Source organism: Myodes glareolus, chromosome X (genome assembly GCF_982192425.1).
Source record: "Myodes glareolus chromosome X, mMyoGla1.1, whole genome shotgun sequence".
In the NCBI taxonomy this organism is placed as follows: domain Eukaryota; kingdom Metazoa; phylum Chordata; class Mammalia; order Rodentia; family Cricetidae; genus Myodes; species Myodes glareolus.
This window is the reverse complement of record NC_142053.1, coordinates 1,005,944-1,273,841: the sequence shown is the minus strand read 5'-3', so window position 1 is coordinate 1,273,841 and position 267,898 is coordinate 1,005,944. Positions and strand designations below refer to the sequence as shown.

General features: G+C 39.9%; 4 protein-coding genes, 1 non-coding gene and 1 pseudogene across 11 annotated transcripts; 3 read left to right on the top strand and 3 right to left on the bottom strand.

Moving 5' to 3' along the window:
* Positions 1–61,649: 61,649 nt before the first annotated feature.
* Positions 61,650–63,335, bottom strand: LOC148117188 (EKC/KEOPS complex subunit LAGE3-like). Its single transcript, XM_087902632.1, has 3 exons — positions 62,697–63,335; positions 62,165–62,293; positions 61,650–61,988 (listed from the first exon to the last, which is right to left on the bottom strand). The coding sequence occupies exons 1-3, from the start codon at positions 63,014–63,016 to the stop codon at positions 61,844–61,846; spliced, it is 594 nt and encodes a 197-aa protein (XP_087758758.1). The 5' UTR covers positions 63,017–63,335; the 3' UTR covers positions 61,650–61,843.
* Positions 63,336–112,337: 49,002 nt separating this feature from the next.
* Positions 112,338–200,249, bottom strand: Gab3 (GRB2 associated binding protein 3). 7 transcript variants are annotated; one of them, XM_048457613.3, is made up of 11 exons: positions 200,094–200,249; positions 145,367–145,670; positions 138,467–138,686; positions 137,492–137,973; positions 130,865–130,920; positions 130,025–130,232; positions 127,480–127,561; positions 125,597–125,699; positions 115,626–115,742; positions 114,123–114,239; positions 112,338–113,665 (listed from the first exon to the last, which is right to left on the bottom strand). In XM_048457613.3, exons 1-10 carry the CDS (start codon positions 200,163–200,165, stop codon positions 114,126–114,128), a joined length of 1,758 nt encoding a protein of 585 aa, XP_048313570.1. In that variant the 5' UTR covers positions 200,166–200,249; the 3' UTR covers positions 112,338–113,665; positions 114,123–114,125. The 7 variants fall into 7 exon arrangements, with proteins under 7 accessions (XP_048313570.1, XP_048313572.1, XP_048313571.1 ...); XM_048457615.3 differs by having other exon boundaries at positions 112,338–112,688; XM_048457614.3 differs by having other exon boundaries at positions 112,338–112,683.
* Positions 200,242–216,513, top strand: LOC125415335 (large ribosomal subunit protein eL19 pseudogene; annotated as a pseudogene).
* A 3,077-nt stretch (positions 216,514–219,590) lies between these two features.
* Dkc1 (dyskerin pseudouridine synthase 1) lies at positions 219,591–230,954 on the top strand. Its single transcript, XM_048457746.3, has 15 exons — positions 219,591–219,752; positions 220,439–220,506; positions 220,950–221,036; positions 222,709–222,800; positions 223,013–223,197; positions 223,981–224,045; positions 224,414–224,540; positions 224,901–225,031; positions 225,472–225,615; positions 226,532–226,652; positions 227,619–227,737; positions 228,237–228,340; positions 228,696–228,774; positions 229,578–229,706; positions 230,121–230,954. Exons 1-15 carry the CDS (start codon positions 219,737–219,739, stop codon positions 230,184–230,186), a joined length of 1,533 nt encoding a protein of 510 aa, XP_048313703.1. The 5' UTR covers positions 219,591–219,736; the 3' UTR covers positions 230,187–230,954.
* LOC125415510 (small nucleolar RNA SNORA36 family) lies at positions 225,110–225,202 on the top strand. The gene has a single exon (XR_007236624.1). It is a non-coding gene; the product is annotated as a small nucleolar RNA SNORA36 family (small nucleolar RNA).
* Positions 230,955–231,537: 583 nt separating the features above from the next.
* Mpp1 (MAGUK p55 scaffold protein 1) lies at positions 231,538–264,089 on the bottom strand. The gene is made up of 12 exons (XM_048457748.3): positions 263,816–264,089; positions 254,637–254,780; positions 254,270–254,348; positions 250,776–250,861; positions 247,874–247,942; positions 239,233–239,429; positions 237,582–237,688; positions 237,000–237,080; positions 236,355–236,435; positions 233,784–233,986; positions 233,465–233,539; positions 231,538–232,122 (listed from the first exon to the last, which is right to left on the bottom strand). The coding sequence occupies exons 1-12, from the start codon at positions 263,915–263,917 to the stop codon at positions 231,946–231,948; spliced, it is 1,401 nt and encodes a 466-aa protein (XP_048313705.3). The 5' UTR covers positions 263,918–264,089; the 3' UTR covers positions 231,538–231,945.
* Positions 264,090–267,898: the final 3,809 nt, after the last annotated feature.

Genomic DNA, 267,898 nt, shown 5'->3' with positions numbered 1-267,898 from the left:
GGAAACCAAGAAAAAAACAATCAAACAGGTAATGGAAACAGTTCAAGATTTGAAAACTGAAATGGAGGCAATGAAGAAAACACAAACCGAGGGCCGGCTGGCTATGGAAAATCTAGGTAAATGAACAGAGACTTCAGAAACAAGCATAACCAACAGAATACAAGAGATAGAAGAAAGAATCTCAGACTCTGAAGACACTATAGAGAAAATAAACACTCTGACCAAAGACAACAGCAAATACAACAAATTTTCATCACAAAACATTCAGGAAATGTGGGACACAATGAAAAAAACCAAATCTAAGAATAATAGGGGTAGAAGAAGGAGAAGAATTACAGATCAAAGGTCCAGAAAGTATATTCAACAAAATTATAGAAGAAAACTTTCCCAACCGAAAGAGCGATATCCCTATGAAGGTTCAAGAAGCATACAGAACATCGAATAGACTGGATCAAAAAAAAATCCCCTCACCATATAATAATCAAAACACAAAACATTCAGATTAAAGAAAGAATATTAAGAGCTAAAAAGGAAAAAGATCAAGTAACTTATAAAGGTAAACCTATCAGACTTACACCAGACTTCTCTATGGAAACCATGAAAGCCAGAAGGTCCTGGATAGAGGTACTGCAGAAACTAAGAGACCATGGATGCAAGCCCAGACTACTATACCCATCCAAGCTATCCTTCACTATCAATGGAGAAAACAAAATATTCCAGGATAAAAACAAATTTCAACAATACGTAGCTACAAATCCAGCCTTACAGAAAGTATTAGAAGGAAAATCACAACTCAAGGAATCCATCATTCCCAACACCGCCTACACTAACTCAGACATCTAGCAACCCTTCACAACCACAACTCAAAAAAGGGAAACACATACACTCTACTACTCCCCCCCAAAAAAATAACCGGAGTCAACAACCATTGAGTCACTTATTATCAATGGACTCAATTCACCTATAAAAAGGCACAGACTTAGAGATTGGATATGAAAACAGGATCTAACATTCTGCTGTTTACAAGAAACACACCTCAACCACAAAGACAGACATCTACTCAGAGTAAAGGGCTGGGAAAAGGTTTTCCAAGCAAACGGACCTAAGAAACAAGCGGGTGTGGCCATTCTAATATCTCACAAAATTGACTTCAAACTAAAATCAATCAGAAGAGATGGAGATGGACATTTCATACTCATAACAGGAACACTTCATCAGGAGGAAGTCTCAAGCCTGAATATCTATTTCCCTAATATAAAGGCACCCACTTATATAAAAGAAACTCTTCTAGAACTCAAGGCAGTCATCAAATCACACACACTAATAGTAGGAGACTTCAACATAGCTCTCTCACCAATGGACAGGTCAATCAGACAGAAACCCAACAGAGAAATAAGAGAATTATTGGAGGTATTGAATCAAATGAACTTAGCAGATATCTATAGAACATTCCACCCAAATAGGAAAGAATATACCTTCTTCTCTTCAGACCATGGAACCTTCTCAAAAATTGAACACATACTCGGTAACAAAGCAAACTTCCACAGATATAAAAAAATATTCATAAGCACCTGTGTCTTGTCAGATCACCATGGATTAAAGTTAAAATTCAACAACAATGCTACCCCCAAGAAACCAACAAACTCATGGAAGTTGAACTGTCAACTATTAAATCACCCCTGGGTCAAGGAAGAAATAAAGAAAGAAATTAAAGTCTTCCTTGAATTTAATGAAAATAAAGACACAACATACTCAAACCTATGGGACACTATGAAGGCAGTGCTAAGAGGAAAGTTCATAACACTAAGTGCCCAATTAAAGAAAATGGAGAAAGCACATATTGGAGACTTAACAGCACACTTGAATGCTCTAGGAAAAAAAAGAAGCAGATTCACCCAGGAGAAGTAGAAGATTGGAAATAATCAAACTGAGGGCTGAAATCAACAAAATAGAAACACAGAAAACAATTCAAAGAATCAATGAAACAAAAAGTTGGTTCTTGGAGAAAATCAACAAGATTAACAAACCCCTCTCCAAAGTAATCAAACGGCAGAGAGAGAACATGCAAATTAATAAGATCAGAAATGAAAAGGGGGACATAACCACAGACACAGAGGAGATTCAGAGAATCATGAGATCTTACTACAAAAGCCTGTATGCCACAAAATTGGAAAATGTAAAAGAAATAGACATTTTTTTAGATAAGTACCATATACCAAAGTTGAACCAAGACCAGGTGAACAATCTAAATAGACCTGTCAGTCGTGAAGAGTTAGAAGCTGTTATAAAAAACTCCCTACCAAAAAAAGCCCAGGACCATATGGTTTCAATGCAGAATTCTACCAGAACTTCCAGGAAGAGCTAATACCTACACTCCTTAATGTATTTCACAATATAGAAACAGAAGAGTCATTGCCAAACTCTTTCTATGAAGCTACAGTTACCCTAATACCAAAACCACACAAAGACACAACCAAGAAAGAGAATTACAGGCCAATCTCACTCATGAACATCGACACTAAAATTCTCAACAAAATCCTGGCAAACCGAATCCAAGAACACATTAGAAAAATCATCCATTATGATCGGGTTGGCTTCATTCCAGAGATGCAGGGCTGGTTCAACATACACAAATCTATCAATGTAATACATCATATAAATAAACTGAAAGAAAAAAAACCACATGATCATTTCATTGGATGCAGAAAAAGCATTTGACAAAATTCAACACCCTTTTATGATAAAGGTGTTGGAGAGATTGGGGATACAAGGATCATACCTAAATATAATAAAAGCAATATACAGCAAGTCGACAGCTAACATCAAACTGAATGGAGAGAAACTCAAAGCCTTTCCACTAAAATCAGGAACACGACAAGGCTGTTCACTCTCTCCATACCTCTTCAATATAGTGCTTGAAGTTCTAGCAATAGCAATAAGACAACATAAGAGGATCAAGGGGATTCAAATTGGAAAAGATGAAGTTAAACTTTCGTTATTTGCAGACGATATGATAGTATACATAAAAAACCCCAAAAACTCTACCAAAGAACTCTTACAGCTGATAAACACCTTTAGTAATGTGGCAGGATACAAGATCAACTCCAAAAATTCGGTTGCCGTCCTATACACAAGGATAAAGAAGCAGAGAGGGAAATCAGAGAACCATCACCTTTCACAATAGCCACATATAGCATAAAATATCTTGGGGTAAATCTAACCAAGGAAGTGAAAGACCTATTTGACAAGAACTTTAAGTCTTTGAAGAAAGAAATTGAGGAGGACACCAGAAAATGGAAAGACCTCCCATGTTCTTGGACTGGGAGTATCAACATAGTAAAAATGGCAATTCTACCAAAAGCAATCTATAGATTCTTTATATATAGAATCTATATATATAGATTCTATCAAAATCTATATATCAAATCCCCATCAAAATCCCATCAAACTTCTTCACAGACCTTGAGTGAATAATAATCAACTTTATATGGAAAAACAAAAAACCCAGGATAGCCAAAACAATCTTATATAATAAAGGAACTTCAGGAGGTATAACCATCCCTGACTTCAAACTCTATTACAGAGCAACAGTATTGAAAACAGCTTGGTATTGGCATAAGAACAGAGAAGTCGACCTATGGAATCGAATAGAAGTCCCAGATATTAACCCACAAACCTATGAACACCTGATTTTTGACAAGGGATCTAAGGGTATATAATGGAAGAAGGATAGCATCTTTAACAAATGGTGCTGGCATAACTGGAAGTCAAGCTATAGAAGAATGAAAGTAGATCCATATCTATCACCATGCAGAAAACTCAAGTCCAAATGGATTAAAGACCTCAACATTAATCTGACCACTTTGAACCTGATAGAAGAGAAAATGGGAAGTAGTCTACATGATATAGGCACAGGAGACCACTTCCTAAGTAGAACCCTAGTAGCACAGACAATAAGAGAATCAATGAATAAATGGGACCTCCTGAAACTGAGAAGCTTCTGTAAAGCAAAGGACACTGTCAGTAAGACAAAAAGACTACCTTCTGACTGGGAGAAGATCTTCACCAACCCCTCATCAGACAAAGGTCTGATCTCCAAAATATACAAAGAACTCAAGAAGCTAGACACGAAAACTCTAATTAACCCAATTAAAAAATGGGGTACTGAACTGAAAAGAGAATTCACAGCAGATGAACTTCTAATGGCCAAAAGACACTTAAGGTCATGCTCAACCTCCTTAGCGATCAGGGAAATGCAAATCAAAACAACTTTGAGATACCATCTTACACCTGTCAGAATAGCTAAACTTAAAAACACCAATGATAGCCTATGCTGGAGAGGATGTGGAGTGAGGGGAACACTCATCCATTGTTGGTGGGAATGCAAACTTGTGCAGCCACTGTGGAAATCAGTGTGGCGGTTTCTCAGGAAACTGGGAGTCAACCTATCTCAGGATCCAGCAATTCCACTCTTGGGAATATACCCAAGAGATGCCCTATCATACTACAAAAGCATTTGTTCAACTATGTTCATAGCAGCACTATTTGTAATAACCAGAACCTGGAAACAATCTAGGTGCCCCTCAATAGAAGAATGGTTAAAAAAGGTGTGGAACATATATACATTAGAGTTTTACTCAGCGGAAAAAAAAAAGACATCTTGAATTTTGCATGCAAATGGATGGAAATAGAAAATGCTTTACTGAGTGAGGTAACCCAGACCCAAAAAGAGGAATATGGTATGTACTCAATCATAAGTGGATTCTAGCCATAGTTAAAGGTCTTTGAGCCTATAATTCGTGATACTAGAGAGGCTAAAAAAGAAGGTGAACCTGAAGAAAATCATATAGTTATCCTCCTGGATATAGGAAGTAATCAAGATTGCAAGGCAAACTTGTGTGCATGGGGGTGTGGTGGGGGGTAGAAGTAGGAGGAGATGGTTAGAGAGAAGGGAGAGTGGGAGGATTGAGGATGGCGTGGGGGAATGAGATGGGGGGGAGGAAGGATGAATATGGGAGCAGGCAAGTTTATATCTTAACTAAGGGAGCCATTTTAGGGTTGGCAAGAGACTTGTTTCTGGAGGGGTTTTCAGGCCCAAGGAGAGGTCCCCAGATTCTTCCCTGGGCAACAGAGGAGAGGGTGCCTGAACCGGCCTTGGCCCATAACCATACTGATGAATATTTTGCATATCACCATAGAACCTTCATCTGGTGATGGATGGAGATAGAGACAGAGACACATATTAGAACACTGGACTTAACTCCCTAGGTCCAAATGAGAAGCAGAAGGAGGGAAAACGTGAGCAAGATAGGCAGGACCAGAGGGAACCTTCATCTGATGACAGATGGCAATACAGACGGAGACCCACATTGGCGCACCGGACTGAGCTCCCCAAGGTCCAAATGAGGAGCAGAAGGAGGGAGAACATGAAAAAGGAAATCAGGACCTCGAGGGGTGCGTTCACCTACTGATACAAGGGTACTGATCAAATGAGAGCTCACCAAGGCCAGCTGGACTGGGACTGAACGAGCATGTGATTAAACCGGATTCTCTGAATGTGGCTGACATGGGGGCTGACTGAGAAGCCATTGACAATGGCAGTGCGTCTTGTTTCGTCTGCATGTACTGGCTGTTTGGGATCCTAGTCTGTTTGGATGCTCGCCTTCCTAGGCCTGGAGGGAGGGGGAGGAACTTGAACTTCCCACAGGGCAGGAAACCCTGACTGCTCTTTGGGCTGGAGAGGGAGGAGGAGAAGGAGTGAGGGGGGGAGAGGGAGTGGGGGGAATGGGAGGGTATGGGGAGGAGGGGAGGAAGTGGAAATTTTTATAAATAAACAAATAAAAAAATAATAAAAAGTTAACAGAAACGAGGTCCTTTCAAAGAAATTTCTGTGTGTTTAATTGAGGGTAACTCACGACTTTTAAGCTAGAGATACTCCTATAAAAATATGCTGTTTCTATCAAATTACAGCATAAAGTTACTAGGAGAACACTCCTTATTCCACTAACATTGCTACTTCTTATGCTAATAAGAATGCTTTGAACAGTTTTAAAGAAACTTGCTTCCATTTAGAGAGAAACACATATGAATTTCTCAAGAAATCTTATAAATGTGCAAATAGTGCATATAAAGATAAAAGAAATACGATTCTTTCATAGAAACTTACTGCATTTCTTCGAGGTAAACTAGTGATTTTATTAAGAAGCTAAATATACTCCTATAAAAATGTGTTGATTTTTTTCAAATTACAGCATAGAGTTAAAACCAAAACACTCCTTATTCTACTAATAATGCTTTGAACCATTTAAGTATTCTTGATTCTCTTTAGAGAGATTACATATGAGTTTCTCAAAAAATATTGTAAATCTGCTAACAGTGTATAGAAAATTTAAAAGAAATGGGATTCTTTCAAAGAAATATTTGTGCATTTCATTCAGGATAACTCACCATACTTAAGCTAAAGACAGTCTTATGAAAATGTGCTGATTCTTTCAAATTACAGAGCATAATTACTAGGAGAACACTCCTTATTCAACTAACATTACTTGAAATGGCTTAAAGAAACTTGCTTCTCTTTAGAGCAATGCATGTGTTTCTCAAGAAATATGTAAAAGTGTGAACACTTTATAGAAAAGTTAAAAGTATGTGATTCTTTCACATAAAGCTTTGTGCGTTTCTTTGAGCAAAATTCACTATAAATTCATTGATCAGTTTATATGAAGTTGCTTCTCTGTAGAGAGAAACGCATATGAGTTTGTCAAGAAATCTTAGACATATGCTAAAAGTACACAGAAAAATTTAAAGAAACCTGTTCTTTTACTGTAAACTTGGTATGATTCTTTCATAGTAAATCATGATTCTATTAAGGTAAAGACACTCTTACAAAAATGTGATGATTCTTTCAAATTGCAGCATATAGTTACTGGGATAATACCCTTACTGTACTAAGAATGCTTTGAACAGTTTGAAGAAACCTGCTTCCCCTCAGAGAGAAATGCATATGAGTTTCTCAAGATATCTTATAAATGTATAAAAAGTGCATATAAAAGATAAAAGAAACATGCTTCTTTCACAGAAACTTAGTGCATTTATCTGAGGGAAACTCTTGATTTTAAGAAGCTAAATAAACTCCTATAAAAAAGTGCTGATTTTTTTCAAATTACAGCATATAGTTAATAGAAGAACACTGCGTATTCTACTACCAATACTTTGAACAGTTTAAAGAAACTTCCTTCTCTTTAGGGAGAAATGCATAGGAGTTTCTCAAGAAATCTTTTAAATTTGCTAACAGGCACAGAAATGTTAAAAGAACTGTGCTTCTCTCACAGAAAGATTCTTGTGTTTATTTCAGGGTAACTAACGATGCTATTAAGCTACGGACACTCTTATAAAATATGCTGATTCTTTACACTGCAGCATATATTTGTTGTGTGAGTACACCTTATTCTACTAAGAATGCTTTCATCAGTTTAAAGAACTTTGCTTCTCTTTAGACAGAAACTCATATTCGTTTATCAAGAAATCTTATAAATGTGCTAACAATACATAGAAAAGTTAAAAGAAACTTGATACTTTTAAAAATTTACTTATTTAATTATTTATTAAAAATTTCCACCTCCTCCCTTCCTCTCATTTCCCTCCCCCTCCCCACTCTCCTTCCCTCTCCAGTTCTAAGAGAAGGCCTGCCCAGTGGGAAGTCCAAGGCCCTCCCACCTCCATCCAGGTGTAGGAAGGTGTGCATCAAAACAGACTAGGCTCCCAAAAAGCCAGTACATGCAGTAGAATCAAAACCCAGTGCCATTATCATTGGCTTCTCAGTCATTCCTCATTGTCAGCCACGTTCAGAGTGTCCATTTTGATCACATGCTCATTCAGTACCAGTCCAGCTGGCCTTGGTGAGCTCCTATTAGATCAGTCCCACCATCTCAGTGGGTAGACGCACCCCTTGCAGTCCTGACTTTTTTGCTCATGTTCTCCCTCCTCTTCTTCAACTGGACCTTGGAAGCTCAGTCTAGTGCTCCAATGTGGGTCTCTGTCTCTATCTCCATCCATCGCCAGATGAAGCTTCTATGGTGATATGCAACATATTCATCAGTGTGGTTATCGGAGAAGGCCACTTCAGGCACCCTCTCCTCAGCTGCCCAAGGACCTAGCTGGGGACATCCCCTTGGACACTTGGGAACTCCTTTAGAGTCAAATCTCTTGCCAACCCTAACATGGCTCTCTTAATTATGATATCTACTTCCCTGTTCCCATATCCACCCTTCCTCCATCTCAACCATCCCATTCCCCCAAGCTCTCCCCAATCCTCCCCACATCCCGTCTCTCTCCCCATCTCCCCTTCCTCCCAACCCTATCCCCAGTCCCGTGCTCCAAAGTTTTGCCTGGAAATCTTGTCTACTTCCAATATCCAGGAGGATCCATATATGTTTTTCTTTGGGTTCACCTTCTTATTTAGCTTCTCTAGGATCACAAATTATAGGCTCAATGTCCTTTGTTTATGGCTAGAATCCACTTATGAGTGAGTACATACCATATTCTTCTTTTTGGGTCTGGGTTATCTCACTTAGTAATGTGTTTTCTATTTCCATCCATTTGCATGCGAAATTCAAGATATCATTGCTTTTTACCACTGAGGAGAACTCTAATGTGTATATGTTCCACACCTTCTTAATCCATTCTTCTATTGAGGGGCACCTAGGTTGTTTCCAGGTTCTGGTTATTACAAATAGTGCTACTATGAACATAGTTGAACAAATGCCTTTGTAGTATGATAGGGCATCTCTTGGGTATATTCCCAAGAGTGGAATTGCTGGATCCTGAGATAGGTTGACTCCCAGTTTCCTGAGAAACCGCCACACTGATTTCCACAGTGGCTGCACAAGTTTGCATTCCCACCAACAATGGATGAGTGTTCCCCTCACTCCACATCCTCTCCAGCATAGACTATCATTGGTGTTTTTTCATTTTAGCCATTCTGACAGGTATAAGATGATATCTCAAAGTTGTTTTGATTTGCATTTCCCTGATCGCTAAGGAGGCTGAACATGACCTTAAGTATCTCTTGGCCATTTGAATGTCTGTTGAGAATTCTCTGTTCAGTTCTGTACCCCATTTTTTAATTGGGCTAATTAGTGTATTAATGTCTCGTTTTTTGAGTTCTTTATGTTTTAGAGATCAGACCTTTGTCTGATGCAGGGTTTGTGAAGATCTTCTCCCAATCAGTAGGTTGCCTTTTTGTCTTAATGACAGTATCCTTTGCTTTACAGAAGCTTCTCAGTTTCAGGAGGTCCCATCTATTCATTGTTTCTCTTATTGTCTGTGCTACTGGGATTATACATAGGAAGTGGTCTTCTGTGTCCGTGTACTGCACACTCCTTCCCACTTTCTCTTCTATCAGGTTCAGTGTGGACAGATTAATGCTGATGTCTTTAATCCATCTGGACTTGTGTTTTTGTGCATGGTGATAGATATGGATCTATTTTCATTCTTCTACAGGTTCACATCCAGTCATGCCAGCACCATTTGTTAAAGATGCTTTCATTCTTCTATTGTATAATTTTAGCTCCTTTGCAGAAAATCAGGAGTTCATAGGTTTGTGGAATAATATCCAGGTCTTGATTTGATTCCATTGGTCAATGTCTCTGTTTTTTTAATTAATTAATTAATTTATTAAAATTTCCACCTCTGCCCTCCCCTCTGGAGACACAAGATCTCCCCAGAGCTGCTCCCTTGCACGCCGGGCCTGGGCTGTGGGCTCAGTCCGGCAGGGGCAGCTCCGGTGCTTTGAGAGCCTGCCTGAGGACAGGCAAGCCCTGTCTCAGCTCAATCACATTTCTGGCCAGCAAGAGAGAGTGAACTTCTAGCAGACTTCCATTGGAGGAGGGGTGAGTTTTCTCCTGGCCAGAGGGCTTCGGCTCGGAGGAATTCAGTCTTTCCCCGCCCCCCTCGACAATCTGGTCACTGGGCAGAGGCGACTCCTCCCTGCGGAGCTCTCCCGAATCCCGTCCCAGCCTTTATCCAGGTACACCTTCCTCCCTTCCCCCCTTCCCTCTGGGGCCACAAGATCTCCCCAGAGCAACTCCCTTGCTTGCTGGGCCTGGGTTGTGAGTGCAACCCGGTAGTAGGGAGTGCCTGTGTTTCAATAGACTGCCTGAGGAAAGGTAGGCCTTCTGTCAGTGAAGTCCCTGCCCAACAAGGGAACCTGACCTGGTACTAGAAGATCCAGTAAAGAGCATTTGAAGGAAGAGACGGGCAGACGCCAAGGCAAGAACTCCTCCAACAATCTAAAAAACAACATGAAAACACCAGAACCCAATGACCCTACAATAGAAGGACTTGAACCTCTTAATTCAGAAGAAGCGGAAAAAAATGCCATTATGAAAGCAATAGAGTCCCTTAAACAGGATATGAATAACTCCCTTAAAGAACTAGATGAGAAGTATAACAAAAAGATTGAAGAAATGAGTAAAGAAATGGATGAAAAATACAAAAAAAGATCGAAGAAATGAGTAAATCCATGAATGATACACTGGAAAACCAAGAAAAAACAATCAAACAGGTAATGGAAACAGTTCAAGAATTGAAAACTGAAATGGAGCCAATGAAGAAAACACAAAACGAGGGCCGGCTGGATATGGAAAATCTAGGTAAACGAACAGAGACTACAGAATCAAGCATAACCAATAGGATACAAGAGATGGAAGAACGAATCTCAGAGTCTGAAGATACCATAGAGAAAATAAATGCTCTGATCAAAGAAAACAGCATATCCAACAAATTCTCATCACAAAACATTCAAGAAATCTGGGACACAATAAAAAAACCAAATCTAAGAATAATAGGGATTGAAGAAGGAGAAGAACTGCAGATCAAAGGACCAGAAAATATATTCAACAAAATTATAGAAGAAAACTTTCCCAATCTAAAGAATGATATTCCTATGAAGGTTCAAGAAGCATACAGAACACCGAATAGGCTTGGTCAAAAAAAAAAAATCCCCTCGCCATATAATAATCAAAACACAAAACATACAGATTAAAGAAAGAATATTAAGAGCTGCAAAGGAAAAAGGGCAAGTAACTTATAAAGGTAAACCTATCAGACTTACACCGGACTTCTCTATGGAAACCATGAAAGTCAGAAGGTCCTGGATAGAGGTACTGCAGAAACTAAGAAATCATGGATGCAAGCCCAGACTACTAAACCCAGCCAAGCTATCATTCACTATAAATGGAGAAAACAAAATATTCCAGGATAAGAACAAATTTAAACAATTTGCAGCCACAAACCCAGCCTTACAGAAAGTAATAGAAGGAAAATCGCAACCCAAGGAGTCCAACATTGCCAGCACTGCTTACAATAACTCAGACATCTAGCGATCCTTCACGAGCTTAACTCAAAGAAGGGACACATACAAACTCTATTAATCAAACAAACAAAAAATAATAATAACCGGAGTCAACAACCACTGGTCATTAATATCACTTAATATTAATGGACTCAATTCACCTATAAAAAGGCACAGACTAAGAGACTGGATACGAAAACAGGATCCAACATTCTGCTGTTTACAAGAAACACACCTCAACCACAAAGACAGACATCTACTCAGAGTAAAGTGTTGGGAAAAGGTTTTTCAAACAAACGGACCTAAGAAACAAGCAGGTGTGGCCATTCTAATCTCCAACAAAATTGACTTCAAACTAAAATCAATCAGAAGAGATGGAGATGGACATTTTATACTCATAACAGGACCAATTCATCAGGAGGAAGTCTCAATCCTGAATATCTATGCCCCTAATATAAAGCCTCCTACTTATGTAAAAGAAACACTTCTAGAACTCAAGGCAGTCATCAAATCACACACACTAATAGTAGGAGACTTCAACACTCCTCTCTCACCAATGGACAGGTCAATCAGACAGAAACCTAACAGAGAAATAAGAGAATTATTGGAGGTATTGAATCAAATGGACTTAACAGACATCTATAGAACATTCCACCCAAATAGGAAAGAATATACCTTCTTCTCTGCAGCTCATGGAACCTTCTCGAAAATTGACCACATACTGGGTAACAAAGCAAACTTCCACAGATACAAAAAAATATTAGTAACCACCTGTGTCTTGTCAGACCACCATGGATTAAAGTTAGAATTCAAGAACAGTGCTACATCCAGGAAGCCAACAAATTCATGGAAGTTGAACAGTCAACTACTGAATCACCCCTGGGTCAAGGAAGAAATAAAGAAAGAAATTAAAGTCTTCCTTGAATTTAATGAAAATAAAGACACAAAATACTCAAACCTATGGGACACTATGAAAGCAGTGCTAAGAGGAAAGTTCATAACACTAAGTGCCCAATTAAAGAAAACGGAGAAAGCACACATTGGAGACTTAACAGCACACTTGAAAGCTCTCGAAAAAAAAGAAGCTGATTCACCCAGGAGGAGTAGAAGACTGGAAATAATCAAACTGAGGGCTGAAATCAACAAAATAGAAACACAGAAAACAATCCAAAGAATCAATGAATCAAAAAGCTGGTTCTTGGAGAAAATCAACAAGATCGACAAGCCCCTATCCAAATTAATCAAACGGCAGAGAGAGAACATGCAAATTAATAAGATCAGAAACGAAAAGGGGGATATAACCACAGACACAGAGGAAATTCAGAGAATCATTATATCTTACTACGAAAATTTATATGCCACAAAGTTGGAAAATGTAAAAGAAATGGACATTTTTTTAGATAAGTACCATATACCAAAGTTGAACCAAGAAAAGGTGAACAATCTAAATAGACCTGTCAGTCGTGAAGAATTAGAAGCTGTTATTAAAAATCTCCCTACCAAAAAAAGCCCAGGACCAGATGGGTTTAATGCAGAATTCTACTGGAACTTCCAGAAAGAGCTAATACCTATACTCCTTAATGTATTTCACAATATAGAAACAGAAGAATCATTGCCAAACTCTTTCTATGAAGCTACAGTTACTCTGATACCAAAACCACACAGAGACACAACCAGGAAAGAGAATTACAGACCAATATCACTCATGAACATTGACGCAAAAATACTCAATAAAATACTGGCAAACCGATTCCAAGAATACATTAGAAAAATTATCCATTATGATCAAGTGGGCTTCATCCCAGAGATGCAGGGTTGGTTCAACATACGCAAATCTATCAATGTAATCCATCATATAAATAAACTGAAAGATAAAAACCATATGATCATTGCATTGGATGTTGAAAAAGCATTTGACAAAATTCAACACCCATTTATGATAAAGGTGTTGGAGAGACTGGGGATACAAGGATCATACCTAAATATAATAAAAACAATATACAGCAAGCCGTCAGCTAACATCAAATTGAATGGAGAGAAACTCAAAGCCTTTCCACTAAAATCAGGAACACGAAAAGGCTGTCCACTCTCACCATTCCTCTTCAATATAGTGCTTGAAGTTCTAGCAATAGCAATAAGACAACATAAGAGGATCAAGGGGATTCAAATTGGAAAAGATGAAGTTAAACTTTCGTTATTTGCAGACGATATGATAGTGTACATCAGCGACCCCAAAAACTCTACCAAAGAACTCCTACAGTTGATAAACACCTTTAGTAATGTGGTAGGATACAAGATCAACACCAAAAATTCGGTTGCCGTCCTATACACAAAGGATAAAGAAGCAGAGAGGGAAATCAGAGAAACATCACCTTTCATGATAGCCACAAATAGCATAAAATATCTTGGGGTAACTCTAACCAAGGAAGTGAAAGACCTATTTGACAAGAACTTTAAGTCTTTGAAGAAAGAAATTGAGGAGGACACCAGAAAATGGAAAGACCTTCCCTGCTCTTGGATTGGGAGAATCAACATAGTAAAAATGGCAATTCTACCAAAAGCAATCTATAGATTCAATGCAATTCCCATCAAAATCCCATCAAACTTCTTCACAGACCTTGAGAGAACAATAATCAAGTTTATATGGCAAAACAAAAAACCCCTGGATAGCCAAAACAATCTTATACAATAAAGGAACTTCTGGAGGCATTACCATCCCTGACTTCAAACTCTATTACAGAGCAACAGTATTGAAAACAGCCTGGTATTGGCATAACAACAGAGAAGTCGACCTATGGAATCGAATAGAAGACCCGGGTATTAACCCACAAACTTCTGAACACCTGATTTTTAACAAGGGAGCTAAAGCTATACAATGGAAGAAGGATTGCATCTTTAACAAATGGTGCTGGCATAACTGGATGTCAACCTGTAGAAGAATGAAAATAGATCCATATCTATCACCATGCACAAAACTCAGGTCCAAATGGATAAAAGACATCAACATTAATCCGACCACTTTGAACCTGATAGAAGAGAAAGTGGGAAGTAGTCTACAAGATATAGGCACAGGAGACCACTTCCTAAGCAGAACCCCAGGAGCGCAGACAATAAGAGAAACAATAAATAAATGGTACCTATTGAAACTGAGAAGCTTCTGTAAAGCAAAGGACACTGTCAGTAAGACAAAAAGGCTACCTTCTGACTGGGAAAAGATCTTCACAAACCCTTCAACAGACAAATGTCTGATCTCCAAAATATACAAAGAACTCAAGAAACTAGACACTAAAACTCTAATTAACCCAATTAAAAAATGGGGTACTGAACTGAACAGAGAATTCACAACAGATGAACTTTGAATGGCTAAAAAGCACTTATGGTCATGCTCAACCTCCTTAGCGATCAGGGAAATGCAAATCAAAACAACTTTGAGATACCATCTTACACCTGTCAGAATAGCCAAACTCAAAAACACCAATGATAGCCTATGCTGGAGAGGATGTGAAATGAGGGACCACTCATCCATTGTTGGTGGGAATGCAAACTTGTGCAGCCACTATGGAAATTAGTGTGGCGGTTTCTCAGGAAACTGGGAGTCAACCTATCTCAGGATCCAGCAATTCCACTCTTGGGAATATACCCAAGAGATGCCCTATCATACTACAAAAGCATTTGTTCAACTATGTTCATAGCAGCACTATTTGTAATAGCCAGAACCTGGAAACAATCTAGGTGCCCCTCAATAGAAGAATGGTTAAAAAAGGTGTGAAACATATACACATTAGAGTTTTACTCAGCGGTAAAAAACAATGACATCTTGAATTTTGCATGCAAATGGATGGAAATAGAAAACGCTTTACTGAGTGAGGTAAGCCAGACCCAAAAAGAGGAACACGGTATGTATTCACTCATATGTGGATTCTAACCATAATTAAAGGTCTTTGAGCCTATTATTCGTGATCCTAGAGAATCTAAGTAAGAAGATGAACCTGATGAAGATTATTTAGCTATCCGCCAGGAGGTAGGAAATAGACAAGAGTCCCAGGTAACCTTGGGTGCATGGGGGGGTGGGAGGTTTGTTGGAAGGGGAGAGGGTTAGGGAGAAGGGAGTAGGGGAGGACTGGGGAAAGATCGGGGGACTGGGATGGGGGGGGAGGGAGGAAGGATGGATATGGGAGCAGGCAAGTATATACTTCAACTAAGGGAATCATTTTAGGGTTTACAAGAGACTTGATTATAAAGGGGATCCCAGGTCCAAGGAGAGATCCCCAGATGGTTCTCTGGACAGAGGAGAGGGTGCCTGAACCGGCCTTGGCCCACAACCATACTGATGAATATTTTGCATGTCACCATAGAACCCTCATCTGGCGATGAATGGAGATGGAGGCGGAGAACCACGTTGGAACACTGGACCTAGCTCCCTAGGTCCAAATGAGAGGCAGAAGGAAAGAGAACGTGAGCAAAGAAGGCAAGGGCAGAGGAAACCTTCATCCGACGTTGGATGGCGATACAGACGGAGACCCATATTGGAACACCGAACTGAGCACTCCACGGTCCAAATGAGGAGCAGAAGGATGAAGAAAATAAAAAAAGTAATCAGGACTGCGAGGGATGCGAGCACCCACTGATACAAGGGGACTGATATAATGAGAGTTCACCAAGGCCTGTTGGACTGGGACTGAATGAGGACGTGATCCAACCAGATTCTCTGAATGTGGCTGGCCCAGAGCCTTTCTGAAAAGCCATTGACAATGACACTGGGACTTGCTTCCTCTGCATATACTGGATTTTGGCGCTCCAGTCTGTTTGGACTCTCACCTTCCCTGGACCTGGAGGGAGGGGGGAGGAACTTGAACCTCCCACAGGGCAGGAAACCCTGACTGCTCTAGGGGATGGAGAGGGAGGAGGAGAGGGAGTGGGGGGAGTGGGAGGGTTTTGGGAGGAGGGGCTGAAATGGAAACTTTTATAATTTAATAAAAAAAAGGAAAAAAATTCCACCTCCTTCCCGCCTCCTTTTTCCCTCCCCCTCCCCCCTCCCCCTCCCTCTCTATTCCTAAGAGCATGCCAATATCAAGCTGTTTTCATTACTGTAGCTCTGTAATAGAGTTTAAAGTCAGGGATGGTAATGCCTCCGGAAATACTTCTATTTTATGGGATTGTTTTGGTTATCCTGGATTTTTTGTTTTTCCATATAAAGTTGATTATTGTTCTCTCAAGGTCTGTGAAGAATTTTGTTGGGATTTTGATGGGGAGTGCTTTGAATAGATTACCTTTGGTAAAATTGCCATTTTTACCAAGTTGATCCTACCAATCTGAGAGCATGGGATAACCTTCCATTTTCTGGTATTGTTTTCAATTTCTTTCTTCAAAGCCTTACCGTTCTTGTCAAATAGATCTTTCAGTTCCTTGGTTAGTGTTACCCCAAGATACTTTATGCTATTTGTGGCTATCATGAAAGGTGACATTTCTCTGATTTCCCTCTCTGCTTCTTTATCCTTTGTGTATAGGAAGGCTTCTGATTTTTATTTTGCATTGATCTGGTATCTTGCCACATCACTGAAGGAATTTATCAGTTGTTATCTACCAGAAGTTCTCTGATAGAGTTTTTGTCACTATGTACACTATCATATCATCTGCAAATAACGAAAGTTTGATTTTTTCTTTTCCAATTTGAATCTCCCTGATCTCCTTATGTTGTCTTATTGCTATTGCTAGAACTTCAAGCAATATATTGAAGAGGTTTGGAGAGAGTGGACAGCCTTGTCTTGTTCCTGATTTTAGTGGAATGGCTTTAAGTTTCTCTCCATTTAATTTGATGTTAGCTGTCAGCTTGCTGTATATTGCTTTTGTTATATTTAGGCATGAACCTTGTTTTCCTAACCTCTCCAAGACCTTTATCATAAAGGGGTGTTGAATTTTGTCAAAAGCTTTTTTGGCATTTTAAAAAATGATTATATCGGTTTTTTCTTTCAGTTTATTTATATGATGGGTTACATTGATAGATTTTCATATGATGGACCAGCCTGCCTCTCTGGGATGAAGCCTACTTTATTCTAATGGCTAAAGTTTTGATGTTTTCTTGGATTTTGTTTGCCTATATTTTATTGATAATTTTTTTTGTCGATGTTCATAAGTGAGATTGCTTTGTAATTATGGTTGATTTAGTCTTGACACTAGTAGTCTGTGAGGCTGGATCATCTCAACCAGCAGCTGTGAAGGTTTTCTGGATGTAGAAATGTGAAGAAACTGCAACAGAGGCATTCTGAGATGTTGGATCACCTGGGCCATCTGTTTTCATTGGTGTCTCATTCCTTGTTATGAAAATACAAAAACATTCAAAGGTAACATACACATTTGTGTTAACATTAGTATAGACTTTGTGGTACACAAGTTAGTCTAAAATGAATTTTTTGTTTTATATTTGAGAAGGTAAAACATGCATGTGTTTCATAGGGTTTTTTTAAAGGTTTATTTCTTTGTGTTTATAATCTGGACTTTCAAGGGATCTTCCTTTATCAGACCTGGTCCATATCAATCTAGAATGAATCCCCAGCCTCTCATTTTCTGTGGAAGTAAAAGCAAAACCTCTTTCCCAAAGTAATATATCACCTGGCTTCCATTTTAAAATCAAGAAATTTTTTTAAATATAGAGGTTGGTTTAATCCAGCATTTTCATAGTTTATTGTGTTTTAACAGCTATCATTTCATTATTAACAATTAGAAAATCTAAAACAACATAATAACATATAGAATCCAGACTATGTATTTTCATCTTTATGTAGCTTATTTTCTTTTTTTATTTTATTCCTTTTTTAAGGACTGTAGTATTAATTTTAGACTATTTTTTAAATCTATGATTATCTTTATTCTTTCTCCTTTTTCTCCCAAACCTATGCATATTTTTAAACACACTACAATCCATTTAGAGGTTTTTTCCCCCATGTAGATCTGACTTTACTCAGCTTCTGTATGTTTTTTTGATCACATGAGATGAATGTTATACTGCCATGTCAGTGCTCATTGGTGAAGCTTACCTTAGTGCATGGCAGCTGGTGACTGACTCCTCCCACAGACAGTTACTAGAAGATGCATCTCAGTATTGTGGCCAGCAAGAGAGATATGAGACTAGGAAGCTCTATTTGGCTCAATTTTTATGTGTTTAGAACCTTTTAAAATCTCTCTCAAGTTTTATGTGGATGTAAGTGTTGGATGTTTGGCTACCATTTGTAGGCAAAGTTATTCCTGAGTCTTGGCAAGTGCTCCCAAATAACCATTCAGAGACTTGATATTAATTATAAATTCTCAGTCAATAGCTTAGGCTTTCTACTGACTAGCTCTTACAACTTAATCCATCTCTATTAATCTGCCTTCTTCCATGTGGCATTATCTCTCTTTCATCTTATACCTCTTGCTTCTTCTCTGTGTCTCATTGGTGACTCCTCTAATTCCAGCCTCTTTCTTCCCAGAGTCCTTAGTCTCGTTCTCCCACCTCATCCAGTCTAGCTATTGGCCAGTCAGCTTCTTTATTAAACCAATCACAGTAACATATATTTATATAATAAAAAGAAATATTTCAACACACAACCCTGCCCTCCCCCCAAGTTCGCCCTTTTGTCTGCGGGGTCCATGGACTACCAGGAGTCCCTGTTCCTGTGCTGAGGAGATCCATTCAGACAGGTAAGTGTGTGCCATCCTGGAGCAAGGTGGTCAGTCCAGGAATGGAGCACAGGACCCCTCTAGCTCCTGCTGCAGGGGTTTCTTTGTTCCACATGACCCTGCCTCCCCCAAGCCTGTCCTATTGTCTGCAAAGTCCTCGGCCTAGGAACAGTTCCTGCTCCTGTACTGAGGCTATCCACCCAGAGGGGTGAGCGTGCTCCCACCCAGGTGGGAGGTCCCCTGAAGGGACTGTAGGGCACCTCCAGCTCTTGCTGCAGGGGCTTCTTTGTTCCACACAACCCTGCCCTCCCGACCAAGTTTGCCCTTTTGTCTGTGGGGTCCTGGACTTCTGGGAGTACCTGTTCTTGTGCTGAGGATATCCATCCAGATGGGTGAGTGTGTGCCCATCCCTGGGTGGGGTGGATGGTCCAGGAACAGAGCAGAGAATCCCTCCAGTGCCTGATGCAGGGGCTTCTTTGTTCCACATGACCCTGCCTCCCACAAGCCTGCCCTATTGTCTGCGAGGTCCTTTGCCCAGGAACAGTTCCTGCTCCTGCACTGAGGAGATCCATCCAGAGAGTCAGTCACAGCAAAGATTGGACCAAGATGCTAAGACTCTCCTGGCTGCATTGAAGGAAGAGATGGGCAGGCACCAATGCAAGAATTCCTCCAACAACCTGAAAGGAAACATGACAACACCAGAGTCCACGAATCATACAACAAGAAGACTTGAACACCCTATTCCAGAAAAAGTAGAAAAAAAATCAACTTTAAACATAACATTATGAAAATAATGGAGGACCTTAAACAGGATGTGAAAAACTGCCTTAAAGAAATGGAGAAGACAAGCAAAAAAGTAGAAGAAATGAATAGATCTCTCAAAGATACCCAAGAAAAAGCAATCAAACAGGTAATGGAAACAGTTCAAGACTTGAAAAATGAAATGGAGGTAATGAAGAAAACACAAACCAAGGAATGGATGGATATGGAAAGTCTGGGTGAAGTATAACCAACAGAATACAAGAGATAGAAGAAAGAATCTCAGATGGTGAAGATACTATAGAGGAAATAAACTCACTGATTAAAGAAAATAACAAATCCAACAAATTCTTAACACAAAACATCCAGGAAATCTGGGACACCACAAAAAGACCAAACCTCAGAATAATAGGGGTAGAAGAAAAAGAAGAATTACAGCTCAAAGGCCCAGAAAATATATTCAACAAAATTATAGAAGAAAACTTTCCCAACCTAAAGTAGGCTATTCCTATGAAGGTACAAGAAGCATACAGAACACCAAAAAGACTGGATCAAAAAAAATCCCCTCATATAATAATCGAAAACAGCTTGGTATTGGCATAAAAACAGAGGAGTCAGCCTATGGAATCGAAGAGAAGACCTGGGTATTAACCCACAATCTTATGAACACCTGATTTTCGACAAGGGAGCTAAAAGTATACAATGGAAGAAGGAAAGCATCTTTAACAAATGGTGCTGGCATAACTGGATGTCAACCTGTAGAAGAATGAAAGTAGATCCATATTTATCACCATGCACAAAACTCAAGTCCAAATGGATTAAAGACCTTAATATTAATCTGACCACATTGAACCTGATAGAAGAGAAAGTGGGAAGTAGTTTACAAGACATGGGCACAGGAGATCACTTCCTAGGTAGTACCCCAGTAGCACAGACAATAAGAGCAAATGGGACCTCCTGAAACTGAGAAGCTTCTGTAAAGCAAAGGACACTGTCTGATTGGGGAGTTCAGCCAATCACATTCTGTCTGTGGGGCGTGGTGCCCTAAGGCAAAAGTTTACCTATAAACCTGGTGGGTGCACTTCCCCACCCTCTCTCTTGCCTGGCTCCAGCGTTCCAGATGGTTGGGATTCTGGTGTAAGTTTTTCCTTCTGTTTTATTAAAGCTGTATCTTTTGTAAGCTAGTCTGGCGGATCTTTAATCACCAATCGCACTGCATCTTCATCTGGCGCCCGAACGTGCGGGTCACACACACACACACCCCTCCCCGCAGTCAGCACGGGCTGCACACTAGCCCACAGCGCACCCCAAGTCCATCCGCACACTATTCAGCTCCCCTATTGAATTTCCTCGCGCGGCCTCCGACAGCAAAACAGCAGGCGGCTAACTACAGCGTTATTGCATGCCATAAAACCTGCACACTAGATCCGGCTTCATTCAATAGAATGGATGCAGGGAACTTCCTACCAGAGCCACACATCGCTGCTCGCTCACGCTGGTCGCTCCCGACTGGCCCTGACCACTCACCGAAACTCAGGCGGATTGGGGAGGGGACTTCCTGGCTTCTGCAGATGCTGCAGAACTCGGAACTCGGGAAGCGTGCCCCCATGGCTGCTCTACCCCACTCGGGCAGTGTCTTTCCTGCTGCCCTGGCTGAGTCTGGCCTGCACCGCTCGCCTGAAAGTAATCCACACAGCACACCATCTGTGAATTTAACCTCTGGATTTGAATATATGTATTTCAGAATCCTTCCCGGTTTGACTCCCTTGCCACGTGGATTCAGGTGCGCCCCGCTACCTACTGGCAGGCAACGGTCATTACAGGTAAGATTTTTTTTTTTCGGTTGAAAATAAATACATACATACATATATAAAAGTAAGATTTCTTTTGATTGAAAATGTCAGAAAACATTACTATCCAAGGGTTCAATAGCCTTTTTAATTGTCCCATGGAGGATATCCTTCAAGATGTTTCTGATATTCCTCTTACTTGGTTATTTCTGGGGCTTATCATTTTTTCTGATGTTTGGCTGGCTTTTAAGAATGATGTAGTTTTTACAGACTGACTGCAGAATGCTGAGGGCAGAGATTCAAACCTTAAGGACAATTCAGACTGACACCAAGCTCCTCAAAAAAGAGTTTGGAGTTCTCAAGGAGGAGACTAGATCTTTGTCTGATATGACTCAGTCGACTGACCAAAATATCCAGAAGGTTCAGTCTAATATTACTTCTTTAAAAGGGAGCTTCACTGCTCTGGAGGAGGGAACAACTAAAATGACTCGTAACCTCCAGTCCATGACTGTAAGTGCTGAATCATTAGCTGAGAGGATTAAAAACATTGAATGTGAAAATCGGACTTTATCAAAAGGGTATGATAGATTAATTGACAGGATTTCCATACAAGAAGGCACAGTACTTGCCATGAGGATTATGTCCAAGGAGGAGATGGTATCGCTAACGGACAAACTCCATGCCTTAGAATCCTCAATGAAGGTGATTGTGTCCAAGGAGGAGATGGTGTCTCTAATGGACAAACTCCATACCTTAGAGTCCTTAATGAAGGCTTTGGAGCATAACACTGGACAGGAGATTCAGGACTTACAGAAGGCAATGGTGAGCAGATTTAATAAGATTGAAGAAATCATAGATGCTGATGAACAGGAACAAAAGGTAGAAAGGCAACATTTAACTCCAAAAACTCTCAGTCTACACAGAGTTATACCTGCCTTTCCAGTAATAACACCAGAAAAGATAACCGGCTCCAAAACCCCTAAGGTCATAAAGAACATATATGGGAGCCTGTACGTATGAGTGATCTGAAAGAATTTAAACCAACAATTGTGAATTACAGACTACATTCATCCTTTGTTAGAGAGATGTTAAAAACCTGGACTCTCAGCAACAGGGCAACCCCTCAAGATTGGAATCAGCTCATGTCAGCTGTCCTCAAGAATGGACCTTTATGGCATTTCAAATGCCTATTCAAACAAGAGGCCAGACTTTTACAACAACAAGAATCAGCAAAAGGAATTGCGGTTTCTCTAGATCAAATTCTAGGTGAAGGACTTTACTCTGATCCTCAGGAACAAGCTCTTTATGATGAAAACATTTTATCCATATGTGCCACAGCAGCTCTAAGGGCCTGGGACAGGGTTCAAGACTCAGGTCAGAGAATAGAATCATATATCAGGGTAAAACAGGGTCAGAGAGAACCCTTTAGTGACTTTTTACAAAGACTAACTAAGGCTGTACAAATAGGGATACCTGATCCAGAAGCAAGAAATATAGTAATTGAGTCTTTGGCTTATGAGAATGTCAACATAGGATGCAAAAGGATCCTTGGACCTTTAAAGATCAGTGCAGCACCCTTGGACGAATGGGTCCTGCATACAATGAACATAGATACATTTGACTACGGCAATGAAAATGGGTACAAGAAGCAATTTCCAAAGGTAAAAGGAGACATCAGATTACAAAATGCTTTCATTGTGGCAAAATGGGATACATGAAAAGGGACTGCAGACAATGGAATTCCAGGAATAATACCTCTTCTAGGAATAACAGGAATAGGAAGACTCAGCCTTCCAGTTTATGTAGGAGATGTGGAAAGGGCAAGCACTGGACGAATGAGTGTAGATCAACAAGAGATAAACAAGTCAACCTGTTACCATCGGGAAATGCAATGAGGGGCCTCTTGCAGGCCCCCATGGCGAATGTGGTCCAGTCATTTCCAGTCACTGCAGAGAACATGCCTCTTCAGGGAAATTAGAATGCCCCATACCTGCTGTTAAAAGCAATAATGGCCTGAAGGATGAGTTAAATGTGGTGAATGAATCAAGAAATCTAAGAGGACAAAGTAAACGAATATTCTGGCAGACTTCTATAAATGAACAAAGACCAAAGCTAAGAGTGTGTGTAAATGGCAAATTTATTACTGGCTTACTGGACACAGGTGCAGATGTAAGTATCATTACTCCAGAATCTTGGCATCCGCACTGGTCTCTTCAGGAAGTAGATATTCAGTTCCTAGGAATTGGAACTCTATCTCGAATAAGACAAAGCACGAGATGGGTCAATTGTATAGGTCCAGACGGACAAATAGGAAAACTAAGGCCATATGTAGCCAATATTGCAGTGAATTTCTGGGGCCGTGACTTATTGCAGCAATGAAATACCCAAATTAACATTCCTGCTGCTTCTAGAGTCTATATTTCTGAGGAAAATATTACAAGATATTACAGATGGCAGAAACCGGCCGTTAGAGCTGTACAAGAACACAAAACAATTGATGGCCCTTCAGAGGTACCAATAGCCATTCCTCTAAAATGGTTGACTGAGAAACCAATATGGACTAAATAATGGCCTTTAGCTGAGGAAAAGTTGCAGGCTTTAAAACAGCTGGTACAAGAGCAATTAAATGCTTGGCATATTGAAGAATATACCAGCCCTTGGAATTCTCCTGTATTTGTTGTTAATAAAAAATCTGGTAAATGGAGAATGGTGAGAGATCTTAGAGCTATCAACAAGGTTATTCAACCTATGGACCCTCTGCAATCTGGAATTTCTCTGCCTTCCCTGTTACCAAGGGGATGGCCTCTTATAGGTATTGATCTGAAAGATTGTTTCTTCACTATACCTTTATAAGAAAATGATAGAGAAAAGTTTGCCTTCACAGTGCCTACTTATAATAATTCTCAGCCTACAAGGAGGTACCAGTGGACTGTCTTCCCACAGGGAATGTTAAATTCTCCCACCATGTGCCAATATTTTGTAATCCAACCATTGGAAATTATGTGCAAACAATTTCCCAAGTGAATAATTTACCACTATATGGACGATATCTTGATATCTGATCAAAACAAAGATTACCTTAGAAAGGCTGTTTGAAGAAGTAAAAATAGTTTTACCTAAATGGGGATTGCAAATTGCTCCTGAAAAAATTCAGAGAGGAGATTCTGTTAATTATTTAGGTTATAAAATAGGTTTACAAAGAATTAAGACACAAAAAGCACAAATCAGGAGAGACCGGTTACGAACTCTTAATGACTTTCAAAGATTATTAGGAGACATCTCCAGCCTATGACTGGCTGTTGGGATAACACCTGATCTAATAATTCATTTAAACAAGACCTTGGATGGTGATAAAGACTTGAACAATCCCAGAGAATTAACAGCTGAAGCAGAAAAGGAACTGGCAGTGGTTGAAGAAAAATTATAGGAGGCTCATGTGGACTGGGTAAATCCAAAGCTTAGTTGTATTCTCGTCATATTGCCTTCCAGAATTTCTCCTACAGGAATCTTGATGCAAAGAGATGATATTATCTTGGAATGGATCTTTTTGCCACACAAACCAAGTAAAAAATTAAAAACTTATGTGGAAAAAGTCTCTGAATTGATTATAAATGGAAAATTGAGACTTCATCAATTAGCAGGTATAGACTCAGCAGAAATTGTAGTGCCTTTCACTGCTGATGAGATAACAAAGTTGTGGGAAGACAATGAACCATGGCAAAGAACTTGTGCTAATTTTCTGGGAGAAATTAATAACAATTACCCAAAAAGCAAGAGACTTAACTTTATAAAGAGAACTTCTTGGATTCTTCCTCGAATCATCCATGATGCTCCAATAACCAGAGCCCGTACATCTTATACTGATGCTAATAAATCAGGGAAAGCAAGTTACAAATCAGAAGAATTGAGTAAAGTGGAACAAAGTCCTTATGATTCTGTCCAGAATGCAGAATTATATGCCATTCTTATGGTGCTTAGGGATTTTAAAGTACCTCTTAATATAATTACTTACTCACAATATGCAGAAAGAGTTATCTTGCATATTGAAACTGCTGAATTTATACCTGATGATACAGAATTGACCTCATTGTTTATCCAGGTACAAGACATGATCAGGAACAGGCTTTGTTCTATGTATATAAAACACATCCGATCCCATACGGGTCTGCTAGGTCCTCTAGCACAAGGTAATGCAGATATTGATTAATTATTGATTGGTAGTGTGCTGCAGGCATCTGAATTTCATAAAAAACATCATGTCAATAGGAAGGGCTTGAAATAAGAGTTTTCTATTACATGGCAACAAGCTAAGGAGATTGTAAAGAAATGCCCTACTTGCTCTTTTTATAACCAAACACCACTGCCTGCAGGGACTAATCCAAAGGGTATTAAAAGGAATGAAATTTGGCAGATGGATGTGTTTCACTTTGCAGAATTTGGAAAATTAAAATATGTATATCACACCATTGACACGTATTCAAGTTTCCAATGGGAAACTGCTTTAAGCTCAGAAAAAGCTGATTCAGTAATCACTCATTTATTAGAAGTTATGGCCATCATGGGCATACCTACACAAATAAAGATGGATAATGGTCCAGCTTATGTTTCTAGGAAAATGAAACAGTTTTTTGCTTATTATAATATTAAGCATGGGACAGAATAATTACAATTGATAAATTTTCTTTGCCTTTCCCCACATCTGTTTCTGCCTTTATTAATATATATGTCTGTATATGTCTTCATAGGTAATGTTTAATTTTCCCATAACAAACAATAAATTTTCCCGCAGCAATTTTTATAGTTTCTATGATGAAGATGGGGCCCCACAACATCAACTCCACCTGGTTACTATGATGTCATAATGCTGATAGTGCTACTTTTAGACCTGTTTTTTGGTACCAGCTACACAAGACAGTTCTGAATGGTGCACAAATTTTGACAACACTCTTACCAGACCTCCTCTGACTACTCAGAGACTATTTGCAACTTTCTCACACCAAATGTTAATATTGGAATTTTACCATGAATTATTTTCACAGAACCCCCTAAGAGAAACATTGCCCCCATGACAGCTGGAAGCAATTTTAGAGGATGACATCCCCTCTCCCAGTAGAATTTGCCCTCAGGTTTAGGGACATCATTTAGGGGTTGGTTATAATTGATATAAGGTTGAGGGGATGGGGGAGGTATTTTATAAGCTCAGGGGTGTTTATCATTAAAAAGGGGGGGATTGATTGGTGATGGGGTAATAATATATTGGTATTTGCAAGTTATTGTTTTTAGAAAATTGTATTGGTGTTGATTCTTGTACATTGATATATTGAATATTGTATGTGAGTATGCTTCTACCTCTATTTGTATTGATATATATACATATATTTATATTTCTACTTCTGATTAAGATATTTATGTAATGATATACATTGTTTACATTTGGAGGTCATTGTCCTCACTCATTGCACAGTTGTTCATTCTCTTAGTCTTTAAGTTAGATAGATAGAAATCAATAGTCATATATGTTTGTTATATTTATATTTAGGCTAATCAGGTTATTTAGGTGCATGGAGATCATATTTAGTATAGATAGTATAATCTTCAACCTCTTCGAAGAGCTGTAGAAAAAGGCCTTTAATCTAACTCATAGTTCTATAGTAGTGAGACACAATTGCTCCTGGCATCACCGCTCTACTCCCGAGAGAACGTTGAGCACCAAAGGCACTCCACTTGGAGTGTGTCTTCTTCCTGGCAGAACTGGCCTTTGGGCAAAGAAAAGGTCCATACCTCAAACACTGACAGAATTACAGAATATCTGTAAATGGATAAAAGCAGGATTGTCTTATCTTGCCAAGACAGGGTGAGAGAGTCCTAAAAGGTTTCTTGCCTTTAAAAAATGGCATGTCAGTTACATCAGGCCTTAGCCAAAGTTGGTTGACTCAACATTGCAAACGAGACTTTGGGTGATTGCCCAGGTATTCAGTTGTCTCTTCCATTTGTTGCACATTTCGGAAGTGTCCTGCTTGTACTTCTGGGCTGCTTGAGTAAAATTATTTCCCTTTCTCATATCTTTGATGGAGTTGAAGATTAGATAGTTGTAGTTACCCTCTATATTATTTAGACTCCTTGAAATAGAATGTTTAGTAAAACTTTTGTTATATGTTTCATGCTTAATATTGTTTGTTGTTTGTAATTTTATTTTTATTATTTGTTTCTATTGTATATAGTGGTATTTGGTTTTGTTCTGTCTTATTTTAGAAAAAAGGGGAAGATGGTAGGGGAGTTCAGCCAATCACATTCTGTCCATGGAGCATTTTGTCCTAAGGCAAAAGTTTACCTATAAACCTGGTGGGTGCACTTCCCCGCTCTCTCTGGCTTGGCTCCAGCCTTCTGGACAGTTGGGATTCTGGGGTAAGTTTTTCATTCTGTTTTATTAAAGCTGTATCTTTTGTAAGCTAGTCTGGCGGATCTTTAATCACCGATCGCACTGCATCTTGAACTGTCATTAAGACAAACAGGCTACCCTCTGACTGGGAGAAGATATTCAACAACCCCTCATCAGACAAAGGTCTGATCTCCAAAATATACAAAGAACTCAAGAAACTACTCATGAAAACTCTAATCAACCAAATTAAAAAATGGGGTACTGAACTGAACAGAGAATTCTCAACAGAAGATCTTTGAATGCACAAAAGACACTTAAGGTCATACTCAACCTCCTTAGCGATCAGGGAAATGCAAATCAAAACAACTTTGAGATACCATCTTACACCTATCAGAATAGCTAAAATCAAAAATACCAATGATAGCCTATGCTAAAGAGAATGTGGAGTGAGGGGAACACTCATCCATTGTTGGTGGGAATTCAAACTTATTCAGTCACTTTGGAAATCAGTGTGGCGGTTTCTCAGGAAACTGGGAGTCAACCTACCTCAGGACCCACAATTCCACTCTTGGGAATATACCCAAAAGATGCCCTATCATACTACAAAAGCATTTGTTCAACTATGTTCATAGCAGCACTATTTGTAATAGCCAGAACCTGGAAACAACCTAGGTGCCCCTCAATAGACGAATGTTAAAGATGGTGTGGAACATATACACATTAGAGTTTTACTCAGCGGTAAAAAACAATGACATCTTGAATTTTGCATGCAAATGGATGGAAATAGAAAACACTTTACTGAGTGCGGAAACCCAGACATGGTATGTACTCACTCACTCATAATTAAAGGACATTGAGCCTTTAATTCGTGATCCTACAGAAGCTAAATAAGAAGGTGAACTTAAAGAAAATCATATAGTTATCCTCCTGGATATAGGAAGTAGACAAGATTGCCAGGCAAAACGTGGGTGCACTGGGGGTGGGGGTGGATGTAAGGGGAGATGTGTAGAGAGAAGGGAGAAGGGGATGATTCGAGAAAGCTTGGGGAATGGGATGGGTGGATTGGAGGAAGGGTGGATATGGGAGCAGGGAAGTAAATATCTTAATTAAGGGAGCCATTTTAGGGTTTGCAAGAGACTTGATTCTAGAGGGGTTCCCAGGTTCAAGGAAAGGTTCCCAGATTGTTCCTTGGGCAGCAGAGGAGAGAGTGACTGAACTGGCCTTGTCTGATAATCACACTGATGAATATCTTGCATATCACCATAGAACCTTCGTCTGGCGATGGATGGAGATAGAGACAGAGACCCACATTGGAGCACTGGACTTGGCTCCCAAGGTCCAAATGAGGAGCAGAAGGAGGGAGAACATGAGCAAGGAAGTCAGGACCACGAGGGGTGAGTCCACCCACTGAGACGGTGGGACTGATCTAATGGGAGATCACCAATTCGAGTTGGACTGGGAGTTATGGAGCATGTGATCAAACTGGACACTCTGAATGTGGCTGGCAATGAAGGCTGACTGAGAAGCCAAGGACAAAGGCACTGGGTTTTTATTCTATTGCATGAACTGACTTTGTGGGAGCCTGGTTTGTTTGGATGCTCACCTTTATAGATGGAGGCCGGAGGACCTTGGACTTCCCACAGGGCAGGGAACCCTGACTGTTCTTAGGACTAGAGAGGGAGGGGGAGGTGAGGAGGGTGAGGGAAAAGGGAGGCAGGGAGGAGGTGGAAATTTTTAATAAATAAATAAATTTCAAAAACACAAACCATACAGAATAAAGAAAGAATACTAAGAGCTGTAAAGGAAAAAGGTCAAGTAACATATAGATGGAAATGTATCAGAATTACACCTGACGTCTCAATGGAAACCATGAAAGCCAGAAGGTCTTGGATAGATTGCTCCAGACACTAAGAGACCATGGATGCAAGCCCAGACTACTATACCCAACAAAGCTTGCATCCACCATCAATGGAGAAAACATGGTCATTAATATCACTTAATATCAATGGCCTCAATTCACCTATAAAAAGGCACAAATTAAGAGAATGGATATGAAAACAGGATCCAACATTCTGCTGTTTACAAGAAACACACCTCAAACTCAAAGACAGATACTGCCTCAGAGTAAAGGGTTGGGAAAAGGTTTTCCAATCAAATGGACCAAAGAAACAAGCAGGTTTGGCTATACTAATACCTAAAAAAATTGATTTCAAACTAAAATCAATCAGAAGAGATGGAGATGGACACTTTATACTCATAACTGGAACAATTTATCAGGAGGAAGTCTCAATCCTGAATATCTACGCACCTAATATAAAAGCACCCACATATGTAAAAAAAAAACATTACTAGAAATCAAAGCATACATCAATCCCCACTCTAGTAGTAGGGGATTTCAACACTCCTCTCTCACCAAAGGACAGGTCAACCAGACAGAAACTTAACAGAGAAATAAGAGAACTAACAGATGTAATAAACCAGATGGACTTAACAGACATCTATAGAACATTCCACCCAAATAGGAAAGAATATACGTTCTTCTCAGCACCTCATGGAACCTTCTCAAAAATCGATCAAATAAATGGTAACAAAGCAAACATCCATATATGCAAGGAAATTGTAGTAACTACCTGTGTACTATCAGATCACCATGGAATAAAGTTAAAATTCAACAACAATTCTAACCCTAGAGAGCCTACAAACTAATGGAAACTAAACAGTCAACTACTAAACCACCCCTGGGTCAAGGAAGAAATAAAGAAAGAAATTAAGGTCTTCCTTGAATTCAATGAAAATAAAGACACACATTAGAGACTTAACATCACACCTGAAAGCTCTAGAAAAAAAAGAGGCAGATTAACCCAGGAAGATTAGAGGACTGGAAATAATCAAACTGAGGACTGAAATCAACAAAATAGAAACACAGAAAACAATCAAAAGGATCAATGAAAGAAAAAGCTGCTTCCTGGAGAAAATCAACAAGAGTGACAAACCCCTACCTAAACTAGCCAAAAGGCAGAGAGAGAACACGCAAGTTAACAAGACCAGAAATGAAAAGGGGAACATAACCACAGACACAGAGGAAATTCATAGACTCATTAGATCTTACTACAAAAGCCTGTATGCCACAAAATTGGAAAATGTGAAAAAATGGACATTTTTTAATATAAGTACCATATACCCAAATTCAATCAGGACCAGGAGAACAATTTAAATAGGCCCGTAAGTCACGAGGAATTAGAAGCTGTCATCAGAAACCTCCCAAGCAAAAAAGCCAGGACCAGATGGTTTCAATATAGAATTTTATCAGAACTTCCAAGAAGAGCTAATACCTATACTCCTTAATGTGTTTTCCAAAATAGAAACAGAAGAGTCATTGTCAAACTTCTTTTATGAAGCTACAGTTACTCTGATACCAAAACCACTCAAAGATGTAATCAAAAAAGAGAACTACAGACCAGTCTCACTCATGAACATCGATGCAAAAATTCTCAATAAAATACTGGCAGAGGGAATGCAAGAACAACACATCCAAGAAGTTATACATTATGATCAAGAAGGCTTCATCCCAGAGAGGCAGGTCTGATTCAACATATGAAAATCTATCAATGTAATCCATCATATAAGTGAAACAAAAAAACCATATGATCATTTCATTAGATGCTGAAAAAGCATTTGATAAAATTCAATACCCCTTTATGATAAAGGTCTTGGAGACGTTAGGGATACAAGGTTCATACCTAAATATAACAAAAGCAACACACAGCAAGCCAACAGCTAACATCAAATTAAATGGAGAGAAACTCAAAGCTATTCCACTAAAATCAGGAAAAAGACAAGGCTGTCCACTCTCTCCATACCTCTTCAATATAGTACTCGAAGTTCTAGCAGTAGAAATAAGACAGCATAAGGAGATCAAGGGATTCGAATTGGAAAGGAAGCAGTCAAACTCTCGTTATTTGCAGACGATATGATAGTATACATGAGTGACCCCAAAAACTCTACCAAAGAACTCCTACAGCTGATGAACACCTTCAGTAATGTTGCAGGATACAAGATCAACTCCAAAAAATCAGTTGTCCTCCTATACACAAAGAACAAAGAAGCAGAGACAGAAATCAATGAAACATCACCTTTCACGATAGCCACAAATAGCATAAAGTATCTTGGGATAACTCTAACCAAGGAAGTGAAAGATCTGTTTGACAAAAACTTTAAGTCTTTGAAGACAGAAATTGAAGAGGATACCAGAAAGTGGAAGGATCTCCCATGCTCTTGGATTGGAAGTATCAACATAGTAAAAATGGCAATTCTATCAAAAGTAATCTATAGATTCAATGCACTCTTCATCAAAATCCCAACAAAATTCTTCATAGACCTTGAGAGAACAATAATCAACTTTATATGGAAAAACAAAAAACCCATTTAAAAGTACTTTTGGAGGCATTACCATCCCTGACTTCAAACTCTATTACAGAGCTACAGTAATGAAAAATGTTTGGAATTGGCACAAAAAGAGAGAAGTTGACCAATGGAATCGAATCAAAGACCCAGATATTAATCCACAAACCTATGAACACCCGTTTTTCCACAATGGAGCTAAAATTATTCAATGGAAGAAAGCATCTTAAACAAATGGTGCTGGCATACCTGGATGTCAACCTGTAGGAGAATGAAAATAGATCCATATCTATCACCATGCACAAAAAGTCTAGTCCAAATGGATTAAAGACATCAATATTAACCTGATCACGCTGAACCTGATAGAAGAGAAAGTGGGAAGTAGTCTGCAGTACATGGGCACAGGAGACCACTTCCTATGTATAACCCCAGTAGCACAGACAAAAAGGGCAACATTGAATAAATGGGACCTCCTGAAACTGAGAAGCTTCTGTAATGCAAAGGCACTGTCATTAAGACAAAAGGCAACCTTCTGATTGGGAGAAGATCTTCACCAACCCTGCATCAAACACAGGTCTTATCTCCAAAATATATAAAGAACTCAAGAAACTGGACTCTAAAACTCTAATTAACCCAATTATAAATGGGGTACTGAACTGAACAGAGAATTCTCAACAGAAGAAATTCAAATGACCAAAAGACTCTTAAGGTCATGTTCAGCCTCCTTAGTGATCAGAGAAATGCAAATCAACTGATGGGGAAGCTCAGCCAATCACTTTCTGTTTAGGGTGTGGTCCCCTGAGGCCAAGAAGTAAAGATAAAGGCATCCAGGCGAGTCAGCCCTTCCTCTTTGTTTCTCTCCTGGAGTTCCTTGGATCATTGGTCATGTAAGTTTTCTCTGTTTTTCCAATTATTAAATATATTATTCTTTATCTTTGAGCTGGTCTGGTTAATTCTGTTGATTGACCACACCCATCACAAAACAACTTTGAGATACCATCTTACACCTGTCAGAATGGCTAAAATCAAAAATACCAATGATAGCCTTTGCTGGAGAGGATGTGGAATAATGGGAATGTAAACATTGTTGGTGGGAATGTAAACTTGTGCAACCACTTTGGAAATCAGTATGGAGGTTTCTCAGGAAACTGGGAGTCAACCTACCTCAGGACCCAGCAATTGCACTCTTGGGAATATACCCAAGAGATGTCCAATCATACTACAAAGGCATTTGTTCAGCTATGTTCATAGCAGCATTATTTTTAATAGCCAGAACCTGGAAACAACCTAGATGCCCCTCAATGGAAGAATGGATAAAAAAGGTGTGGAACATATACACATTAGAGTTTTACTCAGTGGTAAAAAGCAACGACATCTTGAATTTTGCATGCAAATGGATGGAAATAGAAAACACTTTATTGAGTGAGATAACCCAGACCCAAAAAGAAGAATATGGTATGTACTCACTCATAAGTGGATTCTAGCCATAAATAAAGGACATTGAGTCTATAATTCGCGATCCTAGAGAAGCTAAATAAGAAGGTGAACCCAAAGAAAAACCTATATAGATCCTCCTGGATATTGGATGTAGAGAAGATTGCCAGACCAAAGGTGGGAGCATGGGGTGGGGGTGGGATAGAGAGTATGGGGATATGGGGAGAGAGAAGGGAGAAGGGGAGGATTGGGGAGAGCTTGGGGAATGGGATGGTTGAGATGGAGGAAGGGTGGATATGGAAGCAGGAAAGTAGATATTATAATTAAGGGAGCCATGTTAGGGTTGGCAAGAGACTTGACTCTAGAGGGGTTCCCAGGTGTCCAAGGAGATGTCCCCAGCTTGTTCCTTGGACAGCAGAGGAGAGGGTGCCTTAACAGGTCTTTTCTCATAGCCACACTGATGAATATCTTGTATATCAGCATAGAACCTCATCTGGCAATGGATGGAGATAGAGACAGAGACCCACATTGGGGCACTAGACTGAGCTCCCAAGGTCCAAATAAAGAGCAGAAGGAGGGAGATCATGAGCAAGGAAGTCAGGACCGCGAGGGGTGCGTCCACCCACGGAGACGGTGTGACTGATCTAATGGGAACTCACCAAGGTCAGCTGGACTGGGACTGAATGAGCATGTGATCACACAGGACTCTGTGAATGTGGCTGACAATGAGGACTGACTGAGTAGCCAAGGACAATGGCACTGGGTTTTGATTCTACTGCATATACTGGCTTTGTGGGAGCCTAGTCTGTTTGGATGCTCACCTTCCTAGACCTGGATGGAGGACCTTGAACTTCCCACAGTGAAGGGAACCCTGACTGCTCTTAGGACTGGAAAAGAGGGGGATGGGGAGTGGGGAGAGTGGGAGGGAAATGGGAGGATGGGAAGAGGTGGAAATTTTTAATAAATAAATAAAATATTTAAAAATTTAAAAAACGATTAGACAGTTATAGTTGTCCTTTCCAGACACATAAAGAAACTCATTAAAGATGAGTAAAGTATATAAGGTTGAGAGACATCAAAAGGTAGTTTTGGATAGTAAGGCAAGTTATGATAGGAAGCAAATTAAGTACAAGACTTTGGACTCATCAAGATAGGATAGATAATGGAGTATTTTCTCTGAACTCATCAAATGCAATTGGACTAGACATTGTTGGGCTATTTATTGCCTGTAAGTACTGTATATGTTTATTGTAGTTATTGTTTATAGATTTTCTTATATTAGTTGTAACATTTTTATATTAGACAAAGGGGGTAATATGGTGGTAAATTATTTGTGTTATAATAAATAAAACTTGCCTGAAGATCGGTGCAAACAGCCACACTAGTCAGCCATACAGGCCTGGCAGTGGTGTTGCATACCCTTAATCCCAGCACTAGAGAGGAGTATAATACAGGAGGAGACAGGTCTCACACTCAGTCTGAATCTGAGGATTCATGGAGACAGGATCACCCATTTTTGGTCTGAGGTAGAGGTAAGAGCCAGTGACTGGCTGCTTTACTTTTATGATCTTCAGGTTGAACCTCAATATCTGTCTCTGGGTTTTTATTATTCATGCTATACATTAACCTATTTCTGGAGCTCCTACATTCTATACTGATGCAAATAAATCAGGAAAGGCTGGTTATAAGTTAGAAAAAAAATAAGTAAAGTGTCTCCAAGTACTTATAATTCAGATCAGAAATCAGAATTATGCTATTCTTTTAGGATTACTAGCTTTTTCAGAACCACTTAATATAGTTACTTTATAAATAATACCAGTCAAAGTTCCCACTTCCTCCCCTCCTGCCACTTCCCTCCCACTCCCCCCACCCCCCTCCAGTCCTAAGAGAGGGCAAGGCACCCTGCCCTGTGGAAAGTTCAAGGCCCTCCCCCCTACATTCAGGCTTAGGAAGGTATGCATACAAAGAGAATAGCTTCCCAAAAAGTCAGTCCATACAGTAGAAACAAATCCCAGTGTCATTATCATTGGCCCCTCAGTCTGCCCCAATTATTAGCCACATTCAGAGGGTCCTTTTTGATCCTGTGCTCATCAATTTTCAGTCCAGCTGAAGTTGGTGAGCTCCCACTCCTTCTCCTCCTCTCACTCCCCTCCCACTCCCTCCATACACCCTCCCATCACATCCCTTCCAATCCTAAGAGAGGGCAAGGCACCCTGCCCTTTGAAAAATCCAAGGCCCTCTCAACTACATCTGGATTGAGTAAGGTATACATCCAAAGGGAATAGGATCCCAAAAAGCCAGTACATGCAGTAGAGACAAATTCCAGTACCACTATCATTGGTCCCTCAGTCTGCCAAAACTGTCAACCACATTCAAAGGGACTAGTTTTATCCTATGCTCATTCACTCTCAATCTAGTTGGAGTTGGTGAGCTCCCATTAGCTCAAGAAAATTGTGTCAGTGGATAAACCCCTCACGGTCTTGGTGTAGGAGGTCCTTCTGTTTATGTGTTGTTTTCATAGGATAATCAATTAAGAAACTGCTTGGCCTGATAGCGCAGAACTTAGGTAGGCAGAGAAGACAGAACTGAATTCTGGGAGGAAGGAAGCGAGTCAGAAAGAGCTGCCATGGAGCTGCCAGAATCAGACATGCTGAATCTTTCCTGGTAAGCCATGACCTCATGGTGATACACAAATTACTAGAAATAGGTTAAATCAAGATGTGAGAGTTAGCCAATAAGAGGCTAGAGATAATGGACCAGGCAGTGTTTAAATGAATATAGTTTCTGTGTGATTATTTTGGGTGTGGCTAGCAGGGTGGCTAGAACAACAAGCAGCCCGCTCGCTACTGTTACATGGTCTTGACTTCCTTGCTCATAATCTCACTCCTTCCACTCTTCAATTGGACATTGGGAGCTCAGTCCAGTGCTCCAATGTGGGTCTCTGCCTCTGTTTCCATCTTTTGTTGGATGAAGATTCTATGGTGATATTTAAGATAATCATCAGTCTGACTATATGGCAAGGCCAGTTCAGACATCCTCTCCTTAACTGCTTAGGGTCTTATCTGGGGTCATCCTTGTGGATTCCTGAGAACTGTTCTAGAGCCAGGTTTCTTGCTAAGCCCATAATTGCTCTCTCAATCAAAATATCTCTTTCCTTGCTCTCATATCTGTCCTTCCTCCATCTTGATCATCCCATTCCCTCAAGTTCTCCTCAACACTCCCTTTCTCCCCTTCCTTCTACCCTGCCACCATGCTCCCAAATTTTGTCAGGTGATCTTGTCTGTTTCCAATTTCTAGGTGGGTCTATATATGTTTTTCTTTGGGTTCACCTTATTACTTAGCTTCTCTAGGATCATAAACTACAGGCTCAAAGTCCTTTGTTTATTTATTGACCTGTGAATATTTTTTTGTGATTTTATTAAATTATAAAAGTTTCCATTTCCGCCCCTCCTCCCACCACCCTCCCACTTCCCCCACTCCCTCTCCTCCTCCCTCTCCATCCCTAAGAGCAGTCAGGGTTTCCTGCCCAGTGGGAAGTTCAAGTTCCTCCCGCCTCCCTCCAGGTCCAGGAAGGTGAGTGTCTAGACGGACTGGATCCGCAAAATCCAGTATATGCAGAGGAAACAAGTCCCAGTGCCATTGTCAATGGCTTTTCAGAAAGACTCCTGGCCAGCCACATTCAGAGAATCTGGCCACATACAGAGAATCTGGTTGGATTGTGTCCTCGTTCAGTCCCAGTCCAACTGGCCTTGGTAAACTCTCATTAGATTCTTCCCCTTTTATCAGTGGGTGATCACATCCCTCGCAGTCCTGATTTCCTTTTTCATTTTCTTCCTCCTTCTGCTCCTCATTTGGACCTTGGGGGGCTCAGTCCGGTGCTCCAATGTGGGTCTCCGTGTGTATTGTCATCCATCGTGGGATGAAGGTTCTCTCTGCTCTTGCCTTCTTTGCTCACGTTCTCTTTCCATCTGCTTCTCGTTTGGACCTAGGGAGTTAAGTCCAGTGTTCCGATGTGGGTCTCTGTCTCTATCTCCATCCATCGCCAGATGAAGGTTCTATGGTGATAAGCAAAATATTCATCAGTATGGTTATGGGCCTAGGCCGTTTCAGGCACCCTCTCTTCTGTCCAGAGAACAATCTGGGGATCTCCTTGGACCTGGGATCCCATTTATAATCAAGTCTCTTGTAAACCCTAAAATGACTCCCTTAGTTGAAATATATTCTTCCCTGATCTCATATCCATCCTTCCTCCCTCCCCCCATCCCAGTCCACCAAGCTTTCCCCATTCCTCCCCTACTCCCTTCTCTCTAACCCTCTCCCCTTCCAACAACCCTCCCACCCCGCCCCCCACACACCCGAGGTTACCTGGGACTCTTGTCTATTTCCAATCTCCAGGCAGATAGCTACATGATTTTCATCAGGTTCACCTTCTTACTTAGCTTCTCTAGGATCACGAAAAATAGGCTCAAAGACCTTTAATTATGGTTAGAATCCACTTATGAGTGAATACATACCATATTCCTCTTTTTGGGTCTGGCTTACCTCTCTCAGTAAAGCGTTTTCTATTTCCATCCATTTGCATGCAAAATTCAAGATGTCATTGTTTTTTACCACTGAGTAGAACTCTAATGTGTATATGTTCCACACCTTTATTAACCATTCTTCTATTGAGGGGCACCTAGGTTGTTTCCAGGTTCTGGCTATTACAAATAGTGCTGCTAAGAACATAGTTGAACAAATGCTTTTGTAGTATGATACGGCATCTCTTGGGTATATTCCCAAGAGTGGCATTCCTGGGTCCTGAGGGAGGTTGACTCCCAGTTTCCTGAGAAACCGCCACACTGATTTCCACAGTGGCTGCACAAGTTTGCATTCCCACCAACAATGGATGAGTGTTCCCCTCATTCCACATCCTCTCCAGCATAGGCTATCATTGGTGTTTTTGAGTTTGGCTATTCTGACAGGTGTAAGATGATATCTCAAAGTTGTTTTGATTTGCATTTCCCTGATTACTAAGGAGGTTGAGCATGACCTTAAGTGCCTTTTGGCCATTCGGAGTTCATCTGTTGTGAATTCTCTGTTCAGTTCAGTACCCCATTTTTTAATTGGGTTAATTAGAGTTTTAGTGTTTAGTTTCTTGAGTTCTTTGTATATTTTGGAGATCAGACCTTTGTCTGTTGAAGGGTTTGTGAAGATCTTTTCCCAGTCAGAAGGTAGCCTTTTTGTCTTACTGACAGTGTCTTTTGCTTTACAGAAGCTTCTCAGTTTCAATAGGTACCATTTATTTATTGTTTCTCTTATTGTCTGCGCTCCTGGGGTTCTGCTTAGGAAGTGGTCTCCTGTGCCTATATCTTGTAGACTACTTCCCACTTTCTCTTCTATCAGGTTCAAAGTGGTCGGATTAATGTTGATGTCTTTTATCCATTTGGACCTGAGTTTTGTACATGGTGATAGATATGGATCTATTTTCATTCTTCTACAGGATGATATCCAGTTATGCCAGCACCATTTGTTAAAGATGCTTTCCTTCTTCCATTGTATACCTTTAGCTCCCTTGTCAAAAATCAGGTGTTCATACATTTGTGGGTTAATACCCGGGTCTTCTATTCGATTCCATAGGTCGACTTCTCTGTTGCAATGCCAATACCAAGCTGTTTTCAATACTGTTGCTCTGTAATACAGTTTGAAGTCAGGGATGGTAATGCCTCCAGAAGTTCCTTTATTGTATAAGATTGTTTTGGCTATCCAGGGGTTTTTTGTTTTGCCATATAAACTTGATTATTGTTCTCTCAAGGTCTGTGAAGAAGTTTGATGGAATTTTGATGGGAATTGCATTGAATCTATAGATTGCTTTTGGTAGAATTGCATTTTTACTATGTTGATTCTCCCAATCCAAGAGCAGGGGAGGTCTTTCCATTTTCTGGTATCCTCCTCAATTTCTTTCTTCAAAGACTTAACATTCTTGTCAAATAGGTCTTTCACTTCCTTGGTTAGAGTTACCCCAAGATATTTTATGCTATTTGTGGCTATCATGAAAGGTGATGTTTCTCTGATTTCCCTCTCTGCTTCTTTATCCTTTGTGTATAGGAGGGCCACTGATTTTTTGAAGTTGATCTTGTATCCTGCCACATTACTAAAGGTGTTTATCAATTGTAGAAGTTCTTTGGTAGAGTTTTTGGGGTCGCTTATGTACACTATCATATCGTCTGCAAATAACGAAAATTTAACTTCATCCTTTCCAATTCGAATCCCCTTGATCCCCTTATATTGTCTTATTGCTATTGCTAGAACTTCAAGCACTATATTGAAGAGGTATGGAGAGAGTGGACAGCCTTGTCGTGTTCCTGATTTTTGTGGAATGGCTTTGAGTTTCTCTCCGTTCAATTTGATGTTATCTGTCGGCTTGCTGTATATTGCTTTTATTATATTTAGGTATGATCCTCGTATACCCAATCTCTCCAACACCTTTATCATAAAGGGGTGTTGAATTTTGTCAAATGGTTTTTCAACATCCAATGAAATGATCATATGTTTTTTTTTCTTTCAGTTTATTTATATGATGGATTACATTGATAGATTTGTGTATGTTGAATCAGCCCTGCATCTCTGGGATGAAGCCCACTTGATCATAATGGATAATTTTTCTAATGTATTCTTGGATTCGGTTTGCCAGTATTTTATTGAGTATTTTAGCGTCAATGTTCATGAGTGAAATTGGTCTGTCATTCTCTTTCTTGGTTGTGTCTTTGTGTGGTTTTGGTATCAGGGTAACTGTAGCTTCATAAAAAGAGTTTGGCAATGATTCTTCTGTTTCTATATTGTGAAATACATTAAGGAATATAGGTATTAGCTCTTCCTGGAAGTTCTGATAGAATTCTGCATTCAAACTATCTGGTCCTGGGCTTTTTTTGGCAGGGAGATTTCTGATAACAGCTTCTAATTCTTCGCGACTAACAGGTCTATTTAGATTGTTCACCTGGTCTTGATTTGACTTTGGTAAATGGTATTTATCTAAAAACCAATCCATTTCTTGTACATTTTCCAACTTTGTGGCATATAAACTCTCGTAGTAAGATCTAATGATTCTCTGAATTTCCTCTGTGTCTGTGGTTATGTCCCCCTTTTCATTTCTGATCCTATTAATTTGCATGTGCTCTCTCTGCCGTTTGATTAGTTTGGATAGGGGTTTGTCAATCTTGTTGATTTTCTCCAAGAACCAGCTTTTTGATTCATTGATTCTTTGGATTGTTTTCTCTGTTTCTATTTTGTTGATTTCAGCCCTCAGTTTGATTATTTCCAGTCTTCTACTCCTCCTGGGAGAGTCTGCTTCTTTTTTTTTCCAGAGCTTTTAGGTGTGCTGTTAGGGCTCCAATGTGTGCTTTCTCTGTTTTCTTTAATTGGGCACTTAGTGCTATGAACTTTCCTCTTAGCACTGCTTTCATAGTGTCCCATAGGTTTGGGTATGTTGTGTCTTTGTTTTCATTAAATTCAAGGAAGACTTTAATTTCTTTCTTAATTTCGTCCTTGACCCAGGGGTGATTTAGTAGTTGACTGTTCAACTTCCATGAGTTTGTTGACTTCCTGGGGGTAGCATTGTTGTTGAATTCTAATTTTAATCCATGGTGATCTGACAAGACACAGGTGGTTACTAATATTTTTTTGTATCTGTGGGAGTTTGCTTTGTTACCGAGTATGTGGTCAGTCTTCGAGAAGGTTCCATGAACTGCAGAGAAGAAGGTGTATTCTTTCCTATTTGGGTGGAGTGTTCTATAGATGTCTGTTAAGTCCATTTGATTCAATACCTCCAATAAATCTCTTAACTCTCTGTTTGGTTTCTGTCTGATTGACCTGTCCATTGGTGAGAGAGGAGTGTTGAAGTCTCCTACTATTAGCGTGTGTGGTTTGATGACTGCCTTGAGTTCTAGAAGAGTTTCTTTTACATATGTGGGTGCCTTTACATTAGGGGCATAGATATTCAGGATTGAGACTTCTTCCTGATGAGTTGTTCCTGTTATGAGTATGAAATGTCCATCTCCATCTCTTCTGATTGATTTTAGTTTGAAGTTGATTTTGTTAGATATTAGAATGGCCACACCCGCTTGTTTCTTAGGTCCATTTGCTTGGAAAACCTTTTCCCAACCCTTTACTCTGAGTAGATGTCTGTCTTTGTGGTTGAGGTGTGTTTCTTGTAAACAGCAGAATGTTGGATCCTGTTTTCGTATCCAATCTCTAAGTCTGTGCCTCTTTATAGGTGAATTGAGTCCATTGATATTAAGAGATATTAATGACCATTGGTTGTTGACTCCAGTAATTTTTTTGGTGGGGGGTAATAGAGTGTATGTGTTTTCCTTCTTTGAATTGTGCTAGTGAAGGGTCGCTAGATGTCTGAATTATTGTAGTCAGTGTTGGCAATGTTGGATTCCTTGGGATGTAATTTTCCTTCTAGTATTCTCTGTAAGGCTGGATTAGTAGAGACAATAAAAGTAATATAAAAGAGTACAGACAGTCATAGATTAAAGGAGTAAAGATAAATGTCAAAAAGTAATAGAATACAAAAAACAAGGTATGTAAAGATGGAAATGCACAGAGAATCTGGATTATGCATATTATTTTGTTTTCTTTGAATTTTTAACTGGAGAGAGACATTTGATTCTGGGGGATGCTAAACTAAACCAACATATATACTTTAAAGGTATCTTGACTTCAGAATTTGGGTCTACAACTATGTTGCTTTGGAAAAGAGGTTCTGCTTTTGTTTCCACAGAAGTTGAGAACCTGTATATTCCTTGCAGGCTAATGTGGTTTGATGCAACAAGACCCCTCAAGATGTCTCCATGAACTTCTAAAAATACTTCACCCAACAAACAGCAAGAAGCAGTTTAGAAAGAATATAAAAAATGACTGCTTATAAATGTTTATTTTCATTTAAAGGGGGTTGATTATAAATGGTTAAATGGTCACAGTCAGTCTCTTTCTAAAAAGTGGGGGAAATAAGATGTAGAGATGAGTACTTTGCATTGGTATGAATCTTGGTGTATTGATACATATTTAAGGTTCATTTTGCTACCCTGTGTATATTTATTTCTGTTCTTGTGTAAGGTATGTTGTCAGAGGCTTTTTTAGTTTGTTCCTGAAATTCAGACCCAAAATAATCACTCAGAAAATTATATTATTTACAATACTGCTTTACCTTTTAACTCTAGATTCTTATTGGCTACCTCTTACATCTTAAATTAGCCCATTTACTTCATTTTATATTTTAACCCAAAGCTCGTGACCTACCAGCAAGATTCCAGCTGGCAGACTCATGTCTTTTTCTCTGGTGGCTACATGGCTTCTTCCTGACTCTGCCTACTCTCTATATCTTTTCTAGCCTTGATATATTCTGTTAAACCATTTGTCAAAATCAGATTTATTCATTAACCAATAAAAGCAACACATATACAGAAGGACTTCCCACACCAGTATTATATTTGTGTAGTTCATTTAAAAATGTAATGTATAATGAAGAAAAGCATATTAATATAGTTATCTATAATAGTCAAACTGTAGTCATGTTAGTCAAGTTTTCTAGATATACAGAGATATATTTCAGTTAGATGGATAATCTTCAACACTTCCAATACTTACTGGATATGACATTTAAAATGTTTTAAGAACTTAGACTTTTCTCCACAGTGAGACATGTTTGCTTCTGGCAGCACCAATTACTTCAGAGACATTGATGGGCATTGAAAAATCTCGTTATGGAATTTGCCTTCAATGTGATGAGGTTAGCCATTTGGGCAAGAAACTGCTCTTGCCTGGATTGCTTGATGGTATCCTGTATGAATTGGACATGCAGAAACTAAAGAAAAATGACTTCTGAAATTGTCTAAAGAAGGTGAGACAGTCCTTCAGAGTTCCTGATCCATGAAAGAGTCTACCAGATATTCTACAGGACACAGAAGAAAGTGACTGATAAACTGCCAATATAGGCAAAGCAGTCTTTCAAATTTCCTGCTTCATGGAAAAGCCTGCCAGATTCTATGGGCCTGTAGGCTGAAGATGAAAATCCCAATGTTACAGAAGAACTTTAGGTGACTGTCCAGTGAGATGTCTCTGCCAATTCTAGAGTTTTGGAAGTTGCTTACAATGAACTTCCTGTTTAATTAGGTAATATTATATCTTTCTGGGGTCTTTGAATAGTTGAAGACAGATTGTTAGAGTTTCCCTTAGTTATGATAAAAGATAAATAAAATATAAAACTTTAGACTCACAAAGATAGGATAGATGATAGAATATTTTCCTTAATTTACCAGATGTAAATGGACTAAATATTTTAACTGTAATTCTTGCTTATTACCTTTGGTTATATGTAATTTTACTATGTTAAAGTTAAAACCTTTGTTTTTATTTAGACAGAAAAGGGGAGAAGATGTGGGATTCCCCTCTGTATGCTGTGAATATGTTTTATTATCATTGGTTAATAATCATTTAGCAAAGTAAAGCTAGGTGTGTGAGAGAGAGAAAGAGTAGGCAGAGTCAAAGAGACACCATGTAGCTGCTGAAGGAGAAAGATGCCCAAAACCTTTACTGGTAGGCCACAGCCTCATGGTGACACATAGATTAATAGAAATGGGTTAATTAAAATGTAAGAGCTAGCTAGAAATACTCCAGAGTCATTGGTCAAGCAGTGCTGTAATTAATTTAGTTTCTGTGTGATTATTTCGGTCTGGGAAGCTGGGAAATGAACTGATGGCTGTACAATTTGCAGTAAAGAACTCAAGAAACTAAGCATCAAAATACAAAATAATGCAATTTAAAAATGGGGTACAGAGCTAAACATAGAACTCTCATCAGAAGAGTCTCAAATGGCTGAAAGACATTTCATTAATTGCTCAACACCCTTAATCATCAGGGAAATGCACATCAAAATGACTCTGAGATGCCATCTTACACCTGTCAAAATGGCTATGATTGAAAATGCTGAGGACAGCTTATGGTGTAGAGGATGGGGAGTCAGGGAAACACTTCTCCATTGCTGGTGGGAGTGCAAACTTGTACAACCACTTTGGAAGATCTTTTTGATGTGTTCTTGGATTTAGTTTGTGAATGTTCTGTTAAGTATTTTTGCATCAATATTCTTGAAGGAAATTACTCTGTACTCTTTTAATGTTGAAACTTTGTGTGGTTTGTGTATCAGGTAGACTATGGCCTCACAGAATGAATTTGACAGCCAGGTGGTGGTGGCACACTCCTTTAATCCCAGTACTCTGGAGGCAGAGGCAGGTGGATGTCTGTGAGCTCAAGGCCAGCCTCATCTACAAGAGCTAGTTCCAGGACAGTCTCCAAAACTACTATCTCGAAAAACCAAAAAAAAAAATTTAAAAAAAGGAATGAATGAATTTGACAATGTTCCTTCTGTTTCTATTTTGTGTAATAATTTGAGGAGAAGTGGTATTAGTTCATCTTTGAATGTCTGGGAGAATTCTGTGCTAAAACCATCTGGCCCTGAGCTGTTTTGGGTTGGGAGACTTTTAATGACTGCTTCCATTTTCTTAGGGGTTATAGGTCTATTTGAATTATTTATCTGATCTTGAATTAAGTTTGGTAACTATCTGGTATCTACCAAGAAAGTTGTCCATTTCTTTTACATTTTCCAATTTTGTAAAGTACAGATTTTTGAAACATAACCTAACTGTTCTTCAGAATTCCTCAGTATCTGTTGTTATGTCCCCCTTTCATTTCTGATTTGTTAATTTTGATATTATTTCTTTGACTTACAGTTAGTTTGGATAAGGTCTTGTCTATCTTGCTGATTTTCTCAAAGAGCCAACTCTGTTTCATTGATTCTTTGTATTGTTCTCTTTGTTTCTATTTATTGATTTCAACCCTGAGTTTGATTATTTCCTGCTATCTACTCCTCTTCAGTGTTTGTTTCTTTTTGTTTTAGACTTTTCAGGTGTGCTGTTCAATTGCTAATATGAGTTCTCTCTAATTTCTTTTTTTCTTTCTTCTTTTTTCTTTTTTTTCAGTTTTTGAGACAGAGTTTCTCTGTGTAGCTTTGGTGTCTGTCCTGAAACTAACTCCTATAGACCAGGTTGGCCTCGAACTCACAGAGATCCACCTGCCTTTGCTTCCCAAGTACTGGGATTAAAAGCATGTGCCACTAGTGCCTAGCATCTCTAATTTCTTTTTTTCTCTTTATTATTATTAATTATTATTTTATTTTATTACTTTAAAAAATACCAATTCAAATTCCCACTTTCTCCCCTCCTCCCACTTCCCTCCCACTCCCTCCACACACCCTCCCTTCCACCCCCTCCAATCTTAAGGGGGCAAGGCACCCTGCCCTGTGGGAAGTCCAAGGCCCTCCACACTACATCCAAGTTGAGAAAGGTGTACATCCAAAGAGAATAGGATCCCAAAAAGCCAGTACATGCAGTAGAGATACATCCCAGTGCCGTTGTCATTGGCTCCTCAGTCTGCCCGAACTGTCAACCACATTCAGAGGGACTAGTTTGATCCCATGCTCGCTCATTCCCAATCCAGGTGGAGTTGGTGAGCTCCCATTAGCTCAGGCATACTGTCTCAGTGGGTGAACCCCTCATTGTCTTGACTTCTTTGCTAATATTGTCCCCCTTTCTGCATTTCAAAGATAGCTAGGAGACATTTTGAATCTACAGTCCATTATTAGGATAAAAAAATCATGAACTTAGAAATTTGTTTGGAAGCTTAGATGGTGACAAGGACTTACATAGTTCAAGAGAATTATCAGTGAAAACTGAGAGAGAACTGACTTTGGTGGAAAAGAAATTACAGAATGCACTTGTGGATCATTTGTATCTGGATCATTTGTATCCAGATCTTGATTGCTTTCTATTTATTTTACTTTTTAAGCATTCTCCTACATGAATATTAAGGAAGAAGGAAGATATTATATTAGATATAATATAATATATTATATCAGAATGGATCTTTTAACTAGGGAGTGGTGGCACACACTTTTAATCCCAGGACTCAAGAGACAGTGGCAGAGGGATCTCTTGTTAGTTCAAGGCCACCCTGCACTAAACAAGACTGAATCTGTCTAAAAGAGAAACAGAGCTCACACAAAGGTGATACCAACACTTAGGATCCCACACCTTTAATCCCAACACTAGAGAGGTGGAGACAGGAGGGATATGGCTGGGTGAAGAGAGAATGTAAGGCAAGAGGAGAGAGGGACTCAGATGCAGTCTGAGGTTTGATGGAGATAGTTGCAGTCCGAGGATCACCCCTGCAATCTGAGCATGCAGTCTGAGGAGACAGTCTGAGGACATGATTGTACCTTCCATCTGAGCATTGGTAGAAGTAAAAGGCCCTCTAGTGGCTGGTCGCACTGCTCCTCTGATCCTTCAACTTTCACTGCCTAGTATCTGCCTCTGTTATGACCAATTAGAACTTGTCCTACAAGGAAATATGCTACAGGCCACAAAATTTCATTTTAAAAACATCATGTCAATAGGAAAGGTTTAAAAAAGATTTTTTTATCATGTGGCAACAAACTAAGGAAATGTTAAGGAAATGTTCTACTTGTTCTTTATACAACCAAACATCACTACCTGCAGGAAGTAACCCAAAGGGTATGCAAAGGAGTGAAATCTGGCAGATGTATGTGTTCTATTTTGTAGAATTTGGAAAATTAAAATATGTATACCACTCCATTGATGTCTATTCAGGATTGCAATAGGCGACTGCTTTGAGTCTGAAAAGACTGATTCTGTAATCACACGTTTGCTGGAAATTATGGCAATCATAGGTATATCTGCACAAATAAAGTCAGATGATGTTCCAGCATATGTCTCTAAGAAAATGCAACAGGTTTTTGCTTATTATAATATAAAACATATTGCTGGTATAAAACACACTCCAACAGGGCAGGCAGTTGTTGAAAGATCAAATTGAACTCTAAAGGATATGTTAAATAAACAGATATAATAAAGACTCCCAGAAATAGATTTTATAATGCTTTATTAACTTTGAATTTTCTAAATACTAATGAGAAAGGAACAAAAGCTGAAGGGAGTTGCTGCGGGAGCTCCTTCTACTCCTTCAGCCAATAGCCACTGAGATACCAGCCCATTGGGGCATTGTCTCTCTCTCTTTAAAAAAGCAGCGGCTGTCCTCCATTCTCTCTCTGGCTTCCAGCTCCGCTTCCGGCTCCTAGACTCCTTTCCTGATCGCGCAGAGGGGCTGTTGTCTGGGACGGTAATCTGTAAGTTTTTCCCCTTTGAATAAATAACCATTCTATTAATCATAATTCCAAACTGGTGTGGGATTGTGACTTACGCCTTCTTCTGGCACCCAACGTTTGGTTGTAGAACCACCCCCCTTCCCCCCAACTTGGCTGCCTGCCAACAGCTCGGCTAGGCATGAGCCCCCCCTCAGCTGCGGCCTGTGCCCTGTGTGTGGAGCCAGCAGTTCAATATAAACTATCACGCAGTGGCCTTTCTTGCTCCAATTCTTTATATTTTTTCATTACACGCCTCAGATTGGCTTCAAGCCCCCAAGTGGATTTAAACTTCATGCCTCCCGAGCTCCACAGGCTCGGGACAGTCTCTGCCCACCTGTTTTGCTTTTTTTCTGAGTTGTTTTTAAATCTCCCTTGCAAGTGCACCACTTGAGTGGCATGAATCAGAACGAAAGTGGTTGCCAAAAGCTGCAACCCCTCAGGGTGACTCCGTCATGTGGAGGCATACACGGCTTCTGGGTTGCTCTTCTCTACCCCTGGATTCTGGGTTTCTGGTTCTGTGTATGAAATTGATTTAATTACATTTTCTTTGTTGAGCAGCTTATATCTCCTAGTTTTTAACAAATACTAAGGTGGACATTGAAACAGCACCCCATTTCCGTCACCTTTGCAGTGGTTCTGGTCATGACTTGACAACAGCAACTCCTACTGGATAATAGGTAATATGGTAGTTTTCATTTCCAATGCAAATTTTACTGTTTTCTTTACTAATACAATGGATTATGTCATGCAAGGTTTATATGACTATGGGGATACATTAATTTACTTGTTACTAGGTTTCAGTTTTCTTTTCAATAGTCTATCATTAAGAGAGATACAATTTTATGGACTAATAATGAACGACTAGTTGAAAGGATTAAAATTATTGAAAATCAGGGGTTATCTGAACAAGTGGATACTATGATAGACAAAATTGACTCCATATCCAAGGGTACTAGGAAGTTATCTGAAAGGATCCAGGCTATTGAATTTGACATTCAGACATTATCACAAAGTTTTGATAAGGTAACAGATAGAATGTACCTCCAGAATGGGAACCAAAGAATTGATACCTTAGTGAAATCCCTAGAAACACATGTAGGTCAGGAGATTTAGGATTTAAGAGAGACAATGATAAAAAGATTTGAAATGATTGAAGAAATTATTGGAGCTGGTGAACAGAGTAAGAAGGCACAAGGACAGGATACAATGCCACCACCAGCTGTTAGAACTGGCTTACCCAGGGTTCTAACGACATACTCTGTAATTTATTCTGACAAAGCGTCAACTTCTAAAGGCTCAAAGGAAGTTAAAGAAGCTAGATGGATGCCAATAGCAATGAATTATTTAAAAGAAATTAAGCAAGCTGTCGTTAATTATGGCTTGCACTGTGCATTTGTTAAGGAAATGATAAGGACTTGGGCTTCTAAGGTCAGAGCTACTCCCCGTGATTTCTCTCAGTTAGTGTCTGCAGTTTTAGATGATGGACCTTCCTTGATGTTTGGGATTTATTTCAGAGAAGAATCCAAACATATGGAACAGCAAGGAATAACAAAAGGTGTGGAGGTTTCCCAAGATAAAATTCTTGGTGTAGCAGCATATGCTGATCCACAGGTCCAAGCTCTTTATGACAAAGAAGTACTGTCCTTATGTCACAAAGCAGCCTTGAATGCTTTGAATAGAATACAAGATCCAGCAAAAAGGGTCGCATCATATACCAGGGTTAGGCAGGGACAGTAAGAACCCTTTACTGACTTTGTGCAAAGATTAATTAAGGCTCTGGACATAGGGATAACAGACCCAGAAGTTAGACGAATACTTCTTGAATCTCTAGCTTTTGAAAATGCAAACATAGAATGAAAAAAGATAATTGGGCCTTTAAGGTCTAGATCAGCACCTATGGAAGAATGGATTCAACATATGATGAATGTTGAGACGTTTAGCTATAATGATGAATCTTGGGTAGAAGTGATTTCTGAAGCTATGAGGAGACATCAAACTACCAAGTATTTTAATTGTGGCAAATTAGGACATCTGAAAAGGGATTGCAGGCAAAGAATTTCTAGGAATAATATCTCCTCTGGGAATGATAAAAGTAGGAGACCTCAGCCTTCAGGTGTATGTAGGAGATGTGGTAAAGGCTGACATTGGTCCAACGAAGGCAGGTCAACAACAGACAGACAAGGCAACCTGATACCATTGGGAAACCCCTTGAGGGGCCTCTCGCAGGCCCCCAAGCCAAAAGAAAACATGTCTCACCATGAAAATTGAAAACTCCAGTGTCTGCCATAAAAAGTAATACTGGTCTAAATGATGAATTACATGTGGAGAATGAGTCAAAAAATCCAATAAGACAGAGTCAACATATATTTTGGCAGACTTCTATTAACAATCAAAGACCAAAGCTAAGAGTCTGTATAAATGGCATTTTAATTGAAGGCTTATTAGACACAGGTGCAGATGTAAGTATCATTACTCCAGAATCTTGGCATCCGAATTGGCCTCTTCAAGAGGTAGATGTTCAGTTCCTGGGAATTGGAACCCTATCTCGTGTAAAACAAAGCACAATATGGGTTGAATGCATAGGGCCTGAAGGGCAAATAGGAAGACTAAGGCCATATATAGCCAACATTGCAATAAATTTATGGGGCCGTGACCTGCTACAGCAATGAAATACCCAGATTAACATTCCTGTAGTTCCAGGAACTCACAATTCTGGGAAGGATATAATGAGGTATTATGGAAAAAGGTCACCAGCCATTCAGGCTGTACAAGAACATACAGCAAATAGCAAACGTTTAGAGGTACCAACCATCCTACCTTTAAAATGGCTAACTGAGAAGCCAATATGGATCAAGCAGTGGCCTCTAGCTGAAGATAAATTGCAGGCTTTGGAACAGCTGGTACAAGAGCAACTAGATGCTAATCATATTGAAGATTATATAAATGTAGTTACTTTCCTCTCATGACTTGGCCAAGTTATTTATTATACAAGACTTAAGCTAGTTAGAATAGGATATTTGTACTTATTGTATATAATTTTGTAGGTTTGTACTTGTTGTATATAATTTTGTAGTAGGCTTAGAACTTTCTTACTTAAACAAAAGGGTGAGGTGCTGCGGGAGCTCCTTCTACTCCTTTGCCAATAGCCACTGAGATACCAGCCCATTGGGGCATTGTCTCTCTCTCTTTAAAAAAGCAGCGGCTGTCCTCCATTCTCTCTCTGGCTTCCAGCTCCGCTTTTGGCTCCTAGACTCCTTTCCTGATCATGCAGAGGGGCTGCTGTCTGGGACAGTAATCTGTAAGTTTTTCCCCTTTGAATAAATAACCATTCTATTAATCATAATTCCAAACTGGTGTGGGATTGTTTGTGACTTATGCCTTCAGGGAGTCATTAAATAATATAAAAAACTTACATAATTAAATCAGCCTGTATACTTTAAAGATGTACTGACCTCAGAATGGAAACCAGGACATGTGTTATATTGGGAAAGGGGTTTTGTTTTTTCTTTGCACAGGAGAAGAATTTGTATCAAAATTGAAAAAGGTTCTATTTGAACAAGAGAGACTTCTTAATTAGAAGAGATGATGATTCATCAAACAGCATGGCTGTTCAATCTAAACTAACTGATAAAACAAACAAATGATTTTTATTTGCTCAGATATTACTTGCCAAAAGAAAACCTCCCCAAAGTTAGAGTTGGGAAAGTGTTTGTATTTTCAGGAGAATGAAGGCATCCAGCTAAGGAATCTGAAAACCACTGGACAAATGAGACATCTGAAGAAAAAGAACAAATCATCCAGGAAAAAAAATGTCTCAAGAAAACAAGTAAATTGGCATATTAGTATATCACATTTCCAACAGGATAAAATTTCATAAACCTTCCTACATGTTTGTTGCTGCTGTTCTCTACAGACAGATAATGCAAATGGTCTTTTTGTAGTCCCAGTCCAATTAGAAATTGAAACTGGCTTTGGAGTTGGAGTGTGACACTCTCCTCTAAACCCAAGCTTGTTAGGAAAGTAATCACTGGATCAAAGAATGAGCTGCTTTTAGTGTTTGGCATATATTATGAAATGATCCTTTCAAAATTTGTGCCAGATTCAGTTCCTCTGTATCCTACCTAACTCAAAAAGAACACATGGTGTTTCAAACCCACATGGCAGCTAACAACTCTCTGTAAGTCCAGTCCCAGGAAATCCAGTGCCCTCTTCTGGCTGGCCTCTGCAGACACCAAACCCAAATCATCCACAGATATACATTCAGATAAAACACTCATACACATACATTTTTAATAGCAAAAGTTTTTAATTGTATCTCAAATGAATTTCATTTCATTTCTGATTTCCCCTTTCCCTTTATTTTTATTTTTTATTTAATTTACTTATTTTACATTCTGACTGAAGTTCCCCCCCTTTTCTCCTCCCATCCCCTTTGCCTATTTCTCCTCTGCTCACCACCCAAGGAGGGAAGCATGAAACCCCCTGGGAAGGGGCAATAGAAGAGTTCTCCTGGGTGGACAGGGGGTAGGTGGGAATGGAAACTTGAGGGATCAAGTTGGGGCTGGAATGGGAGAGTACAAAAAGAGATGACTAGAAGGGCTTGGGGGGTTTTCAGGGTTCAGGTAGAAAATTGATGCAAGGGAAACTCCCACAAATCTGTAAGGGTGATCTCACCTAAGACTCCTAGCCGTAATGAAAATGTTTCCTTTTATTTTTTTAATTTGCTCCTCCTCCTCTTCTTTCTCCCTCTCTTCCTCCTTGTCCTTCTTGAGACAGAACCTCTCTATGTATCTTAGGCTGGACTCACATAATCCTACCTATCAAATGCTGTGACTACAGTAGTGTGCCACCACATATGGAAACATCTGATTTCTAATGTGGATGAACAGTAATTCATATAATATTAATTCATTAATGTTTCATGGCTTTTTCTTGTCTTATTGCTCTAGCCATAGCTTCAAGAATTATGTTGAATAGTTATGGAGGCAGTGGACAGCCTTGTCTTGTTCCTTATTTTAGTGGAATCGCTTTGAGTTTCTCTGAAATTAACTTGATGTTGGCTGTTGGCTTGCTGTATATTGCTTTTATTATTCTTGTATCTCCAAAACCTTTACCATGAAGGAATTTTGGATTTTGTCAAATGCTTTTGCAGCATCTAATGAGATGATGACATGGTTTTTTCTTTCAGTTTATTTATATAGTAGTTTACATTGATAGATTTTTATATGTTAAACCATCCCTGCATCTCTGGAATGAAGCTGACTTGATCATGGTGGATGATTTCTTTTGATATGTTTTTGGCTTATGATTTGGCAGTATTTTATTGAGTATATTTGCACCAATGTTTATGAGGGAGATTGACCTGTAATTCTCTTTCTTGGTGGTACATTTACACAATAGAGTACTACTCGGTGGGAAAAAAAAACAATGATATCTTGAAAACTGCATGCAATTGGATGGAACTAGAAAAAAAACATCCTGAGTGAGGTAACCCAGACCTAGAAAGATGAGCATGGTATGTATGCACTCATAGGTGAATACTAGTTGTAAAACAAAGGATAAGGAGCCTATAGTCCATGACCCCAGAGAAGCTAAGTAACAAGGAACTTAGCTTCTTAGGTTCTAAGGAACCCTAAGAGAAACACGCATAAATCCCCCTGAGAAGGGGAAACAGACAAGATCCCCTAAGAAAATTGGGAGCATGGGGGTGGGTGTGAAGGAAAGGCAGAAGGGAAGGAGGAAGTGAGAAGGGGGAGAGAATTAGAGGGAACTGGATGGTTGAGATGGGGGAAGGACGGAGCCAGAGAATAAGGAAAGAGATATCTTGATTGAGGAAGTCATTATGGGCTAACAAGAAACTTGGTACTAGAGAAATTCCCAGGAATCCACAAGGATGACCCAGCTAAAACCCTAAGCAAAAGTGGAGAAGGTGCCTGAAGTGGCCTTGTCCTGTAGTCAAATTGATGAATACCGTAAATGTCATTATAGAACCTTCATCCAGCAACTGAGGAAAGCAGATGCAGAGAGTCACAGTGAAGCACTGTGCTGAGCTCCCAAAGTCCAGTTGAAGAATGGGGGGAGTGAGAATATGAGCAAAGAGGTCAAGACCATGATAGGTTCATCCTCTGAAACAGTTTATCTGAGCTAATGAGAGCCCACCAACTCCAGCTGGATCCCCCCCCCACACACACACACACAAACACACATCTTCAGGCAGTTGAAGATTAGATAGTTATAGTTTTCCTTGTTGACCAGACCCAGAAAAGAGACTCACTAAAGAAGTGTAAAGTGTATGAGGTTGAGAGACATCAAAATATTGTTTTGGGTAGTAAGGCAAGTTAGGATAGAAAGTGAATTAGGTACAAGACTTTGGACTCACCAAGATAGGAGAGATAATGGAGTATTTTCTCTGAACTTGTCAAATGCAAATGGACTAGACATTGTTGATGTATTTATTGCCTGTGTATATTATATATAGTTATTGTACTTATTTTATATAGTTTTTCTTATAGTAGTTATAACCTACTTTTTACTTCAGAAGAAAAGGGAAATGTGATATTTTGTTTCTATATAACAAATAAAGCTTGTCTGAAGGTCAGAGTGCAGAGCTAAGCCTCTAGATTGCCGTAGAGGCTGGTAGTAATGGCACACACCTTTAATCCCAGCACTCTGGAGGCAGAAGCAGAGGTATCTCTGTGAATTCAAGGCCATCCTGGGCTACACAAGATTGAGCCAGTCTAAAAAAGAAACAGAGTCAGGCTGTGGTGGCTCACACCTTTAATCCCAGTACTTGGGAGTCACATGCCTTTAATTCCAGCACTAGGGAGGTGGAGACAGGAAGGGATATGGCTGGGTGCAGAGGAATATAAGGCAGGAGGAGGCAGGAGCACATAGAGACAGAATCTTTCCCCCTTGGTTCTGAGGAATTCATAGAGCTAAGTGTAAGGCCCGGTCTCTGACCTCCATCTTTGGAGGCCTCACCCCTGTGTCCACCGAACCTTGACCCCTCCCCAGAGGAGGGTCAGGGTGGCCTGCCAAAACACCTTGACCCCTCTCCTGAGCAGTGGCAAGGCAGCCTGCCAGATCTTGACCACTCCCCCAGTCTATTTAAACTGCTTCCCGGAAAGTCCCTTCGTGGTCTTCCCCCCCGCCCCCCCCAACCTCTCCACCCACCCACCCCAGCCCCCAACCCCTGCCACACATGTACCTCGGTCGCATTCGCAGCTTTCTGGTTCCCCTCAAGGCCACCCGAAAGTACAGGAATCCCATTGAACCTGGATACCCTTTAATTCGGCTTGTTGTGATTTGGCTTGATTGGGGTTTTTGTGTCGGCAGAAAACTTGTGTTAGGAAATATTCCTAACACTAAGAACTAGTGGCTGACTGCTCTGCTTCTCTGATCTTTCAGCTTTCACCCCTTATATCTGACTCCAAGTTTTTATTATTAAGACCTGTTAGAATTTGCACTGCACTTATGTCTAACCTGACTAGGTCAACAGAATTCAGAAAGGGATACTTTTCTTCCAGGGAGGTAATAAGGCATCTGGCTTGCCACCATGGTCATCTTTTTTTAACCAGACATATCCTAGCTTAGGGATATCTGAACAACAGAATGTGACAATAGCCTAACACCCATTATACTTTAGACAAGGAAACAAATAACAAACAGATGCCACTCATTAGCTGGATATAGAGCCCACAACTCACTAGCAGCTGCTGCCCAATGCCATGTGAAGGAACAAACTGGTTTTTGGTTCTTTTTTTTCCTTTATAGCTTTAATGCGACATAATATATTTAAACCCTTATTTTAGTAAAAAATTTTTTCCACAAATAAATGACTAGGCAGAGTTTTGCAAATGTTTCCACTTGGCGGCATAGAGTGGGAATGTCTTCTAGTGAGTTTGTTTCCTCCTAAGGAACACACAGAAAGTGGCCATAGGGACAAGCTCCCCCATACTTATGCTGATGACTGTCCTCTCTAATCAAGTTTTGACACAGAGTCATGTCACTCTGGGCCAATCCTGTCAAACTCCCTCCTGTCCTCCACACGTTCTCCAACCTTAGGAATGTGTTGAGAGGGATAAGTCTCTGAACTCAGCCAAGACAAGGGCTGTGATGGACCATGCTGCATCAATCACAGTAATCGGTTTCTTTGGGTGATGCCAAGCTGGAGAGGAAAGTGGAGATGAAGATGCATCCGTGTGTTCTGTGTTGCCTGTGTGTGTTGTGTGTATGTGTTGTGTTTGTGTGTGTGTCACACTGAATTATCTGAAGCCTGAGGGTTTCCTGATAATCGTGAGTGAGCCAGCTTTTCGCGAATGGATGATGTGGGTTCCATTTGATCAATTCCCCTGCAGACCATTAGAGTTTCACCAGCTCTACAGAGATGACCAGTTTGGCCAGAACCAATCCTCGTGAGGTCCTGTTTTCACAAGTGGCATGGGCCTCGCCTCACCTGGTGCCCTGAGGAGAACAGGGCAGGGCTTGGCAGAAGCACCTCAGGCCATCCTAGAATCGGCAGGGGGCAGTAGTGTTGGTGGTGGGTTCTGAGACACCCCAGACAGCCATGAACGACCCTGGCAGCTGACGGGTGACACACCTAGCAGCAGAGAAGACCCGAGTAGCTTCCCAAGTTCTGGTACTCAGGCCAGCAGAGACAGTACCGAAAGAGATGAGGACAATGCCAGTGTGCCGGTGTGCCGAATGGTCCTGACTGCTCTGGAATCCCCCAAGGTTGTGAAGGCAAAGACGATGAGGGCACGTTGGTGGAGAAAGCTACCCTTGTGGAGAAGCCACCACATGATCCAGAGGAGGGAGAAAGCGACGAAAGCCAGTTGTTGGAGTTGTATCCTTTATGACGTTTGTGACAGCTACTGAGGGATAGTCTGGAGGTGGCCTGAGATGGCCAGGGAGAAGGTTGGGGAGCCCAACATGGAGACGTCTTGAGGAAGCAGTGTTGGAGAAATGGGGGAATCAAGGGCCCTGGAGGAGGCAGTCTATGTGGAGAGCACCCAGGGACAACAAGACCGAGTTACCTTAACAGTATCCCACCAGTGACCTCAAGGTGCCTTTCCAGTCTTTCATAGATGCAGAGATCGCACGCTTGTACCTGACCCTGGAGGAGGAGTCCCTGGAAGAAGCAGTTCACAGGGAACTCAGAGTGACTGGCAGTGACCTCATTATGTATGTTCCAGAAGGGGAGGAGCCTGCATGGGGGCAGTAGGCAGCCTTTCCTGTCTCTGCCTGAGGAGCCTACCCCACTGTACATTGGCAGACACCTTAAGAGTCACTGAAAGGAGGGGGTGTGGTGAGCCGGGCCTGTAGGAGCCTGGCAGGGAGACTGAGGGAGTCCTGGAAGGATTGTGTCCAGTGTCTCCAGGGGAGGCATGGGGGAGGAGTGGACCGAGGGGAGCATTCAGTGCCTTTTCCTCTTCCCTCACTTTTAGTGGATTAACTTCTGAAAACTCCAGCCTCCTCCACAGTCCTGTCTCCTCCCTGTTCAGCCAGCTTCCCACAGTGGCGATTGACCTGAGGTTCTTTGTGCCTGAGTTCTTCAAACCTCACCAGGGATAGAGAGAGGGCTTGGGCTCTCAGCATGCATCCTTCTGTCTTAGACACTGCACCTTTCCCTAGGGCAAAGACTCCCACAGTCCTTGCTTTAGTGGGGAGGGGAGGGTGGTGGTGGTAATTGTTTCTCTGTACCTACCCTCCGATGGCTAAATGTTTGCCAGCATTGAAAATAGAATAAAACTGAGAGACTGGTCTGGCTCTGTGTCTCTGTCCAGCTATCGCTAGTCCAGATTGCCTCATCTTCAGCCCCGCATTGCAGGAGAGCCTCTGGGATTCAGATGCTCAAGTAGTGCAAGGTGATTGCAGGTAGATTCGGAAATGTATTATCAGTTGGGTCCTGTCATTCATTGTTAGTTACCACAAGCACTTTAAAATGCATTTGAACTGTTGAAGTCCAAGACACTCCTGATATGTGTAGAAATGTCATGGGTAGAAAAGGTTGACCGTGCCAGTTTAAAATCAGTTTACTTCTGGAAATATTTATATGTGATGTAAGAGCTTGGCTTCCCCTCATTCTAAAGCATGCCCACAAACATAAATTGAATAAGTACACCACAACCCACCATGGTGGTGCCTGCCTGAAACCCTGGTACTTGGGAGTCTGAGCAGGAGGACTGGGAGTTCAAGACAGACATTGTCCAGGTTTGACTTTTTTTTTTGTCAGCATTACACCTGCTAGAGTTATCTAGATTCTCAATTGAGGAAAAACAAACAAACAAAACAAAACAAACAAACAAGATTGCCTGTAGTCAAATCTGCAGGGTATTTTCTTGATTAATGATTTGTGTAGGAGGGCCCAGCACATGGTGCCCCCAGGTGCCACTCCCTGGGGAAGTGATCCAGAGTTGTCTAAGAAAGCAAGCTGAGCAAGCCACAGGGAACAAGCCAATAAGCAGCATTCCTCCATGGCCTGTGCTTCAGTTCCTGCCTCCAGGATGCTGCCTTGAGTTCCTGCCCTGACTTCTCTCGTGATGAACTGTAGAGTGTGAGCTCGAATGGACCCACTCCTCCCAAAATTGCTTTTGGTCATGGTGGTTTTATCACAGCACTCGAAACCCTAAGACAGACCCTGACTCCTTAAAAAAAACTTCTTTACATTACACTTGATGAGCATGTCGTGCCTGTCCTCCTCCCTGTGCCCCTACTTCTGCCATCTTGGATGAGGGCTCATAAGCATTTCTGTATGTTTCCCTGGTAAACTTCTTTGCTTCTCATGGATTCCACAGTAAGCACATACCTTTTCCTTGTTTTATTACAAAAGATTTATTTTCACTGTAAGTTTGGGGGAGTGGGGCATGTGCTCATGAGTACACATGACCCTAGAAGCCAGAGGTATCAGACTCCCTGGAGCCAGATATATATTCATGAGACTCATGAATTTCCCCAGAGTATCTGCTGGGAAATGAACTCTGATCCTCTGGATGCAAAGTAAGTGATCTTCAGTGCTGAGGTATCTCTCCAGACCCAATTACTTTTTTGTTTGGTGGTTGGTTGGATGGTTTTTTGTTTTGTTTTGCTTTGTTTTTTTTTACTTAGTCACAAAGAAATGGGTTTCAGTATGGGGCTTTTCTACATATTTTGTCTTGAAGCTCTTCCCCTGCCTTCCTTCATCAACCCATTATCCTCCCCTGCTGGGCCCTGTTAGAGGAGGGCCACTTGTTCGCCCTGGCCACCCAGAAGCAAAATAATCACACAGAAACTGTATTAATTAAATCACTGCTTGGCCCGTAGCTCTAGTGTCTTATTGGCGAACTTTTACATATTAACTTAACCCATTTCTCTTAATCTGTATATCGCCACAAGGCTGTCGCTTACCGGCTAAGGTTCTGGCGTCTGGTCTCTGGCAGGGCTACATGGCTTCTCTCTTGACTCTGCCTTTCTTTCTCCCAGCATACAGCCTAGCTTTCTCCACCTAGTTCTGTTCTTCCCTGCCATAGGCTCAAAGCAGTTCTTTATTCATTAACCAATAAAAGCAACACATAGACAGAAGGACCTCCACACCAGGCCCCTGCCTCCTCATTCTACACCTCCCTTTTGTTTTCAAGTCATGTGTATTTTTCATTTTCCATTGTTTTTTACTTTATATGTGTAGATGTTGTGCCTGCATGTATGCCTATGTCCCATGTGTATGCCTGAGGATCAGAGTGTGGAGCAAACCACTATTTAGCCATAGAGGCCCAGAACTGGTTCCACACACCTTTAATCCCAGCACTCGGGAGGCCGAGGGAGACCGATCTCTATGAGTTGAAGGCCACCCTGGACTACACGAAATTGATCCAGTCTCCAAGACATAGAACCAGGTAGCGGTGGCTCACACCTTTAATTCTAGTACTTGGTGATCACAGGCCTCTAACCCCAGCAGCACTAGGGAGATGGAGAAAGGAAGGGATATGGCTGGGCTGAGAGGGTAATTCAAGGTGGGAGGAGACAGGAGGGCATGGCATTCAGCCTGAGGACTTAAAGAGACAGGATACCCCATTCTGTCTGAGGATTTTGTATAGGTAAGCACTAGTGGCTGGCGGCTCTGTTTCTCTCATCTTTCAGATTTCACCCCCTAATGCCTGACTCTGGGATTTTAGTATTAAGACCAATTGGAAATTGCAATATATCTGGTGCCCATCCTCCTGGAGGGAGAAACTGTCAGTAGACCCTAGGAGACACCCAGAGTTGAAGAGATGGTTGTGAGAATCTGGGCAGCTGCAGCCTTTGAGACTGAGTTGGGACAGCTGCCGAGGGACAGAGCACTGCCCCTCCCAGAGGGCCCAGCTAGAGACCTGCAAGCCCAGCACATGAGAAAACTACTGGAGACCAGGAATGGCTCACCCCACACACAGTCCTCACAAGATCACAGGTAAATGCCCAACCCGATCGAGCCAAGAGCCTGTGACTGTGCCTGTCCACCTGCATACAAAACCTCATCATTCCGGAGGCAGTAGGCAGGGCTCTCGGAGAGACCTGACCCCCACCCAACACATACCAGGGATAGACAGAAGGACTGGGAGCATCCAAGACAGAGTGAAGAAAGAAAACAATCAATCAAGAAACAGCATCAGATGAGAAAGAAATAAAATTGCCTTTAACACACATACGTATACATACATACATATACAAATATACACACACACACACACATATATATATACACACACATACACAGTCACAAGAACTAATGAGTGAGTTTAGCAAGATTCTCGCATGCAGGCTGTTTGTACACAGCTAGCCACTACTTAACAAGCACAATCATTTGTCTCGATGTTACTCTACACTAATCTGAAAGAAGGCCTGGGAGCCTCAAATATCCTGCTCTGGTGTTTCTTTCTTGTCCTCTCAAACTAAATCAGTTTTTCCCTTCTGTATGAAAACGATCAACCCAGTGGTCATGAAAGAGAGTCTGCAGACTGAGATTTGGCGAGTGTAAGACCCATATTAGAAAACGGTCAAGTAGTATCCGTGGAGAAATTTAATACGTGACTACATAAATGTTTAATTCAGGAAATCTACCTCTTCTAATATACCTTAAGGAAGTAAGCTTTCATGAACTAAATTATTTATTGTATAGGAAAAAGTGGATAAGCCTAAACGTTTTCTATCTGTATATAGAGGATGTTTTTAACATAAAATTTTCCTGAAAAGTGTGAGGAAATGGAAAAGCTAGTATTCCATAAGAGAAATATTCCAGGAAAAATATTAAAGGATAAACCTAAAAATGTCTTTATTGCCTTTATATACTTAGTTCTATAGGACACACACACCTTTTTTTTTTTTAATAGTACTTTGGGATTGAACTCAGGGACTCTGGCATGCTAGCAAAGCTCTTTATCATATTCTAACAAAAAAAATCTTACTTCAAAGATAACCATATTATGTGCTGAATAAGTAACTGACTTTAAATAATGTAACTTTCTTTCCATTTACTAAAATATCTTTCCCTGCTTTGGACTGTGAGAAATTTTAAATTTCAGAACTTTCCTTCGAACCGAAGTACACAGATGAGAAAACTGGAGGCTTCTGCCATAGCCAAAAGTAATGTCAGACCAAAACCTAACCAAAACATCTAAACCACAATACGTTAGTTTTATTTTGTTCAGCAACAAACTTTTAAGCACCCTTTCCTTAAGCAAAAGGGAAACAAGCCAAGCATGGGACTGATAAAGGGGAAATCACATCAAAACATTGAAATTTGAAGGCAAGGTAACAATTACCAAAAACACAAAATGCCTTTGTCCTGTCTTTTAGGGGGAGAAAGTTTAGGTGTGATGAATCCTTCCTCTTCCTCGTTTGACAACAGCCACAAACTGGAAGTGCCGAATATTTCTCATCACCAGGGAGAGCTGGTCAAGGAAGCTATTGATGGAAATCTGGAAGAGACTGGTGTCGTCAGTTGTCCACCTACTAAATGTGAGAGAAAGAAACACCATCAGGGAAATGAGGGATCTGTTCAGGTCCCTCACACCATACCTTCCCACTTATATCTAACCCACCAGTGTCTCCCCATTAGGACACCCCTAGAGCGCACACTGCCTCCCAACCCCGAAGCCACCCCTACTCCGGGCTTTGGGAAAACTGACACAACCAAAGTACTGTCATTCACGGTGTACTCCTGTGGAACCATTAGTAGCTGGCGCTGGGCATTGGCAACCAGGGACCTGCGGGCCATGTCTGCCTCTACAGCAGACCTGAAAGGCACTCTTACAGAGCTAGAAGGGGGCTATGGTTAAGGTATCATCCACTATTAGGTTTCCTATTGCTATGTGGCCTGGTATACTTCTGAGGCCTGTCTGACACTGCTCCCATGTGCAACTCAAGACCAAGACTGCCCCAGAATCTTCTTTCTGACGATGCCAAACAAGTGTCATCCACCTCCCGCCTCCCCAACGGTTCAGGTTTTCTTCTACATTATGAAGTCTTCTCGGGCTTAGGCAACTCCCTGTCCTGCCAGCATGACGTTTCTTCTTGGACTAACAGTCCAGAGTGTACCACTCTGTCTCTTCCTTCCCCTGCTGTCAACCTTCCTGCTCACCCACCCGAAAGACTTCGTTTCACGTTTCATCCTTCCTGTCTTCCCATTGCCCCTGCCAAGGGTCTCCCAGGAAAGGATACAACTCCAGGAGTCGACTTGCAGTTGTTGCAACATCTCCACTGGGTCCAGGGAGAAGTGGTGGCAGCTCGTCTTGGGGAACGACAGCTGCCTCTTCGGCTGCCACACCTAACCCTAAAGGGTTCCCTGGGCGGGACCTGCCTGGAACAGACTGGCTACTGGCATCTTGTGGGCCACTCTCACGAGGGACCTCGTCTTGGTCACCCTCTGCCGCCGAACTCTGAGAGCTAGCCTGGATATCGGAAGCTCCAGGTCTCTGCTGCCCATCCTCGTCTTCTTCAACCCCTGTTCTACCACCTGTGTCCTCGCCAGGATCCTGCATGGCGATTCTGACTTTCCACTCAGCTCCCCTGGCTCAATCGACGGCGCCACTCAGGCTCAGCTACCGAGATGAGGTGACGGTTATGAGCCCCACTGAGCACACCACGTGAGGCCCACTGTGCTTTCACAATCGAGTTCTCGTGAGATGAGTTACTGCGTGGCTCTCGGTGGGTGTGTCTGGGGGCGGGACAACAACAACTCGGCTATAAGCAAGTTCTCGCGAGGGTTGGCTCCTGCTGAACTACTTCCTGTCTTTTGGTAGATGTGTGTGGGAGGAGATGGGGGAACACACCAATAGCTCCTGCTCCCTACAAGCAAGTTCTCGCTAGGGCTAGGGTTGGCTCCTGCTGAGCTACTTCCTGTCTTTTGGTAGATGTGTGGGAGGCAGGGGAAGGTGGGGGAGAGATGGGGGGGAACACGCCAATAGCTCCTGATCCCTGCAAGCAAGTTCTCCTTAGGGTTGACTCCTTCTGAGCTACTTCCTATCTTTTGGTAGATGGGGGGGGGGGGGGTGTATGGACACCAATAGCTCCTGCTCCCTGCAAGCAAGTTCTTGCTAGGCGTGGCTCCTGCTGAGATACTGCCTGGCTCTTGGTGGGTGTGTCTGCTTTCCCCCCTTCCCCCCCACACAGGCAGAATTCCTTCCTCACTAGGCTCTTCCTCTAGGTGGCTTGTACTGATGAAACCTTTCAGTGTAGATTCTTCTCCATCCTCGAGTGTCACTGCTTTCTTGACACACAGAAAGCCCGAGGCGTCATGAAGCTCTCTGTGGCACAGGCAGTGCATGGTGCTGCAAGTTGGCCTCAGCAAGCAGGTCCAGTCTGTGTCTAGCATACCCGTAGTTGTTGGAACCCTGAGAGATGTCTCTCCTGAGCCAAACTGTTCCTCCTGAATCCAGAATACCCTTGTACACAATGCATCCCTATATCCTTCACCAGAGGGGCAACCCTTAATGACACTGATAAGTGTACTGAAAGACATTAGTGCTGGCTGAGATCAGAGACAGATCTTCACTGCATCCCTGTAATCATGTTCCTAAAGCTGGACCCTGTGTTGGGGATGGCATGGCATGGGATTTACCCAGAGGTACATTTGCTTCTCTCCTAGACCTGGATGATCGATGGAGGAAATGTCAGCAGGATGATATGTGCATTTGTCCCTATGGGTGATAACAGCATTTTCAAAGGCCTGGGACTCATTTGACATAATGTGGGGCATAGTATCAAGGAACCCTCTGCTAGGACATTGACCTTAGTTTTGAGTCTATGACAGGATACTGTGGAGTGCTTTTCCCATTCATAGTGAAGAAAGCTGTCCTTTAAGGATGGAGTTTATTCCTGCTCTTGAAGGGCAAGGCTGAATCTAGTGCATCGAAGTGGTGTTTCTTGGTATCTGGTAGTGCTGAATTTGTGGGGAAGTGTATGGCCTGACTTTCAAAGTGAATGATCTGGTGTACATACAGCTTGTAGATGGATTCATAGGGACTGCTGAGATCAGAGTATGGACAAGACCATCCTGTTTACCTGAACATCTTTGTCATTCCATGTGACCCTGATGGTACACAAGAGTCAATGAGGGCTGACTGAGAAGCCAAGGACAATGGCACTGGGTTTTGATTCTACTGCATGGACTGGCTTTGTGGGAGCCTAGTCTGTTTGGATGCTCACCTTCCTGGACCTGGATGGAGGGGGGAGGACCTTGGACTTCCCACAGGGCAGGGTACTCTGACTGCTCTTAGGACTGGAGAGAGAGGGGGAGGAGAATTGGGGGGAGTGGGAGGGAAATGGGAGGTGGTGGAAATTTTTAATAAATAAATAAATAAAAAGTCAGAAGACTCATGTTACAGACCTGTGAGGGACTCATCTGTACCTCTTGTCCCCAGCTTGTGTAGTGTGATATCCTGCCTGAATCTGAAGTATACAATTCTCCAGGACTCAGAGGGCATTTTGAACAATCTGAATAGTTGAAATCTCCAGAGGTTGGTTTGGCCCATGGCCTGAGTCAGGACTGGATGAATTTTGCAAGACCTCAGCAAGTGAGTCAGCAGCAGATTACTTCATTTATATGACTCCATACAGTGTGTTGTTGTGGTGGTGATGTTCAATGGTGAACAGAGTTCATGGAGAATGTGAAGGATTCATGGAGAATGTGAAGGAAGGGGAACCCATCCAGGAAAATAGTAGGGGATTGGTTCATCCGCACCCAGAGGCACACTTGAGTGGTGTGAAATAGGTACAGAGGCCTGAGAGCAACCTGGGTCAATACAATTCTCTTAGTAATAGGGAGGCCTACTTTAACTGTATCTCCCACAGGTGTCTTCACCTTTCCTTCCTTGGTGAGCACAGAAGCAGACTTGCTCTTTCAGGCCTCCCCATAGGATCAGCTCCTCTAGGGCACAGTTCAGAGACAGCTCACAGTGTAAGCTAATGTACCTACAATATGAGTACATAAAGGGGGTCTGAGTGGGTCATGATGTCTCACAGGTGGGTTCAGTCACCATTGGAGAGTCATTAAGAGGTCAATGGTATCACTCAAGAACCACTATGACCCAAGAGCACACCTTTATTCACCAGAAACAACAGTGGAGTTGTCACTTTTTTCTTTCTTACCTTCACTTTTAGTGAGTTGACTGGTGAAGATTCTGGGTACTTGGAGATTTTAATAAACTTCTGTATAGATTATGTTGCCTTATTGGTGCAAGTCATGCAACATTTTGTGCCCTCATTTTTCCCCTAGGCTTCTAGGCAGAAGAAGCTAAGGCTAGCCTAATGTTTCTTAAGTCTTTCCCTAATAAGTATGTTTTGCTGGCTTCCACTTCATCTTCCAGTCTAACAGTTTGACTGTTTTGGTTCTTGGTTATTTCAACAGGACTTTTATTCTTGTCCTGTTGCTGGAAGAGAGACTGCTTAAATTTTTGTTGGCTGATCCCAGATGGCAAGCCATGTGGCGGCAGCAGGCGAGAGACAGACGATAGGCACACCATGCAGAGTGAGGTTGGATATTTATTAAGTGGGTTATGGAGGAGAAGGGAAAGGGGAAGAAGAGGAAGAGAGAGAGAGAGAGAGAGAGAGAGAGAGAGAGAGAGAGAGAGAGAGAGAGAGAGAAGAGAGAAGAGAGAGAGAGAAGAGAGAGAGAAGGGAGAGACAGAAGCGGGGGAACGGGAGAAGTGGAGAGAGGCAGAAGCTGCCTCTTCTAGAGGGAGATGGAAAAGAGAAAGAACTCAGGTTGGAAGCTGAAGATCAGCTTGCTCAGTGGATGGGGTAGGTAGTGGGCATGGCTTGTTTCTTAAAGAGACAGAACAGATAATTATACCACGCCTCTTGCCAACCCTAAAATGGCTCTCTTGATTAAGATATCTTCTTCCCTGCTCCCATATCCGCCCTTCCTTCATCTCAACCATCCCACTCCCCCAAGCTCTCCCCAATCTGCCCCTTCTCCCTTCTCTCTCCCGGTCTTCCCTTCTCCCCATCCCACCCCCACCCCATCCCCATGCTCCCAACTTTTGTCTGCTTCCAACCAAATTGACATATTCAGAATAAAAATGTTTGGGTTTTAAGGATTGGAACTTTATCTCAGGTAAAGAAGAGCTGTCATTTTAGTGCCTATGGCTCCAACTCCACTGATATCCCCCATCTGGCACTCCAACCTTGACTTCTTACCTTATTTTCTTGCCACTGTGATGCAATAGCCTGACAAAAGCCACCTAAGGGATAAAGGATTTATTCTATCTCACATTTAAAGGGTAATATTTATCTTGGTAGGGAAATTGAGACAGCAAGAGACTAATGAAGCACATCTACAATTAGGAAGCAGAGAATGATGAAAGTATGCTGCAGTTTAGGTCTGTTTCTTCATTTATAGCCCAGAATCTCAGCTTTTGAATGGTGGCACTCACAGTGGCCAAGTCACCCTGTCTCTGTTAAGGCAATCATGATAATACTCCATAGGCATGCCCAGAGGCCTATCTCCCAGGCAATTGTAGATTCTGTTAAGCTGACAACATTGCCCATCACAAGTCCACCTAGTGTAAGCTTGGCACCCAAGCACATTATTTTTAATCCATTTTCTTCCACCTCTTGTCCCTATAGGTTCTCAACCATGTTTCAAGGTAAAATGCATTCAATTCAACTTTTAAAGTCCCCATAAACGTTAGCATATCTCTCAAGTTACAAGTCCAAATTCTCTTAACTGTGAACTCCCATAAAATCAAAACAAATTAGGAGCACTGCCACACTCACTCTGATTCCAAGCTGCTGCCATTTGAGGAGCTGCGTGACAAACCTGGGCATTCCACAAGTAGCACTGCCCCACTCCTTGCAACCCCAAGTCATTTGTCTGATAATCTGTCCCTGAGCCTGGCCAGGAATACAGAGAAAAATATTAAAATATTTTGTGGCTAGCATATCAAAGAATTTGTGGGGACATGATTTGTTACAACAATGGAATACACAGATTAACATTTCCCCAGTGTTAGTATCAAACCATAAATTAATGTATACTTCTGGATAAAATATTGCAAAATATTATAAAGAACAATCAATGACCATTCAGGTTGTTAAAGAGCAGGGCACAACAGCTGCTGATCCTCCAAAGACACCAACAGCCCTACCTTTAAAATGATTGACAGACAAACCTGTATGGGTTGCACAATGATCTTTAACAACAGAGAGCCTACAGGCTTTAGAACAGCTGGTACAGGAGCAGCTAGATGCTCAGCATATTGAAGAAACAACCAGCCCTTGGAATTCTCCTATATTTATTGTTAAAAGAAATCTTTTACATTTTCCAACTTTGTGGCATATAAATTTTCGTAGTAAGATCTAATGATTCTCTGAATTTCCTCTGTGTCTGTGGTTATGTCCCCCTTTTCATTTCTGATCTTATTAATTTGCATGTTCTCTCTCTGCCGTTTGATTAATTTGGATAGGGGCTTGTCGATCTTGTTGATTTTCTCCAAGAACCAGCTTTTTGATTCATTGATTCTTTGGATTGTTTTCTGTGTTTCTATTTTGTTGATTTCACCCCTCAGTTTGATTATTTCCAGCCTTCTACTCCTCCTGGGTGAATCAGCTTCTTTTTTTTCGAGAGCTTTCAAGTGTGCTGTTAATGTGTCTTAAGAAACATTAAATCTAAGAAAGTCTCCAATGTGTGCTTTCTCTGTTTTCTTTAATTGGGCACTTAGTGCTATGAACTTTCCTCTTAGCACTGCTTTCATAGTGTCCCATAGGTTTCAGTATGTTGTGTCTTTATTTTCATTAAATTCAAGGAAGACTTTAATTTCTTTCTTTATTTCTTCCTTGACCCAGGGGTGATTCAGTGGTTGACTGTTCAGCTTCCATGAGTTTGTAGGCTTTCTGGGGTTAGAATTGTTATTGAATTCTTACTTTATTCCATGGTGATCTGACAAGACACAGGTGGTTACTAATATTTTTTTGTATCTGTGGAAGTTTGCTTTGTTACTGAGTATGTGGTCAATTTTCGAGAAGGTTCCATGAGCTGCAGAGAAGTGTGTGTGGTTTGATGACTGCCTTGAGTTCTAGAAGTGTTTCTTTTACATAAGTAGGAGGCTTTATATTAGGGGCATAGATATTCAGGATTGAGACTTCCTCCTGATGAATTGTTCCTGTTATGAGTATAAAATGTCCATCTCCATCTCTTCTGATTGATTTTAGTTTGAAGTCAATTTTGTTGGAGGTTAGAATGGCCACACCTGCTTGTTTCTTAGGTCCGTTTGCTTGAAAAACCTTTTCCCAACCCTTTACTCTGAGTAGATGTCTGTCTTTGTGGTTGAGGTGTGTTTCTTGTAAACAGCAGAATGTTGGATCCTGTTTTCGTATCCAATCTCTTAGTCTGTGCCTTTTTATAGGTGAGTTGAACACATTAGAAAAATCATCCATTATGATCGGGTTGGCTTCAGTCCAGAGATGCAGGGCTGGTTCAACATACACAAATCTATCAATGTAATCCATCATATAAATAAACTGAAAGAAAAAAAACCATATGATCATTTCATTGGATGCTGAAAAACCATTTGACAAAATTCAACACCCATTTATGATAAAGGTGTTGGAGAGACTGGGGATACAAGGATCATACCTAAATATAATAAAAACAATATACAGCAAGGCGTCAGCTAACATCAAATTGAATGGAGAGAAACTCAAAGCCTTTCCACTAAAATCAGGAACACGACAAGGCTGTCCACTCTCACCATTCCTCTTCAATATAGTGCTTGAAGTTCTAGCAATAGCAATAAGACAACATAAGGGGATCAAGTGGATTCGAATTGGAAAGGATGAAGTTAAACTTTCGTTATTTGCAGACGATATGATAGTGTACATAAGCGACCCCAAAAACTCTACCAAAGAACTCCTACAGTTGATAAACACCTTTAGTAATGTGGCAGGATACAAGATCAACTCCAAAAAATCGGTTGCCCTCCTATACACAAAGAATAAAGAAGCAGAGAGGGAAATCAGAGAAACATCACCTTTCATGATAGCCACAAATAGCATAAAATATCTTGGGGTAACTCTAACCAAGGAAGTGAAAGACCTATTTGACAAGAACTTTAAGTCTTTGAAGAAAGAAATTGAGGAGGATACCAGAAAATGGAAAGACCTTCCCTGCTCTTGGATTGGGAAAATCAACATAGTAAAAATGGCAATTCTACCAAAAGCAATCTATAGATTCAATGCAATTCCCATCAAAATCCCATCAAACTTCTTCACAGACCTTGAGAAAACAATAATCAAGTTTATATGGCAAAACAAAAAACCCAGGATAGCCAAAACAATCTTATACAATAAAGGAACTTCTGGAGGCATTACCATCCCTGACTTCAAACTCTATTACAGAGCAACAGTATTGAAAACAGCCTGGTATTGGCATAAGAACAGAGAAGTCGACCTATGGAATCGAATAGAAGACCCGGGTATTAACCCACAAACTTATGAACACCTGATTTTTGACAAGGGAGCTAAAGCTATACAATGGAAGAAGGATAGCATCTTTAACAAATGGTGCTGGCATAACTGGATGTCAACCTGTAGAAGAATGAAAATAGATCCATATCTATCACCATGCACAAAACTCAAGTCCAAATGGATAAAAGACATCAACATTAATCCGACCACTTTGAACCTGATAGAAGAGAAAGTGGGAAGTAGTCTACAAGATATAGGCACAGGAGACCACTTCCTAAGCAGAACCCCAGGAGCGCAGACAATAAGAGAAACAATAAATAAATGGTACCTATTGAAACTGAGAAGCTTCTGTAAAGCAAAGGACACTGTCAGTAAGACAAAAAGGCTACCTTCTGACTGGGAAAAGATCTTCACAAACCCTTCAACAGACAAAGGTCTGATCTCCAAAATATACAAAGAACTCAAGAAACTAGACACTAAAACTCTAATTAACCCAATTAAAAAATGGGGTACTGAACTGAACAGAGAATTCACAACAGATGAACTTCGAATGGCTAAAAAGCACTTACGGTCATGCTCAACCTCCTTAGCAATCAGGGAAATGCAAATCAAAACAACTTTGAGATATCATCTTACACCTGTCAGAATAGCCAAACTCAAAAACACCAATGATAGCCTATGCTGGAGAGGATGTGGAGAGAGGGGAACACTCATCCATTGTTGGTGGGAATGCAAACTTGTGCAGCCACTGTGGAAATCAGTGTGGCGGTTTCTCAGGAAACTGGGAGTCAACCTCCCTCAGGACCCAGCAATTCCACTCTTGGGAATATACCCTAGAGATTCCCTAACATACTACAAGAGCATTTGTTCTACTATGTTCTTAGCAGCACTATTTGTAATAGCCAGAACCTGGAAACAGCCTAGGTGCCCCTCAATAGAAGAATGGTTAAAAAAGGTGTGGAACATATACACATTAGAGTTTTACTCAGCGGTAAAAAACAATGACATCTTGAATTTTGCATGCAAATGGATGGAAATAGAAAACGCTTTACTGAGTGAGGTAAGCCAGACCCAAAAAGAGGAACACGGTATGTATTCACTCATAAGTGGATTCTAACCATAATTAAAGGTCTTTGAGCCTATTATTCGTGATCCTAGAGAAGCTAAATAAGAAGATGAACCTGATGAAGATTATTTAGCTATCCACCAGGAGGTAGGAAATAGACAAGAGTCCCAGGTAACCTCGGGTGCATGGGGGTGGGAGGGTTGTTGGAAGGGGAGAGGGTTAGAGAGAAGGGAGTAGGGGAGGAATGGGGAAAGATCGGGGGACTGGGATGGGGGGGAGGGAGGAAGGATGGATATGGGATCAGGCAAGTATATACCTCAACTAAGGGAATCATTTTAGGGTTTACAAGAGACTTGATTATAAAGGGGATCCCAGGTTCAAGGAGAGATCCCCAGATGGTTCTCTGGACAGAGGAGAGGGTGCCTGAACCGGCCTTGGCCCACAACCATACTGATGAATATTTTGCATATCACCATAGAACCCTCATCTGGCGATGGATGGAGATGGAGGCGGAGAACCACGTTGGAACACTGGACCTAGCTCCCTAGGTCCAAATGAGAGGCAGAAGGAAAGAGAACGTGAGCAAAGAAGGCAAGGGCAGAGGAAACCTTCATCCAACGTTGGATGGTGATACAGACGGAGACCCATATTGGAGCACCGGACTGAGCCCTCCACGGTCCAAATGAGGAGCAGAAGGATGAAGAAAATAAAAAAAGTAATCAGGACTGCGAGGGATGCGAGCACCCACTGATACAAGGGGACTGATATAATGAGAGTTCACCAAGGCCTGTTGGACTGGGACTGAACGAGCACGTGATCCAACCAGATTCTCTGAATGTGGCTGGCCCAGAGCCTTTCTGAAAAGCCATTGACAATGACACTGGGACTTGCTTCCTCTGCATATACTGGATTTTGGCGCTCCAGTCTGTTTGGACTCTCATCTTCCCTGGACCTGGAGGGAGGGGGGAGGAACTTGAACTTCCCACAGGGCAGGAAACCCTGACTTCTCTAGGGGATGGAGAGGGAGGAGGAGAGGGAGTGGGGGGAGTGGGAGGGTGTTGGGAGGAGGGGCTGAAATGGAAACTTTTATAATTTTTAAAAAAAAGAAAAAAAAAGAAAAAAAAGAAATCTTACTTTACAACTAGTTCTCTTTTGCAGATTACTGGGCAAAGGCCCAAGGTATCTTACATATAAGTTTTCTCTGTTGTAAGGGAATACCCACATTTATGCCAACAATGTAAATTAGATCCAAGAAAAATAAAGTCAGACAGACCTATTCAACTGGGGAATGCTTTATACCACCTGACAAATGGTTAAGAATCCACTCTTGGGAATATACCCAAGAGATGCCCTATCATACTACAAAAGCATTTGTTCAACTATGTTCATAGCAGCACTATTTGTAATAGCCAGAACCTGGAAACAACCTAGGTGCCCCTCAATAGAAGAATGGTTAAAAAAGGTGTGGAACACATACACTTTAGAGTTTTACTCAGTGGGAAAAAACAATGACATCTTGAATTTTGCATGCAAATGGATGGAAATAGAAAACGCTTTACTGAGTGAGATAACCCAGACCCAAAAAGAGGAATATGGTATGTACTCACTCATAAGTGGATTCTAGCCATGATTAAAGGTCTTTGAGCTTATAATTCGTGATCCTAGAGAAAATTAATGAGTTTATTTCCTCTACAGTATCTTCAGTGTCTGGAAGATTCTTTCTTCTATCTCTTGTATTCTATTGGTAATACTTGTCTCTGCAGTTCCTATTTGTTTACCCAGATTTTCCATATCCAACCTTCCCTCGGTTTGTGTTTTCTTCATTACCTCCATTTCATTTTTCAAGTCTTGAACTGTTTCCCTTACCTGCTTGATTGCTTTTTCTTTGATTTCTTGCTTTTCTTGGGTATCTTTGCGAGATTTATTCATTTCATCTAATTTTTTGTTTGTTATCTTCATTTCTTTACGTCAGATTTTCACCTCTTGTTTAAGTTCCTCTATTATTTTCATGTAGTTCCGCTTAGAGTCAATTTCTTCTATTTCTTCTGGAGTAGGGTGTTCAATTCTTCTAGTATCGTGATCCCTGGATTCTGGTGATGTCATGTTGCCTTTCAGGTTGTTGGAGGAATTCTTGCATTGGCGCCTTCCCATCTCGTCCTTCAAATGGAGCCAGGAGAGTCTTGGTGTTTTGGGTCAGTTTTTGCTGTGACTGACTCTCTGGGTGAATCTCTTCGATGCAGGAGCAGGAACTGTTCCTGTCCCTCTAGATGGTACTCCTCAGCACCCTCTGGATGGAACTCCTCAGCACTGAAATAGGGATAGCTGGTATTCCAAGGACACAGGAGACAAAAGGGTGACCGTGGGGGCAGGGCAGAGTCGAGTGGAACACAGAAGACCCTGCAGCAGAAGCTGGGAAGGGGGACTGTGCTCTCTACCAGGACAGTCCGCCCCAGATAGCACAGACTCACCCCTCTGGATGGAACTCCTCAGCACTGAAATAGGGACAGCTGGTATTCCAAGGACACAGAAGACAAAAGGGGGACCATGTGGGCAGGGTAGGGTCTAGTGGAACACTGAAGACCCTGCAGGAGAAGCTGAGGGGGGCTGTGATCTCTTCCAGGACAGTCTGCCCCGATAGCACACACACACCCCTCTGGATGGAACTCCTCAGCACTGAAACAGGGATAGTTGGTATTCCAAGGACACAGGAGACAAAAAGGCGACCATGGGGGCAGGGCAGAGTTGAGTGGAACCACAATCTATTTTTTTCTCCTAGCACCCTGCCTTCTCATCTCCCTTAAGAAACATATGTCTGAGGTTTCCAGGATGGCAGTTAACCAGATACCTCTCCAACCACACCTCCTGCTGAGCATGAGCCCACCAACTCCCAACTCTCCCTTTCTCCCCATCTCCTCTCCATGACCACAGGAAGTAGACAGACTTGAGCCAACAACCCTATACCCAAAGAGTCTGGGATGTTTGAGTGGAAGCATCAATCCTGGCATCCACATACCCAAAAAGTCTGGAATGTTTGGGTTCAGGCTTTATCCCAGCCCCTGGCATCTGTATATCCAAAGAATCTGGAATGTTTGAGTGGAAGTTCAATTCTAAGCCCCCTCCCATGGGAGTTGCCTCAGTCCAGACTCCACCTAGAGAAAGCCCACCAAACGATGACACCTTCCCAGAGATGCTCAAGACCACTCACACAGGGTATTTAAACAGCAACCTAGAGAACAAACATGTAGTTTTCTGATCTTCCTTCCCTGGCTCCTCTCTAGAGTCTGGAAAGCCATCTGGGAGCCTTGGTATTCTTTGAACCTGGCCTTTTTCTAATTTGGTTTGATTTGGTCTGGTTCAGATTATTGTGTCAGCAGAGTGGCGTATTGGGATACAGAAACTTTACAGAAACCCCTATATTCAGATCCTTCTGAAATGATGAAGCTCTGTCTTTAAGCCATATTGCCTGTAGCCTCGGTGAATTCTAGCAGGTTATCAAGAATATGGGTTACAGAAACTGCACGATATATTAAAAAGAGGAAGTTGGACACATAATCCCACCACTAGCTGAGGAACAATGGCCATATGAAAAGGTACTGGGAGAAGGAGAGTCACCTTTTCTAAAATTATGTGAGCACTGGGAGCTTGACCACACACCAGGACAGGTCCCATGACTATCTGGACAATACAAACTAGACTTGATAGGGAAAGAAAAAAAAGTAAGTAATTTCAGAGTTGGGTGAGAAGGGATGGGAGCATGGAGAAGGTAGTAAGGAGGAAGTTGGGAGAGTATGTTCAAAATACATTATACAATGTCCTTAAAGAATTAATAAAATTATTGTAAAAGACACAGATAAACCTCTTATTTAACCAGGATAGCAGGTGCTAATTAAAATGCATAGAGAAGGCAACCAGGGCTAACAGCTAAAGGAAAGGCCTTTTTAAAAATATAATTTCATCTTCTACATTCATCAAGACTCTGGAACTCTCAAGCTGTATATCACTTTCTCAGTTAAGGGGCATTTTGAAAAAAAAAAAGCTCCTCAAAATATTCACTTGAGTTCTTCGGACAGTAAACATATAAGTGACCTAAAATACCTGTTCAAATGAGCAGATGAGTAAAAGTTTTACTGCTTGTTCATTCCTCATCAAAAAGTTATATGGTATCATTGTGTTTGGTTCTGGCCTTTTATTTCTATCTTTCTATGGTATTCAAGTTGAAAACTTATTATCATGGCTCCTGACTATGCCCAAGATAGGACACAAAATAATTTTTGTATCTATGAGCTCTAGCATTTCTAGTGCTTTTGTGTTTCCTTAGTAGGTATACACTCTTCAAAGATATGATTAGAATCAATCACAACAGTACAATAGGTTTGCTTTCCATCTCAAACATGGTTGGTGAATAGTATATTTTCCAATGACCTGTTAGTATATCTCAACATCAAAAGGGACCCAGAAAGAACTTTGAAAAGGAGGAGATTTTAATAACCTTAAAAATTTATTCTAAGCATCCATCTTGGTACTTACTGGCCATTTGTCTCTAACTTCAGTACCTGGAACACAACTCCCCACTTCTAGAAATGTGAAGACATAAGTTACAAACAATCCCACACCAGTTTGGAATTATGATTAATAGAATGGTTATTTATTCAAAGGGGAAAAAACTTACAGATTACCGTCCCAGACAACAGCCCCTCTGCGCGATCAGGAAAAGGAGTCTAGGAGCCGGAAGCAGAGCCAGAAGCCAGAGAGAGAATGGAGGACAGACGCTGCATTTTTAAAGAGCGAGAGACCACACCCCAATGGGCTAGTATCTCAACAGCTATTGGCTGAAGGAGCAGAAGGAGCTCCCACAGCAGAAATGTACAACCATGGCCATCTATTTGTTATGTTATAACTAAGTGAATTTTGGCTTTTGTAACCTGCTTATGCAGACATTCAGGTTGCCTTGACTACCTAATCTTGGCAGAGTAAAACAGCTTTTGGCTTGCTTGTGCCAATAGTCAAGGTCCTTTTGTGATTTTTGAATTTTAAAATCCTTCACTTGTCTTCCCTCTCATGGAAATCTCATTTGGTTCAGGGATTGTTGTCCTGCTAGCAGCAATCAAATTTTTAATTATAATTGTATTGAGTTTATAGTCTTTTCCCAGGGATCAGGCACTCCATAACAAACACCACAGTCACATAGAAACTTTTTTAAACCTTCCCTTTCTAGTACTACTCTGCCAACAATTGAAAATAATAGATATCAAGATGGATATTTTCGAACCTTGGTGTATGGATGGTTTCAACAAAAGGCTATATAAGCCAGCTAGCACCCTTATGCTTTGAACAACAAAATTATGTTCACCAGATTTATCCTAGATGATCCATATCTAGGATGAATCTCTCCTGACATATCAAAACATTATTGTCACCACTGGTTTGATAGCTCTAATCAGTAAAGCACTTGCCATGGAAGAATGAGGATTTGAGTTTGAATCTCTAATACCCACATAAAAAGCAAGGTATAATGGGACATACTTGTAATCTCAGCACTAGAGAGATGAAAATAATCAGACCCTGTGTGGTGCGGGAGAATTATCTGTATTCTGTCAATCATATTTTAATAAAACGCTGATTGGCCAGGCAGGCAGTATAGGCGGGAAAGCCAGACAGGAAGTAGGGGTGGAGCAAAGAGACTGGGAGAATTCTGGGAAGCAGAGAGGTTCCTCTGCCATTCCTGTACAGACCACCGAAGAGGCAGCATGTAACTTGCCCAGCAGAGAAAGGTACGGAGCCATTATGGCTAACATAGATGAGAATAATGGGATAATATAAGTTATAAGAGTTAACAAGAAGCCTGACCTAATGGGCCAATCAGTTTATAACCTTATGGAGTCCTGTGTGTAATTTCTCTTTGGGATTTGCCAGCTGTTGGGGTACCGGGCGGGACAGAAGCCCCAACAAGCCGGCCCCCGTCATGTTACATATGGCGCCCAGACGTGGATAACTGAATCCACAGAAAGCCTGAGAAAGCTTGGAAAAGAATAGAGTAAAGCATGGCTTCTTGGTGGCAGCAATTTCTCAGGTCTACTTTGCTTGCTAGAGGCAAGCAAGCGCTCTCATCTGAGAGAGGCTTCCTGACTCAGCTTTAGCTGCAAAACCTTGCAGCTCTTTAAAGAGGTCCTGCCACAAAACACTTAAATGTTGTTGATGACAAACTGAACGCATTCTTTTCAGTTTTCAGCTGTAGCAGGAGAAAAGCTATGCTGTTTTAAAATGCCGGCTATCTGGGCTGTCCTGCCAGAGCAAACTCTGACTCTTTCAGGCAGGCAGTCTGACTGAGTGTGGTCTGTGAGCAGAATGCTGCAGCTTGCTTGCTGGCAAGGACCTTGAAACGCCATAGAGTTGTGGCAGTGAACACAGCTCTGGCTGGTACCTCAGCCTTGAGGCTGAAAAGCTAAGGAATGAGCTGGATCTAGCCGTCAAAGCCACGGCTCTCCATATTGCTTAGTAAATTAAAGACTCATATGGTCAGAAAAAGAAAAATATACAGTAAAGAGAGATTCAAAGAGGAAGAAAACCTCTAAATGGTTTACAGTGTGTATATGCAGGCTAAAAGTTAAAGTTCTTAATGTAAAAAAAAGGAAGAAAGAGAGTAGTTGGGTGTGGTGGTACACACCTTAAATCCCAATGCCTGGGAGGCAGAGGCATATTGACCTCTGTGACTTCAAGGGACAGAGGTAGAGATTGACCTCTGTGACTTCAAGGTGTGGTAGTGCACACCTTTAATCCCAATGCCTGGGAGGCAGAGACAGACAGATCTCTGTAAGTTCAAGGTGTGGTAGCATACACCTTTAATCCCAGCACTGGGGAGGCAGAGACAGGAGGATCTCTGAGTTCAAGGACAGCCTGGTCTACAGAGTTATTCCAGGACAAAGATATACAAAGATCCTGTCTCAAAAAGTAAAAGTAAAAATAAAAGAAATAGAGGTTAAAATAAAGCCACATAAAGATGGAAAATGCACAGAGAATCTTCATACTGTATGCTATTATGCTCTCTTTAAATTGTCTGATTGCTGAGGAAGGAGCAATAACTGCTAAAAGACTTTTGTTTATAAATGCTGCTGAACTAACCCAAGATAGGAATTTTGAAAATACCTTGGCTTCAAAACTGAAGTCAAAAGGTATGTTACTTTGGAGAAGAGATTTTGCTTTTGTTTCCACAGAAAACGAGAGACTCTGGATTTATTCAGAGTTAAGAAAAATCATCTTTGACCAAGGGAGGCCACCTGAGAAATCGACAGGAACAGATGGCCCAGATGACAGAGTTCTACATCCAGAACTGATTCAAGACTGCTGCCTGAGATGATCAAGACTCCCAGGATACTTCAGTCAGGACTTGACTATAACTCTAAATTTTCTTTAGGTCCCCTTAAGACTATCAGCGCCCCCAACCAGCAGGAAGTAGCCTGAAATACTACGCCCACATTCCCAACAAATGGATTATGGGTATTTTTCCTTTGTTTAAAAAAAAAAAGAGAGGGAAATGGTGCGGGAGAATTATCTGTATTCTGTCAATCATATTTTAATAAAACGCTGATTGGCCAGGCAGGCAGTATAGGCGGGAAAGCCAGACAGGAAGTAGGGGTGGAGCAAAGAGACTGGGAGAATTCTGGGAAGCAGAGAGGTTCCTCTGCCATTCCTGTACAGACCACCGAAGAGGCAGCATGTAACTTGCCCAGCAGAGAAAGGTACGGAGCCATTATGGCTAACATAGATGAGAATAATGGGATAATATAAGTTATAAGAGTTAACAAGAAGCCTGACCTAATGGGCCAATCAGTTTATAACCTTATGGAGTCCTGTGTGTAATTTCTCTTTGGGATTTGCCAGCTGTTGGGGTACCGGGCGGGACAGAAGCCCCAACAAGCCGGCCCCCGTCATGTTACACCTGTGCTCTCTGGCCAGCCGGCTTGGTCTAATTAGTAAGCCACAGGTCCTAATGTTCCAAAAAGAAAGAAATAAGGATAGAAAGAATGAAAGAAAGAAGGAAAGAAAGAAAGGAAGAAAGAAAGAAAGAAAGAAAGGATGGAAGGAAGGAAGGAGAAGAGGAATAAAGGAAGGGGGAAAAGAAGAAAGGAAGAAAAGAAGGAAGGAGAGAAGGAATAAAAGTGTAAAACACTCAAATTTGATCACTGCTCTCTACAAACATTGCGTATGCATGCACCAAAAGCACACACAAATAATTACTGCCTATAGCATTAATAATAAAAACCCAGAGACAGATATTGGGGTTGAACCTGAAGATCAGAAAAGCAAAGCAGCCAAGCCACTAGAGAGTTCTTACCTCTACGAAATCTTAAGACTGAAAGAGAGCAAGTTCCTGTCTCATCCTGCTTTATATTCCTATCTAGTACTGGAATTAAATACATGTACCATCCACCTCAACGGCTAACTAGTGTGGCTTCTGAGATTAAAGGGGTGTACCATTACTGCCTGGACTGTATGTCTTGCATGCTATTCTAGCATGTTTTATTTATTAAAATACAAATGAAATATCACTACATTTCCCCTTTTATCTAAAATAAAGACTATAACTAATATTAGAAAAACTATATACAATAAGTACAATAACTATATACAATATATACAACTAATAAATACATCAACAGTGTCTAGTTCATTTGCATTTGACAGAGAAATTACTCCATATCTATCCTATCTTGGTGAGTCCAAAGTCTTCTACCTAATTTACTGTCTATCATAACTTGCTTTCTGCAACTGGTAAATAAGGAAAACTATAACTATAATGATCTAGTCTTCAACTCCTTCAGAGACACAAGAAGGAAATAATATTAACTGAGTAAGCAGGAAGTGCAAGCAAGTAACTTCCAAAAAAAAATGTGAGAAATGACAGAAATAGCTAACTGCCTGGACAGTCACCCAAAGTTCTTCTGCAACACTGAGCAACCATCTTTGGCCTACAGGTCTAACATACTCAATAGCCTTTTCTGTGAAGTAGGATATTCTGAAGGACTGTACCTCCTTGTCTTGACAATGTTTGGCACTCTCTTTTGTGTCCTGCTTATCCAATTAGGACAACATACTGTCAGCAGTCAAGGCAAGGGCATTTTCTTTCCCAGTGACTTACTTTTGCAACCAAGAAAGTAAACTCCATGTCAAGTTTCTTTGATGCTCTTTATCTTCTTTGAAGCATATTGGTGTTGACAGGAGCAGACATGTGTCATTATAATAAAAAATAACCTATGCTGATATTCGAGATAATCATCAGTGTAATAGTGGGGCAAGTCCAGTTCAAGCACGCTCTCCTCTGTTGCCCAAGGACCTAGCTGGGGACATCCCAGTGGACACCTGGGATCCCCTCTAGAGCCAAGTCTTTTGCCAACCCTAAAATTGCGCCCTTAATGTAGATATCTTCTTCCCTGCTCTTATATCCGCCCTTCCTCCATTTCCACCCTCCCATTTTCCCAAGCTCTCCCCAGTCTTTCCCTTCTCCCTTCTCTCTTCCCCTCTCCCCTTCCCCCAACCCCATCCCCCACCCCTACCCTCATCCCCATGCTTCCAACATTTGCCTGGCAATCTAGTTTGCTTCCAATTTCCAGGAGGATCTATATATGTTTTTCTTTGGGTTCACCTTGTTATTTGGCTTCTCTAGGCTTGTGAAATGTAGGCTTAAGGCTTGTGAAATGTAGGCTTAATGTCCTTTGTTTATGGTTAGAATCCACTAATGAGTGAGTACATACCATATTCATCTTTTTTGGTCTGAGTTATCTCACTCAGGATAATGTTTTCTATTTCCATCCATTTGCATGAAAAATTCAAGATGTCATTGTTTTTTTACCCCTGAGTAGTACTCTAATGTGTATATATTCCATACTTTCTTTATCCATTCTTCCATTGATGGGCATCTAAGTTGTTTCCAGGTTTTGGCTATCACAAATAATGCTGCTATGAACATAGTTGAACAAATGCTTTTGTAGTATGACTGGGCATCTCTTGGGTATTTTCCCAAGAGTGGTATTGCTTGATCCTGAGGTAGGTTGATTCCTAATTTCCTGAGAAACTGCCACATTGATTTTCAAAGTGGTTGCACAAGTTTGCATTCCCACCAGCAATGGATGAGTGTTCCCCTCACTCCACATCCTCTCCAGCATATGCGATCATTGGTGTTTTTGAATTTAGCCATTCTGACAGGTATAAGATAGTATCTCAAAGTTGTTTTGATTTGCATTTCCCTGATTGCTAAGGAGGTTGAACGTGACCTTAAGTGCCTTTTGGTCATTTGAACTTCTTCTGTTGAGACTTCTCTGTTCAGTTCAGTACCCTATTTTTTAATTGGGTTAATTAGAATTTTAATGCCTAGTTTCTTGAGTTCTTTATATATTTTGGAGATCAGACCTTTGTCTGATGCGGGGTTGGTGAAGATCTTCTCTTTGTCTGGTAACAGATGGAGATAGAGACAGAGACCCTCATCAGAGAAATGGACTGAGCTCCCAAGGTCCAGATGAAGAAGCAGAAGGAGGAAGAAGATGAGCAAGGAAGTTAGGACTATGAGGGATTGGTCTACCTACTAAGTCAGTGTGCCTGATCTATTGGGAGCTCACCAAATCCAGCTGGACCAGGACTGAACGAGCATGTGATGAAACCGGACTCTATGAATGTGACTGCCAATGGAATCAGACTGAGAAGCCATCGATAATGGCACTGGGATCTGGTTCTGTTGCATGTACTGGCTTTTAGGGACCCTAGTCTATTTGGATGCACACCTTTCTTGGCCTGGATGGAGGGGGAAGGGCCTTGGACTTCCCACAGGGCAGGGTACCCTGCCCTCTCTTAAGGAGGGAGGGGGAGGGAGGAGGGTGAGTGGGGGGAGCAGGAGGGGAATGGGAGGAGAGAAGGAAGTGTAAATTTTTGAATAAAAAAATTTTTTTAAAAACTATAAAAAGAACCTATGCTATTAAAACATTTTAAATGCCATATTCTTTATATCTCTGAAGTGTTTGAAGATGACCTATCTATCTAAAATGTATCTTTGTTTGACTGAAAAAGCATATCTAATGTGACAAGTTTAATTATAACAGGTGATTAACTACTAACCTGCATTTCCTTATTATTCTAAACTGTTGGTAATAATAGTTTTCAAGGACCAGAAATTTGTATCACATTGTTAAATGTTATATAGTTACAATTCTTTGAACAAGAATAGAAATGTATGTATAGTATGTTCTAACAAAATTAATCTCAAATTTGTATCAATATACAAAATTGGCATAAAATATAAAAAAATCCATCCATTGTCAAACATTTAAAACTAGTAGTTACTTTTTAAAAGTAGATTCAATAATCTACCTTTTTATCTTATCAAATCTGTATTCACTCTTTTTACTTTTCAAAGTATATTCAATAATCTATTCTTTTATCCTATCATGTTTTTATCCCCATTTTCTTTTCAAAACAGGAAATCTGCATCTAATCTTTTATTCAATTTTCCTCCTGACTGTAATGAATAACTTTTAATCAAACATCCAAAACAATGACAAATACCCTCAACCCACTGAACAACCAAAAACTATATATATATATATATATATATTATATATAATAAATTTATAAAATAACCTTATAAATTTGATAACTTAAAGTCAATATAAAACCAAAGAATTATGAGATTAGCGGTAATACAATACTTTTTAAATACTTGGTTTTCTTCTGTTCTATATCAGGTGGCTCTTCTGACATGAGAGGGATTTTGGATTTCACTTTAGTAAACAAGCTTGGATTTAGAGAAGAAATGAGCCACACCCCAAAAGCCAACTTTAATTTTTAATTGGATTGGGACTACAAAAAGACCATTTGCATTATATGTCTCTAGAAAACAGCAGAAACAAACATTTGGGACAATTAATGAAATTTTATTCTGTTGGAAATGTGGTATACCAATAGGCCAATTTACTCCCTTTCTTTAGATATTTTTTTCCTGGATGATTTGTCCTTTTTCATCAGATGTCTTATTTGTCCAGTGGTCTTCAGATTCCTTAACTGGATAAGTTTATTCTTCTAGAAAGAGAAAAACAAAACTCTTCCACAACCCTAGATTTGGGGAAGTTTTATTTTAACAATTTATATTTGATCAAAAGAAAAGCAATTGCTTATTTTATAGGTTAGTTAATATTAAATGGTCATGGTGCTTAATGAGCTATCATCTCTTCTAATTAAGAGGTATCTCTTGTTCAAACTGAATATTTATCAATTTTGAAGGCATCCATAACTTTTCTTCTCCTTCGGAAAGAAAAGAAAAATCCCTTCTCCTTCCCCAGTGTAACACATGCCCTGGTTTCCATTATGAAGTCAGTATATCTTTAAAGCGTACCAGATGATATAATTCTGTAGCTTTTTATACTCTCCAATGTCTCTCTCCAACTGTTGTTGCTTTCTCATTAGCACTTAGAAAATTCAAACTTAATAATACATTTTGCGATCTATTTCTGGGAGTATATATCATCCATTTCTGCTTCTTTAACATATTCTTTAGAGTTTGATTTGTTCTTTCTGTAACTGACTGTCTTGTAGGATTGTGTATCATACCTGTAATATGCTTTATAGTATAATAAGCAAGAATTGTTTCATTTTCTTAGACACATATGTTAGAGCATTGTCTGTCTTTATTTGTGCAGGTATACACTTGATGGTCATAACTTCTAGCAAATGTGTGATTACCAAGTCAGTCTTTTCTGAACTCAAAGCAGTTTACCATTGAAATACAGAATAGGTATCTGCCGTAGGATAATGCTCTTGTATGCTATAAAGATTTGTCATTCATATTAGTTTAATAAAACACTGATTGTTAATTAGCCAGGCAGGAAGTATAAGTAGGACAACCAGACTAGGAGAATTCTGGGACAAGGAAAGGCAGAAATTCAGTCACCAGCTAAATGCAGAGGAAGCCAGATGAGAATGCCTTACTGCAAGAAGGTGCCAAGACACATACCTAAGCAAAGACAAAAAATATGGGTGAATTCAAGTGGTAAGAGCTAGTCAATAATACAAATGAGCAATAGGCCAGTTTATAATTAATGTTAACCTCTGTGTGTTTATTTGGGACTGAATGGCTGCAGAACTAGGTGGTATCAAAACTTCTGTCTCCTAGTGTCTTCCTTGGGGGAGGGGGTGAAAATGTGTGGTGTAAATTAACATAGACACCAGGAATCAGGTAGAAGGCTTGCAGTAGACTCATTTATTTAACAATGGGCAAAAACTTATATACCCTTCCAGCACCCAGGCATTCTGATACATTTGTTGACAGTTGGCATCTCATGCTTGTTTCTCATTGATTAGGCATGATCAGGACTTCTGACAGCACCTGTTACTAGGCACTCAGGAAATATCATTTGGTCACTCCTTATTGACTAGGCATGGTCAAGACCTCTGATAGTACCAGACTTCAGGTTGGCTCCTTTTGGCCTGGTAGACCTTAACTTCCTACATATCCAACCTTTTTATTTATTATATAGGGCACTCAGCAAAAGCCAGAGTTCTTTGCTCAGGCCTTGTTGACCCTGCCTCAAGAGGGCTCAGCAACTGGACTGTGCCTGTCTTAGGTTGGCCTGCCAAACAAGCTCTTACCTGTCTTTGATTACCATCCCTCAAAGAGTGTTCATTCCTAGAGAGCTTCCAGGGTTGAGGAACTAGGTAATAACATTTTGAATTATAAATGATTAGGCATGTTTAACCTCCAGTGGAGGAATGCAAGAAGGATGCTTAAGAGTCTTTAACAACTGAAGAGTCACCTTACTTGCTGTCTGCTGATGTTGTATCTGCTGCATGAGACATTTAAAGAGAATAAAGATTAACAATACCACCCCAACAATTAATGCATATATAATCATCCAGGAGGGATCCAATAGCCTTTTTATATTGTGCCAAACTTTTTCAAAAAATAAGAAGTCAAAGGTCATAACCTCTGCCCTTAATAAACCAATTTGTTGGGGGGCAATGAGAGCAAGAAAGAGATGAATATATATTACCCATCCTTGGTGGAAGCAGACTGATCCATAGCTAGGCATACATCTCTTACCAGAACCCATATTGGCATTGTGGCAGTCTGAGGAAAAACAAAATCATACCTTTTCCCATGGATTATCTTGGGTTTGGCAGCAGTCATTGGAAGGAGATAAGATCTCTCCATTTTACCAGCAAGGATGTGTTCCTTGGCAGAGATTTCTAGTACTTGTAAGCTGGGCTGAGTCCCTTGTCATCAAAACTGAGAAAGTTCACATGGGAGAGGACAGATGAGGATCTCTCCTAGTCTCTGGCAAGATAGTCCTGGCAAACAGTTGCTTAAGATCTCCATTAGTCCTCTCCACAATGGCTTGTCCCTGTGGATTGTAGGTGATGCCAGTGGTATGGGAAATCTTTCAAGAGCCCAGAAAGTCATTGAATTGTAAATAGGCATACATGTAGAAACATACACATTGACAATGCTCCAACAAAAGGCATGCCAGCAATCAAGGACTCCAGGATCACTCACATTGTACCTGAATCTGACTACTTTTCATATCAGCTCTACAAACATATTGTTTAATTTAAAAGTCAATCTCACAATTTCCTGCAAAACTAATCTGAAGGCTCAGAATAATTTGTCTTTTGTCTACATTTTTAGTATAAACCTTACCACCATTGATTCTAAGGGACTGCTGAGCCACATTCACTTTTGTAAAGCTGAAGGTGCTAAGGTGGGTATTTGCTCCCTGAACAGCTGGTTCTATAGTTTCTTGAAAGGGATTTTCTATAAATTGACAAATAAAGGACCACAAGTACTTTACTGATGTAGGACTCCCCCCTGTATGCTGTGAATTTCACTGGTTAGTAAAGTAACTGCCTTGGCCTGTTGATATAGTAGAATAGAGGTAGGTGTGGAAAACAAAACTGAATGCTGGGAGAGAGAAGGAGAAGTCATGAAACTGCCACTGGAGACAGATCTCGTGGTGATGCACATATTAATGAAGATGGTTTAAATTAAGATGTAAGAATTAGCCAATAAGAAGCTAGAGCTAATGGGCCAAGCAGTTATTTAAATAATACAGTTTCTATGTGATTATTTTGGGGCTGAGCAGCCAGGAACCAACAACCAACCTTCCTAACAACAAATTGCTTCCCAGTGTGGTCAATTAAATCCATGTAAAACCTGAGAAAGCTTAAAAAGGAATCCTAGACACAAAAGAACAGAGTTAAGCATGATTTGGTTGCAGCATTTTCTTGGGTGAGCTTTGTTTGATAGAAGCAAGCAGAGGCATGGCTTCTTTAAGAGAGGTTTTCCTGATTCAGCAGTAGCAGAAAAAAAGCTATGTCGTTGTGAAATGCTGGCTTTCTGGACCATGCTGCCAGCATGAAATCTGGCTTTTTCAGAAGGCCAAGCATTTGAATGGGGTTTATGAGCAACGTGCTGTGGCTTGCTTGGTAGCAACATGGACTGGCTGTATGCCTAGAGATGTGGCAGTGTGCATGGCTCTCAGAGGTAGCAAGCAGCTCTGTCATGTTGGATTGGGCAGGGCAAGCAGGAAGTTCTGTATTTCCCCTAGCAATGGTGCAGCTTATGTTCATAAGAAGGGCTTAGCATTTTAAAAAGTGCTTCTGGTGAGAAAATAATTACATATATGCAATAAAGACAAATTCAGATGGAAAAGACCTCTAAATGGTCACACTGTTGGATAAATGTACATAGGCTTGAGAGAGAGAAGAAAAAGAATATAGATAGTTATAAAAAGAAGTAAATGGTTTTTTTAAAAAGTAAAGTCTTTAAAGAGACAGAGTATAGACCGTCATAGATTTAAAAGAGTAAAGAAAATTAAGCCACATAAAAATGGAAAATTCACAGAGAATCTGGATTATGTATATTATTGTGTTTTCTTTGAATTTTATGACTGTAAGCTAAACCAACATATATGTTTAAAGTATCTTGAATTCAAAATATGGGTCTAAAGATATGTTGGTTTGGAAAAAAGGTTCTTCTTTTGTTTCCATAGAGGACAAGAACCTGTAGATTCATTTCAGGCTAATGTGATTTGATAAACCAAGACCCCCTGAAAGGTTGTTGTGAACACCCCCAAAAATTACTTCAACCAACTCCTGACTGAGATGAACCCAACACACAGGATACACTATGAAAGACCTGATTAACAATGACCCCAATCAGCAGAAAGTCGTCTAGAGAACTATGTCCAAAATCCTAAATATTGTTTATAAATGTTTCTTTACATTTAAAGGAGGATATGCTATAGAGATTTGCATTGGTATGGATCTTGGTTTATTAATACAAATTTAAGGTCAATTTTGTTATATGTATATTTCTGTTCATGATTAAGTGGTGTAGGAGGTTCTTCTGTTCATGTCTTGCTTTTATTGGCTAATGAATAAAGAAACTGCTTTGGGCCTGATAGGGCAGAACTTAGGTAGGTGGAGAAGACAGAACTGAATTCTGGGAAGAAGGGCAGAGTGAGAGACTCCATAGATCTCCTGCCTGAGACAGACACTGGTTAGAATCTTGCCAGTAAGCCACAGTCACATGGCAATACACAGATTAATAGAAATGGGTTAAACTAAGATATAAGAATTAGCCAATAAGAAACTAAAGCTAATGGTCCAAGCAGTGTTTTGATGAATAGAGTTTCTGTGTGGTTATTTCAGGGGCTAAGCTAGTCAAGTGGCTGGGAAGAATAAAAGGGCCCTCCTTGTAACAATTAAGGTATTGTGTCTGTATAGCTCATTTAAAAATGTAATGCATAATTAAGAAATATAGTTTAATAGGTAGTCATATATAATAGTCAAGCTTCTAATCATGCTATTTAAGTTTTCTTAGATATATAAAGATAAATTTCAGTTAGATAGATAGTCTTCAAACCTTTCAAAGACTATAGAATATGGCATTTAAAATGTTTTAAAAGCTTAAGACATTTCATGACAGTGAGACACATCTACACCTGGCAGCACCAATTACTTCAAGAAGAAGATGAGCATCAAAGAGGCTCCTTATGGAGTTTGCATTTGGGCAAGAGACTGCTCTTGCCTGGACTGTTTGATGAACTGGACATGCAGGACCCACAGAGAAATGACTGCTGAACTTGTGTAAAGGTGAGATGGTCCTTTGGGGTTCCTGCTACATGAAAGAGTCTGCCAGACATTCTGCAGGACACAGAAGAAAATAACTGACAAATTAACAATATGGGTAGAACTGTCTTTGAATTTTCCTGCTTCATGGAAAAGTCTGCTGAATACTATGGGCCTATAGGCTGAAAATGAATGCCTCAACAGAACAGAAGAACTTTGGGTGACAATCCAGATAGCAAGATATCTCTGTCATTTCTAGAGTTCTGGAAGTTGCTTACAATGTACTTCCTGTTTACTTAGGTAATATTATACCTTTCTGTAGTCTTTGATGGAGTTGAAGAGTAGATAGTAATAATACAGCTTTCCTTAGATATGATAAAAGATAAAATAGATATAAATATTGTAACTGTAATTCTTGTTTGATAACTGTTTAATGCAATTTTATTATGTTAAAGTTAAAATCTTCCTTTTTATATAAGCAGAAAAGGGGAGGTAATGTGGGATTCTCCTCTGTATGCTGTGAATTCCATTGGTTAATGAAGAAACTGGCTTGGCCTGATAAGGCAGAGTAGAGCTAGGCAGGGAAAACTAAACTGAATGCTGGGAGAAAGGAAGCAGAGTCAAGAGAGCCATGGATCTGCCTCCAGAGACAAACATGCTGAAACTTTGCTGGTAAGCCACTGCCTCATGGTGATACACAGATTAACAGAAATGGGTTAAATTAAGATATAAGAGTTAGCCAGAAATACGCTTAAGCTATTGGCCAAACAATATTGCAAATAATATAGCTTCTGTGTGGTTATTTTTGGGCCAAACAGCCGGGAACAAAAAGGGAGCCTTACTACAACAGGGGTGTCCCCATGTTTACCTGTCAAAGGGACTTAGGGGTCTTCTCACTGAAAATACACTGTTTAGATGATTCTGTGCAGCACTGTGTGTGAGGAGAGGAATACTATTAGAACCTCTTCCAAGCAAGACACAAAAATTACAGCCACAATGAAAAAAGGCACTCTGATCAGGCTAGCTCAAAATCTGTGTTAGAAGTCCCTATTCTAGGTGCCAGATGTAGTTGGGTCTTAATGTCTTCCTCGGGGAAGGTGGATGAAAATGTGTGATGTCAACAAACTTGGATGCCAGAATAAGGTAGAAGGCTTACAGCAGAAAACATCACTTGGTGGTTCTTTATTGGCTTGGCACAATCAAGACTTCTGACAATGACAGACTCCAGGTTGGCTCCTTTTGGATGGTAGGCCTTATTTTCCTACACAGATATACCTATGATGGCCATAACATCTAGCAAATGTATGATTACCAAATCAGACTTTTCTGAACTCAAAGTAGTTTTCCATTGAAAACCAGAATAGGTATCTGATGTGGGATAATGCTCTTGTACACTATAAAGATTTATCATTCATATTCATTTAATAGAACACTGGTTGCACAGTAGCCAGGCAAGAAGTATAGATAGGACAACCAGACTAAGAGAATTCTGGAAAGAGGAAAGACAGATAGTCAGTCACCAGCCATATACAGAGGAAGCTAGATAAGAATGCCTTACAGAGAAGAGAAACCACACCACATGGTTAAGCAAAGACAAGAATTATAGATGAATTTAAATGGTAAGAACTACTCAGTAATAAGCCTGAGCAATAGGCCAAACACTGTAAAATTAATATAAACCTCTGTGTTTGTTTTTAATTTTGTTTTTTGTTCATTCATAGAAGCTTATCAAAATACTTGTTTTATGGTTTTTCCTGTTTTTTGTTTTCTCTTATGTAACCTTTCTACTATAGAGAGCTATATGCTTTCTTACAATAGGCATTAGGGTCTTTAATTGCTCTGGGACAGAGATTCCTCTATGATGGCAGGAAACAACTAAACTGGATTTAGCATAGGGTCCTATGAGAGGGCCCTCACAGAGTTTCCTGAAGGCAAAGGATTACTATGAATATCTCTTGTTGACCTACATTCATTAGTCCAATGACTGCCTTTGCCACACCTTCTGCATAATCCAGAAGGGACATGCATTCTGAATGGATTATGCTTAGAAAAAAACTTTGTTTCTAGGAACAACCTGTTTAGAATCCTTCTTAAGGTGACCTTGTTTGCCACAATTATAGCATTTAGCATTTCAATTTTTCCTCAAATCTCTCAAAATCATCTCTCCTATCCATGCATCATCATGGTCATGAGATTCAATATTAATTGAATCTTGAATCTATTCCTCCGAAAATTCTGACCTTGCCTTTAATCACCAATTATCCTTTTGTATAGAGAATTGTAGAATAATCTCCTTCTCCACATATTTGATCTTGGGGAATTTCCCTATGTCTAGCTCTACTCCATTGTTCAATAATCTCAGCCTCTTCTCTGAATCAGGTACTCCACTGTAATCATGAACCAGGCTCTAAAACACCTTTAACCAGTTCTATTCAGTCTTGAGGGATAATTCTATTACAAACTGACCACAACTTTAACATTTGCTTCACAAAAAGTGAATACATGCCATCTGAGACTATTGCTTCATTGAATCTCCTTAAATCTAACAATAGCACAGAAGTCCAGTTACCTGTAACAGAGTCTTTGTCACTTGGTAATTCCTGTAAGGTTACTGGATATATTAAGGTTGGTTGTTCGAAAACCTTAGGCTGTTCCTCTCTATTCTTTTTTATTATTAATTTATAAAAACTTCCACTTCCTCCCCTCCCCCCAATACCCTCCCACTCCCTCCACTCCCTCTCCTCCTCCCTCTCCTCTCTATTCTTATAATGCAATGTTGAAATTGGTTCTCCATTAGATTCCTGTCTGAATTTGAATATCTGTGTGATCTGTTTTATTAGGTTTTCTAAGGCCTATATCTTAGCTCTCAGATTACCCAACATTTTAGTGATAAGACAAAATGATAAAGCTGATATTGCTTACAATTGACATTGTATAAATCTCATCTAAATTAGTTATCCTACCATTTAATCATTCCACTTTCAAACTGTCTAGCATATTATCATATGTCCCCAAGTCCCTCCATTGTAGTGGTTTTTCCATTTTTTAATGTGGGAAAAACTTTCTTTTTAAACTAATTCCTCCCTTTAAGAGTCCCCAATTGTCTTATGAAATCTTCCACTGATGTTGATGAAGATATTAGGCTTATTGCTGCTATATCAAACAGTGAAAGCCTGACTGAATTTCAGGGCAGTTACCTAGTTTGAGAAACCCCCAGAAAGTGGTTCAGGGAGAGCCCTCCAGAAGAGAAAAAAGAAAAACCTGGCCAGTAACGCAGTGACTCCTGTTGTATATTAGCTCATAGGGCAGTGACTCTTGTTGTATATGGCTTTGTGTGTGTGTGTGTGTGTGTGTGAATTTGTACCCCAAACATTTGGTGCCAACTGTAGCATGAATAACAAAAACCCAGAGACTGATACTGGAGTTGAACATGAGGTTTGGAAAAGCAAAGCAGCCAAGCCACTAGAGAGCTTTTACTGCTATGAAATCTTCAGTCTGAAAGAGAGTGAGTTTCTGTCTCATCTCACCTTATAGTCCTCTCTAGTGCTGGGATTAAAGATGTGCATCACCACTGCCCAGCCTATATGGCTAACTAGTGTGGCTGCTAGGATTAAAGGTGTGTGCCACCACTGCCTGGCCCCTCTGGCTTACTAGTGTGGCTTCTGGAATTAAAGGTATGCACCACCATTGCCTGGCCCTCTGACTGATTAATGTGGCTTCCGGGATTAAAGGGGTGTGCCACCACTGCCTGGCCTCTATGACTGACTAGTGTGGCTGATGGGATTAAAGGTGTGCACCAACATTGCCTGGTCCCTCTGGCTGACTAATGTGGCTTCCGGGATTAAAAGTGTGTGCCACCCACCACTGCCTGGCCCCTATGACTGACTAGTGCGACTGATGGGATTAAAGGTGTGCACCACCACTGCCTGACCCCTATGGCTGACTAATGTGGCTGATGGGATTAAAGGTATGTGCCACTACTGCCTGGTCCCTATGACTGACTAGTGTGGCTGCTTTGCATTCTGATCTTCAGGAAAGCTTTATTAATTAAAATACATACGGAATATCACTGCAATTGTCTTTCTTTCATCGAAATGGTAATAGGAGCTCAAGTACTCTGGACTGACAGCTGCAGAACCTGCAGGCCCTCTGAATATGGATGACAGTTATGTGGCTTGATTTGTTGTTGGGGAGCTGTCAGTGGGACCAGGGCTTATCTCTGATTCATGGGCTGGCATTTTGGAGCCCATTCCCTATGGTGGAATATCATGCTCAGCCTTGATACACAGGGGAGGGAACCTGACCCTATATCAGAAGATCCAATAGAGAGCATTTGAAGGAAGAAATGGGCAGATGCCAAGGCAAGAATTCCTCCAACAATCTGAAAAACAACATGAAAACACCAGATCCCAGTGACCCTACAACAGAAGGACTTGAACACCTTAATCGAGAAGAAGTGGAAAAAAGTACCATTGTGAAAGCAATAGAGTCCCTTAAACAGGATATGAATAACTCCCTTAAAGAACTGGATGAGAAGTATAACAGAAAGTTTGAAGAAATGAGTAAATCTGTAAACAATACCCTGGGAAACAAAGAAAAAGCAATCAAACAGGTAATGGAAACAGTTCAAGAATTGAAAACTGAAATGGAGGCAATGAAGAAAACAAAAACCAAGGGCTGGCTGGATATGGAAAATCTAGGTAAACGAACAGAGACTACAGAATCAAGCATAACCAATAGAATACAAGAGATAGGAGAATGAATCTCAGATTCTGAAGGCGCCATAGAGAAAATAAACACTCTGATCAAAGAAAACAGAAAATGCAACAAATTCTCATCACAAAACATTCAAGAAATCTGGGACACAATAAAAAAAAAACCAAATCTAAGAATAATCGGGGTAGAAGAAGGAGAAGGATTGCAGATCAAAGGTCCAGAAAATATATTCAACAAAATTATAGAAGAAAACTGTCCCAACCTAAAGAACGATATTCCTATGAAGGTTCAAGAAGCATACAGAACACCAAATAGACTTGATAAAAAAAATCCCCTCCCATATAATAATCAAAACACAAAACATACAGATTAAAGAAAGAATATTAAGAGCTGCAAAGGAAAAAGGTCAAGTAACTTAAAAAGGTAAACCTATCAGACTTACACTGGACTACTCTATGAAAACCATGAAAGCCAGAAGGTCCTGGATAGAGGTACTGCAAAAACTAAGAGGAGATGGATGCAAGCCAAGACTTCTATACCCAGCAAAGCTATCGTTCACTATCAATGGAGAAAACAAAATATTCCAGGATAAAAACAAATTTAAACAATTTGTAGCCACAAATCCAGCCTTACAGAAAGTGCTAGAAGGAAAATCGCAACCCAAGGAATCTAACATTCCCAACACTGCCTACAATAACTCAGACATCTAGCGACCCTTCCCAAGCACAACTCAAAGAAGGGAAACACACAAACTCTACTACACAAAAATAAAAAAATAAAAAATAACTGGAGTCAACAACCACTGGTCATTAATATCACTTAATATTAATGGACTCAACTCACCTATAAAAAGGCACAGACTAAGAGATTGGATTCAAAAACAGGATCCAACATTCTGCTGTTTACAAGAAACACAAAAAGGACCTAAGAAACATGCGGGTGTGGCCATTCTAATTTCCAACAAAATTGACTTCAAACTAAAATCAATCAGAAGAGATGCAGACGGACATTTTATACTCATTACAGGACCAATTCATCAGGAGGAAGTCTCAAACCTGAATATCTATGCCCCTAATATAAAAGCACCCACTTATGCAAAAAAAAAAAAAGAAAAAACTTCTAGAACTCAAGGCAGTCATCAAACCACACACACTAATAGTAGGGGACTTCAACACACCTCTCTCACCAATGGACAGGTCAATCAGACAGAAACCTAACAGAGAAATAAGAGAATTAATAGAGGTAATGAATCAAATGGACTTAACAAATATCTATAGAACATTCCACTCAAATAGGAAAGAATATACCTTCTTCTCTGCAGCTCATGGAACCTTCTCGAAAATTGACCACATACTCAGTAACAAAGCAAACTTCCACAGATACAAAAAAATATTAGTAACCACCTGTGTCTTGTCAGATCACCATGGAATAAAGTAAGAATTCAATAACAATTCTAACCCCAGAAAGCCTACAAACTCATGGAAGCTAAACAGTCAACCACTGAATCACCCCTGGGTCAAGGAAGAAATAAAGAAAGAAATTAAAGTCTTCCTTGAATTTAATGAAAATAAAGACACAACATACTCAAACCTATGGGACACAATGAAAGCAGTGCTAAGAGAAAAGTTCATAGCATTAAGTGCCCAATTAAAGAAAACGGAGAAAGCACACATTGGAGACTTAACAGCACACCTGAAAGCTCTGGGAAAAATAGAAGTAGACTCACCCAGGAGGAGTAGAAGACTGAAAATAATCAAACTGAGGGCTGAAATCGACAAAATGGAAACACAGAAAACAATCCAAAGAATCAATGAAACAAAGAGTTGGTTCTGGGAGAAAATCAACAAGATAGACAAACCCCTAGCCAAACTAATCAAACGGCAGAGAGAGAACACTCAAATTAATAAGTTCAGAAATGAAGAGGGGGACATAACCACAGACACAGAGGAAATTCAGAGAAACATTAGATCTTACTACAAAAGCTTATATGCCACAAAGTTGGAAAATATATAAGAAATGGACTTGTTTTTAGATAAGTACCATTTACCAAAGTTAAATCAAGACCAGGTGAACAATCTAAATAGACCTGTTAGTTGTGAAGAATTAGAAGCTGTTATCAAAAACCTCCCTACCAAAAAAGCCTAGGATCAGATGGTTTAAAAGCAGAATTATACCAGAACTTCCAAGACAAGCTAATACCTATATTCCTTAATGTATTTCACAATATAGAAACAGAAGAGTCATTGCCAAATTCTTTTTATGAAGCTACAGTTACCCTGATACCAAAACCACATAAAGACACAACCAAGAAAGAGAATTACAGGCCAATCTCACTCATGAACATCGACGTAAAAATTCTCAACAAAATACTGGCTGATAGAGGAGGGTTATCTGTCTATTGTGTTATTTTCATTGGTCAATAAAGAGACTGCCTTGGCCCTTTGATAGGACAGAAAATTAGGTAGGCGGAGTAAACAGAACAGAATGCTGGGAAGAGGGCTATGAGGCAGGCGCCATGCAACCAGCCACCAGGTCAGACATGCTGAATCTTTTCCGGTAAGCCACCACCTCGTGGTGATACACAGATTATTAGAAATGGGTTAATATCAAGATATGAGAGTTAGTCAGTAACTAACTCTCTAGAGATAATGGGCCAGGCAGTGCTTAAATGAATACAATTTGTATGTTGTTATTTCTGGAACCAAGCTAGCCGTGCGGGAGACGGGTGAGGCAAAAAGCAGACCTGCCCGCAGCCCCTCACTACAACTGGCAAACCGAATCCAAGAACACATTAGAAAAATTATCCATTATGATCAAGTAGGCTTCATCCCAGAGATGCAGAGCTGGTTCAACATACGCAAATCTATCAATGTAATCCATCATATAAATAAACTGAGAGAAAAAAATGTAGAGAGAGTGCTGGCTACCCCCTCCCGCCTGCCATCCCGACTCCCATCCAGCAGAGGCCCTGACTTCTAGCAGAGGACCATCGGTGGGGTGAGTTTCCTTCGGGCCGTGGCAGGGTCCCGGTAAGGAGGAGCTTGGGTGTTCCCCGACCCCATAGACGCCCAGGTCGCCCTGCAGTGCTGGCTACCCCCTCCTGCCTGCCATCCTAGCTCGCTCCCATCCAGGTACGAATTCCTATATTTCTCCCTTCCCCCTGGGGCCATAAAATTTCCCCAGCTCAGCTGCCTTGCAAGCTGGGCCTTGGCTGTAGGCGCAGCTCGGCTCGAGGCAGTTCCTGGGTTTTAAAGGCCTCCCTGAGGACAGGTGGACCAGGTGCCAGCTCAGCCACATTCCTGAGCAGCAGGGGCCCTGACTTCTAGCAGAGGGCCATCTGTGGTGTGAGCTTGCTTCGGGCCGTGGCAGGGTCCCGGCGAGGAGGAGCTTGGGCGTTCCCCGATCCCATAGACGCCCAGGTCGCCCTGCAGTGCTGGCTACCCCCTCCCGCCTGCCATCCCGGCTCCCATCCAGCAGGGGCCCTGACTTCTAACAGAGGACCATCGGTGGGGTGAGTTTGCTTCGGGCCGTGGCAGGGTCCCGGTGAGGAGGAGCGTGGGTGTTCCCCGACCCCATAGACGCCCAGGTCGCCCTGCAGTGCTGGCTACCCCCTCCCGCCTGCCATCCTAGCTCGCTCCCATCCAGGTACGAATTCCTATATTTCTCCCTTCCCCCTGGGGCCATAAAATTTTACCCAGCTCAGCTGCCTTGCAAGCTGAGCCTGCATTGTAAGCACATCCAGGAAAGAGGGAGTGCCTGTGCTTCAATAGCCTGCCTGAGGAAAGGTGGGCATTCTGTCAGTGAAGTCCCTGCCCAAGAAGGGAACCTGACCCGGTAACAGAAGTTCCAATAGAGAACATTTGAAGTAAGAGATGGGCAGACGCCAAGGCAAGACCTCATCCAACAATCTGAAAAACAACATGAAAACACCAGATCCCAAGGAACCTACAACAGAAGGGCTTGAACACCTTAACCCAGAAGAAGTGGAAAAAAGTGCCATTATGAAAGCAATAGAGTCCCATAAACAGGATATGAATAACTCCCTTAAAGAATTGGATAAGAAATATAACAAAAAGTTTGAAGAAATGAGTATAGAAATAGATGAGAAATATAACAAAAAGTTTGAAGAAATAAGTAAATCCGTGAATGAGACCCTGAGAAACCAAGAAAAAACAATCAAACAAGTAAAGGAAACAGTGCAAGAATTGAAAACTGAAATGGAGGCAATGAAGAAAACACAAACCGAGAACAGGCTGGATATGGAAAACCTAGGTAAACGAACGGAGACTACAGAATCAAGCATAACCAATAGAATACAAGAGATAGAAGAACGAATCTCAGAATCTGAAGATACCATAGAGAAAATAAATGCTCTGGTCAAAGAAAACGGCAAATCCAACAAATTCTCTTCACAAAACATTCAGGAAATCTGGGACACAATAAAAAAAACAAATCTAAGAATAATAGGGATTGAAGAAGGAGAAGAACTGCAGATCAAAGGCCCAGAAAATATATTCAACAAAATTATAGAAGAAAACTTTCCCAACCTAAAGAACGATATTCCTATGAAGGTTCAAGAAGCATACAGAACACCGAATAGACTGGATCAGAAAAAAAACATCCCCTCGCCATATAATAATCAAAACACAAAACATAAATATTAAAGAAAAAATTTTAAGAGCTGCAAAGGAAAAAGATCAAGTAACTTATAAAGGTAAACCTATCAGGCTTACACCGGATTTCTTATGGAAACCATGAAAGCCAGAAGATCCTGGATAGAGGTACTACAGAAACTAAGAGACCATGGATGCAAACCCAGACTACTATACCCAGCCAAGCTATTGTTCACTATCAACGGAGAAAACAAAATATTCCAGGATAAAAACAAATTTAAACAATACGTAGCTACTAATCCAGCCTTACAGAGAATATTAGAAGGAAAATCACTACCGAAGGAATCCAACATTCCCAACACAGCCTACAATAACTCGAACATCTAGCGACCATTCACAAGCACAAATCAAAGAAGAAAAACACATACACTCTACTACCTAAAAAAAAAAAAAAGATGACCGGAGTCAACAACCACTGGTCATTAATATCACTTAATATCAATGGACTCAATTCACCTATAAAGAGGCACAGACTTAGAGATTGGATACGAAAACAGGATCCAACATTCTGCTGTTTACAAGAAACACACCTCAACCACAAAGACAGACACTTACTCAGAGTAAAGGGTTGGGAAAAGGTTTTCCAAGCAAATGGACCTAAGAAACAAGCGGGCGTGGCCATTCTAATATCTAAGAAAATCGACTTCAAACTAAAATCAATCAGAAGAAATGGAGATGGACATTTCATACTCATAACTGGAACAATTCATCAGGAGGAAGTCTCAATCCTGAATATCTATGCTCCTAATATAAAGGCACCCACATATGTAAAAGAAACTCTTCTAGAACTCAAGGCAGTCATCAAACCACACACACTAATAGTAGGAGACTTCAACACTCCTCTCTCACCAATGGACAGGTCAATCAGACAGAAACCAAACAGAGAATTGAGAGATTTATTGGAGGTATTGAATCAAATGGACTTAACATACATCTATAGAACACTCCACCCAAATAGGAAAGAATATACCTTTTTCTCTGCAGCTCATGGAACCTTCTCGAAAATTGACCACATACTCGGTAACAAAGCAAACTTCCACAGATACAAAAAAATATTAGTAACTACCTGTGTCTTGTCAGATCACCATGGACTAAAATTAGAATTCAACAACAATGCTTCCCCCAGGAAGCCAACAAACTCATGGAAACTGAACAGTCAACTACTAAATCACCCCTGGGTCAAGGAAGAAATAAAGAAAGAAATTAAACTCTTCCTTGAATTTAATGAAAACAAAGACACAACATACTCAAACCTATGGGACACTATGAAAGCAGTGCTAAGAGGAAAGTTCATAGCACTAAGTGCCCAATTAAAGAAAGCGGAGAAAGCACACATTGGAAACTTAACAGCACACTTGAAAGATCTAGAAAAAAAAGAAGCTGATTCACCCAGGAGGTCTAGAAGACTGGAAATAATCAAACTGAGGGCTGAAATCAACAAAATAGAAACAGAGAAAACAATCCAAAGAATCAATGAATCAAAAAGCTGGTTCTTGGAGAAAATCAACAAGATTGACAAACCCCTATCCAAATTAATCAAACGGCAGAGAGAGAACATGCAAATTAATAAGATCAGAAATGAAAAGGGGGACATAACAACAGACACAGAGGAAATTCAGAGAATCATTAGATCTTACTATGAAAGTTTATATGCCACAAAGTTGGAAAATGTAAAAGAAATGGACATTTTTTTAGATAAGTACCATAATCCAAAGTTTAACCAAGAACAGGTGAACAATCTAAATAGACCTGTTAGTCGCGAAGAATTAGAAGCTGTTATCAAAAATCTCCCTACCAAAAAAAGCCCAGGACCAGATGGTTTCAATGAAGAATTCTACCAGAACTTCCAGGAAGAGCTAATACCTATACTCCTTAACGTATTCCGCAATATAGAAACAGAAGAGTCATTGCCTAACTCCTTTTATGAAGCTACAGTTACCCTAATACCAAAACCACACAAAGACACAACCAAGAAAGAGAATTACAGGCCAATCTCACTCATGAACATCGACACGAAAATTCTCAATAAACTACTGGCAAACCGAATCCAAGAGCACATTAGAAAAATTATCCATTATGATCAAGTCGGCTTCATTCCAGAGATGCAGGGCTGGTTCAACATACGCAAATCTATCAATGTAATCCATCATATAAATAAACTGAAAGAAAAAAACCATATGATCATCTCACTAGATGCTGAAAAAGCATTTGACAAAATTCAACACCCATTTATGATAAAGGTGTTGGAGAGACTGGGGATACAAGGATCATACCTAAATATAATAAAAGCAATATACAGCAAGCCAACAGCTAACATCAAACTGAATGGAGAGAAACTCAAAGCCTTTCCACTAAAATCAGGAACACGACAAGGCTGTCCACTCTCTCCATACCTCTTCAATATAGTGCTTGAAGTTCTAGCAATAGCAATAAGACAACATAAGGAGATCAAGGGGATTCGTATTGGAAAGGATGAAGTTAAACTTTCGTTATTTGCTGACGATATGATAGTTTACATAAGTGACCCCAAAAACTCTACCAAAGAACTCCTACAGCTGATAAACACCTTTAGTAACGTGGCAGGATACAAGATCAACTCCAAAAAATCAGTGGCCCTCCTATACACAAAGGATAAAGAAGCAGAGAGGGAAATCAGAGAAACATCACCTTTCATGATAGCCACAAATAGCATAAAATATCTTGGGGTTACTCTAACCAAGGAAGTGAAAGACCTATTTGACAAGAACGTTAAGTCTTTGAAGAAAGAAATTGAGGAGGATACCAGAAAATGGAAAGACCTCCCCTGCTCTTGGATTGGGAGAATCAACATAGTAAAAATGGCAATTCTACCAAAAGCAATCTATAGATTCAATGCAATCCCCATCAAAATCCCATCAAACTTCTTCACAGACCTTGAGAGAACAATAATCAAGTTTATATGGCAAAACAAAAAACCCAGGATAGCCAAAACAATCTTATACAATAAAAGAACTTCTGGAGGCATTACCATCCCTGACTTCAAACTCTATTATAGAGCTACAGTATTGAAAACAGCTTGGTATTGGCATAACAACAGAGAAGTCGACCTATGGAATCGAATAGAAGACCCAGATATTAACCCACAAACTTATGAACACCTAATTTTCGACAAGGGAGCTAAAGGTATACAATGGAAGAAGGAAAGCATCTTTAACAAATGGTGCTGGCATAACTGGATGTCAACCTGTAAAAAAATGAAAGTAGATCCATATCTATCACCATGCACAAAAATCAAGTCCAAATGGATTAAAGACATCAACATTAATCCGACCACTTTGAACCTGATAGAAGAGAAAGTGGGAAGTAGTCTACAAGATATAGGCACAGGAGGCCTCTTCCTAAGTAGGACCCCAGCAGCACAGACAATAAGAGAAACAATGAATAAATGGGATCTACTGAAACTGAGAAGCTTCTGTAAAGCAAAGGACACTGTCAGTAGGACAAAAAGGCTGCCTTCTGACTGGGAGAAGATCTTCACCAACCCCTCATCAGACAAAGGTCTGATCTCCAAAATATACAAAGAACTCAAGAAACTAGACACTAAAACTCTAATTAACCCAATTAAAAAATGGGGTACTGAACTTAACAGAGAATTCACAACAGATGAACTTCGAATGGCCAGAAGACACTTAAGGTCATGTTCAACCTCCTTAGCAATCAGGGAAATGCAAATCAAAACCACTTTGAGATACCATCTTACACCTGTCAGAATAGCTAAAGTCAAAAACACCAATGATAGCCTATGCTGGAGAGGATGTGGGGTGAGGGGAACACTCATCCATTGTTGGTGGGAATGCAAACTCGTGCAGCCACTGTGGAAATCAGTGTGGCGGTTTCTCAGGAAACTGGGAGTCAACCTCCCTCAGGACCCAGCAATTCCACTCTTGGGAATATACCCTAGAGGTTCCCTAACATAGTACAAAAGCATTTGTTCTACTATGTTCATAGCAGCACTATTTGTAATAGCCAGAACCTGGAAACAGCCTAGGTGCCCCTCAATAGAAGAATGGTTAAAAAAGGTGTGGAACATATACACATTAGAGTTTTACTCAGCGGTAAAAAACAATGACATCTTGAATTTTGCATGCAAATGGATGGAAATAGAAAACGCTTTACTGAGTGAGGTAAGCCAGACCCAAAAAGAGGAACACGGTGTGTATTCACTCATAAGTGGATTCTAACCATAATTAAAGGTCTTTGAGCCTATTATTCGTGATCCTAGAGAAGCTAAATAAGAAGATGAACCTGATGAAGATTATTTAGCTATCCACCAGGAGGTAGGAAATAGACAAGAGTCCCAGGTAACCTCGGGTGCATGGGGGGGGAGGGTTGATGGAAGGGGAGAGGGTTAGAGAGAAGGGAGTAGGGAAGGAATGGGGAAAGCTCGGTGGCCTGGGATGGGGGGGGGGCGAGGGAGGAAGGATGAATATGGGATCAGGGAAGAATATATTTCAACTAAGGGAGTCATTTTAGGGTTTATAGGAGACTTGATTATATATGGGATCCCAGGTCCAAGGAAAGATCCCCCAGATTGTTCTCTGGACAGAGGAGAGGGTGCCTGAATCGGCCGTGGCCCATAACCATACTAATGTATATTTTGCTTATCACCATAGATCCTTCATCTGGCGAAGGACGGCGATAAAGTCGGAGACCCACATTGGAGCACTGGACTGAACCCCCGAGGTCCAAATGAGGAGCAGAAGGAGGAAGACCATGAAAAACGAAATCAGTACTGCGAGGGATGCTATCACCCACTGATACAAGGAAACGGATCTAATGAGAGTTTACCAAGGCCAGTTGGACTGGGACTGAACGAGGACGTGATCTAACCAGATTCTCGGAATTTGGCCGGATTCTCTGAATGTGGCTGGCCCGAAGTCTTTCTGAAAAGCCATTGACTATGATACTGGGACCTGTTTCCTCTGAATATTCTGGATTTTGGGGATCCAGTCTGTTTGGATACTCACCTTCCTGGACCTGGAGGGAGGGGGGAGGAACTTGAACTTCCCACAGGGCAGGAAACCCTGACTGCCCTAAGGGACGAAGAGGGAGGAGGAGAGGGAGTGGGGGGAGTTGGAGGGTGTTGGGAAGAGGGGCGGAAATGGAAACTTTTATAATTTAATAAAATTTACTTTCAAAAAAAAATGTAGAGAGCTGCGTGGAGCCGCACCTTTAAGATGGCGCTGGCTGCTGCCCTCCATGAGCCCGAAAGTGAGCACTCTCTGTGACAAACAACTCCTTTTATGGTTATGGCCTGTAACTTGCTATGATCGTGTGTCGCTTGCGTATGCTTGAGCCTATGGACGATGTCCACGTGGCACTCTGTGATAGGCGACCATAGGCTATATAAGGGCTGGGAGAGGTCTGCCTGGAGAGAGAACCAAAAGAGAAATGGGAGAGTAGCGAGAGAGAAGCCATTGTTCAATAAACAATGTCCTGAATAAACTGCCTGCAAGAAGAACTCCAGTGTTGCGTTGTCATTGCTGGTTCGAGGCAGTCGTGACAAGTGGTGGCCTGTACGGGAAAGAAGCCACTTCCTCTCCCTGGAGCCCAAAACTTGCAGCAGTCAGGGGGTGCACCAGAAAAGTCCTCAAGGTAAGATTGGGGATCTGCATCAAGAGCAGGGTTTAATGACTGCGTCAAGAGCAGGGTATAATGACTGCGTCAAGAGCGGGCGGGGGGGGGGGGGGGATAATGACCGCATCAAGAGCGGGGCTAACAAAAGCGAGCAGTCTGCTCCCTTTTCTAGGTAGAGAGTGAGCAGGTGAAGTAAAATCAAAAGCGAAAGAGCGGGTCCGCAAGCTGCGAAACCGAAAGTAAGAAGCGGTTTTCGTGAGCTGTCAGACCGAAGCAGTTTAGCGAGCTGTCAGACCAAAGCGGTTTCACAAGCTGTCAGACCGAAGCTGTCAAACTGAGAGTAGCGAGTCTGCAGATAGACGAATTGAAAGAGAAGAAAAGAAGGGAGATCGTTCGATTATGGGCACTTCTTCTTCACACCCAATTTTTATAGCTCTTAAGGAGCTACTCCGACCTTAGAATTTGAAGTTAAAAAGGAATACCCTTGAGCAGTTTTTAGGAGAGGTGGATGTAGCTGCTCCTTGGTTTGCAACCTCAGGACATCTCAACTTACCATCATGGGATAAGTTAGGTAGAGATCTCGATTTTGCGTTCGAGCAGGGAACACTGAAAGGTGGGGTTAGACCAGTTTGGAAGCTGGTACGAAGCTGCCTGAGTGACCAGAGGTGCAATGAAGCAGTAGAAAATGGCCAGGCAGTATTGGAAATGCTACAAGAGGAAAGATCTGAAAAGGGAACATTTGATAAAACACATTCAGGCAAGGATCCCGGACAAAGGAGAGAAAATTATATCCCAGCCTTTCCGAATTAGATGAATCTGATAGCCCTAGCGTCAGTCAGTCCGAAAGAAGTAGTGAGAGTGAGGATGATCAAGAGGCCATAGAGGCAGCTCAAAAAGCCTTTGAAATGATAAAACTGTGCCGTAAAAAGAGAATAAGGAAAGGCTATGAACATAATACAGAAAGGGATCTCACTCTCACAGCTCCTCCTCCCTATGTGGAGGCTAGAGGGGCTGCGGCAGGAGGCCCTTTTACCCCCGCTAGTGGAAATTCTTTCAACCCCGCAGTATGGAGAGAGGTCAGAACTGAAATGATAACTCAAGGAGGGGCAAGAATGATGGCCAATTTTCCTGTATTTCAGGATCAACAAGGAAATATGTATCATGAAATTTTGGATTTTAAAATGGTTAAAAATCTAGCTGAATCTGTCTGGACATATGGCAATACAGTCTCCTTTACCATGGCCCAGGTGGAATCTTTAACCAGATTTGCTATGACACCACTGATTGGGCAAATGTTGCCAAGGCTTGTTTGTCTCCTGGACAGTATTTAGAATGGAAGACTTTCCTATTTGAATTTGCACATGCACAGGCTGCTATAAATCAGGCCGCTGGAGGACCCCAGGCCATCTGGGATGTGGACATGTTGCTAGGACAAGGCAGATTTGCAAACAATCAAAATGGATATGCTAATCAGGTATATGAACAGATTAATACTATTACCATCCGAGCCTGGAAGTCTGTACCTAACAAAGGAGAGGTGAGAGGAAATTTATCTAAAATTATCCAAGGCCATACAGAGCCTTTTTCTGATTTTGTGGTATGAATAATGGAGGCAGCAGGTAAGATATTTGAGGATTTGAACTCTGCTCTGCCCATGCTAAAACAATAGATTTATGAACAGTGCACAAAAGAATGCAGAGCCTCTATTACCCCGCATAAACATAGAGGAATAGAGCCCTGGATGAGAGTATGTAGGGAACTGGGAAGGCCATTGACCAATGCAGGCCTTGCTGCGGCAGTGCTAAGGCTGACTAGAGGCGGATGCTCCGCTAATGGGGCCTGTTTCCATTGCGCCAAACAAGGACATTTAAAACGCAATTGCCCTCAACAGGGAGGGCACCACCTAGCGGCATGCCAGCAATTGCACAGGAATTACAACCTAGCCCCGGGGTGTGCCCTATATGTAAAAATGGGAGACACTGGGCAGATGAGTGCAGATCAGTGAGAGATATTAATGGACAGCCTCTTGATGTTAGACCAAAAAATGGACGGCAAGGCCCCCGGCCTCAGTGCCCACGAATATATGGGGCAGTGGAGACACAGAAAGGGATAGAGAGCCACAAGCAGTGGCCAACTTTCAGACACCCCAAGGACCGTGGAGAGCCACTGTAGGTTCAGCAGGATTGGACCTCCATGCCACCACCAGACTCATATTAACTCCTCAGATGGGAATCCAGGCAATAGACTCCGACTTTAAGGGCCCCCTTCAACCTGGCACTGTAGGGTTGCTGTTAGGGAGGTCGTCCACTACTTTAAAAGGCTTAAAAGGCAAACAATGTGATTGCCCACTGTTTAGAAGCATGGGCAGCATGGGGCAAGCCCCAACAGCTAAAAACAGATAATGGCCCTGCCTATACTGGTAAACAGTTTACATCATTTTGCCAACGTATGGGTGTTCACCTTGTACATGGACTGCCTTATAATCCACAAGGCCAAGGTATTGTGGAGCGTGCCCATCACTCCATAAAAGAAATGCTTCAAAAACAAAAGGGGGGAATTGGCTTAGAACAATCTCCTAAGAATAGACTTTCTTTGGCCTTATTTACCTTGAATTTTTTAAATTTGGATAATTCCAACCAATCTTCAGCAGACAGACATGCTTGTCCAAATAGCCAACATAAAGGTCTAGTGAAGTAGAAGGACATTCTGACAGGAGTCTGGTATGGCCCTGATCCCGTGCTGGCATGGGCATGAGGTTCTGTTTGTGTTTTTCCACAGGATCATTTGGACCCTATTTGGGTACCGGAGCACTTGGTGAGAAAAGTACAGGTGCAGAGGAACGACAAGCAAGATGAAGCCTCAAACTGTGATCCTACTGATGGTGATGGTCCTGATGTCCCCGTTGTTGATTCAGGCCAATGAACAGATCTTGTGGGCCATAGCAAAATCATGGCCAATTCCTATACCTGTTCATTCTATGTCAAAAGTTTTAAAATACTTGGCCCTGGTTTCAATGGATTCTTTCTAATGAAAGAGGGGCCTTTTCATCCCTAGAGCCTTTTGCTGCCCTTCGTAATTTGACTGTTCGGCTACTTAACATCTCTGCCAGCAGAGATACGAAGGACGTTCTTTCAAATGTTACTGTATGACTAATATTACCAATGCCATAGAGGATGTGATCTATTGTAATTCCTCTAAGGCAACTTGCCTCACAAGTCAGTGCTGGAATGGTACTTATAACACAGCTGTGGTGATGAGAGTTCCCACATATGTTCCCATCTCAGTCAGAGTTGATACCGGTACCTTCCCAATCGCTCATTTGCTCAGAACAAAACGAGACTTTGGGATAACAACAGCCCTAGTCTCCGCAATTGCTGTATCTGCTACAGCTGCCACGACAGCTGTTGTAGCCATGGCTGCAACAACTCAGACTGCAGAGACAGTTAATGAAATTGTGGAAAGAACAGCCTCCACAATGACCACTTTGAAATCCATCGATGGTCATTTAAAAGCTGGCATTTTGACATTAAACCAAAGAGTAAACCTCTTGCAAGAGCAAGTAGATGACCTAGTAACCTTAACCAGTGTAGGATGTATTCATTCCCTCTCCTCCTTATGTATTACTTCCAGATTGGCTGAGAATTTTACAAAGAATGGTAACCTGAACCAGCAGCTGAGCGCATACCTCCAGGGAGAATGGAGCAAGGAGTTCGAGAACCTGACGAACACCTTGATCAACCAGAATGCCACACAGCTGGAGTTACCTACTGATGATGCTTTTCTTAACATACTGAAATGAACTTTTAGTTACTTTAAGGAGTGGGCGGGAATAGGAGCCCTGACAGGTCTAATGGTGCTTGCCTCCTTGGTGTGTCTGTGGTACATATGTTGCATACGGACCTCACAGCGTCGCAATGCAGCTGTGATCATCCAGGCTTTTACGGCCATTGAAGCAGGAAAGTCTCCCCAAATATGGCTAGCTATGTTAAAAGATTGTTGACACAGATTGCGAGGCTTATGCACTGCACTTGAGAACTCGTAATGTTGGTCTCAAGAAGAGCAAGTCTGATTGCATGTGGGTTGGTGCTTGATCTCCCATCTCTGCGCAAAAGGCACTGGGCGGATCTGGTGTTTCTCTGGGTGGACAGCACCTGGCTAGACATCAGTATATTGCTCCTAATTTTTTGACAGAGATCAGACCCCTACTCTTAGCTGTTGCTTGTGTGAAAACAAAAAAGGGGAACTGTAGAGAGCTGCATGAAGCCGCACCTTCAAGAAGGCGCCAGCTGCCACCCTACACAAGCCCAAAAGCGAGTGCTCTCTGTGACAAAAAACTCCTTTTATGGTTATGGCCTGTAACTTGCTATGATCGTGTGTTGCTTGTGTATGCTTGAGTCTATGGGCGATGCCCACGTGGCACTCCGGGATAGGCGACCATAGGCTATATAAGGGCTGGGAGAGGTCTGCCTGGAGAGAGAACCAAAAGAGAAATGGGAGAGAAGCGAGAGAGAAGCCACTGTTGAAGGTCCTGAATAAACTGCCTGCAAGAAGAGCTCCGGTGTCGTGTCGTCATTGCTGATTCAAGGCAGTCGTGACAAAAAAAAACCATATGATCATTTCATTACATGCTGAAAAAGCATTTGACAAAATTCAACACCCCTTTATGATAGAGGTGTTGAAGAGATTGGGGATACAAGGATCATACCTAAATATAACAAAAGCAATATACAGCAAGCCGACAGCTAACATCAAACTGAATGGAGAGAAACTCAAAGCCATTTCACTAAAATCAGGAACACAAGAAGGCTGTCCACTCTCCCCATACCTCTTCAATATAGTGCTTGAAGTTCTAGCAATAGCAATAAGACAACATAAGGGGATCAAGGGGATTCAAACTGAAAAGGAAGAAGTTTAACTCTCATTATTTGCAGATGATATGAGAATGTACATAAGCGATCCCAAAAACTCTACCAAAGAATTCCTACAGTTGATAAACACCTTTAGTAATGTGGCAGGGTACAAGATCAACTCCAAAAAATCAGTTGCCCTCCTACACACAAAGGATAAAGAAGTAGAGAGGGAAATCAGAGAATCATCACCTTTCATGATAGCCACAAATAGCATAAAATATCTTGGGATAACTCTAACCAAGGAAGTGAAAGACCTATTTGACAAGAACTTTAAATCTTTGAAGAAAGAAATTGAAGAGGATACCAGAAAATGGAAAGATCTCCCTTGCTCTTGGATTGGGAGGATCAACATAGTAAAAATGGCAATTCTACAAAAAGCAATCTATAGATTCAATGCAATTTCCATCAAAATCCCATCAAAATTCTTCACAGACCTTGAAAGAACAATAATCAACTTTATATGGAAAAACAAAAAACCCAGGAGAGCCAAAACAATCTTATATAATAAAGGAACTTCGGGAGGTATAACCATCCCTGACTTCAAACTCTATTACAGAGCTACAGTATTGAAAACAGCTTGATATTGGCATAAGAACAGAGAAGTCGACCAATGGAATTGAATAGAAGACCCGGATATTAACCCACAAACCTATGAATACCTGATTTTCAACAAGGGAGCTAAAGGTATACAATGGAAGAAGGATAGCATCTTTAACAAACGGTGCTGGCATAACTGGATGTCAACCTGTAGAAGAGTGAAAGTAGATCCATATCTATCACCATGCACAAAACTCAAGTCCAAATGGATTAAAGACCTCAACATTAATCTGACCACTTTGAACCTTACAGAGGAGAAAGTAGGAAGTAGTCTACAAGACATAGGCACAGGAGACCACTTCCTAGGTAGAATCCCAACAGCACAGACAATAAGAGAATCAATGAATAAATGGGATCTCCTGAAACTGAGAAGCTTCTGTAAAGCAAAGGACACTGTCAGTAAGACAAAAAGGCTACCTTCTGACTGGGAGAAGATCTTCACCAACCCCTCATCAGACAAAGGTCTGATCTCCAAAATATACAAAGAACTCCAGAAACTAGACACGAAAACTCTAATTAACCCAATTAAAAAATGGGGTACTGAACTGAACAGAGAATTTTCAACAGAAGAACTTCTAATGGCCAAAAGACACTTAAGGTCATGCTCAACCTCCTTAGCAATCAGGGAAATGCAAATCAAAACAACTTTGAGATACCATCTTACACCTGTCAGAATAGTTAAACTCATAAACACCAATGATAGCCTATGCTGGAGAGGATGTGGAGTGAGGGGACCACTCATCCATTGTTGGTGGAAATGCAAACTTGTGCAGCCACTGTGGAAATCAGTGTGGCGGTTTCTCAGGAAATTGGGAGTCAACCTACCTCAGGACCCAGCAATTCCACTCTTGGGAATATACCCAAGAGGTGCCCTATCATACCACAAAAGCATTTGTTCAACCATGTTCATAGCAGCACTATTTGTAATAGCCAGAACCTGGAAACAACCTAGGTGCCCCTCAATAGAAGAATGGTTAAAGAAGGTGTGGAACATATACACATTAGAGTTTTACTCAGCGGTAAAAAACAACGACATCTTGAATTTTGCATGCAAATGGATGGAAATAGAAAATGCATTACTGAGTGAGGTAAGCCAGACCCAAAAAGAGGAATATGGCATCTACTCACTCATAAGTGGATTCTAGCCATAACTAAAGGTCTTTGAGCCTATAATTCGTGATCCTAGAGAAGCTAAATAAGAAGGTGAACCTGAAGAAAATCATATAGTTATCCTTCTGGATATTGGAAGTAGACAAGATTTCTAGGCAACCTTGGGTGCACCGGGGGGGGGGGGTGGAAGGAAGGGGAGATGGTTAGAGAGAAGGGAGTAGGGGAGGATTGGGGAAAGCTTGGGGAAATGGGATGGGGGGAGGAAGGAAGGATGGATATGGGAGCAGGGAAGTATATATCTCAACTAAAGGAGCCATTTTAAGGTTTGCAAGAGACTTGATTCTAGAGGGGTTCCCAGGTCCAAGGAGAGATCCCCAGATTGTTCCCTGGATAGCAGAGGAGAGGGGACTTGAACTGTCCTTGGCCCATAACCATACTGATGAATATTTTGCATATCACCATAGAACCTTCATCTGGCGATGGATGGAGATAGAGACAGAGACTCACATTGGAACACTGGACTTAATTCCCTAGGTTCAGATGAGAAGCAGATGAAGGGAGAATGTGAGCAAGGAAGTCAGGATCAGAGGGAACCTTCATCAGATGATGGATGGAGATTGAGACAGAGACCCACATTGGAGCACTGGACTGAGCCCCCCAGGTCCAAATGAGGAGCAGAAGGAGGGAGAACACGAACAAGGAAGTCAGGACCGAGAGGGATGTGTTCACCCACTGATATAAGGGGACTGATCTAATGAGAGCTCACCAAGGCCAGCTGGACTGGAACTGAACGAGCATGCAATCAAACCAGATTCTCTGAATGTGGCTGACACGAGGATTATCTGAGAAGCCATTGATAATGGCACTGGGACTTGTTTCCTCTGCATGTACTAGCTTTTTGGGAGCCTAGTCTTTTTGGATGCTCAGCTTCCTAGACCTGGAGAGAGGGGGGAGGAACTTGAATTTCCCACAGGGCAGGAAACCCTGACTGCTCTTAGGACTGGAGAGGGAGGAGGAGAGGGAGTGGGGGGAGTGGGAGGATATTGGGAGGAGGGGCGGAAGTGGAAAGTTTTATAAACAAATAAAAAAAGAGTGCCTATCACATAGTAGGTGGTCACTAATATTTGTTGAATTAAATGGGACTGTCAATAGAAATGAACTTTTTTTTAATTCCTTGCTGCTTAATGTCTTCTACATCCAAGACAATAAATGTTTCCTGTATCTTCTAGTTGTTCTAGAGTTGTGTATCTTACAGGAACTTGCTAATCCCTCAAAAGTCTTTCTTCCATCCTCTATTGGTAACTGTTTTATCATGATATATTTTACATGAAACAAATGTAAAAATATCAAATTTATAGACTGATCAGTTTTATGTATGTGTATATATCCATGTGACCATTACTTATACTGAGAATCAGAACATTTTCTTCCTTCATTCCAGAAAGTTCTTTATTACCCTTTTCAATCAATAATAGTTTTTCAGGACCTGGAGAAATGGCTCAGTACTTTGAGTTTTTGCTCTTCTTTCAGGAAACTTGAATTCAGTTCCTAGCACATATATTATGTGGCTCACAACTGCCTACAACTTCAGCTCTAAGGAATCTAACCCCCTTCTTCTGGCCTCCACAAACACCAATATATACACCCAAATAAAAATTATACAAATAAAATATTTTTAAAGCAATAGTTTCTCTAATTGAGTTAACTATTATTCTTACTTCCCTAACCAAACAATATGAAAATGAACCAAAAAAAACTCACATTTTAGAATAATAGAATTGAAATATTTTGAATGTAAGGGCAAACATTGAAACAATTAGAAAATTCAACATAAATACTGGTTGTGTTGTTTCACAAAATGACAAACATGGGTTAAAACTAATGGAAATAGAGACAGTGGGGAGTACAGGCAAGCTAGGTTGGACAAAGCAGAAGGAAATGGAAGTTGATCACTCCTTTTCCATTGCCATCCACCTGGATGTGGTGTTTGTGTGGAAACAGAAGTGGGAAAGGCCCATTTTATCCATATGAATGTTAATCCCATGATGGGGTTCCCTGCATTGGGAAAGCCGTCCTATCACAGTAGCTCATGTCATAAATTAATCTAGGGTGCTTTAAAAAAGGTTTTTAATTTTTATTTTTCTTTGTTCTCTGTGAATATGTGTGTGATTTCTATGTGTAAGTATGGGTATTCCCTTGTCTCTGCCTCCCATCTTCCCTCCCTCTCTGGGATTATGGACATGTGCCACTGTGCCCAACTTTACACATGTTCTGAGGAGGCCAACTCAGATCCACACACTAAAAAAACAACAACTTTTACCCTCCAAGCCTTCTTCACAGTCGTGAATCTAGTTCTTGATGAAAAAAAATGTCAAGATTTGGCTGAGTAGAAGTATTGTTTTGTGACAGCCATCTACTCAACTATTTGCATTCAAGTAACATGGGTATGTCATTGCAACTAAGTATGATTAACTTTGTCATACTTGAAAACATAATGAAGCCTTTATTCAAGTATCAAGCTTTCCAAACATGTGACTTATTTATATCTATATTATTTACATCTTCAATTAAAATTAATAAGAAAGAAATTCAGTCACAATTTCTCCTTATAAAACTTTTATTAATGCCAGAAATGAAATACTAAAAGTGAAACAAAATTGAAAACTCAGTGTCATTGTGGGTACAGAGATGATATGAACAGGGGGTACTAAAGGAGACCATTAAGAAGAGGAATGTTTGTGGGTTTGGACACTGAACTACATGTCATGATGATTCAGTTGATTCCATCTCTATAGTGAAGCAACTACAGATAGGTTTTTGTGTCTTTATAGGCAGGCTGTGTGTGCCTCAGGCCTTCTTCTTCCCTAAGGAAAGCTTAACTCCTCACCAGTTCTGGGATTGCCGACTTTCCCAACTTTCAGGTTGAAGGCCTCCTGTTCCCCATCCTGCACTGGGAATAAAATGGAAAGGAGCTACAGAAAACAGTGAAATTAATATCAGCACTGTCCTATTTAATTGGCATCACTTTGTCTCAGTGGTAGCTTTCTTAGGAGCATTTGCTGTCTCCAGCTTACAAATTACTTGTACTTTGTTTTACTGTGCTCTTATGCAGGCATCCTTCAGCAGTTTCATCAAAGCAGGGCATAATTGTATACATCCTAAAAATGATGTCATCTTTGCCTTGTAAAGGAGTGCCTATTTAGGGCACTCTTGTTTTTAATATATCTAAAAGGGTTGTATTACTTATGTACTAATATTGAAAATATATTGTTAGAAACGTTTTGTAGATAAGATAAATTTGAATATTGAGTGAAATTCTCTGCTGGCAACTTCAGCTGCAACTTCTATCTTCATCCTTGTGTGGCTCTTGACCCTTAGGGTTATCATTTTTCTGTACTAGCTTTTTCCATGATTCAAATACAAGTATCTCATACATGGGAAAGCTCTGTTCCTGTCTATAAGGATTGAGAGTCTGCAGTCCTGGATTCCTGCTTGGGATTTCTGTGATTGTTTGTCAGTTACAAGAAAAAAAAAGGAACTTCCTCACAGGCTCTAGCCTGTGTGTTGTGGTTTGGAGTTGGATATGAGGTCCAAGTGTACTAAGGTCCTTGAACTTGTTTAAAGTACTGGACACTTTCCCTATTTTTCCACACTGAAAAAAAAATGTATACACAACATTCTGTTTTGAAAATCAAAGTGATTTCTTGTATGGTATGAAAAATATTTTGTCATTTATTTTCATTTGAGGCAGTGTAAAATGTTGACACCCAATGTCAAAGCCTACAACTTCTCTGTCTACACTGACCCTCATAGAACTGGCTGACTATTTGATCCATCTTCATATATAAGAAGCAATGGCCAGGATGAAGTGGCAGAGCTGGAACTGTTAATTTCCCAGTTCAGTTATATCTTCTCTCTGTAAGTGCTCTGAAAGATCAGAAAGGAAATTCACTAGCACGCCATTCCCAACTGAGACCTTTGTTTTGGGTTCCTCAGCCCCCAGAATCATAAAGGAAACAGCTGAATTTTCAATCTCAGGACTTAAGTCATTTTCAAGTGGAGTAAAAAAAACAGTCAGGAAACCAGAGAGTAGAACTCTTTGTTAAATTTGAAACTGCGGTGAGGATGCAAAATAAACAAATAAACAAATAAATTAATAAGCAGATAAATGCATTAAAAGATACATAATTTTTCTGGTCATTTCTATCACTTAAAAGCTTTAGTCCTTTATAGGGAAACCAACAACAATGTATGTATTCCCTGAGGTGCTAAAAAATTTCTCTGCCAGAATCAATAAGCTTATAAAGCAAAGAAAAATGTTGAATGAAAGAACTGCAAACATACTCCCAAACTTCCCTGCTGCACAATTTGACCAAGCCCACACCTCTCACACTTTGGATTGCCTCTCATCGGTCCACTCCTGCTTGGTGCTCTGGAGAGCTTGTGTCTTCTGCTCATCCACTTGGACATAGTCTACTCTCTGCTCTTCTGAAAGAAGTTTCTGAAGGGGGAGAACAAGAAGGCTTTAATTTCATCTTAATTTAAATGTTCTTTGGCAGATTATATTTGCTTCCTCTCCTCCATATAGAAACTTGGTACTATATGTGTATTAAGTTTGTAAGCATTTCTTAGTTGTTTCATTTGCTTAGACCAATAGGATCTAAGTGGAAGTGATTTATGCTGACGCTAAGTAGAAGCATCCTGAAACTCAGTCTTCTCTCTTTTTTTCCCCTCTGACAAGAGCCCTGGATTGAAAGTTGTCTGCAACACAAAAGACCTGGCCTATAAAAGCCTTTCTTAGGAGTGATAGCTAAATGTTACTTTGTTTCTGTAAGCATCTGAAATTGTCTGCTTTGAGTGGCTAGCTTACTCAAACTGACAAATGTGCCTCCTGTATTGTTTCTCTCACTCATCTCACTTCAATGTCAGAACAGTGTTTGGGAATGTAAAGAGACACACAAATGGAATCATTCTATACATTCTGTTCAATGGGTTGCTTTTTATCCACCAAATAATACATTCTTAGTGTGGATCATGACCATCCCTTGTTCACATACCATCATCATGAGGCTGTCAAGTGTGTGATATCAGTTAATAGCTACTTGCTTACTAACTACTCAATTCTCATATTCCTTGATGTATGTGGCATTATTTCTGATCTCTAATGTATAGAGAAGAATACTACCCAATGGAGTTGAAACGGCATTCAAGGGCATTCACTGAGATCCACTTCAACTTAGAGCTCCTTTCACCAATCCTTAATAACTAGACAGACTAAGTCATTACTTGTTCCCTAAACAAACTCTTCCTATGCCTCAAGAACCTGTATGTGCCTCAACCTCATCTCTGCCTAGGGACTTTTTCTGTAACTTCTATGACCCCAAATTCAGAGAGCATGAATATTACATGTATTTATACACAGACACCCAGAGAAAATATCCTAAAGAAAACATACTGGGATTTAATTCTTTCTGGGGGTCAGGATTAAGGTTAATTTTAGCATTCTGATTATAGACATCTTCTAAGATCTAAAGAGAATATACATGTTTGATCATTAGAAAAATCTCCAGCAGTGGGATCAGAACCTATCCAGGGCACATGAGCTGGCTTTTTGAAACACATTCCCCATGCAGAGATGCCATGCCAAGTCTTGCTGCAGGAGGAGGAGCTTGGTCCTGCCTCGACTTGATATGCCATACTTTGTTGACTCTCATAGGAATGGAGGAGGAGTTGGATGGGAGGGGGAGTTGACGAGAGGTGGGGCAAGGGTACAGGAATAGAGGAGGGAGGGGAAACTGTGATTGGTATATAAAATAAAAAAATTAATAAAAAAAGAAGAAAAAGAAAAATCTAAGCAAAACTGAAATCACCTGGGAATTATTCCTACCTGCTGCACAGGGGCTGGTGATGCTGAATTGAAGTCCAGGGCCAAATAATCCAGGCTGAATTTCTTTGTCCAATTAAGAGCACTACTACTCATGGAATTGACTGTTCTATATTCTTCCTAGGAACCAACATCACAAGACTGAGATCAATAATGAATATTTAGGGTGCATGTGGGGGGAAAAAGCTAGTCTGGGCTTCATCCAAACAGCTGCTGCCAGATCATAAAAGGGTGATCTGGGGCCTGCACATTTGAGTTAGAGTTGACATTTCAGTCAGGCATGATGGCGCATGCCTTTAATTCCAACAGCAGGGAGTCAGAGGCAGGCGGATCACTGTGAGTTTGAGGACAGCTTGGTCTACAGAGTGAGTTCCAGGATAGCCAGAACGGTCACACAGAGAAACCCTGTCTTGAAACAAACAAATAAGTTGACATTCCATATACAGTATCATAAGGTGTTAGAGGCACTTGCTGCCATGCCCAGATTTCTAAAAATGATTTAATTTTTTATGTGCATTATTGTAAGGGTGTAGGATCCCCTGGAATGGGAGTTACAGACAGTTGTGACTTGCCATGTGGGTGCTGGGAACTGAATCTGGGTCCTCTGGAAGATCAGCTAGGGCTCCTAACCACTGAGCCTTCTCTCCAGATCCCATGTCCAGATTTTTAACGAGGGTTCTGGGAATCTGAATTCAGATCCTCTTGGCAGGAACTTCTAATTTGTTAATGTTCTTAATTAAGATAATAGATATTCCTGGCTTGTCATTTTAATAGCTCATCTTACTAAGTATTGATAATAATTCAGTTTTTAAAAGGTTTTTCCTTCTAGCACTGTTGTAGAATATTAGTTTAAGATGTATTACATTTGTATCGCCATCCAACGCCAGATGAAGGATCTATGGTGATAAGCAAAATATACATCAGTATGGTTATGGGCCAAGGCCGGTTCAGGCACCCTCTCCTCTGTCCAGAGAACAATCTGGGGATCTCTCCTTGGACCTGGGATCCCATATATAATCAAGTTTCCTGTAAACCCTAAAATGACTCCCTTAGTTGAAATATATTCTTCCCTGATCCCATATTCATCCTTCCTCCCTTCCCCCCATCCCAGTCAACCGAGCTTTCTCCATTCCTCCCCTACTCCCTTCTAGACGGAGACCCACATTGGAGCACCGGACTGAGCCCCCCAAGATCCAAATGAGGAGCAGAAGGACGAAGAAAATGACGAAGGACTGCGAGGGATGCTATCACCCACCGATACAAGGGGACAGATCTAATGAGAGTTTACCAAGGCCAGTTGGACTGCGACTGAACGAGCACGTGATCCAACCAGATTCTCTGAATGTGGCCGGATTCTCTGAATGTGGCTGGCCTGGAGTCTTTCTGAGAAGCCATTGACAATGACACTGGGTCTAGTTTCCTCTGCATATACTGGATTTTTGGGATCCAGTCTGTTTGGATACTCACCTTCCTGGACCTGGAGGGAGGGGGGAGGAACTTGAACTTCCCACAGGGCAGGAAACCCTGACTGCCCTTAGGGACAAAGAGGGAGGAGGAGAGGGAGGGGGGGAGTGGGAGGGTGTTGGGAAGAGGGGCGTAAATGGAAACTTTTATAATTTAATAAAATTACTTTCAAAAAAAAGATGTATTACATTTGATTATGCTATGGAAGATTTGTTTTAATGATGCAAAAATGTGTTGCATTCTTTTATGCTGTATTTGTTAAACTCTGTTAAGATGTGTTACTTTGCTTGTCCAAAACACCTGACTGGTCTAATAAAGAGCTGAAAGGCCAAGAGCAAGGCAGGAGAAAGGAACAGGTTGGGATGGCAGGCAGAGAGAATAAATAGGAGGATAAATTTGGGAAGAAAGGATCAATGATCAAGGGGCAAGAGTGAAAGGAGGGAGGATGCTGGGGGCCAGCCACCCAGCCACCCAGTCAGACACGGCATAAGAAGTAAAAAAGGGGGGGGGGGGCGTTGGGGTATATAGAATACAAAAAGATAAAAGCCCAGTGGCAAAAGATAGAAGGGAAAACTTGAGCCAAGAAAAGCTGGTTAGAGGAAGCAAGCCAAGCTAAGGCTGGGCATTCATAAAAAAGAATAAGCCTCCATGTGGTTTGTTTGGAAGCTTCCTGAGAGCTCAAAAAAGTAAGGAGTAAAAAAGAAGCCACAACATAGCACAGTTTTTGTTTTTCCCATCTGTTTAGACCCCTGTCTTTCATGCTTTCTCAAAGTGTCAGGTGAAATTATTGGTTGTCACTCATTTAAAAATCAATGGTCAAAGCAAAGAGTGGTAGCACACATCTTTAATCCCAGCACTAGGGAGGCAAAGACAGGTGGATTTATATGAATTTGAGACCAGCCTGGTCTACATAAAGAGTTCCAGGCCAGTCAGAGTTACCCAGTGAGACTCTGTCTCAAACAAAACAAAGCAAAGCAAAACAAGACAACACCAAAAATAACCCAACCAAACAGTAATAAAAGCAAATGGTCAGAAGACTAACATATGGGGCTGAAAAGATGACTTAAGAGTTAAAAGCATATACTGCTCTTCCAGAGAGAAAAGTCAACTTATGAATCCAATGTCTTTGGCCTCTAAGAAGACCTACAATCATGAGCACATACCCCTCCACACACATACACACTTTAAATCTTTTTAAACGGGTTAACACAAGCTGGGCAGTGGTGGCACACAACTTTAATCCCAGCACTTGGGAGGCAGAGGCAGGTGGATCACTATGAGTTTGAGGCCAGCCTGGTCTACAAGAGCTAGTTCCAGGCACCAAAGCTACAGGGAAACTCTGTCTCCAAAAAAAAAAAAATGGTTAACACAAAGCTTTGCAAATATGAGTAAAAATTGTAAGTCCTGGAGTTTCCTGAAGGGGGTATTACTGGTTTGTTTTTGTGGGTAACACCTAATTTCAGGATTTAGAATCTTTTGGGCTGCTGAGAGAGCCTAGAGATCTATTATCTTCCAGCTTTCAGGACCAGTTGTAAAGGTTTTGGTTTGGCTGTCAATCAGACGTGGAAAAAAAAGGGCAGAGAAATCTCATATCCATTTGTTCACCTTGTTTGTGATATTGTGTTAAAAGACAGAGGGAAAGGCAGACAACAAAGAACAATAGAAGATTGAGTATGATCAAAGTATATTATATACATATGTGCAAATGCCATAATAAAACTCTTTTGTTCAATCAATGCACATTAATAACATTTTTATCAACATAATATTTAGAAACTAGCTTTCCTTCCTCCCATACTACGGCTTGGATGAATGAACTGGCAGATCTGGAATGGTAGGTGGCTCATATTGCAGAGCCTTCCATGCTAGGGAACAAGGCAGGAGAGTATAATTGCCCTGGTCCTGGTGAGAAAATAAGGGAGCTGTGCATGGGTTTAAAGACCCAAGACCCTGAATATAGAGGACAGTTGCCTAACTCAGATCTTTCTTATCTGTCCTCTTTTTTCCCATCTCTCCTTATGTAATTTCCTGGTATAAGTTGCCTAGCTTTAATAACTAATACATATAGCTTGGCATATCTTTAATCCCAGCACTCAGGAGGAAGAGGCAGGGGAATCTCTGTGAGTCTGAGGCCAGCCTGCTTTACAGAATGAGTTCAGGACAGTCAATGACACAGAGAAACCCTGTCTGGAAAAACAAAACAAAACAAAAATCCATATAATACATATCCTTAGTATATAATAATGCCTAGTATTGCCCAATTTTATTTTTTGCTTTTCTTTTTCTTTGTATTGTACATATGACAGAAAATGTGATATTTATCTATATGAATATGGCTTCTTTCAGTGAACAAATCTACAGCCAGCAATACACTAAATGGGAAAAAACTGAAGGCTTTCCTCTAAAATTGGGAATGAGACAAAAGTGTTCATGTTCAACTTTTCAACATGATGTTTGATGTCTTACCTATAGCAGTAAGATCCAAGGTGACCTTTGACCTATGTTCCTTTCCAAGGACATAAGAAGACTGAATAGATTGGTTTTTATTAACCACTGATAGTATGCCAGAGAATCTTAAATATAAACAGATCATGTTTTAGAGTGAGTAGGAAAGACCTAACTATAACTGTCACCATGCTTGTCCTACCTCAGTGTATACTGAAAAAAAGTACCCTTTGAGAAGTAGAGAATTGCAACTGTTCCTAGGTGCATAATGTGGGATAAATCAATTATTAACAATACTATAAGTGGGAGATAAATACTTTAAGGCTTTCAAAGTTAAATATACCTTTGATAAAATAATGTATGTATTGAGGAGAAGGGTTCTTTAGGTGAAGAGTGTGGAATCTATGTGTCACTACCACAGGCTAATAATGACACAGTACATATTCTTGACTCTGAGATAGTTATCGTTTCCAAAATTAAAGGTATAAAGTAGCAACAAAAAATTATGGTTGGGGGTCACCACACGTGAGGAACTGAATTAAAGGGTTGCAGCATTAAGAAGGTTGAGAAACACTGACCTAAAACTTAGTTATGCACACCTAAATGGTAATGTCTTTACATTTTAAGCTGAACAGTTTTGTTTTTCCCCCTTAAGGGGATGTACTGTTCACTGTAGAATATATAACAACATTTCTTTTAATTTTATTTATTGTTATTTGTATGAGTGTTTAGTCTACTTTTATTTATGTGACACACGCATGCTGGGTGCCCACAGAGGTCAGAAGAGAGCATCAAATTCCCTAGAACTGGAGTTACAGATGGTATTGAGCTACAATATGGGTTCTGGAAGCTGAACCGAGGTACCCTGTAAGAACAAGTGCTCTTAACTATTGAAATATCTCTTTAGCCCCTGTAGCAGCACTTCTTAATATTTCCCACTACAAACCAACTGCATCATCTCTTTTTACTCTAGTTTTGTATATAGACACTGACAATGACATTTGAGGGTCAAAATTATAGCCAATTCTGAACTACTGCCCTCAAGAAAAGAAAAATTGGCAACACAACCTGCTTCAGAGCTGAGGGGACTGGAGAGCCAGCAGGGAGTATTCCTGCTGCTGGGCTTTTTTTCTCCCATCCCACCCTGCCCCCAAGCCTGCCTTTTCATTTGCGAAGTCCTTGGAACCCTGCAATAGACCCTGCTCCAGTGCTGAGGGGACCGGAAATCGGTGTGGTGGTTTCTCAGAAAAATGGGAGTCAACCTACCTCAGGATCCAGCAATACCACTCCCTGGGAATATACTCAAAAGATGCCCAATCATACTACAAAAGCATTTGTTCAACTATGTTCATTAGCAGCATTATTTGTAATAGCCAGAACCTGGAAACAACCTAGATGCCCCTCAATGGAAGAATGGACAAAGAAAGTGTGACACATATACACTTTAGAGTTCTACTCAGCGGTAAAAAAAAAAAAAAATGACATCTTGAAATTTGCATGCAAATGAATGGAAGTAGAAAAGACTATCCTGAATGAGATAACCCAGACCCCAAAATATGAATATGGTATGTACTCACTCATTAGTCGATTCTAGTCATAAACAAAGGACATTGAGCCTATAGTTCATGATCCTAGAGAAGCTAAGTAATAAGGTAAACCCAAAGAAAAACATATAGATTCACCTGGAAATTGGAAGCAGATATGATTGCCTGGCAAAAGTTGGGAGCATGGGGGCAGAGGATAGAAGGAAGGGGAGATGGGAAGGGAGAGGGGAGAAGGGAAGGACTGGGGAGAGACTGGGGGAGTGGGATGGTTGAGACGGAGGAAGGATGGATTTGGGAGCAGGGAAGATATCTTAATTGAGGGAGCCATTTTGGGGTTGGCAAGAGGTTTGGCTCTGGAGGTGTTCCCAGGAGTCAACGGGGATGATCCCAGCTAGGACCCTGGGCAGTGGAGCAGAGGGTGCCTGAACTGGCCTTGTCCCATAGTCAGACTGATAACTATCTTGAATATCACCATAGAACCTTTGTCTGGCGATGGATGGAGACAGAGACAGAGACCCACATTGGAGCACTGGACTGAGCTCCCAAGGTTCAGTTGAAAAGAGAAAGGAGGGAGAATATGAGCAAGGAAGTCAGGACCACGAGGGGTTCACCCACTGAGACAGTGTGCTTGAGCTAATGGGAGCTCACCAACTCCAGCTGGACTGGGAATGAACGAGCATGGAATCAATTTGGACTCTCTGAATGTGGCTGACAATTGGGGCAAACTGAGGGGCCAATGATAATGGCACTGGGATTTGTCTCTACTGCATGTACTGGCTTTTTTGGATCCTATTCTCTCTGGATGTATACCTTCCTAAGTCTGGTGTAGGGGGGAGGGCCTTGGACTTCCACAGGGCAGGGTACCCTGCCCTCTCTTAGGAAAAGGGGAGGGGGAGGGTGTGGGGGGAGTGGGAGGAAAGTGGGAGGAGGGGAAGAAGTGGGAATTTTGATTGGTATTATTTTTAAAGCAATAAAAAATTTAAAAAAAAAACAACAAAAAGAAAAAAGAAAAAGAAAAGAAAAATCTTATCCACATAAAAGCCTGTAGAGATCCCAAAGTTTAGGGAAAAGATGATAGAGTGAAAAGACAACTCAGAGACCTGGGAAAAGATCTATAAATTATAATTATGCATTTGATAAGGGTTAATGTTCATAACATAGAAGAAATACCAGTAACAAAAACTAATTAAAAATTAGACAGTATTATATAGTAATTTTTTCAAAAGAAGATAACAAAATGGTAAACAAGTACATTTAAGATATATAATGTCATTATTCATTTGGAAAAGACAAATGAAAACCACAATGACAATCCACTTCATATTGATTAGGGTAATTATTACAAAAAGGGGGAGAATAAAAATGTTAAGATGTGGAGAAATTTGAAATCTTTGGGTTTTGCTAGTAGGAATGTAAAATGGCACAGTCATTGTAGAAGACAAATTTGGTATTTCCTTAAAACATAGAATGTATGTATATGGTCCAACAATTCCACCTGTGGGCAAGTACTCAAAAGATTTGAGAAAGCAGGTGCTCAGACATATTTTTGTATCTGATGTTTACAGCATCATTATTCACAACAGCCCAAAGTTGGAAACAACCTACATGTCCACCAAACAATAAGTGGACAAAGAAAATACAGTATGCTCTTATTAAATAATATTCACATACATTACATATATGAATATTAAAAACACTATGCTAAATGAAAGACAGATATAAAAGAATATTGTGTGCTTCCACTTTTTAAACATTTATTCGTTTGTGTGTACACACATAGGCCACAACATGCAGTTGGCTGCCTCCATATTGGAAGACTCAGGTCATAACAGTTGTTGGCCAGTATCTTTACCTGTTGAGCCATCTTAACAGCGCTAGTCTTACTTTTATAAAGGACCTAGAATATAAAGATGTAAAATAGAACAGAAGTTACCAGGGACTTGGGGAAAGTGAAAGGGGAGTGAGTTTTTACTGGGCACAGAGTTTGTGCCTGAAATGATAAAAATAGCCTGGAAATGAACTGTGGTGAAGTATAAGTAACATACTTAATCATATACTCCAAAGTGGTTAAAATGGCAAATTTTGTGTTATGTGTATTTTACTATAATAAATTGTATATTAAATAATATAAAATGTTGATAACTGTTCTACTTGCCCCTAGATTTGAAAGAGTCCAAATGTTCCTCAGTGGGTAAGTGGGTAAACAAAATGTGAAAAATCCATACAAGGGAATGCTACTCAGCAATGAAGCAGTAGTGACATGTGTATCAGTTTGGATGAATTTCAGATCATATTCTGAGTAAATTATACCAGACTCAAAAGTATTGTATGATTCTCTCTATGTAACATCATTGACAATCCAAAACGATAGTTATGAAGAATAGATCAGTTGATACCAGGAGTTTAGAGTGGCAGTGTTGTATAAAGAGTATAAAGAGATAGAATGAGTGAATATCTGGGGTTGATGGCCATGTTTAGTATTCTCTCTCTCTCTCTCTCTCTCTCTCTCTCTCTCTCTTTCTCTCTCTCTCTCTCCCTCCCTCCCTCTATTCCTCCCTCCCTCCCTCCCTCCCTCCCTCTTTCCCATCTATCTGTGTATCTAAATTTATCTATCTCTATATACCCAAACTCAGAGAACTGCAAACCAAGAAAAACTGTATCAGGGACCCCCACAACTTCCTTATTTGATTAAAATCCAGAGTGGTTGTAAGCCATCATGTTAGCTGTTACTATCATATTGGGCAATTGTGTGGCACAAGGTATAAGCAAGTCATTTTAGAGTATATTGTAAACTGGAGTTAAAACAAATTCAGCTGAGGGAAGGAGGGAAGACACCCCCCCACCTTTTTCACATAGGACTTTGCTCACATCTACCATCAACCAGTATTGCCTGCTCTTCAACTTCTGTGTCATATTGTGCAGTAGTACACATTCATTGACAACCTATACATATTTATGCAAGTAATCAATATTTAACTGTGTTGTTTGTGAAATTACTAGTCTTACTGTCTCAAATATCAGAAGCAAACTGCTGGTGTCTGGAATAACTTTACACTTGCTTCCATAATATTTTAGGTTGACTTCCCTTTTCTGTTCTCCAGAGACAGAGCACAGCTGTTCAGGATCCTTTATAGGAATGTTTTCTTCTAGAAGTTTCCCAAGGGCTATTATTAAGTGTAAGAAATATTGGGAAGAACACAGCAGATTTATAGATGAGTCACTTCCCACCTGCATATAGTTAAGTGAATCACAGCACAACTTTTATCAAATAAGACAAAATGAAGCAGTCAGCTGTTACTGCCCTAGTGGTAATCCATTTTAGACTTTTATTTTTATATAATATTTTAATACATCCTTTGAAAATTTCATAATGCACACAATGTACTTTAATTGCCTTGTCTCCTCATACATAGGAGGATAAGAGTATCTTCTTAAGAGTATATATCAGTGCCTTGAACATCATCCTGCCTTAGCAGGATGGAGAAGATCTCTTCAAAACCTAATGTTTATAGTGAAATTCTCTCTGGAATTTCCTGTTTCTATTTTGTGAATAGATATAGTTCTAGCTAAAGAATCCACATTAAGAGAATAGGGCAACAGGACAAAAAGGATATATTAGCACTCTTGAACTGATGGCTAATCAAAGGACAAAAATGTAACATCTTTACACACTCACATCGACAGAAAGACCCTAAAACACAAATCTCCAGAAAGTTCAGAGGCAGGTGTTTTATAAAATAAAGCCTCCAAGAAACTTGTTTTTACAGCCTGGACTTTGGACATTTAGAGAATTACAAACCTATTGTAATCAAACAGAACATCATAGTTTTCTGAAAAAAGAATTGGCTACCATTTCTATTTTCCATAACACAGACTTTAGGTCCTAGGTTCTCATGAAATAATGTGGACTTTAAATGGTATAAAAAGCTGAATATTGCAAGAAAGAAAACCAACTTCAAGGGAGCTGAGGAGTGACTCTGAAGATAAAGTGCTTTGCACTCAAATATTAGGGTCTCAGTTCAGATCTCCAGAACTCACATAAAATATAGGCATGATTACATACATCTGTAATTCAGGTACAGGGTTGGGGGAAGACAGATGAATCCCTGGAATTCTCTGGCCAAGCAGCCTAGCAAATCAGTGAGCTTTGGGTTCAATGAGAGACCTTATCTTAAGATTAAGGGAAAAAATGGTAAGGTGAAGAGAGATAATGGAAGACTCCTGATGTCAACCTTTGGCCCTCACACGTATGTGCATACACATGTGCACATGCACCAATATGCACATATGCATACGCATATACTACACCCATGAACACCCTTACAATACACTTTTAAAAAGAAAAAAGGAAATTAGCTTTAAATTAATTTGCTCCCAATCTAAAAAAAAATGGTGACCTGGTTTTACAATCAAGTGTACTTTATGACTGCACAGAGACTTCTGAGGAATGTGCTTTTATCATAACGAACTCTCAAGATTATAGATTTGGAGAGAAAAAGAACATAAAAAATACAAGATTACCATTTGGATGTAGCTTTCTTCTTCTTCTTTGGAAGAAGGAGTGGCAAAAAATCTTGCAGAATTAATACCATTTCTTTGTGAAGAGAGAAAGCTGGTTCGATTGCTAAGACCAAAAAATACAGATGAGGTCAATGCAATGTCTTACAGCTGCTGTGAAACATAGCCAGGAACAGACACAGCCCTGTGGGGTTTGAGTCCTCCCCTTCCAGACATAGCTTCTTTTTGGCCCAAACAATTCTTGAAGAAGACACTTCCCAGTAGCCCTCTCCCACCCTGGAGCAAATGCTTCCCAACTGTTTTTTTCCTAAGCCCATCATGTAACACATACAAATACATCTTATTTAGTAAACAACAAATTAATAAAAAATGCTTCAAAGTAATAAAGCTGACTGACAGAATAAAAAAATACTCCAAAGCAAAATCTAAACAACCAACCAACCAACCAGACAACAACCCTCCCCTTCCTTGGGGTCTTTTTGCTTCCAAAGTAGCCAGAAGAATGAAAGTGTACTCATTAATCAGAAAGGACAAGAAAGACAGTGTATTAATTTCTGACTTCCTTCTGAGACAGAATAACAGGCTATGTGTCTCTACAGTTCAGTCTGGAAATGAAGCTCTCTGCAGAATGCTATTTTACAAAGTTAGCATGTCTGCATGGGTATGGTGGTGCATCCCTTTACCTTTAATCCCAGAACTCAGGAAGCAGAAAAAGGCAGATTTATGTGAGTTCAATGCCTTCATAGTCTACATAGTGAACACCAGGCCAACCAGTGCTACATAGAGAGCACTGCCTCAAAAAAAGTTACCATGTCCTGTGGCATTTATCACGAGCTAGGAAAATGAAGCTTATAGAAGGTAAAATGAACAGGCACAGATGTGTTAAGGTTTTTGTACCTAGCCCATAAACCCATTTTCTCTGAAAGTTCTTTTCTCAGATACAATTTATAAAGTTGGAATTCTCTAGTTAGTAGTGTTACCTGTACACTACTTTATTCCAATCTGACAGAATCCCTTAATTTTGTCTCCCTTGAAAGTCTATATTAGGATTATAAAAATAGTCCATCTTTGTTGGTTCTAGAATTGAAGCATGTAAGCTAGCTTGGAGTCTATAATCAATAATATTGGACAACTTGACTTGTAGTCAACTTGACTACTTTTAGAATCAACTAAAACACAAGCAGCTGGGCATAGCTGTGAGGGATGTTCCTTATTATATCATTTGAGGTGAGAAAACCCACCCTAAATCTGGGCCACACCTTCTGATGGCAGCTCACATAAAGAGATGTGGAAGAAGAAAACTTTTGCTTTTTGACTGCTTGCCTTAGCTCTCATTAGCAAGTTCATCTATCCTGATGCTTAGGCATTCCTTCACTGGTGTTAGAACCTATTTCTTTAGGATTCTAATGGAGACTGAAGACCAGGATCTCTCTGAGAATTCCCTGGGACTCCAGAACCAGATTAGAACTGTTGAGACATCTAGCATCATGGACTGAACAACTACTGTATTCCTGGCCTTCCCGTTGGGAGACAACCATTGTTGGACTACTCAGACCACATCCTGTAAACCACTTTAACAAATTCTCTTTTAATATATACATATTTGTTCTATCAGTTCTATTTCTTTGGAAAACCCTGACTAATACAGAGCAGGATCATGCAACAAAGAAAAGAGCTCTGCAGAGAACAGGTACAGAAGGAAGAGAGAGACGTTCTCAACACTGCTATTTCCAGGCTTCAGAATCCAGAAGAATCCAGTCACATACCTTCCTTTGTGGTCTAGAAATCACTCATGGTTCTTGATAACAAGACAAACTCCTCCTTTGGCTCCCTTAAGCAAGATGAAATGAGTTTCAACCACAAGAGATCTAAGATTTGAGGCTTACCAAGGCACAGTGTGAGTCCTGGTTAGAGATGTGTGTTCTCGGATGGTGGAAAGGTTTCTCAGTTCCAAGGGAGATGGCCGTGCTAAAAAACAGTACAGGTATTCAGTATAGTTGGTGCTCAGGAATTTTAAGCAGGGAATTTAAAGATTATAAAAGCTATCATAATCCTCTTTCTTTACATGCCAAATTAGAATATACTAACAGAAATTACTGATGATGAGTGAGAATCTTAACATTCCATTCTTGCCAGGCTCTCTGGGAATAAGGACAACTATTGAATAAATGGTCTCATAGCATACATTTAGTCAACAAACATGTATTGGGAACTCAGTCATGAATCACAATGGAAATCAAACTGGAAACACAGTATTAACCAAATACACAGAAATCTGTAGCCTCAGGAAGATTAATGTATTCCAGACACTCTACATGTCTAAGAGGAAGAAATGATCACCAGGTTCTAATTCCATGTCTCCACCTAAGGGTCCTCCCACCTAAATATTCTTCCTCATGTTGTTCCCTAGTTACTCATCTTCACATCTCAGTTCAATGGACCCTTTTTTTGGGTGGCCTTCTCTAGCCTCTAGACAGTGCCAGATCCCTCACCACAGGCCTCATGCTTTTGTTTGCTTATACTCCATGCATTCCCCCCACAGTTTATAATGAAACAATAACTGTGATTATTTGACTGTAGTTTAGAATGTGATCCCAGATGGCATGGTTTCCTTTTGGTTTGCTCAAGGCAGCAACTTCCATACTTAGTACTTGCCTCAGTGGCCTATCTGGCTGCTTTGATATCTATTTCCTCCACTAAACTACATGGGCAGAAAACCATGCTGACAGAGACCTTCTTGCAACCAAATTGTTTTCTTAGGTACCATAGGCCTAGGCAACTGTCTAAGCTCAGGAGGTAGAAACACATGAACGAAGTTCCTGGGGAGAAACCTCTCCTGGTAGCATAACAACAACCAACTGTCTTAAGGCTTCACCACCTGTTCTTCTCTACATGAACTCCGGGATTCATCCTACAACTCACCTGTCCTGGTTCATATTCCCACCTTTTCACCTTCCTACCAAGTGTTTACTCCTGAGTCCATCAAATACCTTCTCTTTGCTTAAAATTGTCTGAAATTGTTTCTGACTAGAATGGTTAGTTAATTCCTTTGTTCCCCACAAGACAAAGTCTGTTCTATTTAATACCGATTTTGTAGTGCTTCTAGATTCTTCCACTTGGCTTTGATATATAATCCTTCTCCTCAGACCAAAGAACCTCCTCAGTTTTTATCTATGGATACTCTCTGATGCCTAACATGCCAATGCACACATGGTCAACACATGGTTGGCTTACACTCAAAAGGTGTGGCTGGAATGGCCAGACCTGAGTAAGGTCTCATTTAGCAGCTTTGGGCATAGCTGCCAGAATGAGTGGTTTTTCCAAAGAGAAATGGGAGGCAAAAGTAGACCACATGGTGTGACAGGGATAATAGCTATTGCACCAGATGCTTCCTTGTAATTACATAGCCTACTGGGCAGGTGAGGGTAACAATGAAGTTAATAATTCACTTTGAGGGAGAGATGTCTCAGTGATTAAGAGCACTTACTGCTCTTCCAGAGGATCCATTTCTGTTCCCAGCACCTACATGGTAGTTTAAACTGTCTGTAACTACAATTCCAGGGGATTTGATGCTCCCTTATGGCATCTGTGGACATCGAATGCACGTGGTTCACAGAGATAAAATAAAAGCAGGCAAAATACCCACATACATAAAAGAATTTCAAAAAATAAAAAGAATTCACTTCGATCTGTTTTTTTCTTCTCCTTGTATGTCTATGATGCTTAGCAGATCAGAAGGGCTGCCTGGGAGTAGTAACACAGAAACTAAAGGTTGCACTGTGAACACAGTAGTCATGTAGTTCACAGTTGAAGTCGTTCCATACCACTACCCCTGCTGACATGTGGTAAGACAGAGCAATAAGTTATAAAATGAACTTGAGTATGAAGGACATTAAGGAATTGCTGTTAAAGACTATAGTAGGCTGCCTTCCAGAAGACTAGCATTATACATTCAAAAGCTATTTAAATGAGATGTTTTGTGGCTTCCATTATGATTCTTACCACTTACTCCTGGGATTTCATTATGGAATTAAATAAAAAATGAGCCCTCTGGTATGAACTTGGATTTGTAGGTTGCGTTTTCAGAGCCTGACTGAGTACCTTTAGGCCCCCTGGCTCTTTTTAATCATAGCAGTCTTGGAATGCAAGGTACCCCCAACGTCCTATTTCTTCCTAATTTCTTTCTAATAATCTTTTTTTCTTTTTCTTTTTTGTTTTTTTTTTTTTTTTGAGACAGAGTTTCTACGTAACAGTCCTTGATCTCCTGGAACTCACTTTGTAGACCAGGCTGGTCTCAAACTCACTGAGGTCTGCCTGCCTCTGTCATTCAAGTGCTGAATTAAAGGTGCGTGCCAACATTGCCTGACTCTTTCTAATAAGAAAAGAGCTTGCCTTCCTACCCAACACAACAATCCTAGTCAAATGTCTTACATTTCCTCTGGGGCTTGAGATCTCTGTTCACTGGAGGTGGCTCCAAATCTGCAGGTAACTCAGGTAGCATGCTTGAGTTCATTGGGATGTAGTCATCCTGGCTGTAATGGGGCCTCAGACTAGAAACAGTGCCTGTGGGGCTCATGGGCACATAACTGTCTTCAACAGTGAGTGAAGCTGTGGGATACATCGGTGAAAACTTGCATGGCTGCAAGACAGAATAAGTATAGGTTGGAAACTACAGACCACAAATGTAAACTGCTACTAGTAGGCACTATAGCTGTGCATTCAGTTTCAGTTCCAAATTACCAGACAAGCACCTAGTCAAAAATTCTGTGTCTGAATCCACATGAGAATAGATAACTCTCCAATATCTGAAGCTAGGACACTAAAGGTTTTGAATTAGTGATTTGCTCTGTGGTAGTTAATTATGATTATCAACTTGGCTGGATTTGGGATTCCTCGGAGATACATTTTTGGGAGTATTTTTAGAGAGGCTTAACTGATAAGAGAGGTCCCACTCTGAACGTATACAGTACCAACCTCCTTGAATCTTGGAACCCTGAACTGAATAAACCATGGAGCAAAATGAACCTTTCCCTTAAGTGGCTTTGGTCAAGTACTTTTTTCATATCAATGAGCAAAATAACAATACACGCTTCAAGTATAATACTGTGCTTTAATAGTGACCTAAATCAGTTCAAATCTTTAGGGGATTACTGAAAGAGTTCTCAGAGATTCAGAGTACTGAATCTCAAAAGACTTAAAGAAAATATCACATATATGTCAGGTTATTTCTGGTCAAACTGAAACCTAAAGGAACAAAAAGACCAAACTTACCAGATTTAAACTGAGCCGCTTATCCCTGTGTCTCGGGGACTGGCTTTGTACATCACCTGAAAGATAGAGTCTGGAGTGGTGAGTGCTACAAGACAATATCCACTGAAACTAAAATCCAAGTCTGAATTCTCCCCAGGGCCTATGCCTATAGCTCCGGAGAAGCAGGGACGCATAATACATAATTTCCATACAAAAAGCTTGCTATTAAATGTAGCTTGAAGTCAGAAACCATTCCCCAAGAGATGGAAAATGAGTCCAGATTCTAAAGATACTTATGCTGTGTAATGATTTTGGTTCTCTTCATAAATCAGAAGGAAAAAACAGCAAGTAATTAACAAGTATTTTCTGAATTTTTTTTTTAAAAAAAAAGTCTTCTGAGCATGAAGATAGGGGAGATAGACCTGTGAGTTTCAGGAGAAAATGTTTGAAATATCCATTTGTAGTAAGTAAGAAAACAAGTTTAGCATAGAACAGCAGCATTGTGTTCAGCATTAAGGACTCAGTTGAGCTCTTCTGCAACCATAATCAGATACTCAGGTATGGGCACGGAAAGACAGATATTTGAACTAATCTAGAATCAGAAACTTACTACACAGATGTGGTCATGAAACAAAATTTAGAATAGTTGCTGAACTGAAAGAAGAAATGTCTATAAGGCATATTGAGTACTTCTTAACTCATCAAGTAAGGCCAGAATTACTCTAATATAAAGTCAAAGATATTATAAGGAAACTATAGATCAAGATATTTCATAAATATAAATGCAGACATTCTAAAAATACTAATAAATTTAATTTGATGATGCTTAGGAAAAATCTAATATGAACAAGTAGGATTTATAATAGTTATACATGTCTGGTTCAACATTTGAAAATCAATTATTATAATCTGCATTATTAAGTTTAAGGCATACTTTGGGGCTTTGACCCCTTTATGAATCGTGAGATTGATGAGTATGTATAGATGTCATATAGTGTGGGCAGCAGAATAACACTGGAACGGTGATAATATGAGAAAACAAGATCCTCATGTTAGAAGCCTTGGAAAGAGCCTAAACAATGGGTGTTCAGTAGAAAAGTCCATGCCTTCCCCAAAGAGCCTGTTTAACTATGGTGTAAAATGGGGTCATGTGCATTTTTAATATGATGTTTTTTTGCTAAATAAACTTTTTCTGATACTCAGAAAGGGCTAATAAAATTACAAATCATATCCACAGATGAAGAAAAACCATGTGACAAAATCCAATACCCATTCATGATTTTAAAAAGAAAAAGAGGAGTTGGAAAGGTGGCTGAGTGTTTATTTAAGAGCAAGTTTTGCTCTTCCAAAGCATCTGAGTTCAGTCCAGCACCCATATCAGTGGCTCACAGGAGCTTGTAACTCCATTCCAAGGAGGTCAATGCCTCTGACCTCCATAGGTACCTGCACTAGTATGTATATAACCGGACAGGCAAACATAAACATTGTTTAAAGAAAAAGAAATCAAGAAAAGAAGGAAGAAAGAGAGGAAGGAAGAGAGTCTCAGTAAACTAGGAAAAAAGAGGAATGTCCTCAGCTTGGTAAAGAAAGTTACAGAGCAGGGGATGTAGCTAGTGGAAGAGTGGCTGCCTAGCATGCTCAAGGCCATGAGTTTAATTTGCAGTACTAAAGAAGAAAGGTAATGAGGAACAGAAGGGATAAAGGGAGAGAAGCAGGAGAGAAGGAGGGAGGAGAGAGGAGGAGAAAGGGTAAGAGGAAAGGAAGCAAGGGAAAACCTACAAAGAAACCTATAGCTAATGACATAATTAGTGGTTGGAAACTCCAAACATTCCTCCTAAAAAAGAAAAAAAATCAAGGATGTTCCCTCTTCACACTGCTTTTTAACATTGTACTATGAGTACTAAAAAATGCAATATGACAAGAAAAGAAAAAGTATACAGATTAGGAAGGAAGAAATTAAGCTTCTCTTTGTTGCTAGGCATGGTGGTGCATGACTATAACTCCAGCACTCAGAAGACCAAAGCAGGAGGGTTGCCAAGAGTTCAAGGCCAATCTAGGGTACATGATGAGTTTGAAGTTAGTTTGGGCAGTTTAAGACTTTATCTCACAAAAATACCAAAATCCCATCTCTGTTTACATATGACATGATATTTTTCTGGAATAATAGGAACTGACACTATCTGATTTCATTATTTATTCTAATGTTATAGTAATCAAGACAGTGTCGTACTGAAGGAAAACTCAGTCACTAGCCTAAGTTCATTGTATTCCACTCTGGCTCTATTTTCCCTTTCTAATTTTTTTCCTCTAACTCCCACTCTTCTTCAGGTACCTTGAATTCCAAGAAGGTCAGGACTAATGAATAAATGTCATTATAACAAAGGATTGAAAGTATCCCCAAGAAATGATGTGCCTCAAAGAATAGATTACTCCCATGATGAAGTTGTTCCCCAAATGGAGGCAATTTCTCCATGCAGGGAATAGAGACAACACCCTTAAGCAGGAGCAATCATCTCATGGAAATCAGATTGTTTCCTTCAAGTTATGACTATAATAACAACTTTTCTAAAACCAGAACAGAGATAATGATTGATCAGATCACCAGGCTGAACGAGATTACCTACTGTGTCAACTATCTAACATTGTCATTCCCTCAGCTATGCATGCCTCAATTCTTTTTGATTTATTTCATCTCCTATAAATTCTCAAAATTTTCTTAAGATAGACTTGGGGTCAATGAATCTCTCTTTTTTTAATCTGTTTTGTTTTCATTGTTTTGTTTTGTTTGATCTAGTGCAATCCCATTGGTTAAAAATTCTTTCTCTGTCGACTTCTTTAATTAGCATATTCAAACAGGTAGTGGAACCTAGTCCACTGGGATCCTCCCTGGAGCCTAGAATTTTTCCTTAAAACTCTGGTGAAAGAACAAACAAATATTTCAATAAACTGGAATTGAGAATGCTAAAGTAGAGCCACATAAATATGTTCAGCTAAACTTTGAAAAAGAAGTGAATGCCATGCACTGTAGAAAACATTATCTTTTCAACAAATGGTGCTGAAACAATTGAATGCCTACTTATAAAAGAAATCTAAACAGAGACCTTATACCTTTCACAAAAATTAGCTCTAAGTAGATCTTAGGCTTAACTGTAAAATGAAAAACTAAGGCACTGCTACTACAATAAAACAGAAGATCTTGTATCTCGTGATGAAAAAAAGAACTGATGTCATTTTTTTTAAAAAAAAATAACACTATCAAGAGATAGGGAAAGCAAGAACAAACTAGGAAAAGACATTTTAAAAGTAAACATCCCTGATAAAAGACTGCTACACAACACATACAAAGAACTTTTAAAATAAACAATAAAGAAAGAATCTACTAAAAATGAGCTTAACAGACACCTTACTATAGACTATGAACAGATGGCAAATAAGCTTATGAGAAGATACTCTATATCATATGATATTAAGGAAATGAAAATGAAATAACCAATAGAATGGCTAGAAGTCAGACTACTGACACCACCCCATACTAGTGAAGATGTAGAGTGAAAGGAACTATAATTCCTGGCTGGCAGGAATGCAAAATGATATGATCACCTTGGAGGATAGTATGGTAATTTTATAAAAACCTAAACCTATTTTCAACCATATGGTCCAGCGATTGAATTCCTTATTTATCCAGAGGAATTAAAAATTTATCAGCATGCAAAAACTGCAAAAATGTTTACAATAGGTTTATTCATAAATTGATATAAGAATTAAAAATGAGAACTGATGTTAATACTTTCTGCAGATAATATATATGTATATATATACAAAAAAACTTTAAAAATCTACATATTAGAAAATCTGGATATGGTATCAAAACACAAAATCAATTTGAATTTCATACAACATCAAAAGAGACAAATAAAATGTATTTGACAATAAATATAAAATAGTAAATACATAAGAATATATTATAATGAACTCAAAGATTTAGCAACAAAAAAGCAAGTTATTCAACTTTAAAATGATCAATAGAATTTGGAGAGATGGCTCAGTGGTTACAAGCACTAACAGCTTGCAGAGCACTAAGGTTCAGTTCCAAGAACCCACATAGTAGCTCACAACCATCTATAACCCTAGTTTCAAAGGATCTTACACCTTCGTCTAGCCTCTGCACGCAATGCACAAACGTTGTACACAGACATACATGCAAACAAAATAACCATACATATAAAATAAAATTAAATAAACCTTCAAAAAAGATTAATAGATATTTTCAAGAAGGCAACAGATGGCCAACAAATATATGAAAAATGTTCAACATTGTTAACCATCAGGGAAGTTCAAAATTAGATTATCAACTCAGCCCAGCTACAATAACGACCATAAAAAAAATCACAAGTGCTGGTAAGAAGGTGGAAAAAGGAAAATACTTACATACTAGTTATACGAATGTGAATTAGTGCAGAAATGATGGAAAATGTGAAGCTTTCTTCAAAAAATTAAAAATAGGTTTACCATATGATCCAGCAGTTCCAGGACCAGGATTATATGTCCAAAGGAAATGAAATCAGTTTGTCAAAGAGACATTGGCAGTACCACACTTACTAAGATACGTTAACAGCAAAATGTCCATCAACAGATAAAAGGAAAAATGTGTCATATATATGCATGCACACACACAGGATCATTTATGCACACAGTAATGTGTACATGCATACAGTGGAAGGTTTTCATCTATAAAAATGGGAAATCTTTTAATTTGAAATGATATATCAAATAAAAGCAACCAGATAAAGAAAAACTGCTTCATGATCTTACATATTAAATCTAAAGTGGTTAAAATTTGGGCCTAGCCCTGTGGTTGCCAGGAACATGGCAGTACAAGGAAATGAGATGTTGATCAAAAGGTCTAAACTTTTAGCTACAGCATAAGAAAGTTCTGAGGGTCTAATGTAAAACATAGATAGTTATGGGTGTGTTAACTAATCTGTGATCATCCTTACAAATTGTATATAAATAAGAGGAGGTGCAAGAATTTTCTGGGGGCTGGAGAGATGGCTCAGTGGTTAAGAGCACCGCCTGCTCTTCCAAAGGTCCTGAGTTCAATTCTCAGCAAACTTCTGTAATGAGATCTGGTGCCCTCTTCTGACCTGCAGGCAGAGTATTGAGAATATTGTATACATAATGAATAAATAAATCTTTAAAAAAAGAATTTTCTGATTTCTATCAAGATAGAGTCAATGATTAAGAAAGTGTGATGCTGGTACAAGTTGAATTTCAGAAGACAGGAAGTAGAACCAGACTGAGACCCTTATACACATGGGTTTCATTTATGATAGCGGGAACAGAACAGCCTGTCCAATACAGGGAGCCCCGTCATGGGATGGACATCCAGAAGAACGAAAATGAGCCTTTCCCAATTCTGTCCTCATACAAACATCATATCCAGGTGGATGGCAAAGGAACAGAGTGTCAATTTCCATTTTTACTCTGCTTTGTCCAACCCAATTTGTTTCTACTCTTCACTGTTGTTTCATGGTCAAAACCCCTATTTTCATCTATTTTACTCTGTGTTTTTCTTTATCCAAAAGAACACAACCTGGCTGTTTCATGTTTGTCTCAAGACTGAATTCATTGTCACACTCCATAATTCTACTAGCTTTATTCACTCCAGTTTCTAATTTTGGGGGTGGTGTTTCAAGACAGGGTTTCGCCATGTAACATCCCTGAATGTCTTGGAACTCACTCTGTAGACCAGGCTGGCTTTGAACTCAGAGATCTGCCTACTTCTGCTTTCCAAGTGCTGGATTGAAGTCATGCACCACTACTGTCCAGTTTTAGTTCCTAAATTTTTCTTACCAACTTCTATTTGTCCCCATTTTTTGTTACTATTCCATGCATTTAGAACCTTTGTGCAATGGGGACACACTCATTTCACTGGGGTTATCTGATATGTGATGGTTAGTTACATCATTAAAGGACCTTGAGTGTTTCCAGAGTGGCATATTTCTTAATCAGAATGAGAGATTTGAAAACCAATTCACCTTCCTTACACTTTGACTAACTCCTTTGATATATACTCTTAGTAAGTAATAGTGTGGGATTGTATTTGGGAGGAGGGAGCATGAGAAAATGAGTTTGTTTTTTTTTAATCTCTCTATAGGTGTAAGAGAAAGGAATAAGTGAATTGGTATGCTGAATGAGACTAACAAAATTGATAAGTAATACAAGGAACTATGATCTACAGTTTTTAAGACCATTATGCAGGTGAGAAACAGAGAAGAGAATGGGATCAAACTGAAGCAAAACCACATCATACATGACCTTCTGTACTACGTGTCTTCAAGTGACTCCAAACAAAAACCAGTAGCTCAGTCTCAGATGAACAGATTACAACCTGGGCAAGGACTCACATTGGATAGGGGCTCTGGCCTTTTAAATATCTTTACCAACCTAAGAATCTTCCCTGTGGCCAGGCTCAAAATAGGGGTGGAGGTACCGAGGAACAGGAGAGTTCTATGTGTTCTCACTGTATACTCTGCTTCATTAGGAGACTGGGCTGGTTTGAACAATGAATGATGCCATGTGGACATAAGGTGTGAGGATAGTCCTTGCCTATAATTATGCACCTGAATACTAGTACCCAACCCTTACCTTTCCATGACCCGACATGGTCTAAACCAGAGAGAGAGATTCTTCTTGGTACCATAGTGTACCCTGGCTTCTTGCTACTGCGGTACCCAGTCAACAGGAGCTGATCTTCCTGGCGCCGTTCAGAGAGATAACTTGGCTTAGGAGGGCGAGGAGGTGGAGTATTGGACATAATGCTTAGTTCTTTTGCCCCACTGGGTAAGGAAACTTGCTTTTTTTCTACATGAATTATGGGATTTAAAGAAGATTCCAGAAATGGTGAAGAAGATATGTGGTTCCTGGATGGGACATTGATTTCTCTATTCCAGATTAGAGCAGGCTGGGGCCTTGTGGAAGGCACATCCTGAGATCCATTCCCTTGGTGCTGGGGTTGGATCAAAGTATTAGAGGTAAATGGCTGCAGACCATCAAGAAAAACATCATCAAAAGAAGTCTGTTCCAATGAACGGTCTGAATTTGACCAGCTATCACATCTGGTTGGAAGACTGAAGAAAGAAAAGCATATAAATTTGATTGATATATGGACATCCATACACAAACTCCACATATACTTCATTCTAAGTTGCCATATGCCATCCTTTTTCTACTTGTAGAGACTTTTTTTTATAATACACATTTATACCAACTCCTTAGTACAGAAAAAAAGTGTGTTTGTTTGTTTCATCCTATATAGCATCAGATGAGTAGGAAATGCAAGGTGAGAAATGAAAGTCACAATGCAGAAACCCATGACTCACTTTATTTAGAATACTATTTCATCTTTAATAGTGATATTGATAATGATCTGCCCTCATCCTTTGCAGTAGTAAAAAAGAGATGAGAATATACCCATATACTAGAAAACATTCTTGCTAAACTGACTTATTTGTCTATATTCTTTGAGCACATCTCAGATACAGACTGCAAAAGTCAGTGTGAGCTCTATGAACAGAGCAGAACATTCTAGAAAGCCCAACTGAGTCTCCAAAGTAAGCATACCTGGTATGGTGTAGTCTTCCAGTTTCACAGTTGGACAGGATCAGATAATCAGGAAGGAAGAGAAACTCTGACTCACTTCTGATTTCCTCAGTGGATACGATATTAGTGTTTGGGTCATCTTTTGGCAAGGCAGAGTTGGCAACATGGGCGGTATGAAGTGAACTGGCAGGGGATGGCTGGAGGGAGGAGGGCATGGGAGAGAGACTCTCCACAGAATCTGCTGGAAAAATCATTTCCCAGGTTAGTGTTTTAAGAATGGCTATAACACTCACTCAAAGTTTCTCAAATAGTATCCAAAAACCAAATAGAAGATGCAAATCACAGCTGGTGTTTGTACTGGTGGAGGCAACCATTTCCTCAAGCTATAAACAATGTCTGGGAAAGGAGACCAGTGTTCCAAGAGTGAAGTGTTGAATCAATTAAGAGAAAACAAAACAAAACAAAAAACTTAAACAAGCATTCTTGGCTTGAAAATCTGCAGTTCAATAGTCTACATACAGCTTAACAGTCCTCAGCAGAGTTGAATCACTCAACAAATATACATATATATGTGCATATGCATTTAATGTATTTATGCATAACAAGTTTATGTGTATATACTAATATATATGTATATATGCATTCAGGCATATAAATATTATGGTTTGGATATGTCTCCCTCCCCCCAAAAGGCTCATGTGTTGGAACTCTGATACTGAGTAGTGAATTCAATCACTGAAAAGTAACTTGGATCATGTACATTCCCATTTAAGAATGGATCAATCTACTGAGGAATTGATAATTTAATAGCGTTATTTGTAGGTTGTGGAAGCTTTTGAAGGCAGGGCCTCTTTGAAGGAAACAAGTCACTAGAGAGGCATATTTGGGGGGGCATATTAGGCTGTATTCCATCCTACCCCCATTCCTTCCTGTCTATAACAATGCAAGCAGTCTGTGCTACACTCTTCTACTGCTTTAATATTCTGTTTTATCTCAGGCCCAAAGCAATGGAGCCAGTTGACCATGGTTTGAAACTTCTGAAATGGTGAGTAAAATATGAAAATTTCTACTTTCAATTTGTGTCATGTATTTGCCACAGCAACAAAAATCTGACTAACACAGAAAATTGGCACTAGGGAAGGGGTGTGGCCATAATTGTTCCTGAATATGTGGTTCAGATGCCTTTGGAACTGATTTATGGGATGATTTTGGGAATTTTGAGACCTGAGGTAAAGAAGATCTGGAATTCTGTAAGCAGAACTTCATGATGACTCTAGTGGGAACTTAGAAAATAAGAATCTTGTAAGAGTCCAGACAGAAAAGACTATACTCATGATGTATCACAAGAGAATGAAAATTCTTCTGGGGATAGAATTAGAGTTCATGTTGTATAGTAGAAAAGAACATTACTGCATTCTGTCATGCCCTGAGACTTTGTGGAAGGCAGAACACAAAGGGCAACATAATGTTCACTCTATTCTACAAGGGTTGCGGGCTGATTTTAGTCAGGTTTACAATAAGAATCAAGGAACAAAAAGCAAGATGCAAGAACTGAGTTTTTTGTTATTTCATTTTATTTTTAATTTTAGTTTTATTTTAGTATATAGATGTTTTGTCTACCTGTATGTCTGTGCACTGTGTGTGTGTGTGCAGTACTTGAGAAGGCCAGAAGAGAGTATCAACCACATGGGCTGTAGCTCACAAGGCTAGAAAGCCATAGCTCTCCAAACCTTGAGGAGCTCACATCACAGTACCCTATGCTCCAGCTGATGGACATGGAGCTATAGGATTTAATACTTGACTTTCTGGGTTTTGACTTTGCGTGTGTCCCATTCCTCCTTTCTTATGCTCCCATCCTGCCCTTAGGAGTGGCAATGTTTACACTGCCAATATATGTTGGGAGTATGTAAATTTTTTTAAATATTTATTTATTTATTATGTATACAATATTCTTTCTGCGTGCATGCCTACAAGCCAGAAGAGGGAACCAGACCTCATTACAGGTGGTTGTGAGAGACCATGTGGTTGCCGGGAATTGAACTCAGGACCTTTGGAAGAGCAGGTAATGCTCTTAACCACTGAGCCATCTCTCCAGCCCGGGAGTATGTAAATTTTTTATGGGGATTCACAGAGAAGAGATTGCCTCCAGTCTCCACATAAGACTTTGTACTTGGATTGATTTTTGAGCAATGCTGAATCTGTTGACAATTTGAGAAAAGAATTTGAGGGGTTTTGTTTTTTTTTTTTTGGTTGTACACAGGATAGTCAAAGGATGTGATGTATGATCGTGTTACTGTCTTTATTTGGGGTTTAAATATGGTTTGAGGAGATTTAATAGGGTATCAAATAGAAAGAACTTGGAATGATTAATCTTATCAACTTGACTGGACTGAAAGATGACTAAAAGGTTATTCAGGCACAGTTCTGAGTATAAGCATTTTTACATTTTCACAAATGGTTAAGGGGAGAAATGTGTGTACATCATCCAGTGAACTAGAGTCCTGGATGAAACAAAAAGAGAAGAAAGAAATATAGGCATTCATTCCCCTTGTTTCTGGCTGTGAGGTGAGCAACTGTGATGAGCACATTTTCTTGTGGCTATCATCTTCTGTCTCACAACAGATCCACTGAAATAGGCCTACAAAGGATCCAAGCAATCAGGGACTGAAACCACCAGCTAAAATAAATCTGCCCCCTTTTGTGTTTGTCACTACACCAAAAAGTCTAACACATTCTGTATGCATAAATACATCTTCTAGTTATCAATGACAGGTTCTAGTTATCTGTTTTCTTCAGGTATCCTCTATTGTAAAGTAGAGATGACAACAGCACATCTGGCACAGAGTCATAGGGAAGATACAATGTTGCCTAGACTGTGACTAACAAAGACAGAAGCAAATGCTATACAGTTGTTTCTTCTTATGGTACTTTCCCTTTCTATGGTTTTATTTACCTGAAATCAACCTTAGTCTGAAACTATGAAATGGAAAATTTCAGAAATAAGGAAGTAGTGTGTTTTCTCACTGTGATGGTGGGGCTGATCTAATGGGAACTCACCAAGGCCAGTTGGATTGGGACTGATGGAGCATGTGATCAAATCAGACTCTCTGAACGTGGCTGACAAGGAGGGCTGACTGAGAAGTCAAGGACAATGGCACTGGGTTTTGATTCTACTGCATGTACTGGCTTTGTGAGAACCTAGTCTGTTTGGATGCTCACCTTCCTAGACCTGGAGGGAGGGAGGAGGACCTTGGACTTCCCACAGGGCAGGGAACCAAGACTGCTCTTTGGACTGGAGATGGAGGGGAAGGGGGGTTGGGGGGGAGGGAAATGGGAGGAGGGGAGGAGGTGAAATTTTTTAATAATAATAATAATAACAATGTGTGTATGTACGTGTGTACATGTTCAGGCAACTGTGCGTGTGTTTGTGTGTGTGTGTGTGTGTGTGTGTGTGTGTGTGTGTGCAGTGGATATGAAGGCTAGAAGAGATCTTCGGATCTCTTGGATCTGGAGTTACAGGAAGTTATGAGTTGCCTGATGTGGATGATGGGAACCAAACCTAGGTCTTCTGCCAGAGCAGTGTGCACTTTTCACCACTAAGCCATCTCTTCAGTCCCAGAAGTCATAAATTTGAAATTCTGAGGCATTATGACAAATTTTTGTGCATACACTATGTTCCATCTGGGATTTTAATCTCCTCTCTGTCCAGTATATGCACAGTCTGCACTATTGTACCCATCCAGCATTAGCAGCCGTCTTTGCTATCTAGTTGTCATGGCACCACAGTGATTGTTTTTACGTAACTTTTTTTTTCTTAATAATAACCTTAATGTGTAAGAGTAATGATCCCAGTAATAGAACTGTGTTAAGTAAATGTCATAAACAGCTTCTGTTAGTACAAACAAGTGGCATATTTTCACTTAATATGAAAACATCTTATATTAAGTTTGCAAGATTGACATAGGAATGAACCTTTTATTCTTAAAATTGTGAAGAAAAATAGGTATTTATTTTGCTGTCCCACTTCAAACTGAAAAAAGTTTCTAGTGACAGTCATAATGTATGATAAACACTTATGTAAGATAGAAAGGCATTAAATGTGTGCATATATACTTAGAGAATATGATATACCATCGAAAATAGAGACTGGAACTTTCTGAGGCTTCAGGCATCTACTAGAGATTTTGAAATCCAACACCTGTAAATAAAGGGGGTTGCTACATATGGAAAGTTGCAAGAAAGCCTTTATAACATGGATTTCAGGTGAAAAGGACTTGACCTTTACATTTTCCTAAAAACAGAGGGAATAAAAGGAGTTGTGGGGAAGTTTCTTGGTTTCTTCCAAGTCCATAACAGGGTCGAGTTGTCTAGGTTCTTCCTGGTTCTTTATTCCTGTTCTTTTTGGAGTCACTGAGAAATATCCTACATATATATGTTTTGGGACAACTGCTGGATGAAAAGAGAAAGAGGAGACTCATTCGAGTGTGTGTGAAAAAAATAGATGTAAAAGTTTGGGTAAACCACGCCCCTTGCCCATGCTACCTGTGATGCGTGAGGGAGCTGGCCCTCCCCCTTACCAATTGCAGCACTCAGGGAAAGTGGTTTCTGATCCTTGCCTGGGACAGCACAATAGAACTGACCGTACAGACAAGGGGGTGTGGGTGAACTGACTAGAAAGTGAGTATTGGAGATCTGGCCCCACCCCTCATCTGCCACATAGTGACATCCCTACCACACCACCTGTGGCTGATGAGAGAGCTGGCCCTGAGGACAGAAGAGCTAGAGACCTGTCCCTGCCCCTCACCAACTGCAGCACTGTAATGTTGGCCCTGAAGGTGTAGGTGTAGAAGAGCCTACCCTGAAGGCCTAAAAGCAAGAGAACTGGCCTGGCCCCTTACTCATCACTACAAAGGGTGAACTAGCCCAGACAAAGCTGGAGAGCTCATGCTGGTGGTGAAGGGGAAGGGGAAGCTGGCAGACTGACCAACCTTGCAATTACCCAGGCCCAGAACCAGAATTATGAGTTGGCCCACCACAACATCCACCCCATCTGTGATCTTCTGGAGCACACAAAGGGGCTGGTCCTGCAGACTCAAAGCTTCAGGATCTCCACAACACAGGACAGCAACAGGATATCCAAGAAGGGTCTCAGTGAGGGCCCAATATCGAAGTGTAGCAGAAACCAGAAGTCTCAAACCAGACCAATATCTCTTTGCAATGAACACTTACAAACAAAGATATGTGGATAAAAGTGTTTACTGCATGACTCCACGGTGTCACACTACAGCTTCCATGACGAGATATTTTCTTTTTTTCTCTTAAATTCTATTTTAATTTATTGGGGAGGGGGCAGTTGCAAGGGCAGAGGGCAGATACAAAGGGATGGGAAATGAATGGGATCAAGAAGCTTAATGTGAAAGACACAAGAATAAATAAAAAAGAAAGTTAAAAATGTTTGGCTGAAGGTAGAAAATAGGATAGTGGAGAGACAGCAGCAAGCACCATTGGAAGAGTTGGTCAGGGAGGCTCTGCTAGGTTTGCTTGATATCAGGCTCTAGGCATGACTGATATATTGCGACTTTGCAAGCTCTATCTGTTGTACCAAAGATAAAATACTCACTGTCACTTCATTTCCTTTTATTTGAGTGCTTTCAAAATTCAGTAATGTTACTAAATAATATCACTTAATAAGTTTTGCTGACTCATGAAAGGAATACACACATGCATGTTTGCTTTAGAAATGCAACCCTGACTCCCCATTGCCACCTGGTGTTATAATGTGGATATTTCCAAGGTAGATGGTAAAAAGAGTTAAGAGTTATTGAAATGTTGAAGTATGTGCCAAGATCAGGGATACAATTTTTTTTTTCTACTAAACAAAGAGGCTAAAAGAAGTCGGATACAAAATTCCCTATTTCAACTGTCAGAATTTGGTGAGATAATACTAGGGCACTGTGATAGCTAATCTTGGTTGTCAACTTGACTACATCTGGAATCAACTAAAGCCCAAGTGGCTGGGTAAGGCTGTGAAGGATTTTCTTGATTGAATCATTTGAGGTGAGATGGCATACCCTAAATCTTGGTCACAATTTCTGGTAGCAGTCCACAGAAAAAGTACATGGAAAGACGAAGCTTTTACTTTTTGCGTGCTTTCCCTCACTCTTTCTGGGAAATTCATCTATCCTGCTGCTGAGGCATTCCTTTGCTGGTATTAGAACCTACATTTTAAAGATTTCATTGTAGAGTGAAGACCAACTGTGGCATACACATCCTCATGGATTGAACAACTATCTGATTCTCGGCCTTTCCATCAGGAGACAGCCATTGCTGGACTAGCCAGACCACACATGTAAGCCACTCTAATAAACACACACACACACACACACACACTATCAGTTCTATTTCTTAAGAGAACCTTGACTAATACAGGCTCAAAAAGGAAAGATTTTCTACAAAGGAAAGTAAATTATAACCCCAGGCTATAACCCTCTTGTATATTACATGGGAATAGTAGTATGTGGAGACAGGGTCAAAGACAAGGGAGGGAAGGAGATGGAGAAGGAGAGGAAGTGGAATTAGAAGGCAAAGGAAGAAAAAAAGGGAAAGGAGAAAGAAGAAAGAATTAATTGCTCTCAATGCCAAAAAGTGACCCAGAGCCAACTTTCAGGTTGTTTATCAGCAGAGATCTCCAATGTTATATGTATGGGCAAGTTTTGCCTTTCCACATTTGGAACCGAATCCTACTACTAAGCAAAAGACAGTTTCAAGTGTTGTATTAGTAGGATTAGCTTTGATAATATTCATTAGATTGCCAAAGTACCTTCACAGAGGCAGGCACCACTTATTTGCAGTAGTTTTCCAGCACCAACAAAGCATCTTGGACAATCCCTTTCCTCACAGGAGTTCCAACCCTGCTCTTACCTGCACCATCTTCTAGGTGACTGAGATTGCAGACTTGACTGATGCTGTGTACCCACACCTGCATTTCTTCCTCAGTCTTGGCTACTAGGTAGAATGTACGGGAAGTAGTCTTGACAATGAACACAAAATTGTTCTGAAATTCTTTCCTAACGAAGTCAGGGCCTGCATGCTTCCACACAGTGCATTCACTGAGGTCTATCACACGGATAGGCTTGCTGGAGTGCTTGTTGCGATAGTACTCTAAGACATCAGGATTGCCACTCATGCGGCCCCGCCGGAGAACAAACCATCGCTTGCGCCAAGCCTGCAGAGAAAATTTGACATGAAGCTATTAGACCAATTTTTCGTGTTTCTTAAGCTCTGACAAGGACCTTATAGCAGGGACAAGGACAGCAAGAAAGAAGAAAAACTGTCATTCTAAAGTAACACTTTTTCTTAGAGAGAGTCTTAAAGAGGGCACAATAGATTCAAACTCACTGTGTAGTCAAAGGTGACTTCAAATTCTTTATTTAAGGGGCTGGGAGCTAGACTAGTTGCTCAGTAGTTAACAGCACTTGATGCTCTTGCAGAAAACCTGTATTCAGTTCCTAGTATCCACACGGCAGCTGGCAATCACCTGTAACTCCAGTTTCAGGGGATCCAATGTCCTCTTCTGAATTCATGGGCACCAGATATGCATGTGGTACACAGACATGCATGCAGTCAAAGCATTCACACATATTAAATAAAATAAGTAAATGTAGTGTGTGTGTGTGTGTGTGTGTGTGTGTGTGTGTGTGTGTGTGTGTGTGCTGGACAGTTTTATGTCAACTTGATACAAGCTAAAGTTATCTGAGAGGAGGGAACTTTAATTAAGAAAATGCCTCCATAAGCTCAGGTTGTAGGCAGGCTTGTAAGGCATTTTCTTTTTCTTTTCTTTTCTCTTTTTTTTCTATTTTTTGTTTTCTTTTCAGGACAGGGTTTCTCTGTGTAGCCCAGGCTGTCCTGGAACTTGTTCTGTAGATGAAGAGACTCTGGCCTGAAACTTGGAGATCCACCCACCTCTGCCTCTCAAGTCCTGGGATTAAAGGTGTGTGTCACCATCACCTAGCAAAAGGCATTTTCTTATTTAGTGATTGATGGGGGGTGCCATCCCAGGCTGAGTAAGCCTTGGGGAGCAAGTCAGTAAGAAGCTCCCCTCCATGGTTTTTACATCAGCTCCTGCCTCCAGGTTCCTGCTGTTTGAGTTCCTGTCCTGACTTCCTTTAATGATAAACAGTGATATGAAAGTATAAGCCGAATAAATCCTTTCCTCTCTAACTTGCTTTTTGGTAATGGTGTTTCATTGTATCAACAGAAAACCTAACTAATACTATATTTCTGATTTTCTCTTGCCACCATTTCCCAAGTGCTGGTATTACAGTTCATAACCATACCAAACTTCCTAATGATACATTTGGTACTAAAGAAAAAATATACCATCTGTAAATCTGCTTTACTGCATAGTTTTAAGGACAGGTCAGTATTGGGGAGGCTAATGATACAATTCATAGCCACAGTTTGGAGAAGGGAGTGAGGAACTTGAGTCCCACACCTTTTTATTTAAGGTATCCCTTCATTATCTCATGCAACTGGACCAGGGCACATACATAACTTTATGTTGTAGCAATTGGACACATTAGCCCCAAATGGGAATGAACACAGAAAAGGGAAACATGGTAACAACAAATGCAAGTGGAGAGATTTATAGCTCTGTGGTTTTTCTCTTCCAAGTGATGGCATTTGTGCTAGCTGGATGTGTGGTTCTGCTAAGAGGCATGGTGAGCAACAGAATAGGAAGTCTTCTGTAACTATAGCTTTAACAATAACAACAAAAAGATTTGTTTTTGTTTGTTTTCATGTGTCTGAGTGTTTTGTCTGAACACCACAAGAGGGTTTTTAATCCCATGGACCTACAGTCATAGATAGTTGTGAACCACCATATGGGACTTGAACTCAGGCCTTCTTGAAGAGCAGCCAGTGCTCTTAACCCTGAACAATTTCTTCAATCTCTGTATCTCTAGTTTTTAAGCCAAGAAGTTAGGGGGGAAAATCATCATTTGGAGCATATTCACTTCTCTCTCTATTCAAATAATATGAGATTCAGGGAAGCAGAGACTCTAAAGATGGTCTTTGTTGAAAAGAAAAGACCAGCTGTCACAAAAGACCCATAAGTATACCTTAGAATCCAAAGTCAGTTGTCACAAAAGACCCATAAGTATACCTAAGAATCCAAAGCCCTTCTAGGCTGTTTCAAGGGATAGCAAGCAAAAGGACAGTCACTGAGTTGGGTTGAGGCAGAAAAGCCCTTCCCTAGATCTGCCTTTACATGCATGTAAAGCTCTGAAAAGAGATTTGTCTCTCAGAAGATGGAGGCAGAATGACAGGAGAAACAACAGCATGAATATTTTATGTGAATAATCTAGGAGGAAGAGAAAAATTAATGACTCAAAAATGTCTGTTACAAAAACAGGCACTGCCAGGCATGGTATACTTTAATCTTAGAATTTGGGAGGCAGAAGCTGATGGGATATCAAGGCTATCTTACCCTACTAAGTGAGTTCCAGTTCAGCTGGACTACAAATTGAGACCCAGTCTCAAAAAACAATAACAACAAGAAAACATGACTGGAAACAAGAAAACTGAATGGAAGTGGGTCATTAGCAAGGAGAGGAATTCACCTCGCTCTGGGGTTTAGAATAGGAGGTGGGAAACCAGTTTTGGGATTAACAGGGACAAAAGACAGGATGATGTCTTGCATGCCTGCTAAGAAAAGCTTTCAGGGAAGGCCTGGAGAACCCCAAACTTTCCATGGGCCACTTTGGTGAGGAAATGTGAAGAGGAACTTTGTTTTACTTCTTTAAAAATGGTTCCAAAAGAGGAAATCAAATTGAGCACAGAAGCAAGTTTCATGTTAAGTTCTTTTAACACAGACATTATAATTCATTGATTCAAAAAGTACAAGTTGATACAATAATATGCTACATACTATGCAGATACTGAAGAAGTCAAATCAAGCAAGTCACATATCATGCCACTCCCAGTCTTGTGGGTGGTGGCGGAAGTGGGCAGATGGATAATCAGATAATTGTAGTCAATGAGACAAGTGTTATAATAAAAGAAAACCAAGAAACTAAGAGAGAACACCTGTCAGATCAAGGTCTGGGAAGGCTCCAAAGAGAAGTGGTGACTATACTATGACTAAAGCAATACAGAGAGGGGAGCATGCACAAAGGCACAAAGAATGAAAAGGCATGACATTGTTCATAAGTAGCTCAGCAAGGCTAGAGAAAAAAGAGTTACATACGTAACTTGAGGAAGATACAATGCAGTCTTGATGCTAAATCAAACAAGATTACTAGCATGAGTTTCCCTAGGTTTTAAAATGTTTGCCTGAGAACTATGATTGGACAAAAGCCAAAATAATTTGTCCTAGGAGCTGTTTGCTAAGTAAGTAGGTCAACAACCAAGGTTCAATGCATAACAGAGAAGATAAAGCTTCTGTACAGTAAAAGAAATGACAAAATTAAACGGCAACTGTGAAAAAGAGACTGTGAAAAACATTGCAAGTAACGCTTCTGATTAGGTTGGGTGTGTTATTGTTGCTGTTTTGTTGGTTTTGTTGATGTTGTTGAGACATGGTTTCTCTGTGTAACTCTCTAGTTATCCTGAAATTCACTCTGTGGGAACCTAGTTGGCCTCTCAGTCAGAGATCCATCAGTTTTTGCCTCCTGAGTCCTGGGACTTAAGGCATGCACCACCACACCCAGCTGATTAGATTTAACTTCTAAAATGTACAAAGAACTTCTAGGACTAGAAAGATGACTCATTGTTTTAGAGTGCATGCTGATCTAGTAGAAGACCCAGATTCTGTTCCCAATACCCACATCTGTTACCTCTTATAACCTCAGCTCCGGGGGCTCTCCAGAAAGCCCTCTTCTGACTTCCAAGGGCACCTGCACTCAGGTACACAACACCTTATACAATATACATAATTAAAATAAATAAATATTTAAAATGAATAAAAATTTTAAGATAGGATGTTTACAACTCAATATCAGGACAACAAATAACCCCACTTAAACTGGATGGGTGTGGAGGCATATGCTTTTAATTCCAGTACAGAGCTGACAGAGACTGGAGGATCTCTGTGATCTCAAGGCTAACCTGGTCTACTTAGTGAGTTTCAAGTCATTCGGAGCTACATGGTGAGACTCTGTCTCAAGGGAAACAAATAGACAAGGATCTAAAGAGAAGCTTTACAAAGAAGACATACAAACAATTGTTTGCGATGGTGGAGAGAAAGGGGTACCCATGTACACTCTTAGTGGGAAATGTAAATTAGTATGATTACTATAAAGTTAAAACTAGAACTACTGTATGACCCAGAAATTCCTTTTCTGAATATATATATATATAAAGAAGACAAAATCAACATCTTGTAAATATGTCTGCATTGTCATGTTTATACCAGAAATGTTTAACAGTGGACAAATGGTTTAAAAAATGTGGTATATCTACACAAAGAAATGCCATTCAGTCTTTTTACAGAAAATAATCTTTATTTTGTTGAACTCAAAGTCAACTGTTTAGTAACCAATCACGGGAGAGATATTCTGTAGGAAAGCTATTTCATCATATTTGCATTTTGTATCCACACACACAGGGAAAGGATTATACAGAGCAGTTATGGCAGGTGGCAGGGGTTTGAGGTTGTCAAGACCTGCTTACTCCAGACTTCCTCACATCATATGATGGCTCACTCTCTTTGACCTCTAGCACAGCTCAATAACACACTGCTTTCCACAGTTCTTCCATTCCTGTAAGTCTTTCCCAATTACATTTCCTCTGGAACAAGGCCTATAATTTAGAGAGCAGTGTCTTTCCTTACCAGTGAATCACTGGATCTTAGCACAATGTTAAGACTCAGTTAACACTTAAGCAAATTAAGACCATTACTGAAATAAAAAGTTATTGAACGTTCTTTGGTAAACCCTTGGCTTTAGAGGGACATCATGAATCTGTGTATTCCCTATGTACTCCAGTTGAAATACGGATGAGGAAGACCTTGTGCCACAGATGGAAACTGAAGGGCATCTTTTGAACACTTTGGTTATGAGGAAGCACCCTCATTCTACTCAAGCAGTCAACTAATTAGCTGAAAATACCACTTTACCAAAAATAAATGGATTGAAAAGTAAATATTAGGGCTGGCAAGATGGTTCAGAAGTAGAGGCTCTTACTGAAAGCCTGGTGACCTGAGTTTATTTCTTGGAGTGCAAAGAAAGTGAAACAATTTTAATATAATGATTATCCAATACTTCCTCACAGAAACATTCATGAATATTTGTCCAAGTATAAGGGCATTGTGGCCCAGATAAATATACACACAAAATTGACCATCAAAGTGCCCATAGGATTTAATCTTGAATTTCAATTAAAATTCCATACTTTTGTAAAATGTAGATGTTAGCTATTTTCTTTTTTATCATCATCATGTATATGTATCATCATGCATGTATATGTACATTGTATGTGCACGTGTCTGTTTGTTGACAATAGTAAAGTTTATGATTGGGTAGACATAACACAAAAAATTCTATAGGGGCCAAAAGTCAAGAGGAATCTATTGAGGTCTGTGAGAATATCCCTTTGACCCTGAAATCATTCTTCATCCATCATGGGCTTTTGTCTCAAAAGCTGCTTGGTCCCAACAATTTCTTCAGTGTCCTCTTCCTTCTTGGGGAGCAAAGCATTAGTCTTCTCTGTGTTCCATGGGATACATGAGATTATGAGACTAATTAATATCCAGACAAGGGATGAGAGTAAGGACTATTAAATGCTCAGTTATGAGTGGGACATCTGTATCACCTCATTCAAGGATCAGGGAACATAGCAGGAGAAAAGGTAGAAAGACTAAGAGCCATAGGAAATGGTGGAGTGTTGAAGAACAATGTGCTCCAAGTATGCCATAGCACTGAACTCTTGAATGCAAAGCAGTTAAGAGCCTGCACAAAACCTGACAAAACTTGAGCCCTCCAACATTCTATTGCTTAAGAGGGAAGGAATCTAGAGGTTTTTTCACTCCCTGAGGATCTATAACCAGGTAACTGTTTCTAAAGCAGAGTAAAACATTGTTTTCAGTGGCTTAGATACTGGTAATATGTCCACACTCTCATAAACAACCATGTTGAAATTCATTAGGTCATCAAAAATAAAGGCACAAAAATAAAAGAGACAAATGATCGGAGGAATGGGAGGAGAACAAGAGGAGATGATGGGGGTTGTCCACTCATCCACACATATTCATTCAGTCTTTTTTTAAAAATATATATTTATTTATTTATTTATTTATTATGTATACAACATTCTGTCTGCGTGTATGCCTACAGGCCAGAAGAGGGCAGCAGATCTCATTACAGATGGTTGTGAGCCACCATGTGGTTGCTGGGAATTGAACTCAGGACCTTTGGAAGACAAGGCAATGCTCTTAACCACTGAGCCCCTATTCAGTCTTTAAAAAGGAAGGAGTGCAGTATTTATCAGGAATATTTGAAAAATATTTCAGGTTAAATAAGTCAGACACAAAGAAAAACATTATATGACTCCATTCATTTATGGAATTGTTTTATAAAGTCAAATGCCCAGAAATGATGAAATGGTGGTTAATGAGGGTAAGACATACAAGGAAATAGGGAGGTGTAGGTCAGAGTATACAAAGTAGCAGACATTCAGGCTAAAGAAATCTAGAGATCTAAAGTTTAATTTATAGAAGATTATAATTTTAAATATATTGTATTGGATATTATTGTAAAATTAGATTTTAGCCGCTCTTATCACAAAAACGACAGCTGTGAGATATATGGTAATATACCTCAGTATGGTAACAATTTCACTATCATATTATCATGTTATAAAACCAAAATATATATAATACAATTTATTTCTGAAAGACAAGTAACATGATAGAGAGATGATCTGTGAATTACGTGAGACTGAAAAGATGTATCATAGTCTTAAGTGTGCACAGATGTTCTTTTTTTCTGAGACAAGGTTTTGTTGTATAATCTAGGCTGGTCTGGAGCTCTCTATGTAGCCCAGGCTAGCCTATAACTCATGATACACTTTCTATAAAAGAGCGACTGACACTTGAACATATGTTTCCCAATTATAGGTGAATTATATTCCCCTACACAAATTATTGTATTCCCTCTTCCCAAATAGGGTAAATGTCACCCAACTGAAAAATAGGATCTTTACCACATTAAAGTAAGGTCATTAGGGTGGGTTATATTACATATGATTATAGCCCATTACATATCAATGTCCTTATAAAAATAGATACTAGGCACAAAGTTATACACAAGAAAAACTCTGAAGGAAAAGGGGGTGGTGGGTGTAGCAGAAACCATAGGCCTCAATCCAGACCAATGATTCATAGCAATGAATGCAAGTAAAGGGTAAACTGTCTGACTCACCAGGCCACACTTCAGCTTCCAGGACAAAATTCTTCTTTAAAAAAAAAAGTCAGGTGGTGGTGGTGCATATCTTTAATTTTAGTACTTGGGAGGCAGAAGCAGGCGGATCTCTGTGAGTTCAAGGTCAGCCTGGTCTACAAGAGCTAGTTCCAGGACAGACTCCAAAGCTACAGAGAAACCCTGTCTCAAAAAAACAGAAAAAAAACATGGGGATGGGGATAATATGGCTACTTTAAAAAGGAATGGACTCTGCTGGAACCTTAATTTCAGATTGTAATCCCTCAAACGTGGGATCATTGAAATTCTGGAACTTGTTTCCTACCCACAAGATAAATTTAAAAACTATCCCAATAAATGATGCAATGTGAAAGACAATCATTACAGGGCTGAATACAATAATGGTACAATGAAATTTCATAATACAATTCCAAGAACTTAGCAGTTCTTGGATTCAGTGGACTCACAAAATGAGTAACTACAAGAACTCACATAGTAAATTCTGATCTGCCAGGATGGAGAGTCCTGGAACACTCATCAAGTTCCAGAAAAGCTAACCCTCATAGACAGGCTAAGCTAGACCCACAGTATAGGCTACTCTTGGTCTGCTCTAATAAAGCTTTAAAAGAAGCCTTAGAAAGATAAAATTTCCTGCCAAAAATTTCAACCATGTTTAGGAGAATACAATAGAATATACCAAAATGCTACTAAAAATGCAAAGTAACCAGAAAATGTGACTTATAACCAAAAGAAAAATCAATCATCAGAAAGACATCTAAAAATGAGAGAGACTATGGAATAAACAGATAAATAACTTCAAAACAACTACTACTCTTTGATATTTAAAGGAAAACATGTACATTATGAGAAAATAGAAAATATACACAAGGAGAAATGGAACTTGCAGAGGTTACAAAATATTACAGCATCTGAAAAAGTTCACTAGATAATCAGAGTACCAGAAGCATTGAAGAAAGGGAAAGGGGAGAGGGAGAGAGAGATTCTGTATTGATTTATAATGAACCTAATATCCAGTATTTTCTCATCATAAACTTACTATCTAGGAGCAACTAGATACACATGGTCTCTAACCTGGAACTCAGGCTGTCAGAAAAGGCTTAAATATGACTATCAGACATTATAAGAACATACTCAGGATGAACATTTATTAATCAGTAGAATGGACAATTGAGGCTGAAGTTGGACCATTTTATTCCTGCACTCACTTACACTTGCACAGTAAAACAAACCTGGCAGGGTTATAACAAGCTTCACTTCTTTGGCTTTAGAATTCACTCTAATAAAATGAAGTGGCCTGTCTGGATTGTATCCATTATCAAAAGACACTGAAATGCACTGGGAAACATCCTGAAAGTATCTGAGGCTGTAAAGAGACGCATCTGATTTAAACTGCTTTTCTGGCAAGAGTGATTACTGTCCCTTTGTTTCAACGGAATTGGCCCCTTGCCCCTCTGCAGTGGTGAAATCCCTAAGCTATGAAATCATTTCCTTCACATGTACACAGGATGGGTCAGTAACCTGCCTCCACAATCAGGCTTTCGAACTCAGACTGAGAGGGCAAAACCCACAACTATCTTCATTTAAAGCTCTAGGTTTTGATCTTTTATTATTGTCATATCAGCAATGGCAGTTTTATTTTTGTTTTTCTTACTTAACTGACTTTTTTTTTTTAAAAAAGAAACCTATGTGGGCCTCTTCCTTTCTTGAATCATAGATGTGCTATACACTGTCCTGTCGAGGAGTATGTGCTTACATTCTCATTGTTCTGATTGCTTATAGGCACTGATATCTCTCTGAGCTGTTTTTCAGTGGTTTTTTATTAGACACTTTTAGGAGATGCCTTATATTAGAGGAAAATGAAGAAAAAAACCTGTCCCTGTGAACTTATCTTCAAATAGCATGTGGTCTAGCCCAAGGTTCCTCACTACTACATATGAAGAAAGTTTAGTTTAGGAGTGGAACTAGTTTGAGAACATCTGGAGTTACCAAAAGAACTCCAGAAGCCAAGGAACACCAGTCAGCATACAATGCTTCTTGGAAATTTAACCTATGCTGACAAAAATTATATGCTTTATGACAGCAGGAATGTTTCCTATCTTTGTTTCTAAAGTTCAATAGGTATTTTTAATAGACATGGCATGTAAGATATTCTCAGTACATCATTGCTGATCAAATGATTGACTGAAATGGGTGCAGCTACACAAGGACAATATGATGGATTTCTGAGGTGGCACAATTCTGTATATGAGCTGCAGAGGTAGCTACATTAATCTACAAGATAATGAGCTAACCCTGTGCACACATGCATACACAAGTGCATATGCAACAGGAGCCACCTACAGTAGGTCTTAATAGGTATCAATGTACTTTGCTTGTTGTGAGACTGCTAGAAGCTGATACTAAGAGAACTGGGAAAACGTTACACTAGCCTCCTGGATGTTCCTTTTTACAACTTCCTGTGAATCTAATGGTTTTGAAATAATGAACCTAAAAAAGATACACAATCCAAAATTATTTTAAAATATAGATTCTATATTATAAAAGGTGAGACAAGTAAAAAAGCATAAAATGTGTTGGATTCCAATCCAAAAGCATCAACCATTGATTTAAATGGAAATTTTCTCAATGATGTGGTGAAAAAGTACTTGTTGTATGCCTATTGTGGGATAAACCTTGGGATTTGTGCAACTGCAGTGCAGACAGAAGTCCAGTGAGCCAAGTTCATAAACACCAGGAGGTTTGAAGTGAAAGTGAAGTGAATGAATTTAGAGAGATTGCTGTGGCCAGATGATGGAAGACAAATAGGTAGCCTAATTGATAGGACTTGTATGTGTGCCTCAAGGGAGATGAAAGGTTCCAGGTTGAAGTATAGGCATCTGACTTGCATTTGGAAGATGCTGTTATCATGTAACATGCTATCAAGGGCATAGTATTTCTTGTGGAACCCAGAGCTTGCTAATTAGTACAGTCTACCTAACCAGCTTGACTTGGGGATCCTGTCTCTGACTCCTGAGTGTTGGGATTATGGGCAGGCCACAAAACCCACCCCACTTTTATGTGGGTGCTGGGATCTGAACTCAAGTCCTCACATTTGTGTGGTAAGTGCTTTATTTACTGAGCTATCTCCCTAGTCCTGTCTCTTATTTTCAATTTTCTCATTCATTTAAAGCAATGTCCTTAAATGCTATGGATAAAGAAGAATACACTTGATGTCAACTTCTGGTCTTCACATGCATGCATACACATGTGCATGTGCACTAGCATACATGTGTGTCCATCCAAGTACAAACACATATGCATAACACACACACACACACACACACACACACACACACACACACGTACATGGGAAATTTAAATTTAAGAACCAGAGGTACAGTATGGAGATGGTACATCCTTTAAGTTAGCTGATGAGATTTCAAGATAGCTTAAAACTGTATCAGAAAGGTTTTCAGGCTGGTGCTCTTGTTGTACCTGGAAGTTTACTGGGAGGTACTTGGATACAAATGCAATAACATAGCAGGACATGCTCAGAGCACTTTCAGCAAATTCTGTTCTATCACATAGAAATATCAAGGTTGTTTTTCAAAATTTACTTCTATACTCAAAACATATCTTTCACTTCACTTAAAAACTTCTTTGGACTGTGTAGACACACTGGAAAGAAAGGAAAGAAGAATAAGATATGATCTTGTCTGACTTACTGATTCTTCATTTCCTTTTTAGGCTTTTTCTTATTTCTGTCCCTCTGATTCTGAAAAAGTTTTCCCTGCTCCATTTCTCTTACTGCAAATGATATATACTTAGTAAATTCTGGTTAGTCTTTAGGAAATCTAACTGCTCAATTACTGACTGCAATTTGTAAGGCCTCTAAGAATCTTGGATGTGATCCCAGAACACAAATGAAAGAAAACATTTGGCGACAACTTGGAGGATTTTAGCAACTTTCAAAGACCTGTTCCTCTACACTGAGATCCCATTTTCTTTCCAGTAATTGCACCTTGAATGTACTCTGGAAGTTTAAGTATATTCACAAATTGCAAAAAGCAAAAATCATTGAAAAAAAAAACAAAGTTCTGGTTAATCTTCTATTTTCTGCTGAGCTTTACTCTATTTCCTTGCCAAAGGGGTCATGGGACCCAAGGGCAGAGGGTTGGGAATTTCCAGGAGCAGGTTGCATTGCTGCTCTCTGTCCTGGATCAGTTCCAGTAGCCCAGGGATTGCTGGTGCCCCTTCAGCCTGATGGTCTGTAACCTTCTGCTCCCTGCCAGATAGAGTTGGGACTTGTCCCAGGCATGGGATAACTTCCTGTGATTGTGCTGGAGATGACCTGGCCCACAGGATCTACTTCTATAGTTTGTCAACAGAGGCAGGGAAATCTTGTATCTCTGCAGTGATGTGGGCCTTGGGAGGAGGAATCCCGAAAATAAATATTCAGTACAAATAAAGTGAGTCAAGAGAGTTGTGTTCAAGCACAGCCACATTACACGACACATGTTTGACCTTCTTTATGCATTATTTCTCATTATTCCTTGGGTGATACTCTTAGCAATCAATAAGAACTGCTACATAGACTCATGAGGGTTACAAACTTGTATCACGAGTCACCGATATATTGTGTACTAGCATCAAGATTCAAAATGGGTTGGAACAATGAACTAAAACCAACTCAGGAACAACTACATTTAAAACTCTAATAAATACTATGATTGAGTCTGCAGTGTAATAGAAACACAAAGTAAAAAGTTTGGACAGATTCAAAGATTTTTAATATGGAGACTGTGATGACAGAGCTGACCTTAAGAGATACTACCAGGAGGGGGAGAGGGCTAGAGAGAAGGGAGTAGGGGAGGAAGGGGGAAAGCTTGGTGGCCGGGGATGGAGGGGGGAGGGAGGGAGGATGAATATGGGATCAGGGAACAATATATTTCAACTAAGGGAGCCATTTTAGGGTTTACAGGAGACTTGATTATATATGGGATCCCAGGTCCAAGGAGAAATCCCCCAGATTGCTCTCTGGACAGAGGAGAGGGTGCCTGAATCGGCCGTGGCCCATGACCATACTGATGTATATTTTGCTTATCACCATAGATCCTTCGTCTGGCGAAGGACGGCTATGCAGTCGGAGGCCCACATTGGAGCAACGGATTGAGCCCCCCGAGGTCCGGAGGGGGAGCGGAAGGAGGAGGAACATGAAAGACGAAATCAGTACTGCGAGGGATGCTATCACCCACTGATACAAGGGAACGGATCTGATGAGAGTTTACCAGGGCCAGTCGGACTGGGACTGAACGAGGACGTGATCTAGCCAGATTCTCGGAATTTGGCCGGATTCTCTGACTGTGGCTGGCCCGGGGTCTTTCTGGAAAGCCATTGACTATGACACTGGGACCTGTTTCCTCTGCATATGCTGGATTTTGGGGATCCAGTCTGTTTGGACGCTCGCCTTCCTGGACCTGGAGGGAGGGGGAGGGAGCTGGAGCTTCCCACAGGGCAGGAAACCCTGACTGCCCTGGGGGACGGAGGGGAAGGAGGGGGGGAGTGGGGGGAGTGGGAGGGTGTTGGGAGGGGGGGCGGAAATGGAAACTTTTATAATTTAATAAAATTTACTAAAAAAAAAAAAAAAGAGAGAGATACTACCAGTGTGGGAGAGGGGAAAAGATACTCTAAACAAAGGTACTTCCAAAGGCATGAAATCATGAGAATATACTTTCTTTTGTGGTACCTTTATATGTGTGAGAGGTTGACACTGGAAGTCTTTCTCAATTGCTTTCCACATTATTTTTTGAAACAAGATCTCTCAATGAACTTGTAGCTCATCAATTCAATTAGGCTGGTTGACTATCAAGTCCATGTATTCCCCCTCCCCAACTCCCAGAGCTGAGATCATGCCTGGCTTTTTTTATGTGGATACTAGGGGTCGAACTCAAGAAAAGGAATAAATTGTAATCAAGTTTGGGCATAGAAGAAAGAGACAAATACCATACCAAAGGCATATAAAATGTTTTCAGGAATTAATTTAGATTCCCATACTTATATAGTATACATTTAACCCACAGAGCTATCTCCTAGCCCAAGAATATGTTTTCTAAAAAGTACTCTCACACCAAAGTATTAGGTGTAAATAGCAATAATGCCCACACGATATGAAAGCATTTATTGTCATTGAACTGCACAGTGACAAATGGTTAATATAGTCACTGTAATAGAACCTTCATCTGGCAATGGATGGAGATAGAGACAGAGACCCACATTGGAACACTGGACTTAACTCCCTAGGTCCAAACGAGAAGCAGAAGGAAAGAGAACGTGAGCAAAGAAGGCAAGACCAGAGGGAACCTTCATCCGACGATGGATGGCGATACAGACGGAGACCCACATTGGAGCACCGGACTGAGCCCCCCAAGGTCCAAATGAGGAGCAGAAGGAGGAAGAACATGAAAAAGGAAATCAGGACCGCGAGGGGTGCGATCACCCACTGATACAAGGGGTCTGATCTAATGAGAGTTCACCAAGGCCAGTTGACTGAGACTGAACGAGCACGTGATCCAACCAGATTCTCTGAATGTGGCTGACCCAGAGTCTTTCTGAAAAGCCATTGACAATGGGACTGGGACTTGTTTCCTCTGCATATACTGGATTTTGGGGATCCAGTCTGTCTGGACACTCACCTTCCTGGACCTGGAGGGAGGGGGGAGGAACTTGAACTACCCACAGGGCAGGAAACCCTGACTGCTCTTAGGGATGGAGAGGGAGGAGGAGAGGGAGTGGGGAGAGTGGGAGGGTGGTGGGAGGAGGGGCGGAAATGGAAACTTTTATAATTTAATAAACTTTGAAAAAAAATTTTTACTTGAATAAAAATGAAAGATAAATATTATCACACCTTTAAGAGGATTATTATAATCAAAGTAATAACAAAAAAATCCTAGAGTAATAGAGTCCTCAAAATATTCACTTATAATAGGAAACACATGTGTCCCAAAATTATTTGTAATGCTTTAGATGGGTTGATTACATCATTTGATATTCTCTGTGGACCCCACATGAGATACATATCCTCATATACCAGTCTATATACATGGAGAAAGTGAGGTACAAGGAACTTAAACAACTTATCTCTACTGAACATTTAGTACAAGCTAAAAATAAATTAAACAAGTAATTTACCTTACTCTCTCATCTCAAAGTTCTCTTTGGTGTAAGATAGTCCCTGATTTCCATTCTTTCTCCCTCTCTTAACTTTGTAGTTGGACTTTTTTATTGGGATTGTCAGTTTCCCAATAATGACATGGAGACTTATTATTAATTATGAAATCTTGGTCAATATCTTAGGCTTGTTTCTAACTAGCTCTTATAACTGAAATTAACCCATTTCTGTTAATTTTCTTTCTGCCACATGACTTTATTACCTTATCTCCATAGTGCCCATACTTCTTTCTCTGTGTCCCTAGCATCTTCACCTTCTTTCCAGCATTCTCTCTGTCCCAAACACCCTGCCTAGCTATTGTCCATTCAGCTTATTTTAAACCCAATAAGAGTGAATCATCTTTATAGTGTTGAAAAAGATTATTTCACAGCATATCTTTTTCCTCAAACTCTGGTTTTCTGTCTTATTGCCCTAAGAAAGACAATTATCCATAACATAATTATCTCCTCTCCAGGTTAAACATTTTTCTCTGATATTATTCAGATATCTTTCTCTTCTTTTGTCAAATTTGTGCCATCTCTAAGGGAACATGAGATGTGTAGCTAATCTAGAGTTTCTTTCTTGATTTTAGATTTCATTCTTGATTTTTAAATACTTTGTATTTTTTTAATGAGACAACAGAGAGGATTTATATAAACATATTTATTAGTCTATATTAACTTCATTTTTATATCTTTCTCAGAAACATCTTTTTAAACTTTATCAGTTGTAGTAGGCCAAACAAAAGTATCTTGTTTAATTTTATGTTTATCTGATGCCTAATAAAGCTAGATATTATTTCCTATGGGTGGAGTCCTTTCAAAGGCATATATAAACTGTTAGTAATATGTTTTATAACGATTATGTTGGCATTTTTATAATAATTGATAAACATTATTTCTTAAGTTTTCAAACTTTATCATACAGTTTGTTTATATGATGTCAAGGAAAAACCAGTTTATTATATCTATATCATTTATCTATATCTATATCATCTATATATCTAAATCTATCTTTTGGGTGGGACCTACGGTAAGGCACACGTTCCATAACTCAAGGAAGAATGTGACTGCTTTCTGTCCTTGTCTAAAAGAATCTGCCTGAGGCTAAATTAAAGAGTTTTAGATTAACGTCATTGGCAAAGGAGATTTCAAATATTGAAATCTGCATTGACTAGTATTGATTCTGATATGTAGTTATTAGTAATCACTTTTATGCAGATCAATAATGAAAAAGAGCAATCTGAGCAAGGAAAAATACAAAATGTGCGATTTTATGAGAAAAGGAGCACCAAGAAGTAAGGAGTTAAGTCCAATGCTCAAAGAGATAAAAAGTTTTTTTTAAAATCCTGATGCTAAATGTAATAAAGGGAGTGGTGACCTCAGGGCAACACCCCACCCAGTTAAGTTTACAACTTGTAAAAAGACATTAATGAAAGTTTTAAGCAGTGAAGGAAATCATTGAAAACAGAAAACTGGTGAAAATGTAATTGAACGAGGAAAGGCCAATTTCCAGCCTGAGAAAGCAGAAGAGTTTGTCTACTTTGGCCATGTGGTTCTGGCTTTAGAACCAAGGATAGAAGAAAAGGGTTGTGGAATCTCCCTCTGTGGCTAAGGAAAACCACTGAGGACCGGCATATATCAGGGGTGCCCCTACACAGAGACCCTAAGAGGCCACTACATAAAGCTGTAAAGGTGAAGCCTGGATTTTGTTCGAAATCTTAAGATGTTGTGAGATACCTGCCAATGAAAGCTTCAGACTTGGCACAGAATCAGTCAAAGACAGCTAACTATGTTTCAGTCAATAAAGCTAAAAGGAGTTGGAGATCTAAAAAATACTTTGGTGATGTGGGAATCCCCTTTATGTGCTGTGATTACCATTAATGAATAAAGAAACTGCTTTGAACCTATAGCAAGGCAGAACTTAGGTGGGCAGGGAAAACTAGGCTGAAGACTAGGAGAAAGAAGGGTAGAGTCAAAGAGATGCCATAAATCTGCCTACCAGAGTCAGACATGCCAAAACTTTGCTGGTTGGCCACGACCTCATGGTGACACACAGATTAATGGAGATGGGTTAAAATAAGATGTAAGAGTTGGATAATAAAAAGTTAGAGCTAAAGGACCAAACAATGATTTAGTTAATACAGTTTCTGTGTGGTTATTAGATTCTAAGCTAGCCAGGTGGCCGGGACCAATAAGCAGCTCCTTGCAACACTTTGACATCAGACATGGATATGCAGAATTTGTATTTTATACTTCTTGTTTTTTTTCTTGCTTTTGTAATGATTTCAGCCACATAAGGCTGATAATTCTGGGTTCTAGGGGTCATACAGGTGCAGACAAGCCCTCCGGCAGAAGTGCCTAATGGCCCCCGGAATGTTAAAGGGTTCTGCGTGATCCACATATGACTCAGCTAAGCCCTTGTGTGCAAGTATGGTTGCACCATCCACATATGACTCAGCTAAGGCCTTGTGCACATGCGTGAGCCCCATCATTTGTGTATGATGTAGCCACGTCAACCCCCCTGTGCACATGAGCTAGGAAGCTTTTAAAAGCTGGATGCACCATCTTCCTCTCTCTCTCTGCACAACGACCTTCACCAGGCCTGTACACACCCCCTCTAATAAACTCATAAGCGGGTTTGTTGCATGTTCCATGTTTCCTTCTCACTCACACCAGGTAATTTCAGCTTTGGTCCAGTATCTCTTCAATAAGCTCTCTTTTCTTCCTTTTGGAATGGTAATGTATATCAAATGACAGTGTTCGTTGAAAGTATGTGATCTGCTTTTTCATTTTGATTGTACAGGGGTTACAATTAAGAGATTTCCATGAGTCTCAGAAAAGACTTTGAACTTTTAATCATTGTTAAGATTGTTATAGACTATTAGGGACTTTTGAAGTTGGACTGAATGCATTTTTTGCACTATGATATGGCTACATGCCTCAGGGTGTAGAATGTGGTAGTTTGAATAAGAATATACTCATACATTTGAATGCTTAGTCATCAGGGAGTCAGTAGCTCTATTTAGAAAGATTAAGAAGTGTAGCCTTGTTGGAGGAAGTGTAGGTTTGTTGGAGGAAGTATGTCACTGAGGATGGGCTTTAAGGTTTCCAAAGCCTAAATGAGACGCAGTGGTTCTCTCTTTTCCTGCTGCCTGTGGAACCAGATGTAGAACTCTCAGCTTCTTCTCCAGTACCATGTCTGCCTGCCATGATAATAATGGACTAAACCTCTGAAACTGTAAGTCCTAATTAAACAATCTCTTTTATAAGAGTTGCCCTAGTCATGGTGTCTCTTCACAGAAATAGAACATTAAGTCACTGCAAGAGAGGAAGGTCAAATCATTTACAGATGGGCTTATCTGAACAACAGCTGATGATTCTATGGAAACATTAAATCCAGGAGGGTCTGGAAAGATGCATTTTATGTTCTTAAAGACTACAATTACCAACCCAGACTATCATTCGTAGCAAAACTATCCATTAAAATTAAAACTATAAAAGCTTTCCATGATAAAAATATATTAAACGAATTTCTAAGCACTAAGACATAGAGGACATTCTATGGAGAACACTGGAAGGAATACTTTGGACATAAGACAAAGATAAGCATACCTAAGAGATCACACTACTTAACAATAACCAGGATGTAACAATACCAGGACAATTCAACAAAAAGGTCTAAGAGTGACAGGAGAAATGGCTTCATGATTAAGAGCACTTGCTGCTCTTCCAGAGGACCTGAGTTCAGTTTCTAACACCCACACTAAGAAGCTTATAACCATCCATAACTGTAGCTCCAGTTATGCTAGGAACCAAACCTGGATCCTCTGAAAGAGCAGTCAGTATGTGTTCTTAACAACTGTAGCATCTCTTGAGCATTGGAGTACTAGATGTAAAACAACATATTAACCCCAATACAGTGATAGTGCATCCCCCCCACAAAAAAAATAAACAGAGAAACACTGACATCATTAAAGAAATTCAATTTACTGAGGACAACTTTTCAGACCAGTGAGTGGGTGCCATCCTGGGGCGGGGCGGAACATCCGGGAAAGGAGCACTGGGTCCCTTTAGCTCTTGCTGCAGGGGCTTTTTTGTTCCACACTTCCCTGCCCACCCACAAGCATGCCCTATTGTCTGCGAGATCCTTGGCCCAGGAACATTTCTAGCTCCTGCACTGAGGCTACCCACCCAGAGGGACCAGGGAACAGTTCCTTCTCCAGCACTGAGGAGATGCACCCAGAGTCAGTCACAGCAAAGATTAGACCAAGACGCCAAGACTCTCCAAGCTGCATTTGAAGAAAGAGATGGGCAGGTGCCAATGCAAGAATTCCTCCAACAATCTGAAAGGCAACATGACATCACCAGAATCAAGGGACCACGCAACAACAAAAATTGAACACCCTACTCAAGAAGAAATAGAAGAAATCGACTTTAAACGGAACTTTATGAGAATGATAGAGGAACTTAAACAGGACGTGAAAAACTGCCGTAAAGAAATGGAGATGACAAACAAAAAGGTAGATGAAATGAGTAAATCTCTCAAAGATAACCAAGAAAAGCAAGAAAAAGCAACCAAACAGGTAAGGGAAACAGTTCAAGATTTGAAAAATGAAATGGAGGTAATGAAGAAAATACAAACCGAGGGAAGGCTGGATACGGAAAATTTGGGTAAACGAACAGAAACTACAGAGACAAGTATTGCCAACAGAATACAAGAGATAGAAGAAAGAATCTCAGACACTGAAGATACTATAGAGGAAATAAACTCACTGATTAAAGAACAAAACAAATCTAACAAATTCTTAACACAAAACATACAGGAAATCTGGGACACCGTGAAAAGACCAAACGTAAGAATAATAGGGGTAGAAGAAGCAGAAGATTTACAGCTCAAAGGCCCAGGAAATATATTTAACAAAATTATAGAAGAAACTTTCCCAACCTAAAGAAGGATATTCCTATGAATGTACAAGAAGCATACAGAACACCAAATAGACTGGATCAAAAAAAAAAGCATTTCCTCGCCATATAATAATCAAAACAAAAAACATACAGAATAAAGAACGAATATTAAGAGCTGCAAGGGGAAAAGGTCAAGTAACATAAAGGGAAACCTATCAGAATTACACCTGACTTCTCAGGGGAAACCATGAAAGCCAGAAGGTCTTGGATAGATGTGCTGCAGAAACTAAGAGACCATGGATGCAAGCCCAGACTACTATACCCAGCAAAGCTTGGATTCACCATCGATGGAGAAAACAAGATATTCCAGGACAAAAACAGATTTAAACAATATGTAGCCACAAACCCAGTCTTACAGAAAATACTAGAAGGAAAAATCACAAACTAAGGAAGCCAACAACACCCATAATAACACAAGCATCTGACAACCCTCTACCAACACAACTCAAAGAAGGGAAACACACAACCACTACCACCAGGAAAAATAACCGGAGTTAACAACCACTGGTCATTAATATCGCTTAATATCAATGGACTCAATTCACCTATAAAAAGGCACAGGTTAAGAGAATGGATACGAAATCAGGATCCAACATTCTGCTGCCTACAAGAAACACATCTCAAACTCAAAGACAGACACTACCTCAGAGTAAAGGGTTGGGAAAAGGTTTTCCAATCAAATGGACCAAAGAAACAAGCAGGTGTGGCTATACTAATACCTAACAAAATTGATTTCAAACTAAAATCACTCAGAAGAGATGGAGATGGACACTTTATACTCATATCAGGAACAATACATCAGGAGGAAGCCTCAATCCTGAATATCTATCCCCCTAATATAAAAGCATGCACATATGTAAAAAAAAACATTACTAGAACTCAGAGCATACATCAAACCCCACACTCTAATAGTGGGTGATTTCAACACTTCTCTCTCACCAGTGGACAGGTCAACCAGACAGAAACTTAACAGAGAAAGAAGAGAACTAACAGATGTAATAAACCAAATGGACCTAACAGACATCTATAGAACATTCCACACAAACAGAAAAGAATATACCTTCTTCTCAGCATCTCATGGAACCTTCTCAAAAAATGATCACATAATTGGTAACAAAGCAAACATCCATAGATATAAAGAAATTGGAGTAACCACCTGTGTACTACCGGATCACCATGGAGTAAAGTTAGAATTCAACAACAATTCTAACCCCAGAAAGCCTACAAACTCATGGAAACTGAACAGTCAACTACTTAACCATCCCTGGGTGAAGGAAGAAATAAAGAAAGAAATTAAAGTCTTCCTTGAATTCAATGAAAATAAAGACACAACATACCCAAACCTATGGGACACTATGAAAGCAGTGCTAAGAGGAAAGTTCATAGCACTAAGTGCCCACATAAAGAAAACAGAGAAATCACACATTGGAGACTTAACAGTACACCTGAAAGCTCTAGAAAAAAAGAAGCAGATTCACCCAGGAGGAGTAGAAGACAGGAAATAATCAAACTGAGGACAGAAATCAACAAAATTGAAACACAGAAAACAATCCAAAGAATCAATGAAACAAAAAGCTGGTTCCTGGAGAAAATCAACAAGATTGACAAGCCCCTATCCAAACTAATCAAACGGCAGAGAGAGAACACTCAAATTAACAAGATCAGAAATGAAAAGGGGGGGCATAACCACAGACACAGAGGAAATTCAGAGAATCATTAGATCTTACTACAAAAGCCTGTATGCCACAAAATTAGAAAATGTGAAAGAAATGGACACTTTTTAAGATAAATACCATATACCAAAATTAAGTCAAGACCAGGTGAGCAGTTTAAATAGACCTGTAAGTAGCAAGGAAATAGAAGCTGTCATCAGAAACCTCCCTACCAAAAAAAAGCCCTGAACCAGATGGCTTCAATGCAGAATTCTATCAGAACTTCCAAGAAGAGTTAATACCTATACTCCTTAATGTGTTTCACAAAATAAAAACAGAAGAGTCATTGACTAACTCCTTTTATGAAGCTACAGTCACCCTGATACCAAAACCACACAAAGACTTAACCAAGAAAGAGAATTACAGACCAATCTCACTCATGAACATCAATGCAAAAATTCTCAATAAAATACTGGCAAACCGAATCCAAGAACACATCCAAAAAATTATACATTATGATAAAGTAGGCTTCATCCCTGAGAGGCAGGGCTGGTTCAACATATGAAAATCTATCAATGTAATCCATCATATAAATAAACTGAAGGAAAAAAAACACATGATCATTTCATTAGATGCTGAAAAAGCATTTGACAAAATTCAAACCCCTTTATGATAAAGGTCTTGGAGAGATTAGGGATACAATGTTCATTCCTAAATATAATAAAAGCAATATACAGCAAGCCAACAGCTAACATTAAATTAAATGGAGAGAAACTCAAAGCCATCCCACTAAAATTAGGAACAAGACAAGGCTGTCGACTCTCTCCATATCTCTTCAATATAGTGCTTGAAGTTCTAGCAATATACAGTCTTTCAGACCTGGTTAACAATGATGTTTTGTGAGCTTTGGGTGTAGGGATTTCATTGTAGATGTACCAACTGGAGTTGGACATCCTGCAGTCACCTATTCTCTGCATTTTAGCTACTTGTGGATCTCTATAATAGCCTGCATCTGCTGTAAAAAGATTATTGAGGGGTGAAGTAGCCTCATCCCTAGATAAAAAGCCTGTACTCAATGGTAAAAACTTAGCTGAAGAAACTACACACGTTGGTTGTAGGACATAGAGAACTCAATCTTGCATTGACCAAGAAGCTCCCTCCCTACTGGTTAGCTTGCATAGTACTGGCATGTTCTAGGCAGGCTTCTCAGGAAGAAAAAATAGCAATGATCTTACCCAATACTGGACCCTGCATTCTATAGTATTCCCCTGTTGAGTAAGATATAACCCCTGGTGCAACAGTTAAAGGGGTAACCAACTGCTTTTTTTTTTGCATTTGAGGTCTGCTGCACAGAAGAAATTCATGTCTATTACTGTAAACCTGGTTTTAAAAAACATGGCTTAGGAAGTCATTGGGCTTAGCAGGGGAAACTACAAATAATCTTATTGTCAAAACATTTTCCAAATATCTATGCTTATATACATAGATTTGTGCTGCTCTCAACCTTGGTCATAGAAGCTTTTATTTGTAGTAGTTAACAGCTAATACAGAGACTAATAACAGGCCAAAAGTCTGAGAATAAGTGAATGTGAGTACTCAGTCCTAGATGGGACATCTTTATATACCTGATTTCTCCACCCCAAGGCTCAGAGAACATCAAGAAATAGAAGGTAGAAAGAATGCAGGAGGACCCCTGTGAAATTCTGTCTTCTGGATATGATGTAGGCATTGTAAACATGAACTCAAAGCAATTGTGGCTACCTGACTGAGACCTGCACCAGATCAAACCAGCTGAAATTCCAGTCTAGCTGAGGAAAGTCTCCTGCGATTACATCCCTAGCTGAGGATTTATAGGCTATTGATGGCTACTGGAGAAAGAAGTGTCTCTTTGCTCTGGTGTTATGGCAACTGTTAGGTTTCACATGACCCATCAGATGGCCCTACACCCATGTACATATGGGGAGTATGTGGTAGTTTGAAAGAAAATGTCTCCCCAAAAGAGTGTCATCATTAGGAAGTGTGCCCTTGTTGGAGGAAGTATGTCACTGTGGGGCTGAGCTTTGAGTTTTTTTTCTCAAGTTTTCTTCCTATTGCCTGCAAGATGTAGCACTCTCAGCTCTAGAACCACATCTGCCTGCACACTGCCATGCTCTCCTCATGATCATAATGGAATGAACCTCTGAAACTGTAAGCAAGCCACCCCAATTAATTGTTTTCTTCATAAGAGTTTCTGTGGTTATTGTATCTCTTTACAGCAATAGTAAACCCTAACTAAAGACATAGTACTAATTGAATTTAGTTGTTACTTTTTCAAAAGGAGTAGTTGGGGTCCTGGAATAAGTTGTGGGGATAGGGTGGATACTGTAGTGATATTTTGTTTGTGCTATAACAAATAAAGCTTGCTTGAGGATCAGAGTGTGGAGCAAGCCACTATTCAGCCATAGACACCAGGCAGCAGTGGCACATACCTTTAATCTCAGTACTTGAGAGGAAGAGGTAGGCAGATGGATCTCTGTGAGTTCAAGGCCACCATGGGCTACCCAAGACTGATCTGGTCTCAAAGAGAAACAGAGCTGGGACGCGATGGCTCACACCTTTTATCCCAGGACTTGGGAGTTATACACCTTTAATCCCAACACTAGGTAGGTGGAGACAGGAAGGGATATGGCTGGGCAGAGAGAGGAATATACGGCAGGAGGAGACAAGATTCAAGATTCATTCTGAGAACTTGTAGAGACAGGATACCCCATTCTGTCTGAGGTATTTATAGAGGTAAGAACTAGTGGCTGGCTGCTTTGTTTCTCTGATCTTTTAGTTTTCACCCCCTACTATCTGACTCCAGGTTTTTATTATTAAGATCAATTAGAATTGGTGCTACAGGATACAATCAAAAAACATTGTTCACATGTATGAAATTTCCCAAGAATAAATAGAAAATACTATTATTTACACAAGTTTTATTTTTGTATAACAAAAACCTGAAGTCTCAAGTTTTTATTCCACTGCTCTCTCCCTAAGGCTCTACACCTTGCATGGGCAGCACAGTAGAGTTGACCCTGAAGGTGTAGGTGTGGGAGATCTGACCATGAAGAGATGAAAGCAGGGGAACTGGCCCCACCCCTTGCTCATTGTTGCAAGGGATAAACTCAACAGGACGATGCAGGAGAGCTCACCTTGGTGGTGAGGACAAAGGAGAGATGGCAGGCTGACCAACCCTGCAACTACCCAGGTCCAGAACCAGAATTTTTGGGTCAGCCCACCCCAACATCTACCCAATCTGTGATCTGCTCAAGCACGTGAAGGGACCAGTCCAGCAGACCAAAAGTCACAGGATTTCCACTACACAGGACAACAGCAGGATAATCAAGAGGAGTTCCAGTGAGAACCTACCATCAATAGTGTAGCTGAAACCAGAACCCTTGAACCAGACCAATAACTCTTTGCAATGAACACTTGGCAAGTGAAGATATATGGATAAAAAAAGGGTTACTGTGTGACTCACTGTGTCACACTACAACTTCCATGGTGAGACTGATTTTTTTTCTTCTCTCTTTTCTTTTTTTTCCTCTTAAATTTTATTTTATTTTGGAGGCAGTTTGCAAAGACAGGGTGAATATGAAGGGATGGGGGAATGAATGGGATGGAGATGTATGATGTGAAAACACAAAGAATAAATTTTAAAATGTTCTCTCTAAAGATTATATAATTTTATTTTTTGCCTTTAAATTAAAAACTGCTGATTTTAATATAGATTTAATTTTTATGTAATATAGACTTCTCATATCTATATTAAATGATATTTTCCTATACTGAAATTTCCTTATCCAACTTGATATTAGGGCATAGTAGCATCATACAAAAAAATTAAAGAAGTCTTTATCGCCCTCTAAGTAACTTCAAGACAAATATTAACTCTTATTTAAGTACAGAAGAGCTCAAATATAAAAATATTCGGAGTCAGATACCTTTCTCAGAGGTCATCTCATTTATATTTACATTATGATATGGATTATGATTAGATTTTAGGAGACAAAGATTTTGAAATGTGTAGGTTTTGTCATAAAGGAAGTCTCATTTGGTATGAAAAATTAAATTGAGTTTACTTGTAATTACACCATTCTCATGGCCAAAAGGCCCCCAAACCACTGTGTTTTTGTCAGCATTGAAAGCCACAACATAACAGACTCACTTGTTGTGAAATAGGAAGTCATGACCTTGTGGTGATGAACTGAAATAACTACACAGAAGGATTCTTTGAAGGCATGAGAAAGCAGCTTTGGTATCATGCTGCTGCTTCAGCCTTTTAGAAAGCTTTACATTAGCATAAAAGAAGATAAATTCTTATCTGCAGAGAAGATATAGCAAACTGAGTTACTCCAATAGAAAGTCTTCAATGAAAGGCTTTGCTTAATACTGAGGCTACAGATATGAATAAGTAAAATAATCACAATATATCTTGATAAGACATTGTGATAAAGGGTAGAGAAGATTTTGCCCACACACTTTACAGGTCACTGGGACATTCTTATAAGACTCTACCTTGGAGGAATAAACATGTTACATATATATTTTTACATATAGTTATAGTCATGTTTTGTTTGTTTGTTTTGTGTTTTGAGACAAGACTTTTCTGTGTATCCCTGGCTGTCCTGGAACTTCACTCTGTAGGCCAGGCAGGCCTGAACTCACAGACATCTGTCTGGTATTGAAGATCCCTGCTGGTATTGAAGGTTACACTACTCTCCTCTCCCAGAAACAGTATGTTTTCAAGGTACTGGGTACAACCCAAAAGAGAAGAAACCCCAACTTTGGTGTTGTCCACTCTAGAACTTGGGGAGACAATGGGATTGAGCAAACACACCACAGCCCCTGTACCCTCAGGCTAACCGCTCAGGGAGGGAGACAGACACGTAAACAGAAAGAGTGCTCCACAGGGGAAGGAAATCAACTTTGATCCCTGTTTCCACGCCAGCACCGCCCTTAGCTTGCCTAGCCTGACTGAATTAGGAGGTGCCTCATGAGCTTGAAGGCCTTCTGTTCAACAACACTATAAAAAAATATTTTCTTTTAAACCTTTAGTTATTTTAAAAATGTCATTATAAAGGGATAAACCAATCATAAGAACTATAAAGGAATGGATTTAATTACTAAGAGTAAAATTATTTATGTGGTGAGAAACTGCTATGAACAGGGTTGAAATGATTAATACACAGGGAATTGTACAGTTTAGTAAGTGAAACATGTAAAGGGTTTCTGTGTTGCACCATGATGAATATAAGTGAGTGACTTAATAGAAAAAGATCAAAAGGCATGATTAGGTTTTTCATAGATAGTGAAACAGAATAAAACTAAATATTAAAACATGTTTTATGGAACCAGGCATGCTGGTGCACACCTTTAATCCAAGTACTAGTGAAGCAGAGGCAGGGAGATCTCTGAGTTCAAGACCAGCCTGATCTATAGACTAAGTTCCAGAACAGTCAGGGCTACACAGAGAAACCTTGTCTGAAAAAAACAAAAAAAAAAGTTTATGAAAAAATATTTGTCTGTCATATTGGAAAAAATCATATATGAATGCAATGACAAAAAATTAGAAACTAAATGTCCATGAAAAGGATTAAATAAATTCTGGTATGAATAACCAAACCACATATTCCCTTTTATCTCAGTCTGTTCCTACTTCCATTTTTATACCTTCAAAACCTCTGTGCTCTTGTATATAATGGATGGCCCCTTGAATTTTAGTTTCCTTATACTATTTGTCAGTCTGAGTAAAATGAACACTAAAGATGATAAATTTCTAAATAAACTAAGGGTTTTTTTTTAATTACAGACTGTTCATAAGATATCTTTCTAGACTTCTACTGTCTCTACTCACTATATCATCTTCTCCCTAGTAGTAGTCATCATTTTTCCTCATCTACAGCACTCCAATCATGCCTGACCTAGCTCGTCTCCCTAGTTCTGTACTAGTCTTTACAGTTCATGCAGTTGGGCCCTTTTCCCCTTTCATCACTCCTGTCACTTTATTCACTATACCTCTCACCCCTGGGCTCTCAACAAGTCATCTATGCTTTGAATATTGTCCATTCCCTTTCCTAATTAAAGGATGGGGTATACAATTTCCCAGGCATGTTCAGTTCTTTCAAGTGTAAGTAAAAAGATTTCTGACAAGCCAATAGCGGTCCTAAAACAGGAATTGCAGATGGCAGCTACTGGAAGAGAAAGAGTCTGCTCAAGCTAAAATGAACTTGTTGGAGGAAGCCGCTCAGACTTGAAATAATCACACAGAAACTATATTATTGAAATCACTGTTTGAACAATCACTTAAACATATTGCTAGCTTGCTCTTATATCTTAATTTAACCCATTTATATTAATCTGTGTATCGCCACATGGCTGTGGCTTACCAGGTAAAGTTCTGTCTAGCAACAGTCTCCAGTGGGGCTACATGGCTTCTCCCTGACTCTGCCTACTCTCTCTCTCTCTCTCTCTCTCTATATATATATATATAGATAGATAGATAGATAGATAGATAGATAGATAGATAGATAGATATAGATAGAGATAGATATAGATAGAGATACATATATATATATAATCTTTCAGTCTAGCTTTACTCTGTTAAGCCATTGGCTGAAAGCAGCTTCTTTATTAACTAATGGCAATAAAACATATTCACAGCATACATCGCTTCCCACATTATGAACTCATATTTTTTTCTGTAGAAAATCATGAATTGATTACATTCATAGACTACTCACAAATGCCTTTTAGAGTTATGCCCCCTCAAAAAAAAATCTGGTCTGCAGAGGAACCAGGTCACTATCTTATTCTTCCACTTGTGCTCTACGCTATGACTAATTCAGAGAAAGAACTGTGGAGGAGCTTTTCAGGAGGCTTCCCCATTAAGGTGCTATCCTTAGTGTCCCAAGGGCCTATAAGCAGAACTCATCTAAAGCATGTGACTGAGGCCCTGTACACACTGCTATCCCTTTGAGAATTGTTTTGGTTTCTTGTCATCACTTGGCTCTATTTCTTTCTCTGTTAGGCCTGAGTCTCATCACCTAGGTCACTGGCTTTTTATTTATTAAAAATAAAATGGTTCTTTTCCCTATCCTTTCTCTCTTTGACTTTCAACTACTACCTTATCTCTTCTCTATCACTATCATCATTCCCATTGACTTCACTGATCTCTTCCTATACTGCTAATATTAGTAACCAGTTTCACCAGTAAGAAAAGAAATCCTACTTTGGCTTAAGGCCCGAATGGCTTCTAATTCAGCCTATTTTTGTTTATGAAACAGCTATTTTGCCTCTGTTTTGTCTCATCCTCCTTCTCAGTTCTACCAATCAGAGGCTTGGAAAAATGAAGGATAACTAGCAAACTTCATGATGCATTCCCTCTTACTTTTTCACTGTGGACACCTTCCAGAACTCAATCCTCTTTTTTTTTCTTTTTTCTTACTTGCTACATTTTGTTTTGATCATTTCATATACAACCATGATTTCAAGCATGCAAGGGCAACCAAAACTCCATTTGGAACTTAGATTCTTCTCCATATGTTCTCCAGTTATTTCAAATTTGGTATGTTCTGGCATGAATACGCCTGTCTCACCCATATGCCCTCTTAAAACCAAGTCTTCTAATATGCTCCCTTTCATGGTGTCTATTGTCACATAATCAGTGTTCAAAATGATTTTGACAGATAGGTGAGAAGAATCAATTGTGTAATTGTGTGTGTTTGTGTGTGCATGCATGCGTGTTGAAGAGAGAGAGAGAGAGAGAGAGAGAGAGAGAGAGAGAGAGAGAGAGAGAGAGAGAGAGACTTAATAGTAATAACATAAGATAGTATTCCCTGGCTTAAACAAAACACCAATAGCACAGGAACAGCCTGGAGAAAAGATAGCTTAGCAAAAGCACAGAGGAAAACTAAGTTGACAGGGAAGTCAATATGAATCAACAGTATGGTGTAGCTGCCAGAACAAAGTTAATGGACTCTCCAGCTGCCTTCTCAGAAGCAGAGTCTTAATGAGGAGTGATTGTCCTTCTCTGCCTGACCCTGGACAGTCTAAGTCAGAGGGAGTTTATTCAGCTCTCGTATCAGTTCAGAGGAGGCAGACAAGGCAGTGAGGGAGGTCACAATGCTGCTTGCTGTTCTATCCTAGGGAGTAGTTGAATATACTGGAAAAAATTAGAATGGATAGTTACAGGACTTTCAATTTGAGAAAGAACTTTATGTAACCTGCATATCCTAAAGTGGTAACACCAAGAGTAATTTTTCATGAACAGAGCTATCTTACAATTATTTGAGAAGCACATTATATCATCATTTTCCTGCCACTGGATATATAACAAACAATTAGTGAAGAAATGTGTCCAGTATTGGGATTACTGAAATTCACCCTGGAATAATCCTAATTCTCAGTGTTCTTTCTCCTGTTATATTCAAAATCTTATGTTCCTCTCTCACATATCTTATAACAGAGCAATCAACAAGTCTCAATGATTATTTCTCTAAAATCATTCTCATCTTTTCTCTGTTGCTGCATTCACATTAATATCCTGAACTAACGCATCTTGCTCAGGAAAACAAATAGAAAGGATATTTTCCAATTTAATCTCGATTGGTGTGACTTCCAGACTGTAAGCAGCCATCTATATGAGTAACACTGTCATTTGTTTGGACCACCCTAAATCTTCACATTTTTATGAATCTCTTACCTTGTAAGCTTTTGGCAGAGAAAAGGTGAACTGCAATTATAGAAGCAAAAACTGAAAGAAATAATCTTTTCTAGTTTCCCTTACAGTTAGAGTTCAAACTTTTGAGAGACATTGCTGACAACTTTATCTAAAGCAATGCTTCTCAACCTGTGGGTTATAACCCCTCTGGGTGATCGAGTGACCTTTTCACAGGGGTCACATATAATATTTACATTATGATTCATAACAGTAGCAAAATTACAGTTATGAAGTAGTGGCAAAAATTTTATGGTTAGGGGGTCACTACAATATGAGAAGCTGAATTAAAGGGTTGCAGCATTAGGAAGGTTGAGAAACACTGACCTAAAACTTAATTATGCACATCTTACAGCAGGTTTTTAGCTGTCTAAAAAATTTGCATGTCTGAAATAATGTGTGTATTGAAGAAAAGGGTTCTATACATGAGGGGTGTGGGATCCATGTGTCACTACCACAGTGGGATAATAATGAGACAAGTACACATTCTTGCACTCTGAGACAGCTATTGTTTCCAAAGAAAAGGGACATTAAGTTAAAGGCCTAAGCTCTTGGCTTAAAGCATGGTTTTTAAAAATTTACTTTCTATCTCATATTGTATAACCATGTGCTGAAATAGTACAAAACCAAGCTTCAGAGCTTAATATTTCAAGTGGTCAAATTATTCTATCACGTCTTTTTTGTTTTTGAGGGGGGGGGGCGGGTTGAGACAGGGTTCCTCTGTATAAATCTGGCTATCTTGGAACTCGATCTGTAGACCAGGCTGGCCTTGAACTCACAGAGATCTGCCTGTCTCTGCTTTTGGAGTGCTGAGATCAAAGGTATGCATCACATCACATATGTGAAACTGAGAACTTGCTGGAAAAGTCCTGAGAACTGAAATAGAGTACTCTTAGTACTAGTGAGTACTCTAATCCCCCAATGCCTGAAACTCCTGAATGACCTCTTGGTCCTCCAACTGATAAAGGGCTTAGACTAGCTGAGGTATTAGATGCAGAGGGAAATCTAGAGTGACATAGCCATTGTTCTGCATTGTTATGGCGTTTTAGTAATCTTTTTATTCTTTCTTCTTTCTCTTCCCTGCTATTTTGTCTAGGATGTGTTGGAGTGAGTAAAATTTACAAGTGAACCTACAGCAGAGACAATTGCTTCACTCAATCCATCTCACCTCTTTTCATACAGAAGGAAAGGAACAAGTGGGCAGTGCTGGTAGCAGATTTGTCACCAGTACTAGATCTGACATGTGGTTTGGGGTATTTTTTCCTGGCTGTTTAACCTCAAAGTTTGTTCTCCAATCCTCTCAATATTTCTGTGAACTACCCTCCCCTTATTTTTTTTAGAAAGTGTTTCTCTGTGTTACAGCTCTGGCTGTCCTGGAACTCACTTTATAGACCAGGCTGACCTTGAATTCACTGAGATCTGCCTGCCTCTGCCTCCCAAGTGATGGGATTAAAGGTGTGTGCCACCACTGCCCTGTCAAATATTGTTTTGATAAGTAACTTTTCACTAGAGTTTAAACCAGTCAGGGCCAGTTTGTTTGCAAAGTAAAACCTGGTTAGCAAATACAAGATCTATATGGAATGTGGTCAAAGCAAATCTCATTTCTAAAATACATTAAAGTACTGGTATAGAATTAATAATTTTTAGACAAGAAATTAAAGATTCCAATTTTTTAAATATAATTAATTTGAGGGTTGAAGAGATAATTCGATGATTAAGAGCACTTGCTGCTCTTGCATAGGACCCAGGTTTGGTTCCCAGAACCTATATGGTAGTTGGCAGTTGTCTGTGACTCCAGTTCCAGAGTATCCAACACCCTCTTCTAGACTCCACAGGCACCTGCACACATGACAAGCACATGACATGCACATCCAGACAAGCAGCCTAACACACAAACACATAAACTCAAAGTAAATAAATATTTTTCTAAAAAGAACTAATCAACAACAACAGCAACAAACTATCACTGCAAAAATAAAAATAAAATAAAATAGAAAAGGCAAACCCAACCCATTGCAGGGGGAAAAGAGACGAAATACAAAATCACAATGCCAATGAAAAAGTTTCTCTACAGAAAGTAAAACAAACAAAAATCACAGAAATTGTTTTGTGACATAGTAACTAGAACTGATAACCAGGATGATATGGACATGTTTCTAGGAAAGTATAGTTTACCAAAAGTGATTTAGAGTGACAGAAACTAAACAGATTACGTTCCATAGACAAAACAGGGAAACTTGACAGTACTTTCTAAGCACACAAAAAGTACCAGTCCAGTTTTAAAGAATTCTGTTAAAATATGGCAAGTTTGTAGTTTTTATGAGCTAAATATAACATTTATGCCAAAATCTTCTAATGATTTACAGAAGATAAAACCAAAGAGACTAATCTCACTTATGAATATAAATATCCAGAACAACTGGGATTTACTCCAGAAATATACAAATAATCCAGTATTAAATAATCTATTAATAGAATTGCTGCTTTACTAGAAAAATGAAAAAAATCAGATGATCATATCTAGAAATACTACAATATTTTAATCAGTAAAACGCTTTACTAGTGTGGGAAAAAAAATGCATTTTTCTTGGCCTTAAGGCCAATATTCTCCATAGCAGGAAAACAAGGGTTGTAGAACTATCAAAATGACAGGTAAAATACAGAAATGAGATCTGGCTTCCCCAGTGACAAAAGGAGATGAGATCTCTAAGGGAAGTGGCAATTTTTTTCTTCCTCATTACAAAACAGTATTTGAGGTGCAGTGGTTTTTATAGAACCTGTTCAAATAAATCCTCCATAACTCAATAGCTGGCTTTATTTTCTTGTAAAGCTGTAGCAATGGAATAAGAAAACATTTTTCTGGTTCTTTTTTTCATTATCCTCACTGTATTGGGTTTATGATTCTAACAATACATTGGTTGAAGTCCTGTTTTTTAAGAAACCCAGGTGAATACATAAACAATAGTTTTATACAGTCAAACAACATTTAATAGATATAATGGAGAAAGGCCTCAATTACGAATAACCCAAACTGAAAAATGCTAGGCATAAATTTAATAAGAAATGCATGAAAGTCAATATGAAGAAAACTTCTTAAATAAACTTTTTTTTGGCTTTTCCAGACGTGGTTTCTCTAAGTAACACCACTGGCTGTCCTAGAACTCCTCGGGACAGCAGACTGGCCTTGAACTTACTGCCTTTATCTGAACTTATCTTACTGCCTTATCTTGAACTTGTCTGTTAGCCTCTGCCTCTTGGGTGCTGGTATCAAAGGCAGGAGTTACCATGCCCAACCAAAATAAGCTTTTATTTATAATTTTTCATACAACATAATTTTAGTCAAATTCTTTCCCCTCCACTAGCTCCTCCCAGATCATTCCCACCTCCCTACCCACCCAAATTCATTCTTCATTCTCCATCTGTCAAAAAATCAAAACAAACAAAAAATCTCAATAGGACATATATAAATAATCATGCATGGAATTCATTTTACGTTAACAACTATTTCTGGGCTCCACTCACAGAGACAGTGACAGCACCCACAGGATCTGCACAAGATCAAACCAGATAAAGGGCTCAGGAAGGGAGAGTGAACACAAAGTCCCACCCCTAACCAAGAAGCTATTTGCAATTGATACCTGCTGGGGAAAGGTAAACAAACATTTTAATAAATAATATTACAACAACCACAGATGTTGGCAGCTGAGAAAAATGGCTCAATGGGCAAAATACTTGTGTAGGCATGAAGACTAGAGTGAAAAGCCAGGCTTGACAATACATGAGAACACAGGAAGATCCTATAGGTTTGGTGGCCATCCAATTTAGCCAATCATTGAATTCCAGGTTCAGTAAGAGACACTTTCTCGATAAAATAAGGTGAGAGGTAATTAAGGAAGATGTCCAATGCTGACCTCAGGCCTCTAGTCATGAATACACACACACACACACACACACACACACACACACACACACACACACCATACATATGTAAAAGTCTAGATGCTACAAAAGAAAATATTGACAACTTTTATTAAAATACAATTTGGGGGGATATGCATACACACTCCAAAAAAACTTGAGAAAAGTCAAAATGTGGGATATCAAAAGTGAAAAAAAAAAACAATGGGATAGCTCAGCACTTTGCCACAAAACTTGATAATGAATGTATTTTCTACGATTATCTTGTCTCTACACAAACTCTATTGTGTGGCCTCTCAAAATTAATAAATAAATGCAATAAAATTTTAAAGTGAAGCCTAGTGTGGTGGCTCACGCCTTTAATCCCAGCAATTAGGAGGCAGAGGTAGGCAAATCTCTGTGAGTTTGAGGACAGCCTGGTCTACAAGGGCTAGTTCCAGGACAAAGATACACAGAGAAATCCTGTCTTGAAAAAAATATTAAAGTGAAAATGAAAAAAAATCAAGTGAAGAAAATCTATACAACTCTTCTCTTTTTCTCCAAAATAGAGATTAAAACATGGAGGAACAGGACAAAGAAAATGGTAAATAAACAAACATACTGAGAAGTGTTCAGAAATCATTTGGAGAGCTGAGGGCAAAGTTGCCAGTAAGAAACTTTGTAATGATTTTACTCCAAGAAAGAATCCATTTACATAAAAGAGTCTGTGGAATTTCTGAGTTGCTGTAGAGATTGCAGCTAGGCAAAGCATGACCACTCTATAGATTACTGAACTATAGATTATTTATTACTGTTCCTCTACAAATCCCCCCATAAGCACAGTTAACATACACATGTATGTTGAATTCAACTCTGCACAGCATTTAATAAGACCTTCAACCTTAATGGGACAAACCTCAGTGCACATCTTTGTAGTGCGTCAGTATTACTGGAATGAAGAATCACTGCTGCTTCCTAGGTGACATATTTCATTTCCTTCCCCTCCCCCCAAAATTTAACACTCACGGCAATGAGGATTTCAAGTGGAATACACTGTAGTAGACTTCAGTTTCTTTGCATAATTTTGTAATTTATATTATATTTAATAACCCTATTGCATGTTTTAAACTAAATTATATGACTTAAATAAACATTTTGTTTCAGTGGGAGTCACATAAAAGGTCATAGGGTTCTTTATTACACACAGTCCACTGCAACCTTAAACACTTAAGGAGAATGGAGTTACCACAATAGTAAGAATATACAAATCGACTTGAGACACTACTTTTATGGAGAAAAGTGTTCATGTTGAGTGGCATGTTGATGGTGGTGCACCACAAACCAACTTAATTGTCAATGGCTGGTTAAGTATTATGCTGTTATGGGATAATATTTGTACAGTATAAATATGCTTCTTTGCCAAGGCACCTTCTGATTGGTTTAATAAAAGAGCTGACTGGCCTGTGGCTAAGCAGGAGGTATAGGTAGGATAGCAAGACACAGAGGACACTGGGAAGAAGAGCAGAGTCTCGGGAGTCTCAAGAAAGCCACAAAGGGAAGCAAGATGAATGTATTATGTTGAAAGGAGGTACAGCCACATGGCAGAGGTTAGATAAGAAATCTTGGTTAATTTAAAATAGAAGAGTTAACCAACCTGAGCTATCAGCTGAGCATTTATAATTAATAAGTCTCTAAATGGCTATTTGGGAGCAGCTGCAGAGACACAGAGAAACTCCACTTACATCATACCAGTTAATTTTCATAAAAATTTGGCAAGTATGTTGCTGCCTAACTTGTTGCAGACCTTGGGATATCTCCAGATTCAGGCTCTACCATGAATTGAAGGTGAAGTAAAATGTAAAGATGTAGTACAATTCAAATGTAGTACAGAGTTGTTAAAAGCAAACAACTTCTTTTCTACTTGAAAAAGAATCATCCTAAAATGTAGCAATACTTCAGAGACTAAAATGGCTATCCAAATAGCTTTTGGTTCAATAAAACTTGGATGATTGATGTTATTGCCTTGAAAGTGGAACTTCAGATGGAACTTAGCTCATTGTACATAATTAGTTAACATGCTGACTTGGTGAATGATTCTAATGAAGCTTCTGTAGGGGTATTGAAAAGCAGTTTTACTACACACAAACTTGACAGAATTGTAGTCTCTACATTTGGATTATGATCAACCTATTTAAATATTTGGCAAAAGATTCTTTCTGGTCAGCATTTTAAATATTCTTATGAGGGGCTGGAAAGATGGCTCAGTTGATAAGAATACTTTATGTATAAACATAAAGGCCTGATTTTGTATCCCCAGAATCCACAGAAAAGCAAGATATAGCCACTGCATCCACTTGCAACCACAGTGCTTTAGGAGGCAGAGATGCAATAGGTGGTTTTGCTGACCACCAGCATACCTTCAGATTTACTGAGAGATTCTACCCCCCACATATACACAGTGCTTATTATTCAGGCTAAATGAAAAAAATGTTTGAAAATTTTATATATTTACCTGTCTGTCTGTTTAAGTATGTGCATCAGATGTAGGAAGTCCTTCTGTATATGTGTTGCTTTAATTGGCTAATAAAAAAAGCTGTTTAGGCCAATGGCTTAGCAAAGAATCAAACAGAGATATATAGAGTAGGCTGAGTCAAGGAGACACCATATAGCTGCTGAACAAGAAGGACACACTGGAACCTTACCCGGTAAGTCACAGCCTCACAGCGATACAGATGAAAAGAAATGGGTTAATTTAAGATATAAGAGTTAGCCAGGAATATGCCTAAGCTGTTGGCCAAACAATATTGTAATTAATATAGTTTCTGTGTGATTTTTCAGATGAGAACCTGTGGATTCCTTCCAGGCTAATGCGGTCTGATGGAACAAGACCTTCAGAAGGTTTCTGTGAACCCTAAAATACTTCAAACAACAAACAGCAGGAAGCAGTTTGGAGAAAACTATGCCCAAATTCCCATGCTGGAGAGGATGTGGAGTAAGGGGAACACTCATCCATTGTTGGTGGGAATGCAAACTTGTGCAGCCACTTTGGAAATCAGTGTGGCAGTTTCTCAGGAAACTGGGAGTAAACCTACCTCAGGACCCAGCAATTCCACTATTGGGAATATACCCAAGAGATGCCCTATCATACTACAAAAGCATTTGTTCAACTATGTTCATAGCAGCACTATTTGTAATAGCCAGAACCTGGAAACAACCTAGGTGCCCCTCAATAGAAGAATGGTTAAAGAAGGTGTGGAACATATACACATTAGAGTTTTACTCAGTGGTAAAAGACAATGACATCTTGAATTTTGCATGCAAATGAATGGAAATAGAAAACGCTTTACTGAGTGAGGTAACCCAGACCCAAAACGAGGAATATGGTATGTACTCACTCATAAGTGGATTCTAGCCATAATTAAAGGTCTTTGAGCCTATAATTCGTGGTCCTAGAGAAGCTAAATAAGAAGGTGAATCTGAAGAAAACCATATAGTTATCCTCCTGGATATTGGAAGTAGACAAGATTGCCAGGCAAACTTAGGTGCACGAGGGGTAGGGGGTGGATGTAAGGGGAGATATGTAGAGAGAAGGGAGAAGGGGAGGATTCAGGAGAGGTTGGGGGAATGGGATGGGTGGGATGGAGGAAGGATGGATATGGGAGCAGGGAAGTAAATATCTCAACTAAGGGAGCCATTTTAGGGTTTGCAAGAGGCTTGATTCTAGAGGGGTTCCCAGGTTCAAGGAGAGGTCCCAAGTATGTTCCCTGGGCAGCAGAGGAGAGGGTGCCTGAACTGGCCTTGTACTATAGCCATACTGATGAATATCTTGCATATCACCATGGAACCTTCATCTGGCGATGGATGGAGATAGAGAAAGAGACCCACAGTGGAGCACTGGACTTAGCTCCCTAGGTCCAAATGAGGAGCAGATGGAGGGAGAACGTGAGCAAGGAAGTCAGGATCATGAGGGGTGCGTCCACCCACTGAGACGGTGGGACTGATCTAATGGGAGCTCACCAAGGCCAGCTGGACTGGGAGTGATGGAGCATGTGATCAAAATGGACATTCTGAACATGGCTGGCAATGAAGGCTGACTGAGAAGCCAAGGACAATGGCACTGGGTTTTTATTCTACTGCATGGACTGACTTTGTGGGAGCCTGGTTTGTTTGGATGCTCACCTTTATAGACCTGGATGGAGCGGGGAGGACCTTGGACTTTCCACGGGGCATGGAACCCTGACTGTTCTTAAAACTAGAGAGGGAGGAGGAGGTGAGGAGGGGGAGGGATAAGGGAGGCGGGGAAGAGGTGGAAATTTTTAATAAATAAATAAATTAATAAAAAAAAAGATGAGAGCCTGTGGATTCCTTCCAGGCTAATATGGCTTGATGGAACAAGACCCCTAAAAGGTCTCTGTGAACCCTAAAATACTTAATCCAACAAACAGAAGGAAGCAGTTTGGAGAAAACTATGCCCAAATTCCCAAAATAGAAATTTTATAAATGTCTATTTTTATTTAAAGGGGGTTGATCATAAGTGTTTAATGGTCACAGTCAATTTAAAAAATAAGGAGAATATTATATAGCGATGAATACTTTGCATTGGTATGGATTGTGGTCTATTGATACATTTTAAGGTTGATTTTGTTATATTGTGTATATATATTTCTGCTCTTGTTTAAGGTATTGTGCTTGTGCAGCCCATTTAAAAATATAATGTACAGTTGAAAATACAGATTAATAGATAGTCATCTATAATAGTCAAACTGTAGTCATGTTAGTTAAGTTTTTCTAGATGTACAGAGATATATTTCAGGATCTCTGTGAATTCAAGGATAGCCTGGTCTACAGAGCAAGTTCCAGGACAGGCTCCAAAGCTACACAGAGAAACTCTGTCTTGGAAAACAAAACAAAACAAAAAATCAACAACAGAGATATATTTCAGTTAGATAGATAGATAATATTCAACATGTCAAAGACCTACAGAATATGACATTTAAAATGTTTTAAGTATTTAGACTTTTTTCAATAGTGAGACATCTCAGCTCCTGGAGGCACCAATTACTTCAAGAGGAAGATGGGCATCGAAGAGTCTCCTTATGGAGTTTGTTAGTCATTTGTGTGCTTGCTTAAGTACGTGTGCAGTTGTATGTGCCTATTTGTGCACAAAGGCTAGAAAAGGGTGTCATCTCCCTCAGAGCTAGAGTTCTGGGCATCTAGAGGTTACTCAACTTGTTATGAGAATGCTGGGTTCTGAACTTCAATCCTCATGACATTCCAAGAAGCACTCTTAACCACTGAAACATATTCAGTACCATCCCCCATGGCCATTTTAGTTACATAGTATTGAGTTATACCTTTAGATCTATTCATATGTAAAAACTTTATTAATATGCAAGAAATGTAGATTAGGTGTTTGAAATTCAAGCATAATAGTGGTATATTTTTAAAATCTTTTCTATTGTTTTTATTACACTATACATTTTTCTCTGCTACCCTCCCTTCTTTCTCTCTCCTCTTTTACACTCTAACATTACCACCACCCTCCAAATTTACTCAGGAGATCTTTTCTATTTCCCCTTCCTATGTAGATCCATATATGTCTCTATTAGGGTCCTGTTTGCTGTCTAAGGTCTCTGCGGTTGTGGACTATAGGTTGATTTTTCTATGCTTTATGTCTAAGAGTCACTTATGAGTGAGTACACATTATATTTATCCTTCTGGGTCTGGGTTATCTCACTCAATATGTTTTTTTCTAGATCCATCAATTTCTCTGAAAATTTCAAAATGTCATTATTTTTTATCGCTGAGTACTACTCCACTGTGAATATACCACATTTCCTTTACCCATTCTTTGGTTGAGGGACATCTAGATTGTTTTCACGTTCTGACTATTATAAATAATGCTGCTAAGAACACAGTTGAGCACATGTCCTTGTGGTATAATTGAGCATCCTTTGGGTATATACCCAAAAGTGGTATTGCTGGGTCTTGAGGTAGAATGTTTCCTAACTTTCTGAGAATTTGCTATAGTGATTTCTAAGTGGTTGTACAAGTTTGCACTCCCACCAGCATTGGAGGAGGGTTCCCCTTATCCCACATCCTCTCCAGCATAAGTTGTCATCATTGTTTTTGATCTTGGCCATTCTGATAGGCGTAAGATGGAATCTCAGAGGTGTTTTGATTTGCATTTCTCTGATGGTTAAGGATGTAAAACATTTCCTTAAGAGACTTTATTCCATTTGAGCTTCGCCTGTTGAAAGTTCTCTGTTTAGGTCTGTATATTTATTTATAAAAATAAAATAATTTTTATTGGATTATTTGTTTTTCTGATATCAAGATTCTTAAGTTTTTTTGTATATTTTGGAGATCAGTCCTCAAATGTGGAGTTGGTGAAGATCTTTGTTTTGTTAACTGTGTCCTTTGCTTTACAGAAACATCTCAGTTTCAGGAGGTCCCATTAATTGTTGCTCTCAGTGTCTGTAATACTAGGGTTATATTTAGGAAGTGGTCTCCTGTGCCAATGCACTCAAGTGTACTTCATACTTTCTCTTCTATGAGGTTCAGTGTGGTTAGTTTTATTTTGAGGTCTTTGATCCATTTAGACTTGAGTTTTGTGCATGGTAATAAATATGGATCTATTTGTATTCTCCTACATGTTCATATCCAGTTATGCCAGTACCATTTGTTGAATATGTTTTCTTTTCTCCATTTTATATTTTTAGCTTCTTAGTCAAAAAAATTAGGTGTTTGTAGGTGTGTGGATTGATATCCGTGTCTTCAATTTGATTCCATTGGTCAATCTATCTGTTTTTATGCCAATACCAGGATGTTTTCATTACTGTAGCCCTATAGTAGAGTTTGAAATCAGGGATGGTGATGCCTCTAGAAGTTTCCTTATTGTACAGGATTGTTTTGACTATCCTGAGTTTTTTGCTTTTCCATATGAAGTTGAGTATTGTTCTTTCAAGGTCTGTGAAGAATTTTGATGGGATTTTGATGGGCATTGCATTGAATCTAGAAATTGCTTTTGGTAAGATTGCCATTTTTACTATGTTAATTCTGCCTACCTACGAGCATGACAGATCTTTCCATTTTCTGTGTCCTCTTCAATTTCTTCCTTCAACGTTTTAATTTCTTCTCGAACAGGTCTTTCACTTCTTTGGTTAGTGTTACTCCAAGATATTTTATGTGATTTGTAGCTATTGTGAAGGGTGATGTTTCTCTGGTTTATTTCTCAGCCCATTTATCATCTGTATAAATGAGGGCTACTGATTTTTTTTAGTTAATCTTGTATCCTGTTACATTACTGAAAGTGTTTGAGTTGTAGAACTTCCCTTGTTGAATTTTTGGGGTCACTTATGTATACTATGATATTATCAACAAATACTGAGAGTTTGACTTCTGATTTGTATCCCCTTGATCTCCTTTCATTGTCTTATTTCTCTAGCTATAATTTCAAGTACTATATTGAATAGTTATGGAGAGAGTGGATAACCTTATCTTGCTATTTATTTCAGTGGGATTGCTTTGAGTTTCTCTCCATTTAGTTTGATGTTGGCTTTTGGCTTGTTGTATATTGCCTTTATTACATTTAGGTATGTTCCTTGTATCCCTGCTCTCTCCAAGACTTTTATCATAAAGGGATATTGTATTTTCTTGAAAGCATTTTCAGCATCCAATGAGATGATTGTGTTGGGTTTTTTGTTTGTTTGTTTGTCTTTCAGGTTGTTTATATGGTGGATTACATTGACAGATTTTTGTATGTTGAACCACCCCTTCATCTCTAGGATGAACATGGCGAATGATTTTTCCAATGTGTTTTTGAATTATGTTTGCCAGTATTTTATTGAGTATTTTTGCATCAATGTTCATGAGTAAGACTGGTTTGTAATTCTGTAATGTCTTTAAAGATTGGTTTGAGTATCAGGGTAACTGTAGCCTTGTAAAAAGAGTTTGGCAATGTCTCCTCTGTATCTATTTGTGTGGACCAATTTGAGAAGTATTGGTATCAGTTCTTCTTTGAAAATCCTGTAGAATTCTGTGCTAAAACCATCTTGTCCTGGGCTTTTATGGTTGGGAGATTTTTGATGGCAGTTTTTATTTCCTTAGCAGTTATAGGTTTATTTAATTTGCTTATCTGTTGGTGATTTAATTTTGGCAAGTGATATTTATCCAGAAAAATTTCCATTTCCTTTAAGTTTTTCCAATTTTGTGAAGTACCGGTTTTTGAAGTATGACCTGATGGTTCTCCAGATTTCCTCTGTGTCTGCTGTTATGCCCCCCTTTTCATTTCTGATTTTGTACATTTGAATAGTCTCTGATGCGTGATTTCCCTCTTTATGCTATGAATATGTTTTATTGCCATTGGTTAATAAAGAAGCTGCTTTTGACCAATGGCCTAACAGAAAACTAAACTGAATGCTGGGAGAAAGTAGGCAGAATCAGGGAGAAGCCATGGAGCCACCAGCAGAAGACAGATGCCTCTGCTGGAACCCACCAAAACTTTGCTGGTAAGCTATGACCTCGTGGTAATGCACAGATTAATGAAGATGAGTTAGTTTAAGACATAACAGCTATCTAGAAATATGCTTAAGCTATTGGTCAAAGAGTATTGCAAATAATATAGTTTCTGTGTGATTATTTCGTGTCTGGGCAGTCAGGAACAAGTGAACAGCCTCTGGCTATAATTCTCTCTCTGTCTTTTGGTTAGTTTGGATAAAGGTTTGTCTATTTTATTGATTTTCTCAAAGAACCAACTCTTTGTCTCATTGATTTTTTTGTATTGTTTTCTTTTTTTCTATTTTACTGATTTCAGCTCTCAATTTGATTATTTCCTGTCATCTAGTCCTCCTGGATGAGTTTGCTTCTTTCTGTTTAGAGCCTTCAGGTGTTCCGTTAACTAGCTAGTGTGGGATTTTCCTCAGCTTCTTTATGTAGGTATTTAGTGCTATGAACTTTCCTCTTAACACTGCTTTCATTGTACCCCATAAGTTTGGGTATGTTGTGTGGTCATTTTTGTTGAATTTTAAGAAGTCTTTAATTTCTTTACTTTTTCCTTGACATAGTAAATAAGGTGAGCATTGCTCAATTTCTATGTGTTTGTGGGTTTTCTGTAATTAGTATTGCTATTGGAATCTAACTTTAAGCCATGGTGATCCGGTAAGGTACATGGGGTTATTCCAATTTTTTTATATTTGCTAAGGTTGCAAGACGAGTATGTAGTCAATTTTTGAGAAGGCTCCATGAAGTGCTGAGAAGAAGGTTTATCTTTTATGTTTGGCTGGAATGTTCTATAGATGTCTGTTAAGTATATTTGAGGCATAACATCTGTTAGTTCCCTTATTTTCCTGTTAAGTTTCTGTTTGGCTGCCCTGTCCATTGGTGAGAGTGGCATGTTGAAGTCTCCTACTATTAGTGAGTGGGGTTTAATGTGTGATTTAAGCTTTAGTAATGTTTCTTTTAGAAATGAGGGTGCCCTTGTATTTGGAGCAGAGTTGTTCAAAATTGAGATTTCCTCTTGATGGATTTTTCCTGAGACAAATATGAAATGTTCTTCTTTGTCACTTTTGATTGCTTTTAGTTTGAAGTCTATTTTGTTAGCTATTAGGATAGCTACGCCAGCTTGTTTCTTAGGTCCACATGACTGGAAAAAAATTCCAACCCTTTACTTTGAGGTTGAGGTATGTTTCTTGTATGCACCAGAATGATGAATTCTGTTTTCATATCCAATCTGTTAACCTGTGTCTTTTATAGGTGAGTTGAGTCCATTTATATTAAGAGATATTAATGACCAGTGATTGCTAGTTCTTGTCATTTTAGTTTTTGTTGTTGGTAATGTTATTGTTTGTGTTTTTCCATTTTTTTGGAATTTGCTGCTGTAAAATCATCTATTGTCTGTGTTTTTGTGGGTGTAGCTGACTTCTTTGGGTTGAAGTTTTCCTTCTAGTACTTTGTGTAGGGCTGGATTTGTGGATAGGTACTGGTTCAATCTGGTTCTGTCATGGAATATCTTGTTTTGTCCATCTATGGTGATTGAAAGTTTTCCTGGGTATAGTAATCAGGGCTGGCATCTGTAGTCTCTTAATGTCTGCATAAGGTTTGACCAGGATTTTTTGACTTTCATTGTTTCTATTGAGAAGTCAGATGTAATTATGATAGGTCTGTCTTTATTTGTTACTTGGCCTTTTTCCTTTATAGCTATTAGTTGTCTTTCTTTATTGTGTATGTTTAGTATTTTGATTATTATGTATTGATTATTATTTGATTATTATTATTTTTGGTTCAGTCTATTTGGTGTTCTGTAAGCTTCTTGTATTTTTATAGGCATGTCCTTCTTTTGGTTGGGAAAGTTTTCTCCTATGATTTTGTTGAATATATTTTCTGTGCGTTGAGTTGGACTTCTTCTCCTATCCCTATTATTCTTAGGTTTGATCTTTTCATGGTGTCCCATATTTTCTGGATATTTTGTGTTAAGCTTTTTTTAGATTTAACATTTTCTTTGACAGATGATTCTATTTCCTCTATTGTATCTTAAAAATCTGAGATTCTCTTTTCCATCTCTTGTATTCTGTTTATGCTTGCATTTGTGGTTCCTGATCATTTACCCCCATTTTTGTTCCCATAATTCCCTTGGTTTGTATTTTCTTTATTGTCTCTATTTCCGTTTTCAAGTCTTGAACCATTTTTTCATGTTTGCTTTTTCTTGGTTTTAAGGGTTTTATTGATTTCTTTCAATTTTTTTGTTTGTCTTTTCCTCTACTTCTTTGAGAGAATTTTTCATTCCCTCTTTAAGGGTCTCAAACATTTTCCTAAAGTTATTTTTAAGGTAACTTTCTTCTGCTTCATCTGTGTTGGGGTGTTCAAGTCTTGCTATTTTAGAGTCACTAGTTTTTGGTTGTCCCATGTTGTTCTTTGTTTTGTTGAGTGTGTTTTAACTTGCTGTCTACCCATCTTTTCCTCCAATTGGCAGAGCTAGGGGTGTGTCTCTGGTGATCACTCCTCCAGGTGCCAGGCTCAGATGGTTGCTCCTCAAAGGTGGAGTGAGGCCACAGTTCTGGCTGCTAGACACACCCTGAGGTCACTTGGGCCTTCCTGCCTGCTCCTGGAGGTCAGTCGGGCCTTGCTTGCCTGTTCCTGGAGATCACTTAGGCCTTGCTTGCCTGCTCCTGGAGGTCAGTCGGGCCTTGTTTGCCTGTTCCTGGAGATCACTTAGGCCTTGCTTGCCTGTTCCTGGAGTTTGTTTGGCCCTTTTGGAGGTTGCTCAGCACTCCTGCACACCCTGATAAACATTTTCTAGTCTGTTTTTTGAAACAGTCTCACTGTGTAGCCTTGGCTGGCCTGGAACTCACTTTGTAGACCAAGACTACCTCAATCCTGGTGTATTTTTAGTATTATACTGGACGAAAATTCTAGAAGCTAAGAACATTTTCAACTCTATGTGATTTGTTCCTTTAGTTACGTCACACACTGTAGGACCTATATGGTTATACTTACACATTTTATGTTCACCTCCCCCACAATTATGCCAGCATACATAAAAATTAAAAGTTAGCATCTATATATGAAAGAGAACATACAGTATTTGTCTTTATGAGTCTGGATTATCTTAGTTAATATAGCAATTTCCAGGCCCATTCATTTTCCTGAAGATTTCATAATTTCATTTTTCTTCATGGTGAAATAAATCCACATTGTGTACATGTGTCACATTTGTGATGGGGGCAGTCTTATGTGTTGAAGGTTATTTGGCAGCATTCCTGATTTCTGTCCACTAGATGCCAGGAGCATTCTCATTATCAGTTTTAACAACAAAAACACTCCAAATATTTTTAAATGCATCTCTTATTTCAAAGTATTAACACATTTATAGTTAATACTAAAAAAAAGGTTTTGATTTTATGATCTGAAATCCAAATTTAATTAAATTTCTTATGGTTTTACTTTTCATTTTTATTTTTTTCAAATTGCTGCTCTATAGGAGCAAAATCTACTATCACGGAGAACCCCTTGATAGAGACTGTCAGATAGGAACAAAACCAGATAATCAAGAATCATCAAGTGTTTAACGACTACAAAATCGAACTCAAAAACCTCTTCCTCAAACACCACAAATACATTCTTCCTGCCTCAAGAAGTTTGCACCTTTTTTCTAGAAATCCATTCCTCTAACTATCTCAGGCTGGCATTCATTCAGTGGTCCCACCAGCTGTGGTGAGAAGTGGGCTCTGCTGACTTTTATTATCATAGCCAGAGCTCAGGACCTTGTTCAATTCTCACAGCTGCTTCCCTGTCATATGTGGTTTAATGCCTGGTGGGACTGTTATTCTTTTGGTCTCTGGTCCCTTTAAGGGGCAGGCCACACCCACTCCCAGCGACTTCTGACCTCTCGTTGCCATCTTTCCTTCTTTCTGTTCCCTCTCTTGGCGTGTGCACACGTGTTTTTTGTCTGTCTCTCTCCCTTTTCCTATTTCTGTCTTTCTTTCTCTTTTTAAGTAATAAATGTTCAGCTTTATGTTCAGCCTTATGTCTATTTACTATGTCCTGTAAGCTTTTTATCCACCGTCTCCACCAGCCCGCTTGGGTGACTCTCCCAGCTGCATGGCAGCACCAGCCTGTAAGGGATGAACCACAGCTCTGCCGCTCGCTGCGGGGATTCTGCACTGCTCTAGCTGTCTCTGCCTGGACTAGCGGCTGCAGTCACCCCATCATTATAATTTTAAGGAATATTACTGAGAGCCGTGAGATCAAGTACATCAGATCATTTCATTTCCTCAGCTTCTTCCCTCTCATGGAGGTGGGGTGGGGTTGGGATAGGGGAGTTACTACTGGGTCTAAAAATAGTCTAAAAACAATGCTCAATTTCTTTGATTTTCCATATCTAATTTTTTAGAATTCATCACTATATGCTTACTCAGCTCTGATGCAATGAAAGAATACCCTAAAGTAGACATTTGGAGATCCTGGTTAAAATAATACCTCTGGAGTAAGTGAGAAAATAAAGCTTTTCAGTACCGGTAATGTTCTGGTATGCAAAGGGAAGCTTCTAAAGTAAATACCATCCTGAAACTGACAACTGACCCTAAACAGCCACAGTCCTCAGCTTATATATGCAATCAATGGGTGTGGTAGAAAAAAAGAGGAACCACAATAGACCCCACTTAAGACATATTCCTTCCCCCTATTATTTGGCAGATTCTAGTGCTAGAGGACCTGGAAAGAACCTCTAATTCTTTCTCTTTTTTCTTTCCTGTTTTACTATTTCCAGTATAATTTTTGTTTCATTTTTTAAAAGCACTTATGTCTATTTTTATTTAGACCAAGCCTCATGTATTTTACATTGGCCTTGAACTCACTGTGTAGTTGGTGCTGGTTCTGAAATCCCACTCCTCCTGTTTCCACAAATGTTGAGAAAGTAGGAGTGTATCATTGTGTCTGGTTTATGTATGTGGTGTTTGGAGTCAAATCCAGGGCTTAGAGCAAACTAGGCTAGGCTGGAAGGTGGTGGAGCACAACTTTACTCCCAATATTAGGGATGAAAAGGCAGACAGTCCTCTGAGTTCAATACAGAGCAAGTTCCAGGACAGACAGGGCTATGCAGAGAACCCATGTGTACTGGCTGATTTTGTGTGTAAAGTTGACATAAGCTAGAATCATCAGAGAAGAAGCTTCAGTTAAGGAAATGCTTCCTTGAGATCCAGCTGTAAGGCATTTTCTCAATTAGTTATCAATGGAGGAGTGCTCAGCCCATGGTGGGTAGTGCCATCCTTGGATGGTAGTCCAGAGATCTATAAGAAAGCAGACTGAGCCAGTCAGGGGAAAAAAGCCAGTGAGCAGGACCCCTCCATGGCCTCTGTATTAGCTCCTGCCTGCCACCAGGATCCTTCCTTGTTTGAGATCCTGTACTGACTTCCTTTGATGATAAACAACAATGCGGAAGTATATGCCAAATAAACCTTTCCTCTCCTACTTGCTTTCTGGTCGTGGTGTTTTGTTACAGCAATAAAAACCCTAACTAAGACACTTGCTTTAAAAAATATTTTTTTAAAAAAGCAAGCTAGGCTAGCATTCTATCAATTGAGCTACAGGTCCAGTCTGTTTGTGTTTTTATGTTTAATCTTCTGATTAGTTTTATCCAATATTATTTAGGCATTTTCTTTATTTTGTAATTGGATGCTTTCTTTCCTTTTATTGAAAGTAAATTTTTTTCTCACATAATGTATCCTCTCCTACTTCTCACAGCTCCTCCTAACCTTCCCTCCATCTAGATCCACTTCCTGTCTCTCATTAGAATACAAACAGGCTTCAAATGAATAATAATAAAATATAATATGATAAAAAATATAATGATAAAACAAAAACACATTGGAATTGAACAAAACAAATACAAGCTCATTGGAAGAAGGTTTGGGCACCATGAGTAAGGCCCTGGGTTACCTCTCTCTCTCTCTCTCTCTCTCTCTCTCTCTCACTCTCTCTCTCTCTCTCTCTCTCTCTCTCTCTCTCTCTTTTTTGTTTTTTTGAGACAGGGTTTCTCTGTAGCTTTGGAGCCTGTTCTGGAACCAGCTCTTGTAGACCACGCTGGCCTCGGACTCACAGAGATCGGCCTGCCTCTGCCTCCTAGGTGCTGGGAATAAAGGCGGGCACCACCATCACCAGACTTGGGTTACCTCTCTTGTGCTAAAAATAATATCATGGGTTTTTTTTTCCAAAACTACAAAGAAAAATGGGCAAACTGGCCAGGGGGAGATTGTGCACACCTTTGATTCCAGTATTTGGAAGGCAGTGGCAGTTGGCTCTCTGAGTTCAAGGTCAGCCTGGTCTACAGAGTGAGTTCCAGGACAGCCAGGGCTACACAGAAAAACTCTGTCTAGGGGGGAAAAAGAAGGAAGGGAAGAGGAGGAGAGGGGAGGGGAGGGGAGGGGAGGGAAGGAAGGAAGGAAGGAAGGAAGGAAGGAAGGAAGGAAGGAAGGAAGGAAGGAAGGAAGGAAGGAAGGAGGAGGAGAGTTGAGTGAGCCTGGGGATGCAGGCCTACAATTCTAGCTACTTAGCAGGATGAGGCAGGAAAAATGCATTTCAAGACCATTTTAAACTACTCTCTCCTTTAGCCTAGGGACAGTGTGGTAAAGGAAGATTTCCTTTGCAAAGACAATCAGGGTCTGGGCCATAAGCCTGAGACTCCCACAGACTGCTCCCCTGAATTAGGGACTGCTAGCCAAATCTAAAAGCTCAACAAATAAAATTAATATTTTAATGTAATGAAACTATCCAGAATAACAATAAAATTAAGCCCAAAACAATCAGAAATAATAAAGATGAAAGAATGAATCAATGGAATTAAAAAGAAAGAAAATAGTAGATATCAATGAAAATGAAGGCTAATTCCTTGAAAATACCAGAAAATTTAACAAAACTCTAGCCAGAGTTATCAGGAAAACAAAACAAAACAAAACAAACAAACAAACAAAAACAGATTGCCTAAGTTACAGAATAATAAATGAAAAAGGAAGCAGTGTTACAGATCCTATAATGGGAAAAGAACAAGAAGGAATACCACAACTAACTTAATTTTGAAATATCTGACAATTCAGTAGAAACTAAGAAAAGCCTTGACAGACTAAATTACTACAGATCATTCAAGAAGATATGGATCTTCTAAATAGCTCTTTAAAGAAATGGAATTCTAAGTTAATGAATACCCTTCCCAGAAAGAGATGGTCAATGTGAAATTGTTTCAATAATGAATTCAACCAGATATATTTAAGGAAGAAGGAATACTAATTGTATGCAAAATCTTTCAGAAAATGCAAGAGAGAACACTTCCCTTTTTATTTTACATGCCCAGCATTATGCTAATATCAGAACCAAACAAAGATAGTCACATACACAAAAAAAGAAAACTATGTCTGTATCTACCATAAACAGAAGTACAAATGCCTGCAGCAAACTACTAGCAAAGCAAGTCCAAGAATACATGACAACCACATGAAGTTTATCCAGGGAGCTCGTGGCTGGCTCAGCATTAAAAAAACATAAGAGTCTAGGGATCTTGATAATAGAGTGCTTACTAATAACACTAATAACATGTGCAAAGCCCTGGGTTCCATCTCTAGTATTACAAACAGAAAAAGGAATCACAGCCAAATCCTTCTCAAAAACAGCAAAAATTAAATAAAAATAGCCAGGAAGTCACCATAGTAACAGACTAAAGAAGAAAAACAAATTATTACTTTATAGATTAAAAGTATAATTCTCATTGAAAAAAAAATCTCAGTAAACTGGGCAATGGTGGTGCCTTTAATCCTCGCACTTAGGAGGAAGACCCAGGTGGATCTCTGAATTTGAGGTCAGGCTGGTCTACAGAGCTAGTTCCAGGACAGCAAGGACTACATAGAGAAACCTTGACTAAAAGAAAAAATAACATAGACAGACAAACAGACAGATAGACAGACAGAAATGCTCAGCAAACATATTCAATGTGTTTAAAAGTGTTTACAAAATACCTATAGTTGAAAACAGAGAGCTGCTCAGTGTTTAAGAGCAGTTGTTGGTCATGCAGAGGGCCCAGGTTTGATTCCCAGACCCCACAAGGTGAATCACAACTGTTATAATTCAAGACCCAGGGGATCTGACTCCTTCTGGCCTTTATAAGTACTGCATTACGTGGTATATAGATATGCATGCCAGCAAAACAGCCATACACATAAAACAAAAATAAACTTTAGCTGGGCAGTAGTGGTGCATGCCTTTAGTTCCAGCACTCAGAAGGCAGAGGTAGGCAGATTTCTGTGAGTTCAAGGTCAGCCTGGTCTACAGAACAAATTTCAGGACAGCCAAGGTTAAATACAGAGAAACCCTGTCTCAAAAAACCAAAAGTAAATAAATAAAAAATAAACTAAAAGAAGACCTCTAATTGAAATATTTGAAATTAAAAAATTAAATGCTGTTATCCCTAATATTGACATGGTGAAGGATATCTTTTCTCATCATTTTTATAAAACACTGATCATACTACAAGTTCTAATTACAAGCAAGGCCATAAGTACTAATAAGTGACGAATTTCAATAAAATCAACTGACACAGAAATTTATAAATTATTATAGAAAATCAAACAACTTAGAATGGTCAAACCAACTCAGAAAAAGTAAAACAAAGATAGAGGCTGAAAATAAATTTTTATGAAGCTATGCTCATCAAAAAGTATGATAGTGGCATAGAAATGAACAAATAGTTGGTCAATAAAACTGACATTCAAAATCTGATATTTTGATTTTCAAATTTTTGAAGTCTTAGTTGGGCATGGTAGTTCATGTTTTTAATTCTAACATTCCAAAAGCAGGAGAACTGCTATGAATTTGAGGCCAATGTAGGCTACATAGTGAATTCCAAGTCAGCCTGGACTATAGTATGAGAACCTGTCTCGAATAAAAAATAAAATAAAATCTTAGTTCCACAAAAATATTGTAAAGATAATGAAAAAACAAACTACAGAGTGGTAGAAAATATTTGCATTTGCATGTCCAACAAAATATTTGTATCCAGAGGCAAAAGAAGCAGCTGCCATTTAGTGTTATATTGGCTTAGTTTATAAATTAGCATAGTCTGACATGTGCACATGTGTGTGAGTCCAGAGGTTGACATTAGGTGTCATTCTTCAATCACTTCTCTACTTTACCTTTGCCTCTCACTGAGCCTGAAACCCACCAATTCCACTAGACTGAATAGCCAGCAAGCCCCATGTTCCTCGTGTTTCCACATTCTCATTGATGGACTGATAGGTATACATCACTGTGCCCAGCTTTTACGTGGGTGCTGGGAACTTAACTCAGGTCTGACTAAGCTATCTTCTCAACCCTCTAAGTAATTTAAACATTATTTAAACCAATGAAACAGAAGTAATCTAAAAGTTCATCAATCGAAAACTTAAGTAATGATACACCTATTATAAGGAATATTATACAATGGTTTGAAAATGAAGTAAATCTATATGCACTAACTTGGAATAATATATAGACTGGTTGTAAAAAGGAAGAGAAAATTATTGGACAATCTCATTTATATGAAAAAAAAATTACAGATTTTCTAAGAAAATTTCTAGAATAATACCACAAGCTAACAGCTTTTGTGCTTAGGAACAACCCTGAGAAGGGTAGGATGTGGGAAAACTTCTATTCATTCCTACAATGTTTGAATTCTGATAAGAATATATGTCTAGATTATTTGTGAAACACAAAAAAGAAATCAGCTTTCTTCAAAAAAGGGCAATGATAAAAACTAACTTTTTGACGGCCTTGGCTCATGTAATCAAGTAAATGAAATACAATGTACTGAAAGATTTGCCTGAAAACAAACTGAGCTTCCATTTGTTAATACAAACATTGATGGCCTGCCAACACAAAGAACTGGGTTATTGTCCCAGTTGTGCTAACTAGCTTCATTACATTAGTATGCTAAATATATTGTAACTATGGAATGTGTAAGAACCTAAATCAAGTCTTTTCTGTTTCTTCTGAGCATCAAACACTGAGCCTACTTTAGAGATGAATTAAACAGCACTGCCTGACCTTGTCGAAGTGTCTCATTGTTGCCCTCTAGTGGCAAAATGAATTCCTGCATCCCTTAGTAATCGAATTTTTCAGAAACAGAAAAAAAAAGCAGTCTCTATAAAACAAAACACAACAAAACAAAAGGTTCTCAACCAGGGACTAAAAGATCAAGGTTTATGCCTAGGTTCTCTTCTGTTTTCAATCTTGTCTATCATAACATAGTCCACACATTTCTAATCTTCATTATCCACTCTTAGCACAGGGTCATTTTAACAAAAAAACAAAAAAAACAAAACAACAACAACAACAAAAAACTACATATGACAAAAGATCTACCGAAGTCTTCCCAAAATTATGAAACACTAACAAACTTTCCTAAACTATCCTGTTGAAGACAAAATACAAACCAAATTCGAGGGGGGCTGGGGAGTCACCCATAAACCTTCTTCTCCAGACTCATCATCTTTCTGAATCAACTACTGGAAAGTTTGTTCCGTTCTGAAAATATCCTTTAAATGATTCTCATTAAGGGCAGCAAGTAAAGCCACTCAGGGAGCAGCACTGCAAGCCTCACCTGCGCATGTAGAGTAGAGGAACATGTTTTTGCCTCCTGCCTCCTCTATATCAGTGCATCTTCAAAATAGCTGAAAACTTAGGGAAGCAGCTTGATGGTGCAAAGGATGGGGAACTTTGGGCTTAGGAATTTGTGGAATCAAAAAAAAAATGATGCAGGGCCAGGCATGGTGACACACAACTATAATTCCAGCACCTGGAGGCAGAGACAGGCAGACCTCTGAGTTCGAGGTCAATCTGGTCTACACAGTGAATTCCAGGACAGACAGAACTATGTAGAGAGACCCTGTCTCCAAGTGGGGGGGCATACTGTTATTATTCAAAGAAATGCTCATATTTCTGCATCTATTATGGCTACATACTAAACAGAACAACATTCTTTGATTCAGCAGTACAGACAACAAAAACATTTCCAAAGACTCCTAAAAGTAAGATACTATGTAACACAGAAATGGAGGGGAGGGGAAGTACTGGGCAGTTTGAAATTCAGGAAGCGCTTTTGTTACAAATTCTAGAAGTATCCATGTATTATTGCACTGTTCTTATAATCCCACCCATGAACTTCTACATGATATGTGCTCTTCAATATGGAAACAGAAGTACTGGTGAATATGGACAAAATAGGGACACCAGTTGGAAAGCTATAAACGCAAGTACCAGGTAGAATCGCATTTGGGGTGGGATGCCTCAGCAGAGTACAAACCATGGCAGGGTAGTTACCACCAGCACACTTTGGTTTCACAGAGAAATTAGGAATTATGAAGGACAGGGATCCATCAATGTGCTTCCAGCAGCCCCCTCAATAAAGGGGCAAGAAAGCCTAATATCTGTTTATATGCATTTCCCTGGGGACTAAAGTGGTTCTTGCTTTGCTAATGGCTAAAGACAAATCAGTAGCAATTAGATCTTTAAGCAGAATATTTTTAAAGATCTTATCCTGAGAACTCTAAATATAATGAACTTTTGAGTTGTGGGCAGCTTAAAGATGGTCATATAATGTGTAGAATGATGTGCTTTTCCAAGTGTCCCTTATTTCATAATAGCAAATGTCAATGGTTCCTGTTGTACTAAAAAAGCATAGTGTCATCATAAAGAATATGCTGAGAAGGGACATGATGAGAAAAGAGTTACACTGTATGGTAGGCTCCCAACAGGAGTGTTCTATGATAGCTACAATGACAGTACTCATTACAGTTCAAGAGGAATGCAGCAGCTTCACTAAAGTATCCCACACAGGTATCCCCTTACTGTCCACTTCCCTGTCCCTCTCTCTATTCTCCTCACTGTGAAATGGAACTCCAGTCAGACACAGGGCACCCTTTAGAGATGTCTCTGTGGCTGTTCCAGAATACAAACAGGCGTTGGGAGTTTTAGTCCCAATCCACCTCCCTCCACAGCTGACTGTGGCAGCATAGAGTGATTGAACACAGCGGGCAAGAGGTACCAGGCCAGCCTGCTGCAGGGTGCTGCAGCAACACAGCTCGACGTACGATTTCACTTTCCGTCGTCCACCGGCCTCGCCTGCAGCTAGGGCGCTGAGAACAGTTACGTTTGGCGCGCCTAAAACCAGGGACTCCCCAGGACCATGCACGGCCACCCCACGGGCATAGAACCGAGGACACGAAAGCCAGGGGTGAGTCGGCGCCTCTACTCACATAGCGCTGCAGCTTCCTCTCGGGGGGCGACTTGACGAGCCAACCCGTGCACACGGCGTCGCCCTTGCTCATCGTGGCCGCCAATGTCGATACTGCGGCTTCCTCCAGCTGGGCTGGCCGCCTGCGGCAGGAGGAAGTCTAGCTAGGGATGCCCCGGGGCGGGCCCGCAAGCATAGCGCCGCCCCAAGGCCCGCGCGACGCCCCCACCTCCGGCCCCCCGGACTTGAGGAAGGGATGGCAGACAGGCGCTGTTCTAGAGCCTAGACGACCCGGGGCAAAAAAAAAAAAAAAAAAAAAAAAAAACCAAGCAGCAAAGTTAAGAAAGCCCCTTCGAGCAATAGTTGTGCGACAAGAGCCTCTGCCTCTGGAGACGCCAAACAGGACGACCTGCAGCTCTCACCCGAGTGCCTAGAGTGCTATCTTCATAGCCATAGTAAAGGAAGGAAGAAGCCAACTTACGAGAAAAGCTTTAAGTGACCCAGAGGTAGCATCACAACGAAGCTGTTGCCTTCATCCACCCCTGAACACTCATGCCGACAAGGGTTGGTCTGCTGACCTCAGGGGTTCAAGAACAAAAACCTATGACCCACATCTGTCATACATATAGTTCAGAGAGGAACTCCTCTTCCATTTTCCTGTCCCACTTGATTGCTTGCAGAGTACTGTGATTTTTCTGCCCCTTTTCCAAAGATTATTGTCTTTAGTGATGAGCTGCGTGGGCAGAACTGTTTAAACATTCTAATGAATGCAAGTGATCCAAATTCAACAATAGTACTATCTGCACCCTCTCTGATTCTGGGGCTTTAAAGAATGAATCAAGGACTGATTGAGTCAAGTTGTGAACTATGTACATACTCTAAAAACAAAACAAAACAAAAAACCCTAATAGAAGAGGGAGGAGGAGAGGGAGTGGGGGGAGTGGGAGGGTGTTGGGAGGAGGGGCAGAAATGGAAACTTTTATAATTTAATAAAATTACTTTCTAAAAAAAAACCCTAATATTTATTGTGTTCGTAGTACCATATGTTGGCCATTGTCATAAGTGCTTCACAGCACCTACACAAACACCCTATAAAATATATTGTCAATTTTGACCATGCATAAGATGAGAAAAATAATAGTATTGTCCCCTGTATATAGCAATACCCAGGAAGTCACCCATAGCAGTTAGAGTTAGTTGTCTGTCTCAAGACTTGTCTGTCTCATCCCTCTAAACACCACCCACTCTTTGTGAACACACTTTAAAAACTGGAAAGCACCACAATAAAGTTAGAATTAGCATCCAACAGACCATCCATGTGATGTTTGCTGGCATCTGGTCAGCTTTCTAATCTGCAGTGTTCTTTTCCCCTGGTGTGATGTTTCTTACTTGGAAATGACACTTAGAAGAAATAAAAAATTTACGAAACAATTACCACACCACATTCACAATGTCTAGGGAGAGATGACCATCTGTATGGTATGATTCATTGTCATTGACCAGGGAAAAAAAAGAATTCATTTGAGGTGTTTCAAGTGGGGAGGGATTAAAATCACAAAGGTAGTACTTAGCAAACTCATTGGCAGTACAGCATCAATGAAATCAAGGAGTGCCACTGGTCAGGGCTTCAAGGCACATCCAGAGTACAAAGCAGAGGCTGAGAGTTTCTGTCACAAAGCTGGATTCCAGTTGCTGCCAACTCATGTCTCAGACCCTATTTCACTCTATCATTGCAACCATCTGCCTCCTCTCAGAGTTTCAAGTCTCACATTAGCCTATATAGTTAGCCAAACCCAATGTGCATGGAGAAATAAACAAAAGAAATATAGATAATATCTTTATTTAGCTTTCTTACCTCTCCAAATACAGAGGGGAAATCTAAATTGAAACTCCTCTTGCAACTTAATACATATGCATACTCATTGTACACAGAATAAAAAATTACAGCCAGGTGGTGGTGGCACACACCTTTAATCCCAGCACTTGGGAGGCAGAGGCAGGCAGATCTCTGTGAGTTTGAGGCCACCATTGTGAGTTCCAGGACAACCAGGACGGTTACACAGAGAAACCCTGTCTCAAAAAACAAGCAAACAAACAAAACAACAACAACAAAAACTATACAAACAACACATTCACACAAAGCAATGCCATTATCTTTTCTACAAACTAAGAAAGTACCACTAAAAGAACTCAATGGTTCCATTGTATTGTACAATTACTCAATCTAGCCATGTCTGCGGGATAGTTATTCTTCTCCTAGTTCGGGTACCATCCCACATCAATAACCTACAAGCTAAAGATAAATATATAAAACTAAGATTTATGAACTTTTTTACTTGACATGCACAAAATATAGATAAAAGGAAGACAGGAAAAGTTGAGGAGAGGGAGAACACAAAAACAATATTCTGTGATTTCTCTGAAGGGCATGGTCGACCAGTAGTTAGAATTAACCAGACCAGCTCAAAAACAAGGAATATAATTTTATTTTATTTTTGTTAATTATTTATTTATTTATTATGTATACAATATTCTGTCTGTGTGTATGCCTGCAGGCCAGCAGAGGGCATCAAATCTCATTTCAGATGGTTGTGAGCCACCATGTGGTTGCTGGAAATTGAACTCAGAACCTTTGGAAGAGCAGGCAGTGCTCTTAACCGCTGAGCCATCTCTCCAGCCCAAGGAATATAATTTTAATAATTTGGATAAAGAGAGACTCACACGACTGAGGCCCAGCGAGAGTCACATGCAGCATGAAAGAGACAAAACAAGGGGCGGGCACCCAATCCCCAGGTGCTTCTTCCTTTGTCCCAGGCGGCCACACCCTAGCCAAATGTGATTGCCTGAGCTTCCCCATCATTGTTCATGAGACTAATTGGTATGTCTAATTTATTTCCTCTATTTGCTTTCTAGCTAGGACATCAACTGATAAAAATTCTTTGTCTAGTTCAATGATTCTCAACTTTCCTAATGCAATGACTCTTTAATACAGTTCCTCATGTTGTAGTGACCCACACACACACAATCATAAAATTATTCCCATTGCTGCTTCATAACTGCAATTTGGCTACTGTTATGAATCATAATGCAAATAACTATTGGTGTGGGAGAATTGTCTGTATTCTGTCAATCGTATTTTAATAAAACGCTGATTGGCCAGGCAGGCAGTATAGGCGGGAAAGCCAGACAGGAAGTAGGGGTGGAGCAAAGAGACTGGGAGTATTCTGGAAGCAGAAGCTCTCCTGCCATTCCTGTGCAGACCCCCGAAGAGACAGCATGTAACTTGCCCAGCTGAGAAAGGTACGGAGCCATGTGCTAACATAGATAAGGATAATGGGGTAACATAAGTTATAAGAGTTAACAAGAAGCCTGACCAAATGGGCCAATCAGTTTATAATCTTATGGAGGCCTGTGTGTGATTTCTCTTTGGGACTTGCCGGCTTGTTGGGGTACTGGGCGGGACAGAAACCCCAACAAGCCAGCCGTCATGTTACAAACTATGTTTTCTGATGGTCTTAGGTGACCCCTGTGAAAGTGTTGTTCAACCCCCAAAGGGGTCAGGAGCTGCAGGCTGAGAACAGCTGGCCTAGTAGGTGAACAAAACCTTTTTTTTTTCCGGTGAAGTCTAGAATCCCAGTGATCTTGCCTGAATATCTCACTGTCAGGAAATGCTCTGAGGATCCTGTGGATTCAAAAACATAGTCCCTCTGGTCTTCTTGTTTAAATACAACCCTTGATAAATTTCCACTTGATAATCACATAATTCATACTATAATTCATACATAATCACATAATTCATAGCTAGAATCTATGGTTGCAAAGTTTCCTGGCATAAAGAATGTCAAATGGCCAGGTGACAGTCTCAGTTTTCAATATGTCAAAACCAATGTCTCATCCTTGGAGAAGCATTTCTCCCATTGGGACCAAGACTTTATAACCAGAAGAACTCAAAGTTCCTGTTATGGAAAGAAACACTTGAAAGTGGATTGTTATGTGTTATCATAAAAGGAGCTACTGCAGATTGCAGTTCTTAATTCCAGACACTTATCAATCCTGACCTTGGGGAAGTAATGTTGTATAGAGGTCACTAATTGAAAATATTATGATGATTTCCTTGGTGAGAAGTGCTGTTACTTGAAGTACTGCAAATGCAAATATAGAGATAATCCGGTAAGTGTAAGAGCCAGAAGAAATGTGACTTTGAAAATAAATTCATGAAAAAATAAGTGTCTATTAAACTGAAAACAAATTACTGCCCTTCCAGTGGATATAGTCCAATTTCTGCTACCAGGTGTCTGGTTGGCCCCTCCAGAGAATTCAACTACATTTGGGGAACTCATTGTTGGTCTTGGTTGAGGGAACATTAAACAATGAACATTGATTATGAACCTACCAACTGTTTCTTGTTTTAGGGGTCTCATTTATGGATGATTCTCAACCTTGTTCACACCTTTATAAGAAAGAGCAGTCTAACCGAAAGGGAGGGAATTCAAATAGCAAATAGATTTTTGTAGTGATATTTCATTTGTATTTTAATAAATAAAGCTTGCCTGAAGTTCAGAGAGTAAAACAGCCACACTGATCAGCCTTACAGACCAGGCAGTGGTGACACACACCTTTAATCCCATTAGCCAAACTAGATTGTCATAGAAACTAGGTGGTAGCGGCACATGCCTTTATTCTCTTCATAAAATGGAAGGAGACACCTCTCACACATAGTATCATTCTGAGGTTTCCTTGAGGTAGGATCACCACTTCAGGCTGAGGTAGAAGTAAGAACCAGTGACTGGCCGTTTTGCTTTTCTGACCTTCAGATTGAACCCCAATTTCTGTCTCTGGGTTTTTATTAATCGTGCTACAATTTTTGGAAACTGAATTCACTTTTACAGTTTATTTAAAATAGGTCTAGAGAAACTGGGTAGGGTAGCATTGTGTTTATCCCAGGTTTAGTTTTATAGTTCATTTAGTAATTTAAATCCTATAACTAGAAGGAATCATAGAAATGAGTGATTGCTATTACAGAAGAGTTTCTTTGTCAATTATGTCAAGAAGATCATAAGAATGGCTCAGTGGTTAAGAGTATATACTCTTCTTACAGATGACCTTAGTTCAGTTCCTAGCACCCACAATCATGAGGCTCACAATTGCCTTTAATTCTAGTTCCGGAGAACCAATGTTTTGGGCCTCCATGAGCACCTGAATTTCTACCTACACACCACAGTTTAAAATGCTGATGAGGACTTATTAATATGAGAAGAGGGAAAACTTGAAAAGTACATGGCCATAGAAATTTTTTTTCAGAAGGAAAATTAGAAAATCCAAATCATAAGCAGACTAGGGGAAAGAATTACGTATCTGTATAAGGGACAATAATAAGGTTGGAAAGCTTGTGCCTTTCTATATCTCCTCCCTCTTGTTCATCTTTTACTTGAGTAAATCTATGAAGCATGAAACTTAAAAGCCTGAAGTGCCAGGGTATAAGTTTAGATAGGCTAACTCACTCTTTCCTATGTAAACATCTACAAAGTGCTTCTTTGTAAGTGAAAGCCACTTCCATATATCCATCTTAAGGTAGAAATTTGGCTTTTTCTTTTGTTATTTCTATGAAATTTTTCATTTCAAATTATACTGTTTCTCATGTCTCACAAAAAGTCCTAACAATCATTATTGATATACTTAAAAGTTACATGAAATTGTTCCAAATCCAGATCAAATACATATTAACTCATTCTATGAAGCCACTGTTATTCTGATACCAAGATCAGAAAAAGGTTTTGAAAAGGAAATGAAAACTATAGCCCAAAATGGCTAATGAATATATACACAAAAATCCTAAGCAAAGCAGAACCAACTAAAAAATACATAAAGATAATTGCATACTATGTTCAAGTGGGCTTTATCAACAGAAGGGTGGCTTGTTCGGTAATTAAGTACTAATAATAAACAAAATTTTCTAGGCATATAGGCAAAAACTGAAAAGCCATGCCCTAATATTAGTTAATGCAAAGTAAGAATCTAGCAGAATATAACACTCATTCATGACAAAAACTCTCAATAAATGAAAAACAGAGGGAGAACACTCTGTCTCAAACACACACACACACACACACACACACACACACACATGTGTGTGGCACAGATGGGGAAATAAGTTAATCATTAAGAGTACTTGCTGCTCTTGCAAGAGGACTAGGATTCATTCCCAGCACCCATATAACAGCTCACAAACAACTGTATTTCTAATTCTTGGGGATCTGATGCCCTCTTCTAATTTTGGATGGCATTAAGCATTCATGTGGTACACAAACACACATTTTGGGAAAATACTTACATGCATAATATAAATAAATCTTTAAAAATAAAAAACAAGCAAGAAATGAATCTTATATGTAAAATTTAAAGCTTTAAAGCTTTCAGAAGACAGCAGGAGAATTCATCTTTGGGATGTGAAACTTGATAAACTCTTAGACAAGGCACCATAATCATAATTATAAAAAGCAAGAATAAACTGGAATTTATTGAAATTTAAACTTTTTTCTACAAAACACATTGTTAAGAGTACAATTAAACATGCTACAAACTGGGGAATGTAGGTACCCAGGTCTTTTTCCCTTTTCTTCCTTGGCGATTTGCAGGGCTTGACCTCTGGCTCCCTGGAGATTCTGCACTAGCACTGGTTTGAGGGTATAGCTTAGGAAGAATTTGGCTCTCTTTTGTTATGGTGATTCCACCTGTAATCAAGGTTCTAGCAGTGGGCCCCATACGCCTGCCTCCCCCAGCTGATTCTGCCTGAGGCACTGGGCACCTGTAATCTCCTTCCATTGCTCCTGATGGGAGGAGGCCATGCCCTTTTGAACCCCCTTGCCCACTAGTATAAATACCCGACTTGAGTTTAATAAAGTGGCCATTTACTCTTTGGTAAGTGAGCAGGTCTCTTTTGTGTGTGTCTGTTTTAACCCTCAGGACAATTGTCCATTCTCGTGGACTCGAGTTCAGGAAAGCACGCGCCTGAATCGGGCCTGGGTATCCATAGAAAAGTGCGGAGGCTTACAGGGAAAATATTTTAAAATTATACAATCTGACAAAAGATTATGAAGAGAGCCAGGCAATGCCTATAATCCAAACATGTAGGAGCTGAGACAGAAAAATTGGCATGAGTTCAAGGCTAGTAAAGGCTACATAGTGAATATCAGGCTCAAGGATCTGAGTGAGAATCCTCAGAACCCTTTTAAAAAGCCATAAATGGTTGTATATGCCTATATATATAATCCCACGCTTGTGTAGTAGCACAGAGATGGGTGACTCCTGAGAGATTTCTGGCCAACCAGCCAAGCTGAAATAGTGCACTTCTGGTTCTGTAAGAGACCCTATCTCAAAGTAAGGCAAATATGATAGAGGAATACATATATCTGATGTCCTACTCTGGTTTCCCTATATACACACATAAGTGAATGCACTCTCGCACTTACATGCATGCACCACACATGAAAGAGCACAATTTTTTTTTTAAAGATTTTTTTTTTATTATGTATACAATACAGTGTTCTGCCTCCATGTATGGCTGCAGGCCAGAAGAGGGCACCAGATCTCATTGTAGATGGTTGTGAGCCACCATGTGGTTGCTGGGAATTGAACTCAGGACCTCTGGAAGAATATTCAGCGACCTTAACCTCTGAGCCATCTCTCCAGCCCCGAAAGAGCACAATTTTAACTGAAAGTTTCTCTCCTGCCTTCTAGCTCCCAAATAATCATTCTGAGGCTTAATATTAATTATAAACTGTTTGGCCTATTAGTTCAGATTTATTATTAACTAGCTCTTACAACTTAAATTAACCTATTTCTATTAATCTAAGTATTGCCATATGGCTGTAGCATTACCAGGTCACTCACATGTTGTTCTTTGGGTGGCTGCCCTTCTTCTCCTATATCTCTGCTTATATTTCCCACCTGGTTCTATTTTGCCTTGCCATAGACCAAAAGAGGTTTATTTATCAACCAATAAGAACAACACATATTCACAGCATACAGAAAGACATTCCACAGTACACAATGAATCTTGAAAACTACTATTGCATAATGATCTCATAAAGCAATTTATTAATCATGTTTTTGTGGTGTTGGCATTAACAGGCCTACATCATGGTCAAAGGCACAGACGTATAGCACAGACAATTACATACAATACATACTTGATAATGAAGGACTTATTTGGATCATATATTTACAGTATTATATTCAGCATTATTTAAGAGTGTATATATACTCATTTTAAAAACTTACTATAAAATTCATTCATCTTAGCTGGGCATTGGTGTTGCATGGCTTTAATCCCAACACTCAGGAGGCAGAAGCAGGCAGATCTCTGTGAGTTTTGAGGCTATCATGCTCTACAGAGCTAGTTTTAGGACAACCAGGGCTACACAGAGAAACCCTGCCTTGAAAGACAAACAAAAAATTTATTCATCTTGTGATTGTATCAGGAGACTACACTATAACTGATGTTGTCTGAGGTTTCTGTCCTGCCTGTTTCTGTCCTCCCACCAGGTCCCACAGTCATTTAGTCCCAAAGAAATCACACAGAGGTCTATATTAATGATAAACTGATTGACTCATTAGCTCAGGCTTCTTATTAACTCTTATAACTTATATTAACCCATTATTCTTTTTCCACCATTAGACTTGTTTATTCAAGTATCCGAAAACACTCTTTCCACTTCCTCCCCTCCTCCCAATACCCTCCCGCTCCTCCCACTACCCCCCACTCCCTCTCCTCCTCCCTCACCATTTCCCAGAGCAGTCAGGGTTTCCTGCCCTGTGGGAAATCCAAGTTCCTTCCCCCTCCCTTCAGGTCCAGGAAGGTGAGAATCCAGACAGGCCAGGATCCCAAAAAGCCAGTCCATGCAGACGAAACAAGACCCAGTGCCATTGTCAATTGCTTCTCAGTCTTCATTTGGACCTTGGGGGCTCAGTCAGCCCCCAAGTCAACCACATTCAGAGAGTCCGGTTTGATCTCATGCTCGTTCAGTCCCAGTCCAGCTGGCCTTGGTGAGCTCTCATTCGATCAGACCCCTTGTATCAGTGGGTGAACGCACCCTTCGCGGTCCTGACTTCCAGTGCTCCAATGTGGGTCTCCGTCTCTATCTCCATCCAACGTCAGATGAAGGCCCCCTCTGATTTTGCTTTCCTTGCTCACGATCTCCCTCCCTCTGCTTCTCATTTGGGCCTAGGGAGTTAAGTTCAGTGTTCCAATATGTGTCTCTGTCTCTATCTCTATCCATCGCCATATGAAGGTTCTGTGGTGATATGCAAAATATTCATCAGTATGGTTATGGGCCAAGGCCAGATCAGGCACCCTCTCCTCTGCTGCCCAGAGTACAATCTGGGGATCTCTCCTTGGGCCTGGGAACCCCTCCAGAATCAAGTCTCTTGCATACCCTAAAATGGCTCCCTTAGTTGAGATATAAACTTCCCTGATCCCATAACCATCCTTCCTCCCTCCCCCTTCCCATTCCCCCAATCCATCCCCGATCCTCCCCCTCTCCCCTCTCCCTAACCATCTCCCCGTACTTCCACCCCTCACCGCACCCCCACCCCCGTGCACCCAAGTTTGCCTGGCAATCTTGCCTACTTCTAATATCCAGGAGGATAACTATATGCTTTTCTTCAGGTTCACCTTCTTATTCAGCTTCTCTAGGATCACAAATTATAGACTCAAAGACCTTTAACTATGGCTAGAAACCACTTATGAGTGAGTACATACCATATTCCTCTTTTTGGGTCTGTTAACCCATTATTCTTATCTATGTTAGCCACATGGCTTGGTACCTTTTTCAGCGGGGCAATCACAACTTACTTCTTCTGTGGTTGGGACAGGACTGGGGAGGAATGGGCTTCTCCCTTCCCAGAATTCTCCTGTTCTCATTGACCTGCCTCTGCTGCCTGTCTGGTTGTCCCGCCTATACTTCCTGCCTGGCTACTGGCCAATCAATGTTTATTTAAAACATAATTGACAGAACATAGACAATTGTCCTGCATCAAACTGACAATATTTCCTAGGTTTAGGCTTGTGTAAGTGCATTCTGTGAAGTTTGTCTAACAGTGAAATCACCAAATGGTGAATTTTTAAAGAAAGTGTACTATCAATAAGTAATGACATATGGCAGCATTTCTAACTAGTAAAGCATTTAGTACCAGAAGCAGTCATCCATGCTCAGTGATGATTTCTCAGATAACTGTGGGAATATTGTTTTGTAAACTGGCCATATTGTGATGAAGACAGTGTGTTGAAATACAGTCTGGGATGGGACTCTAATAGCCTAAAGTATATACAAGCAAAACACTTTCTTAAGTAAATGTTTATTGTCATCTAAACTCCATGGTCCCCTTTAGGTAAAGGTCTGGGATAGCCAGAATGGCAATCATCAAAACCATAAATGACAAAAAAAGTGATGATAACTTGGGGAAAGAGGAACCCTTATTTACCACAGGCAGGGATATAAACTAGTTTCATAACTATGGAGATCAGTATAGATTTTCCTCAAAAAACTAAAATTATAACTATCATATAATTCAACTATACCACTCTTGGGAATATACCTCAAAGGATCTAAGTCATAGTCAGGTGATAGTGGCACATAACTTTAATCCCCACACTTGGGAGGCAGAGGCAGGTGGATCTCTGTGAGTTCGAGGCCAGTCTGGACTACAGCATTAGTTCCAGGACAGCTAAGGCTGCACACTACACAGAGAAACCCTATCTTGAAAAAAACAGTGGAAAAAAAGCAAGAAAAGAATATAAGCATACTCATGTATACTGTGGCAGTATTCATAAAAATCAAGTTATGTAATCAGTCTATATATCCACCAACAGATGAATGGATAAAGAAAAAGTGATACATACATACATACATGTATACATATACGTGTGTGTGTGTGTGTACTAAATGAAATTTTATCCAGCCATAAGAAAGAATAAAATGGAATTGAGGCATTTGCAGAAAAATTGATGCAACTGGAGAGTACCATGAGAAACTAGGAATTAGACAGATACCTTGTTTGGCACAGAGAGAAGGAGGGGGGCCCTGGCTAGGCAATATCATTCTATTCATTTATGCCCCAGCAATGCTTAAGCATGCATGGGCAGTCTTTTATTGCTGTTCTCAAGTATACTAGCACATGCCTATAATCCTTCCACTTGGAAAATAAGGCAGGAGAATGGTGAGTCTGAAGCCTGCCTGGGTTACAAAGCCAAATCCTGTGCCAAAACAACAACAACAACAACAAATACCACATTTTGTCTTGTGTGTAATCTAGACATATATGTACATTATAACACGAAAATAAAAGGGGACTGCTGGGGCAAGGTAGGGGACAAAGAAAAGGGAGAAGATAGAAAGAGACAGTAATGGGGTAAATATGCTCATATATACATGAAAATGTCATGATGAAACTGGGTATGGTGGCACATACCTTTAATCCCAGCACTTGTGAGGCAGAGGCAGGTGGATCTCTGTGAGTTCAAAGCCAATCTGACCTACAAAGTGAGTTCCAGGACAGCCAAGGATACATGCAGAGAAACCCTGTCTCAAAAACAAAACAAAACAAAACAAAATAAAAAAGAAAAAAAAAAGTCATGATGAAACCCATTATTTTGTATGCTAACTAAATTTTAAAAATTAATAAAATATAGAACTTAAAAATTTGTTATAAACTGAACATGAAGGTGCACTGCTAGTACTTGGAAACCAAGGCAGGAGAATTGCTTCAGCTTTGAGATTAGGCTTGACTACTCAGTGACCCTTTGTTTCAAACATAATATCTGTGTGATAGATTTTTTTCCTCTAAGCATCACTTCAACTTTAACATCTATATTATAATAATATGTCAAATTACTTTAAATTATCTTCTTACTTCTGTTGGTCAAAAACCTTGACATTTCAATGTTTCATATAAATGTTCCCTGTGCACAGACACACATTTACAAACTCTTACTACTGTTTCCAAACACAAGTTTTTCTCTTGCAGCTTCTAACTTTCTAAATTGGTCATGAGGCAATGCAGGGGCTCTTTTGCTACAGATTGGATATCCTGGCTGAGAAAATCTGCTTAAGGGGAATGAGCTTTCCCTTCCTTGCTCCATCACTCACTCAAGAGAGAACGGAGCTGTCAAGAATTAGACAAAATGCTGGGTTTTTACTCAAACAATGGAGTCTCAGTAGGGGTTAGGGAACTTGCTGATTCCCAACCCTCCCAGCTGCCCTTAATTTCTTGTAGACAAACAACAGAATTCACTGAGTTTTATAATTTTTAATAGTGATAAATCAAAATATAAGCCTTTGGGATTTTAAATCTTTTTCTTGTGTTGTAAAGAGAAAAGTGAGCCTTTGATTAAAATTACAGAAATTCTGTCCACAGCCTGAACCAAAAATTTAAGGAATTGTACTGTTATTTTAAATTATCTAGAACAGTGATGACTATATCATCTTACAATTCTTGAAATCGTATGCAACTGATAAAGTCTAAGGGTAATGATTGGATTTATTTTCTCTGCCAGTTAAAGAATTAAAAGGCAGGAAAAATCAGAAGCACAAAAGGTGGCAATAAAGAAAATTCATGTACCGCAGATAGAATCAGCAGTTGAAGAAAGGCATTTATTGAGTGTGAGGAAGCATACACATGTAGCAGACACATAGACAACACAGAGAAAAAGACCCTCTGTAAAGGGTGGCGAAGATCAGGAAAAGGAAAAATCCAGTCTCTTCTTTTCTCCAGGGCTGAGGTTTTTAAAACCGCTGAAGAGTTTTCCTTGCTTGATTTAGGGTTGGTTTGAAGAAAGATAGGACGGTTGATTGATCCATAATTGTTATGCAGCATGTCCTCATTTGACCTTGAATTTGTTGAGTCATTCCACCAGGAAGGAGCCCTACTGGTGGGAGACAAAAACCTACAAAGCCTTTGTTTTAGGAAGGTGATGAGAAAGATGCTGGCCATCTTGGAAATTCACTACCTTTATTACCTAGTCGTGGCCCCTTTCTTTATCAGTACGCCTACCAGAGGGTCTGTCTAAATCCTAGTCTTTTACAATCATGCCCATGATGCCATTTTTAGAACATTTCTGTCATTTTAAAAACTCTGAGTTGATCTGGGCGTGGTGGCATATGCCTTTAGAGTCAGAGATGGCAGATTTCTGAGTTCAAGGCTAGCCTGATCTACAAACCAAGCTCCAGGCTATTCAGGGCCACACACTAAGACCTTATAACAAATAATCAAACAGCAACAAACAGCAACAAACAACAATAACAACAACAACACACACACATACCTAAGTAGACTTGGTGGCATAAATATGTAATGCCTGATACTCTGGTAGCTGAGACAGAAGGACTTCAAGTTCAAGGCTATTTTGGGCAATTTATAAGACACTGCTTCAAAATAAAAAGTGAGAAGATGGCTAGGAATGTAGCTCAACAATAGAGTATTTGCCTAGAAAGTCCCAGGTCCTGGGTTTGATCCCTAGTACAAAACTAGAAAAAGCATATATTCACAGGCAGTCATTCCCCATGTTTTCCTAAACTTTCCACCCCCAGGTAATTAATTTCTATATCTCCAGATTTTTATTTTATTGTAGAGCCCTATGAGACAGCTACTCAGTAGACTGAGGCAGGAGGACCATTTGACCTCAGTATTTGAAAACTAGCATATACAACATAGTAAGACTAATTAAAAAAATAGTTTGCTTGTTTTGCCTAGTTCATGTAAGTTAAATCATGGCCCTTCTCATGCAGCTTAATGCTTTTTTATACATCTATGTTATAGCATTTATTAGTACTGTGCTTCATTCCTTTTTATGGCTGAATACTGTTGCAATGTATAGGTAACCTTCATTTTGTTCATTTACTGATAAAAAATTAGTTATTTCCAAATTTTGGATGTCATGAATACTTCTGTGAACATCTTTTGTGGGGAAATCCAGTTTGGCTCCATTTTGTAAATCTGAGAATCTTCTAGGAGCTTGGTATATAGGAGTAAACTAAATAGATAAAAATTTCCCTGCATTCATAAAGTTAACATTCTGTGTAAAGACAGCCAATAAACAGCAGAGGGAAAAGGTATAAAAGCCCCAAGATGGAAAAATGCCTCTGAAACAGCCAAAGGGCTTTGTTACCAGAGTTGGGGTTGCAGCTTGTGTTCCAACAAGGCAAGTTTTGCCACCCATCCTTTATAAGCCAATGAAAACAGCTGAATTACAGAGAAAAGTAGAAAAATATTTATTCAATATGGCCACATTGGGAAGAGGGACAAGGACTGCTTCTATAGTCCATCTCTGGGTCCTGAAGTAAGATTTAAGTCTAAACAGGGTGCCAAGAAATATGCACATCTAAGCAGTCCCAGTAAATATGTAATTCCTGCCTATCAGTGACCCATTTCTGTCCAGGATTCAGTTTCATTCTGTAGGGTGGTCAGACAAGTTGTCAGGTGTTGTGTTGTTGGTTTTTTACTCTTTACTCTTTGGCTTTTTCTGGGGGGGGCAGCCAGCTCCCACATAAATCACCACAGTGTCTTATTCGTTCTTATAAATGCCCAGCCTTCACCTAACTTGTTTCTAGTCAATTTTTCCTATCTTATCCCTGCTACCTTTTGCCTCTCGTTTTTTTCCTTTTCTTACTTCTGTATATCTTACTTTCACTATTACTCTGTGGGTAGCTGGGTGGCTACATGACTGGACCTTATCATCCTCCTCTCCTCCTTTTCTTGCTCCTTCTTTCCTTCCAGATTTCTCCTCCTATTTATTCTCTCTGCCTAGCAGCCTCGCCTATCCTTTCTCCTGCCTACCTAATGGCCATTCAGCTCTTTATTAGACCATCAACTGTTTTAGACAGACCAAGTATGACAGCTTCACAGAGTTAAACAAACACTGTTAGGATTATGTTGGCCTTCCCTGTCACCTAGCAAGATGAACCCAGACAGTAACCTGTCCCTTTAAGAGACAAGCTCCGCCCACTCCCACTCTTTCTCTTCCTGCTGAGGCAAACTGATCTCTGCCCCCCCCACACCATTCTTCTGAAGAGGCAGCTCTCTATCTCTCCACCGTCTTCTCTCTTCTCTCTGTCTCTCTCACTCTCTCTGTCTCTCTATATTTTTTCCTTCCTTCCCCTCCCAATACTTTCCTAAATAAAACTTAATATTTCCCAGCTTTGTCTGCATGGAGTATTCTGTTTCCCATCCGCATTCCTCACCCATCATGGTACCCATTGTAATCTTTCAAAATGTAATATAAAAGAATGCAACACATCTTTGCATCATTAAACAAATGTTCCACATCATAAACAAATGTAACACATCTTAAAATAATATTCCACAACAGTCAGAACTGTGTGAAATCTCCTTCTGGGAGAAAAGTTTTACCTCTGGGTAGCCCAGGTTTTAAGTTTTCTCTGTGCATGAGATTTCTGGAAAATTCCACTTTCTCAGGTCTATTGTTGCAATAGCTTGACAGCCAAAGTAAGGGAAATAAGTGTCTGTTTTGAGTATCTTCATTCCTGCCAAGCCTATTACAGCATCTTGGCGGGAGGTGGGTGGGGATAAGACCAAGTGGAAAGACAGGAACTCAGAAGAGAACTATTTGCACTGCCACTGCAGGGTCTCTGGCTAAAGAACGCCTTTGCTCTTAGTAAGATGGTTTATGAGTTTCCTAGTATATATCAAGTGACTTAAACCCTAGAAATTTAGTTATTGCAGTGCATGTGTGGGTGTTCATGCGGGTCCATGGGAAAAAACAACAACTCAGAGGCACCTTAAGAATGAATTTAGATCTTTTTCGCTGCTGCGCTGCTGCGTAGGCAGCCCTGAGTCTACTCAGGCTACAGAAGAGCCTCGCCTCTTGCATCCTGCGCTGTGGTAAAAAGGAGGTCTGGTTGGACCCCAATGACACCAATGAAATTACCAATGCCAACTCCTATCAGCAGATCCCGTCAAAGATCGGCTGACCATCTGGAAGCCTGTGACCATCCATTCCCGGAAAAACACTTTGGCGCAATGAAAGGGCAGGCATATGGGCATCATAGGAAAGCTCTAGAAGAGTACTGCCAAAGCTCGAATGCCGGAGAAGGTGAACTGGATGAGAAGGATGCGGATCTGGGGCAGGTTTCTCAGGAGATACCGTGAATTCAAGAAGATTGACTGCCATGTGTATCACAGCCTGTACCTGAAGGTCAAAGGGAATGTCTTCAAAAACGATGTAGTACATCTACAAGCTGAAGGCAGACAAGGCCCGCAAGAAGCCCCTGGCTGACCATGTTGAGGCTCATAGGTCTAAGACCAAAGAAGCTCAAAAGCACCTGGAGGAACGCCTCCAGGCCAAAAAGGAGGAGATCATCAAGACTCTGTCCAAGGAGGAAGAGACAAAGAAATATAGCTTTCCTCCTGTGAAGTTGGGAGCGTAGGTCCCTGCCCCTCGCATCTATCCCAATCCCCAGGCCTGGTCTGGACTTCAAATACCAGCAGGCCAGGTCCTGACCCCACCACTTTCCGTAGGGTATTTAAGTGACCCCCCCAAAAGAGGAACACGTGGTCGGTCTCCCTTTCTTCCTTGGGGTGGGGGTTGCATTTCTGCGGCTTCCCAGTTCCACCTCGGGGCTACCTGAGAGCGCAGATCTCCCATTAAACCTGGATATTTCTTAATTTGACTTGTTTTGATTTGGCTTGATTGGGAATTTTTGCATTGTCAAGGAGCTAATATTAATAAATATTCCTAACACCTCCTGTCTGTACATAGTGGCTGCCTGTGGCCTCAGGTGGATCAGTCATTAAAATAAAACAAGCCTTAAAAAAAAAAAGAATGAAGTTAGCCTTTCTTGGCTTCCGGGTAGATCATTCTCTAAAGACTGAACCCCTTTCCTTTCACCCAGGGCTGCTGCTGCTGTTTTTTCTTCTTCTTTTCACTTTTTAATTTAAATTTATTTATTCCTTTAAAAAAACTCTTTTATTGTTCTCCAGTTTACCTCTTAGCAAGTTGATTTCCATATCCTAAAAACATTCTGAGGAAGCTTCCAAAGGGGCAGTGCCAAGTGCAAATTCTTAATAAGAAAATACTGCAATTTTCTGGGTTGTTTTCTAATCAAGTTTCACATAGACCCATGTACCTTTGGGAAACTCTCAGACAAGTTTCACATAGGGCACCAAGAGAAACCAAAGGTATCTGCTACATAAAAGATGGATTAGGGTTATAGGTGCAAGCACTCTGGAACCAGAGCACTGAAGACTAGAAATCTAAAAGGAGTCAATCTTTGCCTGTTTTGTTATTGTTGTTGCAGAGAAGGGGTGAAACAAGATCTCATTGTGCCCCCAGTCTATCTTCAAGCTCACACCCTCCTGTTCAGTCTCCCTTCTTCTGTAATGACAGATGTGCACAGTTAAGTTTGAATCCATTTTCACATGGATGGAGTTTTCCTCTGGTCTGTGTATCTTTTCTCTTACAATGACACTTGCTATTGGTTTTTCAGGCCCACCCACTTAATACAGGATGACCTTATCTCAGGAGTCTTATTTTCACTGGGTAAAGTGGTACACACCTGTAATCCCAGTAACAGGGAAATTAAGGGAACACCTCACTGTGAGTTCAAGGCCATTCCTGTCTCAACCCCATCTTTTTTAAAAAAATAAACAAAACCCCCCCAAATTCTTACTTTCATTACATTTGCACACACCTCTTTTCAAATGAGATCATATTCATTTTGATCTGGAGGTTAGCTTGTGGAATAGATAGATAGCTTTACCCCCCCCCCCCCCGAGACAAGGTTTCTCATTGTGGCCCTGGCTGACCTGGAACTCTGTAGACCAGGATAGGCAAGGCTGACCTTAAACTTATAGATATGCCTGCCTCTGCCTCATGAGTGCTGGGATTAAAGGCATGGGTCACTACCACTCAGCTCAGAGGGATCACTCTTTAACTTACTATAGAACCCTTAAAGGATTATTTATTTATTTACTTATTTAGAAATACTGAGAATCAAACCTAAGGCCTTGAGTATGCTGGGCAAGCATTCCACTGCTGAGCTTTATCACCAACCCTTAAAGTATTTTAAGCACATACTGAACCCGAGTTGAATGCCACTTTCAGGCTGCTGTGTTAAGACAATGTATTTAGGAAAAGTAGAAAAAGGTGGATATGCAGGAGGCCACTGGAGAAATAGAGACATTATAATGATGGTGAGAGAGACATAAGGGTGAATTAAAACTACCAGATTCTGGAACTCTCTAAAAGCAAAATCTTTCCTAAAAGATTTGAGCATAGATATAGGATAAAGATGAAGCTAGTGGACAAATGGAGAGTATTTCAAATCCACTCAGCCAAATATTTACCAGTGGGGTATTAAAAAATAATAATTTTTAGTTCTAAGGGTCTTATCTGTAAATAGTCAATTCTGATCATTACCATTATTACCAAAATAAATTCCAGAAAGACTAACAATTAGGCAAGGAAATACCAATTTAACTAACAATAAAACAAAACTGAAAAAAATCTGATCTTGGCATTGTATATCAGAAGAAATAAATACTTTTTGTTGTTGTCAGCAGCAACTAACTGGAAAACTATGGGCAAATGATTCCATTTACAATGAATTATTAGATAACTAATGATCTACCAAATTCACTAGAGCTAGGTTGTGTATCCAGAAAGCCAAAAGAATATACCAAGGTAGAATAGGAAATAGGGTGGAGGAGGATATGCCAGAGATTTAACATGCAAGGTAGCAGCACGGATTAACAGCCAGAACAATCTACCAGAAAAAAGTCAGGGCTTAATCCTGGAGCTGTTACTTCCTGGCCATTACTTATTGCAGTCACTAGAGCTCTGTACTTGCCATAGGTCACGGCTGTGGAGTTAGAACCGAGGTGTGCAGGTTAAGTGTGAGATATACACTGGAAAACTTCAGGCAGGAAATAAAGTAAAATATCACATAGTGCTACATATTGCTTCCATGTTAAAATAACATTTCAGATGTGCAGGGTTATATAAAATTAACTATTGAGAATAATTTTCATTCTTTTTAGTTTGATGAGGCTGCTAGAAAATTTAAAAGCTCGCACTCAATTCCTATTGGCTAATACAGTCAAAATTTGATAGGAATTTCAAGAAGTAAACGGCTTTCACTTTCACTCTCTGTACCTCAACATCTTTTTCCATTGAGACTGGCATGACAACAAACAGAAAATGTCGGTATGAGTTAGCACTAGATAATATTTATAGAGTGCTAAGTAGGCCGTTCATGTTCTGAAGCAGAAAATAGATTGAAACCGCAAGGAGTGCATAGTAGATACCACGCCCACCCGCCCCAGACTGCAGCTGGGACTGCAGCTGTGGACTCCTCTCCGAGGTTCCGAAGCCCGGAGTTAAGGGTTGGGAGGAGTTTCCAGGCGCCTGCGTGCTCGCAACTCAGTGGCCGAGTCAGCCAATGGGATTGAGCAGACAGCCCGCGCGTTCCTCGAGACTTCCTCCCCCAACTACCCATCCTCCTCGCCACTTCCTTTTCGTTGTCCCTCCAATTTAGGGAGGTGCAACGGTGGGCGGGTCCTAGCGGAGGAACCTGACCGGTTTCAGACGTTAGGGGTCTGCCGTGCCTAACTGGTGGCTGCTTGGGCGGGACACACGCGGTGCGGTGCAAGATGGCGGATGCAGAAGGTAAGGATTACGGGTGGCCGTGCCGTGAGACCTGCGCGGCCTTCTGATAAACCGTGAGGTAGTGATAGTGAGGTTGTATCATGATCCGCGGTTCTACGCGTTCCCGCCCTCAGTTTGGCCGCGTCGCCGCTAGTTATAGCTCTATAGGTGAATGCACGAGTGCGAGAACCTCTAGTGACTAAGACTCCATTAGGTCCGGGAAAAGACTACACCCGGTTCCCTTCCAAAGGCATCTCAGCCCAGGAGGCGACTCTGTCGTGATAAGGAGATGTGATAGCATTTCTGCTACCATTAGACAGGATATTACTAAAATGAAGGTAGCAAAGATACAGAGGAAGGGGCAGGGGAGCGACTGTAATTCAGGCTTGCAAGAAAATTTTAAGAGATCACATGCCCTTACGGACGGTGCAGTGGCTGTTTGTGGAACTTTCCAGCCGTGAACAAGCGCTTCCCTAAGTATATTTGGCCTTGCCATAGCCACGTGGAGAACCCGAAGAGAAACCAACACGTGCTAGAGTCATTTACCAGCCAAGCCATCTAGTGTTTGGCATCACAAGCGTTAAGTTTTCTTCAGTAATGCTAGACTTAAAAATATTTTCTTCTGTTTGCCCTGATTTTGGACTTAATTTTAAACTTTTATTTTAGTTTTTAAAGAAATCTCCAAATCTTAAATTTGTTTTTTGTAGTAATTACTTTGCCAAAGAAGCATAAAAAGAAAAAAGACCGGAAGCCATTACAAGAAGATGATGTAGCTGTGAGTAGGAAATGTTTTACTTTGCTTTGAGTGAGAGAAATAGAGATAATTTAAACACATTAAAGGGGGAAAATGCTTTAAAATATTCTTAATCAGTATGTTGGCACTTATTGGTCCTTATGTAGAACCAGCAAAAACCTGGAATAACAGCTCCTAGAGAAGTTTTCTATCATGCACGGCTTACTAAATGGTGAAATGTACTCCCTGAATTTTTCTTATTCCATCAGCAGACCCACAGTATTGTTAAAATATTTGGTCTCAACTTGCTCTCCCTAAGGTTTAGTGAGCTCCTTTTTCGATTCTCTTTCAAATGTCCTAGTGACACTCAGTTTCAGAAATCAACACCCCTTCCCTCTTGTTTCTTTAAAAGACGTGCACTTCTGTCCTAGTATTAGAATTGTCCTAAGTCGGGTGGGAAGATAAATGTTTCTACTCTCTTGAAGGAAATACAACATGCTGAAGAATTTCTTATCAAACCAGAATCCAGAGTAGCCCAATTGGACACTTCTCAGTGGCCCTTGTTACTAAAGGTATGTGCTGTGTGTATCAGAAGAATGCTTGAATTTCATATTATTTCTAATTAAACAGCTAATAATTAAACTGCTAGGCTGGGCATGGTGATATGCATGACTTTAATCCCAGTGGGCCAGACCAGCCTGGTTTACATAGAAAGACTCTGTGTCAAAATAAAAAAAAAAAAAGAATGCTTAGTGCCAGCATGTTTTACATTTAGAAAACTGCCAAAAGATGCAGCATTAAGGCAGTTTTTCAATGTATCTGAGATGAAGGACTCATGTTTTTAATTTGTAATTTATCCAACATTGTTGTGGAACATAGTATGTCACCAAAATGTTCATTACTGTCAGTTTTAAACAGTTGCACTTCTGAAATCATCTCTTGTAGACTGTTTCAGTGCCTAAGAGCATTTTGAAGCTTTGGATTCAAAATAGAATGTGACCTTGGACTAGACACTTAACTAACCTCACTGAGTCTATTAGTTGCTCATATTTTGTCTTAGGATGGTGTGCTGGGAGTTATGGCAGGTATTCTATGAAACATGCTTAACGGTTCCTGATTGTATGTCATAGATTTTATGGTTATTATTTAGGGACTTAATGGTGACATTGAATAATGGGTTGAACTAAATTTTATAATTTTCACAAAGTAGTTATGACATCTCTTAACAAAGGGGTTTTTAAATATAAATTTTTATTAATTTATTAGAGTGGGTGAAATACGTGGTGCACGCCACACATGACATGGCATGGGAAAGTCAAAGGACAACTTGCAGAAGTCCATTCTCAACTAACATGTGAGCTCCTGAGGTTGAACTTAGATTGCCGGGCAACAGGCATCTTTACCCACTGAGCCATCTCACTGACACCAACAAGTATTTTAATAAACCATACATATGTGTTGGTAAAATAATGAGGTTTGTTTATATCATTCAACGAAGTTGAATTTGGATGTTGGCCCTGGAAAAATAGTTAGCACACAGAGATGAGAGAAACAATTAAACAAGCATTGCTATTTGTAGTTGGCATAATGGAACTAAACTGATGATGAAAGATGGGCTTTTTAGTTGGTGAATTCTTCCTGACTAGTGGCTAAGCCTTAGTCAGGAGACTGAAAAGGAACAGACAAAGCAGAGGTAGGTAGGTATCTGGAACAGAACCAAGCTGCCCATGTTGAGGAAATTGCCAGCTGTCTTCAATTTGGTTGATCTGAGAAAGTCAAAGCTATTTTGTGTTTAAAGATTTATTTAATGTACACCAGTGTTTTGGCTGTATATATTCTGTGTGAGGGTGTCAGATGCCCTGGACCAGGAGATGCAGACAATTGTGAGCTGCCATGTTGTTGCTGGGAATTGAACCTGGGTCCTCTGGAAGAACAACCAGTGCTCCTAGCTGAGCCATTTCTCCAGCCCTGCTATTTTGTGTTTTACAGTACCCTCAACAAGTTGTTTTTTTTTTTTTTAGAACATTGACTAAATTCTCAGATTTGTTCTTTTCTCAATAGTATTGGGAGTTTCCCCAGTACATAAGAAGGCTTAGTAGTGTATCACACCAATAATAGTGTTAATAATAGAAACAAAATTGTACATTTATGGGCTTGAAGGACTGCCATGGTTGGTAGTGGTACTTACTGACTCTTATTTTACTTCTGTCAATGTGTTATTAAACTTATATTATTGCTTTCTAGAATTTTGATAAGCTAAATGTAAGGACAACACACTATACACCGATACCTTGTGGTTCAAATCCTTTGAAGAGGGAGATTGGGGACTATATCAGGTAAGCATGATTAAGTGGCTCTGTCCAAACTTAAATTATTTTTAAATGAATACTTTCACATTAGTTATTCAAGGAAGTGGTGGCAGCTTAGAACAGCTTTGCCCTGAATATATATATAGTCTGTATATGTGATTTATTTGCTTTTTTTATAACTCTTCATATTGTTTTTAGACCACAAGAACAGGTGGTAACATTTTTTTTTTCTATTCTAGGACAGGTTTCATTAATCTTGACAAGCCTTCTAACCCCTCTTCCCATGAGGTGGTAGCCTGGATCCGACGAATACTTCGGGTAGAGAAGACAGGTCACAGTGGCACACTAGATCCCAAAGTGACTGGTTGTTTAATTGTGTGTATTGAACGAGCCACTCGTTTGGTGAAATCACAACAGAGTGCAGGTGTGTAGAAGAGAGAGTAGGGGCTATCTCTTTAGTGATTGGAAAACATTCTATACTTGTTTCACTTCTACATTTTGGCTCTTGGAAACTGTTTCTTTAGAAAATAAAATCTTAACGCAGGAATGTCATTTGGTTTATATAATTTTGTTCTCTGATAGAACCTGGTGGTTGTTTTTTAAAAGTCCACACACTAGGCATGTATATATGGAACTAACTAGTCCATTCCTAGTGCTGGGGCATGTCCAATCTATGCTTGCTGCTGTTGCTTTTTGTTGTTTTTGTTTTTTGTTTGATCTTTGAGACAGGGTTTCTCTGTAGACCAGGTTGGCCTCTGCCTCCCAAGTCAGTGCTGGGATTAAATGCATGTGCCTCCACTGCCCAGCATGCTTGCTGCTGCTTAACTCTGGTCATATTTCTTTCCCAATTGTCTTTCCTTCACTTTTACTGGAGAAAATTATTCTTAAAGTACAAGGTGTTTTCCAGTCATTCTAAAGAGTGGGTATAATTGTTCTTTTTTCCATCCTTTTTTGAGACAAGGTTTTGCTGTGTAGCTCATGCTGCCTTGAAAATCTGTTGGGTTTAGTTTGTAGGCATGTGCTATGACTGATCCAAGAAAAAGTATCTTCATTTCTCTTCCCTATGCACAATATGAGATCTGTCAGTATAGATTTTATTGAAACATGATGTTGGATTCCCTGCCTGCCATGTAAAATGGCAGTAGTAGAACATAATGTAAAACAGAAAACTCAGTGGCCACACCTCACTACTCTTGTCATTTTTCAGGCAAAGAGTATGTGGGAATTGTCCGGCTGCACAATGCTATTGAAGGGGGTACTCAGCTTTCTAGGGTAAGTCTATATAACTTAGGGAGAAGGGTACCTTTGTTGATTTTGGTGTCTGAACTCCTAAATATCTGGAAACAGGGAAGTTTTCCTGGCTAGTAGATCTTGTGCCCTTTTAAGAGCCTCCTGGGTGGAGAACAACTGGTGATAGGGGTGACCATGTCTTTACTGAGGAGGAAGTCCTGATCAGTGCTGAGCCATTCTTCAGTTGAAAAAAAGGAAACCGAACTAAAGATTTAGCTCTTAAATTATTGAAAGAAAACTTTTGTATTTGAATTATGTCCTTAAATTCCTGAAATATGCCCCTTTGTTTTATTTAAAAATGAGCCCACATAATGAATAGGATTTCTTTTTGTTTTTTGCTTTGTTCTTAGGCTCTAGAAACTTTGACAGGTGCCCTGTTTCAGCGACCCCCACTTATTGCTGCAGTAAAGAGGCAGCTTCGAGTGAGGACTATCTACGAGAGCAAAATGATAGAATATGATCCTGAAAGAAGATTAGGTGGGTCATTAGGCCTATACCAGGCTTAATTGTTTAAGACCTAACTACAAGTAGGTAGGGTGCATTCTCAAGACTTCTGTTATGAATAGAAGCTTTGAGTATGTTGTGTACTCATACACTCATTCCCTGTATTTCTTAACTATAATCTTTTTGTTTGTTTTAGATAGGGCTTCTCCATTATGTAGCTCTGGTTGGCCATGAATTCACAGAGATCCACTTGTCTCTGTCTCCTGATAATAAAGTTGGGTACCACTATGTCCAGGATTTTCTCTAATCATAATGGTTCAGTTGGAGGGGGGAAATCATGCATTTACTCTAAAAAATAGGTGCTATTTGTGTTTGTGTGTGTGTTTGTCTTAGGAATCTTTTGGGTGAGCTGTGAAGCTGGAACTTACATTCGGACACTATGTGTACACCTTGGCTTGTTACTGGGGGTTGGTGGTCAGATGCAGGAACTTCGGAGGGTGCGTTCTGGAGTCATGAGTGAAAAGGTATGCAATTATGGGATTAGTTTTAGAACTGATTCTCTCCCCTTGGTAAAAGTCTGCTTTATATCTTTTAATGAAAGATTTCAAAGTGTTTAGTTCAGGTCAGGGCAGCTTCCCTGTTTTGTTAATTAAATTTGGCACATTGAATGACTGAATATACTTCCTAGTATATACCAATCTTGCTTAGAGCTTGAGTGTTAAGAGCAATTGGCAAACATTTGCACACAACCTGGGTTCCATCCCTAACAGTACCAAAAAATGGAGTGTCTACCTAGATCTAAGATGGTAACATGTACAAATACCCCAAAGGAGATTCCAAAGTCTCATAATGAGCCTGAACTAGAAGACAATGTGTAGTTACATTCAGGTGTAAAAAGTTTGGGGGTCTGATGGATTGTTATACAGTATGAAGACACAGAATTTATTATCTGACTGTTTTTCAGGACCATATGGTGACAATGCATGATATACTCGATGCTCAGTGGCTGTATGATAACCACAAGGATGAGACTTACTTGCGGCGTGTTGTTTACCCTTTGGAAAAGCTGCTGACATCCCATAAACGTCTGGTTATGAAAGATAGTGCAGTAAGTTATAGATTAAAAGTTCATGTTTGTAGAGAATGTTGCACCAAAGATGAAATGTTAATATTGTGAAGTCATAATTTATGTATTTTTATTTTCATTGTGGTTACTCCTCCCCCTTTAGTTTTATAGATTTCTCTTTGTGTCACTAGTAATGGGAACATTCATGGCTAGATTTGTTAAATTAGGTTAAACCCAGATATATAACTCTAAAGTAGAATTTCAACAATGTAAATTTATCATTGAAAGAGTCTTTGTCAAGCAATTTTGTTCAAGTACTAAACTATCAGTGATATCTAAAAAAATGCCTTCCTTTAATTTGTTGCTCTCTCTGTGCCTAAAATAATCTTGATTTATTTAAGTTGCTATAAAAGAATGTGTCAATAGGTAAAGGTTAAGACTAGAGAGTTTCAGAGATATGGTATGTACTCTGTAGGGATTTCAGTGAATTGGTGCTTCTGTTGAAGTACATTATCATTTGAGACAATATAATCCAAACTTCACTGAGCCGATCATCAGCTCTTAATTGTGTATTCTCTATATCACTTTATAATCAGAAACAGTCCTAATAATTTAAATAAATGTTATTTAGTCATAAGATTTTTTTTAAAAGACAGATTTCTGTGTATGTAACAGTTTGTGGTTAGATATTTATACACATTCAAATCTTAAATATATATAAGTCTTCTGAAAACTTATAGCATAGTTCATAATCAAGGGATAAATTGAAGAGGTAATATTAATGTGAGACACTAACAGGAACTGAAAAAGCTTAACCACATAAATGTGTAAATGTGCTATTCCTATTTCCCACTCTCAGGCTACTTCCTCCCTTATAGTCATCCTCTGTTCTGGTATGGAAGTGGAACAGGGATATTGGAAAATAATATCTGGACCACATGTGATACTGTCTCCATAGGTGAATGCAATATGCTATGGAGCCAAGATCATGCTTCCTGGTGTTCTCCGATATGAGGATGGCATTGAGGTCAACCAGGAGATTGTGGTCATTACCACCAAAGGGGAAGCTATCTGCATAGGTAAGGAGGGGGGTGCCTCTCATTTTTGGAGTTGGGGCTCTGTACCATTAAAGCTTATTGTGGGCCAATCCTGTGTCATGGTCCCTCAGTTTTATCTAATTAATGGTGTTTCCTGGGCTTTGTATAGGTAATTTATGAATAGACAGGTTAGTCAGGTACAGATTAAGAAGTGTTGCTCATTTATATGTTCTTGGCTCCTTTGTGAAACTCTAAGAGTAAGAGTAGTCATGGTTGTCTGATGATTGAAAGGGAGATTTTAGTTCCTACTTGTAGTCCGTATCAGTGACTTTTTTGGTTTTTCAAGACAATGTTTCTCTGTATAGTCTTGGCTGTTCTGGAACTCACCCTGTGTACCAGCGTGGCCTCAAACTCATGGAAATCCACTTGTCTCTGCCTTCCAAGTGCTGGTATTAAAGGTTGTGTGCCACCATCGCCTGAATCAGTGGCTTTAATTTGTAAAGGCTTAGCTATTATTGGATTGATTATCTCTTAAAACTTACAGTGCTCTGTGGCCTTCTCAATAAGTCCAAGCTATTCATTTAATAATCCTAATTTGCGCCAGAAATAAGTCATGTCACTAGGATCCCTTGTCTTAGTTCTATGAATAGATGGGGGTGGGGTACCCGTGTAAAGTCCATTCTGATACCTAGCAGAAAACAGATTCTTAAAACTTTAAGTGTTCTATAGATCTGAGGTTAGTATATACTTCATTGCTGTACATGTCCAGAGGTACATGCCTTGTTACATGTTTTTTCAGTTGCTTTTGTTGAGTGGTTTTTAATTTGGTAAGTTTAATATTACTTCAAATGTTTCTTGCTGTTTTGGAGACTTTTTTCTATACATACATCCTGAGCAAAAGAAGCATCAGTTAAGATAATAGAGCTCAGGACTTATGAATTCTGAAAAGGCATAAAACAGTAGAACTCATTACCAAATCATTCTTTTTTCTCTTTCTAATGCCTACAGCTATTGCATTGATGACTACAGCAGTGATTTCTACCTGTGATCATGGTATAGTAGCCAAGATAAAGAGGGTGATCATGGAGAGAGACACTTATCCTCGCAAGTGGGGTTTAGGTCCAAAGGTAAGTGGGTGGTTAGCCTTTGCTGGGTTATATTTGTGTTACTCAAGCAGCACTTTGTGTGTCTCCATTGCCATAGCCTTTTATTATTTGGGGCTCTAGATAATTGGTGAGCAGATGCATGCCCTATCTTTGACTTTAGAGATTCTCCGTGTAGTTGAGTGAAACAGTTGGGCATTAATTACTTAAATCATCACTGTTGGGTGGTGAACTATGACTGTCAAATGTGAAGGAGGTCTCTTGGTTTCTGGAGTATCCACAGTGAAAGTTTTTTCTTGTTTTTTCTGGATAGGGTTTCTCTGTGTAGCTTTCCTGGAACCTGTTTTGTAGTCCATGCTGACCTTGAACTCGGAGATCCACTTGCCTCTGTCTCCGAGTGCTGGGATTAAAGCTACACAGATCTAGGGAAGGTCTTTTCACTCAAGCCATTGTAAAGTTAGATATTGTGAATATACTGGCTACTTCCTGTATTGATAATAATCTAATGTTTGAAATGCTCTAGGCAAGTCAGAAGAAGATGATGATCAAGCAGGGCCTTTTGGACAAGCATGGTAAACCCACAGACAACACCCCTGCCACCTGGAAACAGGACTACATTGACTACAGGTAAGGATAGTGCCTGGGACTGGGGTGATACTTACCATTTGGTCTTTGATAATAAGTGAGACAGGAGACCAGATAGCCAAAGGGAGTTGGAAGCTTTTATTTGGGTCAGGTGCTAAATTCTAGGCCACAGGTCCCAACACTGCAGCTCAGCTTTCTTTTCATTCTTTGGCTCCATGAAGCCTAGGTAACTACTACTATACAGGCTTGAGCCTACCTACTAGTCAGGGCATGGACTATGGAGAAAATCACTTTAGGGTTGCCCAGTATCATTGAATAACATGGCACGTGACATGACAGAGCCACCACGGAAAGCTCTTCCATGAATTTAACTTCATATTACCTCTTTGTCTTTCAGTGATTCTGACAAGAAAGCACTGGTTGCTGAAGCAGTACAAACCCCTCAGTTAACTGCTGATGCAGTAAAAGTCATAAAAGTAAGTGGTACGACCTGTTTGAAATGTGCTTTAAGCCAGGCTAGTCTGGTCTACAGAGCTACATAGAGGAACTCTGCCTTGAAAACTAATAAAAAAAAAAAATGTCTTACCTACCAAGGCAGGCTTTGTCCATGCTGTAGTCCACACCAAATATTGCTTAATACTTGAGGTTGTGTTATGTCTGCTGTAGGGGGAGTGTGGGCTTAATCAGGCCTAGGCTCCTACCTCTGCTGTGGCAATAACCTTGTATGGAATGTGTGTGATACATTTTGCCTTTACCCTGGGTTTAATGATATATAGCATAAATGTACTGAAGTCAGTGGCCCTTAGTAAACTCAGCAAGGGGGCATAATTGTCAGATACCAGCAAAGATCTTCAGTCAATACTAGCATACTCTTTAAAGGAAGAGTGAAGAATATGTTGGTAACTTAGCTTCCCAAGGTTGGGGGCCACTGTCATTATAATCCCAAATGGTATGTCTGCAGTTAGAAACCTGGATGACTAGTAATAAGCTATGTGGGTTGAACTGGTGATTTGTGCCTGTTTGAGCACCTAAGAGAGCAAGGAGTTAGTTTACTGAGAAAGCTTTTTTGAGGTCTTCTATACCCCAAACTGCTATGGCACACCCATTATGTCCCATGGCTTACTCTGTGTACTATTATTTAGTGAGATACTGTCTTCAAATCTTTAATAAGTCAGGCACTATTCAATTTATAGACACAAAATTTACTGCTGGGTTTACTTGGAATCTTTCTTGGTAACTTCCAACATTTCTAACTGGATGAATTATTTTTATATCTCAGAGGAAGCGGGAGAGTGAAAGTGATGAGACCTCTCCAGTAGTTCCCCAGTTGATGAAGAAGGAAAAGAAGAATAAGAAGGATAAGAAGCCTAAAACTGTGCTAGAAAGTGGGGGCGAAGCTGGACATGGGGTATGTGTTCCCCATGGGTACCTTTGTGCTGGCTGAGTCTTTGACAGGGATTGTGGTGCAGGAATGGGGTTCCACCATTTACTCTTTCGGGCTGCCCTGTATTTTGGATTTTCCCTATCTGTCCACACACCCCCACCCCTCTGTGGACAGACAAGTAGGAGCACCCAGCATTTTAGAGCAATGGATCTTGATTTGAATTATGTTGCTGGTTGGTGGGGAAGAGTGTATCTTGGTTGCTCAATGCCCTTGTGAAAGTAGACCTCTAGGACTTTACTGAGAAGTTCACAGGCAAAATTTGTTTAATCCTAAATGTCCTTACAGATCCTGAACAGACTTGACTGCAATTTACAAGGTTTCTTTTGAGAAGAGTCATAAATGTTTTGGCAATCGGTACTTATTTTTTTCTTTCTTTAGGACAGTGATACCAGTAAAAAGAAAAAGAAGAAGAAAGTAAAAGTGGTGGAAGATATGTCTGAATAGTAAAAGCAACTTGAAGCATTATGTCAAGCTGGGAGAAGAAACGAAAGCCTTATTGAGAAAACATTTTGTTGAGAGAGTAGAACAGAGGTCCCAAACAGAATATAGAATTCTGATACACTTTAGCTGCCACTTGTGATCTCAGTGGTTAGGGTGTGGCCATCTTGTCCTGTCCTGTTTTAAGGATATGAGAGATGAAAAGCAGATTTTTGTCTCTGATTCCTCTGCTTGAGTGGGGGAACACACCTTCAGACATGAAACTGCCTAGTAACTGTCTGCAGCTGTTTATTAGTGGCCATTTTAAACAATGCCATAGATAGTCCTCTCCTAGTTTGCTTTTTTTAATGTTTGTAAAAATTAAATCTGCTGAATAAAATAGTACAGGACCTTCTGTGAGTAAAGGAAGAATGTAATTAAACCATGTTCACTGGGGAATTCTTATCTGCAGTATCCTTTGAGGGCTGTTCTATTCTGGTATCAGATATGTGTCTTGCTGGTCTTGTAGTGTCCATGATGTTTGGGCTAGCACTCTGTGCGGTGTTGTGTTTGTGCGCGCGTGTGGTGGGGGGAAGCCAAAGCATTCCCATACCTTCCTGTTTTAATGTTCATTTTCTTTTGAAGAACGAATTTGTTCATTGCTGGGAAAAGAATGTGATTTATAGCTTTTTAAAAGTATTTCTGTTGGGTTTACTAACTGATAATAATCTTAGGCTGGCAGAACAAAAATGAAAATATTTTTATTAAAAATGGGAATCTCTGTCCTATTTGAAATTTGCTTTTCCTTTGGCAATTTTGTGTCTTACATTGGCATTGGGGCCTACCACGTGCAGTTAGCTGCTCTCAAGGGGGATTAATACAAACAAATACAAACCCAGTGTTCTCCAAAGTAGATGTGTTATGTAGTGTGTCAGTGAGGCTAAAGGTATAACTGTTTTGCTGGTAGGAAACTGCCAGTTCTGGTGTGGACTGCGGGGTAAGCAGGGAGAAAGGGTGAAGTGGTGTGTTACAAATGATTGCTTAAATGTGTTCAAAGCCAAGAATACCAACAGAAGTTTTAAACATTTGTGGCACCTGAGCCTAAGCAGGTATGAAGTGCCCGTCTCACCCTTAGCCCTCAGCTCCTGTTTCTGTAAGATCTATTTTCATTCTAGTATGACTTAATAGGAAGCTTAAAAGTGCTCACAATGGCTTCTACTAGAGAAGACAATTTATGCTCTGTAACCACCAGCCTTTTAGGGACCTCTATGTTAATTCCAGAAAAGCATCTTGCCTTGTAGGTTTAAGAAGATAAAGCCTGGCTTTTTAGGGGATTGCGGTGTAGACATTGAAATGTAGTTACAAGGTCACTAGCATCTTAACACAGCAGAGTTTTTATTGCTTTGGAGGGTTTCTCTAGAGCAGCTGTTAGATTTTTTGCATTTTAGAAAGTTTCAGAGTATACTTAATCCAGAGTAAAAAGATAAGATAGTATAGTTGCAAGTAAAGGAGCTCAGGCATCAGATGAGGACGGATGCTTTCTTTGTGCAGCAGTTGCATTGGATAGTACTCAACTGCCAATTTCCAGAGATCATTTTGAAATCTAGGTAGTAGGAAAATTAAACTTCAGCCCTTTAGTAGCCTGAGTGAAAAGACTTAAATCCTACTGATATACTTCGCATAGTTGCAGATAGCTAGAAGATGAAGCAGCAGTGTTTGATTTAAGCGAGGGGTGGCATTCCAAATGCTGGGGAGGGGCTGGAACAGGTTCTCCAATTCTGTAAGCTTAGTAAACCCAGGAGACAGGTACCCACTGTGGAGAACTGCAAGCCTGGTCAAAGGCTTCTTGCAATTTCTTAAGAGTTTCATCAACACCATTATTCACCAAAGAGAGGTCAAAGTAGTGAGAATATTGACTACGGATGGCCTCAGAGTCCTTCTGCAGCTGCTGCAGGGCTTCAGTCTGCAAAGAAGAGAGCCATAGCTGAAGCAGCAGCCCCAATTCATAGCAGTCAAGGGAAGGTTTGATCAGGTACTGGTTATATCAACTGGTTCCCTATCTACTATTATTTTCCCTTTTTTGGGTTTTTTTGTTTTGTTTTTCAAGACATGGTTTCTCTGTGTAACAGTCCTTGCTATCCTGGAACTTGCTCTGTAGATCAGGCCAAGATCCACCTGCCTCTGCCTCCCAAGCTGGGATTAAAGGCATGTACCACCACCACCTGGCTAAAACAGTTCTTTATGTTGTGACCTCTAAACATGAAAATATTTTCATTGATTACAGTGTTTGCCAAAGTTGTTGTAGTCCACAGGTTGAGAACCACTGTACTAAAGGATCCCAAATTAATCCTAATTATAAATAGAGCCCTCTGAAAGGCCAGTAGGAACCTAGTATAGGCTTCATTAGCACCATCCACTTAAGCCTCATCCCTTTGTACATAGAAAAGCCATTTTAACAACTACTATGAGTTGTAATCCTAGGATAAGAACAAAGATTATTGACAATAGGCTTCTTGATCCCATGGTTAGGGTTAGTAAAAATGTATAGAGAAATACATGCCATGGTGGTGGTGGTGGGGATACTTTTAACATTATTGGAGTAAAATACCCAAGTACAGAATTAGAAATGAATGATAAGATAAAACCACTAACTCAATGGAAACAAGAACTAAGGACAGCCAGAAAATTCATACACAACACAAATAAACATCTATTTTGTTTGTGTGACAGTCTCAATATATATGTTCTTACTTTGAACTCTAGCCCAGGCTGGCCTCAAATCTTACGTAGTCCAGACTGGCCTTGAGCTTGCTATATAACTTAATTATGGCACTGGACTCTTGATCCTCCTTTTATCCCTCCTCAAGTGCTGGAATTATGACTCTCACTAGTAAGAAAATAATCTCTTACAGTAAAGCAAAGTGAAATATCACACATAAAATATAGGCAAAAATTTTAAAATGCGATGAATGACATGCTATAGAGGAAAGGAAACAGCCACTCTTATAGGCAGGCGCCTTTCCCTTTGTAGCCTTACATGTAGCCATGGTGGTTCTGGTGCCACCTCTGTCCTTCACAGCTCCCTCTGCTCTGTGATGAGTCATATCAGATTCAGGATGTACTCAACTGTCCATCTTAGTTATAACAACATCTGTATTATCTAGAACAATGACTGGGTGTGACTTGTTTAATTACTATCTCTTGAATGAAGTATGCATGCCCTTTTGTCTTGACCCTGGAGGAAACAGCTGACCGTGATCTATTAGGAGAGAACCTCCACCCACCTTGCATGACCCCTTTCCCACCTGAGTGCCCTGATCAGTAGGTTCGATGAACACAATGAAAGGTGAAAGCTCAGCGGTCCGAACAATCTTCAGGGTCTAGGAAATGAAGGAAAAGAAACAACAAACCCAGCTGTCTGTCAAAGTGTATTCCTTCTAATAAAGCATCCCCAATACCACTTAGCATTGTTCCCAGTTACTACTGTTCTTGCATCAGGCTGGCTCTACTAAAAATTTAGGAAGCAAACCTGAACTTCTAAGTTTCCAGGAGCTCTACTTTTCATCACCCCTCCCCCCATTATATGGGTGAACCCATTGTTCTTGCCTTTGTGTGCCTACCCACCTGGGGCTCAATGTCAAGGATGGCAATCTTGTCCTGCTTATGAATCTGGTGCACTGTTTCGAATTTAGTGCCAAACATGTTGCCCTGATAGCTGCCAAACTCCAAGAACTCATTGGCAGAGATGTTCCTTGTCATTTCCTCTGTTGAGATGAAGTGATATTCCTTTCCATCTTCTTCATTCTTCCTTGGTGGCCGTGTTGTATCTGTGTACAAGGACTCTCTTGATCCTCGCCATCTCTTAATGGCTTGGCCCAAAGTGTCTGTATGGAAACCCTACCCATGTTTGGGGCAGATAATATAATAGAGATGTTCTTCCCATGAACTGAAGGGCTGATGTTAGGAAGTAGTACAGACCAGAAAATCCTTCCACCCAGAATATATTTAAAATTCAAGAGACAGCCCCATGCAGAATATTCACATCATTCTTCCCACATAAAGTCAACAAACCCAGGAATACTGAAACTTAGAAATGACAGCTAAAAGTTAATATAAATCTACAGGCAGTGGTAGAGAATTTTTGGAAATCTGTTTCTTTGGAAAAATTGTAGGTGTGCACATGTATGTTATGCCCATGGAGGCCAGAAGAAGGCATATGGTGAACTATGCCTGGGCAGGGCGAAGCCAGAGGAAACTCTGGTGGAGGTCTGTGTAGCGGTCCTGATGTGCAAATCGGTCATCCGACCCTCGGTATAGGGATGAAAGACTAATCGAACCATCTAGTAGCTGGTTCCCTCTGAGTTTCCCTCAGAATAGCTGGCGCTCTCGCAGAACACAGTTTTATCCGGTAACGTGAATGATTAGAGGTCTTGTGGCCGAAATGATCCCAACCTATTCTCATTATTCAATTTTAAATGGGTAATCTGGCGTGGAGCCAGGCGCGTGAAATGCGAGTGCCTAGTGGGCCAGACGCTGGAATGCGAGTGCCTAGTGGGCCACTTTTGGTAAGCAGAATTGGCGCTGCGGGATGAACTGAATGCCTTAAATCTGTTACCTTAGATCTGGAGGTACAGGTGGTTGTAAAATGCCTAATGTTGGGTTCTGGAAAGCACTCAATCACAGAGCTATCTCTCCAGCCCTGTTTCTTTTTTATGATATGGAAAGAAGAACACATTGGTTTGATTTAAACATTTTGTTAAAATGTTAGGGCTGGCAATTTCTCAGTAGGTAAAAGCATTTGCCACAGAAAGCTTATGACCTGAGTTCAACTCCTAGACCCACATATGGTGGAAGGAAAGAACAGATAAATTAGGTAGACAGTAGAGGGCACTGAGAAATCATTTATAAAGTAATACATGTAAAATTTAGTTCTTGCTTAGTATTTTTTCTTTTTGGTTTTTCAAGAGAGGTTTCTCTGTGTACCTCTGGCTGTCATGAAACTCATGTCCTAGACCAGGGTGGCCTTGAATTTAGAGATATACCTGCATCTGCCTCCCCAGTGCTGAGATTTAAGGCACATGCTACTATGCATGGAGGGGCAGGCAGTCTGTATATGGCGGTTCTGTTGAACTTGTCCATATTAGGTTTCATGGTCTAAGTTGAAAAGGACGACTGACCAGGTCTCTTCCTCAAGAGGGCACTAGAACACATTACAGATGGTTGTGAGCCACCATGTGGTTGCTGGGAATTGAATCAGGACCTTTGGAAGAGGAGGCAGGGCTCTTAACCGCTGAGCCATCTCTCCAGCCCCCCATTCACAGTCTTAATTTTGTGCCATGGGACAATGGTCTGTACCCTGTCACTTGTGTTTTAAATAAATACTGATTGGCCAGTAGCCAGGAAGGAAGTATAGGCGGGGTGACCAGGCAGGAAGTAGAGGCGGGGCAACAAGAATTCTGGGAAGAGGAAAGCTCAATCTACAGTCATAAGCCAGACACACAGCAAGCAAGATGTGACTGCCTTGCCAAAAAAGGTACCAAGCCACATTGCTAACATAGACAAGAATTATGGGCTAATAGAAGTTAAGAGTTAATACGAAGCCCGAGCTAATAGGTCAATCAGTTTATAATTAATGTAGGCCTCTGTGTGTTTATTTGGGACTAAACGGATGTGGAACCTGGTGGGACAGAAACCTCTGTCAATTTTTTTTCCAGTCAGGGTTTCTCTGTGTAACTTTGGAACTTGTCTTTCAAGTTGCTCTGTAGACCAGGCTGGCTTTGAGTGAACTCACAGAGATCCGCCTGCCTCTGCTTCCTGAGAGTTAGAATTAAAGGTGGAATTAAAAAATGTTGTTTACTACAGGTACTGTTATATGGAATAAAAGAAGAAAAGTTATTTTGTTATTTCAAGCAATTATAAGTACACATTGGTGTGTGTGTGTGTGTGTGAGAGAGAGAGACAGAGAGAGAGAGAAGAGAGAGAGAAGAGAGAGAGAGAGAGAGAGAGAGAGAGAGAGAGAGAGAGAGAGAGGGAGGGAGAGAGGTGCATATGAAAGTTAGAGGACAACCTGTGGGAGCCAGTTCTCTCCTACCATGTGGGATCTAGGGATCTAATTCATGTTCCAGTTCTCTCCTACCATGTGGGATCTAGGGATTTAATTCATGTTGTTAGGGTTAGCAGGTGAGAAATACTTACATGGGACAGGGTATACAAACTTCTCTGGATTCTGGCTGAGCAGAGCATTCTTAATATGGCTGCGACCTACCCCACTGGCTCCTGTGTGAGGATAAAGAAAACTTTCCATTACTTTCATCCAAAAACATTTGTGGAAACAATACAGGGAGTGGGAGATGGATTTCTATATCCCAGTGCTCAAAGTGGCTACAAGATGAAAATAGTTTGATGTTGCAACAGTCCTTACAGCCATCAAGATTTGAGGCCACCTTATAGCTTCAATTCCTTTGTATCCATTTGCAGGAGGAGAAGTCTTTCTAAGGCCCAAAAGTTAAGATGTAGAACATAATTACTATTTCCACAGAGGAACCAGCTACTGTGTAGTTTTCTGTTTATTTTGTAAGCCAACCAAATAGGTGGACAAATATAGCAAACCTAATCTAAAAGAATTAGATGCTAAGTAGAAAAACTTGTAATGAGAATTGGATCCAAATAGATTACTTGTAAGATCCAGAAACTTCTTTATAACTATAATACATGAAGTATCCAAAAGACCACACTTCATTTTTCCTCACTACCTTTCTTGAAGAAGGGTGGACACATAATGCAGGAATGGAAATAAGGACAGAATTGTGCTCTTGAATTAGCAAAGCTGTGAAAAGATACCGATCAGCACCAGGGTCTTCCTCTTGAATGCAGGGAGTCGGACAACTTCCTCATAGGAAACAACATCCAACTGGTCAAAAACTAGAGACAAAGAAAATCAAATCATATTAATTTTCAGAGGTGGAGTGATAAAGCACTGGCCGGGGTTACGGAGCTGACATCTGATCCAGCAAGGAGATATAGTTGAGCATGGTGGTGCAGGACTGCAATCCTATCACTGAGGCCTTGGCTCCAAAAAAGAAAACAAAATAAAGGAAGAGAGATCATGGGCATGAAATTAGGGGTGTTTGCTGGGAGGGATGTTGGATATTTCTATGTGATAAGGAAGTATGATACATAATAAAACAAAGCAGAAAGTGGACAGACTACTAGCCTTCCAGAATAGGCACTGGCATTGTCTTTGTGACTGCAGTGAGTTTGTGAAGATGAAATGTGTAAGGGAAAGCCAAAAGAAATGGAATATTTTCTATATACTAAACATTCCATTGCATACTGCATCCTCACCTTTTTCCTTCTGGTTAATGAGGTGGAGAAACACTCATGCTACTGGGACCTTGGTGGAAGGAGACACAGAAAACTTACTTGAACTGTGCTTAGCCAGATACTTGTCTTTATACTTCTTCTTCTTCCCAAAGGGACTGCAGCTTGGAGCTTCATTTGGAGCAGACTGAGCCACACTTGCCACTCTCCTGTGAGAAACAGATGACCAAAGCTCAGTAGGTCCTCAGTATAAAAGTATGTGACAAATTAGAATACCTACTTTCTTTTCTGTAGTTAAGTTTTGAGACTGACCTACTTCTTTGACTCTGTAAAGTTTTTCAGGCAGAGATGGCCTCACCCACTTCCCTTCCTTTCTTCTCCGTAGTTTTATGTGGTCACACAGGTACTTGGCAGTGGAAATGCTTCCAGGAAAAAAAATAATTCCTCCCACCTTTAGTGCAACCTATTCTTCCACCTTTGAATTGAGAGCTGGAAAATCAGGCTGACACTCACATCACCATAAGAAATATACAACAACCCTAATCTATAAATAAAGCACAGGTATGCATATGTAACCACATACATGGCTAAAGCAATAACTTTAGTAAGAATACCACCTATCACTGTAATTTATGCATTATCTTTTGTTTTGAGACAGGATCTATGTAGCCCAAGTGGCACTGAACCTGCCTCAGCCTTGAGCATTCTGAATTACAGGCCTGAGCTATGATATCTGATCCTCACTTTAAAAAAAAAAATACCTGTTACAGCCTACTAACTTGATTCATGCCTCATTAATAAGTCATGAGTCACAGCTTCACCTTGTGTTCTCCTGGGTCTTTCTCAGTTATCTGCCTTTCCTGATCTTCCAATGCTCATTACCAGGTGTTGCTCTGAAAATGGCCCAGAAGACACAGACAGCATACTCAAGGCTTTGACTAATATCTTCAAGGTCTGCACTGTATTTCCTCTGCTGCTGTAACATTAAAATTTATTTCTATAAAACACATCCTGTGTTTTGGTGCTATTTATCATCACTGGAAATGGGATCAATAGAACTCTGCCTTAAAACTAAATGTCTATATTATGTTTGTAGAGTTGACCCTTTTGGTATTGGATAGATAAGTGGATAGGTTGCATTCATGTATTTAGGAATGTGTGTGTGTGTGTGTGTGTGTGTGTGTACAACATCAACAGTTAGTGAAAAAAGAGGCCATGAACTTCAAAGAGTATAAAGAGGGATATATAAGAGGTATGGAAGGACGAAAGGAAAGGGAGAAATTATGTAATTATAGTATCTCAAAAAAAAGAAAGAAATAATTAGGTCTGAACTAATAATCTTTGAGGTTGTAATGTTATTTTCCACAGGCAGAAGGTCAACAGTGGATATGGATTTTTCTACCACTCTAATGTGTGGGGCAGCCTTGCACTAAGTGAGCAATCTGACTGGAGGACAAGAATCTGTATAAGGGACACATACTTAAAATGTGCTGATTTTAGAAGTTTTCTTAAAAACAGTACTGAGTGGTTGAAGGCATGCAGGAAGCAGGGGGAGGGTTCTATAACTGGCTCCTTTGCCTGCAATAAATGGCCATAAAATGAACCATATCAACTCCTGTGAACCATTCCTTATCCATTACATAGAGGACTAGGACATATGTTTAGGAAAAATGAAAAATATACACAAAACAGATTTCTAAAGCTAAGCAATTAGCTACAGCAGGGGCTTTCCACCAGCACAAATGTAGCTCACCATTCCTGCAGCTCAGGAGAAGGGATCAATCCTGCAGACTCCTTGGAAGAGCCTTCCACCCGCCCCTGCCACCAGTTGCTGTCATCTTTGTTGATAATTTGGATAATGTCTCCAGTAACAAACTTCAGTCCTGCCTCCTTACAAGGGATAAGATTGTCCTTTTTGGGGTCATAGTCGAACTGTGCTCTCATGAACATCTGTAAAAGAATGCGAAGAGGATCTCAGGAAAAACACCAGCGGCTAGAGAGCATATACATAACAAGTCCCACTGTAAGGAAATGGGAAATGAGCAGGCAAGAAAAAAAAGAGGGATAATTGGATTATGGGATAATAGTTTTGTACTTGTGAGTTATTGTTTTTAGACAAATATATTGGTATTGATTCTTATATATTGATACAAAGTTAAATTATGTTGACTATTTTATGCATGCATGCTTCTACCTCTGTTTAAAACATTTTTATGTATTGACATATATATATTGTATTGATATATGTATATTTTACCATATTGCATTGTACACTTCTACCTCTGATTAAGATACTTATATATTGCTTATGTATTGATATATATATATTTACCATATTGCAATGTATACTTGCACATTGTTTATATTTGGAGGTCATATTGTCCCCATTTATTGAGCAGTTGTTTACTATCTCAGTCTTTAAGTTAGATACATATTGAAAATTATATAGATCAATAGTCATCTAAGTTTGTCATTTATAATTAGACTAATCAGGTTCTTTAGATACATAGAGATTATATTCAGTATAGATAGATAATCTTCAATCTCTTCAAAGAGCTATAGAAAATGGCCTTTAATCTAATTCAGAGTTCTGTGGTAGGGAGACACAATCGCTTCTGACAACACCCATCTATTCCCGAGAGAATGTTGAGCACCAAAGACACTCCACCTGGAGCCTTTCTTCTTGACAGAACTGGCCTTTGGGTAAAGAAATGCCCATACCTCAACTACTGACAGAGTTACAGAGTATCCGTAAATGGATAAAACAGGACTGTCATATCCTGCCAAGACAGGGTAAGATAGTTTTAAAAAGTTCCTTGCCTTTGAAAATGGTATGTCAGTTACGTTAGGCCTTAGCCAAAGTTGGTTGCTTCAATGCTGCAAACATGACTTTGGATGTTTGCCCAGGTAGCCAGTTGTCTCTGTGATTTGTTACATGTTCTGGAAGTTTGATTGCACTTCCTAATTACTCAGGTAACATTATTTCCCTTCTCAGATCTTTGATGGGATTGAAGATTATATAAATGTAGTTACTTTCCTTTCATGACTTGGCCAAGTTATTTATTATACAAGACTTTAGCTAGTTAGAATAGGATATTTTTACTTATTGTATATAATTATGTAGGTTTGTACTTACTATATATAATTTCATAGTAGACTTAGAACTCTCTTACTTAAACAAAAGGGGGAGGTGCTGCGGGAGTATCTTCCGCTGCCTCAGCCAATAGTCGCTGAAGCACGAGCCCACAGTGCGGCGGGGGGCGCCTTCTGCTCCGTCAGCCAATAGCCGCTGAAATACCAGCCCACTGGGGCGTGGTATATTTCTCTTTTAAAAAGAGACACAGATCCTAGATCAGGCCCTCTTGGTTCCGGTGCTTGGTCCCGGCTCCTGCTCCAGCGACTAGGCTCCCTTCCTGATGGTTTATGGTGTATATAAGTTTTACCCCCCAAAATAAATAACCCCTTAGAACATAACTGGTATGGGATTGATTCGCCGATAAAGAACGGTAACAGAGACTCAAACATGTGCAGCTTGGATGTTCCTAACTACTTACTGTTGTGTTTGGAAAAGAACCAAAACTGATTCTTTTAATAAGAAGGTATCTTCCATGAAATGTCTTTCTGGGTCAATATGTTTCCAGATATTGAATCTCAGTTGTCCATCTCAGAGTACAGATCTGCTACCATCCATCTGAAATGGATCTGTTTTCTTGACAATATACTCTCATGAATATGGTAAAGTTGATAAACCCTTCTCTAGAGGACAGTCTAGCAATATAAATGTGTTTATCATCTTCAAACGTTGATATTTTTGCCCTACCTTGATTATTATGCATTTATCTTACACAAAAAAGAGCTGCTAGAAAGGAGGGAGAACATGAGCAAGGAAGTCAGGATCACGAGGGATGCGTCCACCCACAGAGATGGTGGGACTGATCTAATGGGAGCTCACCAAGGCCAGCTGGACTGGGACTGATGGAGCATGTGATCAAACTGGACTCTCTGGATGTGGCTGTCAATGAGGGCTGACTGAGAAGCCAAGGACAATGGCACTGGGTTCTGATTCTACTGCATGGACTGACTTTGTGGGAGCCTAGTCTGTTTGAAAGCTCACCTTCCTAGACCTGGATGGAGGGGGGAGGAACTTGGACTTCCCACAGGGCAGGGAACCCTGACTGCTCTTAGGGCTGGAGAGGGAGGGGGATGGAGAGTGGGGGGAGGGGGAGGGAAATGGGAGGAGGGGAGGAGGTGGAAATTTTTAATAAATAAAAAAAAGCTGCTAGTAATGATTATGGAGATAAGCATATGTATCACAGCATTATTTCTAAGAGTGAAGTATTGGAAACAATTTAATTTCCTAAGACATACTTATTTATTCATGATAAATAGTTAAGTATCTGCTGATTATATTACCAGTATATTATACATTTTGTAACACAAAAACTCAACTTGTAGAATATCTAATGTCCTTGGCAATCCTGCTGACTATATGAAATAAGAACATTATTAAACAAAATAACACCCAGAATGGTCAAAATTTTAAAAAAAAGTCATAGAAAAAGTGACCAGAAGAACTTATGTTAGAATTTAATACTGATTTTCTTGGTTAGTTTTTTAATCAAATTGACACAACCTAGAGTAATCTGGGAAGAGGGAGCCTCAATTGAAGAATAGCTTCAGAGTGGCTTGTGGCCATGTCTGTTACAAACTGCCTTGACTGATGACTTGATATGGGAGGAGCCAGACCATAATGGGAAGCATCATCCCAGCATCATCATATGGGCGAGAGGGCTAGTGTAAGAAAGCTAGGAGAGCGCAATCAAGAGAGCAAGCTAGTAAATGGCATTCTTCCGTGTTCCAGCCTCAGATTCCTGCTTTGAGTTTCAACCCTAGCTTCCCTCAAGGTTACATTGTGACCTGGAAATGTAAGCCTTTCCTCCCAAGTTGCTTTAAGTCAGAATGTTCTGTTATAGCAACTGAAAGCAAACCTGGACAATGGTTATCTGTGGTAATAACATTAAGGAGCATAAATAAAGCTCAAACAAATAAGGAAAGAAATAATGAACAGAAAGAATTTAAATAGAAAACACCATTAAGAAAACCTGAAACGGTCAACTTGATGGAGGAGGGTTATCTGTCTATTGTGTTATTTTCATTGGTCAATAAAGAAACTGCCTTGGCCCTTTGATAGGACAGAAAATTAGGTAGGCGGAGTAAACAGAACAGAATGCTGGGAAGAGGGCTATGAGGCAGACGCCATGGAGCCAGCCACCAAGTCAGACACGCTGAATCTTTTCCGGTAAGCCACCACCTCGTGGTGCAACAGATTATTAGAAATGGGTTAATATCAAGATATGAGAGTTAGTCAGTAACTAACTCTCTAGAGATAATGGGCCAGGCAGTGCTTAAATGAATACAATTTGTGTGTTGTTATTTCTGGGACTAAGCTAGCCGTGCGGGAGCTGGGTGAGGCGAAAAGCAGGCCTGCCCGCAGCCCCTCACTACAGGTCAACTGGCTCTTTGAAAAGATTAATGAAATTAAGAACAGGAAGGTTTTCTTCAGGTTCACCTTCTTATTTAGCTTCTCTAGACAAGAGTCCCAGGTAACCTCGGGTGCAAGGGGGGTGGGGTGGGTGGGAGGGTTGTTGGAAGGGGAGAGGGTTAGAGAGAAGGGATTAGGGGAGGAATGGGGAAAACTCGGGGGACTGAGATGGGGGGAGGGAGGAAGGATGGATATGGGATCAGGGAAGAATGTATCTCAACTAAGGGAGTCATTTTAGGGTTTGCAAGAGACTTGATTATAAATGGGATCCCAGGTCCAAGGAGAGATCCCCAGATTGTTCTCTGGACAGAGGAGAGGGTGCCTGAACCGGCCTTGGCCTATAACCACACTGATGAAGATTTTGCTTATCACCATAGATCCTTCATCCGACGATGGATGGCGATACAGACGGAAACCCACATTGGAGCACCGGACTGAGCCCCCCATGGTCCAGCTGAGGAGCAGAAGGAGGAAGAACATGAAGAAAAAACTCAGGACCGTGAGGGGTGCGATCACCCACTGATACAAGGGGACTGGTCTGATGAGAGTTCGCCAAGGCCAGTTGGACTGGGACTGAACGAGCATGTGATCCAACCAGATTTTCTGAATGTGGCCGGATTCTCTGAATGTGGCTGGCCCGGAGCCTCTCTGAAAAGCCATTGACAATGACACTGGGACTAGTTTCCTCTGCATATACTGGATTTTTGGGATCCAGTCTGTTTGGATTCTCACCTTCCTGGACCTGGAGGGAGGGGGGAGGAACTTGGACTTCCCACGGGGCTGGAAGCCCTGACTGCTCTTAGGGATGGAGAGGGAGGAGGAGGGGGAGGGGGGGAGTGGGAGGGTGTTGGGAGGAGGGGCGGAAATGGAAACTTTCATAATTTAATAAACAAAAAAAAATTAAAAAAAAGAACAGGAAGGTTACAACTTACTAGTAAAAAAGCCACATATAATGGCTCACTCCTTTAATTCTAGCAGGTCGGCTCTGTGAGTTCAAGGCCAGCCTAGTCTACATAGTGAGTTCCAGGACAGCCAGAGCTACATTGTAAGACTCAGTTTCCAAAAACCAAACAAAAGACAATTTACTAGTAAAGATCTTAAAGATACTTAAAAGGTTTTAATAGGATATTGTGATAATTAAGCATGACTGTAACCCCAACAGATGGTGGCACATAGGTTAATCTCAGAAACTTGCTGGCCATTCAGCCTAACTGAAATTGTGAGAGATCCTGTCTCAAGGGAATAAGCCATTGAGCGGCAAAGAAGAAAATCCAACGTCCTCCACTGTCTCTGAGAGTACACACAACTCCACACACATGTGTAAATGTATACACACACTCAAAATGTAATCTTATGAACAATTTTACATCAATACATTTGATAAGATCCTATGCTGAACAAATAGGTTATTCTTACCAAAATACAAATAGCAGGGAATTCTAAGCCTCCAAACTCATAACCATAATACCCAAATCTAACAAGAATCTTCTAGTCTCTCTGAGGATCAGGAATATAAAAATCCAAAATGAAATAGTACATCAAACACAGCAATTTATTATAAGGATATGAAGTCACAATCAAACAGGATCTCGTTCAGCAACAGTTTGTGACATTAACATAAAATAGAGAAAAATCACATGATCTTGTCACTAGTAACATACAAAACAAACAAACAAACAAACAAAAAACAGAGGGTAGCTCCTTGAATCTAATGAATACCTTCAAAAACCTTATAGATCGGGGCTGGAGGGATGGTTAAGATGCAAGTACTGCTCTTCCAGAGGACCTGAGTGTGACTCCCAGTACCCATATTAGGTGGCTCACAACCAGCTCCAGGGAAATCTTGATACTTCTGGCCTCTGTAAGCCCCTGCACTCATATGCACACACACACACACACACACACACACAGACACACACACAGACACATAATTAAAATAATAAAAATAAACTAAAAAACCTACTTTACTTTTAGTTTTTAAAAAACTAAAAAGCCAACATACTTTCCAATGAAATACTAAAAGATTTCTCTTCTATACTGAGAAATAAAGAAGGATTACACCATCACCACTTCTACTGGGATTTTATAAAGATGTCTCCTTTCTCCAAAATGATATGGAGCTTTAATGCAGGGATAAATACATAGACCAACTACACAAAATACGCCTACATATATGACTTACAATAAAAGTGATGGGGAATATATCATATGAACAGGATGTTTACTTCAATTAATAGTATTGAGTCTACTGATATCCATATAGAAAAATTGAAACCTTGACCTCTTACTTTACAATATTCTACACAAAAATCAATTTAATTCTACATGGGTTTAGAAAACAATATAGAAGAGTGTCCTTTTTACCTTGTAATCAAAAAGAAAATTAAACAAACATAAAGTGCTAATTATATGCGGGAAAAAGGTAGCAATTTTGATTTCATTAAGAATCTTCTTTAGTCATTAATGGTACCATGAAGAAAATTAAAAAGGAGCATATTTGAGATACATATGACAAAGGACTCTGCTTCAGAAAATATGAGGTACTCCTACAATTTGGTAAGAAAAAAATTCAAGCTTTACCAAACAAATATATTTAAATAGAAAAAAAAACATATAAACAGTAAAGGAAGCATTTACCTATTATCAGAGAAATACAATGAAAATTATGACATAATATGCTCCAGATAATGGCCAAACAAACAAAACCAGACAATTCTAAATTTTGATGAAAATATGGAATAAACAGAAGTGTCATACAAGTATATTTGAAAATATAAAATGGAATAGCTACTTTCAAAGACTGCTGGGCAATACCTTCTAAAATTAAAACACACCTGTGCCTTAAAACCCATCAATTCTATCCCCCAAAGTAGAGGTATAAAGCATATATCCAACAAAGTTCATAACAAAAAAAGTTGGAAACCTAAAAGTTCAGCAGTATCAGAATGGATGAGTAACTGCAGCACATTTATACAATGAATCAGAGAAACTGAATCATCTATTGCTACAAATAACCTGGATGATTCATTTAAATACAATTCTGAATAGATGCAATGGCATTCAAAAGAATTCCTACTATATAGTTCAATTTATACAAATTTCAATATGAGGTAAAACTCTTCTCTTATGTTACAAGTCAGGGTTGTAGTAATAAGGCGTCATAGATGCAGGACATATTCTGCTTTGGGACAATGGTCTTGTACCCTGTAAAGATTTATCATTTTTATTGGTTTAATAAAACACTGATTGGCTAGTAGCCAGGCAGGAAGTAGAGGCGGGGTGATGAGAACAGGAGAATTCTGGGAAGAGGAAAGGCTCAGTCTGTGGCTGCTATCCAGAAGCAGAGAAAGTAAGATGAGAATGCCTCAGTGATAAAAGGTACCAAGTCATGTGGCTACCATAAACAAGAATTATGGGTTAATTTAAGTTGTAAGAACTACTTAAATAATATAGTTGAGCAAGAGGTCAAACAGTTTATAATTAATATAAGCCTCTGTGTGTTTTGCTGTGACTGAATGGCTGCAGGACTGGGCAGGACAGAAACTTCCATCTACAATATTCTGACTTTTGAATTGGCACAATTTATGTGCTCAGTTTATGAATACATACAAGTTTTGTACTTGTGATCTATTCACTTTGTTATATGTACATACATAAACAACAAAACTTCAATTTAAAAGTTTAAGACTATACTATCATACTACAGGTAACCTATGATAGAAATTTCAAGTTTGATATTTTATTTATTTTTATTTGTTTTTACTTACTTATGTGTATATATGTGCAGCTGCCTGTGGAGGCCGAAGATCAGATCCCCTAGAGCTAGAGTTATAGACAGACTACTGTGAGGTACCTGATGTGGGTACTATGAACCAAACTCAGGTCCTTGACCATCTCTCTAACCTGAGATATTTTTAAAAACCAAACCTTTTGCACATCCATTTTCCAAGGTCCTGTCCCATCTATTCCTCAACTATTAATAACCTGTTCCTATCACCTCCATCACTATCTTCTTCTTCAAAGAAAAAGGAATAAAGTGCTGAGTGTTGAGTTGGTATAATACTTACCTTCCAAGGATGAGGGAACTCAGTTTGATCCTCAGAACTCACATTAAAAAATTAAGTTTAGTGTTGTATACTTTTAAAAACCCAGAGCTGGAAGGCAGAGACAGAAGGATCCCTGAGGCTCACTAGCCAACCAACTGAATATAATTGTTGAGATTCAGACTAGGATGGGGTTCAGTGGAACTTTGTCTCAAAAAAAGGGAAACTAGTGAGATATCTCAGTTGATAAAGTACCTAAGTTTAGATCCCCAGAATCCACTCAAAAGGCCAGACATGATGATGTGCTCCCTGTAATTCCAGTACTAGGGGAAAGAGACAGGTAAATACTTGAAGCTCATTGGCCAACCATTCTAGCCAAATCAGTAAATTTCAGGTTCCCTGAGAGACACTGCTTCAAAAAAATAAAAGTGAAGTGAGGTAAAGAAAACACATTTAATATCAATCTCTAGCCTCCACACTCATGCACACACATATTCATGCACATACATACTCATAGAACACCCCCTACATATAGATGACACCTGAGGAACACCCAAGGTTGTCCTCTACCATCCACACATGTGCACTTGAACAGACATGAACAAGCATACAGAAACAAGAAAGAAAAGAAAAGAAAAAAGGAAAGGAGATGAGCTCTTATATTTTAGTTTAAAGAATGCATAATAGGATTCTACACCAAGCAGATAGGCACCTGTAAGAGACTCAGAATTTAGTTATAGAATTGTGTCACTTTTAATAAAATCTCAAGGAACACAAAACAGCACAACAGAGAAAATGGTATTACATACCTGTAGCGCAGGCAGACGACTCTGCTGATTAGGAATTACTTTTAATGAGATTATTCCTTTGGTTTCCTTCTATTTAAAGAAAAAAAATGAAACTGTAAAGAAAACTAACTTGGGTGACACGAGTTTCCACTATAGAACCATTTTTATAGTTTGAGTTTTGGTCAGATACTACCTCCTGAACCATGAGAATGTCATATGCTCCCTATACCAGCATAACCAAAGACAAAAATAAAAAAGCAAAACCTCATGACTTTCTTCTCTTCTGCTTTTGGTCCCCAAAAGATTCCTAGAACTTCCTAAAATGATCACAAATATACCCATACTTTTTTCACCCCAATGCAAAGATTGCAAATATTATAGTCACATATAAATATGATGCACACATATGTATTTTTGTTTCTTTGGTTTTGGTTTTTCTATATAGCAGAGGCTTTCCTTAAATGACCTGTAGTAGTATTTTTTCATCAGGACTGCCAGCCCGCAAATAATGACACAAAGACTTATTATTAATTATGAAGGTTTGGCCTTAGGCTTTTTTCCAACTAGCTCTTATGACTTAATTAATCTGTTTTTAGTGATCTACATTCTGTCATATGGCTTTGTTATATCTCCTCTATACCATATGTCTGACCTCTTCAATGTCTCTCACTGGCATCTCTGAAACACCTAGATTCACCCCAAGTTCCTCTATCTTCCTGGAAGTCCCGCCTATTCTCTCCTGCCTAGCTACTGGTCTTTTAGCTTGTTATTAAACCAATTACAATGACACATCTTCACACAGTGTAAATATTCCACAACAATGATTCTTCTGTGTACTCGGGTTGTTCTTTGGGCTGCCAGCTCACAAATAATGACATGGTGACTTAGTATTAATTATGAAAGGTTGGCCTTAGCTTAGGCTCATCCCACTAGTTCTTGTAAATTAAATTAACCCATTTATCTTAATCTATGTTCTGCCATGTGGCTCGTTACCTCATTTCTCCATACTACCCATACTGCTTCCTATATATCTGGCTGGTGACTCTGTCTTCTTTTCCCCAGAGTTCTCTCTCTGCCCAGAAGTCCTGCCTAGCTTTTTATTATGCCAAACACAGTAATACATTTTTACACAGGGTACAAATACTCCAGAATAGTTCTGCGTCAGGCTCCCAAGTGCTAACACAACTAGCTACAAGTAGATACAAGTTTAACTTGTTATTTTTTAAAAAAAATTATTCAGTTTGGTTTTGTTTGCTTGTTTTGAGCCAGGTATCGTTCTGGAATATAGCCTGGAATTCACTATATGGCCCAGGCTAGCCTGGAAATCAAGTGATAGTCTGCCTTGGCCTCCTAAGGACTGTTACTATAGGCATAAACTATTGCACCCAGCTCAATGACATTGTAATTTTGTTACCATAAATATAGATGTTCATCCTCTCTTTTTCTTGCAAGTTGAATAATAAAAATATACGTAAGTATCACATACAAATGTTTTCAAATTATGTATATATTGTATAATGGCTAAACAGTTATTAATTAACATATGTATTGCCTCAATACTTATTTTTGTTGTGAGAATACTTGAGATCTACTCTCAGTATTTTTAAAAATATAATTTATAGTTTTTATCATAACCGTGCTGTACTACAAAGTTATTTTTAATGCATTCATCTTATTTATGTGGAATTTTACAGCTTTTGTCGCTCCATGATCCCCACCCATCCCTAGTCCCTGATTAACACCTTCCACTCTCTACTTCTACAGGTGTGCCTTTCTGGATTCCACATATATATTAGTTTATGTGATGGCTATCTTTCTATGTCTGGCTTGTTTATACAATGTCCTCCTGATTCACCCATGTTGTAACAAATAATGAGATTTCCTTCTTGTATAAGACAGAACAGTAAGTATTCCATAGTATGTATATACCATATATTTCTACTGCATTAGACCACTGACTCCAAGCCTGCCTAGAATGAATTGTGCTGTAGTAATTAAGCATATTTTCAAAAAGTTGTTGGCCAACAGTTTTTTGTTTATTTTCTCTGGTTTCAAATTAGCTTATGTTTTTCTAATAATAATTAGATTTCTCTAGAATGATCAGCTCTTTTCTAGTGTACCATCTTCTTAGCATATGCTCATTTACAAGAAACCCAGTATCAAAGACCCATTTGAGGAATCAATTTTCTGGCATCACTCTTATTACTATGATATTAAAATGGGGAATCTAGTAATAATTAGGTAGCATATTCAAAAAGGGAGTTTGAGGAAAGATGTATTCATACAGGTATGCATATCCTCAGGAAGAACTCTCTCTATTGCTGGATCTTTTGAGGATGTCCACACCTGTGTGAAACTGGTACCTACAGAGCAGGTTTGACAAGTAATAGGGCCATAAATACCTCTTCTAACTTCTTGCTGAACCCACTGAAGCACAACTGATATAGACATTAAAATCAGTTTTAATTTTAAGCACAAGACAGAATCAAGAAGATGGCAAAATGTCAGGAAGAACAAACAGAAGAGGCAGCCCAAACACCACGTACAATACTGCACATAAAAGATTCTGAGAATACAGACTGAATGAAGCTAATCCACCTGCTCAAAAAGCCAGACATACACACCACAATCTCTAGATGCCCAGCACAACATTCTTGTCATTTTATGAGACTGATGTTCAGTTATTGGCCCTGCTCTGCAGTTTTACTAAATTAAGGCAGAGAAACATCATTTTTTGGACAGAATATCAGAAGATCAGAAGTGATAACAGTCGTCTCAATAAGGAAACCATGCTTTTGCAGAGAAATAAGATATAGACACCTGTGCCCATTAACCCTTCATGAACACAGAAGACAGTCTTTATCTAGTACAGAAAATACGCACCATTGCAAGACAGTCTTTATCTAGTACAGAAAATACGCACCATTGCCTTCTGCAGCTGGTCTACTGAGTGATTAGTCACATTTGTGCCATTGATTTCTAGGATCTCATCCCCCACGTGAAGGGAGCCTGCCATTAAACAAACAAAAACCTCAATGTACAAAAGAGTAAAAATTCAAACAATAGCTGTCAGAATAGCTCAAGAATACCACACAAAAGAAACCACAATCTAGGGTATTTTAGAAAATAAATAAAACTCAGTTATTAGAAATATTTAACTAAGAGAGATAAAAAACAAATATGGTTCGGAATCCATCTAGGACAGTTCAATACTGCCTTGTCCTTCTTGATATCAGTCATCCAAGAGCTTCATAAAAGCATATCATCTTTGAATTCCTGGAATTAGAACAGCTGCCAACTCCAGGAGACTATTAGTCAGTGAATTCAACGTTTCTTTTTTAAATTTTATTTATATTTCATGTGCATTGGTGTTTTGCCTATATGTCTATGTAAGGGTGTCAGATTCCCTAGAACTGGAGTAACAGCTGTTAGCTGCTATGTAGGTGCTGGGAACTGAACCCTGGTCCCATGGGAGAACAGTCACTGAGCCATCTCCAGCCCCTAGGTTCAATGTTGCTTTGTTATTGTTAAACTAAACCTCCAATGTGCTTTTATTATACAGCATTCTGCCGCGTGTATCCCTGCAGGCCAGAAGAGGGCACCAAATCTCACTGCAAATGGTTGTGAGTCACCATGTGGTTGCTGGGAATTGAACTCAGGACCTCTGGAAGAGCAGGCAATGCTCTAAACCACTGAGCCATCTCTCCAGCCCTCCAATGTGCTTTTAAATGATTATTCGATGTTAAAATTCTATGTGAAGGCAGGTTATCAAATTCATGTCATGTTACCTTGAATTAAAAAAAAAAAAGAACAAACAAAAAATATAGTAAGGGCCAGGCAGTGGTGGTGCATGCCTTTAATCCCAGCACTGGGGAGGCAGAGACAGGTGGATCCCTGTGAGTTCAAGACCAGCCTGGTCTACAGAGCAAGTACCAGGACAGGCTCCAAAGCTACAGAGAGACTCTGTCTCAAAAAAACTAAAAAACTAAAAAAAAAAAAAACAAAAAAAAAACAGAGTAAAACATAAAAGGGTAGGAATTAATGATGTAGGAGACTCATTGGAGTAGCCATACCCAAATATTAGGCATAATTTCTAGTACTGTACAGGCTATCCGCAGCTGCAAAAACATGCTATATTTTAACTTATTATTCTGTTCTTTCACTGCTCCCTAAAATATATTTTAGTAAATGATACATCTGAAAATTGCTGGCACTCTAACATTAAGGAAATACAATAGTTAATTATAATCACTTAATTTTGGTTTCCTCATTTAAGATGTTTATAAAATAAAGGAAATTATTATTTTATAATAAACGAGAAAATCCAAGCTCCAAGAAGGTAGAGAAACAGCTTTGTTTACTGTACATATCAGTCATATATAATGGGTACATATAGTAATGAGTCACTTATTAACTAAATGGGAAAAATATCATTATAAAACAATATATAAGGAGTGCAGAGGGCTGCGTGGTGATGGTGCATGCCTTTAATCTCAGCACTTGAGAGGCAGAAGCAGATGGATTTCTGAGTTCAAGGCCAGCCTGGTCTGCCATTGGCCATGCCAGAGGAGCAGCAAGTTACAATTGAAGTTTCAGGTATCAGCCCAGCAAAAGGGAATCCTCTGATGGGCCAATCGCGCTTAAGCAAGGCCACCGGACTTCAAATCCTGAAATGTCTTTTGCTTCTGTTCTGCCTTTCCATGTTTGTTGCGGCTCTCTTTATCTGGTATCTAGCATGTTGTGAGTGGACGTGGGGAGATCTCCACAGCCTGTAATATAGTAATATCTCTCAGAAACACCCCGTTCTACTGGGCATTTTTACCTGTGGATGATCAAGATTACCCCTCCCTAAGGTGTACTGTCTAATTTGATAATAATAATGATAGCTTATACAGAATTTTGATGAATAAAAATAAATACAAGGATATGTTTCATAGCCAGGGTCTGTGAGTCTCACCTAAGGAGCTGCATGTATTGTAGCTCAAGTTAATGATTAACAAGTGAGTCCCAATAGCCGGGCTAGTTTAAATTTTCTTAACCTTAATGTTGGGAGATGTGCTCACAGGTCTCCGAGGGCATCACAGCTGAAACAAAGCTTTGAAAATAATGAAGTTAGACTAAGATATTTTTGTTAAATAACTTTGAGGGGAAAAACCCAAGAAGACAATCTTAAGTTTTAGAAAGGCACTTAGTTGAATACAGAACTCTTTAAAGTCAGGGAATAAGAACAAAGCAGCCCAATTATTACTGGCTGATGTACTCTCCTTGCTAGGTTTGGCTGATGACCAAAGGTGATGATTAATTCTGTATACACATTTATGTCCTCAATCTCCTGATAAAAACTACTACTGAATGGATATGTACCCTAAAGATTTAAAGTAAAACTGATTGATTCTTTTTCATCTATAAATGTGTAGGTTTGTGATTCCTTTAAGATTCCTTATAAGATTACCTTTAAAGACAAGTAGTAAAGTAATTGGCCCTTTATTTGTAACTGCAAAATGAAGCCTGACAGTAAAAGACCTTGCTGGCCACATGGTTAATCTATAACAAGTTGCTTGGGTATGAATGTATGTGGGTTCTTGGAATAAATTGATTTTTGCCTGTAATACATAAAATGTTGAATCGTATGAGGGAGATAAAAACATGTTTTTTTTTTACCTATATTCATTCACTTGAGAAATGGAATGCAACTGTTTTGACTCTTGTGTTGCCTGGAAAATTCTGTTGGGTTATAAAGGCTATAAAACAACATGAGATGAGAGAGACAGAATAAAGGGAGAGAATAAAGAGAGAAAATAAAGAAGAAGAAAGAATAAAACCATCAAGAGAGTTTGTGAGAGTCTTTTTCCCTAACGCCCCTCAGATAGAAAGTTTAGACTCACTGACTCCTTGGATTCCTGTCAAAGCCCTGTCTGTGCAGCTGGAGGCTGATTCCCCAGACAGCAGTACTGGTCTATAGAGTGAGTTCCAGGACAACCAGGGCTACATAGATAAACCCTGTCTTGAAAAACCAAAAGAAAAAAAAGAAGGTACAGAGGAAGAGATGGTGGTACTGAGTAGTTTATACTAAGATCTTACCATACAATTTTCTAAAGAGTCAGTTAGGGTATTTTTTTAAGACAAGTTTTTTTCTGTGTAGCTCTGGCTGTCCTGGAACTCACTTTGTAGAACAAGTCTGTCTTGAACTTAGAGATCCACCTGTCTCTGCTTCCTGAGTACTGGGATTAAAGGTATATGCCATCATGCCTACCTTAAAGAGTCAGTTATTAACTCAAAGAATCTCTTGGCACTTTCATGAAAATGCTATCAGTTTTGAGGACTATAAACTTCATGTCCCACACCACTGAATAGAGAGTAAATAATTAATCACAGAATAAAACTAGACTTAGGATCCCCTCCTCCCTGCCAGAGTACCTTGTCTATGAATCATGCCACCATGGAGAATTCTGGCCACAGTACATGACTGTTTTTCATTCAGCTTCAAAGTAATTCCCTGGAATAAAGGCAATGGAACAGTAAGCTTTGTTTTAAGCCCTTTTTGAGGATAATCTTTAAAGCATCTAAAAAAAATTGCAGAGAACACCATTTCCATTTATATCAGGGTCAGTTCTCAAGTAGAAAAAGCAGGAAGCTTGCTTGCTTTGAAAGAAACTTGAGATGGGGACAAAAAACAGTGAAGCTGGCAGATTGTACAATTCCATGAGTAGCCATTGGCAGTTTTATGGCCCAATGATTTCACTAGTAGAGTATAAATAATGAATGACAATAGACAAGAGATTACCATGGGCTCCTCTGTGATCTTCTCAAACTGTATGAGACGTACTTTCCTTGCTTCTTGCCCTTTAGAATGGGCAGGGCTACCTGGAACAGTAGACCCATTGGTGTACATGTCCTCAGTGGCAACATTCAACTGATTCAATGCAGTCTGTCAAATGAAAACAGATTAGTGGATAAAACAGCAAAGGCCCATGGTCAGTCAATTATCTGTAATTAGAAACTAAAAAGCTTTGAAAACCCAGTTCTTTCAGATAAAGGAATGATTTTTTATTACAAATATTCTGAGGGATTAGAAAACTCAATGGTTAAGAGCTCAAACTACAAAATAAAAGAGATGAACTCAGAAACATGTTGAATAAAGGAAGTCTTATTAAAAAGAATATGTACAATATGATAAAATGTATGTGAGATTTTAGAACAAACAAAACTATTGTAAATAAGACAGTAGTTGTCTTGAAGGGAAAGGACTGGCATAAGAGAATTAGAATGCTGGTAATATTTGGTATCATGATACAGTGTATAATAATATACTCAAGATTTTTGCATTTTACTATATTTAAAATTTACCTTAAAAAGTAACCATAAACAAGCTAGGCAGCAGTGGCGCACACCTTTAATCCCAGCACTTGGGAGGCAGAGACAAAGGCAGGTGGATCTCTTTTTGTAGACCAGCCTGGTCTACAAATCAGAGTTCTAGGACTTTACACAAAAAAACTCTGTCTTGAGACACATATTGGAACACTGGACTTAACTCCCTAGGTTCAAATGAGAAGCAGAAGGAGGGAGAACGTGAGCAAAAAAGGCAGGACTAGAGGGAACCTTCATCTGACGACAGATGGAGATAGAGACGGAAACCCACATCGGAGTACTGGACTGAGCCCCCAAGGTCCAAATGAGGAGCAGAAGGAGAGAGATCATGAAAAAGGAAATCAGAACCGTGTGGGGTGCGTTCACCCTCGGATACAAGGGGACTAATCGAATGAGAGCTCACCAAGGCCAGCTGGACTGGGACTGAACGAGCATGTGATCAAACCGGAGTCTCTAAATGTGACTGACATAGGGGCTGACTGAGAAGCCATTGTCAATGGCACTGGGTCTTGTTTTGTCTGTATGTACTAGCTTTCTGGGATCCTAGTCTGTTTGGATGCTCACCTTCCTAGACCTGCAGGGAGAGGGGAGGAACTTGAACTTCCCACAGGGCAGGAAACCCTGACTGCTCTTAGGACTGGAGAGGAAGGACGGGAGGGAGTGGGGGTGGAGGAGGAGAGGGAGTGGGGGAAATGGAAGGGTATGGGGAGGAGGGGAGGAAGTGGAAATTTTATAAACAAATAAATAAATTAATAAAAAAACTCTGTCTTGGAAAACAAACAAACAAACAAAAACCAAAAACCAAACAAACAAAACAAAAACAAAAAACATGAACAAATATGAACTCTAGGCAGCGATATACACACTGAAGTTCTTTGGGGTGAAACATCCTGACATCTGCACCTTGCCTTCAAATGCAAAAAAAAGTGGATAGATGGGTGGTTCTAGGTAGATATATGTGTTAAGGCAAATAAGTCAATATGTCAATTATAGAAACCAGAATGATACTTTTTTCCTCTTTTCAGTAAGTTTTAATTTTTCCAAATATAATACTGGTGAAGAATAGCATTAAGGGAGTAAAAAGGGGGACTGGAGAGAGTTTTCAGTGGTTAAAAGCACTTGTTGCTCTTGCAGAGGACCTGAGTTTGGTTCCCAGCAACTACATAGGGGCTCACAATCACCTGTAACTCCAGTTCAAGAGCATCTGATACCCTCTTCTGGCCTCTGTGGGCACCAGGCACAAAGGTGCCTTATACACAGGTGAAAACACCCATAAACTATAAATAAATACTTTAAAAGAATGGGAGAATGAAAAGGGAGCTAGGGAGATGGCTCAGTAGGTAAGAGTGCTTGCTGTCCAAGTATGAATACCTGAGTATAAATTCTCAACACCCACATAAAAAGCCCAGCAAGGCCATCCATAATCCCAGCACTGTCTGGGGTAAAGATTGAGTACCAGCAGGGCTTACTGGCCACCAGTATAGCTCTAGGTTCAGAGAGCCTGTCTAGAGAAAGTATGATAAAAAGTGCTATGGCAGGACATCTGGTTTCTGTGTTAATGCATGGTTGCACACATTTGTATGCATGTATACATGTAACACACAGAGAGAGACAAAAAGTGTAAAAAATAGTAAAAAGGCAAGCCATTAGGTACGGAACTGGAACTCTTGTACTTGCAGGTAAGCACATAAACTAGGAAAATATTATTGGGGTATCTCTCCTCTGAATTTCATTAGAGTTATTTGCATAAGAACATATGAGAGGTCATTTATTGGAACAAGGACAGCTTACTAATGACTACACCACCCATTCAGCAATAATTAACTGCCAACAGACCCACAGGGAAGATCTAATATATACACAAAGAAATGCTGATGGACTCAATCCTGTATAGATCTTGTAGCATTGTTTTTTAATGTCATACAATTTAAAGTTTCAATTACTTGAGAGTAATTTGAAGACATTTTTCTTTTCTTATTCTACAAATGTTTGTACATAAAATATTAAATCAAAACCAACACAGCAAGTCAGAGGAGGAAAAACTAGTGTGAGCTTGGTATGTGGATACAAACTGAAAATGAAGAACAGCTATATACTAGCCACACCCAGGGGTAGCCCTCAAGGACACTGGGAGATGTGGAAGGTCTTCTCAATAAATAGAGCTGTGAAAAGTGTATCTTGCCATTCATTTTTCTGGGAGAAAGAAGTCTTATGTGGGAATGTATACACGGCTGGAATGAGTTCAGTGGCCTGCCCATGCACAGAGGGAAGAGGATGGAAAGATGAGGGGCAAGGAGGTCTTGCCTAGAAACTTGAGAGACGTTGACATAACATAGGTATGCTCTTCAAAAACTGTCAACTTACTGCTTCCTTTGTAATGGAAAGTACAATAAGAACTGGGTATGGGTAACCTCAGATGAGGGAAGTGTTGAGAAAGAGAAACTGCCTTGTTTTGCAGCTAAAATGTCCAAAACTCACACGACATGGTCATATGGCATTTATGTTGTAACACTATTGAAAAGGTTGTAGTTTGAAAATTAACTTAGCAACACAGAACTTCACACAAACCCAAGGTACTCTACAACAATCCAGTGGCATTATAGACATTGTGTGGGAAGACACCATGTAGCCCTGACAAGGGGGTTTAGAGGTAATTTTGAAACTGTTTATGTGAAAAATAAAACAATGTGAAGATAATTATGCTACCTTCACCACAAAAAGTGAAAAAATTAGTGTATTCACATTTACTTAAAAACATACAAATAATCTTTGGAGAAAGTGGTTGGCTACAAGATGGAGCGAGAACGAAATTGCTTTCATGAGCTAACTTTACTCACCATACCTTGCAAATTATGAACTATGTGCATAAATTACTTTAAGAAAATAATTTAGATTTATCCTTTAATTGTAGCACTTAGACAGAAGCAAGCAGATCTCTGTGAGTTCGAGGCTAGCCTGGTCTACAGGGCTATACAAAGAAACCCTGCCTCGAAAAAAATAAATAAATACATAAATAAATAAACAAAATAAAATAATTTAGCAAAATAATATATTAAGTAGAACTTAAAAATCTAGAACACAGCGCTTAGCAAGAAAACGTACTATCTGAATTAGATTTCTGGCTCTTTTACTAACTGTTGGGTAACTTTGGATTCTTGACCTTCTTGCACTTCTGTTTCTTTAACTGTAAAATGAGGATAGTAACAGGATGACTTTACTGGGTTGCAAGCTTAATATAATACTTAGAAACAGTTGGTAAATGTGGACTAGGGTTACCATGCTACTGTATAGCTCTCTGTTTTGAGTGTTGACATACTAATAATACTGAAAGATGTCACTAAAGAAAATACTCAGCATTCAAAGCCTCATGTATCCCTCCATTTTATATCACAATGATTAATTTCTATTCAGGAAAACGGAAGTCTACTGTTCCCACCAAGTTCTCAAAACGACATTCCTTTCTACAACTGGCAAGATGGAATTTTCTGACATGAGTGGAATTCCCATTTAAGTTGGCAGCCTGACTACTTATGTGGATCTCATCCTCCCTTACTTCTTAGTCTATCTATTTGAACCTTTAGAGACAGGGTCTCATTATATATCTCATAGGGGGCTGGAATCACAATCCTCCTGACTCAGACTTCCAAACATCAAGATTATAGGCACCTACCACCACATCCAGGTTTTAAGAGCAAAGTGGGAATAGAAAGAGAGCACACACTTTTCATATCACCCATGGAGAACACATTAAAGCATCACCAAGGATAACAGATTTCATTCAATAATCCTCTAAATTACAGAAAGTAGGCAAAGGAACAGTCACTGATCACTCAAGTCTTTAGCTGAGAAGAAGGCCATACTGCTCCACAGACCATAAGTCTGAGGTCAGAAATCCAAGAAGGGAGTCATGGGCTGGAAACGTATTCAAAAGCTGTGACTCTGTGGATCAGCTCCACTCTCAAGGCAAGAAGGCAGAGGGGCCAGGTCAGTTGGACCAAGATCAGAACTTCTCCAGAGAACAGCTTTTCTTATCTCATAGGCCAGAGCTCCAGAACACAGCCATACAACCACCTCAAGCTGCAAAAAAAGGCTGAAAAAGTAAGAATCTAGCTGGATAACATCTTGCCACTCCAAACAATATCAGGGATCTGGAAAAATTGGAACATTAGTTCAGCAACCAACTATAACAAGATAAAAATCACTGACTTTCACATTTTTGGATTCACCCACAGACAAATCTTTTAAAAAAGTTATAAAGAACATATTGTAAATGCAAGCAATGTAACAAATTAAGATATATATGTACTGAGGCTGAGAAGTTTAAAGAGATGGAGAAGAGTACTTAATCTTGTCCCCTTAGAAAGGTGAACATCAAAAGTAGTATCTGCTTGGACAGCTAATCAAAAAAGATATAATTTTCTATCTTTTTTTGGGAGGGGGACAGGGTTTCTTTGTGTATCCCCTGCCTTTCTTGGAACTCGCTCTGTAGATCAGGTTGGCCTCAAACTCACAGAGATCTGCCTGCCACTGTCTTCTGAGTGCTGGTATTAAAGGCATGTGCCACCACCTTCTAGCTATAATTTTCTTTATTGTGACTACATATCTTTGATTTGTTTAATTAAAAAAAATCAGGAAATTCAATCCAGGTGAGCCAGCCATTTTGTTCTCCACTTCTGCCTAGGACCAGAGACTGGTGTCAGAGGTCAAGTGGTTTCACTTACCTGATCTGCTGAAGTAAGTCAAAGTATCTCTAGACAATTTGGTCTTTTAAAATTATAAACATGATGGAAGGTCATTGACCTATCTATGAATAGTTAAACTAATTTTGAAAGAGAATAAAGTGGTAAATATCAGTCTAGCTAGTTTCAAAATTTATTATATAACATCAATAAAGTTTTATTTATAAACTAGGTATGGTAGCACATACCTGTAATCCTAGCACATGGGAGGCTGGGGCAGAAGAATAAGTCTGAGGGTAACCTGGAATACAAAGTGAGTTTGCGACAATCCTGGGCTACAAAACAAGACCTGGTATCATGTTGTCTTCTTGAACTCTGAATCCCGTGCTTCTATTTTAACTGACTCCTGGAGTCTAAGGCTTATGAATTATTTTACTGCAAATGGTTTGTAAACATTACTTTTTGACCTTAAATACTGATCACAAAGTAGAGACAAGAATTTAATTTTTCTTTCTTTTCTTTTTTGGTTTTTCGAGACAGGGTTTCTCTGTGTAGCTTTGGAGACTATCCTGGAACTCGCTCTGTAGATCAGGCTAGCCTTGAACTCAGAGAAATTCACCTGCCTCTGCCTCCTGAGTGCTGGGTTTAAAGGCATGCACCATGACCACCCAGGTAAGAATTTAATTTTAATCAGCTAGGCCTGGTGGTGCAGGTTTATAATCTCAACTCTCGGGAGTGTGAGACAAGGAGGGCTGCCAAGAGTTTGAAGTCTGCCTAGACTATACAGTGAGATGATCTTTAAAAAATAAAACAGAACAAACAACAAAAACTGCCAGGCATGGTAGGATTAAAGGTATGATTTAAAACCCAGCACTCTGAAGGCAGAGTCAGATAGATCTGTTTTGAGTTTGAGGCCATCCTAGTCTATATAGTGAGTTCCAGGCCAGCTAAAGCTACATAGTAAGGCCTTATCTTAAAAGAAAACCAAATAAACAAATAAAAAAAACAAAAAAATAATTCGATGAATGTTGTTTTATACATAATCTCAACACTGATCTAATGGCTATGCAGAAACCAAGGGCCAAGTATTTGGAAATACAGTTCAGTGTTTTAGGTGGAATGGAGCTGCTTGTGTTTCCTGTTTTATTTCAGTGGAAGAAGCCTGTGCAGATGTCCAGAGTGCACTGGACAGATAAGCAAATCAGCCAAGGACCTTTAAACATGTGGCCTTTGGATTGATATATGTATTTAGTGCCTGAGAAACAAAGCTCTAGTTAATGTATGATTTTAAGACAATACCTGCCAGAAAAATCCTGATTCTTGGGCTTTCCTGTGTCTCCAGTTCTTATCATTTATAGTTAAATAGTTCTAAGCTCTATACTTCCTTAGGGAATTGTTAGTTTCATGGTTTCTCTAGCTTTTTTATTGTAGTTTTCCCCTCACAAAGTGAAACAGTTATGTCCATGTGAATAGTGGGTACTTGTGGACATCAAATGGGCTCAGCCAGGCATCTACACAAGACTGGCAGGTGGTGTTAAGGTTCTCCCAGGCTCTTCTTTTGTATTTAGGGTCACTCATCTCCTTGGACTGGGCATTCTAAGTTCTCCATGTGGAAGCAGTTGGCAGAGGGCCTAACAGTAGATTGAACAAATGTTTGTTCATTCCTGTGCTCACTAGTTCACTGCCACTTGTTCTGAAGCCAATTACTTTAAATGAGAAAGTCAACTATATTTGTCTCTGCTCTATTCACCCCCATTACCCCTGCCCCCACCCCTGCCAAGTTATTTTCATCTATTTTTTTTTAAATTTCAACTTCCTTTGAGAAACTGTCTCTGCCCTTTGAACTGTGCTACAGATGTTTCCTCTGAAGGAGGTGTAGGGGGCTGTGAAACACTGCAGAGTGCCCAGCATTGCTGAAGCCTGCATTTTGTAGAATACAGGATGTACAGGGCAAACAGTACTCCAGGCAAAATAGAATAGCCTATAAAGAAAACACCAAGGTTCAATGTCATCCATTCCATGTACAACAGCAGAAAGCAAGTCTTGGCTGAGTCAGAAGGGAGCAGCATGGTCAGTGAATCTGCTCCTGATTATCATTCTACTAAAGAAAGAGCATCTTTTTGGGTCTGGTTGTTTCATTTGAGAATGGGATATTTCCATTCAAAGTCTGTGTTTTCAGAGAATGTATAGTAGAAAATAAAATGTTATTTTAAAATTATTTAGTCTTTACCCCAATTTTCTCAGTACCTAGTATTATCTGTCAGTTTTCTTCCTTTCCTGTCCTTCACTTCCAGGATATTTATGACTTTATTTTTCAAAACCGGTAAGACTTAGATACCTTACAGATAGGAATCTGGTTTTATTGTGGTCACAGAGGCTTAAGTAGATTAGCGTTTTACCACATAAGTTCTGCTCTTTGCTCTTTGATAAGACACTGAACTAGAACATCAGGAACAGATGTTTCTTTCAGTAGTTATGACATTTGGGGGTCTGCTAATTCATTGCTGTAAAAAGTTAAATACGTTTAGTTGTGACAATTAAAAATATCCTGAAGTCTGGCTTGTTGGCTCATGCCTATAATTCCATCACTCTGGAAACTGAGGCAGAATTGCCAGGAGTTCAAGGCCTGTCAGGACAATAAATAAAGTTACAAGCTAGCCTGAACTACAGTGTGAGACCTTAAACAACAAACAAAAAGCAAAATGTCTTCCTACTTGTCAGCAGGAAAGATAAAATTTCCTGACATTTAATTGGTGCACAGGTTCTTCCCCTAAGCAGTGAACTGCTCTGTCAGGGTTACTGTGGGTGTGAAGCAAAGAGGCAAGATTAAATAACCGTACTTCCAAAACTGGCTGGGGGAGGGGAAATGACACCAGAGGTTAGGAAAAGAAAACAAAGAATTGGGGAACCAGAATACAACTGTCATAAATACGTTTTTTTTTCTCCTTACCAATTCTTCACTTTTTTTTTCCTTCATCTAAAAAAAAAGTGATCAATACATATGAGGGTTTTTTTTTTGTTTTTTTCTCAAGGTACCATTCCTGCAAGGGTTTTTGGTTTTATTTTTCCCAGTTTCTGAGCTGGAGAAATGGCTCAGCCGTAAAAGACCAGGATCACAACCAAAAATATTTTTCTCAGTTTCACCTAGTATCATCTTTGAACATTTTGTTTAAGCAATGTATGTTGTTTAATAGTTGTACCTGCTTGTCACAAATCCAGCTTTGCTGTATCGTAAGCAACTCCATAAATCTCCCAGAAGGGACTAGAAAGTAGAGGGAGCAGGGTAAGGGAGCAGAAGTAAGCAAGGTTCACACTATAACCTACTGAATTTGGGGGAGACATGCTACATAGAATATAATCCATAACCTCTTCTGGAGGCCTCTGACACCGGAGTTATTTACTGTTTAACACTGGAATATGAAGACTACACTAATTTACAACGAAGCAAAAGGGGATCTGCTGAAATGAAATGCAAAGGGACACTGGGTGAGCTCTTTAGAGCACGAAGTTGGCTTTCACAATGTCTGTGAGGCTGAATACAAATGATCAACAACCAACCAGGCAGATCTTCTCTTGGAAGTGTTCCTTAAAGTCTTTCATTTTTCTTCTTAAAGTCTTTCTGTTACCATCCATGAACAAGTTTTCTTTGACCTCAGTAAGCATTTGGTCCTGGCCAGCCTATTGGGATTTTCACCTAGGAGGACTGCCGCAGACAACTATTCACCACACCCTGATCTCAGTATGAACTCGGCCCAAAGCAAAGGCCTCCACCCTGGGAACAGGACACTCAAGATCAGGTCCTCCGGGGCAGATCACCCAGGAGCAAGGCTACGGATAGGACAAATCCAGAAGTAGATGGAAAGGCCTGGAGCAGAGACCCAACCCGAACCCCGAGGACCCCAGAGGTCCAGCTAACCTCAGGTCGGTTGCGTTTCTGTAGCAAGTGTTCCAGGTAGAGGTCCGAGAGCGCGGTGCGCATGCTATTCCCACCCTCGCCTTCGCTCGACTTGAGCGTCATCTCGCAGGAGCACGGACACCGGGACACTGGAGCTGCAGAGTTTAAGCCCGGGAATCGCAAACCGGTAACCGCGGCCTGTTCGGAGGCGTGGGAGACTGAGGCGGAGGCGGCGGAGGCGGCGGAGGCAGCGCAGGCGGCTGAGGAGGAAAGGAACTAGAGCTGCGCCAGCCCCAACCCCGCCGGCTAGGAGCCAGAAGGACTGGGTGGAGCAGTACCCACGCTCCGCCTACTTCCCGCCCTGGCCCGCCCCTAAGCCCACCCACGCCTTGGCCTTCCTCGTGCCAGCGATTGGAGAAGGCGTACCTTAGGCCTGCTAGGACGCTTTGCTCTTGCCACGCCTCTGCGGGCCCGAGTTGCGCAGGCTGCGTCCAAAGACGATGGAATTCCGTCCCGCTTTTACCCGCAGGCCTGAAATACCGGAGCAGATCCAGAAACGTTCAACTACTGCATCTGCCGTCCCTTTACTATCCCCGAGTTGCAACCAGCAGGCCCCTGATTCCTAGCTTAGGCAACCCTGGAGTTGATTTTACATCCAGATAGCTGGGACCATCAGGAACCATCCAGCTTCCCAATGAAGCCTGAAGAATGCAGGGAGTTGACGAGATTCAGGGCTCTTAAATCAGTATGGTCACAAGACTAATACACCTTTCAGGTTTAGACTTGTGAAAATGCCTTTACGCTCCTGTGCTGCTGGTACCATCATTTATATTGGTGTATGCCGGTTAGTGATGAAAGATGGGATTGCCCTCAAGAGTGTTTTTACTTACTTTAGGCCAGCTCTCCCACTGTTGATGGCACACAATTTCTAGGAATCAGTCAAAACAAATGGAACAAACAATTTTTAAGAATCAGAGTAAGATCCCTAAACATCCAAATGCCCTGGAGACAAATAAAAGGCTTTCTGAGCAAAATTAATGTTTACTGGACCTAAAGGCTCCTTGGGAACCCTGTCCTAAAACCATGAGTTCACATGATTAATAACTTAAACCGTACCCATAGCCCTAGAGGAACTAGTTTTAGGTGGAGAAAGAATGCAAGACAAGAGAAGAGGGGAGGGGAGAAGGAAGAAGGAGAGACTGGTTCAGAGAAAAAATACATCGAACAATGTTACAGAATGGACAACCCTGTTACACACCTGTGCACATATACAAGGGTACTAAACAATAAAAACAGATGAGTTTAAAGAGGGTCTTTTATTAACTGAATCTGGAACTGGAAAAGATGAAATTGGGACCTTGCTTTATGTGATATGCAAATGGAACAAACCTCGTTAATGGACTGCCTAGCCAGCATGCCAAAACCAACAAAACAAAAATAAAAACAAAAGCAAAAAAACCCCTTCTAATATATATATTCCTAGCATTTGAGAGGTAGAGGTAAGAGGATCAGAAATTTATTGTCACCCTCAGCCACATAGTGAGTTTGAAGGCAGCTTGGGATACAAAGACCTTGTCTTCAAAAGTAAATAACAAATAAATAAGAAGAAATAAGAACTTCTTTAAAAAAAAACCTAAAAGATAACCAGGCCAACTGACACATACCTGTAGTCTCAGTACTTGGGTGGTAAATACAGGAGGATCTTGAGTTTAAATCCATCTTCTGCTACAGGTTGAATTGAGGCCAATTTGTGCTGTATCAACTACTTTCTAAAACGAAACAATCCTTCAACTATAAGGGAATGGGAAGATGAATCATTGGCTAGGATTAGTTACTGTTCAAACATCAGGATCTGAGGTTTTTGTTTTGTTTTGTTTCCATAGTTATTTTATTTAAAAAAATTAAATTCTTTTTTCATACATTACATACCAACTGCAGTTTTCTTTCCCTCCACTACTTCCAATCCCCACCTTCCCTCCCCTCTCCCCAAGATTCATTCTTGTTTCTCTTCAAAAAATAAAAAAGCACGCCGGGTGGTGGCGCACGCCTTTAATCCCAGCACATGATCTCTGTGAGTTCGAGGCCAGCCTGGGCTACAAGAGCTAGTTCCAGGACAGGCACCAAAAACCACAGAGAAACCCTGTCTTGAAAATCCAAAAAATAAAAAATAAAATAAAAAAGCAGGCCTCCTAGGGATATGCACTGAACATGGCATAACAAGTTACAGTAAAACTAGGCACAAATCCTCGCCAAGGCTAGACGAGGCAATCCAGTAGGAGGAAATGGGTTCCAGGAGCAGGAAAAAGACTCAGAAACAGCTACACAAGCATAACGTATATCGAGATGATCTAGCTCAGACTCATATAGAGTGCTTATGATTGCCACTTCAGTCTATTTGAGTCCCTATGAGCCCTAGTTAGTTGATTCTGTGAATATGTTCTGATGTCCTTAACCCCTCTGGTACTTATGATCCTTCCTCTCCTCCCCATCTTCCTCAGGATTCCCCCCTGGTTCCCTCTAGTGTTTGGCTGTGGGTCTGTGCATCAGCTCCCATCAGTTGGTAGATGATGCCTTTCTGAAAATGATTATGCTAGGCACTGATCTATGAGTATAGCAGAATATCACTAGAAATCATTTTGTTGACTTTTTAAAATGCCAGTGATATTTGGTTTTATCCTGAGTCTCTGGGATTACCAGTCTCTGGTTCCTGGGCATCCATGCAGTGTGAGGTGTGGGCTACCTCTCATGGTATGAGTAGACTTCAAGTTGAATCAGTCATTGCTTGGCCACTCCCACAAGTTCTGTGCCACTATTAGCACAGCATCGAGCAGGCAGGACAGAATGTAGGTTGGAGGTTTTGTACTGGCTTGATGTCTCAGTCCTAATGCTGGGAGAGTTGCCTAGTTATAGAAGATGGCAGATTTGGGCTCTATATCCCCTCTTACTAGGAGACTTCACTAGGGTCACTCTTGTAGATTCTAGGGAGTTTCTACTGTACTAGGTTTCTACATGACTTCTCAAATGCCCCTCAATTCCAGTCATCTCTTCCAGTATTCTCTCCATCTATCACTCTCCTATCACCTGATCACCCCATCCCCATCCCCACTTTCCCCCAGTCTACTCTCAAAATGTATCCTATTTCCCCATTCCAGGGAGAGCCATTCAACCCTCCTTGAGCCCTCCTTGTTACTTAGCTTCTCTGGGTTTTTGAATTAACCTTTACTTAACAGCTAATGCCCACCCATAAGTGAGTGCATACCATATTTGTCTTTCTGGGTCTGGGTTACTTCACTCAGTTTTTTTCTATTTCCATCCATTTGCCTGCAAGTTTCCTGCTGTCATTATTTTTTAAACAGTTGAGCAATATTCAATTGTGTAAATGTACCACATTTTCTTTATTCATTCTTCTAAGTTTGTTCCAGGTTCTGGCTATTACAAATAAAGCTGCTATGAACATAGTTGAGCAAATGTGCTTGTGGTAAGATGGAGCATCCTTTGGGTATATGTCCAAGAGTGGTATAGCTGGGTCTTGAGTTAGAACAACTCCCAATTTTCAGAGAAACTGTACTATTGATTTTCAAAGTGACTGTACAAGTTTGCATGCCCACCAGCAATAGAGGAGTGATTCCTTCATTCCACATGAATTGTCACTTATGTTTTTTTTTATCTTAACTGTTCTGACAGGTGTTAAGATGTAATCTCAAAGTAGTTTTGATTTGCATGTCCCTGATGACTAAGGATGTTGAACATTAAGTGTTTCTCAGCCAGTTGAGATTCCTCTGTTGAGAATTCCCTGTTTAGAGCAGTATCCCATTTTAAATTGGATTATTTGATTTATTGATGTCTAGTTTCTTGAGTTCTTTATATATTTTAGATATTAACTCTCTGATGGATGTGGAGTCTTCCCATTCTGTAGGCCGCTATTTTGTCCTATTGGTGATAGAGAACCTGCATTTGAATTAACAACATCCACTTTAAAAGATGGTCATGGCCACACATGCCTATAACCCCAGAGCTATGGAAAGAAATAATAGGATCTGTTGGCTGTCAGCATAGTTCCTTATTCAGTGAGGGACTCTGTCTTAAGAAAATAGGGTGAAAAGT

Coding starts and splice junctions, on each gene's coding strand:
- Mpp1 (XM_048457748.3), bottom strand. CDS start 263,917: ATGACGCTCAAGTCGAGCGAAGGCGAGGGTGGGAATAGCATGCGCACC. Junction 239,430..247,873: donor GTCGTCTGCCTGCGCTACAG/GTATGTAATACC, acceptor ATTCTTTTACAG/ATGTTCATGAGAGCACAGTT. Junction 233,987..236,354: donor GTTTGTATACCCTGTCCCAT/GTAAGTATTTCT, acceptor CCTTGTACACAG/ATACAACACGGCCACCAAGG.
- Dkc1 (XM_048457746.3), top strand. Junction 226,653..227,618: donor AGGGGAAGCTATCTGCATAG/GTAAGGAGGGGG, acceptor TAATGCCTACAG/CTATTGCATTGATGACTACA. Junction 228,775..229,577: donor ATGCAGTAAAAGTCATAAAA/GTAAGTGGTACG, acceptor TTTATATCTCAG/AGGAAGCGGGAGAGTGAAAG.
- LOC148117188 (XM_087902632.1), bottom strand. CDS start 63,016: ATGCAGGATCCTGGCGAGGACACAGGTGGTAGAACAGGGGTTGAAGAA. Junction 62,294..62,696: donor GCAAGTCGACTCCTGGAGTT/GTATCCTTTCCT, acceptor GCCCCCTTCTAG/CTCTGTAAGAGTGCCTTTCA. Junction 61,989..62,164: donor AATGACAGTACTTTGGTTGT/GTCAGTTTTCCC, acceptor TCTCACATTTAG/TAGGTGGACAACTGACGACA.
- Gab3 (XM_048457609.3), bottom strand. CDS start 200,165: ATGAGCAAGGGCGACGCCGTGTGCACGGGTTGGCTCGTCAAGTCGCCC. Junction 130,921..137,491: donor CCATGTCGGGTCATGGAAAG/GTAAGGGTTGGG, acceptor TCTATCTTTCAG/GTGATGTACAAAGCCAGTCC. Junction 115,743..125,596: donor AAGAAAGCTACATCCAAATG/GTAATCTTGTAT, acceptor GTTGGTTCCTAG/GAAGAATATAGAACAGTCAA.